This window comes from Phycodurus eques, chromosome 3 (assembly GCF_024500275.1).
Source record: "Phycodurus eques isolate BA_2022a chromosome 3, UOR_Pequ_1.1, whole genome shotgun sequence".
Lineage (NCBI taxonomy): Eukaryota > Metazoa > Chordata > Actinopteri > Syngnathiformes > Syngnathidae > Phycodurus > Phycodurus eques.
Window position 1 is genome coordinate 1,892,802 of NC_084527.1, and position 278,631 is coordinate 2,171,432.

General features: G+C 44.4%; 9 protein-coding genes and 1 long non-coding RNA gene across 14 annotated transcripts; 6 read left to right on the forward strand and 4 right to left on the reverse strand.

Annotated features, from left to right (window-relative positions):
* The first annotated feature begins 436 nt into the window (after window positions 1-436).
* On the forward strand, window positions 437-7,307 carry asb6 (ankyrin repeat and SOCS box containing 6). The gene is given in 8 exon segments (XM_061673261.1): window positions 437-595; window positions 1,279-1,425; window positions 1,566-1,741; window positions 2,625-2,731; window positions 3,026-3,091; window positions 3,094-3,136; window positions 3,525-3,611; window positions 6,228-7,307. Coding segments are annotated over 7 exon segments (1,305 nt in total). The 5' UTR covers window positions 437-595; window positions 1,279-1,315; the 3' UTR covers window positions 6,944-7,307.
* A 13,799-nt stretch (window positions 7,308-21,106) lies between these two features.
* LOC133399667 (immediate early response gene 5-like protein) lies at window positions 21,107-23,953 on the forward strand. Its single transcript, XM_061671371.1, has one exon. It carries the CDS (start codon window positions 22,736-22,738, stop codon window positions 23,762-23,764), a length of 1,029 nt encoding a protein of 342 aa, XP_061527355.1. The 5' UTR covers window positions 21,107-22,735; the 3' UTR covers window positions 23,765-23,953.
* Window positions 23,954-24,132: 179 nt separating this feature from the next.
* LOC133399666 (carnitine O-acetyltransferase-like) lies at window positions 24,133-36,751 on the forward strand. Of its 2 annotated transcripts, XR_009768245.1 has the most exons (15): window positions 24,133-24,414; window positions 25,721-25,990; window positions 26,666-26,784; window positions 28,064-28,117; window positions 28,751-28,916; window positions 28,993-29,167; window positions 29,942-30,120; window positions 30,215-30,315; window positions 30,402-30,521; window positions 30,613-30,735; window positions 30,820-30,955; window positions 32,121-32,183; window positions 32,264-32,401; window positions 33,778-36,244; window positions 36,319-36,751. XR_009768245.1 is itself a non-coding variant. In XM_061671370.1 (14 exons), the coding sequence occupies exons 1-14, from the start codon at window positions 24,388-24,390 to the stop codon at window positions 33,991-33,993; spliced, it is 1,887 nt and encodes a 628-aa protein (XP_061527354.1). In that variant the 5' UTR covers window positions 24,133-24,387; the 3' UTR covers window positions 33,994-36,751. The 2 variants fall into 2 exon arrangements, 1 of the variants encoding a protein (XP_061527354.1); XM_061671370.1 differs by having other exon boundaries at window positions 33,778-36,751.
* adamts13 (ADAM metallopeptidase with thrombospondin type 1 motif, 13) lies at window positions 34,649-44,872 on the reverse strand. The gene is made up of 29 exons (XM_061671369.1): window positions 44,768-44,872; window positions 44,466-44,529; window positions 44,214-44,347; window positions 43,253-43,336; window positions 43,049-43,173; window positions 42,832-42,978; window positions 42,606-42,740; window positions 42,172-42,322; window positions 41,994-42,098; window positions 41,759-41,910; window positions 41,620-41,683; window positions 41,163-41,289; window positions 40,955-41,103; window positions 40,753-40,873; window positions 40,501-40,581; window positions 40,238-40,419; window positions 40,005-40,161; window positions 39,148-39,277; window positions 38,889-39,068; window positions 38,597-38,795; window positions 38,425-38,527; window positions 38,229-38,358; window positions 37,732-37,911; window positions 37,444-37,648; window positions 36,279-36,594; window positions 36,048-36,191; window positions 35,785-35,964; window positions 34,916-35,088; window positions 34,649-34,802 (listed from the first exon to the last, which is right to left on the reverse strand). Exons 1-29 carry the CDS (start codon window positions 44,870-44,872, stop codon window positions 34,653-34,655), a joined length of 4,173 nt encoding a protein of 1,390 aa, XP_061527353.1. The 3' UTR covers window positions 34,649-34,652.
* Window positions 44,873-51,014: 6,142 nt separating this feature from the next.
* On the forward strand, window positions 51,015-65,800 carry LOC133399668 (neuronal calcium sensor 1). 2 transcript variants are annotated; one of them, XM_061671372.1, is made up of 9 exons: window positions 51,015-51,179; window positions 51,597-51,737; window positions 52,417-52,526; window positions 55,292-55,316; window positions 60,600-60,738; window positions 62,670-62,748; window positions 63,142-63,230; window positions 64,023-64,100; window positions 64,539-65,800. In XM_061671372.1, exons 3-9 carry the CDS (start codon window positions 52,463-52,465, stop codon window positions 64,635-64,637), a joined length of 573 nt encoding a protein of 190 aa, XP_061527356.1. In that variant the 5' UTR covers window positions 51,015-51,179; window positions 51,597-51,737; window positions 52,417-52,462; the 3' UTR covers window positions 64,638-65,800. The 2 variants fall into 2 exon arrangements, with proteins under 2 accessions (XP_061527356.1, XP_061527357.1); XM_061671373.1 differs by lacking the exons at window positions 51,015-51,179; window positions 51,597-51,737 and having other exon boundaries at window positions 52,163-52,526.
* A 3,957-nt stretch (window positions 65,801-69,757) lies between these two features.
* On the forward strand, window positions 69,758-122,467 carry hmcn2 (hemicentin 2). The gene is given in 82 exon segments (XM_061671374.1): window positions 69,758-70,195; window positions 73,743-73,813; window positions 74,278-74,436; window positions 76,887-77,009; window positions 81,484-81,655; window positions 81,732-81,838; window positions 81,912-82,032; window positions 82,116-82,379; window positions 82,493-82,637; window positions 82,992-83,113; window positions 83,423-83,695; window positions 84,029-84,170; window positions 84,435-84,562; window positions 85,193-85,306; window positions 85,378-85,536; window positions 85,609-85,803; window positions 86,309-86,404; window positions 86,498-86,625; window positions 86,715-86,859; window positions 87,169-87,281; window positions 90,164-90,323; window positions 90,411-90,570; window positions 92,612-92,739; window positions 94,216-94,467; window positions 95,004-95,087; window positions 96,590-96,781; window positions 96,857-96,987; window positions 97,150-97,294; window positions 97,905-98,031; window positions 98,112-98,269; window positions 98,525-98,803; window positions 98,885-99,021; window positions 99,172-99,322; window positions 99,398-99,619; window positions 99,696-99,809; window positions 101,229-101,245; window positions 101,247-101,417; window positions 101,500-101,596; window positions 101,723-101,884; window positions 102,398-102,511; window positions 102,697-102,893; window positions 103,007-103,088; window positions 103,177-103,308; window positions 103,771-103,914; window positions 104,021-104,180; window positions 104,572-104,696; window positions 104,777-104,960; window positions 105,042-105,139; window positions 105,307-105,585; window positions 105,698-105,888; window positions 106,274-106,355; window positions 106,572-106,708; window positions 106,786-106,927; window positions 107,006-107,150; window positions 107,564-107,691; window positions 107,776-107,932; window positions 108,011-108,132; window positions 108,219-108,383; window positions 109,356-109,463; window positions 109,549-109,683; window positions 109,761-109,895; window positions 109,980-110,249; window positions 110,684-110,874; window positions 110,942-111,155; window positions 111,350-111,484; window positions 111,566-111,756; window positions 113,569-113,650; window positions 113,845-114,015; window positions 114,509-114,661; window positions 114,833-114,970; window positions 115,266-115,387; window positions 115,468-115,708; window positions 115,793-115,852; window positions 115,954-116,073; window positions 116,188-116,322; window positions 117,177-117,296; window positions 117,411-117,536; window positions 119,094-119,222; window positions 119,307-119,600; window positions 119,857-119,976; window positions 120,050-120,176; window positions 120,287-122,467. Coding segments are annotated over 82 exon segments (12,591 nt in total). The 5' UTR covers window positions 69,758-69,948; the 3' UTR covers window positions 120,666-122,467.
* On the reverse strand, window positions 107,375-111,914 carry LOC133399671 (uncharacterized). The gene is made up of 3 exons (XR_009768246.1): window positions 109,065-111,914; window positions 108,200-108,380; window positions 107,375-107,919 (listed from the first exon to the last, which is right to left on the reverse strand). It is a non-coding gene; the product is annotated as an uncharacterized LOC133399671 (long non-coding RNA).
* Window positions 122,468-149,155: 26,688 nt separating the features above from the next.
* On the forward strand, window positions 149,156-159,686 carry angptl2b (angiopoietin-like 2b). The gene is made up of 5 exons (XM_061671376.1): window positions 149,156-149,690; window positions 151,970-152,858; window positions 156,161-156,354; window positions 157,071-157,341; window positions 158,229-159,686. The coding sequence occupies exons 2-5, from the start codon at window positions 151,994-151,996 to the stop codon at window positions 158,426-158,428; spliced, it is 1,530 nt and encodes a 509-aa protein (XP_061527360.1). The 5' UTR covers window positions 149,156-149,690; window positions 151,970-151,993; the 3' UTR covers window positions 158,429-159,686.
* A 9,435-nt stretch (window positions 159,687-169,121) lies between these two features.
* Window positions 169,122-183,229, reverse strand: zbtb34 (zinc finger and BTB domain containing 34). Of its 3 annotated transcripts, none has more exons than XM_061671378.1 (2): window positions 183,024-183,229; window positions 169,122-172,965 (listed from the first exon to the last, which is right to left on the reverse strand). In XM_061671378.1, exons 1-2 carry the CDS (start codon window positions 183,078-183,080, stop codon window positions 171,403-171,405), a joined length of 1,620 nt encoding a protein of 539 aa, XP_061527362.1. In that variant the 5' UTR covers window positions 183,081-183,229; the 3' UTR covers window positions 169,122-171,402. The 3 variants fall into 3 exon arrangements, with proteins under 3 accessions (XP_061527362.1, XP_061527361.1, XP_061527363.1); XM_061671377.1 differs by lacking the exon at window positions 183,024-183,229 and adding an exon at window positions 182,766-182,938; XM_061671379.1 differs by lacking the exon at window positions 183,024-183,229 and adding an exon at window positions 182,782-182,913.
* Window positions 183,230-217,383: 34,154 nt separating this feature from the next.
* Window positions 217,384-262,942, reverse strand: lmx1bb (LIM homeobox transcription factor 1, beta b). The gene is made up of 9 exons (XM_061673262.1): window positions 262,809-262,942; window positions 262,550-262,654; window positions 262,034-262,220; window positions 224,717-224,949; window positions 222,393-222,571; window positions 221,356-221,433; window positions 220,917-220,983; window positions 219,393-219,554; window positions 217,384-218,561 (listed from the first exon to the last, which is right to left on the reverse strand). Exons 2-9 carry the CDS (start codon window positions 262,614-262,616, stop codon window positions 218,404-218,406), a joined length of 1,131 nt encoding a protein of 376 aa, XP_061529246.1. The 5' UTR covers window positions 262,617-262,654; window positions 262,809-262,942; the 3' UTR covers window positions 217,384-218,403.
* Window positions 262,943-278,631: the final 15,689 nt, after the last annotated feature.

Here is a 278,631-nt window from a genome sequence, read left to right on the forward strand (position 1 = left end):
TGCTGGAGCCTATCCCAGCTATCTTCGGCCGACAGGCGGGGTACACCCTGAACTGGTTGCCGGCCAATCGCAGGGCACATATAAACCATTCACACTCACATTCAGAAATGTTCAAAAGAATTCTTTTGAAACGTTTGGGTAGCATGACAATGAGAGTAGTGACAGCCCGACAAGGCGGCCACAAAATCTGACCCATTATGAGTGCTTGTGCAGTGTAACATTGGGCAAATATTGCAAAAAAATCAAGATGGGTATACGTTGATAAATTCAAAATTGTAAAGTCAAACAAGTAGCTTGTCACAAATTGTCAAACAAGCAGGCCTAATATTTGTCAACAAACGGATTGATGTCACAATGATGATGACGATCAAACCATAGCAAGCGGAACTGTATTTCAGAATCGTGTTTCTGTGGGGAACAAAACGTGAAAGGAACAATGGACGTTTCCTGTTGTCAAAATGGCAAAAAAGCGACAGCGAGTGTTCACTCCAATGTTCACCGTGCACGTTGTTTACATGTTTGTGCAGTTCCATGACGATGTCAACTTTGTCAATGTTTCACTAGGACACGCAACGGAAAGAAAACAACAAACGAGGCAAGATTTTACGAATATTTGACGGCCGATGACTTTTGTAACAACAAGGTGGCGGAAGGTTGAGCCCGACTTCTTTAAGCGTCGTTTGCCAGTCAAGTTCCGTCAAGTCAAGATGGTAGCTGCTCTGATCCTTGAACCTTCTCGATGTGTTGATGGGGTTTGACTTTGGAGCTCTTGACGACATTGATGGTCTTGTTTGGGGTCGCTCCCGCCTTTTCAAAAAATGTATTTTTTCACACACAATAAACTCGTTCTTCATCTGTTGAAACTAGTACTGAGACTAGATTTTGTTTAATATTTTATCTCCCACAGGCGTCGCCTTTTCTCCCCCCCCCCCCCCCCCCTCTCTCTCTCTCTTTCTCCTTCTCCTTGAAACTATAAACATGATGGAAAAGGAGACGCTGGGTTACAATATGGTGGCGATAAAGCATGTGGCTTGGATTTAACCAGCAGACAGAGAAGTCACTCTCAGGGTCCAGACTTCCTTTAATTTAAATTTAAAGGAAGTCTGGAATTTTAAATGAAAAGGCTGAACCCGTGTATGGATCCACTTGTAGCCATTCGTGCAACGGAATGCTAGCTGTAGTCGAGATGATCATTATGTCAGTATTTTGTGACGTTTCAGTTTGGCGGTGTGTCTGGGCTCTTTGTCATGGGAACGATGTGTCCTTGGCCCCATAAAGGTTGGGAAACACTGCTTGAAGAGGTCGGGGAGCCACCATGCCTTTCCTCCACGGATTTCGAAGGATCATATATGAATATCAGCCGTTGGTGGATGCTGTCATGAGTGTGGTCGGGCAGGAAGAAGTAGACTGGTGTCACGCGAGCAGGTAAATATGCAGACCTTTTAAAAAAAAATAATAATAATAACATTCTGGGGTGTGTCATGACAGTATTAAGAACAAGGCAGAGTCAGCATCTTACTCATTTCAAATGTAATTTGACTTTCTCCTTTTGTTTTCTGACACAGAAGTCCGGAAGATGAGAGATGTCTGTGCAGTGCTTTGGTGGAGCTGCTGGAGCGAGAGTCCCAGTCTGAAGTGTTCTTGGAAGGCATCGGCTATGCTCTGTTTAAGGTGGCTGAGCAAGGACTGGTGCAGGCTGCTCAAGTGCTTCTACGGTACAGAGCAGATCTTAATTTTGAGGGTGAGTTTATATGCTACTCTGATCTCTCTCTGTACAATTGCCTCCAAATTTACAAAGATGAAATATGCTTGGATTTTAGATACAATGGCCAATCCTACGTCGTTGGTTTCAGCATATTAAAAAGTAGAAACAAAAATGTGTCTTTTTATGCTTTTTGGACAGCAGGCAACTTGCTTTCTCCTCTGCTTGTCATCCTAAAATTGACAAAGAATGAACATGATAAAGTCTAGTAAAAATGTTCGCTGAGTTGACTTTGTCAACTTTATTCAAGGACTTTAATATGGTAAAGTAAGTTTTTCAGCTGGTCCGTTGCGCAAGGAAGGTTGCAAGGCACTGTTGATCTCTGAGAACAGCAGGCACACCCCCTTTTATGTTGCTGGACCTCCAAAAAGGTGTTCGATCACGAGCACAGTATTCTTACTGGATTTATTTCATACAGAATTTTTAAAAAATTTAAAAACGCATGCCTGCAAAGTGTAATGTGTTAGCAGAAGTGCACACGTCTCACTGGTGACGACACATCCGCCAGGGTTGCTGTTTTTATATTTCAAGTGTGCTATATTTCCCAAATGGAGTTGTACGGCATTCGCAAGTATCAGGAAAAGTCAATGCTCCATGATTAACAGCCAGCCTCAGACTTCAATGAGTCAACTCCTCTTTGGTGGTGGCGCGCACATTTCCAGGTCACGTACGGTGGGCGTGTCAGAAGTCTGGATGGGAGAATGCGTGTCGGTGGAATGTGTGCAGGCCGGGCGCGTTTAAAAATAAATAAATACATAAAAATTATGCACAAAGGGGAGAATATGGCCCTCGGAGAAGACAATGCATTCTGTATGATCATTTTCAATGTAATTTGGGGTTGTTTTGTTTTTCAATTCCTCAGACCCAGTGTCTTTCTACAATCCACTGCATATAGCAGTTCTGAGGAACAGACCAAACATGGTGAAACTGCTCGTCGAGCACAAAGCTGACATTGAAAAAAGAGACCAGGTAAGTCAAATAGTATGAATTATAAAGCTAATGAGCTCTATTATTCGAGCTATCTAAAATGCTTTTGTTAATTGTCATGTTTTGCAGTGGCATAGAGCTGCTCTGTAACATACAAGGGATGTGTCTAAACTTTAGTTTATGAAATTTAGTTTATGGCACTATGGCATTATGTTTATGAAACTAGTACTGGTGGTGTCAATTACTTTGTGGCCAAGTACATATGTTCTCTTTGTTTGGGATTTGTTGATTTTTTTTTTACACACAAAAACAATCTTTAATTTTTCCACCCATCAGATCCACGAGAGCAGTCCCTTGGATCTTGCCTGTGAGGACGTGGACCGTCTGCCCGTGGACCGTCTGCCCTGCTTGACCTGGGTGCCAATGTGAATGCACAGGATAAACGAGGTACATTAACCTACGTTAACCTCCTAAATTCACCATAACGGCATGTTGTTGTTTATTTGCATTGCAAACACACCTGAAGGTACAGTCAGTCACTTGCAAATTGTACCATATAGTGTCGCAACTGCTTGTCCTCCCAGTCGTACCCGCACGCATATTTTTAAAATTCTACTCACCACTCTTGCGCTTTGAGAATTTATGTTATGGGAGTAATGTCTCGTCACAGTAACTTTTGAGACCCGTTTTGAATAACATGCATTTTAATCACAAAAATGCCCTCTTGTTAACGGCGGGCATTGTTTTTATTTAAAAACATTCATGTGTAAATAGGGCTTCCTAGTTTTGGATTGACCTTGTTTATGAAGTGATTGTTTTGATATTGTTTTTAAAGGAAAAACACCTTTGCTTCATGCCTTGGCAAGCAGTGATGGCCTAACTGTGAACAACACGGAGAATATCCAGCTTCTCCTTCAGAGAGGTATTGACCACACGTTGCTATGATCACTTCACATTCTTGTTGACGCATTGATCAAAAAAAAAAAAAAAAAAAAAAAAAATCATCATGCTACATCCTGAAGACTTGGGCCTGATACCCACATGAGGATTTTTCATTTCTTAAAAGATTTTTGTATCTGTGGCAGACCCCACGCATAAAGATAAAAAAATCAGCCACTTAACAGTTTTGGTCGTATTGTGCGTGGTGCGTTCCGATAATCTCACCACAAAAACACCACGCGCACAGATTCTGATCCACCGTCGATCACCACACTATCTTACGTGATCTCACAAAAACGGAGACGTGTCGATCTTTGCCGACGGCTGACTGTTGCCGAAGGGAATGGAGGCAGAAGTGGTGGAGATAAAGAAAACAACTTGCTTGGAAAATACTTCTTGCCGCCTGGGAACCCACTTTTATACAAAAAAAAAAAAAAAAACGACATTGGGTAAGACATATTTGTTTTCATTTACTGCCACTTCGTTGCTCCTCACTCAGGGTGCTTCTTTGAATGGCCACATTCCCTTTCACGTCACAATTCATGGCGGCATGACTCGGGCAGACGTTGGCTTTCCTCACACACGAAGAGATTGGGTTGTAAATACTGAGCGCGTTCATGAGGGAGGAATCCACTCTTAACACACCTAAGGATGATAATTATAAGAGTTTGATGTCCTTTGGTCAGGAAGGAGTCAAAATCAACCCGATGGTATTTACGTGCGATTTATTTTACTCTGTCTGCTTTGGGAGTTTAAAAAAAAAATGACAGATCATTTGATCATCATTAATCTTTTGTCTAAAATATGTATTTTATCGATATGTATGGACATGCATGTTCAACTAAACTAGAACAGAGGCAATTCAATTTCAGTACATAAACTCACGTCATAACTGTCTCTATTCTACATATTCGTCATATCGCACCTCACTAGAAGCAGTTATTTAAAATATACTTAATGGTGTAATATTTTTGATTTATTTCAAATAAATATATTTCGCTCACCGATCTACATATTTCGATCGAGTCAAACTCACATGATGGGTGTGTCCCATCTGTCCATTTACGCTGCAGTCACATTTCAAAAATTTAATCCGTTAACAGATTTCTTAATAAAATGTGTGCGTTTATACACTTCGCACATACTTTTTATTATTATTTTTAAAAAAAAGAAATTCTGCCTTTTACTTAGGAAAAGAATCATTTTTCACATTGTTTGAAGAATATATGCCTGAGAGTATTGTTATATTGCCTGTTTGTATGTATTTGTGAACCAACTATTGATTATTTTGATAGATATACTGTAACTCCGATGCTAATTTTTGTTAGCTTGTCAGTGGTGTTTGTCATCATGGGTTAGCTTTAAGCTGGTGATTTTTGTGAACAAAAACAAAGGCGGCCTGTGAATGTTGAATGTTTAGTTTTACAGTGAACTTCAACTGGACTTCGACTTTAAGCAAGCAACATTCACTCTTTCCTTGCTACTTTGTTAGCATAACTTAGCACCTTAGCTACCTGTTGTTGTGATCACGTGCACGCTTTCAGCCTGGATTGGACTGCTTATATTGGAGATGTTAGATCCAGTCCAATATGTAGCAGCCTCCGGATGTCGCGTAAGCACGACAGGAGGTTCAGCAAAAATCAGGGTTTGTTCTTCAGCTTGACAACCTGTGAGAACTGGACACAAACGCAAACATAAAGCAAATAAATACACGTTGCCCTTATGAACCAATAAGATAAACATTTTGAAAGAAAGTATTAAAACAAAAGATACACAAGCCTCGTGGGCTCCCATCTACAAGGGGCTAACTCGTCTTCTTCGTCGAACTTGTTCCCTTCTTTCTACCTTGTAGTCAATAGTCATTAATTCTTTGGTGTTATCTTCGCTGTATATGTTCAATGCTGCGTAGGACTAACAAAGTAGTCGGCCGAGTCCCTGCTGGCTGACGAATGCTTCTCGTTTAATTGGCGTCTGGTGGAACACTTCCGGTTAACAATTGGTTCCTACTAATAATCACCACTAGATGGCGAAGAAGCAAAGGGAATGACAAGTAAATGGAGAATATAATGAGAGACTAACACAATATAATCCAATACTCGTTTTTTTTTTTGTTTGTCTTGTTTTTGCTGATATCAAACCAATATCAAATATTGGCTCGGGACACCCGTAACTGCATGGGACACAGTTTCGGGCGTTGCCATTTGCTTAAATATGCAGTGAAATATTAGCTTGACTTCGATACAATTATTAACTTGACTTGGTGTTTGGAGACGAGGGCTGTACCATATCATACGTCCACGATTTTTTTTTTTTTTACTGTATCCAAAAAATGTGACCTGCAATGTTAGAGGTGTGTGAAGGTCTTGCTGCTCTCCTGCTGGCACAGTGAGTAAATTAATAAGTCCGGCCACTTCATCATGTGATGCAAAGTGACAAACTTTGCTTTTGCAAACAAAAAAAAGCTGAGTTGACCTGTTGCTAAAGTCATTTTGGAATACCAAAACAGTGAGGGGGGGGAAGCAAAAAGTTGGAATCAGTAAAGCATTGTCAAATCAAAAGATAGGAAACTTCAATTCAAGAATGTGCACCTTCTGCACAGGTGCTGACGTGAAAGCCGTTACTGAAGATGGCGACACAGTTGAGTCCTCGTTGGTGTTTCTGGTCAAGGAGGCGCTTGACGCCGACCCCGAGGACGCTGCCCAGATTGGAAGATTCTGCCTGCAAACCGCACGCTTACCGCTGGCCCACGGCGTGGATCCAAGTTGGGATGCGAACGACTGCGAGTCCTCGCTGACCCGAACGAGCCTGCAGCACTTTGACCTGCTCTTCCCCCTGGCCGTGCTGGTCATCCAGAGCGGAGCCTCTTTGGCGTGTGCCCACAGCGACTCCTGCTGGCGAGCTTCCGCCCTTATTTTCCAACGGCTGCAGACGGCCCCACGGCAGTGCTCGGATCCGAATTACGCCTCCGAGCTCCTCGAGCGAGCCGAGTTGTTGCTGGACCTAGCGAGGGTAAACCACCCCGCAGTCAAGCTGCGTTCCAGGCCTCAACCGCTTACGTTTGGACAAGACCCTCACCCGTATGGTCAAGCTCTACAAGATCTATACAGCCGGGTGGTCAAGCATGATGCGTCCCCTCCTGCTCTCAGATGCCTTTGCAGGGCTTTTATAAGGAGCCACCTGCGACCCTGGCCACGGGAAGAGAGAATCAATGCTTTGCCCTTACCAGACAGACTGAAAGGATTCCTTCTTCCTGAACGCACACATAAGCCAGAACCTGGTTGGGACTGTTTTAAGCCTCAGCAAAGCCCGCTTTGATCATCTGATGCGTACTATCACCATTTTGTTTTCGTACTTCCTGTCAATTATGGGCAATAATGTAAAGCAGCTGTACGTTCCGTCGACTACAGCAGAAGACCTGCAAACTATCGAGGCGTGTGGCGTAGATTCAATCGTGATGTATTTGTGCCTTCAGTTGTTCAATTGAGTCAAATTGATTGTCGTGATTTGCGATGTGATCTAAGATGTGAGGCTGTTAGGGTGCTGCAATTCAATATGAATGTCACCAGGTGGCAGTATTTCTCTATTGGGTATTTACGCTGCAGCCTGCTAAAGTTGTTGTATTGCCCTATCTCCGCAGTGATTGTGTTGTGAAATTAGTTTTCTTCCCACTGAAAATGAAGCTGGACTAATAAAAAGTCGCACACACGCTCACACATTGTGGTGATGGACTATTTCTGTTTGTCAACACACTGCATAAAAATGTTACGACGTAGTAATTCCTGGATGATGCGGTGAGAATGCAGCGTATCTACCTTCACCGACTCCGGAGACAGTTTTACTCATACATATCAACTGCCTAGTTAACCAAACATTGTAGTTAATGTTAAAAAGTGTGAGCATGAGGTAAAGTGTTGAAATGTGGCGATTCCAAAGGTGCAGCTCGAGTGCCCTATGGATGGATGCTTGCTTGTACTCGGCTTGGCTTCGCAGTGACATGGAAAGTTTGACTAAGCATTCTTAATTCTTATGTTTAAACTCAAATGAGTTTAGGGATGATTTCTTTCCTCTCATGCGCTCCCTCCCATTTTCAGAAGAAGCCTTTCCGTCTGTCTCCTCTTGGACAACGGCACATATGAGAGACGGCTTGTGCATGGGTTCCATACGCTATATGGTGCGGGCATCCGTGTGTGTGTGACAAGCAAACTAAATAGGACGTTGCGTTACACAACTAACCCCATCCTGACATTGCCGAGGCTGGAGTGGCTCCAAGGCTTGCAGGCGCTCCAGCTCCTCTCGGTTATCTAGGTCACAGCCTCTGAGGAGAAGCGCCTCGGCAGCAGCAGCAGCAGCAGCAGCAGCCCTGCATGACACACGCTTCACTCTCCTGTCTGCCTCAATCTGCCTGTATCCTCTTGACAAAACCTCAACACCGGCCCCGGCTGAAGCAGAGGAAGGGAGGGGGTTTGCAGGAGGCACAAGCTTTTAAAGCTACAGGGATGAGCGAAGCTGGCTAACATTTTGTGCGATGTACATGATGTACAAACACAATCCATCCAGTCAACAATGGCGTATTTGTTTTCATTCAGGACAAAACGGCCTCCTTCCACAGTCTCCTCCACCGCCAGCTCGATAGAATCGAGATAGTCGGGCGTGGGCCGAAGTCTGCTGTCTCCATCCAGCATTTATTGGAAAACGGTGCGGGTGAAGCTCTGAACTGAAATTAGTTATTGATCTAGTCTCTCCCTGAAGCCCGTGGGTCTTTCCAGCACACCTGCTCATTCTCTCACAGCCTTTCCTTTCACACGAGCTTTCATTCAAGCCCCTGCATGTTTTCTAAGGCCTTTATTTTCCTCAAATTATACTTTTCCCACACAGACTTCGCTACATAATTAGGTCCTGCTCATGAAAAGGAACCACTCACAGTTTTGAATTTAAACGTTTTAGCACGTTTTGGTGCAAAGTGCAAAACACTTCGGTGGGGAGGAACAGAAACTCTTGCGTACTTTATTGCTCACGATTTCTTCTTAATAACGCCAAAGTAATAATGTAACACAATAAAGTCTTCCTTGCTATTTTATTGTCTTGTCTAATGTCATGCTGTTCTCTGACAAGGAGCTAAATGGCAAAATCTGCAACGTGCGTTTGATCCTTATTTCAGCCAATACATTTCCAAGGATGGTCCACTTCTATGCCTTTCTGTGACTCTTCCGGTCTCTCGCAATCTCTGTTGCAACCCGCTGGTGACACTGCAAGCAAAGCTTCCTCTTGCCTCTGCGAACATCCCGTTTGAAGCCTCGCAACGGCGAGCCACTGTGGATGTTGGTCAAAGTCCAAATGTGAACATTATGAGGAAGAGGGCTGAGATGCTGACCGGAACTGAACCAAGACCAACATTCTGTATATCAAATTCACTGATGTTCTACAATTCTGCAGCACGGTGAGTCATGTGGCTAGCACGTATTCCTCATAGTCAGAAGTTCTGGCTTTGAGTCTGGACTCAGGATTTTCTATGTGGAGTTTTTACATATTCTCCCTGTACTTGTGTGTGTTTTGTCCAGTTCCTCATACACACACACAAAGTGCCTCTTAAGTTAATTCAAAACTAAACCGAAAGAACAAGATCCCGGATACAAGCAGCCGAAATGAGTTCCCTCCGCAGGGTGTCCGGGCTCTCCCTTAGAGAACCGGTGAGAGGCTCGGTCATCCGGGAGGGGCTCAGAGTAGAGCCGCTGCTCCTCCGCATCGAGAGGAGCCAGGTGAGGTGGCTGGGGCGTCTGATTCGGATGCCTCCCGGAAGCCTGCCCGGTGAGGTGTTCCGGGACACGGCGGAGAGACTACGACTCCCGGCTGGCCTGGAAACGCCTCGGGATCCCCTCGGGAGAGCCGGATGAAGTGGCTGGGGAGAGGCAAGTCTGGGCTTCCCCGCTGAGGCTGCTGCCCCCCGCGATAAGCGCAGGAAAACGGATGGATGGATGGATGGATGAACTGCTCATAGGTGTGGATTGTTTTCTGGCTGTCGACAGAGAGGGAAGTAATTATTTGATTTGCTGCTGAATTTGTAACTTTCCTAACGACCTAAGTCTCTACTATTGATGTTTGTTTATAGATTTTGACTGTCGACAGAATATCATTCAAAAATGTTTGGAAAAACACAAGTTACAAAATGCAGTGCAGTTTATTGCGTGAAATAAGTATTTGATCCTCAAGCAATTTGATCCTCGGCAATGAGATCATCCTTGTTGTTGGTCACCAGGACACAGCTCAAGGAGGGACTTTTGCCCACTCCTCTTGACAGAAACTCTCTTAAGTCATTGACGTTTCTTGGCTGCCGCTTGGAAACTTGAATCTTCATCTGCCTCCTCAGGTTTATCTGTTAGGTTCCCAACATCTGGACCCTGACTCGACCGCTCCATGGACTTAATATGCTTCTTCTTGAGCCACTTCCTTGTTGTCCTGGCTGTAAGTTTGGGTCATTGTCATGCGGTCCACAACTCATCTTCAGTGTTCTTATTGAGGAAAGGAGAGTTTCATCCAAGATTTTACAGTACATGGCTCTGTTGATTGGCGCCTCAACGTGGTCAAAGCTGCCATCTTTTGGTGGATTATTTGGGTCGTAAACAGATTACTTTCGAGTCACGCTTTTTTTTTTTTTTTTTTTTTTTTTAAATCCTTCCGAGTCTTCTCTGAGTCATTTCGATGTTCACTGGCAAATTGAAGGCGTGCCTTCTTGAGCAGAGGAACCTTACAGGCGCCACAAGACTTCACGTGTTCTTGGTGATTGCATGTGGTCTCAAATGCCTTCAGATGGATAAGTTTTGCGCGGTGTACTTTGAGGCTGTTCCCTTACTTTCTATCAGCCTCACTTCACAAGACAAGATTTTGTATGGTGCACCAAGGCCAATTACTGTCATGGCCATTTTTGTGTCTTCTCCTGTAAAAATCATGGGTTTTCTAATTCATTTCAGCCTCGCGCAGGTCAGCGAGCTCCTCCATGACATCCTTTGTCAGCGCTGCTGTCTTGTCCATAGAGAGTGGAAGGCCAAAAATGTATTCCTTGCACAGGTTTTAAAGATGACTAGGAGAAATAAATGAGTACCTGATTTTGTCTTGGAACTCGGTTGATTGTGTGCACGTACGTGCCACATGGGACCAGCTAATCTGTGGGAATCAGAAGTCTGGCTGAGTTGTAGAAAATGAGATTCTTATTTTCTTACCCAAAAAAATGTACACTCTTTTATATTCCAGATTATTATTATTATTATTTTTTTTTAATAAAATGCATTTTTGACTGACATTCCATCTATTACCGTAAGCGGTAGAAAATGGAATGATGGACAGTTTCATGAAATTCATACAAACCCACAATACCTTACAGCATTTGACACATTATTGTATCATTACAATTTACATTTGACATCTTTGAGAACCACAAAACAAAAACTGTAGTTTGGATCCTTCTTTCTGACCCCCCCCCCCCCCCCCCCCCTTCATGTTCGACTACGTCACCAGCTGCAAGACCTCGCATGTGTTCCAGCAGGCCTATTCTCCTATAGAGCGGTGCCTGAGCAGAACGTGCATCACTCGACGTTGTCTAGACACGGAATAATTGCAGACACCACTAAACACTCAGCTGCTGCCTCTAGCCTCACGGGACTTGGAGGTGGACTTGAGAGTCTGTTAGGGGCTCACGCCCCCCTTCAGATTGAGCGCTTATTTGTTTGCCGCAGCGAACTAGGCGCTTGCTAGTATGGAGGCTAGCGATGCTTCGTCGTCGTGCGGGAGACGGGGAAAGAAACGAGGGAAAGAAAGAGAGCCGGAGTTGAAGCACAGAGCACTTAGTGTTCGTAACCGCAGATGTGGTGACTTCATCAGTTGAAAATGTGCCGCGTCCTATTGCTCTTCTGGTGTTGATGGAGAACACTACAATGAATGGTTGCTAAAAAAAAATAAGATGAAACCATGGAGTTTTTTTTTTCCCCCAGATCCCAACGTCCCATAGTGCCGGTCGCCTAAACATTGTGTTGTAAGATCATTCCTAATTGTTCTATGCGTGTGTGCGTGTGTGTGTGTGTGCGTGTCGAGTGTGGGGGATGGCGGCTGTTCTCTCAGCTTTTGAGAGATGGTTGCAGGTCGACGGGTTCAACCAGGGCCTGGGACTAATCTCCGTTGGGGGTGGACAGGATGCAGAATAAGCGAATCCTGTTGGGACAGGACACCTTCTTATTCAACTTTTGGAGAAAATGCTTTGTAAAGTCATTATGTGGCCGCCGTTGCGCTCACAAATGATTGTGACTGTACAGATTCAATTGTGACTTACAAGTGAGAAATCTACAAGAATTGATCAATCTGCTCAAAAGGTTTTTATTCACACAGGTTGAGAGGTATGAATTTGATATGGTGTTTGTTGACTTAGTAGAGCTTGATTTTTTTCTGAATTTTGTTTGCGTAGAGCTGTATTGCACGTTGGAATGTTGAAAAAGAAGCTGTTGTTAAAGTAATACATCTCTGACGGTGTCAATCAAACTTCCCACTATTGGATCCCAGTGGAGTGAAAGGATCAAAACAACGGATTGGATTTCTATAATTGAGACGCGAATGAAAAGTTGGATGAAGCCAAGTCAGTCCAAGGAAGACATGTTCTCGCTTTTCCTCTTGGAGTACGACTTTGGACGTTTCCAAACCTTGTCCACCGTGAACTCGACCTCATTGAGTTTCAGCTTTGACTTAAGCAGAGGTGGGAAGTAACCGAGCACTTGTAACCAGGTTACTGTACTAAAATGGATTTTTCAGGTTTCTGTACTTGACTTGACTATTCATTTTGCTGGTGACTTTTGACTTCAACTATGTGTACTTTCTACTCCTTACACTTTAAAAATGAGCTTGTTACTTTTAAAAGTAAGCGACGACGCGGCGTAAAAAGCCCACTGCCGAAAAACCGGAACTTTTAGTTAAGTGCGTAGTCATCGCAGACACGCGACACGCGTGACTATGGTTTGTTTTTAGAGCTAAACTTGATTTTAAAATGTTGTTTTTGTTTTTATGGCTGGTGTCTTCGGACACAAGTGTATAATACACGTGTATCATTTACTGATGCAAATGTGACATGTGCAAACGCGAACAAAGTCTAAACATCGAATATTGCCATCTTCGGTGGCTCTGTGGTGACAAATGGATTAAAAAAATATATATAAGAAGAAGAATCATATTTCAATATCGCACAGGCGCTTCGTCACGGCCCCCTTCGACATTCGTCCGAACCGGGAGGAAACGCTTCGACCGCTTTTTCCCAATGCGGAAGTCGGTTGCGCATCTACTGGATGAGGTGGCGTCTTATGCTGCACCCTGACTCCTCCTACTTTTCACTCGACGTATATCATAACTACAATGCAGTCATTTGGAGATATGGGCTCGGATGCCTCGTTTTCCCGCCACAACCATTTTTTTTGTTTTCCTCGTGGAAAAAGCCAACCAGCAAGACTCGACAGTAACGATCAAGTTTTTTTCCGCGGCTCTTGAAAGGGGTTCGAATTTCCGAAGCAGACATATTCACCGCCCTCGTCATTTCTGCAACTGACGCCATTTCGCTAATTCCAGACAACTGGCGCCTGAGTCGTGCCTCCAAGAAGGACATGATGAATAGGACACACCCTTGGCATGCTCGTGAATAGAAGGCACACTGCAGTGTTGCAGTCCACATTCATAAAACTCTCTAATCGTAGCTCCCGGCTCTTCGGAGTCGACTTTTCTGTGCTTTCCTCTCCCCGCCTCGTGCTGCTCGCCTATTTTTAAAGCTTGAATTTGAGCGGAATGCACTCAGGCACCGGGAAGGCGAGCCACGGCACGGCGGCTCTTTCCAGTGCTGGTTCCTGATCCACCCCTTTGTTGTGGTCTCTGCGTGCCTGCGCCAGTCACGTGACTGCGTTTCTATGGCAACTCGGGTTCGAGTAATCATTCGCGTTACGACCTTTATTCCCTTGAGGAAAGGGGCGGGGCGGGGAGAAAGAGGCAAAAGCGAAGACAGGCAGAAGGGGAGCGGCGTTGAAAAGAAAACAGGCGAAAAAACCGACTGCGCTCTCCTCTTGCGTCTAATTTGCTCTTTTCTGCCGCTTTCGTCATACTGGCAGCCACATTCTGCCTCGACACATTTGAGTGAAAGAGGCCGCTTGTGTTCCTCCGTTGCACCGTGATGTCCGTGAGTCATTGGGCGAAAAAAAAAAACCAACAAAAAGCAAAAGAAAGAAAGGCTCGGACACTCAGCAGGCACGCACGCACACACACGCACACGCACCGTGTCACTGCCACATGTGCAAGTCTCAGCAGAAACAGATTCTGTATGTTCCTGTTTCTCGCTCTCCCGGCTGCGTTGCCATGGCGACCGCGCTCGTCCACCAAGGCAAGCAAGCTCTCCGTTGCTCTCGCTATCTCGCTCCCGTCAGTCGGGTCGTGTCCGCGCCGAGGTGAGCTTTCAAGCGCCGACATCTCTCCGATGTAGTTTTCGGTTTGGGGTTGTGGCTTTGGAACACAATATTTGTATGTTTTCTTTTGGGGGGGGGGGGGGGCGTTTTCCAGCAGTGAGGCCTAGACATTGCGGGGGGGGGGGGGGGGGTTGCGGGGACGCGCGTTGGCCGCTTCCAGGTGCCTGCGACTGGGGCTGAATATGAATGAAGGGCCCCGGTTCTCCAGAGATGCCAGTTGGGGAGAGAGCAGCTCAAACCAGAGACCGGAGGAGTCTGACTGCTTGAGAGGCCCCCACAAGCTGCTGACAGAAGCTCGAGCTAGCCATCACGTTAATTAGCCTATTCCTTTTTTTTTCCTCTCCAGCAGCACCAAATAGGGGGGAGTGGGTCAGAGGGATGTGGGGGTGGTGTATGACTCATAGACACAGTATGGTTTATTCATGATGGAGGAAGGGGCGTGTGCGCGTGTGCGTGCGTGCGTGCGTGTGTGTGTGTGTGTCTGAGGGAGAGAGAACATTTGATTTTCACAGTCCTGCGCGCGTGTGTGTGTGTGTGTGTGCGCGCTTTGGTAGATTACTGGTTGGCACCAGGCCAAGGTATTATTATGGTTTAAATATAATAACAGCCATGTGAGCAAGTTCATGTGACATATATTTGCGCGCACACACACACACACACAGTATATATGCAGTGTATAGAACATGTTGAATGTAGAATCCTGTTCCGTCTGCATCGGTGCTGCGTGTATTCAGATGCGAGAGCAATTTTGGAGACATTTGCGCTGTGAAGTGAATTCATTTTCTTGTGATTGCACACTTTGAGGATGTGATCCGAGGTTCTCGCGTCCTGCCCAGGACTCATCAGACCAACGAAATGGGTTGGAGGTTCCACTCTCACAGGTGACCTGACCTTGTCGTCTCTGCCTCTGCCCCTGACAGTGATCCCCCCCCCCCCCCGAGGGATGCGAGGGATCAATAGTTTCTTCTTTGACGCAAACCAATCACCCGGGATTTCCCATCCTCGTGCAGCACAAAGTGAAGACCGCGGCATTAAGTCGAGCATTCCCGAAAAGCTTCACCCGGTTGCCTTTGCTTTGTTCTTGTCGTCAGAGCGGAGCTTTGCAGGCTCGTGGATTTGCGTGCAAAGAGAGGGCGTACGGGGAGGTTACATTACAGCTATACTACATCCTAATTGTCTCTTCTTATCATCAGTGACAAGCGTGACCTCTGTTATTGGCATATCTGCATTCCGCCTCCACCACCACACCACGCGCTGCATTTCCCCCCCCCCCCCCAAGAGCGGCAGGGCCCATGCCTCATAAATACAAACACAATCTCTCCTACACCTCCTGACTGCAGGACAGGACTCCACACATCTCTGCCCGTGGAGCCGAGTCCATTTGCATACATATTAAAGTGACGCCTCGGAAAAAAAGGAAGAGGGAGAAAGGCGGGGGAGGGGAGCGGGTATATGCAAACAAGGCTTTCATCTAATATGCAAGCACCGGCGTTGCTCTGGCATAAATCTGCATCTCGGCTCCGGCGAAGAGCGCGCGGCCCGATTTGACAATGAGCGAGCCCGCAATGGCTGACAGACGCGCGGGGAACGCGGCGCCCCTCTGCGGCCCGGCCCGTTGATCACTTTCGAACAATACGACATCCGCTTCGACATTTCAATGTGCTGACGGCAACCAAATTATGGATTGGAGTGTTTTTGACCTTTTTCTGGTTAAACTCGTGAGGGTCAAACAAAAACTTTGGCCCTTTTTGGCCACGCACTTTTTCCTCATACATTTGATTGGGAATGTCAGAATTTATCAGCGCAATTTTGTGACATCAAATATACGAGTGTTATCAAACTTGGCGCTTTCATAACCATAAATACCTTTCACTCGACATGATCAATTGTACACCGTCACAAACTACAACGCCAGTAATAACCATATTCATTTCAAATGAATTTGTACAGCAAAGATGATGATAATTATTACAGCTTAAGTTAACCATGTAATATACAGCTCTTCTATTGATTGTCCATTAGTTTGGGCAGGTGTACGTTATTAATATTGTGGTCTTTTAGTGTACCGTGTATGAATGAGGGCAGACAAAATAGGATCGTTGCCCAACATCCCATTTTCCATTCATTAACCCCTCCGATTCATAAAAAAAATGAAATAAAATCACGATGTTCTTATAATTTGGGCCAAAGCGCGCGTGTCTCTCGTGATGTCCGGTCCGACTTCAGCCACCGACCTCGCGACCCCTCACCTCCCGACGTACCCTAGAAAGACTGCCGAAGCGGCTGATGCTCTGCAGTCCACAAGTGAATTATGGGTTGGAAAAAAATATTGGAACAAAAAAATAAATCAATCCAAAATCCTCTTCATGAATAAATCAGGCACGAGAGCGTTTAGGTCTCCCTTAATCTTATTTCTTCATCTTGCGGAAACATTTTGGAAAATTCTATTGTGAGAGGCCGAGGTCCTTCAAGGCTTGCTTGGGTGACTTTGGTGAGGAAGAACTCCTCACAGAGTCCTGACCTCAACCCTATCAAACATCTACGAGATGAGCTAAAAATAGACCGTGCAGAAGACTGCAAATGAACCGAGTTTGGGATCTGGAAATCCTCATAAAAACACTCTAAAATGTAGTCGGAAAAATGCAATATCGTATTTTGAACTCCTTTTAAGGTCCCTGGAAATTGAAAATAAAATGTCTTTCCAATTTGACACACCCCAGTGTTGTTAACAAGCCTGCTAAAGTTTGAATGAAAAAAGAAAAAAAAACTAATCGCCAACTACAGCGGAACCTCATGTTACGAGCTTAACTCGGTCCCGTGACCCGAAATGTTCGGAAAACCGAGGTCACGTTTCCCGTTGGACTAAATGGAAATTCGATGAATCTGTTCCAACCGCAGAACGTTATAGTTACCTTATTCGGATCCCTGTGTGGTTAAAAATAAATGCTGTGCAATATAGAAATAGATGCAAACACAATTTCTGGGGATGAAATAACAGTGGATTCTTGTCTGAATACGCTGAAAACAAGCCCCACAAGTTTTTCCGCTGTCAATCAAATTGGTTCGTACAAACGCGCTAGAATGTCTGCAGTGTGAGCCACGGACTGAATAACGTGTGCTGCTGTGTAATAAACGGTTAAAATTTCCCTGAAATATCTGTGTCGTATGTGTGCGCGCACATAACATAACATAGCGGCGCGGCGCGGCGCGGCTCGCTAGCAGGCCGGCGAGCGGCCCGGCGGCCGGGTCGTCCGGAACGACAGGAGGCCCGACTCATGCCGGAAAGGCCGAGTACGCCCTTGCGCTTGGTTCTGAAAAGCTGAAAAAGAATCAGAATCCTCTTTATTTGCCAGGCGTGTCAAAAACACGCCAGTCATTTGCCTCCGGTGGTTGAACGCGACATCTCAACAAATCAGTACTAAATTGTCAGTCTTTGCGCATGTTTGCAGCACTTCAAACACATTTTGTGTATTTTGGAACAAATCACTGAAATTACTTTTGCCTTTAATGCTTGTTGGACTCCACGACGTGTGCGCTGCCAAAATATAAACCGAAACGTTCACGAGCTGATCGAGAGCACAAGTAAAACTCGCCTTACTTTTCTTCCCAAGGCGGAGCGCTGCCAAGAGCGCTGGGTTTCCCCTAACTCTGCGAATTTCATGTTGGACACCCTTGAACTCCTTTCCTGTTTTTCCTGCCCGAGCATGTCGCACTCAAGCACGCCATTCTGTCTGCACAGGTGATCTTACGCACGGGAAATGGAAAGTCTGAATGTGCGTTCCAGCGTGTTTCTTGTTTGTGTTTGTGTGCGTGCACACTCGGATACGGGGGCGGGGAATATGCCCGACACAGGATATGTTGGGAATAACACAAAGCTAAAAAAAAAATAATAAAAATAAATAAATAAATTAAAAAAATAAAAAAAATAATGGGGGGGGGGGGGGGGGAATGTCACATGATCTGACGCACGGAGTTGATTTATTTGGATTCAGAAAGAATCTGTTGCATGTGGTTTGGAGGAGAGAATGTTTTCCTTCGTTGCTCTCAGTGTGCTCAGACACAACACATGGAAACATTTTCGGAGAGGCCACCGCTCTCTGAGCGAAAGGAGAAAAAAAAAAAAAACTTGAGACCTTTTACTTCTCCTCCTCCCACTTTTCACGTGATTAAATTGCATACATGTGCTTGCCATATGTAGAGATATCTCCTCAGTGTACATTTGTAATGCACACTGGATTGTCAAAGAGCAATTTTCAGAAAAAAAACAGAACGTCCACCGAGCAAGGACGGACGGGGGCTCCCCGCGACGAAAGTGTGCCGGAGATCGATCAATGAACAGCCAATGTACAGCCTCGATTTCAGCGTGTAATAAATAGACTTCCCCTCAAATGAGACACTTGCATGTCTGCTCTATTGTCTGCCATAAATATGCCGCGAGGCTTGCTTAAATATTGATAAGGCCAATTTTCTGCACATCGCGCACACCCTCTCTCCATCACCACCACACACACTCGCGCACAGCAAAGCCCTCCTTCTTTCTCCCCCCTTCTATCCGGCAGTTATTTCACCCTCACAACGTAACCTTGCTTATGCATATTGCATATGTAAATAACGCGAGGCAACTCTGAAGTCATCGGGCGCATCGTCTACACCGCCAACACTGGAGTGCTTCTCTTAGCAGACGTTCTTTTCTTTAAGGGCTCATTCAACCCCAAATTTCGCTCTCATTTGTCCAAGCGCAAAGCAGTAGGAGGTGATTTTATTTGATTGATTGATTGATTTTTTTCTAAATTAGCGAATCAATATTGATGCTAATTTCAAATCACTCAATATATTCTGCCACAATTCACTGCAAAATGTGTCCTTCTTATATAGAAAGAAATTGTCAGTATATACGTAGTGTCCTGTCAAGCCCTACTACTGTATTCTCTTGTCATGTCAAACGTGTTTTTCATCGGATGCTTTGAGACATCGAAAGTGTGGGGAAAACGTGTGTGTGTGTATATTTATATATATATATATATATATTTTATTATTATTATTATTGTTTTATTTTCAGCCCCTTTATTTATTGCAAATCATTCTGTTCGCATTGCAAACTTTTCTTGCATTTTAAATCGAAGTAAAACACCTCTTTTATGCGGTATTGACAATAAGTAGTTAAATTGTGTTTCCCCTAAAAACAATCACATCCGATTGTATTTATTTTTAGATTTGGGATCTTAACATTGATAACTGTCTGCTGAACATGATCCTTTCTTTTCACTTGCTTTGTTAGTATTGTTTTAGTATTGAATCTCTTCAGATTCTGCACGTGTGCGGTGTGTATATGAACATTTGGTTTTCTATACTTCATCTCATATTTCATTTCTACCTTTGCTCCGTTGACAATTCGTATGTATGTTATGAATCAAAGAAGGCGCTCTGCAAAAGGGTTTGAATTGATTTCGTCAGGACCTTTATGTCACTCTGGTAAACGATACCACACCTTATTGTATATAACCTATTGTTTTAGTGGCAGCACTGTTGTCCTAAATGCGATAATGTCGTAGCGGTGGCCATTTAGTCAATACCATTCTTATTTAACATCATTACAGACTAAATGAAGCGAATCGGCCCACTAATACTTTTTCATGGGGGCGCTGAAGCGACAATCCAATACCACTGGCACACTTTTGTATCCATCTGCTCAGTGCATTTTCAAATGAGATCCCTGACAAGAGCACATACACGCCCAGGCTCCAGTTGACACTGTTAGCCGAGCCTGATAACATAATAGCGGCGGCCCTCATTCACCTCTTTTGGCAGCAAATCAAAGTCATAGCCAGGTGTCGGGGGGGGGGGGGGGGGGGGGGGGGGGGGGGGGGGGACACGGACGGACGGACGATGTCAGCCATCTGCATGTGCGACACCAACAGATGTGGGATGACAGATCATCTCTCTCCGCTGAGCGCTGACACCTCGCACCTCCCGGGGTTTCTCACAATATCTCCATTATCAGAGGCAGTCCTAATGACATCACTAAACAGGTTCAGACTGTGCAGTCATCATTTGCGGTGTAATTTACTCAGCCTATGCTGGAAGGTACATGGATGTATCCTCACTAAGAACGCCACACGCCATTGGGTGGACTTTCGCAGTGTATTAACAGAAATCCTTTCCCCTCTCATTTAGCTAACGGGGTCATTTAATATACTGTAATTTGATCAATAACAGCAAAGACGCCTTTAAAAAATAATCATATCTAATTTGGCCGTTTTTTTATGCTCCTTTGGTTTTATATGGTGAAATGTCTCCCATGCTTAGACAGCCACGTTGAAAGACCAATTTTCAAGAAGTTATTGTTGATTTCAAATTATCGGCATTCAGAGTCGAGCCAAACGGCGGTGGCCCATTGAAATACATTTCTTTTTGGAACGGCAAAGACAAAAAGTGCATAACGGCAAAGACAAAAAACAGCTTCATGAACATTTACATTCAAACTCTGAGAACACAAAAGCACACAGCGGCTGAAATAAGTATTGAACACGTTTTCCCATTCAATCTATTTCCAAAGGTGCGATTGACCTGGAAATGTCACCAGATGTCGGGATCAACCCAAGTAATCCATACATACAAAGAAAGTAGAACAAATCAGCTCAGAAATTAAGTTGTGTGTAATAATGTGAGACGACACACAGGGAAAAAGTATTGAACACGCCAACTGGTATTTCTTGAATATTTTGAGATGTGAGATGTGTTTTGACCAACACTTTGGCAATGAGGCCTTTTTGTAGGCTATCAATTCGGACTGGTACAGCTGATATTCATTTGCTGGATTGCTCTTTGATTATTGATAGATTTGAGGTGTTTCTTGGCTTTTCCGTGCCTTTTTGCACCTCCCTTTCTTCACGTGTTCAATACTCCCCCCCCCCCCCCCCCCCCCCCCCCCCCCCCCCCCCCGTATCGTTTCACATTTTTACACACAACTTAATTTCTGATCGTATTTGTTCTACTTTCGTTGTATGTGTGCATCACTTGGGTTGCTCCCAACATCTGGTGAAATGTTCAGGTCAATAACACCTTTAGAAGTATATTTAGTGAGAAAGATGGTGACGCGTTAAATACTTCATTCAGCCGCTGTAAATGATCCTACTCATTAAACCCGTCACACAAACACAATAACGGTAAAGTCGTGCAATAGTTCAGACACTTTAGCGCATATTAAATTGTGTCTGTTATTGTGTGCTGCAGAATGGCTGCCTGATCCTGGCACTTCAGCTCACAGATCCCTCTGGTGTATTGCGACAAAATAACGAGGCTCTTTCCAGTGGCTTTAACGGTGACGAAGGACCGTGTGTCAAAGATGCAAAAAAAAAAAAAAGAAGCAACTCACAAGACACTTAGATGCCTTCGGGTTAGTTTTCATGGAAAAGGAGGAAAATCCTATACGTAAAAAAAAAAAAAGTCATTAGCATCTTCACAAAACATGTCACAAATCATGTAACTTCATTGAGGACACATAACTGGAAAAAACATTCTGGCATTAAAAGTTTGAAAATCGCGACTTACGAATAATAGTTTGTCATCGAAACAATGACGACACAAATTCAAATCCCCCTCCCAGTCACATTGAATCGATTTTCAAATGGAAATTGAGCGGGCCGCGTCTTCGCTGCTATTGTTCACACTACCGGATGTGAAAATGAGCCAAAGAAGAGCCCAAAGATTCAAAACCGTTCTCTGTACGATGCGGCGCCACTTTGGAACTCGAACCCCAAAAAATAAACAACAGCGTATCGAGTGCATTGTTTGTTCAAAAGGTCTTCATGGCGTCTCTGGAAAGTCAACGGCTTGACATGTTCAATCGTAACCTCCCTTTGACTAAAAACAAATAACGCTTTGTAACTCCATTGTTCGCGAGTTGGTTGCTCAAGGGCACCTCTGCAGTTTGTTTTCACGACGTCAGTAAAGGGGCGGATTGGAACCCGCCGCGCTGCATTCTGCACCGTGCGAATCTTCACCGCATTCTACAGCTACGACTCGTTTTGTCCAATTTAGTCAAGACACAACCGCGACTGAAGCAGGCAACCCGAAGCGGGCGAAATGCGATCCGGCGTCAAGGATCATTTTTGCTGATTTCGAAAGACGTTCGTGACTGCAGTTGCGGCAACTGCATCATGCCGGGAGATGTTTTCAATCATCAAATTCCCGCTTCAAAGGACGTCACTACGACAAGATGAATAAGAAGCAAGGAAAAAAACCAACAACAATTTGATAAATAATCCCCTGAAAATGTCAATCAAAAGTGACTACGATGATAATTTTTTTGGAGACGTCTCCGTATTGGCTCTCACGTGAAAGCGTGCTTAATTGTGTATTCCGCATTAGTACGTTCACAAATACCGTATCAGTAAATGTGTATGGTTTCGACGCTATCCGTACATTTGGAATATACGGCGCTTTGGTCTCGATTCGTGAGCTGTCGCTCCCCCCCAATGCGCTATTCCCATAATAATATCGTCCAACGGCACACCGGGCTGCGTTCCTATTTAGCAGACTGCACCGTCGCGCACTTCTCCTCGTCTCTATCGCGACATCCTCCTTATTGTCTGCCAATATCCCGTCGTATCGCGCCACCGCTTCAAGTCCGATGACGGTTGCCGCGGCAAGATTCCCAAATCGGCGATATTCGCACCGCCTCCCTCGCATTGGACAGCGTCTGCGCGAGGGCGCGGCGAGGAAATGTGAGCCTCGCGAAGACGTGCCCTCAGCGAGTAGACATGGAGCGCCGTGTACACGGGCTTCTCCTCCGAGCAGACAGGAGCGTCCGCTAGAAGGCTCGGCGTTTGAAAGGGGCCCGTCGAGGATGGAGAGCGCTTTGGACGCACAGCACCTCATCTCCATTTCGCTGAGGAAAATCCAGAGCTCCAGGACGCAGCGAGGAGGCATCAAGCTCCACAAGAACTTGCTGGTCACGTACGTGCTGAGAAACGCCAGGCGCGTTGACATGAGCGAGAACTCGCCGCGGACGCAGCGCTACGAGGACGTGGCCGCCGCCCGCGAGACGCACCAATACCTCCGGCTGACCGGCGGCGGCTTGACGGGCTTGACGGACTTCTACTGCAACTTTGGCGGCGCTGACGCGGACACCCTGCGCCGCGGAGCGCCTCCGCAGCCCGGCTGCCAGTCTGCGGAGGCGATGCTTCCTCCGAGTGACTGCGCAGAGCTCGCGCAGGTGTCGGAAGGCTTTTGGACTCCCGCCTGGGAGCCGCCGCACGCCCCGAGCGCGCACGTCAACCACAAGACCGTCCTGGACCTGGACACGCACGTGGTCACCACCGTCACCAACGGATACTTCCACTCGGACTGTTGCGCGCAGCCGAAACACTTTCAGGCCGCCAAAAAGAGAGCCGTTGCGGAGCCGCACTTGTATTTGTCGGACTTCGGGCCGGTGCCGTGCAAGCGGCCGAGGACCGACGAGGAGCCGCTTTCGGACCCGGAGCCCTCGGACTCCAGCAACATCTCCAACCTGATCTCGGTCCTGGGCTCGGGCGGACTCTCGGACTTTGTCAGTTGGCAGCACGCGGACCTGGAGCAAATCTTTGCCTCTCCGACTTTGAGTTTCAAACACACTTTGTTGACGGCCAGCGGGTGGACGCGAGCGATCGAAGCCTTTTGATTTCGATCACTGTTTGCTTTGTGCGCTTTCATTTGCTTGCTTGTTAATAAAACTAACGTGTCGCCACCGAAAAGCCTCCCTGTGCTCTGTTGTTGACACATTTCACACGTAAACAAATTCCGCCTGACGTATAAATGGCATTTGGACAGCAGAAAACGCCATGAAAATAAATGCAGTTGAAGCGGCGCGGACGAGCGCGTTTCGAGCGGCGTCGCGAGAGCTCCCCCGCGCGGCAGGCGCGGGGAAGTGCACGCTCGCCAGCCACACGTCCAGTTATTTTGCCCACCCGGGAGCACAATTAGGTTTCCGATCGCGTTATTGACGTTGACGTTGCTTCAAAGATGCTCATTCGGCATTCTTCGTGCCCGGTGCAAAACGGCAACGACTTGAAACAGCTCGGTGGGGTATAAAGGCTATCATAGCGAGGTTATTGGCGTGCGGGGTGCACACGGCTGCACGGTATTTAAAGGGCCCGCAGTCGTCTCGGCCGATTGGCTGGCCGGCTGGGGCGGCTCGGAATAGAATGCCAACCGAAATCGCTGCTGCGCTGCTCGTCCTTGAGACATGACTGCCGCAAGCTTTGACGTCTTCCAAAGACATCAGCGCGTCGTCGACCCGACACCATGTTGGCCCTCTTCGCCAGGACCGCGGTGAGTGGATTTTGCACGCCACCGAGACTGTTCGACGCCCCTCGCGCGCCATCGTCTCTTTCCCAAACACTCTCGCGTTGCCGTGGCGCAACCGCAACCCAAAGCAAAACCAATCGGCGGACGTGCTCGTGCTCGTGCTCGTGCGGCCTGCGAAAAGGAACCGTGACGCCGCTAGCCGACTCTTCGCAGACTTTGACATTGACACTTGACCGCGTGCGCAGCACTCCAAAGGATTAGGCGGAAGTTTCGTCACAAACGCGCTTAACATGAAAGGCAGAACGATTTCCTTCGTAGGCAGAATGCGGACTCGGTCATATATAAGCGCTCTGCACATGTTTGTCATTGGAAATAATCACATTGGAGCCGGCGCCCTAGTGGTTAGCGCGTGTGCACCACAGCGGCGAGGCTGCGGGTTGGAATCTCGCCTGCGGCCTCCTGTTTGCTCCCACGCTGCACAAAACAAAACCTGCGCGTTCGCTTGCTCGAAGAACCTCAAGTTGTCCGGAAGTGAGAACGTTCGTCCGCGCGTGTCCCGCGACGGGCGGGAAGGGCAGCCACCCCTCACCCCCCCGCCCCCCTCCCCCCCCCACCGCCTCCGCCCCAATTTCAACAGGGAGTGCAGAAAACGGATGGACATATTGCTGCTTATATCCCGAATAGACCATATCCTTCGTGTCAACAAGAATGTCAAAAGTCGGCGAGTGGCTCCAACTACCGGAGGCAAATTCCTCGCGTGTCTTGCAGCACGCTTGCCCCCCCAAAAAGCCGCTTGTGATTGGGGGGAAAGCGTTTGTGGCGTTAAAGGTGTCGTGCCACAAGAGCGCGTGTGACGGCGACGAGCGCAAACTTTATTGGGCCCCGCAGATCGCTGGCGCCATTCCAAAGGTTCAGCGTCTATTTTAAGTTGGCGCGTCTGCTTCGCCGCTCAGTTGTTTAAATGTCCGTTTTGTCCGCAAACGTGGAGAAATGACGTTCGCGGCACTAAACAAGCTCCTCGCATTGCAAACGAGTTCCCCCTCGCCACCCGGGAGTCCTGTTAGGTGCCGTTAATGGTTGACACATCGATTGATGATCGTCTGATAATCGGGCAAATATGTAGGCCAGTCAGTGCTCGTGCGCGTGTCCAAATGTTAGACCGACGTCGGGCACACGCTCGATCGTCGGAATGGCTTATTTGTTCGCAGGAGCTTTGCGGAGTGCGGATGGAAGATTTGACCGACATTTTCCAACATTCGTATCGATCCCATAATGACTCTTTTCTCTTTTGTGCCATTGTATTTTTGAATCTTCCAAACGCTTTCCCCAGCTGCGGCCCGGCGCGGTGAAGCCCCGCCGCCTGCCGCGGCCCGTCGCGAGCGCCCAGGAGAGGCCTCTGGTTCGCCAGGAGGGTTTGCCCGAGCTGCCCGTGCCGCCCTTGAAGCAGACGTGCGAGAACTACCTGGCCGCGCTGGAGCCCATCGTCAGCGGAGAGGAGCTGGGGCACACTCGGAAGCTGGTGGAGGAGTTCCTCCGAGGTGGCGTCGGGGACCGCCTGCAGAAAGGCCTCGAGCGGCGGGCCCGAAAGACCGACAACTGGGTAGATGGCTGCAGTTCGAGTATCTCGTCAACCGCGCAAATGCCCAACGTGAACGGCTGTGTTGTTGTAATGCACCCATTCCGGCCTAGGGGGCGACAGAAGCGACGCATTGCGCCTTTCAGTTGAGGCCCAAGTCGAAGCACTGATTCAGCTTCTTCACTGAAGTCAAAGTGATGAAGTACAGGCTCTGAAATGTTCAAGAGTCAAAAGTAAAAATTACATTTGACTGTCAGCTATGCACAATGGCCGTTTTGACAACTTCGCAATTCTTTTCTCTACTTGGTCATAGAGGAAAGAAATCCAAACGCCGGACCCGCAATCAGAACAACGTGTTCCCATAGCTTGGCTCACCCTATGAACGGACTAAATGATGAAAACAGAAAAAGAAAGAAGAAGTAAAAAAAAAAAACATACCTGGTGGTTTTTAAGCTGGCACAACACAGTCGCCACGGGTCCTTTCTTGGAGCAATGATCCTTAATAAGGCCATGGATGGGGAATAGCCTGCTCCTCTGAATCTGTTGCCATTGTCGTTAATGCTCCCTGCTTGATGTTCCTCTATTGCTGCTTTCCTTGGTTTTTGTGTGTGTGTGTTTTTTTAACGCCTTATTACTCCCCAAAATGTCAATCCATCAATCAAGATCCGACCCACTTGACTCGGCTCTTTTGTTTTCCAGCTATCCGAATGGTGGATGCAGTCCGCCTATTTGGACTGTCGGATGCCGGTGGCCGTCTACACCAGCCCCGGTGTGGTTCTGCCACGCATGCGCTTCCAGGATCGCCAAGGACAGATGAGGTGAGACGCCGGCCGCCAGCGACCGTCGCATTCCCACCGTTGGAAACACAAGTGCCGATATCGAAAACCTCAGCGTGTTAATCATGTTGTTCCCGTGTGAGATTAACAGTGTTGGGGAGTAACTAAGTGCATATAAGGAGATGGCCTAATTGACTGATACAATTTCAGTCGTTGTAGTTCATTGCATCACTGTGAGAAAATATGCAATTAAATGACATGTCGCTTTTTAGAAATTTCCATGATTGCAATTTTAGTTGCATTTGAAAGACAGCCGCAAAAGCTCGAGATTTGATGAGATTGTTTTCACATCACTTCCTCCTCCCGAAGCCGACGCTTGTGATTGGCTCTCTCTGGTCACGTGGCGTTCTGCTCTGGTTTCAAACACGACATACTTTCCCAAATACAGCATGACCTTGAAACGCCACCCTGTGGCGCAATCTTTGAGTTCGTCTGAGAATTTGAAAAGGTTAGAATCACCGTTGCGCTTTTGAACACATAAAATAGCGTCCAACAGTTTCAGCTTGAAAATGTTGGACTTCTTTATGGAACGTTAATTTATCTGGTTTGTCATACCAAGCCGAATTGTCTAAATTGTGCCCATTGGTCAAGAAGTCGACACGGTATTGTGTGCTGCTTTTCCACATGCTGTCCACATGCAACAAACATGTTTAATTATGCATTTATATCACGTTTCGTTCTCATTGTATTATTTGTGTAAAGAGCAAATATGTGTTTCATTCCAAAATAATGGTCAATGGTTTTAATGCACTTTCTCCAAGGAAACATCCAAGGGTCCTGTTGATGCATTCATTCAAAAGGAAGAAAAGTGGCAGCAATGCAATCAAATGTAATGAGTGATGTTACATTGAGAAAGTCGTTGAAAAAGTTACACGACGACACTACTATTCCGTTTTCAACAGGGTAACTTGTCATTGTAACCGACCATATTTCCAAAGTCATATGCAGCTGTAGTTTCAAGCCGACCTTTGCGCAGACTTTCTTCGCCGCGCCGGCTATTTCAAGCGCGCTGCTCCGAGCGTTGCTCAGCTGTTTTTGACCGGCGTGACCCTCGGGATATGCAGTGGACGCGACGGCCGCGTGCGTGCGTGCGTGCGTGCGTGCGTGCGTGCGTGCGTGCGGCGGCGGCGGTCTCGCATAAGAAGATTCAGCAGTGCATTGTTTTCATTCAGCACGGCACGGAATTTAGCGGGAAGAGTGGAAGCCATCATTTGTCATTGTTGATGTGTCAATAACGCAGTGACGTACGTCTCCTCTGCAGGTTCGCAGCTAAATTGATCGCAGGAGTGCTGGAGTTTAAAAAACTGATTGACAGGTGAGTTTGAGCAGCGAGTACAGCGGAACCTCGAAATTGAACATCCTCGGCACGTTTTGCTCTTTCTCCGACCCTCCACATGGGGCGTGAAAGACGACAGCAGCATTTCAGATTCCCAGTCTCGTTCGATGCAGTAATACTCGAGCTCAAACATAAGACACATGCATATTACGCATCTTCATTTATGAGCAAGGTTAAGGCGGAGTGTGTTGTTGTTTGATGGTTTAACATCTTTTCACACTTGTGTGACAAAAATGGTGGAAAAATACTGCGAGTGATTGGGAGTGTCATTTTATGTATGCGCTTGTCAACCAGTGTTTTACTGTTTTTTATTTCTTAAAGGGAAACTAAATGCAAAATCTTAGCAAGTTTGGTTTAGATGTGTCTGTCCAGTTACATGGTAAATTGGGCTTTTGCTTCTTCTTGAAGTATTTTGATACGGATTCTCATTCTGAAATGTTATATAATGGTCACAGTTTGACCTTGGGGGGGAAATTCTATTGTTTTTTCTAAATTCAGACAAAATTCAACATTCATCATAGATTGTGTTGGGCCTGCAAGGTGACACTGTCTCATACCGTTCAAGCAAACCAACCGGATTATCATGCAAACTAATTGATTCATTTATCCCAGTGACACCCTCCCAACGGAGTACCTGAGCAAGAAGCCGCTTTGTATGGACCAGTACAACCAGATCCTGTCATCTTGCCGTATCCCGGGAACAAAGAGAGACACTGTTCTGAACCAAGCAATTGGCAAAACGCCTCCCACTCACATTACTGTCGTTCATAACTTCCAGGTACTCGGGACGGCACCGTCGTGCTGTTGCAAAGCCCCGAAGAGAGTGACGTGATCCTGCCTGTGTTCCCTTGCAGTTCTTCGTTTTGGATGTATACAACAGTGACGGCACCCCGCTGACGGTAGACCAGATTTACATGCAACTGGAAAAGATTTGGAACACCTCTTTGCAGACCAACAAGGAGCCTGTTGGTATCCTAACGTCACAGCATCGTAACACGTGGGGAAAAGCGTATAATAATCTCATTAAGGGTAAGGGGGGGGGCGGGGGTGGCCTTCGGTCTACAGAATCCCTCGCTGTACACTGGTTCGTTTATTGCGGATTCAATGCATCGCGCGTTATTATTATTTTGTTTCATGGTCAATGTAGTGCAGTTACTCGCACATCTCTGATACTGTCAGCTAATTTAAATGTGACAACTGTGACTCACAGAAGGTCAATCAGGCTAATGTTCTTAACAGACAAAGAAACCTTACTGAGTACCTTAACCGTTTAGTTTTATGAAATAAATTCACAAATACCAACCTTAGCCTGACAAATAGCTAATGCACACACTCATATAACATTATTGAAATGCAAGTAAAGAGTAATGTTTAGCTTACGGTACTGTAGTTTAAAACATCAGCACAATTAATTCTGGGTACCCATAATGCTTTTGCTGGCTCCATTGCCAGGACTGTGTGGAACAGTGCAAATGGGTAACCCTTTTCACATCATATCCACGTGGGCTGCTGTTCACGTCGTTCAAGCAGGGCATGCCCAATAGGCTTGGCTTGTGCTTGTGTGTGTGGATGGCAACCTCAATGGACGAATAAAATACTCGCACCTCTCTCCAAAGTGCATATTCACAAATTGCCACTGGAATGCAAATAAAAAAGTCACTATAGCCTGTTTTTTTTTTTTTTTTTTTTTTTTTTTCTGGAACGTTAAGCCCCGCAATAAACGAGGGTTTACTGTACTTTGAAATAGTACGAAGATATCACCATAAAGAGACGGTTCTGTTTTTTTCCCCCCTACCTGTACAGATAAGACAAATAAAGAGTCAGTTCGCGCCATCCAAAAAAGCATCTTCGCTGTCTGTCTGGACGCTCCGATGCCTCGCGTGTCCGACGAGCTGTACAAGAGCCGCGTCGCCGCACAGATGCTGCATGGCGGCGGGGCTCGCTGGAACAGCGGCAACCGCTGGTTTGACAAGACCTTGCAGGTGAGGCAATGTCTTCATCTCTTGATCAACTGATACAGAAATGCTGAGGACGAAGAATAACCTTTTTTTTTTTTTTTTTATGAATCATCCACAGTTTATTGTTGGGGAAGACGGTACCTGTGGACTGGTGTATGAACATGCACCTTCAGAGGGTCCTCCCATAGTGTTTCTCATTGATTATGTTGTTAAGTACATGTAAGGTTACTTTTATTCTGTTCAGATCAATATTCCCACCATTTTCAAATGGACTGGGGATGATTTTTACTTTTGCTTTGTCACAGGCAGAAGACAGAAATAGTCCGTTCCCCCATGGTTCCTCTAAGCATGCCTCAGAAACTGCGTTTTAACATTACCCCTGAAGTCAAGAGAGACATTGAAAAAGCCAAACAAAATATGAACATGTATGTGCGTGTGAGTGTTGGAGAAGATAGTACAACGATCCGCTTGTTGTGGTCAAATATTTGACGCAACTTCTTTTGCTTGCATCGCCAGAATGGTGCATGACCTGGATGTGAATGTCCTCATGTTTCCTGATTATGGAAAAAATGTGCCAAAGCAACACAACCTGAGTCCAGATGCCTTCATTCAAATGGCTTTCCAGCTTGCCTATTTCAGGTGAGACGTCCCGTTCGACATCACAATTGGTGGTGCGCAGTGATCGTGTATGCCCGGTCAATCGGTCGAACTTTTGCGTTTCAGGATGTATGGCGTATGTTGCGCCACGTATGAGAGCGCATCGTTACGAATGTTCAAATATGGACGAACAGACGTACTACGCGTAACCACCAAAGAGTCGTTGAAATTTGTCCAAGCAATGCAGGACCCGACAAAGCAGGTGTGGTTACTTGTTGAAATGTACTCAGGGCATTGAATCGATCGCAAGCGGACTGTTCAGGTTGTCTTAGAAGATGTTTCCTCTCTCATCCGAGCAGGCTTCATCAGTTCATGCAACAGGGCTCGATAGGACAGCTCTCGCCTGGTAAAGCAAAGCAAAGCAAAGCAAATTTATTGATACGGCGCATTTCATACACAAGGTAACTCTATGTGCTTTACATGATTGAAAGCATTTAAAAACAAAGACAAAAAACAGCTTATAAAAACATTACAATACAATTAAAACAGCGTACAGTGCAATAAATGTCATTTAAAAGTGGAAATGCTCGAAAAAGCATGGGGGAAAAAAAAAGTTTTTAACCTGGACTTAAAAACATGCACACTTGGGGCTGACGTGACTTCTGTTGGCAACTTCTTCCATTTGTGTGCAGCATAATAGCTAAATGCCGCTTCACCATGTTTGCTTCGGACTCTGTGCTCCACTATTTGACCTGAGTCTGTCGATCTCAGAGCCCTGCCGGGTTTATATTCCATTGGCTTTTCATTCATGTATTCAGGATCTAAACCATTTAGTGATTTACAGACCAGTAGGAGAACTTTAAAATCTATTCTAAAGCCGACTGGAAGCCAGTGTAAAGACTTTATAATTTGAGTGATATGCTCTGACCTCATTGTTCCGGTCAGAACCCGAGCTGCAGCTGCAGCTGTTTAATGCTCTTTTTAGGGAGTTCAGTCAGAAGACCACTACAATAGTCAAGTCTATTGAGATAAAAGCATAGATGAGCTTCTCGTGGTCTGCTTGACACATGCAAGCGTTCACTCTGGACATGTTCTTCAGATGGTAGAAGGCAGTTTTAGTAATTGATTTGAGTCGGAATCTATCAGAACACCAAGTTTTCGTTTTTTAAAAGAGAGTGACTCCAGGTATTTACTAACAGCAATCCTCTTTTCTTTATTGCCAAAAACAATTACGTGGGACATGAGCTAATGAAGCCCGCTCAGATAAGAGGCCGAATGTCTTCTGACAACAGGAGCATTCCAGTTGCAATCGATTCAGTACCCTGAGAATACAATGACCTGGACGAATGAGAATATTTACAGGCTTGCTGAAATGTAGTTTTGACTGTAGTTACGTTGTTTGACTGAGCATCAAATCTCGCCAACAGAACACAGAGAGATTGGCACTGCTCCAGAAAGCTGCTCAGAGACACAAGGAGAATGCCTACAATGTGAGAACCTCAAATTGCAATCTCACAAATATACACTTGATGTCAGTTTGGCTCCCAAGCAACAATTTGTCTCTTTTAAGGCCATTCATGGACAAGCCATTGACAGACATCTTCTGGGACTGAGGTTGCAGGCTATTGAAGACCTCACATCAATGCCTGAGATATTCATGGACACTTCTTTCGCTGTGGCTCACCATTACAATATCTTAACCAGTCAGGTATATTCATGTATATACACTGAAAAAAGATGACAGTCTGATTAAAAAAAAAAAAAAAAAACATAATAATAATAATAATAAATAGTGTGAATGCTTAGTGATTGAGGCCTAACAATCATCAGTTCAGTATTTTAAACTGTATCAATGTTATTTTGCAAGAAGATAAAATGCAAAATCCTGGCCCAAAAAAAATATACAACATACATACATACATAGTTGACGCTATGGAGATGTACGTAGCTATTAGCTATGCTATTCCGCTCACAGCCCCTAGTGATATAATTTCATGTTGCTGTTTTGTATTGCTAAGAAATAAGTAGAATTATCTATGATGACAGTGTATCCCACCAGGTATCTTCTTTCTGTATGCACTATAGGACTTGTTCAATCAAACATTGTTTTCAATAATAAGGTCAGCCTAAATTAGACTGCGGTTGTTTCTCGATTTAACGGACCAACAGGGGGGAAGGCTCGCCCGTTAAAGCCGTTTATTAATTTGAAGCGCTTTTGTTTTCGTGGCCTAAAAACTCCCCATACAGTCCTAAACATTGCAAGTAAACGTAAGTTGACCTAAACTTACCTTTAAACATCGTGATGGTGGTTGAAAAATGCCACGAAAGTGCCGTGCTCGCAGTGCTTTGGAGCGGCGATAACGGCGTCCAGCTGGCGGGAGAAAGTTCTTGTGGCGAGTCGGCGTCGCTTTCAGAAGCCGCGAGGATAGCGCGCCTTCCTTTTCTCACCTCCGTTGCGATTGGATGCCATCGTGAAGGGCTTGACAACAACAACTTTACACTGTGCCGATATCACTATAGCATATTCGAGAGACGGCGTACACGACAAGCGGCCAAGTAAACAACGGCGTCTATTCGTGGAACTACGAGTGCCCGTCTCTGCCTGTCGATTGCGCCAGTAAACAACAGCGGCCAATTCTGGAACTAAGGAACTTTGTCCGTTGCAAAAGGGGCGTCTTGAGTTCCAGCCGGACGTTGCTTTTCTGTCTATTAAATTCCAAGTCTGTTGTTTCCAGGTCCGTTCAATCGAGGTTCAACTGTACTTTGATGATGACATCACATCCATTCCGAAAAATAAATCGAAACAAAAAGCTCGCTCCGGTACCGTTTTAAAAACACACAATATGAATGGGATCCAAATAAGCGCGCAGATGACCGCGTGCTCGGTGTAGTTGGATACAAATAGGTGTGTGAATGCGTCAAGAGTTCTTCCATTATTTTTACACCGTATGTGGCCGTTGTTCTGCTGATGTAATAGATGTATTGGAGTCCTAGAATCCTATATTTTTCATTCCTTTTTGGGATTGCATCCCATTTGTTGACTCGCGTATGGGCCGTCATCCTCACCGCGTCTGTTGGTTCCAGGTTGGTTCCAAGACCGACTGCGTGATGTGCTTCGGTCCGATGGTGCCAGACGGCTACGGAGTGTGTTACAATCCCATGGATGAGCACGTCAACATCGCCATCACAGCCTTCAACAGCTGTGAAGAGACCAACGCGGCCAAGTACGCAAACACTGTAAATGACGCGCTGCTGGACATGAGAGCTCTTCTGGAGGACACAGCTCCGGCCGAGCGGTGAATCCTCGCTGACGAGGAACCGCGATGCACTGAGAGTCCGCGGAGGAAGCCTATTGTTTGCCTAAGTTTCTGAGGAGCCTAAGTTGGGACTGTTGAGGCAGGGCCATTCAAATGAAACACAAGTCTCACTCATGGAAATGAACGGAATTTTGCATTTACTTTTTAAATGAAACATTTATAACATTCTGAGCGGCACGGCGACCGACTGGTTAGCACATCCGCCTCGCAGTTCTGAGGACCGGGGTTCAAATCCCGGCCCCGCCCGTGTGCCGTTTGCATGTTCTCCCCGTGCCTGCGTGGCTTTTCTCCGGGCACTCCGGTTTCCTCCCACATCCCCAAAAACACGCGTGGTAGGTTGATCGAAGACTCTAAATTGTCCGTAGGTGTGAATGTGAGGTGTGAATGGTTGTTTGTTCGTATGTGCCCTGCGATTGGCTGGCGACCAGTTCAGGGCGTACCCCGCCTCTCGCCCGATGACAGCTGGGATCGGCTCCAGCACGCCCGCGACCCTCGTGAGGAGAGGCGGGACGGAAGATGAATGAATGAAAGAATAACATTCTGACTGCTTGCTTGCATTTACTTGTTTCATGACAACAGTTAAGTCGGCTGTATCAGATGCGTCTTATGTAGGAGAAACAATTGCGAAAGCTGAAAAATTAGTTATACAAAGGAATATTCCGCTCGAAAGCTTCCGGCTACGCGCTGGTAATCTCCATGGAATTCAACCTCAGCCATATTTCCAGAGGACTGCCACAGAAACAGCTGTGGGCCTTTAAACACGTTGGTCTTCAGCATATCCATGTCCCGGATCTGAACAACACACACAGGACACGTTGCACGAGAAAAAAAGAAAAGAAAAAGCCACGCATGCCCAAGTACGACAGTTGTTGTATTTCCCGTAATACGATGGCTCCGGTGCCCACCATAATGTATGAAGACTGCGCGTTTGTGGCGTTGAAGAGCGAGCCGACGTGCACTGCTTGGATTCTGATCTTCACCGAGGGCGGAGCGTTGATTAGCACCCGACAAGTGCGGTTCCTGTCCCATGTTGGATTCTCAAAGACCCCGCTGGGGGAAAACAACTGCTTGTCACAATCTTTGGACAAAAGCAAAAATGGTGTTTCGTCAGTGGAGAACACATCATCTGCTTAGCGATGTTAAACGTGATACCGGTAACTTAGTAAGTTGTGTTGTGTGCCGTTAAATGAAGCTAACCTGTACCCAATTTACTCACACAACATGACATTACAAGAACTGCACCATTGATTCCGCCTTTCCTTTTCTTGTTGTTTTGAGAGGAATCAATTGAACGATGTCCATTATTGCGGTGGCAAAATGCCGCGGTATTCAAATGTACTGCATCGCGCTGAAGGCTGCGACGAGATTTGACTACGTTAGTGCGCAGCTGATGCGGCTTCAAAATGTTCAGTAAGAGTACTGTAATTCACAAGTACTTTGTGGTAAGTCTTTTTCATACCATCGCTCTCCAAAAATGGGCATGATTTTCATTTATTAATAGTAAAAGTGAATTTGGGCAGAAATAGCAAATAAGATTTCAAAAATCTACATAATGCCGTTTCTTTTTTTTTTTGGTGTGGAATTGATAACATTTTTCTAGCAAGGGCGTAATATAATTCCAAAGTGGGCCCATTCAGTCAGCATGTTGGTGAGTTTTCGACCTTTTCTTGTCCTTCATGATGCAACAAGCATTTTTCGAAATCACGCATTTGTTGTCATTGTGGCCGTTTTTCTGCCGAATCGGCCTCGCATACGCCGCCCGCACTTGACATACTCGGACGGCGGCTCCTTTTCATGTTTCTCTGTGAGCTGTAGCTGAAGACAATGCCATTCCCAGAAGTGAGCAGATTCTGATGCACAAGAAGGACGTTGGTTCTGGTGGTCAGCGTGCTTCCCGCTATCTGCTCACACTTCCTCACAAGCGCCAGCCGGTCAAAAAAGACCGCATATTCTCCTACGGGAACACATTCAACAAGTTAGTTTGGCCTTCAGCTTCTTTCTCGATAAAGCATGTTTGCGTGCTGGATTTACGCTCACTCTTCCGGCAGTTTAGGGAGCTCGACTGTATTTGGACGCGGATGACCTCACCCAGGGGTCGGCCGAAGGCCACCGTGCAGGGACCGGTGGCGTTGCTCAAGTCAACTGTGCCGGATTCTTGCAGGAGCAGCTGTCCACACGCATCTGGCGAGGCGCAAACACTCTTGGGAAACTGCTTTGATTTGCCGCTAATGAAGGTGAGCGGAGAGAGCGATCGAGCTTCATTATTACTGGCTTGAGGTGAAGGTCTGGCCGTTGTGTTGGACTGCAGGCAGGGGACTGATGGACCTCCAAGACAGTTGCGCACGCGGAACCGTTTAGTAAATGTATTGCGAGACGGGTGAAAATCCTTCTCCAATGTGGGACGCGTAGCCGGGATGACGGGGGACGTAGGTGGCGCGTCCGCGCAGCTGCCCGCGCTGCAGCCCTGGATGGTGATGGGCTTGGGCATGTGCATGCACATCAGAGGGCTGAGGGGCTCCGGCTCGGACGGGCCCACGCATGACACGGTTCTGGACTGAATGCCGTATCCGCACGACACTGAACACTGCGCGCGCCAAGAAAACACACTCAAGATTCACAGACATGCTAAGCACAATGTCAGTAAATAACCAAATTGTTCGCTTTTTAACGTTGTAATGTTTATCGGTGGTTCTCAAGGATTGGCATGAGGTACGCGGGCTCCTTCTAGTGGTTTGTGAAAGAATCACTGGAATAAATGGTCCCAACTTTGCAGAACGTTACTCTGGCTCTCAAGTTTTCTTTTTTTTTTTTTTTTTTTTTTTTTTTTTCTCAATCCAGTACAGGGCATTTGTTAACTACACTTCAGTTATATTTACTTTTAAATTCCATACATTTGCATTTAATCTGAAAACAACTAGCGTGTGCGTAATGCATTTTAGTTGAATCTTTATTTAAGTAGTTTTGATTTGCTTTCCTGTATTGATGCAGTGTGAATGTTCAAACTGTGCATAATGTTAGCGTCTTAAAATAATATGAAATACATTTAGGAACACAACCTGCGCCTGGATTTTGAGGAGGACTTCGGCCTACTACGCTACTGTATTTGAATGTCGTTCATTCTGCTGGTCCTCGGAGAGACAAATGTTTCTTTTCAGGTCGTACTTGGTAAGAAGTTTGACAGCTACTCTTTTCTATGATTTGACTTGACTCGGCGGGTTGCCCGAGTACGAGAGGTTCCAGGTTCACTTCTCGACTTCTGCCGGCCTTCCTTCTCCCTGCGAAAGATTGTCTGTCGGCGTGAATGTTTCGGTGAATGTTTTTGTGTGGCTTTGCGAGGAAAAGCGGTGAAGGGAAAGGACGGCTGGATCGTAGCGGCATTGACAGATTTCAGTGACGAGTTGCGTGTTTCCCGACTCCATTTGGACGCATGTACCTGGCTCCATGCCTTGGCCTCCCAGCCCAAGGTGCACACCTGCACCAGGCAGGGCACCGTGGTCGCCGGTTTGACCGACATACGGCAGCTCTCCTCCAGCACCACACTTTCCTTGCCTTGGACGAAGTGGACACAGGACACGTTCCTGTGAGCGACACCCAGGTCGCAAGACCTTGAGCAGGGCGACATGCTCTCAACCTTCCACCTGGACACAAGAAAATCACGCTGCTGTGATTTTTGCATCGGCGACAAACAAACCAAAAGGAGTACGGTGTGTGTTTGCGTTACGTTGCCGGGCAACTGCGGGTGTTACATGACACCACTGCTGCGGGTTTAGGAAAGTCACCGCACTCCGAATCCTCCAGCACCTCCTCTTGCTGCCCAGCTGTCTGCCGAGCACAGTACAGCACCGTGTTGGCCACCCCTCCGCCACACGTTGTACTGCAGATGCCTGGCTTAGACCGCCACCTGCTGGTGGAAGATAGATGATCGTTGTGACGAGCAGAGCCAAGCCCCCTCCCACCGCTGCAGCGTCACCTGTGAGTGACGACTGTGCCACAAGTGCCGCACTTGTATACAATATATCGAGTTTTGATGTTTGTGTGACCTCTCTCATTTGTTTCATATGTTTAATGTGCTTGTGCACTTTTGGCCGGTGGGGTACAGGCGGTATGTTAAGATGCGCTTGTTGACGACCGACACGACACGAGGTCACCAACAGACAAGACACACCTCTCAGGAGGAAGTATCGTCACAAAATGTGATTATTTTTCATAGTTTCTCACATGGGAGGGCAAGGGAACGTGTTGCAGTTCTTAGTTTTAGGAGGCGGTTGGGTTGAAGGGTCACAGTCGACATCCGGTACCCTCCATCTGGTCTGATGGTCCACACAGGAGAACCACGTTTGCGTTGTTCCTATCGACGGAACGTACTTTGGGTGAGCGACGAGGACACGACGCTCGCCCAACGCATCGTTCGTACCGTTGCCGCAGGTCTTCGAGCACGGCGTGACAACCGGACTCCACACAAAGACGGAGGCTTGACTCAAGCGCGGCCTGGAGCCCGACTGCGACTCAGGCTGGTCCTGTTCGCGGCAAACTATTCAAAGACACACTTCACACTTTGAAATAAGACAAGACGGTCATCCGTTTACCTCCCGCGTCACGTCCCACCCAATGGGGCAGACGTCCACGACGCAGGGCGCAGATTCGGGAGGTCTTATTTGACTTGAGCAGAAACTTTCATCGACTTCAACCTCTCGGCTGTCGTCTTGTCGGACACACGACACGTTTCTTTGGACCTCTCCGGGCCCGCACACCGCTGAGCAGTCCCCTGCCTCCCGCACACGCCATCTTAGAACACAGAGAGTTCACTTCCTTCCGCTCCGTCCAAATGTCTTCTATTGAGGCAACACGACGAGTTGCTGTTTCGTGTGCGCTTCCTACCTGGCAGGACAAAGTCGAAGATGACATTTTTCAACAGCATCGGGAGCCGCGTCGGCCGGGCAGTCCGATTCCCCAACCTTCGCAACATCGGCGCCGTGTTTCTGAACACACGTTACGGAACGGATTCTCTCTCCTGTACCGCAGGAAGCGCTGCAGGATCCAAAGTCTCCTGTGATCCAGCTGGAAATCAGTTACACGAGCGCCATATGTCAGCGCCACAGGTCAAAACACGGCCGAGCCCTAATTGCGTGGTACTGGCCTCGGCGGGCACGCTGCGAGCTGGCAGGGCGTTTGCAGTGCGAGAAGCGGAGGAGACGCAGGACAATGACGTTCCTCCACGTGTGCGTCGCTTTCTTTGTCCACACACACGTGCCGGTGCTTCTGCGCACCTGCAAGACAACGTTGCATGAGCCCGCGCCGCGGAATCGTCAGTGTGTGATCGAGAGCGACGGCGGCATGTCTCTACACAACAACAATAATAATAATAATAACGAAGAATAAGAGGGAAACCGATTGCTGGTGATGTGCACGCCATCCACTTCTACTCGCCTTTTACCTCACAACACATGACCTAGTTACCTTTTATACTAAAACAATGGACTTTGAATGAGCGGCGCAATGGATCGTACAAGAACAGCTACAATTGGAACCGACGTTTGACACTTCTTTGAATAGATTTGCTGAGAATTTTCGATCTTCAAATGTTCAACTCCTTTGACAAAGAAGATACTAACTACAGATAAACTCGAAAAACTAATGCGCAGTTGAAGATGTCTTTAATCTATGTTACTGCACATTCACAATATCACATGCAACAGTTTTTCTGAGCAGAGAAGCCACACAGTCGAAAACCGCTCAATTTCAACATCGAATTTGCTCGCTTCCATAATACAGTGAAAACATGCTGAATAATAATCTAATGATAATGAATGCAATGGTAAAAAGGGCCAGATTTCATCAGTAATGTGTCCATGATAATATTCTTTGAATATGTGTTCAGTATTTTACCGAGAGTGCCAGAGCAAGACTAAAGATACGTACACTGGGATTATTGGTATCGGACCGAAGGGTCCGAATAAACAAGCGACTAGAGCGCGTGTAAAAATGGTGGCCTACCTAAACCGCAGGAGACGGAGCAGGGTGTTGTGACAATGCTCCACGTGCCTTCGCGTTTGATTTCGGTCAAGTCGCTGTGACCCCTGGGAACGTAGAACTGATAGCTAATGTCGGGGCGGGTTTTCTCTCCATATTCTTTTCCGTATTGCCGATAAACCTGCAATACGGATACATCGAGATTTGAAATGGCGGGACCTTTTGCACAAAGTGTACCTTCACAGCGGTTTCTAGACCTGAATGTTTATCTGCTGTTGTACTGGTCCAAGCAGCAGCAGCTCTTCCATTTGAGGCAAAAGGTCAGGGGTCAGATGGAGGCGGTACTCAAGCCAGTCATCATCCAGCGCGGAGGGATGGGTCATATTCATTGCCGTTCTGCCCGCCCCAGAGACGATATATTGATCCCCGTATAGTACAGCTGCACACGCAGAGGGCAAAAACAATCGGAAACGAAATTCCCAATCTTGTGCGCTTCTGAAGCTGAGGTGATGCCGCGCACCCAGATGAGTGAACAGAGGTGCCCGGTTGACCATATAAACCTGTGTTGCGTTCAACGGCAGCGACAGGAAAGTGGTGTACTCTGAAAGAAAAACAAACGGCACAATTTGTCAGTCGAGGCTGTCAGGCGGCACGAATGCATTATTCATGCATCATCTCATAATTATGTCATTGAAATGGAGGACTTGAATGTTTCTCGACATTTCAAGATGTTGTTTCTGATGGATGTTTAGTCCGAAGATGTTGTTCTTACCTCTTCCCTGACCTCCAGTGAAGGAGTCGGAGGTCAACGTGCAGGAAGATCCGTCCCCCCCGCACGAGCCACACACATCTCTTACTTTCCCAGAGTGCAACACGCCATCGCAGCCGAACAGCTGATCCGCGGCGCGTGGAAATAGAAAAGTACATGTCACATTGCTGCGCGTCTTTTCTTTCGCTATCCAAATCATCTCTACCAGACATTTCCCTCGCAGACAAGCGGCTACGGAACCGGAAGGAGTTTGGCCGCCGGCCTCGCAGCGTGTTCCGTCGGCGAACTGAGATCCACGGCTCACGATGAAGGCGTCTCCCTTGGGCCGGCACATGTATCTGCATAGCTCGTCACCTGGTCACGGCAAGAGTACGTTGACGGGGAGGGAGGGAGTATCTTTTGTGCGTACCCACCTTTTGAGAAGCCCACCGCAGGGATCCAGGTGTAGAAGGAGGCCTGGCCCGGAAGAAGGTAAAGCGGTTTGGGGTCCGTTGCGGAACACTGCTCGGCCATGAAATCGAGCTGGGTGCGCTCGCAGGCCTGCAACGGCAAAGATGCTTCGTCGGCGAGGGTTTTTTTTTTTTTTTTTTTTTTTTTAAATAGATTTTCTGGCGTTAATGATGAGCTCGTGAATTTACAGCCACAACCGCCAAGAGCTGTTGAGGCTTTTTTCATCGACTTTGTTGATAGCGATATGGCGAGCTCATGGCTTCACCTTCCGTTATCGTCCTCTGCCTCAATCCACACGAAAATAATTGGGAGGCTTTTTTTTGGGGGGGACCCAGAAGAACACTTACAACAATCCACTGAGTAAACAGCACTGACCTATTGCCTAGAGGCCCTATGTAAATATGAAGAGTCAGTAATCACCTGCTGGTTACAAAGTTCAGCCTCGATACTCAGCCCCACGCAATCATCTCCCCCAAGCGCGGGTCTGGAAACATCGTCGTTATTATTTCGGAACTTGTTGAAAAATGCTGTCTCGTCGGTGACTGTGACTTGTGTCAACCTCGGGTTGTTGCACCGGCGTGTGCGGTGAGTGACTCCCCCGCCGCATGTTCGTGAGCAGCGCGAGAACCCAGACCAGCCCGACCAAGAGCTGTGCACCACCGCGGAGGTGCTGAGCTGGTCCGGGGACACGCAATGTCCCTTCAGACACCACTGCAAGGAATTCAAAAATACATTTTAAAAAAAGTCCCGCGTGTGCTTCACTTGGATATTTACTCAAGGTTTGATGATATTACTTGATGAGGTCCGCATTGGGTGCCATCAAGGAGCGGTACCAGAAGACGTTTGCAGAAGCTGTCATCATTTGGTTTAGTGTGACAAGATAGAAAACTACACATCGGCTGATGGGGAAGGAAGGAATAATATCTGTAGAAGGTCAACTGCTTATTACGCTGTAATAACATGGCTTTTTACCAGATCTAGATTGGCGAACGAGCAACTTCTTGCTGTACTTCCAAAAGCTATTCGACACTGGTCGTCGATCCCGTAATAAAGGCCAGGTTTCCAGTCCTGTAGGGAACTTTCCAAGGCTGGTAGATCCTTCACACATTCAGCATTTCCTTCACTGGGAACACAATTGCATGGGATCTACACTTTTCCATTGAGAGAAGTAAAACAGGATACTGAAGAACTGACCCGGCGTGATGGGTACAAAAATAAAATAAGAAAGTGTTGGTCAAGCGAGTGTAAATACTCTTTGTTACATTGGGAAATAGCAACGTAGTCGTTGGATTTTCTGTATTAGAAAGATACATTTTGGCAGACCTCACGTTGAGGATTTTGAAATCTAACACGATCGCAAACTAGCGTGAAACACGATCCGTGTGTGTTTTGGAAGCGCGGCTGACCTGAAGAAGGCGAGCAGCTGAGGTCCGCTGCAGGGCGACCATGCCAGATCCACGCTGTTGTAGCCTCCGTCAGAAGCCATCAAGAAGCCAGTCCGGCTGCACGAGTTCCCCACTCCGTCGTGGTTGACGCCGAAACTGGGTGACAAATCTTTCTACATTGACTCGGCCCCTTGCATTTTGTGGGAATACCGCTGGGCATTTTGCGCGATTGACCGGGGATTAGCACCTGTGTGCGATCTCATGAGTGATCGTGATCCCCAGGTCGAATCCGGTGTCCTCTGTGATCACGCAGCTCCATTCAGCGGAGCAAGCGCCTCCCAGCTGCGTGACTCCCCTGACCTGCTTGTTGCCATCAGGCAACGCCAGGTCGTACCTATTTGTTGCGGTATAATGAAAGACAATTTGCCCGTCTCGGCCCTTCGCACCAGGAGCGTGCCGCAAACCTTGTGATGTACAAGAGCAGATCGGCGTGCAGCGGGTCTGTGTCATTGGACGGATTTAAGCGTGAGCCCCAGTCGCAAACGCTTCGGAGAGACGACGTGATGTTCGCAGACAATCGGATCTCTGACTGGAATAGGGCGAAAGGACAAGAATCTCTCGAGCGGGGAAAGCCGTTGTGTGTCCCAGTCGTGCAAGGGGTTGCGGACCTCTGCTTCTGACAGGATGATCATGCGAACCAGGTGCACCATCACGTCGGCTCCCAAAGTCATGTCTCGCAACAGTTCGGAGGCCTGTGGGGACAGTCGACAGAATGGAGTCAATGGAAGATGAACCCCACACGATCATCTGCACATTCGCACAAGAATTATAAGATCGGAATTCCAATATTCAAATTTCACTTTTGGAATGAAATAGAATTGACACAAAGACATGGCTGTCAACTGTACTTTTCAACGAGGTCGTTTCCCTCCAAAATGTGCCTCGAATGCTGGACTTTATTGGCCACTTAATTCATCAAAAGTCCTGAGATCTTTGTGTGGGAAAAAGATAGGAAATGGCAGAGGCCACCAAAAATGTGCTATCAATGTTTGTTTTTCCTCTTCAAACGTTTGCGTGTCCTCCTTTTCTTACTGTTTTTGGTGTTTCGATTGGATTGAGTTTGATCGCATGTTATTTCTCGTTTCCCTGCGTCCCATGTTCACGTCTCGCTCGTTCGGTTTTCGTCTCCACCTGTTCCTTGTGTCTACCAATCATGTGTCTTGTCCAGGTGTGCCCCGTTGTCTCATCGGTTTGCTCGTATTTCGTTCCGTTTTCTCTCATTCAGTCTTGCTGTCTCAAGTTTCCCGTTGACTTTGTCGTGGCGACTCGCGTTTCGGTTCCTTTTGTTGAGTCTTGATTATTTTGGAACTTGGTTAATTTTGTATTTTGTTTTTTCCTAGTGCCTTTCTATTTTTGTGAAGAAATACATTTTGGGGAGAGATTCATCCTATCACACTTTGTTCACGTTAACAGGTCTTGTTTATTATTATTAATAATAATAACACTCATGTGAAGGCTTGACTCTCACCCAATGATTCTCCCAATGCATATTTCTGTTCCCAGCTCACATTTGAGAGGGAAAGCTCTGCGTGACTCCTTCCTGTATTTCTTGCGGTTGCCCCCACTTACAATGTTGAGGTTGGTGAGTATGTAGCGTTCTGTGTCCTCCTTGTGGACCTGCTGGACATCGGGTCCGACCACTACCAGCAGTTCCAAGTGCGTGACATCAGGCGTCGGAGTTGACCGACCAGGCCGACCTCTCGCTGTGCATAACGTACGTTGTTTTTATGCCCAACACATTTTCTTTACGATTTATTCATGTTCTTTTTTTTTTTTTTTTTTTTTTTTTTTTTTTTTTAGCTGGGCTATAGGCTCGCATACCTGAGATATCAGAAGAAAGAGTATACGGAGCCACGTCTCTTTGACTGCGCGAGTCATCAAAAAGCTGCAAAACAAACAGACCAACAAAAAAATCATGTTCATTCTGGATATTTTAGCAACGACAGATTTCAATTACGCACATGTTTTAAGGTTCCACTAAAATCGAGTACAACTCTGCGGGTTGTGGATGTTTGACAGATGATAAACAGTTTAAAGTTGAAAAGTCCAATGTACTTAGCAGAGGCCCGCAGCAGTGGGATCAGAAGCCGCAACGCTCGCGTCCACGTAAGCTTTTCTCTTACCTCGGCCGACGGAGATCTCATTAGAGCGCCGGAGGCGGGCAGGAGAAACAGCAGCAGACGGAGCGGAGTCATGGACACCATTGTGGCCCGCGTCCCTGAGCACATACCTGGTCTGCTTTAGTACTAGGGCAGTATGTGATCGTCCCACACTGCAGGCTGTGATCCCGCCAAGGGGGAATGACTAACTAAGGTCTTTATGCAAACAGCAGGGACAAAGTTGATGGATGAGACGTTTCATTTGCTGTTTTTCCCTTGTGTGGGACCACAGAGAGGCCCCTCATTGGTTGCCTCAGCTGTGTGTATACCGTGACTGTCGTTGGAATTTCGGCACTTGTGGCTATACGGAGAATTACGTCCCTCTTTGAGTTGATTCACGCTGTCATAGAGAGAACGAGGGATTAATCATCCTTAATCATAAAACGCACACAATTTCCCCCGATAGCTTGCAGCAGCCACTACCAAATTAGTCAAAACACACTGGTGCTGTTATCTATTATTACCACTAGAGGACAGACATGAGCCTAAAAATGGGGGGGGGGGGGGGGGGGGGGGATAAAAAATGTGAGGATTCAAATCTGTCCACATACACTCACGGAGCGCATGACCACTACAGGCAGGATTAAATTTAAAGGCCTTCATTACAAGGCCATGAAATTACACTATTGCAGCATTTCTGTGCATGGACAGAAGTACTGTACAGAAAAACGTACATTGTGGACTATGGCATACATTGTTTAGATAATACCATCCCGGTAAACATAATTAGGATGTATGGAAAGGTATTTTCTAAGAGTAAGTGATGTCTATTAGTTTGTGTGAAATAGTGCTGGGAAGATGACTTTGGAAATGTAGTTGGTTACAATAACCAACCCTGTTGAAAATGTCATTGTAGTGTGACTATTTCAATTACTTTAGCAAGTAATGTAACCAATTACATTTGAATTACATTAATTTTGAATGAACGCATCAATTGGACCCTTGGATGTTTCCTCTAAAAAGTGGATTCAAACCATAGATAGATTTTGGAATTAACCACGTTTGTTCTTTATAAAAAATATGAAACTCTTAACAAACATGATGAAATTTAATTGAATGTCTTTGTTACATTATACATATATACAGTACATTAAGATATTCTGTATGTGTCCAGCATGTGGAAAACATGATAGCATGTTGACCTAATGACAAATGTGGACAATTTAGACAATATGGCTTCATATGACTCTGAATATATGTGAATGTTCCATAAAAAAAAAGTCCAAAATTAGAAAATAAAAACTGTCCAAAAAGTCATTTTTCTTTTTATGTGTTCAAAAGTCTTACTATGAGTCTAATCTTTTCAAAACCTCAGACAAACTAATAGATTGTACCACACGGTGGCGCTTCAAGGTCATATTTGAAAAAGTATGTCATGTTTGCGACTACAGCAGGATGGCACATTGACCAGAGAGAGTCAATCACAAGTGTTAGCTTTAGATAAAAAAAAAGAAAAAACGGAGGTATTTTTCAAATGTAACGAAAATTGCAATCACGGACATTCCCAACAGCAACTGTAATTTAACGACACATTTTCCCCCAGAAATGTCATACGTTACAATGACCTACATTTTGTAATTAAATTACAAATTCTCGTTCCATGGAATTAGTTATTCCTCAGCACTGACCACAGACTATGTGGAAGTATTGAGACACCTAATACACCAATGGAAAATAAAATTGGGTAAAATATGGAACTTGTTCAAGTTTTTTTTTTTTTTTTTTATATATATATAGTGTTTGATGGGGTTGAAGTCAGGGCTTACACATCAAACTCATCCAAGCATGACATTTTCTTTTTGAAAGAAAAGGGCTTTCTGCAAGCTTTGTGAAAATGTCGGACACAAAATTCATAAATGTCTTGCTATGATCGAGTATAAATATTTCGGGGGTCTTGCCCAACCATGAACGGATTTGTTAACTCATAAGCTAAATTCTTTGTTTGTTTATTCCCTGTTATAGTACCACTATGTTCTATTATAATAGTATGATGCTCAACATTTTTCCTTTCTCTACACGAAATGCTCGCTGAGAACATGCGACTGAGCCACTCATCCTCTCTTCCGGTTCCTCTCAACTCTGTCAGCCCTGAGTGGGATTCTATCTCCATGAAGCTTGGCTCGAGGCGCCATGTGACCTCACCGAGGTCCATGTCTGGCGATCTTCAGTCAGACTCAGCAGCTGCGCGGCGCTGGCGTCACCGCACCTCGATGCTTTCCTATATTCCAGTTTTCCCAGAGCGCGGTCGACTGGGATGCGTTTTGGTGGACTATATCGTGGCGATGTAGGGATTGTTAATTTAAGATGGAATAAATTATATATCGAGAGCCATATGGGATTTTCCAACGGGCACAACATACGATGCCGCGGGAAAATTGTTGTTTGTTGGCAACACAGAGGACGTTTCTGAAAAAGAATGAATGCAGCCCAAAATATCTGCTCTTCTCCCTTTGTTTGAAAAAAAAAAAAAAAAAAAAAAAAGCTTAGTTTGCCACCAGGGTATTTCGATTGTTGAAGGTGAAGCTTCTATTTTAAATATGAAACTCTCTCTCATGCATTACAAATGGGTTCCTGCCAAATCATATCCGCGGACTGACAGTTGGCTGGTGAAAGTTTTGACTGTAAAGTCCAACCTTTCAGTAATTCATTTCGAGATGATCTTAAGTAGAGTGGCTCGGTCTTGGACATAAAAAGATTCTCGTTCATCTGCTCCTCACTGTAGATCGCTCCATCTGTCATGCGAGTAAAAGATTCATGTCTTCACATCAACTATATTTAGACAGTCTACGGAGGTTGAGGACTCCTCCCCCCCCCCCCCCCCCTTATCGCCAAATGCTATGATGTTAAGTTGATTATCTGGAATGTAAATCTTACTTTTAAGGACGAATGTGGCATGCCATCTTCAGTACAATGATCACTGAGTTTGGTCCTGCTGTTTTCTTAGCTTGTCAGAACAGTCTTAACGGAGGTTTTTGTCGAAATCTTCCACATCTTTCATCACTGGCGGTCTCTTTGTTCAAAGTTGGGCAGGCATTTATTTATAAAACTGTGACAGACTGACAGTGAAGGATTACTTTGAAACAAGGGTGCAATCATCCATGAGAAATAAAAGCAAAATCTCCAATGAAAGGTCACATATGATTTGTTTTTCAAATACTGTACATAGATCCTTCTTACAATCGTGGTTACTTTGTGAATCTGTGAACTCAGGAACTGTCATATCACATCAAGGACTAAAACAGCCTTCTACCAGCTGAAGAACATTTCCAGAGTGAAGGCTTGCATGTGCCAAGCAGACCAGGAGAAGCTCATCCGTGCTTTTATCGCAAGTAGACTCGACTATTGTAACGGTCTTCTGACTGGACTCCCTAAAAAGAGCATTAAACAGCTGCAGCTCATTCAGAATGCTGCAGCTCGGGTTCTGACCGGAACAAAGATGTTAGAACATATTCCTCCGATTCTAAAGGCTTTACACTGGCTCCCAGTCGGCCTTAGAATAGATTTTAAAGTTCTGCTGCTGGTCGATAAATCACGAAATGGTTTAGGTCCTGAATGCATGAAAGAAATGCTAATGGCATATAAACCCAGTAGGGCTCCGAAAACTACAGACTCGGGTCAAATAGTGGAGCACAGAGTCCAAAGCAAACGCGGTGAAGCAGCATTTGGCTGTCATGCTGCACGCAAACGGAATAAGTTGCCAACAGAAGTGACGTCAGCCTCAAGTGAGAATGTTTTTTAAGTCCAGGTTAAAACTGTTTTTTTTTTAGAGCATTTCCACCTTTAAGTTGTCTTTCTTGCACTGTACGCTGTTTGCTTTGATCTTTTTTCTCGTCTTAAATGTTTAGAAGTTGTTTGTCTGTTTTTCAATGTTTTTAATCACGTAACGCACGTTGAGTTACCTTTTGTTTGAAATGTGTCTTGCCTTACTGAGGTCAGATGTTGTCAGACTAAATATCCGCTTCATCCGTACTTTATAATGTGATGCACATTCAAGAGAATCAAGGAGATCCCACTGATCACAGCGGGTGCAAAAGATTCGGAGTCTCTGGTTAGTTTAACCCCTCTCAACCCTCCATTTTCCCAGCCTTGTTTCCTGCAGTCGATTGCAATAAAACACTGCAGGTAAGTGCAGTCGCAGGCATTTGGATGCGATCGTCCTTTGCGTGGGTAGAAATTGTCCTGTTGGGAGACCGTCTGTTTGCACGCTGCTGAGGGGGAACTACAATTTTGATGAGCGGCACATGAAAACGCTTCACTTTCAAGTTCACACAAGGAGTATCATTCAATTCCGTTCAAAGTGTTCACACGGCTCAGAATAGAAAAACACATTTGAACGACTTGAAGGCACTGTCGATCTGCGTTCCTACCCTCACCTATGGTCACGAGCTGCGGGTCGTGACCGAAAGAACGAGATCCCGGATACGAGCGGCCGAAATGGTTTTCCTCTCCCTTAGAGAACGGGTGAGAAGCTCGGTCATCCGGGAGGATCTAAGAGGAGAACCGCTGCTCCTCCGCATCGAGAGGAGCCGGACGAGGTGGCCGGGGCATCTGAGTCGGATGCCTCCCGGACGCCACCCCGGTGAGGTGTTCCGGGCGCGTCCCGCCGGGAGGAGACCCCGGGGACGACCCGGGGCACGCCGGAGAGACTACGTTTTTCGGCCGGCCCGGGAACGCCTCGGGATCCCCCCCGGAAGAGCTGGATGAAGTGGCTGGGGAGAGGGAAGTCTGGGCGTCCCTGCTAAAGCCATTGCCCCCGCGAACCGGTAGAAAATTTCAACCAATCAGCCTGCAAGACCGCATGGAATTATTCCCAGTATGAAGCTCTTTCCGGGCCCATTAGACATGAAACCGGCATCCTTAGTCCTGCGAGTCCTGCTCCCATTTGGCCCCGCCGCTCTATTGACACTTTTTGTTCATTGTTCTTTGTCCTCTGGTCATGTTCTCTCTCATTTTACACATAACCCAATACAGCAATTATGGACAAAGTCCAAGCTAGACCTCCTTAACTATTCCTGATACTCCGCAAGCTCCCTTTCCTTTAAAAAATATACAAATGACATTTTGTTTGCTTGCTTGCCTCCGCGAGAACCCCGGCCAGAACGGAAACAGTCAAACGGGCAGAACCAAAGTCCGTCTGCCGCAACTGGATCAGGATATGACCTCAGTGCACCCAACAACAATATTTTAGAAGAGCAAGAAGAATTCTTTGCATGAGATCCCGTTCAATCCCAGTCTAAGATTGGTCGCTCAGTGTCGGTCCCAAAGTGGGAAAGGTGACTTTAGAGCAAGGGTATCCAATGTACAGCGCCGGGGCCGTATAAAGGACCGTCGTCCATTTTTGAGCGGCTTACGCTGAAAGTAACAGTCGAGGCGGCCTATGTCGTTTGCCGGCATTCTGCTACGGGACTTACGCTATTGCAATCAGGCAAAGAAAATATTTACCACTAAAACAGTCATGACAGTTTTACTCATGACACCCCGATCAATAAAGATAATCCAGTTACTGCAGCAAATTGAATGAGTTGTGATTGTTTGCTCTGTTTTCCTCCCTTTGCACTTCTAGTTCCTTTCGTACGCCTTTCTCTTGTTTTGGATCTTGACGCGAAGATGTCATTGTGCTGCTGCTCAGCACAGGGCTGTATTTATTCGAGTGGGATACCGGGACTCTGGCCAGTGGCGTCGCTAGGCCTGTTTTCAAAATAAACTAACTCAAATGTTCTTAAGCGCTCCCAAGATTAATTGGTTGTTTGTGGTTATGATGATTTTTATATATATTTTTTTGGGGGGGTTGGGGGGGGGGGTCTTAGCCCCCCCCCTAAAAAGAAAGAAAGAAAACCACTTATATTTGTTTGCCCCCACCGCCCTGTCGACAACAAGAAAGTTCCATCAGCACCCCCACCCCCCTTCGACACAATATTTTCGGTGTGCGACACCCCTCAATCCATAATACCTAGTGACGCCCCTGCCTCGGGCCACCCCCAAAATCCAGTCTTTTATTTGATCTTTTTTTGAAGCTTTTAAGACAAATCCATATTTATATACATGGTGTAAACAATGAATCACGACGGAGTCTTATTGATCATTTTTTGGAGCATGTTAAGTGAATTGAAGTTGAAGAGAGTGAAACATTTGCGCGAATGCGGCCGAGTCGGGACACGCATGCGCGAGTCCCGGACGTGCGCGCGCCTCGGCCAGCAGCTCGCCCGCACGTCGTCGGTCCCCGGTCACTCCCTGTCGGCGTCGGCGGCGGCCGCGGCCATGCGCGAAGAAGCGGCAGCGCCAGCACTTCTTCATCCGAGCTCCCTTCGGGCCTGACCGAGCGACCGGACGGCGTCTTCGGCCTTCGGTCTTCGGTCTTCGGTCTTGTCGCGCGCAGGTACAATGTTGGCTGCGTTATGACTCGCGGCGGGAGGTTAGCAGCAAAACTGTCGAAGCGTTAGTGTGTCGGTTGCTATGGCATCGCCACTCCAGGCAACGCCGCCCAGCATGTAGGCTTGCTTTTTTTTTTTTTGTGCCACGTCATACGTGAAAATACTTCAATATGTCTTCGCTCGTGGCTTAAGTCGTCGCCATTCATTTGCCATTCACGCGCTCGTAGCAGTTTTCTCTCGCCACCTGTTTCTACGAGGGCACTGAATGAATTTCACTTTGAAATGTGAACTCCAACACTTTTCTTTCGTTCGACTACTTTAGAGCTTTTCCAAGCTTTTTTTTTTTTTTTTGGTGTCTGCGGTTTCATTCCCGCTCCATCGTCACCGTTGATTTCTGCGCTCTTGTGTGTTCATGTTCACAGTGAAAGAAACCCAAGAGGTCGGGGAAAGGACCGGAGAGCACCGGAGAAGGATCGGAGAGGACCGGGGATGGTCGTTCCCGGCGCGTCTTCCCTCAGCCGGACCTCGCTGGCCACGGACGCGCGCAGATGTTTGCAGTGAAGGTGCTCGCACACATCCCAATTTGGCCGGCGTGCGGCTGCCGTCATCTCAACATGCGGCCTCTGCTGCAGAGAAATGCCATTTTCATCAGCAGCGCGATCATTATTAGAAGAGGCGCAAATCACCGCATCACGTCGCCGTGAGTTACAGGATGAGGAGGAGGGAGCCTCGACTCCTCAAGTCTGTCTTCAAAAGCTTGATAGACAACTCTGCGCGTTGAGAGATTTTGAGAGCCAGAAGCGTCCCTCATATGGCACAATGACGCAGGAACTTCTATTTTTCATTCACATCTCTCTCTAGTGCAAAGTGCACGAGACAAACTCCCCATGCTTGTTGACTTTTTTGTTTTTTGTTGCTTATGTCTCGTCTCAAGAGAGTGTGTGTGTGTGTGTGTGTGTGGTTGGGGTGGGGGGGTCTCATTTGGAGCAGTAGCGAACTGGTGGGACGACGTGACGGCGGACGTGCGCTCGCCTCGGCCGCCGAGCGGTGACTCGCTTCCCGGGGCGAAGGCAGCGACGCATCCCGGTGGCGCTCTGAAATATGTCGACCACCTGACGAGCCTCGGTTCGATTCGAGCGAGAGCCGCGCTCGCGATTCGGCGCCGTGGCCGACTCGTGTGTCCCCTTGGTTTGTCGTTGTCGGTGGCCTGAACCGGCTTGCCTTTGTGTGTGTTTCTGGCAGAGGTCATAAGAGGTGGACTTGAAGGTGTGGAGGAGAGCTGAAAGTCATGGGTAAATCCAACAGCAAGCTCAAGCCAGAGGTGGTGGAGGAATTGACGAGAAAAACCTACTGTGAGTATCCTTCGGTGGCTTTTTGCTCGTCTTCGACGAGTACATCTTTTTGGAACTTTTAAATGGAACGCGAGTTTGCACAGAAGTTCAAAGAGCAAAATGTGCATTGTCATGCTTCTTTCCGTGGCGTCATTTCCAGCAAATAGCCCCCTCCCGCTGCTTCCATTCTAATTGAATGCTATAACGGAACGGCACTAACTGGATTCCAGCTGTGGAAATAAAGAACCATCTAAACTTGGACAGATGGTAATTGTGAAAGGTCATGCTCTAAATTACACGCATCTTTTAATCATGCTGTAGCTTTCATTGAGCTGTCGGTTTTTAAAAAAAGGATGAGCAGTTTTTCTTTGCAAGCGGTGCACCTTCTTCACTCCATGTGAGTAATTGGATTTGCACAAAGATACATATTGTTAGAGTGCTTTACTGTGACACTGCAGAGAGAAATGGAAGTGCTCATCCACGGCTTAGGCACACTGTCGCATTTGCTCTCGAGGATTCTTTTATTCCTCCTTCGGAATATAAGACGAACATTACAATCCTCCCCAGTTTTGCGCTCAGCTCCGTTTGAGAATTACCAACATTTTGTGTGCGTTCGTGTTAGAGCAAAACATGATCGTCCATCCATCCATCCATTTTCCGAGCCGCTTCTCCTCACGAGGGTCGCGGCCTATCCCAGCTGTCATTGGGCAGGAGGCGGGGTACACCCTGAACCGGTTGCCAGCCAATCGCAGGGCACATACAAACGAACAACCATTCGCACTCACAGTCACGCCTACGGGCAATTTAGAGTCTCCAATTAATGCATGTTTTTGGGATGTGGGAGGAAGAAAACCCACCCAGGCACGGGGAGAACGTGGAAACTCCACACAGGCGGGGCCCGGGATTGAACCCGGGTCCTCACAACTGTGAGGCTGACGCTCTAACCAGTCGGCCACCGTGCCGCCACATGATCGTTATTATTATAATTCTTATGACTGTTGTCGTTTGAGCAGTGCGGTGTGCAGGTGTGAGTGGGAGCTGCCTCGTGGCAGGAAATTGCTGTGGAGGAAGACGCGGCTCCGCGCCGGGCCCGCCTGCTTGCTGCCGTCGTTTCTCTCCTCCTCTCGCTCGCCCATCCGCTAATTGCCCTCTTCGAGCAGCGACGGGCAATTGCAGCACAATTAGGATCTTATCTGGTTAGCTTCGCTGAGAGTCGCACCGAGCTGTCCTCCTCCCGTCCTTCTTACTTGGATTCGTCCTGCTGCCTTATTGTCGGTTTCCCACGTCAACGCTTTCCTTTGGTTTTTGACAGATCGGGGACTGAGGAAATTTCTCTCTCTGAGTGTCTCGATGTTTCCGTGGTGAAAAGAAAGAGGGCGTTTTTTGTTTGTTTTTTTTCCCCCCATTTAAAAAATAAATAAATAAAAAATAGCTTGTGTTTGACAGCAAACTAACCAAGGCCTGGCCAGCAGTGAGAGCTGTCAAGTGTGTGATTTCAAGGCAGAGACATTTTTCTAAACTAAACATGAAGACATTGCACAGTCACCGAAAAGCCTACAAGAGTACAAGAGCGCTTAAAGACATCCCCGATTAGGTCAGAATTAGCGTTGAGTCTGGCATCACATGGAAACACCGGCGGTCGTATTCAAACATCTCCAGGGTGTATGTAGCCTTGGCCCATCGAATAGCGTGACGATTCTTCTGTGTTGTCAGAGCCATGAAGAGGTTTCGCAGTGACAGAGTGCAAGCGGGAGGGTTTTTAGCAGACCCTTCAGGGGCAACCGGCCCACTAGGCCCCGGCCCTTTCTTGCATGGACGGATTGCGTTATCGCACATTGGCTCTGACCGAGTTATATAACGTTTGAAATGAAAATCTCAGCCATGTTGAACTCCCTCCATGTCTGACTACATCGGTGGAACTGTAAGGGCAGTTTATCTCGGCTGACAGTCTGAGATTGACTGTGACAATCGATGCCAGAGGCCACATGGAGCCTTTCTAGGTGAGCAGTACAGATGAACGCCAGCAGACTCGGCCTCCTGCGTAGGAGCGCGCGTATGAGCAGCGATCGCAGACAGGACAATTTTATGCTTCGGATGACACGCCTCGGCTGCAAAATATGTGTCGGGAAGAAACATTGACATTGTGCCCACATTTTGGGGACGTGTTAGTCACTTTCTAACTATCCTTTGAGCGAGAGCTACTTTAACGACGACTTATCGAACAATTAACTAACCCGCGGGACGTTGACGGGCCCTGGCTTTGACTTCAAGCAAACCGAGGGTCTTGAAGACGCCACCCATCCTCAGCAGCATGAATTTAAAGTCTCAACGAGTTGACCTAATTCTATTGATTTCCATTTATAACTTCCAAGGTGTAAATTTGCTTTGAAGACGTGGACAGTCAGTGCCAAGCTGGGAGGGTTTTTGTCGATTGGGTATGAGTCGAAAACGGCGCCTGTGCGGCCATGATAAGATGTCAAACCTTTTCAAGCGTCCTGGCTTTTGTTAATGCTGCGGCGGACCCTTCTATGCTCGGCCTTATTTGTCCTCTTGTCGAGTCCTCAGGGTTCACTTGCACTAGTTCTCTTCTGGCCTGGATAAATTATTCTTTCATCAAACCCTCTGATACGATTCAAGTGTTCTATTGATTATCCACTCATTGGAACCTGGATGTTTGCTGTTTTCACTTAAGTGCATGATGGCACACTTTGAATTTCCAAAACAATGATCATTAATGATGCTATGAATGTTGTCCCAAAGCTAACGCCTCTCTATTTCTTTTGCAGTTACAGAAAAAGAGGTGCAACAGTGGTAAGTGTGGACTTTCATTCTTAATTATAGGACGCCAGGCAATCAAACTGCATGTTAATACTTTTGCCAAAAGCCCAAAGGGTTTACTTATTTCTTGTTTTGTTTCGGTATACCGTTCTGCAAATAGAAGGACTTTTTCAGCCTTCCTGAGACCGAATAGCTTTCAGGTGTGGTATCGCTAACGTGCGCGCTAGCGATTTGCTCAATTTGGACAAGGAATGTCTGATAAGGGAAGAATGGCGGGGGCACAAGGAAATTTGACTTTCAGGAGTTTAATCACGGCAGAACTTGAGACTTCACACGGCTGCTGGGAACTATTCCTTCCATCTGTACCCCCATCTTTTCAGAGCACGATGATGTAACGTTTACAGTACTTGCGTGGATCAAAGTGACACATATTTATGCGGAAGAAGCACCCCAGACCAGAAGAAGTCACAGAACAGTGGTGAGAGTGATTATGACTGTGGAGGTGTGAATCTCCCAATGTAATTGTGAAGGCGCTATCTGACAGCCCGGGGCGCCGCAGGAGCAATCCATTCACCTTCATGACAAAGATGATTCAAGCTTGAGTGCGGTCTTCTCATTTGTTTGCTGAATGCTGCTGCTGGGATATTGTTGGGCAGCCTGAACAATAAACGGCAAAGAATAGCCCATCTGATCAAATGGCTCATTGTAATAAAGCAATCATTGTCCAATGTTCACACTTGAATTCTCCTGCTTTGGTTTCGCATATCACAAGCTAATCATCATGCTTGAAAAGAGCTCTGCCTTTGCGAGATGGCCACTTTTCCCGAGTCCCGTAAGGGATGGCGCGCTGGACGGGCCAAAGCCTGGAAGGTAGCTCGTCTCTGGCCTGTTTCTTCGGTGCGCTGGGGCAGAATTCCAGCCCCGGGCCCCTCCACCTCAGGCTATGCGTCATGAAGCAAGCTAGCCCACCGTCACTTCGTTTGCTTGAGTTGCCACTTGGAGATTAGCAGCAATCAACACTGCTGAGGGCGAGGGACGACAGAGAATCTTACCAGGGGAAATGCCAGATGGCTTGTAATTGGAGCACATGCACAGACACAAGAATTAGCAGGGTTCGCAGAGAATCGCTTCCCCTTCGGTATTATCCACAAAAGAAACAGAATTAGAATTCACTAGCCTCACCCGAAATGAACACCAACATGTCGTTGGGCGCTGCACAATCTCTAAGCAAGCTCCCCGAAGACCTGAGGGTCAGGGTCCTTATGCCCAGTAGCACTTCTGCGTTGTCCCTGCAAGTGCAGCACGACTCCAAGCATAGGCTGTGCATCTGTCACCATGCCAGATTTCGGATACACGCTCATGTTCTCGACAAGTGAAGCCGATTCCGATTCAGGCTGCGAAGACCGGCTGACGCGAGTGTGCTGGCAATGTGTGTCCGCTCCGCTGTAATTCCTCATTACTAGCTTGGTAAAAGGGAAACAAATTGTAAATGCTCGACCGCAACCGAGGAATAAGTCAAATATTTTATGCGCTGCATTTTAAAGCCAGTTTATTGAGGACATTATTTCAGCATTTGTTTACAAATTTCGATTCAAATGTTATATTTAGTAAGACATAGCAATATTGATTTAGCATCAGTAATCAGGTATCAGCATGTAGATATAAAATAATATTGTATCGAGTATTTTCCACCTCCAATTATTTTGCAATAAAGCATGCCAAACGCATTTTTGCGGTTTTTGACCAGCGCCCAAGTATGATATTTTAGCGGTCATCAGCGGAAATAGGCGCCGTGTGAAAAATATCGGCAAAATCCTGCAACCGCTTCGCCAATATCTGCTAGATGGGTGCGCCTACCACTCCACAGAAGTTAATGACGTTCCACGGCGAGATTTCTTCGAGGCACTTATTAGAAATGGGCATCGTGCTCGTAACTGTGTCGGTCAAAAGGCGTTACGAGCAAGCGGCCACTCAATTTCATAACTGTGAACAAACAACGACCATTTGACGACGGCTATTTGGAATTGATGCAATAATCTCCCAAAATAATCGCAGAAGGATCAATCAATTACTTCAGAAGGAGTAGGAGACAATATTGACTTCCATTTTTAAGTGTCGGTCATATTTTCGTTCGAGCGACTTGGACAAAAAGGCCTCCTGTCAAACGTTTTGAACTATCTTTGATCAAAACATATGATTGACTTTGTTGCTAAAAATGTCGATGTTGTGCGGTGCACTGCGGATTGTTACTGGTCCTTGTAACATGAGATGGCCGCTGGCAAAGTCGGCTGGTGTCAAAATGACGCACGGGTCTGAATGGCTGTATTATCGTTTACTAACGCTGACTTCTGTGGAGACATTGTGTTCAGAACGATGTGTTAACCTTTTGAAATCACAGTATTGTTCAGTCAAGGATTGGTATTTGGAATCCATGTTGAAACTCTGGAATCCCACGGTGTGTGGAACTGGAAATGTGTTTGACTGGCAGGAAGCCCAGTCAAAGTTACGTACAAGCTGTTCTTCGTAAACAATTTGGTGTGTACTTCCAACTGACAAAGCCAGATGCCTCCGGCTGCCAGTAAGTGTCCATGGTCATGTACCATATTCAAGTAAAAAAAAAAAATGGCAATGGTTCAACCGGAATTAAAATACAAACATAACCGACCTTAATGTTCCCTATGATCTGAAATGTTGCCTTTACATTGTTTATCATGTACAAACAATGAGGTAAACATCGTTGGTCAAATGATTGAATTGGAAGTTAAAAATGGCAAGTGATGGAACATGCCAACGTTCAAGTTTCAAGTTGATGGTCTAAGCATACCAAGTATGGAAACTGATCTTGAAAAATTCACTAGTCCTGTTAAGTTCTGATATCCACTGAATTCATTCACTTTTTAATTATTTTCCATGTTGTATTGTTCGTCAATGTTACACACATCTATATTTGCCCTAAGTACATTTATTTCTGTTTTTTTTACTCGATACTTTGCGGTGCATTAACAAGTTGGACATAAATTGGTTTGTGAACCTACTCTAACCCGAGTATTTGCGGGAAGAATTCCCAAAGTTTTCATACAATAAACAGCTTTCCATGTTCACATCTAGCGTCGGTGTTACAAGCGACCACTGGTCAAATAACGCTCATATTAAGTAAACTATCCTTTTTCAACTTTTTAGCCCATGAACCCCTAAATGTAACTGCTATACTTCAAAGAATTTTGACTGGCATATTTTCAACAAAATGATTTCTTACATGTCACAAATTGTGTACCACCTCAGTGGAACGACGCAAATTCCATTTTAAATCGACAATTTATTCTGCACACACCTGATTACTTGACGAATTGATTAAATGCCAAACCCTTTTTCCCACCATCCATAATTGTATTCCAATCATATGAGACAATACAGACACTTTTTCAAACTTTCTTCCATAATATAGCAAATTGGGCTGACTTGTGCACCAGTGCAACATGTATGAAATATAAAATGCGGCTTTCTCAGCTCGTGCGCACCAGCGTGTTCTCTCAATGAATGCATTGTTGTGTCTCCTAGATATAATATAATAATCACTGGGTATTAAAGCGGACTGAGGACTGCAGGTAACTATGATACGGCTTATACATGCTGCACTGCGAATCCCACTTTGGTTGTATTCATCTTAATAGTGAGCCGCGCTTTCATCCCCCCACTTTCCTCTCGATAATTCCAATGCGAGCTGGTTCTCGCTTCTTTTTCTGAACTTGGAGCAGCGACGCGTCAAAGCACGGACTCCGTGGAGCTTGCTTTGCCATCGCCAGATTAGATTAAGCGTAGTTAGAAAACGAGTGGCCGCTCGCCCCGTCGCATCTCCATCGCTCTGCCCCGGTCGTCATGGCAACGCGAGTTGTCCTCTGCATTGGCTCCGCAGTACAGTGTGCGTGGGCTGAGCTGGGGCTCCCTTGCATGTGACAGAACCGCCCCCCTCACAAAAAAATAAAAAAATGATTGGATTGAACTCGATGTTAAGTGTGCGGGAATTCTTTTTCCTTTGTGTAATTTGAGTATCGAATGTCGGAGACCTTCTAATGGGAATTATTTTAAATTGTGATGTCTCTCTTAGGAGTCACTGTCAGTGTCGTGGTTCACTCTCATCACTTCCGTGCAGGCAGTGTTTTGAGTTCAATTAACACTCAGGAACAGCAAGAAGGTGAAAGGTCGTCTGTCTCTATATGTGCATTTGCCCTGTGATTGGCTGACGGGAGAGGCTCCAACTCCCTGCGACCTGGAACAGGATAAGCAGTATCGAAAAGGGATGTCTCAATTAAAAGAAAAAGGACAGAATTCCATCGAAACATACAGTAATTGCAATTGAAAAATGCTATTTGGTCATGAATGTGTCCAATTGACATAGTGCGGAAAAGAATGAATTTGAAACGCTTACTCAATTCAGTGTACTGACTGTTTGTAGCCAGAAGAGACCGAGACACTCGTCAGTCTCTCACAGCAGCTTTCTGCACTTTGATTTGATTTGAACAGCCTTTGACCTTTACAGCACAGGAAAGGAGAAGCGTAAAGTCTCCACAACCCAAAGAGTGCCGCTTGCTCTTTGCTGCACAGCGGAATACGTCTAAATTGCACAGCCGATATAGTCCAGGTTCCGTACGTTGTTCAAGCAACTCAATTGAGTGAAAAAGAACGCAACCATTTTAACTGCTCGCCGCGCTTGTTTCTTCCGCTGACGTGCCTTAGCCTGTATCAGGGAACACGGTTTACCAAGTTGGGAAAATGTTCAAACAAACACACGACTGGAGTGTCATTGGTGGCGAGTAGTAGAATCTTGTTGAACTTGCACAATCAAGTAGTTGGTGACCACTGCTGGTACAGTTCTTCGCGTTCAGCGGGGCCGCCTTGGTTCTTGATCGGGCCGTACAAGGAAGCTGCCCAACTCTGTGTGACTGCACTTGAAATTGCTGATGAATTGCGTGGATATTAAGTCTCGTGTACATGAGGTAGCTCTCGAGATATGGCCTTTTCAAGGGTTAAGGAGAAACGCTCAGACTTATCGGTCAGCCGTGCATATTATCAAACGAAGACGAGAGACGAATTCGATGACAGCACACCACCCCGGGCTTGCTATTAGATAACAACAATTGTCTTACCTGTGAATGAGACAAATAGCTGAGCACTTCACCTTTTTCACCAGACGCATCCCAGCTACATGTCCAGTGTCGACATGAGGTGTTTATCCTGACTACGCTACCCTTTCTTCTTCTTTGTACAGTTCGTGTCGATTGATTCAGTATTGTTTGCGTCTGTCTGTTTTCCCGACAGGTACAAAGGCTTCATTAAAGATTGTCCCAGTGGACAGCTTGATTCTGTGGGATTTCAGAAGATATACAAGCAGTTCTTTCCCTTTGGAGATCCCACAAAGTTCGCCTCTTTTGTCTTCAATGTGTTTGATGAAAATAAGGTTTGTCATTTACTTTCGCAGCAATGTAGGGCAAAACCTTGTCCATTTGTTGTCTAGTTATTCAGTACTATGTCGAAAGGGTTCTTCTAGGACACAGGTGTCAAACCGGTGGCCCGGGGGCCAGATCCGGCCCGCGAAAGCGAATCATGTGTGTCGACTTTATGTTTCTTATGAAAATACCAAAATTGGTGTCTTTACTTGTATAATGTTGAGATATTGCAAGCACTTTATGTTACCAATGACCTTTTTGAAATAAATTTAATAATAGTTGACATTTTTTTTTATTGGCTTCTGATTTTAAAACTAGTTATCCAGCAATTTGTTGTGTATATGTCATTATATAAGACAATATTTTATATGGGTTCACAGTCATAACGGCCCCCCGAGGGAAGCCATAACTACAATGTGGCCCGCGACAAAAATGAGTTTGACACCCATGTTCTAGAAGGACAGTTGCTTGCAACAGACACATTAGGTACTGGAGTCTGCAGAGCTTTTTCCATTGTCGGATACAAATCATTTGAATGGCATTCTGATTGATTTTTGCCATTTCATATCATTCAGAAGATTCCGTTTTCTGAAAACGAATGCTCATTAGGTGCTTATTAGAGTCACAGGTCAAAGGTAGACGTTTGCGACACGTTCATGCCAAATCAGATTGTCTTTTTGCTGTAGTTGACTATCTTCTTAAGCATAGGGACAAAGTGTACGTACTTTATTAATGTTACGTACTATTCATTTCATTACAGTCTGTAGAGACCTTTAGAATGTCATTCAGGAGACAAAGTGTCTTTCAACATCTGCCTATATGTAAGTAAGCCCTGCAGCGTGATTGGCTTTGCTTAAGATGCTTTGTGTCTTGAAGATGAGACAGTCCCCCTTAGGCTGATGTTCCTCTCTTAGCTTCATTGACGTCTGACACCCCATCGTTGAAGAATGCACTGATCTTTGCAGTGTTTTTAATGACTCACCGTATGTGATGAGAAGACTTTACACCGATTTTATCGGCCTGATCGGTATCGGCCGATAATTAGCATTTTATGCTGATCGGCTTTAATGTCATAATTCGCCGATCCGATCAGTGACGTCGTTGATTTACTCCGCTTCTCCATTGTGCACAGTACATTTGAATCCAAAAGCTAGTTTATTTTTAGCCTCGTCGCGTGTCTTTTGACGTAGTACTGTAAATATCCGACGGCCAATTAAGTTATATAAAAACAAGAACATTAAAAAACATGTCGGCGGTGTGGGACAGACAACACGTCTGAGACAGACAACACGTAACTCCCGCATCAGACTACAAGACTACAAGACAAATTTGCTCTAAAATCTTGTATTCCGATACCACCGCATCCCGTTTTTTACGATCACTGGGCTTTATCGGCCCCAAAAATCCTGATCGTGTCAAGCCTAGTCATGAGCATGTCTGTTGAGTCTACAGCCATAGAGAATGTCTTGACAGGCCACGTAGAGCACACAGCTAAGCGAAGGTAACGTGAAGCCGCTTTCAATGAGATGGTCGCTGTTGCACGGCGCACGCTGCTACTGAGTGATAACTTGAGCGATGAGCTGCCGTGAATCCACAGCACATTTGACCTTCCTGTCCAACCCAGCCCACAGTACAAAACAGCACACATTATGAGCTGGAGATCATGATGAAGTGCCTACCATATTATATATATCATCCCTATAAGGATTACTCTTCAGTACCCAGTGTTTGCTTAGTGTAACCTTTCAGACTGCGAGCCATTGGCATCCATCTAACTAACGAGCGGAGGCGACGTATTTCTGCCCCCGGAGAGATCGAAGTGCAGGGAAAAAAATAGCAACAAACCTGAAGCAAACGTCTGGCCCTGTTTTAAGCGGAATGCAGTAAGGACGTCTCTGAGGAAGTGTAAATGTGAAGTTTCCTCGCTTGTGCCATTTTCTAGGATGGACGCATCGAGTTCTCAGAGTTCATCCAAGCGTTGTCTGTGACTTCTCGGGGAACTCTGGATGAGAAACTGAGATGTAAGATGTACCCTCTATCGCTACTGCTGACGATTCCATGACAGGATTTAGAATTGGGTTTTACTGTTTTGTGCAAGACACTCCCGCATGACCTGATGTCATGACCTTGTTTTTTTTTTTTTTTAATTAGCAAAACAGAAAAAATACTTTATCCAACGTATTTTTAGTTGCCTGCCTACGTTTATTTTTATTTTTATTTTTTTAACTAGCAGCTTTATTATTCCTTGCTGAAGACCAATGGTGCGTCATATATTTTAAAAATTGTTTTCTTGTTATATTTATTGAGGTCATAGTAACTCTGGAATGATGACATTTGCTCACCAGCCCATATTACTGACTGAGCCTCTAGGCTGTCGTAAACCACCTACTTTAATACTTGAATTCTCTTTTCAGGGGCTTTCAAGCTATATGACTTGGATAACGATGGCTTCATCACCCGCGATGAGATGTTGAACATAGTAGATGCCATTTATAAGATGGTGGTAAGTTGACCAAAAAGTACATACAGTGGAACCTTAAAGGTCAAACGCTAGTGGTCGGACTTGCACCCTAAAAACCCGATCGCTATCCGTGTCGACAGTCACGACTGACGAGTGAATCACTATAAAATTGTTACTCCTTGTACTTTTCCAAAATAAAAGTCCAACAAATGAAATCCAATTTGATTATTTGAAAAGTATTTATTGAACCGCTAAGAGAGTACGCTGGCACGTTTTGACTGACGCATTTGAGCTGTTGCGTCTCCGTACAGAGTGTTTTTTTTCTTTGTAGTTTGAAATGGCTTACTTTAACCAGGATCCCTTGCTGTACCTTGGCCCCAGGTAGAATCCCGCTTCTGTTTTGCGCTCGTCGGTGCCATAAATCGTCGCGGACTGGACCACGCTGCTGCTTAGCCTGCTGGCTACCTAGCCGCTCTAACTTCACGCCACGCTGTGTTGGATCAACTTTCTCCCATTAAATCTGCCGGGGTCGCCTTCTCCAGCGATGGCTTGTAATCGTTATTGTATATGTTGGAATAATAAAACATATTTTAAACTCCTCATTTTTAATAAACAAAAAAACAATAATTAAAGACATATCCTAGAAAAAGCAGAATATGAATGAATACTTGCTAGCTGAACTGATCTCGAGTGGGTACGCTGACATCTCATCTTGGCGTCAGATTTGTTTTTTTTTTTTGGAAACAATCTTTTCGACTGTTTGAAAGTTGAGGTTCCACTGTACTTGAGCCTGCTTGTTTTTGCAACGGTAAGTGTAATGAGTTGGTATTTCAGGGAAACACCGTGGATCTGCCGGAAGAAGAAAACACACCAGAAAAGCGAGTGGACCGCATTTTTGCAATGATGGACAAGGTTAGTGTTTCTGTTGCTCAACAGACTTGATGTGCGCTGTGTTTAAGAGCAGTGCACACATCCCGTTTACCATTGAAAAAAGTGGAGCTGCTCCCTCCGGGGAATTGAGATGGACACTGTTCAAATAAGAAATGCAAGCTGTCTCTTTCACAGTGTCATTCATACTGTCAACATTATACAGTCTCTTTCCACCCTGGCCATTCTCTGAGCTCAGGGAATCTACTCGTCTTCAGTGAATGATGAGCTGAGCCCCGGATGGGCGTGTCCAAGCTGCACTTGGTGCTTCGTGCCAGAAAACTGGCTAAAATCCAAGCCCGCTGAGCCTACATCAGACCAAAAGCACTGAAATGCAGCGACGCGGTCCGCTCTAGGGGCCTCGTTCGCCCCCTGCTGGTAACGGTGCGGTAATGGCGTCTCTGTCTGATGTTCCTCTTCCAGAACGCAGACGGGAAACTGACTCTGCAGGAGTTTCAGGAGGGCTCCAAGGCCGACCCTTCTATTGTTCAAGCGCTGTCTCTCTACGATGGTCTAGTCTAAGAATGTAAGGTGAGCGGCGTATTCGTGTGCGAGCCACGTGCACACCGAGCCAAGGGGAAGTTGCGACAAGCCAATATTTTGCCATCCTTGTGTCATCTGAGCAAATTCAAAAAGGAAGAAAAATCAGCGAATGGCCTAAATCCAGAGCGAAGCAGCTGCTTTCGCCTCACGGTTTGTTCTTATGAATTATTCAAGCGACCCACTTGTTTGCTGGCAATCAAATGGTGTTTGAATGCCGAGCGAAGAGCCTCCTCCGCCGCCTCGTAATCCACCGGCCGCTGCGCTCCTCTGCCAATTGTTGCTGACATGGTGCTCGGCGTTTTGTCAGCTGCGAAGCCAGCTTGTGAATGCATATTTTCAACACACCATTCAAAGTGATCATCGTGCATGGCGTGAGCAAAGACGTGTTTTCTCCTAACCCCGCGAAACGGATCCGCTTTAGCGTTGGAATCAGACAAATCCTGCCCCGTAAACGAGCGCATTGCGGCCTCCCGGCGATGAATCTCGAGTGAGTGGACTGACATTCGGCAGACGCCAGTTTGTGTCTCCACCGAGGATTGTGGACACATCTTCTGACGCCATTTCCACATGGTTCTGCCGCTACTGCGTTGCGTGTGCTGTCTGTGCACACGCTTTCCCCGCCAAACGTCCCAGGAGACGAATCCCTTTGGAGGCTTTTCCAGACTTTTTCCACAAGGAGAAGCAGAAAGCTGTCATCATGTGCTGTCATCCCGGACTCCAGAGTTGAACATGGAAAAGTGTGTTACAAGTTGAACACTCATGGAAAGTTACAAAGCAGTGTCTTGTCATATGTAAATAGGGTATTATGCTAATTTACCGTAGTTCCTGCTTTGCTGCCTTCAAGAGTTGTTCACCTCTTAAAAAATAAATGAAGTTTTACTTTTCATCAAAGTTGTTGAAATGTTTTGCACTGCATTTCCCCCCCCCCCCCCATTTTTTTGTCCACGTTATATTTGCCCAGCTGTGTTTAGCCAGAGCATGTGATCGTGCCTTCTACCAATCCTTAATCATTTCTCTTGCAGCGGTCACACGTGTTTAGCACTGTCACTGATGTTATGCCTTATGCAAATGATAGTTTACTGAATGACAAATGCCATTTACCTGTCATTGATCAGTATGAGAGCACATAATAAATGCATTTAAATGGCTGCGTGTCCTTAAGTCTGTGTGATTTGAAATTTTGTTTAGGTTGCAATTGTTTGCAACTGAGACGTAATGTTTAGGACACTGTCGACGTATAGTATTTGTTGGGACTGAATGAATGAATAATGATGTGCATTTGTGTGTGTGTGTGTTTTTTCCCCCTGGCCTCTTTGCTTCTCCTGACGTTAGAACGCACGCGCACTTTTGATGCAAATACCTGCGCAGGCATGTATTCTTGGAGGAGTCAAACAAAGTAGCCACAAACGCCGTCGGGGCTGTGAAAACCCAACAGGGTTAGGATTTTGACAATGGGGAAAGGAGTCGTTCATCGTGGAACTGCCACATTTGGTTACTCGTTGTCATTAAACAGACGCTGAGCTGATGAGAAATGAAGTCGACTACATTTAGAATCTCAGAATCAATGAAAGGTATGTAGATTTCATTTATGAGCAGGTGAGCCCTCTCATCTGATGGATTTCGTTTGTATCTAGTGAGGAAGCTCACCTGCTCATAAATGAAATTGACAGACATTTCATTGATTGTGCATTAGAATCAATGAAATGTGCATGGATTTAACTGTTATCACGTTCTTCTTCTTTTCCTTTGGGCTTGTCCCGTTAGGGGTCGCCACAGCGCGTCATCCTTTTCCATGTAAGCCTATCTCCTGCATCCTCCTCTCGAACACCAACTGCCATCATGTCTTCCCTCACGACATCCATCAACCTTCTCTTTGGTCTTCCTCGAGCTCTCTTGCCTGGCAGCTCCATCCTCATCATCCTTCTTCCAATATACTCACTATTTCTCCTCTGGACGTGTCCAAACCATTGAAGTCTGCGCTCTCTAACTTTGTCTCCAAAACATCGAACCTTGGCTGTCCCTCCGATGAGCTCATTTCTAATTTTATCCAACCTGGTCACTCCAAGAGCGAACCTCAACATCTTCATTTCCGCCACCTCCAGCTCTGCTTCCTGTTGTCTCTTCAGTGCCACTGTCTCTAATCCGTACATCATGGCTGGCCTCACTACTGTTTTATAAACTTTGCCCTTCATCCTAGCAGAGACTCTTCTGTCACATAACACACCTGACACCTTCCTCCACCCGTTCCAACCTGCTTTGACCCGTTTCTTCACTTCCTGACCACACTCACCATTGCTCTGGACGGTTGACCCCAAGTATTTAAAGTCCTCCACCCTTGCTATCGCTTCTCCCTGTAGCCTCATTCTTCCCCCACCAGCCCTCTCATTCATGCACATATATTCTGTTTTACTTCGGCTAATCTTCATTCCTCTTCTTTCCAGTGCATGCCTCCATCTCTCTAACTGTTCCTCCAGCTGCTCCCTGCTTTCACTGCAGATCACAATGTCATCTGCAAACATCATGGTCCACGGGGATTCCAGTCTAACCTCATCTGTCAGCCTATCCATCACCACTGCAAAAAGGAAGGGGCTCAGGGCTGATCCCTGATGCAGTCCCACGTCCACCTTAAATTCTTCTGTCACACCTACAGCACACCTCACCGCTGTTCTGCTGCCCTCGTACATGTCCTGTATTATTCTAACATACTTCTCTGCCACTCCAGACTTCCGCATGCAGTACCACAGTTCTTCTCTGGGTACTCTGTCATAGGCTTTCTCTGGATCTACAAAGACACAATGTAGCTCCTTCTGACCTTCTCTGTACTTTTCCATCCACATCCTCAAGGCAAATAATGCATCTGTGGTACTCTTTCTAGGCATGAAACCATACTGTTGCTCGCAAATACTCACTTCTGTCCTGAGTCTAGCCTCCACTACTCTTTCCCATAACTTCATTGTGTGGCTCATCAACTTTATTCCTCTATAGTTACCACAGCTCTGCACATCACCTTTGTTCTTAAAAATGGGCACCAGTACACTTTTCCTCCATTCCTCAGGCATCTTCTCACGCACTAGATTTCTATTGAACAAGCTGGTCAAAAACTCCACAGCCACCTCTCCTAGATGCTTCCATACCTCCACAGGAATGTCATCAGGACCAACTGCCTTTCCATTTTTCATCCTCTTTAATGCCTTTCTAACTTCCCCCTTACTAATCATTGCCACTTCCTGGTCCACCACACTTACCTCTTCTACTCTCCCTTCTCTATCATTTTCCTCATTCATCAACTCCTCGAAGTATTCTTTCCATCTAGCAAGCACACTGCTGGCACCAGTCAACACATTTCCATCTCTATCCTTAATCACCCTAACCTGCTGCACATCCTTCCCATCTCTGTCCCTCTGTCTGGCCAGCCTGTATAGATCCTTTTCTCCTTCTTTAGTGTCCAACCTGGCATACATGTCATCAAATGCCTCTTGTTTTGCCTTTGCCACCTCTACCTTTGCCCTGTGTCGCATCTCAATGTATTCCTTTCGCCTCTCCTCGGTCCTCTCAGTGTCCCACTTCTTCTTAGCTAACCTCTTTCCTTGTATGATTTCCTGTACTGTGAGGTTCCACCACCAAGTCTCCTTCTCTCCTTTCCTGCCAGAAGATACACCAAGTACTCTCCTGCCTGCTTCTCTGATCACCTTGGCTGCAGTGGTCCAGTCTTCTGGAAGCTCCTGCCGTCCACCGAGAGCCTGTATCACCTCTTCCCGAAAAGCTGCACAACACTCGTCCTGTCTCAGCTTCCACCACATGGTTCTCTTCTCTGCCTTTGTCTTCCTAATTTTCCTCCCCACCACCAGAGTCATCTTACACACCACCATCCTATGCTGTCTAGCCACACTCTCCCCTACCACTACCTTACAGTTGGTAACCTCCTTCAGATTACATCGTCTGCACAAGATGTAATCCACCTGTGTGCTTCTACCTCCGCTCTTGTAGGTCACCCTATGTTCGTGCCTCTTCTGGAAAAAAGTGTTCACTACAGCCATTTGCATCCTTGTTGCAAAGTCTACCACCATCTGTCCCTCCAAGTTCCTTTCCTGGATGCCGTATTTACCCATCACTTCTTCATCACCCCTATTACCTTCACCAACATGTCCATTACAATCAGCACCAATTACGACTCTCTCTCTGTCTGGGATGCTAAGAACTACATCATCTAGCTCCTTCCAGAATTTCTCTTTCACCTCTAGGTCACATCCTACCTGTGGGGCATAGCCACTAATCACATTACACATAACACCCTCAATTTCAAATTTCAGCCTCATCACTCGATCTGATACTCTTTTCACCTCCAAGACATTCTTAGCCAACTCTTCTTTTAAAATAACCCCGACTCCATTTCTCTTCCCATCGACACCATGGTAAAATAATTTAAACCCTGCCCCTAAACTTCTAGCCTTACTGCCTTTCCACCTGGTCTCCTGGACACACAATATATCAACCTTTCTCCTCATCATCATGTCAACCAACTCCCGAGATTTTCCTGTCATAGTCCCAACATTCAAAGTCCCCACATTCAGTTCTAGGCTCTGTGTTTTCCTCTTCTCTTTCTGCCGAAGAACCCGCTTTCCACCTCCTCTTCTTCTTTGACTTCGACCCACAGTAGCTGAATTTCCAACGGCGCCCCGCAGGTTGACGGCGCCGGTGGCGGACGTTGTTAACCCGGGCCACGACCGATCCGGTATGGAATTCTTTGGATGAACGCTCATATTTGTTTGGCAAGGTTTTAAGCCGGATGCCCTTCCTGACGCAACCCTCTGCATTTATCCGGGCTTGGGACCGGCCTACAGTTTGCACTGACTTGTGCCACCCATAGGGCTGCATTAACTGTTATCACGTTAACTCCATTAATGAATTCCATGACTCCAGTCCCATGTGGATGATATTGACAATTGGATGAGTCCAAGTGAAGAAAGGAGGCGTGTCAGTCAACAGGAGGGTGAGACGATGTTCGAGGGTCGAGTGACGCGCACTCCCGCGTGCAAGTCGGGTTGTGTGCGCGCAGAAGGTTTGCATACCGATCTCCGCCCCCCCCCGTTTGGCGCGTCAGACCACCAGAGCTCCGAAGCACCCGCTCCACACTTTGCTGCAAACTTGACTTGACTTTACCCATTTTATAGCGCCACCTTTTCGAGTCCCACTCCTGCTCCTGCTCCTTAATACGCATTTTGAAAGGTCGAATCAAGTTCTCCCGCCGGTTCGCCTCACTGCCGCAGACGCACGCATTCGAATCCACGAGATGAAGGGTTTCTTGATAACGTGGCTGGTCCTGGTGCTGTGCAGCGGCGTGCGCAGGCTGCGGGCATCCCCCGCTTTGGAGGAGGCTGACAGCGCCTCGACCCTGGCCTTTGTGTTCGACGTGACCGGCTCCATGTACGACGACCTCAAGCAGGTGATCGACGGCGCCTCGCGGATCCTGCACAAGACCCTCAACCGGAGGACCAGACCCATCAGAAACTTTGTTCTGGTTCCGTTCCATGATCCAGGTAGAGTTTGCGCCACCCGAAACGCTCTGATGGAGAAAATGCACCTTTTTGGGAAGGAATTGTGACTATTTGACTGCATTAATAAACGTTCGGCACGTCTACGTACTGTAAGTGGTGATGCATTTTTTTTCAAAACATGAGACAACAGCATAAAAGGTAAATCGATATACAAATCGAATACAAATACAAACGCTTAAATAGCTGTGTTGGCTTATATTATGTTTAACTAAAAGAGGTAACCAAATATTTGAGACGCCTTTCAGCTGATGGGGTGTATTTTAAAAGTACTGCAACCACATCAAACGTTGTTCTGACGGCCATGAGAAGAATATGCTATGATTAGCATTTCATTAAAAAAAAAATCTAGATGGTTTTTTTGAAAGCAGCTCTTGAATGAAATCTCATTAGAGCCCCGACATGAATAATGCGGTCTTAGTCAAAATGGTCACTTTGACACAGCAGCAAATAAGCAAGGCGAGCTGTTACTCATGCTGTGGCCCCCCCCAAATGATCCTTTTTTTTTTTTTTTTGAGGGGCAAACTGGTAACAGACCTTTGAAGTTGTCAAAGTGAACCAAAAGCGGGACAGGTAAGGCTGCTGGCACCTTCCCTGTATGCGGCCCATATGGGAAAAGCTCATGGAGCTGGAGAATAAGAGTGCTCGAATGGGGGAGGGTGTTTCGGGCCCTGATGAGAAGCACATGCTGTCTGCCTGTGTGTAATTACCCCAATCACCCTCCACAGCCCGCCCCCTCGCCACCATCCTAGCCTCCGGAAAAAACAATGCAGCCAGCCTGGGGGCGGTGGTGCCGGGAGCAGGGAATATCCCCCTGGTTTGCCGTAACATCAAACAGTTTGTCTAATTTTGTTTAATGTGGCCCGCCACCGAGGACCTTGGAAAGGTTCTGGATTGCTGTCAGGCCTCTGACGGGTGCTCACGTGGAGCCGGTGAGACCGGGGAGGCGATGTCATGTCAAGTCCCGCGTCATTCCCCACTCCGAGACGGGCCTCGCAGTCTTGATTTACAAAGGTTTGTGCGTGCAAAAATGAGCGCAAACTCGATTGCTCACGCAAACAGATGTTCTTCAGATGATCTACTAACCGGGCACACCGAGGATCAAGCGAGGCAGGTGCAAACCGCCACTGCTTTGTGTAACGGGGACTGTGGCGAGATAGAGGCGGAGGCAAAAGCGGAGGTGACAAGGGGAGCAGATCTTTTCCACCCGTGATAACATTTTTGAAAGGCCAGAAACAAAATGGCGGGAGCCAGTCGCAAGAAGCCGTCATGTCGTACCGCCTGCCTTTCCAGTGAAACTTACGAAGGAGGCCGTCATTTATCCTTTGGAACCTGCTTATTGTAATTCCATTTGGTACTAATGAATTTAGCTTATAACCTAACTACCTACGTAATTTGAGCCAATTCAACCGCAATTAGTATTCTCAGGCATACGCTAGGAACACTCATGCAATGAAGAGCTGTCCACCGAAAATACATGATGACTGAGACGCACTAAATGAATTAGTCAGATTAGTCAGGGGCCTATCCTCCATTATTTTATTTCCATCTTACCAAGACATTATGGGAAAATGTGTTTGTTGAAGGTCCCATTGTGTTCCATCATGAGTGTTCCCCCAATGCATAAAACAAGGTCTGTAAAGGCATGCATGGTTGAGTTTGAAGCAGTGGTGGGTTGGAAGGCGCTTTATTTACTTCGTTACAATGACTCAAGTCACATTTTGGATAAATTGCTGAAGCATACTTTTTACTTTTACTGGAGTATTTATGTTAAGAAGAAACGGTACTTTTACTCCGTGACAATGACTTACATGCCGTTCGCTACTTTCATTTATCAATAATTGCATGTGCGATCTATTTTTAGACTTTCGTTTTCGACTTCGGCACCGGGCGCCGTTGCTCCAATCCGCCGTGATTACCACAGTGATGTTTGACTCAAGTTCACCAAGCAAACGACACGAGAAAGTCACACGTCCGCTCACAAAGTCTTTTGTTGGGCTTCGGGGGCCAATCAAAGTGAGTTGTGTTTACATTACAGACGACGAAAAACAAGAGCTTTAACATGCAGCGTAGTTTTGTCACTGCCCAAACTTGGAAATTTCAGCCCACTTGTAACTTGAAAAAACACCTTGCGCTAAGTTGCAGATATTTTTGCTGTTGTTTTGGCTGTGCATATGGCAACATTAGCACTATTTTATGGTCACAAGTAACTGTAAAACATGCATCTTGTGCATCTCTCTCTCTCTCTCTCTCTCACACACACACACACACACACAAACACACACACACGCACGCACACACTTTATCAATACGTCTGGTGAGAAAACAAGTTCTTCATTCAGTCATTTTAGAGGATAAAGCAAATAATGTTTCTGTAAGCCCCTATGCATGTGTTGTTGTTGTTTTTCCCCCACTTCAAAATGCAAATGGTGGCAGGTGTGTGTGGACTCCCACTAAACATGAATGTGAATGTGATCTGTTACTTCTGAACACAGCCACGTGCCAGTTCTAAGAGGGAGTTCATCCTTGTGCAACCAGATTTATTTGTATCTATCTTATTGAAACTTTATTTAACCGGGTAAAAGACCAGTTAAAACAGAACGGCTCTTTTGCAACGGTGACCTGGCCAAGAAGGAAGCAAGTTAAACCAAGTCAATCACGTTCAAGTTTATTTCAGTCGTTTATTTTTACCTCCCCCCCTAAAGAAGATACACAAATAAATCAATTCTAGGTCACGTTAATGGTGGAAAGTTTTTTAAAAAAATGATTTATCTTTGCCAATATTTTTTACAACTCAAAAACCTGGCATTTTGAAGAGGGGTGTGTATACCTTTTATATCCACAGAAGCCTTGTTCGTGCCTGGTGAGCCTACAATATTGCGCTGTTTAAGCAGTGTAAATAATATAGTATCAGACCATTTCTTGGAGCTGAATTTGTTATTTTCCAATGGTTTTATTTTGTAAAGATTTGATGATATTATGCCTGTGAATATTGTTATTCATCCGGGTCATTTCATTGTATCGATGGCAACTGGACCGTTGTGTTTGTCTTAGAAGACGTTTCGCCCTTTCAACCGAGCAGGCTTCATCCGTTCATGCCACAAGGATTGCATTTATTATGTTCTAGATTAAGTCATATTGTTCAGCAATATCTGAATTTGCACATTCATATTTTATTGAAGTTATGTTTATTTTATTTGACATTCATTCTCTGATTTAAAAAAACAATTGCGAAGTTACTCACTGAGTACTTTCTTACTCTTACTTTCTACTCAAGTAATTATTTGGAGGGCTATTTTTTACTTGAGTCATATTATTGTCGAATTAACAGTACTCTTACTTGCGTACGATATTTGTCTACTCTAGCCACGTCTGGTTTCAAGTAACACCATGAAGCACCTTTGTGATGGATGACAAGAAATTCTTGTCTTTCCTAAACAGTCATATATTTTGTACTCAACATGTTTCTGAAATGTTGTTCCAGAGTGCGTCTCTGTTGGAAATTATTTGGTCTATCTTTTCATCCTTGTAGATATCGGTCCCGTGTCCATCACCACCGACCCTAAAAAGTTCCAGCAGGATCTTCAAGAGCTGTTTGTTCAGGTGGGAACAGAACACGTGCAGCGATCATTGCGCCATTAATACACCACAATATTATCTCAGGCTTTATGTGAGTGTACAGTATGTGGACGGTGTCGGGATAGGGTCAATATAACGCAGTGAAAACAATAGTCTGATCCCTGAAGATTTGAAGCCAGGTAAAGCAGGAATGTCAATTTCAAGGGAGAATCTTCTGTAATCTGTACTTTGGACGGAAACCCAGATCTGCTATGTTAGCCACCTTTAGCTACTGTTGAAGTAGAATTTTTATACAACGATTCATCTTTTTATATTTGCATTGATGATGTCCTGATTTATTGTTGTATAGAACAGTCTGTCCAGTGGTATTTGATGAAGCACATTAATCTTCTTTTCCCTTCGGCTTGTCCCGTTAGGGGTTGCCACAGCGTTTTTAATCCTTTTCCGTGTAAAGATGAAGCACATTAATGTGGAATTAATTTACGCAGGGTGGGGGTGACTGTCCAGAGATGAGCGTTGGAGCCATTAAGAAAGCCTTAGAGGTTTCTCTTCCTGGATCCTTCATCTATGTCTTCACTGACGCTAGAGCCAAAGACTACCGCCTGAAAAGGGACGTTCTCCAGCTGGTGCAACTCCGTCAGTCTCAGGTAAACATGAACAACCTTACGTGATTAGGAAATGACAAATTATGTATCTCAAAGTTTCTTTCACGCCAGATATGAGTCATTGTATTATAAACATGGCACAAAATATGGATCAAAAAATACGAAATACAACAACAACAAAAAAAAAACGGTCAGAGACTTTAGGGCTTACTCAAGGAACTCGATGTACTGGCACAGAATGATGGGAACAGAGAGTTTGTACTTGAGGCAAGGCAAGTTGATGAGACATGGATCGTATACAGGCCACGACCGAGTAACAAGGAAGAAGTCTAACGCAATGGTCGGGTTGAAGTTATCAGCAACCAGAAACTGAATGACTTCCAAATTGCCCCTTTTACACAGCACGGTACCTACGGGGCTGGACACGGCTCCACCCGCTATTGACGCTCCCTCTTGCATTGGCAAAAGTCAATGGTACCAGTTACTGTTTGTAATACCAACCAGGGTTCTAAGCATGCTGAGACGGGTGCTCGGCCTCACCCTCTAAATCCCGATTCGATCGTCGTATTGACGGTAACGAATGACTTCTGAATCACGTTCGAATCGTTACTCCTTGTACTATTTTCAAATAATAGTCTAGCATATGAAAAATCCAATTCGATTATTTTAATCTATTGAACCGGAAAGAGAGTACGCTGGCGTGTTTTGGCTGCTACGTCTCCCTCCCGAAAAGTTTTTCTTTTTGGTTTAAAACGACTTGCTTTAACCAGGATCCCTCTCCGTACCTTGGCCATAGGTAGGTTAGTTTTGTGCGTGTTGGTGCCGTAAATCTTACCACCTTTTGAGCTAGCCAGCTGGCTACCAATACCTAGCCGGCTCTCGTCATCTTTCACGTACTGTTGGATCAACTTTCTCCCATTCTGGCTCCTTTTTGGCTTTAGTTGTGGCGCTGCCATGAATATCCATGCAGCTCCTCAAAGCTAGGCTAATGGACGCCTCCTTCTGCAGAGATATATTTATTTTTTAAACACACTTTATGGGGAGATCTCGGTGGAGCAACACTGCATACATGCGCAGAAACTATGTACAGTAAGTCCAAATGCCGTTGGCCATAAACAAAGGCTAAAAATCGTGAAATTTTGGGAATTTTTGAATTACGGCAGCTTTTTAGCGCTTGTCAGAATAAAGTACAGTCAGAAGTATGTTATTCTTTGGTTCCTTGTCATTTCAATCTGAAAATTCTGATTCGGCATTCGTTTTTTTGGGCGGACTCGAATGCCAATTGGAAGCACCACCTATAGCTGAGACGAAAATTATGTTCACGACAATTTGGCATCACTGACTCGTTGTAACATTTGAGGATACACCGCTTGATATGCAAATATAAGCACACATGCTAACGTTAGCTTACCCTACTAGTGTTCCTTAGCTCTGGGCCTCGCGACTTTATTTCCACAGCAGGCCATTGTTTTACCGTTTTCAGTCTCTCCTTGATTGCACTTCGGTTCCTTACCATAGCCTTAAGCAGAATAATACAGAAGACCTTTGTTCTCCTCACAAGTTGTTGTTTGTTAGTCTCATCTGGAAAACTGTGAAACACTCATACCACAAAGCGTAATTGGCCTCTGTACTCATGCAACCGCACGGGTTATATTTTGGAGCATTAAAAAAAGTAAATAAATAATCCTTTAAATACCTTACAACGTTAAATCATTTGAATGCCTCCTCCTCTCCAATTGTCTCACTCTTTGACTAGCCATTATGCATATACAGTGGGCACGAAAAGTATTCACACCCCCTTAAGTTTTTCACCCTTTGTTATATTGCAGCCATTTGCTAAAATCATCCATCCATCCATCCATTTTCTGAGCCGCTTATCCTCACTAGGGTCACGGCGGTACTGGAGCCTATCCCAGCTATCTTCGGGCAGGAGGTTGCCAGCCGATCGCAGGGCACATACAAACAAACAACCATTCGCACTCACAGTCACGCCTACGGGCAATTTGGAGTTTCCAATGAATGCATGTTTTTGGGATGTGGGAGGAAACCGGAGTGCCCGGAGAAAAGCCACGCAGGCACGGGGAGAACATGCAAACTCCACACAGGAACCCCGGTCCTCAGAACTGTGAGGATGACGCTCTAACACAGTCGACCACCGCGCCGCTTTCTAAAATCATTTAAGTTAATTTTTTTCCCCTCATTAATGTACACACAGCACCCCATATTGACAGAAATAAATGGAATTGTTGAAATGTTTGCAGATTTATTAAAAAAGAAAAACTGAAATATCAGAGAGCCATAAGTATTCAGACCCTTTGCTGTTGCACTCATATATTTAACTCGGGTGCTGTCCATTTCTTCTAATCATCCTGAAGTTGTAATTCTCAGCATGACAAAAGGCGTCAGTGTCACGTAGGAGGTGCATGTAAAAAAAAAAAAAAAGGTACATGTCTTCAAAAGTAACTCTATTATCGCTTCTATCTTGTTACCAGGTAGTTTTTGTGCTGACTGGGGACTGTGGTGACCGGTCTCAGCCTGGCTACAAGGCCTACGAGGAGATTGCAGCCACATCCTCAGGGCAGATCTTTCACCTGGACAAGCAGCAGGTCAATGAGGTGAGTGCGTGACAAAGAAGCCTTCGATTTCAGTCCTTCTACATATAGAAGGGACGTCTGAGTGGACAGTCAACGTCAGTGTGTCTTGCCAGGGGTTCTCACCTTAGGGGTGTTTAGCCCCTCATCAGATCCTCAAGCATACGGTACATTGGAATTAGTAAATGAAAGCACTCCTTAATAATGGAATCATTTTTGTCAAATGAGCCTGAAACCCCAAAACATATTTTCAGAACATGAAGCGCAACAATCGCAATTGTACTGTGCGGGACACAATTATGCAACTGCAGTATGTGACATTGCACCGGTAGCGGGACGAGTCGCAACGGTGTGTGTATTAACTACTCATAAACTGGCTAGTTCGGAAAACGATTGTAAAATGTTTTGTGCTCAAAATAAAACTGTAGTGCACTTTGTCTGCTTCTTATTCGAAGAAGACATCATTAGAAAATGCATTATAATTACTGCTATCAGTAATAGTTTATTTTTAGGGTTACTTACATAGATTAGATTTAAAGGCATTCGCGCACCCCTAAAATATTTCTAAATTTGGCCATGGCTCTTGTTGTTACATAACTCAATTCATTTATATTAGCTCTTCCCGTTCTGTGACGGCGCGAACGCGAGCGTCTCGACATGTCCCCTGTGATTGACTGGCGACCGCTCCGGGGTGTCACCTGCCTTTCGTCTGAAGTCAGCTGGCTATCGGCTCCGGCACCCCTCGGCCATGAACAAGACAAGTGGTTGAGAAAATGGATGGATGGAGAGATCTTTGACCTCGGATACCTCAACCATCTTGTCTCAGAGTTTGCCCTGACACTAAAACTATTACAGTTGAAAGAACATGGAGCGTACATTGTGTCCATTTTGACCTTTGACCATCTTGGTCAGATATATGTTTGAACCTTCAACCTCAAAGACAGTCCTTTTCAGAATGCTGTCTTTCATTTGGTTTAGCTATCAAATAAAATTTCCTCAGAGAAAATAGGAGGAATCGTTTCACGCCCAGCGACCCTAACCAGGATAAGCGCTGTTGAAAGTGGATGGATGGATGGATGATTGTCATATAGGAGCAAAAAGACGTTAAAGCTTCAGGTACCGTCTCACCCAGTTTTTGTTTGGGTTCCTGACTTGGTTGTGGACTGTACCATACTATAGTTTTAGTTTAAATCATGAGTTGATTGGCCACAGAATCTTTCAAGTTGCATTCGGTCGACTTTCGATACAGGACAGTCGTTCTGGAAACTGGCCTGCAGACGGTGAGAAAACGAGAAAACATTACACTTAGATGCTGATAGAGTAAGGCCAAATCCATTGTGTGGCAGGGATTATAATTTCAATCGCAAGAAAATCCCTCCTGATCCAACCTAATAAAACGATTGCAAGGGATGATGTTTCACATGCTGGCAGTATCAGACGATTGCCAAAGACAGCCGTGCTCGCTTCCCAGGCGGACGTAAAAGAAGTCCGTCTTCCCTCGACAGGAAACGCCGGTATCCTGCCTTTCAGCACAGCACAGGGCTGGACCGTGCGGAACCCGAGCCAACAGCTCTGTCTTGTGGTTTTCGACTGAACCCGTGAACTCAAACGTGTGTGTTAGGGTGGGTGCGGTATATGTCGGTGAGGTCGAGGGGAGTTCTGTTTTCCGTCAAGTTATGCATGCATGCAAGCAAACATACAGGCCTGTGTGGCACAACTTCATTCTCACTCAGTAGCCCTGTCAGAAGAGGAGTGCCTGTATGTCAGTTTGATTTGCATTGATTTCGTACATATTTATAGTTGTAGTGGTACACTCGCCTGACTTTTGTACAGGCAGCGTGGGTTCAGTTCCCACTCAGTGACGCTGTGAATGTGAGTGCGGACGCTTGTCCGTGTCTATTCGTGCCCTGCGACTGACCAGCGACCAGTTCCGGGTGTAGTCCGCCTTTCGCCCGAAGTCATCTGGGATAGGCTCCAGCGCCCCGCGCCCCTAACCAGGATAAGCGCTGTTGAAAATGGATGGATGGATATATTTGTAGTGTAGGGAATAGGAGACTAAATTCGCAACTCAACCCCAGGTGGCTTTTGCTGGAACTAGCATCTTGACGTGTTTTAATTCGATAGAAACGCGCACACTTGAGATTTCGAAACTTGCTTGATCACAGGTCTCGGGCAGCATGGTTTTGGCAAATCAATGCAAATTGTAACTAATTGCTTCTAACTAGAGTTATGTTGTCAGGTCCTGAAAATACCCTTTCCAGCATTTTGTGTCCAAATCAAATATTCTTCACAGGGTCTTTGTCTGTGGTATCCGTGGAAGAGCAAACAAGCTTATATTACGCTCTAATCCCAGGATATGATCTGTCATGGTCTTTCTCCATCCAACAGCTGCCCGATGGGGCTCATCCTGGTTCTGCACACAGCAGCTCATTGTCAGCTTTGCATTTTGCATTCTTTACGGTCCCGGAATTTGACTGGTCATCAATAATATCTTGCAGTGCTACATAACTCATTAAGATACTGTCCAGCTCGGATCATAATGTGGGATACTTCAAAATGATGCAATCATTAATCATTGGTAGCCTTGAGCATTGGTCAGAAATGAAGATGGTTGTTTTATGCAGATTATAGATTATCAAAGTATGATGGGGCCAGCGGTTTGTTTTTTTGTGTTCTACGCATGCACTCAACTTGTGTGTTTAAGATGTCGTTCATAAAATCGGCCTCGTTGTTTTCTCATTAGGTTGATGCAGAGGGATTCAAGCATCTGTAATGGTTACTTGCAATAAAATTAAACCAAGGTTCCATTTATCCATTAAGTCATATTTGGGAGTGTGCAAAACAAAGGCCGCCTCACTGGAAAAACAGGTGGCCTCACATAAAATGTCTCAGCAGGTGTTTTGCAGCTCAATGAGTAGTCTCGGAGTCCATCTGGGACTGATTGGCTCTAATGATCTTGATTTGAAGTGGGACAGCTTCTTGCAAATGCTGGTGAGAGCAGTCGGTAGACCTTTGCAAATACAAAACGGACCCTTGCCCGAACAACGTAGTCAAGCTGTCGTATTCGAACACCTGCATCATCAATTGTACTACTGGCAGCTCAGAATTTCTAAAGTGCGGGTCAGTCAATGTGGAATACGATGGAGTCTCAACCTCTGCTCAGTTAATTCAGTCCATCCGTCGTGCTTCTATGAATCGCAAAGGGAGTCTTTGCGAGAGCCCTGTAACCTTGTTCAACTGAGAAATCTCGGATGATGTTTCACAGGACTTTTGACGCTCTGCATTCCCAAAAGCTGAAATGGGGCCGAGCTACGCAGCTCAGCATGCTTCAGATGAGCAGTGTTGCGTGGACAGCAGTACTTCCCCCACTTGTTTTTATCTGTGATGTGAGGGCAGACTAATGCGTACTCTTCCGTGCTCTTTCGTGGAGGCAATAGACACCTTTGTGGGCCAGATGTAGGTCACCTCTTAGCAGTTTCCTGCTCTGCAGGTGATGACTGCACATATGGCAGACATTACAGCTGTTTCCAGTTGTAAAACGTCAAAGAGGAACCAGCTGCTGTCAGCACTAGGTAGACCTCATAGACAAACTTGCATAGGTCTGATGATTATGTTATCAAAGGTTTCCTTGTTTTGGAGTTTCCATAAATGTCTAAAAATGTGTTGCATTTGGCTCCTTCATCCAAGGGCCCACTGCAGGCTTTGTTTTCCTTACAGATGCAGCATAACCACAACGCCTCGCTATACAAGGTCAAAACAAATGCTACACAGCAGTTGCTGGTTAAGCATTTGGAAGGTGGAGGACAGTGGGTCCATTGTGGACACCACAATGAGACTGGGAAATGTCAGTGGGTTTTTTACTGCTTCTGTTTTCACTTTTCAGACAACAAAAGGAAAACTGTAGTCAAGCACCTGTCCAAACTGTAATTCTATATACTGTAGTCCGATTATTTTTTTCCCCCTGGAAAGCCACAGACGGAGGTTTACAGGCTGCCGTGATGACTGCTTTTCCAATTCAATGTAATCGAGCCATCACACATTGTTTTAGGACCTTTTTGAATACTTTTGCAACAAGTGAGAAATAATGTTTGACTGAAACATGGGAATTGCCTGTCTATAACTGATTCTGAAATAGAGTTGTTTTTTAAAACATACACTGCTACTTTCTTCGCTGACTTGCGAATGCTGTGATTCATAAAAGCTGAAATGCAGTAGACACTAACTTGGGAATACAGCCTCGAAAGTGCAGAAAACTCAGGGTTATCAGTTTGACAGTAAAAAAAAAAAAAACATCTGAGGAATACATTTGTGATGATGAAGAAGAAAAGTCCAAAGACAGAGAGCAGACCGCTGCTTGGGCAAGGTCACGATCACGCCCTTCCTGCCTTGATCCTGTTGAGAGGGGAACCTTGACGGAAGAAGTTTGACAGATCCCAGCTTCATCTCATTCACCAGCATGAAATTTCATGTTCTTCCCGTGCTTTTCTTTGCTTGCTAGGTATTAAAGTGGGTCGAGGAGACTGTTCAGGCCATGAAGGTCCATCTACTGTCCTCAAACCATGACAGCGCCCAGGAGAACCAGTGGGAAGTACCCTTTGACCCCAGCCTCCGAGAGGTCACAGTGTCCCTCAGTGGACCTGCTCCGCAAATTGAGCTCACAGATCCCCTTGGTATACAACATAACAGCTCCACTCGTGTCTCACCACACATTAAAGCTAGAATCGCTTTCTCGACTCTGCCTTTTAGGCCGTGTTGTAGGTGTTGCTCAAGGACTTACAGAGCTTCTGAACATTCCCAACTCAGCTCGTGTTGTGAACCTGAAGTTTCCCAGCCCTGGTGCATGGAAACTGAACGTACGTGTCTTGGAATATTTTATTAGTTTTATACTTATGACAACAGGTTCATGGTTTTGCATTCATCCTAAAGGTGAGCTGTGGTGGTCGCCATACGCTGAGGGTCACAGGAGTCAGCAATCTCGACTTCCGGGCGGGCTTTTCAAGTGTACCTGTTAAAGAGTTCAACCAAACCAGGGAGAGGCCGATAAAAGGTGCCGCTAATGTTTCTGTTAGCGATTCGTTTGTCGAAGACGATGTGGTGAAATGACTATATGATCGATTTTGTACATTTCAGGACTTCCAGCACATGTTTTGCTAAAATGCACAGGCCTGAAACACCCAGGTCGGCTGAGTCACGTAGAGCTAATGTCTGGCTCCGGACGTTCCCTACGTACCATCCAGGTGCCTCTGCCCTCTGACCTTGGCCAACATGGGCTTTGGAGTGTCCCAGAGTTGTACACCCCTTCCCAGAGTTTCTTCATCAAGGCAACGGGCAGAGATGAGGATGGCTATCGCTTCCAGCGACTGTCGAGTGTCTCGTACACCAACATCGTTCCAGGTACGACTCTACCTGCCTCCAGACATGTTTCTTAATTTGGCTACACTGCAAAGGTTGTCGCACCTCATCAATCTCTCATGTGGCCTTTAACCTTTGTTTCCTCCCTTGTGTAGCTCCCCCAGCTGTGAACATGCCTGATGTGGTGAAGGGTTTCTACATGCAGCCTGCTATGATTCGCTGTTCGGTGGAGAGCGACATACCTTACAGGCTAAGATTCGCCAGAAGTGGAAGTACACTGGGGGAGGAGAAATTCTTCCAGTAACTTTTCTTTTATAACTTTTGATAATTGATTACATTCTTACTTCAGAACATGCTTCAGTTCTAATGAGATAATTATCACATATTTCTGGCAGTGAGCACGCCTGGAACTGGTTAGCATTATTGGCTCATATGTCACAGAGAGCAAGATCATAGAGTATAAACAATACTCACTTGTCTTGATCAATTAATAATATGTCTAATCTATCCCAATGCTCAGCTTTGAATTACCGCAGACTTGGGGGGGAAATCCAAGTGTGCGCTTTCGAAACTAACTAAATGTGACGTGAAATAAGATCTTGTTGCTACTGTCATGCTTAGTCACTGAACCAAGCTCGCTCGTTTTTGTATCAGGAAGTCTGCCACCGCATACTGGGATATTGACCATGCTTCAGCCGAGGATGAGGGCTTTTATGAGTGCATAGCACAGAGCGGTGCAGGACAAGGACATGCGTTAACCCAGCTGACTGTCAGAGGTACTGCACAACACTTACAGTACATGAAAGCTGATTCCACAGAAAGGGTAGATTTCAGCTTGTCTCACTACAATTTGTAACATTAAATCCTAATTTGGTCAACTTTTCGGCCTACAATTGCATTCTGTGGCCTGTACTTCACTGTACTGCGTGGTGGAAACAAACAATGCTACACACAATTCCTCATTGTTGTGCAAGCGTGGACTAGTCAAGTTTTTACTTTTGTTTTTTTTCTATTGCATTTTTTTTAATTTTTGTTGCAGTTTTGTTCCAAACATTTATATTTTTGTCTTTTCTCCTGGAAAATAGAGCCTCCTCCTGTACTGAAGCCAGCAGTCAATGTGACTTCCTCAGTGGGAAGTGTGGCAGTGCTGTCCTGTCAGGTGGAGGGCTCCATGCGCTACAACTTGACCTGGCATCGAGCAGGTCGCGCCATCCCAGCTCGCTCAGGGAGGGTGAGGCTGCTGTCCAACTCGTCCCTGCAGATTAGCGGCGTGCGGACTCAGGATGCTGGGGAGTACCACTGTGTGGCCTTGAATGCCCAAGGAGACACCAGCATCACCGTATGGCTCTTCGTCCCAGGTACGTTCCGACAACACTCCGATGGTCATCTGTGTAAATACTTAACTGGGGCCTCCTAGTTCCTGTCGGGATGCTGTCATCTGGTTTCCATTACAGGTTGAGCCATCCTACAGTCGTACTGAGCCACATCCTTGTCAGAAATCATTTCTCATGATGCACGTTAAAAATGTGTGGTTTCTATTGTGGCACGGCCTCACACCTTCCTGATGAATTTCACAAACAGCAGTCTCAGTGCTGCTGGGTTGGATTGTTTACTGCTGTTTAAGTTGACACAGTGTCAACAAGGCCCCCCCATGTAACCATCAACAATCTTTGGTTCATTTTGGATTGCAGAGGGACCTTCTGTGGTACTTCACCCCCAAAGCCAGGTCTTTTCCAGAGGGGATGAAATCCGCCTCGTCTGCTCAGCATCCGGCTCTCCCCCTCCTTTGCTCTTCTGGAGCCATGGAAACACGTTCCTTGCTAATCGGCCGAGGTAAGAGGGCTCTCAGCCCACTCAACAGAACTGCTCATTACATTCCACTTTAGCTACGAGAGACTGCTGCATCCTGTTTGAATCATTGTTCTGCTATAAGGAATGTTTTCCCAAACACTGTTTATGTGCTTATTGAGGCAAACGTATATTACTTGATACACAAGAGAAACAAAAAACCTTTGCACTAATGTTCGTTTTACAGTACATCTGCAAATGTAATCAGTGTGAGACAGCATCGTGAATTCTGCCAATTACCTGATGCAGGTTGAGTCTCCACCAAAATGGAGATTTGACCATAAAAGGGGCCATCCCGGAGGATGCTGGGAACTACACATGTCTGGCAAGCAATGTGGCTGGGACTGCCTCACAGTCCGCTGTACTTACTTATGCAGGTATCTATCTACAGTACGCCTTCTGTCTGTTACTAAGTGTGTTTTACATTTCAAGGCTTCTGTTAATGATGCTTCAAGTAAGGTATTGCAGGAAGTGTGGCCACGTTCTGTCTTCCATAATATGATCATTCTCTTGTTTTAATCACATTTAATGTGTTAAAATTTGAAGTTCTGACATGGCTTGCCAATATTGTTTCTAAAAGTCATTTTCAAAAACATCAATCTGACAGAGCAGTGAGAGCATTATGAATTATATACTATGTATTCAGGAATCTCAAACTCATGTGGCTCTTCTGACAATGATGTTGATGAATGTAAGCATGGACTCGGTGTTAAGCTTGGACTTGTTCGTCATGTTAGGACAGTGTAGAACTTTGGGTCAGGTTGTAATTGTCCAGATGAAAGGATGGATGGATGCTCCATAAAAGTACTTGGCAACAGACTTTCTGAATCTTACTTGCACTGCATACTGAATGTCAAAGGTCTGCGAATACGTTACATCATTTTAGGAAGTTTTGTATTACCACTTTTGCCTCACAAATCTAAAAAAAAACAAAAAAAACAGGTAGAGTGTTAGAATAATTCATAATTGCACTTTAACTGCATCTGACTCTTGTTGTTTTCCCTCAGAGGTGCCTATTGTAAAAGTGGTGCAGCAGGTCCTGCTTGTAGCTGTTGGGGGTGATGCCACTCTGGAGTGTCGAGCCAGCGGGACTCCACCTCCTCTTGTCCATTGGTTTAAAGGTAACTTACAGGATAACCTGCTTTAATACAATTTAATAAAATGCAAGGAATAATTGATTTTGTATTTCCAGGCAAACTTGAGGTGGGCTCTGCCCCCTTTGTTGAGCAGGATGTCCAACGCGGGACCCTGCGCATTCGAGGGGTACAGGAGGTAGATGCCGGTCAGTACAAATGCGTGGCCAGCAGCCCTGCCGGGACCTCCTCTGCCACAGTCGCTGTGGAGGTCGGAGGTAAGACCGGACTGCCCTCAAAGTCAAATCAAACAAGGGAAAATGGCTCTCTTACCACTTCTCGCACCACAGCGGGCCCTTTGTTCTCTGAGGCACCGGTTGACGTGGCAGCTCATGTAGGTGAGAACATCACCCTTCCCTGTGTGGCTCGAGGTTTGCCGCGACCGACAGTGACCTGGTACACTCAAGATGGCAGACAGATTCTCACAAGGGCAGAAACTCACAGTAGGAAAATGCAGCTGGAGAATGGATTCCTTCTGATTCACAGTGAGTTACCCACGGTGCATTGCCCCAATCCGGAGCATCGTTAACTTCATGATTACCTTGCAATGTATACATCAATAAACAAAACAAAATATCTTTGCTATTAATACATGAAATAATTCTTTCTCAACGGCACTTTCTTTTTTTTATGAACCTGCATTCATTTAAGGAGACATCAATGTCTCACTCCATGTGCTTTAGGTTTGACTGTCTGGTCGTGGTCTGTTTCAACTTTGACGTGAGAATCTAAACACTTGATCTGACGAACACGTTCATCTCCCAGCATGACTGAGGGGGACGTGTGTATCAGCAGGCTGACAGCACAGCCAAACCCATTAATCCTCTTCGGTTCTATTTTGAACTCCTAGTTACAGTGCAGACCACTTGTTGTGAAAGTGTGGACTTTTGCTCCTCATAATTTGTAGACCTGCTGCTTACGGCAGCAGTGCAGAGGGTGCCGTGTTGATGTGATTTGAAGCGATCACGTTCGTGTTGAAATTTACTTCAGGTGTCTGGCTGGACGACGAAGGGCCGTACACCTGTGAGGCCACGAACCAGTTTGGAACCATCAAAGCTGTGGCCAGAGTTAGTGTCACTGGACTGGGTAGGCTTGTTTACGATTTGTCTCTTGCTCTTGACTGGATCCCTACAAATTGCAAACTCTTGGTGAATGTTCATTCATCAATTACAATTGCAGAGCCCCCTCTCCTAGCTCAAGGCGCCCCCATCGTCACCACTGGCATCGGACAATCCCTGAGTATCCCATGTATGCTGCTGGACGGAATACCTCTCCCAGAAAGACATTGGTCATTAAATGGGAAACATGTATGATGCAGGATCTAACTGCGAAATTTGATTACAGTATATTATCCAATCTTTATTGTGTGACAGCAGTCTTTTTTTCCTCTGCAAAGGTTCAATTGAATGGGAGAATGTTTGTTCGGAGCGATGGAAGTTTGTACATTGAAAGAGCTGTCCCGGAGGATTCTGGGGCATATTTGTGCACAGCAGTGAATGCAGCAGGCTCGACGAACATCACAGTGATCTTGGAGGTCCACGGTAAGCAATGTTCCGTTTTCACGCCCTCTCCATGCTCGAGACTCCAAATAGATTTGAAGGAAAGTCGTTCGAGAAAACAACTGTAATTCTGGCCGCCGGCTGTCATCATAGTGAGAGGCTTCAAGTTGTTACATGCTTTGAGCAGTGGGGTCATTTTGCTCATGAGAGGATAATGACAGACAAGCCAGATTATGGCTCATCACTTTGTAATGAATAAATGCCTCAAGAGCCGATAGAGTTGGCCTTCTAAGGCCAGTGATAATTGCGAAGGCCGAACAAATAGTCAGCTGTGGCCTACTTTCTTCACAGTGCCCCCTGAGATCAACGCCGGGCCCTACCGCTACATAGCCAACGAGGGCGTAGCCATCACGTTATCATGTGAGACGAGTGGCGTTCCTAAACCCGTTGTGGTCTGGTCCAAGGTAGGAGTTATGACCTTTTCAGTTATTTTGGCTGCATATTCCGTTCTCTGGTTCATACATCTCTTGCCAGCCTTTCAGATGAAAAAAAAAAAAATTGAGAGGCCTCTGTTATACAACCCCAATTCCAATGAAGTTGGGACGTTGTGTTAAACATAAATAAAAACAGAACACAATGGTTTGCAAATCATGTTCAACCTATATTTAATTGACTACACTACAAAGAAAATATATTTAATGTTCAAACTGATAAACTTGATTGTTTTCAGCAAATAATCATGAACTTAGAACACGTTCCAAAAAAGCTGGGACAGGGTCATGTTTACCACTGTGTTACATCAACTTTTCTTTTAAAATCATTCAATAAACGTTTGGGAACTGAGGACACTAATTGTTGAAGCTTTGGAGGTGGAATTCTTTCCCATTCTCGTTTGATGTACAGCTTCAGCCGTTCAACAGTCCGGGGGTCTCCGTTGTCGTATTTTACGCTTCATAATGCGTCTCACATTTTCAATGGGAGACAGTTCTGGACTGTAGGCAGACCAGTCTAGTACCCGCACTCTTTTACTCTGAAGCCACGCTGTTGTAACACGTGCACAATGTGGTTTGGCACTGTCTTGCTGAAATAAGCAGGGGCGTCCATGAAAAAGCTGTTGCTTGGATGGCAGCATATATTTTTCAAAAACCAGGAGCATTAATGGTGCCTTCACAGATGTGTAAGTTACCCATGCCATTGGCACTAACGCAGCCCCATACCAACACAGATGCTGACTTTTGAACTTTGCGTCCATAACAGTCCGGAAGGTTCTTTTCGTCTTTGGCCCGGAGGATACGACGTCCACAATTTCCAAAAGCAATTTGAAATGTGGACTCGTCGGACCACAGAACACTTTTGCACTTTGTGTCGGTCCATCTTAGATGAGCTCGGGCCCAGAGAGGCCGGCGGCGTTTCTGGGTGTGGTTGATAAATGACTTTTGCTTTGCATAGTAGAGTTTTAAGTTGCACTTACGGAGGTAGCGCCGAACTGTATTTACTGATATTGGTTTTCTGAAGTGTTCCTGAGCCCATGTGGTGATATCCTTTACACATTGATGTCGGTTTTTGAAGCATGTGCCGCCTGAGGAATCGAAGGTCATGGGCATTCAATGTTGGTTTTCGGCCTTGCCGCTTCCATGCAGTGATTTCTCCAGATTCTCTGAACCTTTGGATGACATTATGGACCGTAGATGATTAAATCCCTAAATTCCTTGCAATTGTACGTTGAGGAACATTGTCCTTAAACCGTTGGACTATTTTGTCATGCACTTGTTCACAAAGAGGTGAACCTCGCCCCATCTTTGCTTGTGAATGACTGAGCAATTCAGGGAAGCTCCTTTTCTAGCCAATCATGGCACCCACCTGTTCCCAATTAGCCTGTTCACCTGTGGGATGTTCCAAACAGGTGTATGATGAGAACTCCTCAACTTTCTCAGTCTTTTTTGCCACCCGTCCCAGGAACGTGATGCAGACATAAAATTATAAAATAATTTCATGATTATTTGCTAAAAACAATCAAGTTTATCAGTTTGAACATTAAATATCTTGTCCTTGTAGTGTATTCAATTAAATATAGGTTGAACATGATTTGCAAATCATTGTATTCTGTTTTTATTTATGTTTAACACAACGTCCCAACTTCATTGGAATTGGGGTTGTAAATACAGAACAGTACTGCTGACTTGCAACTTATACATAAACAAAGTACTCAATTCAACATGATGGAAAAGGGATCTACATTTTCTCAAGGAGGCACTCATTATTTGTCAATTAAGTATTTTGGCAGCATTTTTCAATCCAGTTCGGAGATATTTTGTTAATTGCCTGACGAGGTTGCACATGAACCTCGAGGTAAGCTGCTGTTTGTGCAGGTGGTCTGCCATTTGCCTTCAAGCCAGCTTCGAGCCCCTGACCTTGAACAGGATAAGTCATATAGAAAATGATGTAAGGAAAGGATCACATATTCCCAACATATGTAATAGCAGTGTATTGCCTTAGGTTTTGTTCATCTCAGATTCTTTAAATATATTCAACCATATGTTATGTTTTATTATTTAATTGTTGGCAGCACAGTGTACGTGTGGGTCGCACATTTGCATCACAGTCAAAGTTTCTGGGTTGGAAACTCAGCTTTTTTGTGTGGAGTATATGTACATGTTCTCCCGAGCTGAGATGCAACCCAGAACCATTGACTGTGAGGCAGACAGGCTAGCCACGTGCTGCTACATTGCACAATACAATTTTGCATTAAGCTAATGAATGAATAGTAGAGAGCATGAATTAAATAAAGTCAACACAAAAGTAGTTTGTTACACGGTCGAGCGTTCTAAATTCCAAATGAAGACACATTGGTTTATGTTGCACTCAGACATGCATCTTTTATGGTTCTCTTTGCACCCATGATTGCAATGTGTTTAGCTCTCTGCAGTTTGCTTACCTTTGCCATCATTTGGTTACATAGAGCTTTCAAAACCGTAGAACATAAATGCTGTACAAAGGCTGTGTTGTACTTTTAAATGTCACATCAGTGCTTTGAGCCAGATTTATTTATCTTGAGTATTTCCTAAACAATTTTTTTAGCGTGATGCTGCACAATCAAACACATTACAGTAGGCTACTTGCCAGATAAGGCTGAATCTGTAAAAGCTATTCAATGTTCAAAGCAAGTGTAACTGCAGTAGTCTGCATTCTTGTATGCTCGTAGTGAGGATAAAGACGAGGTTAGAGGGGAGCCTTGTAATTATATTAGACATCAAAGGTTTGGCTGCAAACCTAAGATGGAGCTCAGTGCCCCTGCGTTGTCATGTGCGGAGAGCTAGAGTGCTTTTAATGCACGCTGTCACTTTAGGGAAGGCAACCTCAGCCTCGGGAAAGCTCCTCGCTTCAGGCTGACCCCGATGGAGACCTCCACATCCCCCACCCCACCGCCGACGATGCAGGAATCTACATCTGTTCCGCCACTAGCGCTGTGGGTTACGCCAGTCGAGAAATCCAGCTCAGTGTTAACAGTAAGGCAAATAAATGTCTGACCGCAGCCAGCCGAGTGCAGCAGTTTTTCTGAGAGCCTACACTCACAGTTGTTTCCCTTTTCCCAGCAATGCCGAAGATCATGGGTGTGAGCGACCGTGACAACACAGTCAAAATGGCTGCAGAGGTGGGAACGGAGGTAGTTCTACCTTGTGAGGCTCAAGGGAGTCCGTCACCGCTTGTCACGTGGAACAGAAATGGCCAACCCATCCCCCCTGTCACAGCAGGGTAAGTGGAAGGTGTTTTCACCACTGTGGCAACAGTGTCGCGTGTTTAGTGAAAGACAAAGGTGCTCACCGTGCCTAATGTCTGATCTAGCATCTGACTCAGACTCGACATGGGAGTCTGCCTGCCATTCATGACTACTCAGGTTTTTGATGATGCCCTTCGAAGCGCAGCCTGGCACAGTCTGCGAGGGAGTTTTGTGTAGCCTTGATTTGCGAGCTAAACTGAGGTGGAACATCTGGTCCCGCACGGCTCACGTTCACGTGTGGTCACACTGGCTGCAGACAGGCACGCCGACTCAGTACGCACGAGACAAGATAGAAGACAGGCCCTCTGACGAAATGGGCAGACAGGAGGACGACCAGGGGGTTGAAAGCTGCAGCGCTGACTCAAATGCAGAATGGCTCGTCTATGTCAGGAAGAAGGGAAATGTGGGTGGCGGTGCGGGGGAGGCCAGGAAGAGGGGAAGAAAACGGACTGACAGAGAAGAGACACAAGCCCTGTCTGCCTGAAGTTGGGAATCCCTGGGGTGCGTGAGCAATAAAACAACATCTTGACTCTTTACTAGTCCTGTCTGATGAGAATAACATGTCTCTGTGAACAACCCCCACATGGGCCCGCACTCTGCAAATGGAGCCACTGCAGACACATGCAAGCGCTTTGGGACAGATCAGGCGAGGTGCAGATTGTTGCATCATGTAAATTAGGGCAGTGGGCAGATTTCCATCCATTCAAGCTGCAAGGTAAAGACTATTGTGGTCTTGTTTCCAGACCTGACCCTTACCAGTCAATGTTTGTATCAGACTGTGTGGGGACTGATGGATGGACTTAGGGGAGCTGTCCTGTCCTGTCCTGTCCTCTCCTCTCCTGTCATGCCCTGCGTGCTTGAACTTGTGTAATTTTGCACAGCAACATTTTGCGCAAAGCGCTGTCGCTCGGCCCCATTGTCAAATGTCGCTGCTGTTCTTTACACGATTGGAGGTCTAGGGGTAACTCTGATAAGTCACAGCATGGAATAGAAAGCCACTTTTGTTACAAGCTTATTTCCACTCAAATAAACATGTTATTGTTATATTTCAGTTGCCTAGCAAAAACACTTATCTACCATAACTGGGAGAGGTCTGTTTACATTTGTGTGTATTTTGCATGTATACAACTCAACTTTGATGCTGTTCAGATGAACACAAACCCTTTTCAGGTTACTATCCTGGGTTTTAGTCCCTGAAAACATGTCCCAGCTGGCATGTTTTAGCTACAAAGCATACTTTTTGTTTGTCTCTTACAGGCCAACTAATGGCTACATTTGCATGAGCTTTTCTCAAGCAGATGTCGAAGTGATGTACATGCTTCTAACGCCATGGTCAGGCCTTTCTTTGAATCGAATCACCCGTGACTCCTTAGTGATATACTTAACACACTGTAGAATTCCATTGATGTTGGCATCCCTGTGACATTTCCCAGGGTGACTACATCAACTTAAACTCTGGCTACCCTTTTACACCGTAATTACGTTGGACAATGGTAACGAGTCCCAGGGGAGATCACGCGACCCTGGAGGAAGTCTGCATTCCACTGAGTGCTGTCTTTTTTAGATCTTTCATGCATCGCTCAGGGCGGCACAGGGTCACCACTCAAATTCAAACTGCTTTTTGTAGGGCACCCAAACAATGAAAAAAAGACATTGTCATCAGTTTACAAAATATTTCTATGACACTCTCTATTTTGTATCTACTTTGCGTCTCCTTACTACCCATTATCTAGTACAATGCCTGAGGCACAGGCCCTTCGAACTAAAAATATATGCAACCACTATACTGTATGTATTTTGGTGAAAAAAGAACAAGCACGTTTGAGGAAAAAATATTTCTTCTAAAGAGCAACATGTCCTTGTCCATGTTACAAATGTTCTTGAAATAGCAAGGGAATTTGAGAAAATGTTTGTCTTCAAATCGGGAAATTTTCCGTTCTACAAAGTTTGCAGATCTTCACCAACTCAACTTAAGTGTTGTCTATTTTTGTGTAATTTTCTTGCCCTTTGCCCCAGGTTCACTGTTTTGCCCTCAGGCTCCCTGAAGATAACTGATGTACGCCTGATTGATAGCAAACTCTACACCTGTACTGCAGAGAACCCAGCCGGCAATGTGTCTTTAAGCTACAATTTACACATCCAAGGTAACTTTGTGGGACTTTATTATGAAGCCAGAAACACTAAAACATGTCTGTTAAAAACTGTCATGTTGCTCATCACTTCTCTCTTTTGAAACTATGTTAAAAGTATACAACCCCAATTCCAATGAAGTTGGGACGTTGTGTTAAACATAAATAAAAACAGAAGACAATGATTTGCAAATCATGTTCAACCTATATTTAATTGAATACACTACAAAGACAAGATATTTAATGTTCAAATGTTCAAATGTTTTTAGCAAATAGTCATTAAATTATTTTAGAATTTTATGGCTGCAACACGTTCCTGGGACGGGTGGCAGAAAAGACAAAGAAAGTTGAGGAATTCTCATCAAACACGTGTTTGGAACATCACACAGGTGAACGGGATAATTGGGAACAGGTGGGTGCCATGATTGCTTCCCTGAGTTGCTCAGTCATTCAGAAGCAAAGATGGGGCGAGTGCGTGAGAAAATAGTCCAACAGTTTAAGGACAATGTTCCTCAACGTACAATTGCAAGAAATTTAGGGATTTCATCATCTACGGTCCATAATATCATCAAAAGGTTCAGAGAATCTGGAGAACTCACTGCATGGAAGCGGCAAGGCCGAAAACCAACATTGAATGCCCGTGACCTTCGATCCCTCGGGCGGCACTGTGTCAAAAACCGACATCAATGTGTAAACGATATCACCACATGGGCTCAGGAACACTTCAGAAAACCAATGTCCGTAAATACAGTACGGTGCTACATCCATAAGGGCAACTTGAAACTCTACTATGCAAAGCAAAGGCCATTTATTAACAAAACCCAGAAATGCCCGAACGTCTGGGCCCGAGCTCATCTCAGATGACCGATGCAAAGTGGAAAAGTGTTCTGTGGTCTGACGAGTCCACATTTCAAATTGTTTTTGGAAGTTGTGCCTGTCATGTCCTCCACGCCCAAGAGGAAAAGAACCATCCGGACTGTTATGGACACAAAGTTCAAAAGCCAGCATCTGTGATGGTATGGGGCTGTGTTAGTGCCAATGGCTTGGGTAACTTACACATCTGTGAAGGCACCATTAATGCTGAAAGGTACATACATATGCTGCCATCCAAGCAACGTCTTTTTCATGGACGTCCCTGCTTATTTCAGCAAGACAATGCCAAACCACATTCTGCACGTGTTACAACAGCGGGGCTTCGTAGTAAAAATGTTGTTAAACGAACGGTGATGACCCTGCCCGGCTTTTTTGGAACGTGTTGCAGTCATAAACTTCTAAGTTAATGATTATTTGCTAAAAACAATAAGGTTTATTAGTTTGAACATTAAATATCTTGTCTTTGTAGTGTACTCAATTAAATATAGGTTGAACATGATTTGCAAATCATTGTATTCTGTTTTTATTTACGTTTAACACAACGTCCCAACTTCATTAGAATTGAGGTTGTAAATAGAAAGTATACGATGCATGTTAAGAATGTTCATTTGTCCTCAGCCAAGCCCAGGATTCAGCCCGCCCCCCGTCTGCTGAAAGCGCTGGTCGGGCATACAGTCTCGCTCCCGTGTGTGGTCCAGGGGGAGCCGAGCCCAGAGGTCAATTGGTTTCACAATGGTCTTCCTGTCGGGATCAAGAACACGTCGCCCCTTCGAATCCAGCGGGTCAGCCTGCCTGACAAAGGAACTTACCGGTGTGTGGCTCGGAACAGCGTTGGACAGGAGACTTTGGAGATCACACTGGAAATTCTTGGTGAATACCTGTAGCCTAATACCAGCCTTTTACATTGTCTACCACAACAATGTTTACACAATACACTTTAAAAACTGACGAAGGCCCCACTTTTAACCTTTGTCTTGTCATTTAAAGAGGAATGCTTCAGGGACGTCTTCTTTGCCTCCAATGACTCATAGTATATTTTTCAAAAGTGTCATGAATTTGTACGTGTCAAGAGCCACGTTTTCCAACCTCAAAATAGGCCCCGGTTTACTTTGTATTGGGCTACCAAAAGAGTAAAATGCTGTAAGACATTTTTTGTTTTCTGCTCATCAAGCAGGAACCCAATACGTTTGGAAAATTGATTTGGATTTAAGTTTGTTCCAATGAATACATGGTTAGTTCATGTGATTATGCTGATGTTATGAAGTTCATGATGCATTTGAAGTTTGGGTTCTGGGGAGGAACTAAATTTGTGATTTGAAACTTTGGTCTATCACGATACCACTGTGGCCTTTGCAGCCCTTTCTCAGTCTTTTGACTCTGCATTTGCCCTGTTTTTCCCCCCGCAGAGGCCCCCTCTTTTGCAGAACCAGGAGATGCAGTCATGGAGAAAATAACTAACAGCAAGGTCGTCATCCCCTGCCCTGCTGAAGGTAACAATGAAATTAATGAAACATTCACACATAAATTTAATATTATGGTAATGAAAACTGTCGGTCTACATTTGTTGGCACAGCCTCGTACTCATCAAATTGCTTTATCATTATTCTGATACGTAGAGAGACAGTCTTGACTTTGCGTCTGTGTGAATACGTTAGCCTTCAGGTGTGATGGAGTGAGCTTGCCATTTCCCGTCACTACATTGCATGTAGTCTTCGTCAGCAGAATTCCTGGTGGATGCTTGCCCTGTGACAGTCCATGCAAAAGGGTCGTGTTTGCATAGTTGTGGGCCATGGTAACCTGCTCGATGGGAGAAAGTGAGGGCTGTGTCTAATGTGCAGCAACAGCCTGCCTGCTGCCTCCGTCAGCCACATCTGCTCTCGTCGGCATCTAGGCCCGCTGGGAGAGGAATCGTAATTACTGGCTGCTGCAAGCAGATAAAGGCCATACACTGCATGTCTGAGGTGCACCATGATGCACGCAGAGAGCCACCGGAAGCCAACTTCCCCTCTCTGCATCGAAGTCAGACAGGCAGGCTGCGTTAGCTCACTTGAAACCAAGCACGTGATGCTTTACAGCCAGAGAGCGAGGCAGTTGGCTGCGGGTAGTCAGAATCCCTCAGGTCGTTCTCCAGATAACTTCCTTTTAGAGGAAGATTCGACCCAGTTTATGCCTGAGGGGTGTTATTATTCTCCGACAAAAGCATTGCATTTTAAAAGAGGTAATCATTTTAGAAACACATGGTGAATATCAATCAGTCTATGTCGGCCACAGCAAATACATTCAAGAATCCCTTAAATGAGGTCTAACATGCTAAACAAAACATCTGTTTGCATTTCTCACAGCAATGACATAAATTTGCTTCAGAGCTCCTAAACTATAAACAGGTGTCCAAAAAGACGCCAGATGATAACATCACTTTTTTTTCTGCATGACCTTTTATTTGTATTTATATTTTTGGAGGAAAGGTGCTATCTTCATATGTAATACTTCTGTAAATAGAGAGATCCACAACATTTGGGTCTGTCTTTACTGCACTGAGCTCTCATCACTCGTCCTCATCATCCTGTGACTCTGTTTGGTGCGAGACCCTCCTCCTCCTACTGTTTCCCCATTCCACATATCTCCCATTTACCACTTCTAGCTCTTGCACCCACTAAAACATCTCTTTCAGGCTCCTGAGCGTGAGCGTTGTGCTTTTGAACTACTCTTACCGCTTAATACTCCCCCTCTGTGTTGGTACCAAAGACTGAGAATCTGTCATCAAACCTTAATTCTACATGTTGATGATCCTTTTTTTTCTCTCCTGTCATAGTGTCCTTGAAATTTCAATCTGGCAGTGAAATAAAACTGAAATAATTTTGACATGGCCTGCCCCGCTCTATAACACGTGTGTGCTTTTTGGGGGCTGGGGGTCCGGGCTGCTTGCCCATTGCTCAGAGAGAATCAAATATGTGAGTGTTACTTTTAAACATCATGCGCCTCTGCCTTGCAGGCTCTCCACATCCCAAGGTGCGCTGGTTCAAGAATGGCCTGGAGATGCATGCCGGACAATCCGGCTTTTCTGTGACGAGGGACGGAGATCTTGTAATTAGCAGAGCGACTGCCAGTCACAGCGGCGACTACAAGTGTGTGGCGACGAATGAGGCGGGCTCTGTGGATAGGAAGACCAGGTTGAAAGTGAATGGTAAGACCTCATCTCCATCGCTATAGGGAATTACAAAACACAACACAAATCTTCTGTTGTCTTGTGTTATTTCAGTTCCTCCTGAAATCCAAGATGATGGCCAAGCACGCAACCTCACTTTGACCTTAAAGCAGCCTCTCACTCTAGGCTGTGATGCCTTTGGTATTCCCTCTCCTGCAATTACCTGGACTAAAGATGGTCATCTTGTGAGTTTGTGACGCTTGCTCGTCAGCATATACACATTAACAGCACGTTAATGCGTATACTCAAGCCATAAGTAGTTCCGCAATGTCATCATGTGCTCAATTGATGTAACTACAAGATGACGCGAGGGGCAGTCGAGATGGTGCTGATTTCCATCTGTCCAGGTCAACGGTCCTGGGCTGTATCTGCAAAATGGGAACCGCCTGCTCAGAATCTACAGGGTCCAGCAAGAACATGCCGGAATGTTTGCTTGCACCGCCCAAAACTCAGCTGGAGAAGCACGAAGGGAATATCATATTGTGGTGCAAGGTGAGCTGACAATTTAGTCACTGACCGCATCGTTTGCCAGGGACGTTGCCGTAGATTTGAGGCCCTGGGAAAAATATCACTTTGATGACTCCTGTCATTAGCATATCTGCCCAATCTCATTATATCAAATGTAAGAGATGTATATAAAAAGAGAATAATTCACATTTTTGTTTGCATTTGTGTTAATGTACCAATATACTAGTGTGGTAGTAGCTTGCAGTGGTGAAGAACTGTAATGTATCAAACTGAGTGATGCGTCTAATATTTTGCTTCTTTTTTTGTAGCTGAATATCCATAATAGAGTTACCTCACGGTACAGTGCATTGCATTGTACTCTATGTATCGCTCCTACAAGAACATATTTTTAAATACATACGGTATCTCTTACTTTTACAAAAACATGAATTGATCCAACAGCTTTACTGGATTTCAAATATTGTAAGCTGTGCCCATTGCTGTTGTCAGTGAGTACATACAAGGCAAAACAAAATCCATTTTACCCTTGCTATTGTGCTGCAGTAGGCCTTAGTGAAAATGCTAATACACTGTACTTGTCCTCGTGAAGACAAGAGTGAGCAACACCTTGTTGTGTGTTATCCTACTGTTGCAGCTCCGCCAGTGATTTCAGGAACGTCCAAACTACAGGAGATAACTGCCGTCCTGGGCCAGGAAGTGGAGTTGCAGTGCAGAGTCAGTGGGCGTCCGGCACCCAGAGTGGAATGGAGCCGCGACGGAGAGTATGCATTAATCAGTGCTCAGACGTTCAATTCCAAAACAACTCCAATGTTTTGATAGCGGTCAAAATTCCTATTCTCAGGGTTCTGTCCCGTGACGGAGATCCACATGTGGAGTTTCTGGAAGACGGCCAGGTGCTGAAAGTGAAATCGGTCCGGCTGAGAGATCAAGGACTTTACCGATGTCTGGCCAGCAACAATGCAGGGACACAGATGCGCCAGTTCAGACTGACAGTGCAAGGTTTCCATTTTTTTTCTCCTTACTCATATTTGTGATGTGTGTGTGTGTATGTATATATATAATTTGCACAAGACATCAAGTATGGTATAATGACAACAGGGTGCATTCATAATTTTGTTGACAGGACATAGCACAGGAAAAATGAATGAAAGTAGTTAATTACTGAGCCATTTAGTTTGAGATTTTGTTGTTTTGGGGATAAATATTTCAAATGTTTTCTTGGGTAAAATGTTTGCTTTTTTTTTTTTTTTGCAGCACCTCCAACGATCAAGGGTCCCAGTGAGACCTCAGACGTTTCAGTGGTACTGGGCTTCCCGATAGTTCTTGTGTGTGATGTAGAAGGTTCACCCACACCGAGTATCACCTGGTTGAAAGACAACCAGCCTATTGTGTCGAGCCCCCAGCTGACGTACATGCAAGCTGGGCAGGCTTTAAGGGTGGGCTCAGCACAAGGGGACAGCACAGGCCTCTATACCTGTCGGGCCTCCAATCCGGCTGGCACCGCTGTCAAGCACTATTCTCTCAGTGTTCTGGGTAAGACCGATTTCCACATGGTAATGAGGCCAAATTGGTTTTTAAACAATCCATTTGATTCAGCTTTTCTTCCCTCTCAAGTGCCTCCACAAATAGATGGTAACTCAACATCTTTAGGCACTCGGGGAGAGAAAGTACGAATCAATGGCAGTTTAACTCTCTCCTGCCTTGCCAAAGGTTTCCCTGAGCCCAAGGTTTCCTGGTTCAAAGATGGGCAGGTTTGTTAGACACAGCATTTGCAAGATTCGTTACACTAGAGGTTTTCCAGCACAGACACATGCTATGTATGCACTCTCTGCGCAATGAACATTGAACAGTTAGCAACATGTGAGCATACCTTTGAATCTAAGTCAGTTTTTACCCTTCAGTTGTTGACAGGAAACAGCCATGTTGGCATTCAGGAGAGCGGGGCCTTCCTGCACCTTGAGAACGCCATGTTGTCCCATGAAGGGCAGTACACATGTGTGGTCACCAACTCGGCAGGAGAAGACAAGAGATACTTCCATGTTGCCATACAAGGTGTGTATCAAAGTTATGTGACGCACCAGTTAAACAAGGCTCTGAACTAACAGAAACTTGGTACCGCCTCGTTAGTTCCTCCAGTCTTCCACCGCGTGACCAACAGAGAAGCAGCCTGGGGTGCGGAGGACAGGGAGGAGGACGAGGACAACGAGGACATGGTCGAGAAGCGCGAGGTAGTCCTCGGCCATCCAATCCGCCTGTCCTGTGAAAGCAACGCCATACCACCACCCAAACTCAACTGGTACAAAGATGGACAAAGGCTCACTACCGCTGATGGAGCCATTTTACTGCCAGGTCAGATTACAAGTCTTGTGCGATCTTCATTTTCTTCACAAAAGACCCAGGTGCTCATTTAGATTGGTCCTCTCAGGTGGACAGGTGCTACAAATCGCTCGAGTGCAGAAAGAAGATGCAGGAAGGTATACCTGTGAAGCTGTCAATGAGGCTGGAGAGGACCACATGCATTTTGACCTGGAGGTCTTGGGTAGGCATGGACATATGCCTATTTTTGTTGTAATAATAAGCAAGTGGCAATGATTAGCAAGGGGGAAGTTAGAAAGGCACTTAAGAGGATAAAAAAATGGAAAGGCAGATATACCTGTGGAGGTATGGAAGCATCTAGGAGAGGTGGCTGTGGAGTTTTTGACCAGCTTGTTCAATAGAATTCTAGTAGGTGAGAAGATGCCTGAGGAATGGAGGAAAAGTGTGCTGGTGCCCATTTTTAAGAACAAGGGTGATGTGCAGAGCTGTGGGAACTATAGAGGAATAACGTTGATGAGCCACACAATGAAGTTATGGGAAAGAGTAGTGGAGGCTAGACTCAGGACTCAGTATTTGCGAGCAACAGTATGGTTTCATGCCTAGAAAGAGTACCACAGATGCATTATTTGCCTTGAGGGTCTTGATGGAGAAGTACAGAGAAGGTCAAAAGGAGCTACATTTTGTCTTTGTGGATCTAGAGAAAACCCATGACAGAGTACCCAGAGAGGAACTCTGGTACTTGCATTTGGAAGTCTGGAGTGGCAGAGAAGTATGTTAGAATAGTACAGGACAGTTTTTGATGGCAGCAGAACAGTGGAGAGGTGTGATTGAGGAGTTGAAGGTGAAGGTGGGATCTTTAGACTGGGAGGTTTAGACTGGAATCCATGTGGACCATGATGTTTGCAGATGACATTATGATCTGAAGGTGGAGGAAATGTTGGAAAGGTGGAGGCATGCACTGGAAAGCAGAGGAATGAAAAGTAGATGCAAATAAAACAGAATATATGTGCATGAATGAGAAGGGTGCGGGGGAAGAGTGAGGCTACAGGGAGAGGAGATAGTGAGGGTGGAGGACATTAAATACTTGGGGTCAACAGTCTAGAGCAATGGTGAGTGTGGTCAGGAAGTGAAGAAATGAGTCCAAGCAGGTTGGAACGGGATGGAGGAAGGTGTCAGGTGTGTTATGTGACAGAAGAGTCTCTGCTAGGATGAAGGGCAAAGTTTAGAAGACAGTGGTGAGGACGGATTAGAGACAGTGGCACTGGAGAGACAACAGGAAGCAGAGCAAATGAAGATGTTGACGTTCTCTCGAGGAGTGAGCAGGTTGGATAAAATTAGACATGAGCTCATCAGCTCATCAGATGTCGATGGTTTGGACAAGTCCAGAGGAGAGATAGTGAGCATATTGGTAGAAGGGTAATGGGGATGGAGCTGCCATGCAAGAGAGCGAGAGGAAGACTAAAGAGAAGGTTGATGGATGTCGTGAGGGAAGACATGAAGCCACTTGGTGGTTAGAGAGGAGGATGGAGGAGATAGGCTTACATGGAAAAGGATGACACGCTGTGACGACCCCAAAGGGAAAGAAGAAGAAGAAGTCATTTAAATCATAAAACCAATCCATTCCAACACTTGAAATTCTCAGTGTCACCTGTGATCATGGGGCCTGTCCGAGGAGTTTATGGAGGAAATAGGAGCAGTGGTCAACAGCACCGTGGCCCTCCATTGTGATGTAACTGGACATCCGAGCCCAACTATCTCGTGGCTGAGAGACGGACAGCCAGTTCACGCAGATTCACAGCATCTCATTAGTGAGGACAGGGCACAACTGCAGGTGAGGCAGCGTGGACCCAGTGAGCCGATGGATTGAAACATGACGGGCTGTGTTTTGGAATAACTCTGGTCATTTTGTATAGCTCCTCAGTGTGCAGGTTTCAGACATGGCTGGGTACCTGTGTATAGCAGAAAACAAGGTTGGGTCAGTTGAGAAGCTCTACAGTTTAACTGTTCAAGGTAAAACATATTTTACATTGTTCAGATGGATTACATGGAGTGTTAAACATTGCTGGATATTTTCTGTACTTGACATGGTGGCTGATATCTGTAATATGTGTACAATCGACTGTTTTTTTGTTACAGTACCACCAAGAATTGTCAGCCCTAAAGAGGAGGAGCTGAGTGTCACCGAGGGTCACATGGTCTCATTGCTGTGTGACGTGCAAGCGTATCCTCCACCGGAAATCACTTGGACCAAAGATGGGCAGATCCTCCACTTTAATAGTGGGATCCACATATTGCCAGGTTAGATCTAGCAAACAACTAGTAACAATCAATAATGATGTTCCAAATGGATGTTTTTAATGTTATCATGTTCTTCATTATTCCTTTGTTGTTTCTTTAAAGGAGACTATTTAAAACAGTTCCCAGGTATCTTAACAGAATATCTGTGACGTGGTTTTACCAAAATACCCCAAGGGTAAAATAATTATGGGGTGATGTGCTCAACTTATTGTTTCGTTCGTTGGTAGAGTTCGTCACCACGACGATGAGGGTCGGAGGTCGCGGTGGCTAAGCTGAGAAGCTGAATTCCACTTGTCAGTTAGTGTGCGTATGCGCAAATGTGGCACATGCAGCAGACATATCGGCATCCCCACTACATGGGCACCTGGACTGAGCAATGTGCCACTTATCAGAAGATAACACTGTTAGCTAATGTAAAACAGAAAAAAATGATTTGGTTGTTAAATTTCATTCCAGAGAATGTGTACATGAACAATTAAAAGTAGATTTAATATGTCACCTTTAATACTATAGGTGGCCAGATGCTCCAGCTGTCCCGGGCAAGAGTTGAGGATGCAGGACAATATGTGTGCACGGCCACTAACTCAGCTGGCCAGGACCAGAAGAGTCTTGTCCTCAGTGTTTACGGTGAGCCATCTGCACATGCAGCTTCATACACGGATGATCAAATCTGAAAGAATTGTCTCAGGAAAACAAAATAAAAATCTGTTTATCGCAGCTGTGACGGAGAATACATACTTTAAAAGTGAATCACGGCAAGTTGGAGTGAATCACAAGGAACTCATGTCCTCCTTCTAAATGCAAACCAACAGTCGTGCCCACCCTGAAGCCTCGTCTTGATGCTGCGTCAGATGTGGTGACCCCGCAGCTCGGTTCTTCCATCACCCTGCAATGTGAGGCCCACGGTGTCCCTGAGCCCGAGGTCACATGGTATAAAAATGGACTCCAGCTAGCTACAGGGAATGGACTCAAGACAGATCGCCACCAGCTGGGGATCACAGGAGTTCAGGTCTGTAAAACCTTGAGCTTTCGAACACCACTTGTCAAGCCCCAAAGTTATGCCGTCGCTCTTCTCCACTCTTACATGTGAAATCTATACTTTGAAAATGGTTTTGCTCCCAGATGGCAGATGGTGGCACCTATACGTGCAAAGTGTCCAATGTGGCTGGCCAGGTAGACAGGACATTCAGACTGGCAGTTTATGGTGAGAATTTCTCTTGTGCTCCAGACAACAGTAGTGAAGCAAGAGTGGGGAAAACCGTTTAAACTGGAGTACAATGATGATTTCATAGTTCCTCCTGTCCTCGATGGGCCTGTCCAAGAGGCCCTAAACTTCAGCCTGGGTTCTCATGTATCGCTTCGTTGTGAGGCTTCAGGGGTCCCCGTTCCAAGCATCACATGGCTCAAAGATGGAACACCAATTGGTAAAACTGACAGAGAAATGTAAATTCTTTAGTACAGTGGACCCCCACATACTTGCACTTCAGCAACTGCACATTCACCTATCTGTGGATTATTCTTATTTTTTGTGTGTGATTTATTATTATTTTTTTAAATTTGTTCAATGTTCTTTTCAAATTGTGAATTATTCTTTTTTTTTTTGAGGGGGAGGGGTACGGACCCTGAAATGCTTAGTAGTGGTTTATCCACACTTATTCAAGAAATTATTAGGTTTAAAAAAAAAAACGTTTTTAAAAAATGAATAAATCTTTGTTTTTGTTTTTTATGCAATTCTAATGGGTGTCAATTAGCCGCAGATCTTCGCTATTCACGGTCTGGCCCGGCTCCTATTCCCTGTGAATAGTGGGGGTCCACTGTAGTACCATCCAGTATAATGTCGTATACGTTCCACCATAACATCGTACACGTCCCATGCCTGCGTCCAGAGAGCAGCCTGCAGTGGCAGTGGTCTAGTCGAGGGAACCGCCTTGAGCTGGGGCCTCTTACTCTGGCTCATGCCGGAACGTACACCTGTGTGGCCAAGAACAGTGAAGGACAGGAACAAAAGGATTACGTTCTCTCAGTGCAGGGTAAAGAATGACAGCAATGAACGGAAAGAATGATGATCATTATCATTCATGAAAGAACATACCTGTAATATTATTTGAATTGAGGGCTCAACTTTTGCCTCCATAGTGTCGCCTACTATTCTGGGCTCTGACCATCCATCTGAAGTCAGTGCACCCGTAGGAGAAGAGGTGACACTCGAGTGCAACGCAGCAGGAAACCCCGTACCTCACCTTAGCTGGCTTAAAGACGGCTTGACTTTGGAAGGGTCAGATACTCGTCACATTGTGTAAGTTCTTTCCAGTCCACATTTTCTGACAGAACACTTAATGCACTGTATGATGTCATAGTCATCGTCAATTATTGGTCTTTACAAAGTACCTCAATTTGTTTTACAATAGCCATAACTATTAATCTTTGTCATTCCCCAAAGGTTTGGAGAATAAACTATAAATCATTAGGGCTGAAGTTTGGAGGCAAATGTGATGAGAGGCAAATGGATTTGTTTATGGTCCAATCATGGAGGACATTAATAGCAGCTGGCTTACAGATGTTCAGTAGCTTATGATAAATGTAGTGTAACAGACACAACCACGTGTTTGACCGTGAGGAAGACGATAATAATGAGAATGTTATTCTGGTGTTCATAGCATGTCAACCATCTTGTACTTATTTAGCAGTTTGACTCCTGATGGCAGCAGGTTAAGTTTACTCAGGGTTAGTCCCGAGGATTCTGGAACATACACCTGTTTGGCTGTCAGCCCTGCTGGCCAGGAGAGCAAGATCTACACCCTCTTTGTGCTGGGTCAGTTTTAACATTCAACTGTCATAGTTTTTGGTCAGATCCGATGTTGTTGTTTCGAGCTTTTGTTCATTTTGTCACAGTGCGGCCATCCATCTTGGGTGAGACCAGTGAGCCCAGAGAGGTGCAGGCCGTACAGGACAGTGCTGTGACTCTTGAGTGTCGTGCTGATGGGAACCCTCCACCTCAGATCAGCTGGCTCAAGAACGGGCACCCTCTCCTCTTGTCACCCCACACACGCCTAATCTCTGGTGACTCAGTACTGAGGTCTGGCTACAGTGCTGATTTGTGAATATGTTGTCAAATGATGGCAGAAAGTCATGCCGACTGTACTTTTGTCTCTTTTAGGATTTCTCCCGTGCAGTTGTCAGATGCTGGAGTTTACACCTGCATAGCTCGCAGTGGAATTGGGCTCGCTGAGCTTAGCTATGACGTCCAGGTCCAAGGTACCAATATTAAACACGTTAGCTATTGTTAAACGCAACTAGCCCCAACTCATTCAGTTCGATGAACTTTCAAACCTGTAATATAACCCCAACCCCAAAAGCATGGCTATCTACAGTACATCAGATATTATTATTTGGATTCAGACTCACCGTTATATGTTCTACAGCGCCCCCTGGTGTGGATCATGTGGAACCAGTGGAACCAGTGACAGTTGTCAAAGGATCCTTGGTGACGCTTACGTGCGAGGCGCGTGGCGTTCCTCCTCCGACGTTGACTTGGATGAAGGACGGCCAGCCGCTGTCGCTTCACCGGAATCTGCTGCTGGACGGCCAGGAGACACGGCTGCAGCTGCCTGACGTGGCGCCTTCGGACGCAGGCCTCTACAGCTGCGTTGCCAGCAACCGGGCTGGAAGCAGCACAAAGAGTTTTAATCTCACCGTTCTTGGTAATAATCGTAATTTTTTTTAAAAATCGGAATCGACTCAATACGGAAAATATCGTTTGTGTCCAAGTAAGAACACATTGCGACAAAAACCCCTTGATCAATTCTGATCCAGAGCCTCCAAAGATATCCAAGTCAGGTGCCCCAGAAGAGCTGACGATTGCAGTTAACAACCCACTGGAGTTGGAGTGCTTTGCAGAGGGAGTTCCACCTCCCACGCTGAGCTGGCTCAAGGACGGTCGCCCACTGGGAGGGAGCAACGGCATACGGGACGACGGACACATTCTCAGTATTGGCAAAATTCAGGTACAAACCAGCAACATCTGACAGCAACTATGAGTAAACTAAAGCGAAAGTGCATGTTCAGTGTAAACCTTTGTAGGAAAATCGTGCACCGTGGCTGTTAGCTCTCTGTAAAATATACCGTGATGAAAACTAGGGTTTGTCTTCAAAGAAAAGAAAATCTCAGCGCAGATATTTGGACTCAAACAGAGCTGAATACAACAGTCGTTCCGAAATGGTCACACATTCCAATATACGAAAATTTGAATCTTCATTGTTCAATTCTCGTTAGCCAATAGTAGACCATGTAGTATCCTACATCTGTTTTCTTTACAGTGCAGTACATTAGTAAGAAATACAAAAGCGGGCATGAAGTACACGGCATGACAACCTCTCTGTCTGTGTCAAGGTTGAGGATGCGGGTCTGTACACCTGCTTGGCCAGCAGCCCAGCTGGAGAGGATGGAAGAAACCACTGGGTTCGAGTACAAGGTGATCCAAGTTGTTCTTGCGCATTGCTCTGCAAACTTTATTGGAACTCCTCGATTTGCGAGGCGAGATTCCGTGTCCACCTCTCACGCTGTCCCGCTCCCACATTTACGTCTTCTGAGCAAGCATGCACGCTGCCGAGTTTAAATTGTGTGAAAAGAGTTGTATATTATGGAAATGTCACGGCCTCCTCCGATACAAACATTGTTCACACTTCAGTCCCTCCGACCCTGCTTGGCGCTGAAGATGTGAGGACTTTGTCGGTGCCGGTTAATGGACATTTGACCCTGGAGTGCCTGGCTGACAGTGACCCCCCTCCTGATATCGAGTGGTACAAGGATGAGGTCCAGATGCAGGTACGGGATGTGAAAGCGTTCACAAACAGCTATTGAAGGAAAAGAACATCCTTCCTACCATCCTTCTGTCCAATTAGCTGGGTGGCCGTATTCAGCGGCTCGCGGGAGGCCAGTACCTTGAAATTCAAAACGTCAGACCCGAAGACAGCGGCCAGTACACTTGCGTGGTTACCAACATGGCAGGCAGCACCAGTCTGTTCTTCACAGTGGAGATTCTCTGTGAGTTTCTCTCTTTTTAACACATATTGTTCTAACCAGGTGTACACATTTGACCCTAATCATACTTCTGCTTCTCAGTGCCACCGGTAATCAAGGAGAGCAGCGCGGTGGTGACGGCTCATTTGGAGCAGGATGCAGTTTTACCTTGCGAAGTCGAGGATGGCACGACTCCTACAATTATGTGGAGAAAAGATGGCTTCCCCGTAACCCATGATAACAACAAGTAGGTCGTTATGCACGGTTAAAAGGGCGAGGCAGCATCCGTGCACCTTTTCCAAGATCAAATTATAGAAACATTCATTTTTAAGCTTTTCCAGTAACAGCTCTGAAACACATTGTGTACATACTCCAAATGATTCTTTAGGAGATGAGGTTTCAAGATGGTTCTGTTCCTGAAAAAAACCGAGTGCTAATTTCTGTGAATTATTATAATATGAAGCACTTTAATGAAGTTGAACTAAAATCACAAACGATCAAAACTTCAAGCAGACACTGAAGCATTTTCAAACAACATTACGATCGATACATAATACAAATAGAATCGCATCATACACATCTACCGGTACGTTTATGGATGGAATTCAAATCCCATTGGATGTATTTTATGAAGATGGCTCAGCATGCGGCATATTTCAGGTACACCGTGCTAGCAGAAGGCTCCTTACGTGTGCACCAGGTTCAGCTGAGCGATGCTGGTCGCTTCCACTGCACCGTATCAAACCGGGCCGGCTCAGACCACCGGGGAATCGATCTCCGAGTGTTTGGTAAATACAGCAAAAGTGGAAACTCTCAACTCTCAATCTGGTGATTGTGGTCAACATGTTGGAGTCTGCTCTCTGTCCTCCTAGTGCGTCCTTCAATTAGTCCAGGCCCGTTCAACATGACAGTAACCGCAGGCATCAGAGCTGTCCTGAGCTGTGAGACGACAGGCATACCTCTTCCTAAAGTATCTTGGAAAAGGAATGGCTCTCCTCTTGATGGGAGCCAGCAACCTGGTGCATACAGGTAAACACACACGTTTGCAGCTGTTTCATTAAAAAAACAAAAAAAAAACAAGCATGACACAGTTGCTCATTTTTGCAGGTTATTATCTTCTGGGTCCTTGGTACTTTTATCGCCATCCAATGAGGATGAAGGTTACTTTGAGTGCACAGCTGTAAATGATGTTGGAGAGGAGCGCAGGGTCATTGAGGTCAAGCTCCAAGGTATCGGCTTTAAGGGGGTACAAGTACACGACGGTTTTAAATGATTCAATTCCTGAAAATTGCATACTCGTTCTTTGCTCTTGTAGTCCCGCCGACTATTGAAGACGACGTCACAACAGTGACGGCTGTGAGTCGATCTCCTGTGGAGTTGCCTTGTCATGTTAAAGGGCGGCCTCAGCCGACCGTCGCCTGGACAAAAGGTGGAGCCAAGCTGGGATCTCGAGGAGGAAGCTATGGCATCCTTCCTACTGGTAAGCAAAAAAAAAAAGAAGAGAAAAAATCAAATGTTACCACATTTCAGAGGCAGATATATTATTTGTACTCTGTAAACTGTGCTAATCAGTTTAAGATAATGACAACAGCAGCAGTAGAATGCTGCAAAGGAATAAAATACAGTCTCTCTATTTGTGTGCATAGGTGGGTAGAGCTGGCAAAAGTTGTACTCGAGTAAAAGTACTGTTACTTCAGAAATACATAACGCAAGCAAAAGTCAACAGTAGCCCTCCAAATAATTACTTGAGATGACAGCTCACGACGAAGCAGTTGTTTTTCGTAGTCTCTAAGGTAAACATTGAATGCGAGGCCAGTGGTGTTTGTGCTCCTTCTGACTGCGACTACGCCATTGTTTCATCCATGGTTGACATGAATCAGTCATTTTGAAACTTTGCTTCTGTGTGGGGCCGTGAAGGCTTTGTGTCCGGTCACGTGACTGCCTGACTCTGTTTGATTGGTGAAATGGAGTCAAACGTCGCCAGGGCTTATGTTGGATTGGTGAAACAGAGTTTTGTGACTCTCTCTTTTGGTGGCTCTCTGACGAACCAAAATAAACAGATTGCCCAAGCAATTGCTAGATGCAAATAAAAGTAGAGGATGGAATGGAGTCCAACGTAATAGATTAAAAGAAGGCTTTCTTCTGAACAAAACTACTCAACTGCGATTGGCTGGCGACCAGTTCAGGGCGTAGCCCGCCTCTCGCCCGAAGATAGCTGGCATAGGCTCCAGCACGCCCGCCACCCGCGTGAGGATAAGCACTACAGAAAATGGATGGATGGAAAACTACTCGGTAAAAGTAAAAGATGTGTTGCATTGAAAATACTCTGACAATTACAATTTATCCAAAAAGTTTCTTCACTAAGTGTAACGGCGTAAATGTAGTGCGTGACTACTCACCTCTGTTTCTATATGACAACTGCATAAACTTACTACGACAATACTCGATGCAGGGGTGTTGCAGATAACCGCCGTGCTACCGCGCCACGCCGGGAGGTACACTTGCTCAGCTCGTAACGCGGCCGGAGTGGCTCACAAACACATCTCACTCACGGTCCAAGGTGGGCACCCATTTAGTGTATTGGATCCAAAAATGCATCACATAAACAAGTTGAAACATAATTTGACTGTACATTGATGCGGTAGAGTCTCCCGAGATCAGGCCAATGGCAGAGGAAGTGCAAGTGGTGTTACATCACGGGACCATTCTACCCTGTGAGGTTCAAGGATTTCCTCGACCGTCCATCACCTGGCAAAGAGAAGGCGTTCCCATTGCAGCTGGTAACAACAGCACGTTATAAATTCTCAGAAAAGTGTCCAACAAGATGATTCTAAAAATGCTTTCACCGGTTTTACAGGTCACAGGCTGGCTGTGCTCTCAAACGGCGCCCTTAAGTTTGCTCGTGTTACTCTTGGAGATGCAGGGATGTACCAGTGCCTGGCCAAAAATGAAGCTGGTGTGGCTGTAGGAAGAACCAAACTCGTCCTGCAAGGTATACCATAGCTCTCACACATACCTTATCACTTGTATTCAAATTGTATGACATTCTAATCGCACAACTGGTGTGTTTCCTCAGTTCCACCCGTGCTGAGTGTGCCCCGTGTGGAGTACACAGCTGTGCTGGGCCAACCGGTCGGTCTGGAGTGTGCGGCGGATGGTCAACCCCAACCAGAAGTTACTTGGCACAAAGACAGGAGGCCTATAGTTGACAGTGCTCATATTCATATATATGCAAACGGTACACTGGTGATCACTTCTACCCAGCGCAGTGATGCAGGGACGTACACGTGTACCGCCAAGAACCTTGCTGGCAGAACCAGCCATGATATCAGACTGGTTCTTCAAAGTGAGTTACGGCTCTTATACACTACGCTGTGTATGTTGATCACAACTGCAGAGAAACGGCAAGAACTGTTCAAGAGTGACAATTCAAGTTGGGCTCTGTAAAGAAAATGCTGGGTTTCAAGGATATGGCAAGACGGGAATTCAAACGCTCTTCTGCGGGAATGAGATGTGAAGAAATGTTAGGCTACTGTAAAACTTAAAAAAAATATGAAGCCATTAGTGTATATTTTTGGAAAGGCAGGATGCATATACTAAACTGTCAGTCCAAACCCATAGACAAAGCATCTCCATAGGTTAGGATTGTTCCGGTCTGAGTGAGGAGAGATGCCTTATACAGGAAATAACTTTGACATGATCAAATGAAAGATCGGATAGGTGGGAATGAAAGCCTACCAGAGTTTGGGAAATCAGAGTTGTCTCGTCTTTGTGTTTCAGTTCCCCCCATGATTCCTCCTGGGCAAACGGAAATGTCAGTCATTCAAGGATTCCAGGCCTTGTTACCTTGTGCTGCTCAGGGTTCACCAGATCCCAAAGTATCATGGGAAAAGGATGGTGCGCTTTTGCTCCACCTTCCGGGCAAATTCACGGCCCTACGATCCGGAGAGCTGATTATCGAGAGGGCCGAGGTGAGCGTGGGAACCCGAGCGGCATCGACTCTGGATCGACCAATGACTCTAATCTGCTTTTACATAGCCAGGAGATGCTGGAAAGTTCACATGCGTAGCCACCAATGCAGCAGGCTCCGCAAGACAGAATATTCACCTGTCCGTCAACATGAGGCCTGCCTTTAAAGAGCTACCTGGTGACGTCACCTTGAATAAAGGACAGGACCTGGCCTTGTCCTGCCACGCTCAGGGAACACCTCCTCCTGTCATCTCCTGGACTGTCAACAACATACCTTACCGAGGTATCGTTTACTTTCAGTGGTGTTGCTGTAAAGTTCTCAGTGCTAGCGGAATACCACAGTACAAATTGAAGTAGCTTTCCAAATACATGTACAGCAAAACTAAGTCTAACAATGTTTGTGTTTCCACTGCAGCCAAGACCTCTTTACCACTTGAACGTGTCCAAGAATTATTTTTGCTCAATCCCATTTTGTAGGCGCCTCTGTCGACGAAGCGGGCAGGAACACCGTCATAATCGACAACGTTACCGTGAGCGATGCTGGGACGTATGTGTGTGTCGCGGAAAACAGCGTAGGCTCCATCCGAGCGCTCTCCTTTGTCCGCATTCGAGGTGAACTTTCACCGATTAGTGGAAGCTGTGACTGAAAAGAGGATTGCTCTGTATCAACTTGATACTGTCTGCTTTTCTCAGAGCCTCCTGTGCTGAAGGGTGAAGCCCACATGTCTCAAACGGTCATTCAAGGTGGCGCCGCCGTGCTCGACTGTCCGGTCCACGGAGACCCCAGCCCCGTCCTCCGCTGGCTCCGAAATGGAAAACCCCTGCAGCGCTCGTCCCGCGTGCAGACGCTTCACAATGGATCGTTGATCATTTACAGCATCGCTGTAAATATAAAGTTCACTGTCACATTTTATTCCTTGCCTGCTAGCCAAGTTTAAATCACTTAGCTTCCAAGAGGAGACTGAATGGCGGTGCATTCATTCCATGCAAACTTCATCTGTGTGGCTGACAACTGTCTCTCTGGCAGTGTCCTGCTCCCACCACAATCTGATTGGAGCCACTTCAGTGAGAAACTAACAGCATTATCAACAGAGGGAGGAGGTGAACAGAGAACTGGATGTTCCCAGCCTCTGGCCTGCTTTGCTTAGCCTCTAACCTCGTTATGTCCTTAAAAGCGCTGCCGTAATTGCACAGACTGTAGCTGGGATTCTCACAGACAGATGACTCTGTGTGAGATTTTATTCTTCTTGGCCTGATAATGTTTTGCTCGTCACATAAACCCTTAAGCGCCCAACAGTATAGCATGATATTTCTTTAACCAAACAAGTTCTTATTCAAGAGCTGGGCAGCTTTGTGCTTCTGGGGGCTGCTAGTACAATCCTCCTTCTACAGCCCAGTAACGTACCGTATGCTCGGTGGACTGAAGACGTTGGCGTACGTGCCATTGTGAATGGTTGGTTGTCGATAAGCACTCACAATTGAGACCCTGAACAGTGTGTTTGAAATTCCTCTTTCGTAGAATAATTAAGGAAGCAATTTTGCCTTTATGTTGTTGTTTTTTTTCATACAAAGAGCTATTCACGTGACATAAACAAAAAGGGGGATGAGGGACAGCAGGAGATGGCCGTCTGTCCTCGTGCTCTTTGCAAGCCCCCACACATTATCTCTCTCTGAAGCCGAAATCTCCGGGTGGGGGGGGAAGGTTTTTCTGTCAGATTCAGTAAATTTCCATAATCAGGACATCCCCACCAGCTTCCCAGCAAGCTGTTGTAGCCCACTTGAGAATGTCTTCAGATAAGACAAACAATGGCTTGCTACTTTTAGCAAGGCGAGACATCTCAGAGAAGTTACACCAGAGTTACGGAACAATATAAGAATACATTAGACTCAGAATCACAATCATCATTATTTGCCAAGTATGTCAAAAACACACGAGGAATTTGTCTCCGGTAGTTGGAGCCCCTCTAGTACGACAACATACAGCTATTTTGACATAAAAATACTTTGGAGACATTAAAACATGAAAACACATTTCAGAGAGACTCTGAGTATAAAACACAATACGGAGAGTCACTGAGCAACAAATGGTTACCGGTAATGTGGTAATGCTGATACAATGATAATTGCGCAATTAAGAGCAGTTTGAAATGACTAATGGAGCGATAATCTGGTACAGAGTCTTCAAGAAAATGTAACCCGTTTCAAGTGACTTGTAGTGCAATAATCTGGAACAGTGACAATTGTGCAAATGGTGCAGATTGTGCAAATGGTGCAGATACATACAAACAAACAACCATTCACACTCACAGTCACACCTACGGGCAATTTAGAATGTCCAATGAATGCATGTTTTTGGGATGTGGGAGGAAACCGGAGTTACCGGAGAAAACCCACGCAGGCACGGGGAGAACATGCAAACTCCACACAGGCGGGGCCGGGGATTGAACCCGGGTCCTCAGAACTGTGAGGCTGACGCTCTCACCAGTCGGCCACCCTGCCGCCTCCTTACAAATGTTAAAATAATTAATTATTTATTAGAATAACTCTTTTAGATTCATGGGTGGGTCTATAAAGTCTTATTTTGGTCATGATGTTTTTTGTTTGTTTTTGTTTTTGTTTTTCTTAAATGAGAGCAAGGATTTTCATAGCATTGCCAATCACATCAAACAATTCCTGTCTGCCATTTCAATCTACAGGCTGCAGATGAAGGCGATTATGAGTGCGTGGCTGAGAGTGAAGCTGGCTCAGCTGAGCGGACCATAACTCTCAAGGTTCAAAGTGAGGTTTGAGTTTCTAATTAAAGTGTTTAATGAAGGGGCGGCACTTGGACGTGTCACACAGCATAGCCTCTCTGTCAAAGTAAATTCCTTTCCACGGACCCTCACAGACTTTGTTACTGAAACTGTTGTCACCACATTTTATTGAAAAAAATATCCGCTAATGACATCAATCGTTTTGTCTCTACGTCTCAGTTAATGGAGGCTACTCCAACTGGAAGGACTGGGGTCCTTGTAGTAGTTTATGCGGCCAAGGCTTCCAAGAGCGTGTTCGGCTTTGCAACAACCCCGAACCAGCTAATGGTGGACGATCATGCAGCGGGCCAAGCATCGACTCAAGGAAATGTCAAGCTGGTCTTTGTCCAGGTATAACTGAAATACGATCTTTACCTGCTGTGTATACAGTGGAGATACAATTAACAAGTTAGAAAAGCCAATCTATAAATTATTCAATATACTGTCCAGGGAGACCGGTCAATGTGTAAAAAACAAGGGAAATAAAGCACTTTTTTTTTTTAACGCTTTGTAAAGATGCATGAGGCGATAGGTCGTGCGTCTCACGCAAACGAGCCACCGCTCACGAAGCAACCCTCTACTGCGAGTTGTGTTACCACGACGCCCACGGGGCAAGTTATTGTTAATTGTATTTAGACTCGTGGAGGTGACATTTCGCTGAATTTCACTTGTCAATTAGTGTGTGGATCTGTGCATGGGATGTATACAGCGGACACATTAGGACATTTGTTAGGTTCCGCTGACTCTCGTTATCCGAGCATACCAATAGAGTACTGTACCTGATGCATCTGTCATGGTTTTCTTTCTTTCTTTCTTTCTTTCTTTCTTTCTTTTCCGATGAAAGGTGAAGCCCCTCGCACAACCAGAGGGAGCCTGATAGGCACGGTCAATGAGAGGGAGTTCGGAGTGTCCTTCCTCGAAGCGAACATCACAGATGATGAAGAGGGAGGCAGCAGCACTTTGCAGGCCCGTCTTGGCAACATTCCGCCAAGCGTGGGTTAGTGGTCACAACAAATACAAACAATTCAAGGAGTAGCATATCATACAGCCGTGGCACGAGAAGGGACATCTTTTTGGTTTGCTTGGTTTTGTGGACCATGGTGCTCCTACGTTTTAGTGGACATTTTACTCTCGCTGTAATCCAGTTGATTGATGGTGATGTGACCAGGTCCCTTGCTGCGGGTGCTGGTGTCTGTTTTTGCACCCATCTACTGGACCACTGTGCTGCAGAGTGAGCGCACCAGGAACGGCTACTCCTTCACACACGGCCAGTTCAGGCAGGAGTCCCGAATGGAATTTGACACAGGTTTGTTCTGGATCACCCTCCACACACACACACACACACACACACACACACACACACATGCACACACAAACAGAAATCACTGTCTTATAATAATACGAACAATCTTGATGCTATTTAAAGGTAATTTAGCATCTGTTTTCTTAATGACGTCTACGTCATGATGTTCGCAAAAACAACCAGAAGATGGCGTCATCAACTAGTGCTGATATTCAGGAGTGTCTTTGAAGGAATGAGATTCAAAACGGGATGTGCAATGTAAACGTGGGATAATATCGTTTGGCATTCCTTTAAACAGGGGAGGTCCTTCGTCTCACTCATGTGGCCAGAGGTTTGGACTCTGAGGGAGTTTTACTGATTGATATTGTAATCAGTGGATTTGTACCTCCTTCGTTGACAACTTCACTTCTGAGCCTGCAGGTGTGTTGAGAGCGCTCCTTGTTATCTGAGGATTTTCAGCAGTTTTCTCAATGTCTGCAATTGAATTTTGTGTCCCGTAGGAGTTTGACGAGTCCTACGTGCAGACAGGCCCAGGGCAGATGTACTCATGGTCATCACAGAGCCACCAGAGGGGGGGCACCCCCATGGTGCTGCGCTGCAATCACACCATTATTTACGAGGGTGAGGACAACCGCCAGGGCCCTCTGCTCCAGCTGTTGAAGGTTTCTGGAATCAACAGTGTCTACAATATGCTGAGTCTTACGCTGGACTTCCACTTCACTGCCGGCCTTCTCATACCAGGTCAGAGGAAATTATTATGGGGGAGAAAAGTTCAAGAACAAAGCAGCGTAAAAAGGTTTTCACGCTAAACGGTTCTGTTTGCAGATGGTCATGAAGAAACTTGTCCTAAAGGTTTTGTCCTCGACACAACCTCATACTGTGCTGGTGGGTGGCCTCTGCCTCCTTTATGGTTTGGCAATATTTAACATGAAATATATGCCATTGTGCCACTTTATTATTGTAATTCAATGTGTGGTTATGATTAGATGAAGACGAATGTGCCCTTCAGTCTCCCTGCTCTCACTCATGTAACAACATCATGGGAGGATTTTCTTGTGTCTGCCCTTCCGGCTTCACCATCTCCACGGAGACCAACACATGCCATGGTGAAACAGGCACACATGATTTAAAAGTTTATTTATTTATTTATCTTTTTTTTTTTGCATTTTGTATCATACATGTGAAAATTGCTGTGCTTATTCATCAACTGAACCCAACAGATATTGACGAGTGTGCCCAGGGCTCACACATGTGCCACTACAACGAGCAGTGTGTCAACACATTGGGCACTTACCGCTGTCAAGCCAAGTGTGGAGCAGGATTTAAGCCCAGCATTACAGGAAACAGCTGCGAAGGCAAGTCACATTTCAACCATGTTCGCTATTTCATCCATCGTTTCATTGGACGTATGAACTGAGGCAAGAAGCCAGGTGCAGCCTTGGAGTGGTCGCCAGCCAATCTCAGGGCACGCAGACAAGCATTCATATTCACACCTCCGGACAATTTACCGTCTTAGATGAACCCGACGCGCACGTTTTTGGGGATGTGGCAAGAAGCTGGAGTACCTGGACAAAACCCACAAAGCAGTATTTCAAAGAGCTGTCATTTATCATTCAGTTTGTGAGTGTAACGATTCGTTTTAATCATGCGATTCATATTATGATTCGTCGTGACCGATTCGATTCACGGATGATATCGGTTCATTTAAAAAGACACGATTCATTCATTCATTCATTCATTCATTCATTTATCTTCCGTTCCGCTCATCCTCACGAGGGTCGCAGGCGTGCTGGAGCCTATCCCAGCTATCTCCGGGCGAGAGGCGGGGTACACCCCGAACCGGTCGCCAGCCAATCGTAGGGCACACATAGACAAACAACCATTCACACCTATGAGCAATTTAGAGTCTTCAATGAACGTCGCATGCATGTTTTTGGGATGTGGGAGGAAACCGGAGTGCCCGGGGAAAACCCACGCAGGCACGGGGAGAACATGCAAACTCCACACAGGCGGGGCCGGGGATTGAACCCCCGGTCCTCGGAACTGTGAGGCAGATGTGCGAACCAGCCGCCCACCGTGATTCAGTGTCGTGAAATTGATTCAATAACTTTTGAGCCAAAAATTCAAGCAGTGTGATTGTGAACCCTAACCTGCATGATGGACATTGCAAGCAGGCTGACGAATATGGACGCCTGACTTTGTGCTTCAGATGTGGACGAGTGCCGTGAGTCTACCCTTTCACCGTGTCAACATCAGTGTCTCAACACTCTGGGCTCCTTCCGCTGCATCTGCCATCCTGGATACCAGCTGTCAGGACACCAATGCATCGGTCAGTCATCTAAACAAATCAGCGGTTCTTTTGTACCACAGGTACTGGATACTGGAATTTAACTTGACTGATGACGTAACAAACCTTTTTTTTATCGTTTTTGTTTTTGTACAGACATCAATGAGTGCATGAGGAATGTGTGCCCAGCTCACCAGCAGTGTCACAACACTGACGGAGGGTACCAGTGTTTCGACAGCTGTTCTGCTGGCATGACCAAAGCCGAGAACGGAGCGTGCGTGGGTTAGTGTCTGTTCTTCCTCACTTCATTCATTTTCGAGAATTTCTACAGCCATTCCAGTTTTCTACTCCGCAGAGGTTAGATTATGCAATATTATCGTTGAACGCTCCAGGAAATTTTAGAAACACTTTCTTTCTTGAGTGGGTAGAGATGAGTATGAGCCCGTTGGCACTGCGTTTCACATTGTGTAACAGAGTCCGATTTCACAGGAAATCTGCTCCATTGCTTAGAGGCAGCATGACGCCATTGGTTTCCCTCCATAAAGTCAGCAAGAGCGTTCTTAAATGCTATAATTTGTTGCAAAGATTCCACAGAAAGATACTCAACAGGAGTACGAACAGACTAAATATAAAGCCACATTTTAAACAAGTGGTACAGTTTAGTTCAGCTCGCCACGCTGCATTTGGAATCGTAAACCCCGATCCGGCTTTTGTTTACACCTCGGGAGGGAGTAGCCAGCATGGCGATAGTTTGCATCAGCTTTGTACAAACCCCGATTCCAATGACGCTGTGAAAGGCTAAAAAATGAAAATAGAACAGAGTACAATGTTTTGCAAATCCTTTCCAACCCATATTCAATTGAATACACTAAGAAGACCAGATATTGACTGTTCAAACAAATCTTTTTTTTTTTGGGCAAATATTCAGTCATTTTGAACTGAAGCTGCACATCAAGCAAGAACGGGAAAGAACAACAATAGTGTCCTCAGTTGCGAAACGCGCATTGAGTGCTGTTTAAAGGAAAGGTGATGTAACACAGCGGTAATCATGCCAGCTCTTTGGGTTAGGGTTGCAGATTCAGATGAGCGAAGATTTACAAAAAAAAAAAACAACTATAATTTGAACATTAAATACCTTGTCTTTGTAGCGTATGCGAGGGAATATAGGTTGAAAAGGATTTGCAAATCATTGTAGTCTGTTTTTATGTACATTTCACACAACGTCCCAACTTCATTGGAATTGGAAATTGGAAATAGTGAGACGTTATATTTGCACAACACAACGTAACTAAAAATGAACGCAACACTGTACAGTGGTGTACGTTGTCATCATTCACAGTATTTTAAAAGTGGATGTTTTGGTAAATGGGCTTTCACTTGTATAGTGCTTTTCTATCTTCAAGGTACTCAAAGCGCTTTAACGCTGTCTCCTCATTGACATAGTGATGACGCAGCATCAGGTCCGTATCTTGCTCAAGCGCACTTGACATGGTCACAAGGGCTGAGGGTCGAACCCACAACCTTCGTGTTGGGACAAGACTACACTACTGCCTGAGCAATTAAAATGAGTAGTCCTCTTCGTCTCCCACCGTTGCACCCAAGTTTCATAATTCTGTTGACCAATCAAGAGACGACACTGAGTCTAGGTCCTCCATTTAGGTACTGTCACTCTGCAGGTGACCAGATTTTGGTGGTGGTCAGTAATTCTGGAATTTTGGAAAAGCCCCAATAACTGCAAACTGCACCCAACTCAGTCTGTACTTCGAGAGGTGTGTTTTAATACTCTTGACCTGTCGTGTTTTTAGGAAACTGATGGACCTTTTCTCGGTTGTTTTTCAGATATTGACGAGTGTCAGGACGGAAGTCACATGTGTCGCTACTCTCAGATCTGTCAGAACGCAGTCGGCGGTTATGGCTGTCTATGTCCAAGAGGTTACCGATCTCAAGGAGTTGGTCTGCCATGTCTGGGTAGGACATTTTTATATCTCTTTCAAATTAGACACAAATTGAGTGCCATGTCTTTTTATTCATGATTCTGCTGTGCACATTTAGATGTTGACGAATGCCTGCAGACACCAAGCCCGTGTGTCTATCAGTGCCGCAATGTGCCTGGCAGCTTCAGGTGCCAGTGTCCACCTGGAACTGTGCTGCTTGGGGATGGACGCTCTTGCGCAGGGCTGGAGAGAGGACAGATCTTCACTAACGGAACCAGAGTCAGGGCGAGACTTCGGCCGCAGCTGGTGTCATCCCTCGGCAGGCCAATTTTGTCCCGCCCTCACGGGTTGTCTCGTATTACCAGGCAGAGCTGCCCTGTAGGATACACCGGCAGAGACGGCAAATGTGTCGGTAAGCATGGATCAAAGGCTGCCTGCACCCTTGACTAATTTGATGGGGGTTTATTGCACAGTAACTCTTAGTTGAATTGAAGCCTTAAACTTACACGCACAGAAGTGAAGTTGACTTGTCGACTATTCGCTTTAATCCCAAATACGAACTACCCCGAACAAGAAAGTTAACACGGTGAATCAAAACCAACATGAAATACTCGGGCTTCGCTCTCCACTCACATATTTCTCACTATACTGTATTGTTATTTGTTTAGATGTGGATGAATGTCTGCTCAGGAAGCCCTGCCAACATGAGTGTCGAAACACTCTTGGCAGTTTCCACTGTCTATGTCCACCAGGCTACCAGCTGCTACCCAACGGAAGGAACTGTAAAGGTACCAGAAAATCAATTTGCAATCATGTATCATTTGTCTTCACAATTACTACAAGTTCCCTTCCTCAATGTAGACACTGACGAGTGCTTAGAGCAAGGGATTCAGTGTGGCCACAATCACATGTGTTTTAACACCAGAGGAGGATACCGGTGCCTGGACACTCCCTGTCCTGCATCTTTCCAGCGTGGAAGAAGCCCAGGGTAAATCCAATAAAAACAGATATTTTTTGATCATATATTATATATAATGGAGAATTCATTGCAAAAGCATTCAAGTGCATTGACATCTCCCTCCTCTGACTCTTTCAAAGGACATGCTACAAGCCGTGCGCTCTAGATTGTGCCACTGGAGGCTCGCCGATGCTCCTGCAGTACAAACTCCTCACGCTTCCCTCCGGCATATCAGCCAATCACAACGTAGTACGGCTATCCGCTTTCTCAGAGTCTGGCATCCTGCAAGAACGCACAACATTTACCATAGTAGACCAAGAATCCGAGAAGGGTCAGCTGGGCCGGGCGTTTGGCATCCGGGACGAAGCGGGCCGGGGGATCATCTACACGCTGCGGCTTCTCGACACACCGGAACTGGTGCGGCTCAAGGTGCGGGCCTCCACCCTTTCGCAGCAGGGCCGTGTGACCTACCAGAGCATTTTCATCATCTACATCGCCATCTCAGCATTTCCCTACTGAGCATCTACCGCTTCACAGGTGACTTTGCCCCTAAAAGATCGCGAGATACTTTTAAACCGAAGGCAATGCCCCTGCAACCTGAGCTTCAGGCGCATTATGCCCTTCCAAAGACACTTCAACATACAGTAAGCAATATGATAAAGAGGACACCGTCAGTCAGAGAAGATTTGGAAGTATCTGTGACTGACAAAGACACGAAAAAAACCTATGACTGAAACATCGTGAAGAAGAACTAAACGTTGTTGTCGTCGATAGGCCTGACCAAAGAAAAGTAAAAGTGTACTTTCCCTGCGAAATGAAAAGCGCAATGCATCAACCATTAAACCAATAATATTAGTTACTATTGATCAGAAAGCATCAGAAACTTGTCTGCTATTTACGTGAGTCAACGTCCGTTGGTACGGTTACTGTTAAGGTCTAATTAGGGTGAATATATAAAAATGCATAAGTAGCATAATCTTTCACAAAGCCTGTTTTTATTTTCACCATTAATGACATTGGACAATATTTAGATTATTAATTGTCCATTTCTTTCCAAAAAAAAAAGAGAGAGAGAGACTTCTTGAGCTACCTACACTCTCTAAAGTGTCACAGTGTGTGGTGGCTCTTCATCGATGTAGTTTTATTTCTATTGTTTGCATTTTTTTCAATGTGAATATGTTTAAAAGTGCCTTTCTGAATGTATCCGAGTGGACTTCAGTGAGGCAATCTTTTCAGGTAGTGGTATTGCACTTATGGGTTGAGGGTGGTGCAGCTACAAGTGGCATGCCTTCCTTCGCCTTAATGACATTATACATAATGCTGATCTGAGATTTTTGGACGCATAAGGAGAGGAAAAAAGGTCATTTGCAACCCATGTTTGCCTATGGAAAAAAAAGAGCTAAATAAGTGTTGACTCGACTCAAACAGGGTAAACACACATTTCACTGTAATTTGTATGTATGTTGAGTAATTGCAGAAATAAAACAAGAACATTTTTTAAGCTGTCTGTTATCCCCGTGCCATTGTGCTAATTAACGTTGGTAAATAGCAGAGAAAAAGCATTGAACCAATGTTTTGGATTTTCTTTGGCTGATGGCGGCAAATACCTGTTTCTCGCGCTGTCATTCGCGCTCAGAAGTGACATACGTATTAACCCATCAATGACGAGCTCTGAACAAATACACACTCGGTCAGACATCTGTTTCTAAGACAAAAAGTTGATGTGGAAAAACATCTTTGGTCACCATTAAGTAATGTGTTTGTTGAAGATGAAGAGCTGAGGCATCCAGACGAGACTCAGCTTTGTATTAGTGGATTGAGAACAGAGTCCCAGCACAAAGGTGCTCCGGCTTCTGCTGGCTACAAATAAAAGGAAAGGAGCGGTAAGAATAACGTCAACCGCAGACTGTGTATGTGTTCCACAGCAGAACCATCATATCCGGGTCAACGACTGCTATCTGGAAAAGTCATAAGGAAACAACTATTTCCATGAAAACCTGGATTCCAAGAGCTTTTTGTACGCACAGGAACCTGATAAGGTTATACATATGGGGGAATGCTTGTGTTTATTATATAGTAAGCGAAGCAAAGCACATTTATGTATATAGTGCATTTCATACACAAGGTAACTCAATGTGCTTTACATGATTAAAATCATTTAAAAACAAAGAAAGAACAGCTTATAAATATTTAAGACAAAGAGAACAAATAAAACAAATAAAAATACAATTAAAACAGCGTACAGTGCAGGAAATATCATTTCTTTATGTCTCCAAAGTGTTCTGTAAATTGACTGTCTGTTGTACTAGAGCGGCTCCAACTACCGGAGACAAATTCTTTGTGTGTTTTGGACATACTTTGCAAATAAAGATGATTCTGATTCTGATTCTGGTTAAAAGTGGAAATGCTCTAAAAACCCCCCTGGGGGCTGACGTCACTTCTGTTGGCAACTTCTTCCATTTGTGTGCAGCATAATAGCTAAATGCTGCGTCACCATGTTTGCTTTGGACTCTGTGCTCCACTATTTGACCTGAGTCTGTCGATCTCAGAGCCCTACTGGGTTTATATTTCATTAGCATTTCTTTCATGTATTCAGGACTTAAAGCATTGAGTGATCTATAGACCAGGAGCAGAACTTTAAAATCTATTCCAACGCTGACTGGAAGCCAGTGTAAAGACTTTGGAATTGGAGTGATATGTGCTGACCTCTTTGTTCTGGCCAGAACCCGAGCTCCAGCATTCTGAATAAGCTGCAGCTGTTTAATGCTCTTTTTAGTGAGTCCAGTCAGAAGACCATTACAATAGCCAAGTCTACTTGAGATGAAAGCATCGATGAGATTCTCCTGGTCTGCTTGACACGTGCAAGCCTTCACTCTGGATATGTTCTTCAGATGGTAGAAGGCAGTTTTAGTAATTGATTTGATATGACTGTTGAAAGTCAGGTCGGAATCTATCGGAACTCCAAGGTTTTGGACTTGGTCTTTGGTTTTTAAAGAGAGTGACTCCAGGTATTTGCTGACAGCAATCCTTTTTTCTTTATTGTCAAAAACAATTATCTCAGTTTTGTTGTGGTTTAATTGAAGAAAATGTGGGCTCATCCAGATATTTATCTGTTTTACAACACCTCAATTGAACTGTAGTCATCTGGAGACACTGCTAGATATAACTGTGTGTCATCTGCATAGCAATGATTGTCAAAATTAAAGTTTCTGAAGAATTTGACCCAAGGGTAGCATATACAGGCTGAACAGGAGGGGTCCAAGAATTGACCCTTGAGGGACCCCACAGTATTCAACCCTATATCATTTACCACTTCGATAAGAGCAGATTCTGTACTGTGATGAGTTCGGAACCCCGATTGAAATTTGTCAAAAAGTCCATTTAAGTTCAAGAAATTGCTGAGTTTATTAAAAATAACTCACTCAACAATCTTGGCTATGAGAGGGCGTTTTGAGATGGGTCTATACCTTGCTAACATTTTTTTTACCAGAGCCTTAATGGCAGCTACTTTAAGAGCTTTAGGAAACTTGCCTGACTGAAGTGAGCAATTGATTATTTGCTGAAAATCAGCTAGCACAGACTTCGCAATAGCTTTGAAAACGTCAGATGGGTTTGAGTCAAGACGGCTCACTGACAGTAATAAACCATCTACATACAGTTAAGTCCTGAAGTATTTCAACAATGACAGGTTTTAACGATTTTACCATTTTACACCAACACAATGAATTTGAATTGAAACAGGCAAGACATGATAGAAGTGTACAGTGGACGCCCGCCATTTGCATTGGATAGGGACCGCAAATAGCAAATATCTGCAGATAATTGCGTTGAATTTTTTTATTTTCATTATTTAAACCCCCAAAATTCTTTAATAAGTGGAGATGAACAACTGCCAATGAACATTTTTGTAGTTGCCCCACCCCCCAAAAAAAACAAAATTGAAAAAAAAATTTAAATTCTGCAAATAGGTGACAATGCGGGGGTCCACTGTACTATGAGCTTGAGATAAGCCAATTGACTTATAAAATGAGGGCAAGGTGTGTGCGGACTCCCATTTAACATGCGTTTGAATGTGATTGGTTCATTTTAAATACATCCAAATCTCCATTTATGAGAGGGTGTGCACACTTGTGCTAAGTTCATTATCTCAATTATTTTTACTTCCCTGTTCGTTTTTTATTTTATTTTATTTTTTTAACAATTAAATTGAAAGTGTTATAGGGGGGGCACGGTGGACGACTGGTTAGAGCGTCAGCCTCACAGTTCTGAGGACCAGGGTTCAAATCCCGGTCCCGCCTGTGTGGAGTTTGCATGTTCTCCCCGTGCCTGTGTGGGTTTTCTCCGGGCACTCCGGTTTCCTCCCACATCCCAAAAACATGCATGAATTGGAGACTGGATGGATGGATGGGTTATAGGTCACGCTAATGGTGAAAAAAGTTTTAAAATGATGTATCTTGGTCTCGTTTTTTATATCAGAAAACAACTGACACTTGTAAAGGGGTGTGAATACTTTTTATATCTATTGTTCAAAGGCAAAATACCTTACTTTATATTGTGCAACACTAACTGTTTGAAGAAGTACTGTAGGTGGAAAAAAGGCAACACTCAAGGAACTATTGGGGGAAAATGAGATGGAAATCAGTCTGTGGCGACAAACTGGCAGCTCCACTACAAGATGTCTGCCGTCCCTTCTTTTGAAACGGTTGCATCAACACCATCAAGATATCGGTCAACGTAGCCATCGTACTGTATATTAAATTTCACTCTTTTCTTGCGTTTCAAATATCATCACCTAGATGTCCAGTGATGCGCAATATGCCTCATGAATCTTGGTTTTTTTCTTTAAATCTTGATTTTTATCTCTTCTCTTGAGTGTTCTTTGAGTTGGTGTTTAATTGAAAAGCAAAAGGGAAGTTGGCTCAGGTAATACCTTAGCTTCTCAGCAGATGGAGCTGATGTCAGATTGCTCAGGAAATGTTTGGAACGGATCATCATCATCTGTGCTCAGTGCTGCTGTGTCTCTTTGCTGTCATCACTATCAGATGTGAGCTGCGGGATGCAGTAACTGTTTGGAGTTGAAGATACCAAAAAAAAAAAAAAAAAGGCTTGCTCTCAGCAGGAGGCGTGTTCAGCATCCTCACTGGTATTCATAGAAAACCAGTTTTTATGGAATGAGCGGGTTTTTGCCACGTTGCTGTTCCATGGATGAATGTTGATGCAGTTGGTCATTAAAAAAAAAAAAAAATGTTGCTTGTCATTTCCTGGAAAGGAGCAAAGGCGAACATCGAGATAGCTCGAGCTGAGCTAAGTGTTTGTTGAATGTTGAGTGTTGCCTGGAGTTGTTTGGCTTTTTGCTGCTTTTCTGATGTGGTCATTAGCTTGGACGCTATGTTTACTGGTGCCTGAACACAACGTTACTGGCTGAGAGCGTTATGCAACTTCTATTTTACTTACTCCTAAAGATCACCATTACATGATAATACCACTAGTATTAGCGCAATGAAATTGATTTTATACATTTTCAAACAATTGTTTAGTGGCACTGTACACAGTAAACGCAGCATCATTGTGTTTTCCATGTCAAACATTCTCAATAACCAAGTTCCTAAACAAAAAAAAAGCCATCCGCTTTATTCTACACAAGAAGCTAGTTAAAACAATTTGTGTTGCACCTTTAACGCCTGCCTGAATTGTAGCCATTAATTTAATCAGCCAGTCATCAGTAGTTTAAATAAAACTTTATCAGACGGGTTCCCAAGAGATAAGACCACATGCAAGCGTAAATACAACCCATTGGGCCATCAAAATGCCAATAAATGAAACTGGAAAATAAAAAGGTGCAACAAAATCAACTGTCTTTTCCATCAAAAACAGCAGGCCTTCGAATGAAGTTGTGTCATGATAGTTTGATAAAGCTTCACAAATTCACAGTCGCATATGTAATGCTTTAAGGCCAACTGGAGGCCATTACCATAAAACAAAACGTGAATGTTTGAGGCTGTTCAATGGCTTCCAGTACCGTCTCTCCTACTGCTTTACACAGTCAGGATGTTACTAATGAGCACAAAGTTACCACCTATTACTTGGAAAAACCATCCGTCTTCAACATGCAAACAAAACAATTCTGCAAATATACAACATTTCAAGCACTGAACAATTTGGGTCAACCTGGCTGAGAGGCGGTGTACACCCTGAACTGGCCGCCAGCCAATCGCAGGGCGCGCATGGACAACCAACCATTCGCACTCACAGTCACACCTACGGGCAATTTAGAGTCTCCAATTCATGCATGTTTTTGGGATGTGGGAGGAAACCGGAGTACCCGGAGAAAAGCCACGCAGGCACGGGGAGAACATGCAAACTCCACACAGGCGGGGCCGGGGATTGAACCCCGGTCCTCAGAACTGTGAGGCAGACGCTCTAATCGGTCGTCCACCGTGCCGCAAATCAGAACATGCGATTGATTAATAATTAACACGTCACATAACCCATACTATGGAAGAAGAAAGGTGATAGCTCACACAGTGCGTTTGGTTCTTTGACTAGGCTTGAATGTGTTTATTTTTGATGCTATCACTCCGCATTCAAGTCATCTTGTAAAATAGTATACCGTCTGTCCCACACCTCTGCTGACCGGACATTCTCGACATCTCGACTGTTCTGACAAGTTGACAGTGAGCCTGCTGACATCCTCCAGACAGCGAGGAGACAAAGTTAGCGACACATTTTGCAACAGAGCGTAGCGTTGGAAGCCACAGAAGCAGAGATGTCCATCAAGTCCTTACGAAAGCCTTTCAAGAAGACTTTTCAAAATGGCTGGAAAGAGCTCTCATGAATGCTAATGTGTTCACAGGTTTTCTGAATGACTAACGAGACAGATGTTTGTCGTTATCTCGGCGTGTTGTGCTGCCACCAACAGGCCAAGGGGAGCTGTTAATGCTATTTAGTGTGGGTCATTGTGTAAGTGTTAAGCTCGTGTGTTTGTGAGTGACTTTGGGTGGAGCGCTGCGAATGTGGGTGGCAGTTCTCAGTCTAAGCACTGACAAGCTTTGTTAGTGTTGTCATGAAACACAGTTAGATCGGCCAAGGTGCAATATTGACATGACAGTATGGCCGAGAACCAGCACATGAGGTCAGTTGTTTCCAAGAAGATGGAAGACGTGTCCAAGACATTTTTTCTTTGTCGGGGTTGTCACTGGAAAATAGCAGCTCAACTCTGAGTAATGCCACGGTTGCGGAAGGCTGTCTAACTCGTTTTCGGGGGGGATTGAGTAACAGAGCGACGTCGTGATTCCGATAGAACTGCAGCGTCGCCACGGCCAATTGGTCGTGCCTAAGTGGCGGGTTTTCCAGCAGCGTTGGGCACAGAGTGAGCTTTGAGTACGTCAACATTGCGATGCCCTTCCATATGCTTGTTCTCAACTTCTCCAGCAGAATTCTCAGAAAGATGAGCTCACACCATACCAAGAATTTCAATTCAGGCAGGCTGTGCCTGCAGTGACCAAAGGCGACGTGCTTGAGTAAGTTAAATATGAACCTGAACATACTTTGTCAGCACTGCATGCACTCTGGAGACAAACGAATGAAACTAGAGCACAGTTCCAGATGCCATATTATGTACATGTCGCTCTTCATACACTTGTCCAGCCAATAAATAATATGATAATAAATGCTCACATTTTCTTTCTTTACTGCACAAATGAAAAGAATGGCTGGGTAATATTTACTCATTGCCATAGCAACAGTGAGCTGTAAAAAACCTCAAGAAGTAGGTCAGAGGCAAAATACACAAGCGTAGAGTTGACACACTCATCATGTATAATGAAAGGTAAATTACATTTTAATGCTCTGACTTGCACCTTAGTCATCATTCATAAGGATATGCTTAGAGCCCAAACTGTAGGGCAAAAGCGCCATTGAGCGTGAGCTCATTGCAATTTGCAGCATCGGAACAAGAAGGTGCATAAAGGAAGCCCTCAAAGCAACCGGCCTTGTCCGTGGGGCAATACAAAAAACAAAAAAAACCGAGTAGCGCAGTGTGCGGTATACTCCTTGACGGCATTCCCTTTAGCCAGCTTGACAATATTTCTTGCACACATATGGGAGCGACTCCCTAAATACACGAGGGGCTCGCGGCACTCGTCGAGCTTTACAGCCAGCCGTGTACGTGGACTTATACGGCCACCTCTAGCGTGATACAAGATATCCTCTCACTGTTGTGATCCCACTTGCACTTGCCCAACATTTGCCCACAGGAGATGCAGTCTGAAGGGAAAATACTTTCATGTGTTCTAAACATGTTGGCTGCAGTGGAGCTGCTGTCTGAGTGCATACGTCTGCTTGGTTTTAATGTGGGCCAGACTCTGACTTCATTGCCACAATGCTGACCGCAGTAGTTCCATCCATCCTGCTTCCCAACCTCGCAGCCAAGTCCTGCTTCCTATCATTACTCCCCGGGGCTGCCGGCGGGGGAAAATGAGATGAGTAGCTGAACCTAACTAATTTTTTTACTTTCAGATGGAAAGCGGTAGAAGATCAACACGTGATTAAGTAAAAGGAGACCACACACAAGCTTTGGTTGCTTTCCATAAATAGACTTGAAGCTTCTGTTCTGGGTTGAGACTGAATGCTGAGGTATTAAATATATAAAATACATGGACTTGCTTCCGAGTTTTGAGTTAGCATTTCATAGCTGCTTATCGTTCACTATGAAGCAACTGAAAGATTCCTGAGATTAGAGCTGTGCGTAGTGAGTTTGTGAGGTGTTCTGGGCACGTCCTACCCGGGAGGAGACCCCGGGGACGACCCAGGACACGCCGGAGAGGCGACGTCTCTCGGCTGGCCTGCGAACGCCTCGGGATCCCCCCGGAAAAGCTGGATGAAGTGGCTGGGGAGATGGGAAGTCTGGGCGTCCCTGCTAAAGCTAAGCGACCCGACCTCGGATAAGCGGTAGAAAATGGATGGATGGATGTAGTGAGTTTTTTGTGTTTGTTTTGTTTTTGTTTTTTCTCCCCCTGCAGTTTGGAAGTTTAACTTATTAAGAGGCAAATGTGGTTGTAATCTAGTGTGTGAGAGCAGGAGGTCTGACAAACAGCTAAACGTGGCGGCAGTAAAGGGAGGGCCAATTTTGAAGTCTATTCAAAAATAGTAGCATCACCAGCAAAATAACGAAACAACAACAGCAACTGCAGTAACACCGCTGCTCTCTGGGAGTGCAAAAAAAGAAACATCAGTTTGAAAGAAGTCCAGGATGTCAGCTCACATGCCGATAAGATGCTCGCGCAGATTCCAACTGGTCAAAAACAGAGTTGCACAATTGGTTTGATGACGATATCAGGATTACTGCGTCAGCAGCTCCAAAACTTGGCTCGCCACCAGGAAGCAAAACATTTGGCAGAGCAAGCAAGTTTACTGCCCCCTCAGGATATTTTGTGTCCGCTGTATCATGAGACCAAAGCCCCCTATTGCCAGACCTGCAGTCGTTCAACTAATCCCTCGGCTGAGATTTACCGCGCTGGTAGACAGGTAATTGTCAATGTTGTTCCAGTGATTACTTTCCGAAACAGACCAAGCTGTGTAAGGTTGCTAGTAAAGAATTACTTTCTCATGCCAAAGCAGTGAACAGAACATCTCGGGCTATCTACAAAAAGACACATCAAGTTAAAAGCCAACTTGTCGTAATTAAACTGCGGCACGAGAATTGAGCAACTAACCAACCACTCTTCCTCGGCTAACGCAAATAATCCGACATATAAATTCAAATGTTCCTACTTGTGCTGCATTAAAATATAGTGTATCAAATGTAAAATAAAAAAAAGCTGCGTGTTTGCAAGCAGCTGCCCCATGCGCCCATGTCTGTAAAGAGGTTTCAAACCTCAGGTTTCTGTTGCTTTGAGTGTTTTCAACAGGTTTTCTCAATTCTGATGTTTGTGACGGTTGTGCCTGTTGACTTAGCGATTTGCTTTAATCATAAGAAATAAATAAATACCGTGAATACATCAGCAACCAACATCACGACAGACTGAACACAATACTTAGCGTTTCATCCACGGCACTGCAATGGCAAAGCATCAGAGCAGCGATGGAAATATCTCAGCCATAAATAACTTAACGATGCAATGGCGAAGAGAAAGCCAAGAACAGCATCGGTGCTGTCTTAATCGTCGCACACAGCCGCTACGGAATAACTTTGTTCAGGATATACCGAACAACCTGATGAGTAATAAGAGTCAGGCGAAACACAAATCCTCACCATCATTCCAAATGTCATATATTTTCAGCATGTACATTTCATGTAGACTTGTGAGACTTTAAACAGATGTGGATATGATATATTATATGTATAGGAGCACTGGGATGAAGCTAAATCAATTATGAAATCGTTCATGAGTTGGCCAAGACCCGTTAGTTCCACCTGAATCTTAATTTGTCATCTTTCCAAGACATATCGGACAGTTTGATGATTTTGACCTTGCCTGAAATCCCTTTTCTGTCCGACAAAGACCCGTTGCCAACTCGTCTCCAGGCCAGTGAGATAGGGGTCTCAGTGAACAAGGAAAGATCCGACAAAGCGCAGTTGGATGAGTTTAAGTGTGGAAGAACTTGAGTGCGCTTTGACATCAACTTACAGCACAAACACTAACCATTTACAGCCTCTGCTATGGGTTCTCTATTGTTGATTGATTTATTTAATTTTTTATTTTTTTTATTTTATTTTTTTTTATCAGCGACAGGAAAGCAAAGAGTAATTGCAGGCTGAGGTCAGCGGATACAGACTGGATGTAATTGCAACCTCACACCATTAGCTCAAGACAAAAGAATGAAACCTGAAGGAAAAAGAAAAAATGACTCCAAGAAAGATACGTTGTACTTCTGAGGACTCACGCGTGACAGTTCTTAATGCCGACAACAAAAGACGTCATGAGCACTGTTGTTCTGGTTAGCATTATCAATGCCTTCTCATTAGTCAGGCGTTCACAGCGTTAACGTAGCCCGGATGCTCTGAATCTGAGTTTTTCCATCCTGGAACTGTGAGCGCTCGTGGCTGACGTCCAGGGAGTCCTGACCTCCAGCGGCGCAACCTACAGCAACGGGTGGTACCGAGGGTTTGACTGCCATTTCTCACAGTTAGTGGTCCCCCGGGACATGCTGTGGAACACTCTCTGGCTTTCCTCTCAGCGCCTGAAATCCAATCCACACTTAAATTTAGCTCGCTCTTTACGCTTTAAAACTCACACTGGGCCAACAAATGGCTATTAGTCGGGATAAAGATTCAATTCAATTCTTGATTGGACTAGTCACGAAGAGTACACAGTCAGAAGTATAGAAAGATATATTGCTTCAACACAACGTCAATGTGTCTCCCACTCTGACTGTTTTAGGCCTGTGCCTCTCACAGTACATCGAAAGCTAATTGCTGGATTGGATTAGAAACCAGATATGAATGGTGAACATGAATCACGACGTACAATATGTTTGAGTTGCTCAATATTAAGGTCAACACTGTTCAATGCAAATAGAAATGTCCTTCCGAAAAAAAGAGATAACACGTCTTTAACAGATAACAGTTCAAACTGAGCCAGGAGATATTATGAATGGATTTAGCCGAGAATCGTGACAAAGTAAAACATTGTATGTACATTTTGACAAAATAACCAGCCAGGACTGATTGTTTTAGTCGTAAGCTCCCCATGACTAAATGTTAAGTCAGATTTAAATAAAGAACAGCCAGCAGTCTCATATAACAGACATGGTGCCGGTCATATTTACATGCAACTGCATCACGTCATGCATTGGCAACACATTAGCATTACATTTTTGTTTTTTTACTGAATGAAAATCCAGCCATGTAAACCTGGAAGATCAACTATTATAATAAAAAAGTAAGAATATATGGTACTTAAAATACACAACAAGCAACATTTGAATGTAAAGGACATTGCAAAAGTGAACAGGCTAAAGTTAGCAAGCGTGCAGTAGCCACCAGCTAACTTTCGTTCTCAATGAAAATATCACAGCTACTATAAAAAAAAATCTCAAACTCGTTAAAAATTGGGATTTTTTATTTTTTATTTTTGAAAATGAAATATTGTGCTTCAGATGGAAGATGGCATAAAGTAAAATATGCATTGTAATGTGAAGCCTTTGAAGGTGACGTTTCTCTATAGAGCATTGATCTGTGTTGTTGATTAAATTATTGTCATTGAAAAAGAAGGTGCCTCTCACATGAAATTCCTTTTTCAATGAATAATTTCCCAAAGTAGCAGTTAGATAAGATAATTTAGTTGATTGATAAAAGAAAAACCAAGCTTGTCTGTGAATATGTAATCCAATTCTATATCGGAACAACATGTTAGATGATTTTATGTATTTTCCACAAATCAGAACGGATGACCTCAGAAGAAAATGGGAAATAGTCTGATGTCAATTGACTTTTTCTCTGAGGGCCATTCCTCAAAAATGATGTCATAGGGAACCACAGGCCTGGAAAGCTGTAAAATCAGTCTCATTTATGGTTTTTCCATCAGCTCTCTTGGCTGCATTGTTTGGGCGTAAAACCAGTTAATTTGCCCCCATCTGTGTCCAAGGCTTGGATGGGGGTGTTGAGGTTGGACTAGTATAATACTACATTCTTCCTATATTACAATCCCTACAAAGCAATTATTAATATCGTCTTAATACTAAGGTGTGAGTGCAATAAAACACCGATGGCCTGATTTACCTAGAAATGGTTGGCTTCACTCCAAAAGCGGGCTCTTGATTGCAAGTTCACTCACTCTAACAGATTGCAGTGACGTTCGATACCAACGATTCCTTCTCCTATTTGATACTGCATAAAATTCAAGCTGGTATTGGAAAGACTGATACAATACCGATACTTTGTGCAAATACACCAAATGTGTCTTATGTATTTCAAATCCTAGCTTCATGAAGAATACAAGACATCAAAGTAATTGATTTTTCATTTATTTTAAATTCGGAACTATAGGTAGCAGTCAGGCACTTGCAGTTTCATGACACTCAGTGACTCGAATTCAAATTGCCAGTTTTGTCAATACCTACATTTCAAAATAGTAATTTAACAGTTAAAGCAAATGAGAATGATTATATACAATAATAGGCATAATTTATAGTGAAAAGTATATTTGTATCCATCTTTTCACCATGTCTCTTTTCCTGTTAATGATATACATGACCTCAAATGACTGAAGTAACAAAAGTAAAGATATTTGGATTTGAGAATCAATTTTAAAGCATAAAAATCTGGTATGGCAGCTATCGATTTTTAACAATGGAAAATTTAGTCGAGCACCGCAAGCGCAAAATACAGTTTGAAGTGATAGAATTGGAAGTGCAGGGCAAACAGTGAGAGGAAACAAATCTAACGCTCTGATGACTTTGGGGAAGCCAGCAACTGTATAACAGCCATGTTTTATTTGATTTACAGTACCTCATCCAAAGTACGTGTGAATCGGATACACAGTATTTCCCCATCCTGCGTAACATTGCTCTTAAAAACTTGGTACCGCACATGCAAAAAACTACTCTGGGAAAGGCCAGCACCAACCTAGACAACAGGAAATGCAGAGTTGAAAAGAGTTTTGTCATTGGCGATACGGCATGACTCCTTCTTGCGATCTTTCAGAAGCTCAAAAATGGAATTGCTCAAAAGATGATCAAAAGTTCTGTTCTCCTCGTCACCTCTCATTTTTGTCTGCACCTACTTCACGTCCTGGTTCTACACAGCGCTGTACTTCGCACGTGCCTTTCAGACGCGGTATTGAAAGATGCAAAATCAGCCTTTGCAATTCCTGCCAGGTTTGATAAATCATATTTCCCGTGCGAAATGAACAGTGCAGCAGTTTTGTACATTTGAAGTCACATGTGTGACTAAGCCCGTCACTCCAGGCCTTAATCATTTCAATGTTGAAATCAACACAAAATTAGCCTCGACGCTTACAACACTTCAAAATAAAAAGAAATTAAGTGGTTACATAACAGCCACCCAACCACCCAAGATTTACATCATTTGGGGAGAGTGAGTGGACAGAGCGATGAGTGTAACACAGTAATGTCTGTCTGGAGCGCTCGGTCTTTTAAATGGAAATGTTCCGCCTCGCCAGTGGAAATAGCCTGCTAAATACTGGTAAAATTGTCAAGACTAAACATTGGCTCTAGTACGTGGAAGTTATGACATTCAAATATTAGATAACTGTGGCTCACTCTTTGGCTCAAACATCTTCAACACTGTTCTTCTCTTTTAATTTACTGTCATTAGACAGGGAGTAAGATTTAATCATTGTTGGGGTAAAAGGTCATCTCTTTCCCATAGTTGCGTAAATGGAGTAACCTAATACACTGTTGTTCTACACGAGGTGCAGTAATCAAGTTTGGCCTCTCTCACACAGTAATGAAAGAGAGCGTTTCAGGTTATGCCATTCAACCTTCTACCTTAAGCTCTTGCACGGCAGAACGCAGAGCTGGATCCATGGACATGGGGAGTATTGCTCTGTGGGAATATATTTTATCCATTTATCCATTCTCTTACGCTCGGTCGGGTTGCGAGGGATGTGCCCAGGACACGTCACCTGGGAGGTCTCCAGGGGCCATCCTAATCAGATCATCTGGCTCCTCTCGATGCGGAGGAGAAGCGGCTCAACTCTGACCGAGCTTCTCACCCCATCTCGGCAAAGGAAACTTGTTTTGGCCGCTTGTATCTGCGATCTTGTTCTTTGAAATTCAACATTACATTTGAACAGCTGGTGACCATAGGTGAGGGTAGGAACGTAAATCGACCGGTAAATCGAGAGCTTTGCTTTTCAGTTCACATCCTTCTTAACCACGACTGACGGAAGCAGCGACCGCATCGCTGCAGACGCTGCACCGATCAGCCTGTCGATTTCCCGCTGCATTCTTCCCTCACTCGTGAACAAGACCGCAAGATACTTGAACTCCTCCACTTTGGGCAGGATCTCATCCCTGACGCGAAGAGAGCGCTCCACCCTTTTCTGACTAAGGACTGTGGTCTCACATTTGGAGGTGGTGATTCTCATCCTAACCGCTTCACACACGGCTGCGAACCGCTCTAGCGAGAGTTGAAGATCGCAGATTGATGGAACCAACAGAACTACATCATCTGCAAAAAGTAGAGGCGCCATACTGAGGCCACCAAACCCGACCCCAGCTACGCTTTGGCTGCGCCTAGAAATTCTGTCCATAAAGGTTATGAACAGAATCTGTGCCAAAGGGCAGCTTTGGTGGAGTCCAACCCTCACTTTAAGTTTTATTTATGAGAAGAAGAAAAAAAACAGGAAATAAACTGTTCCAAAGTCAATCTGGTTTACAGCTTTATGGCAGGAAACTAATAAAGTGAATGCTACTGCCAGATGAATATAATAATTGAGTATTTTCAGCAGTCATTTTATGTACCAAATTCAAGTCTTCACCAATGACATCTGACATTTCCAATGATCTGTCAAATGGCATTAATTATAAATGTGTAAGCTGAAAACACAATGAACTGTACACATCTGCACGGAGCACGGTGGCTTTTCAGCAGTGAATAAAATACACAGATTGGATTGTGGTTTCATGTGACGTCGTACTCACTGGCAAACTGTTACTCCAGAAGTAAAACATTGCTGGAAGTTCTCCCCGTGCCTGCGTGGGTTTTCTCCGGGCACTCCGGTTTCCTCCCACATCCCAAAAACATGCATTCATTGGAGACTCTAAATTGCCCGTAGGCATGACTGTGAGTGAGAATGGTTGTTTGTTTCTATGTGCCCTGCGATTGGCTGGCAACCGGTTCAGGGTGTACCCCGCCTCCTGCCCGATGACAGCTGGGATAGGCTTCAGCACGCCCGCGACCCTAATGAGGAGAAGCGGCTCAGAAAATGGATGGATGGATGGATGAAAATGGATGGTTGGAAACCCTGATTTGTACTGTCGGCTTCTATGCTTTTACCAGAGAAACACCATCCGAGGCTCATGTCTTTCAATACCGTGTCTACAACTCAAGAGGTTGAAAGAGTCAAAGACTTCAGTTACATGTCCATAGATGTTTCCCAGGTACCTCTCCAAACTAAACAGAGACAAACGGTGTCCACACTGAAAGCGAAGGTCTGGCTTTCTGTTGTAGTCTGACCTTATTGTACAAAATGCCTGCGGATACGCAGCCAAATTATGAGATCAACATGGTCTCTGACAACCGCCAGCGCTGAGAGGATACCAAGTGTACACATGTGTTTGTTCAAATGTGTGGAGCTGTTAAGCTTGTCTACTTGCCTGATGTGGTCCAGGAAATTCCTCATAGCTCCATTTAAGCCATGTTAAGGTTATGACAGTAAACCTTCTGTAGCCTGATTCCTCCACACTATGAGACTTGGGGCATCAGGAGCTTGTGAAATGGAAGATGTCACTACACTTTACGCACAGTTAACAGATAACACTTCGAAGAGTGTACGTTTTTCATGAATTCGTCTCTAGAAGATGTGATATTTAGTGTGAAAAATCTATACTAAATGTCTCGAGAAGCTGATTTCTGTTCCAAAACCAATTCCAAACATATGACCTCATGTACAGTGGAAAATCCGATTCCCTTTTGTGCCTTCGTGGTGACTTGGGTTTTCTTCTGTAAAATTGGAGTCTGTCTTTCGAGTAAGAGCATTGATCTGGAAAATATTACTTTTGAGTGGAAGAACATGGGAAACAATAATACAAGGAAGACCACTTTCCATCCTCTGGGCACGCAGTGATTTGGTGAAATGGTGAAAAAGTGTACAACTTGAAGGCATCACAATTACTGACTTGGCCCTCACCCATTGTTACCACCTCAGTGGAAAATGAAGTTGTGTAAAATTGCTTTGGACCTGCACGAGAGTGCAAATCCCTGAGGTGAAATATTTTATTTCACACTTCGGTTGGTTGGCTTCACTCCAGGTTGATGTGAAGATGAATGTTTCGTTGACATTAAGCTGTCAGGGGAATCTGCCGTCCCTCTGCCAGTCAAGATGTAATAAAGGTAGATGACGCTGGTGTGTTCCTGGAAATTGTCCATGTGGCGAACTTTTCCGTGTTCAGTCAAGGACTTCCTTTTCACACATGGAGAAGTAATCAAAACATGGAGACTAATGGGGCATGTAGGTCTCCTTCAAAGCAAAATCTTCCCCCCTGTTTAAGACATTGAGAGAGTCAAAGGTTTCCGGCAGCTGATTAACTACTGTTTTCACAGAGGAAACCATAACTAATGATCTGTAAGTTGTTGCCCAAGAAAAATCACCAAAGGGGCAATAAACTGAAAATCTAAACTCCGCTCTTACCACTGAGGCAAATACCACAGTTTAGGTTTAAGTGCAATAACAATTTGGGGTTTTGTGTTTCATGTAACAGATACAAAATAAGCATTTCCATTGGATTGTTTGCCAGTTTGTGGTACATTTATAATTGTTAATGGGGAATTCAGTATTTGCAAAACTCCTTCACGATAATGCAAATTAAATAAGTTTCTTCAGCAAGAATGAGGCCTTAAAACACTCTGCATAGCGTCATAATCTTTTATTTGACTTGGTATAGCTCCTTTTTCCTTCTCTATGTCCAAAGAAACGATGTGCTTATTTGACAGCAGAAATGCACAATGGGTGCCAAAGATTGTAAGCCCCCAAGCTTGAGTTAAAATTGGTCCCGCATAAACCTGATCACAATTCCACAGTTAGCACTGGTATAGATTTGGAATTCTAGATGTGAAATGATGTACATGCTCTCATACTGGTGTCCAGAGAGTTTAGCTTGTTTCGCACATTATAGCTTTTACTTAGTAAACTGTAATCTGTCTGGTTTGCCAGACTATGACCAAATTAAGAGCAATTTATCAAATAGGGCAGGCGCTATTTAGAGTGATTCCTGCGGGACTAGTGATCAGGCTACTGATCATGGCTACTCAAGCAGTGTGTGTGCGTGTGTGTGTGTGTGTGTATCAGGCATGACAACACTGTGAGAGGTTTTCGATTAAGCAGAAAAACGCATGGTAACTCAGTTTAACTGTTCTTAAGCCTTTTTTTTGTTTGTTTGTTATTTATGTTACTAAGCTGTAACATTTTACAATTTTGACCATGATAAAAAGAACAAAACTCAAACGCCTGAGAAAAGTGAATAAATATAGTCAGCGGAGCGTGCGTAGCTAACAACTAAACCGGGATTCACTACCAGTCAAGGGTTTATTGTTGTCTTTGTGTAATTCCGCCCCACTGTAAAATGTCCAAATGTTGTGTGATTATGTGTTATTTGCCACGCGTTTGCTGCGTTCAGCTCGTCAGCCAGCACTAGCGAAAATACGATATAAAACGGGCCAATAAGAAAGCAACAGCAAGGTGTCAGTAATGAAAAACAGGCAAAAATGTGTTTTAAAACAGAAATGATAGTTTCTTCAGCAAATGCGTGACTGCTGAAATGTGAATTTGCTGAGTCAAAGAACAGAGAACTTTGCTTGTGCTCAATACTCTTTTAGTAGGGCATTGAACGGCAAAAAGATAAGAAACCTAACAACAAAAACAGATCACTGTTCAATAGTTTGTAACTCACTGGAGCTAATTTAGCATCCCTAAATCTCTAAATCAACATTAGATGCGTGTGGGCCAAGCATCAGTATTTGACCTAGCGTGAGGTCAGTTTAGGTAGTATATTTTTACAGGTTGCACTGCGGACCTCAGTTCTCCAAAGAGGAGGTCATGGACGGGCTGTTTCTCCTAAAACAAAACTTAGACGCGTCAAAATGCGGTCAACGAGGTACTTAGGCCACCGTCAGTATCCTTGGGCAGCCTGCAAAAGTATATTTAAATGTGTAAGAAGTGAGGACGCTGTATAAGACAGCAGGCAAGAGTAAGCTGTTTCACTTTGCAGCAAAACAGCCAAATTGTAACCTATGCAGCAGGCTCAAGCAGATACACACTTGAGACACTTGTGGACACACTTGACTGAATTTGGTCACATAAACCGCAGCGAGTACTCCCTGGGAGTTTCAGGTCAATGGCTTTCAGTTGGGAAACCGGCTCATTAAATTGGTTTTTCTTTCTTTCTTTTTTTTCCCACAAAATCAAAGACAAACAAAATTGAAAACAAATGGACATTCAAATATCAGTGCAATTTTTATGATAAGTAATAAAATGTAACACTCCCACAAGTAGGTTATGTTCAGTTGCACGTCAAACAGAGGGCCGATAAGTAAAGGAAAGCAAAGGAACTCCCGCATACGTCCATTTAGATATGCATAGAATTAATTGTAGTGTTTAATAAAAAAATAAAGTACGATGCTATGACTTTGTGCTGTAATAGCCAATTGCAATATTTACACCGATACAAATAGTATATATGACATTACATACAGGATATGGTCAGCTAACAAAATATTGTATATATACTCTAAGCCCAATTGTCTTAGCCTAAACGAGTAATTTGTGTTTTCCTTCTCATCTGAATCACATATTGTGACCGCCTGGTGTCAAACGTAAGGCCCGGGGGCCAGATGCAGCCCACCACATCATTTTACGGGTCCCGCAAAAGCAAATCATCGGAGTCCACTTCATGGTTCTTGCTAAGATTTGTTCCACAATTGTAAATTGTCTTCACTTTTAATGATGAGAGATTTCAAGCATTTTTTTTTTTTGCTACCAAACAACTATTTAAAACAAGTTGAAACATACTTGAACAAATTGTTTTCTTTGACTTCGAATTCCAAAACTTATCCCTCATTTTTTTGTGTGTGTGTGTGTGTGTGTGCATACTGTCTGTAGTAATATGATGAGGCAATTATTCAAAGTCATAACGGCCCTGTAAGGAAAACCATAACTACGGTATGGCCTGTGACAAAAATTATTTTGACACCCCTGTGTTAATTTGCCAGCCGTGGCCCAATGGTTAAGATCATCGTGCCACCGTGGGGGACCTTGGTTCAAGACCCCGACTGGACCATCCCCCGGACTCACGGCTGTGGTGTCCTTGAGCGAGACACCGATACCCCGAAATGCTATTGTCTGAACAATAAAAGGTGATTCTTCTTTTTCTTATTCTTCTTATTTAGTTCCAGTTCACCCGTCAACCTAATGAAGACAAGCAGAAGAGAAACTGGATGGATAGAGGTCGACGATGGCCGTCGGTGGTTACACTTAAAAAACAGCTTTCAAGGTTGGCTTGAGCTTTTGGTGTGTGTGTCTCTGCTGCCATCATTTGTTCCATCAACAAGAGGGAAATGAGCAATAGTCTACCGTCGGGCTGCTGGTCTAGTCATTCCCCAGAAGGTCCTCTCCCCAGGACTTCAGTCATTAAAGAGAGCAGACCTGCACCTAAATACGCAGCCATATAATGCGCCTTGTTTTCCACAGTTAAGTGAAAGAAAAAAAACATGTTGGAAAGCTGCACGAGCATGACTTTATTTCTTACTTTCTATTGAAAAGAATTATTTGTCTTGCTAGTAAAAACAAACCTGTTTTTGGAACATTTGAAGTTACCATATTATCATCTCTCTAATAGTTCCAAATGTGGCATAGAGATCTAAATGTTCATTATGACAGAGATCCTTACATTGTAACGGCATACAGTACATTACACTCGTATTCACAAGTACAAAGCACATTTTTAAAAGCTGGGGAGGTTTGTGGGGACTTTGCTTTTTGTATGAGCACTGGTTATCAGGCAGAAAAATAGGTCAAATATGCAGCTGACATAATCCACAAAGACAGTCATAAACTACATGGACAGAGTTTTCGGAAACTTGAACCTTATTACTTGCACTTCCCCTGATGATTTAGTCATATTTCATTCTGGTGATGAAAGTTTTTTCAATACGCATATTGAAATGGGAAATTCTAACGTCAAGTTGCATGACATTCAGGCTGATTATGTGTATCCCAAACAACAGCACCTGTTTGAAAGCAATTGTGCGTGTAAGCATGTTGGCTTGGATTCTTTGCAAATGATGTAAGGATGCGGCGGTTGTCAAATTTGATGACAAAACATCTGGCGCTCTGGAGCGAGCGCTCATGACAAACAAGCATTGCAGCCTTGATCTTCAAATTCCATGGACAAGGGATGATGTCGCGGGCGTGTATAGTGAGTCGGTTTGGCGGCTTTAAGATCAACAGAAGTGCATTCTTTATCTTAAGAAATAAAGTATACTGTATGTACTGTATATGTGGGTAAGTATTCTTAATGTTTTTTGCAGCCTCATCTGCAGTTCCAGAGGAGGCCACACATGACGTATAACAATAGACTAATGACGTCTGAACAAAATCCCTCTCCTTTGATTTCTCACACATTCCATATTTATTGGTCTCATTTGGTGCTTTCTGCAAAAGTTGGCTTGGGCCTGACAGTCCCGGTATTTCCACTCAGATCACAAGTCTTCAGCTTTTCCAACCAATAGAGTGCTCCTGCAGGTGCCGTCACCAACTTGACACAGCAAGGCCGTGGAATATGAAGTCAACTTTTTTTCCCATACCATAACTCAGGGGGCTTTTTTTGTTCTGAGTGCTGTCAGGTTGCTAATATAGATGTTCAAAAGATGTGTGGAAATAAAGGCCCATTACAACCATAAGTGACATAAATGATTTAGCATTTGGGAGTGGGGTGTCAATCACTTAGTCAGAAAAACCCGTCAGCAACACAGATGGTGATGACAAGGTTGCTACGGGTCACCAGAGAACCATCCATCATTTCAGGCTGACCGGGAGACATTCTGGCAGTTATATATATATATATATATATATATATATATATATATATATATATATATATATATATATATAAAATCAAATAAAACAAAATACAAAAAAATTGAAAAAACATTGCAAGTGTGGTCTTACTGACAAATGAATGAATCGTCCTAAATTTACTACCTCATTACAGTGGCAAACAGATTGACTTGAGGGTGGGGGGTTTGTGGTTCCACAAAGAGCGCTTCAAGAATTCACGCAACACATTATAGGAAACGATAAATGGGGAGTAGTGGATATATGTGTTATGATCAATTTTGGGAAGATGACTTTGGAAATGTAGTTTGTTACAATGACAAGTTACCCTGTTGAAAATGTAATAGTAGTGGAACTATTTCAATGACTTTCTCAAAATAATGAAATATAATGTCATTTTTATTACTTTTCTTCATTTTAAAAAGTGGTGCGTTAAGGTCATATTTGGAAAACTATATCATGTTTGAGACTACAGCAGAAGGGCACATGACCACAGAAAGCCAATCCCAAGCGCCGGCTTTAAAAAAAAAAAAAATCCTAGATTTATTTTTCAAATTTAACTAAAATTGTAATTCAGGAAATTTCCAAAAGCAACTAATTAAATTGTACATTTTCTCACCAGTAATGTAATGGATTACGGTCACATACACTTTGTAATCAAACTGCATAATCTCGTTACATGTAATTAGTTACTCCCAATGCTGTTTTGTATGTATGGCGTGTGACAACGTCAGCGGAATTGCATGACAGTGGACAGCTTCGAAATACCACAAGTTGCAGCTCCCTCCGAAATTGCATTTGAATGCCGAGTAAAACAAAATCCACGAGCCGAAATGCAAAAGATTAAAATGTACAAAAAGCCAATCGTGATGACACTGTTGCCCTTTTTCTTTCTTTCTTTCTTTCTTTCTTTCTTTATTTTTGCCCATGTGGTCAAGATTCAAACAACGTTTTGCCGTGACACTTACATGTGCATATGCTTCCATTCTTCCACCAGCTAAAACGTAGGACTGGAAAGATGATTAATCATAGCATCAACACCGCGGCTTTGGATGAGACCCAATAAGTCAGTCGCACAATAAGCATTGAAGAGAAAGTCCAGTTTCCAGCCACTGAATAAGAGGAACGTTTCACATTCAGCTGCAGTTGTCATCGACTCTAAATGGAAAGAGCCAAAGAACAGCATGAAAGGAATAATCCACGTTTGGTATAGGACATGGTACATCACATGGGAGGTAAAGGTTCCTTTGATCAAACTTTTCCTGAAGGATAAACTTATGGACGTTATGGAATAAACGTGCCCCTATCTTTATGGCAGCGGATCGTCTGCCAGGAAATATGTCACATCCAGCCAGTTCTGCATTTTCATTGTGTCATCAGGGAAACATAATGCCTTCCCTTCAGCTGAGAAGGAAATAGGATAAAAATATGTGCCTCAAATATTAAACTGAATGTCAAATGTTTATTCTTAAATTCCATTGCCAGAATAACGTTTACTGGTGTAATCATAAGAGAGCTTTGTTGTTAAAGTCATGTATCTGTGCATGTATACTTTCCCTTCTTAACATATTTCACTAAAATTATGCAAGAAACAGGTAAAAAAAAAAAAAAAAAAAAAACATTGCTTCATTATTGGCAAGCCTTTTGATTGAAATAACACATGAATGCAATTTTGGAAGTACTGTAGCCAATGTTAAAAGCTCAAGGCTTAAAGGGAAGCATACATGGACATTTTAAACCAAAACAAATGGAAAATTCCGATTGTCTAAAGAGAATGAGAATTCCAAATAATTACATATAAAAGTGGGGATCAAGTCATAATTAGATTCCAGATGATTCGTCGACATTTTGTCTGGCATTTTTACACACAGCTACTTGCCTCACAGAAGCCGATGTTATTCACTTTTTGACAGTGAAAACAGTTCGACACACTGAAGATATGCTCAATTGCCGAGCTTATTATTTTACACAACCCTGGAATGATTGTTGAGGTGTTATTTGCATGATCGATTGAGTTTTAACCCTTTCACACACTTTAAACACATTTATACTTATTAAAGCACACACACACATAAAAAAACATAGACGTGACGTAAATAAGATCGAGAAATTCCAATGAGCTGATTTCAGGCCTCTCGGCAGAAAAACATCTGCAGCTCAGGAATGCGTGGCCCATTTTAATTCATATTTCACATTTATTGAGGCACCATAAAGCCAATTTAACATCCCAAATACTACTTGCCTTGGTAAAATATGGGACCTTTAACACACATGGCAGAAATAGAAAGAGCATACATCAATACGCACAGGCACTTATTCTCTCTGCTATGAGGGATAAACAAATATTGAAATGGTGAAACGTGGTATTGTAGTACACTGAGGGGGCATCCTCTTCTTCTTGCTCTTTATTAGGCTGCATCTCTTCCAGAAGACCTGAGTGCTGTCCAGCATCTTGCGGCACAATGTGGTACTCCACTGAAGGCGAGAAACTCTAAATTCCGATTTGTCTGTGTACTGTGAAAACTAGGCCTCGGACTCCAGGTGTAAATCCCCATTCACGATTTGCATTGACCGTAACGAATGACACATGATGTAAATCACAATCGAATGGTTACGACTTGTACTATCCTGAAATAAAGACATGTTATTGTCCAACAAATGAAAAATCCAATTTGATTATATAAAATCAGGGGGTTGGCTCGCAGACTACAAATGCAGCCCTATAGGGTCACAAGCCAGTGCAAACTGTAGGCCGGTCCCAACCCTCTGCATTTACCATGCAGAGGGTTGCGTCAGGAAGGGTATGCGGCTTAAAACTTTGCCAAACAAATATGAGCGTTCATCCAAAGAATTCGTGACCCGGGTTAACAGGTCTGCCACCGGCGGCGTCAACCTGCAAGGCGGCGGTGGGAATTCAGCTACTGTGGGTCGAAGTCAAAGAAGAAGAAGAGGTGGAAAGCGGGTTCTTCGGCGGAAAGAGAAGAGGAAAGCACAGAGCCTAGAACTGAATATGGGGACTTTGAATGTTGGGACTATGACAGGAAAATCTCAGGAGTTGGTTGACATTATGATTAGGAGAAAGGTTAATATATTGAGTGTCCAGGAGAGCAGGTGGAAAGGCATTTAAGGCTAGAAGTTTAGGGGCAGGGTTTAAATTATTTTAAAAGAAGAGTTGGCTAAGAATGTTTTGGAGGTGAAAAGAGTATCAGATCGAGTGATGAGGCTGAAATTGAGGGTGTTATGTATAATGTGATTAGTGGCTATGCTCCACAGGTAGGATGTGACCTCGAGGTGAAAGAGAAATTATGGAAGGAGCTAGACGAAGTAGTTCTGAGCATCCCAGACAGAGAGAGAGTCGTGATTGGTGCAGATTGTAATGGACATGTTGGTGAAGGAAACAGGGGTGATGAAGAAGTGATGGGTAAGTACGGCATCCAGGAAAGGAAGTTGGAGGGACAGATGGTGGTAGACTTCGCAAAAGGGATGCAAATGGCTGTAGTGAACACTTTTTTTCCAGAAGAGGCACAAATTTAGGGTGACCTACAAGAGTGGAGGTAGAAGCACACAGGTGGATTACATCTTGTGCAGACGATATAATCTGAAGGAGGTTACCGACTGTAAGGTAGTGGTAGGGGAGAGTGTGGCTAGACAGCATAGGATGGTGGTGTGTAAGATGACTCTGGTGGTGGGGAGGAAGATTAGGAAGACAAAGGCAGAGCAGAGAACCATGTGCTGGAAGCTGAGACAGGACGAGTGTTGTGCAGCTTTTCGGGAAGAGGTGAGACAGGCTCTCGGTGGACGGGAGGAGCTTCCAGAAGACTGGACCACTGCACTCAAGGTGATCAGCCTCCTTCTCTCCTGTCAGGAAAGGAGAGAAGGAGACTTGGTGGTGGAACTTCACAGTACAGGAAATCATACAAGGAAAAAGGTTAGCTAAGAAGAAGTGGGACACTGAGCGGACCGAGGAGAGGCGAAAGGAATACATTGAGATGCGACATGGGGCAAAGGTAGAAGTGGCAAAGGCCAAACAAGAGGCATATGATGACCATGTATGCCAGGTTGGACAATAAAGAAGGAGAAAATTATCTATAGAGGTTGGCCAGACAGAGGGATAGAGATGGGAAGGATGTGCAACAGGTTAGGGTGATTGAGGATAGAGATGGAAATATATTGACTGGTGCCAGTAGTGTGCTAGATAGATGGAAAGAATACTTTGAGGAGTTGATGAACGAGGACCAGGCAGTAGCAATGATTAGTGAGCAGGAAGTTAGAAAGGCATTAAAGAGGATGAAAAATTGAAAGACAGTTGGTCTTGATGACATTCCTGTGGAAGTATGGAAGCATCCAGGAGAGGTGGCTGTGGAGTTTTTGACCAGCTTGTTCAAGAGAATTCTAGCGCGTGAAAAGATGGCCGAGGAATGGAGGAAAAGTGTGCTGGTGCCCATTTTTAAGAACAAGGGTGATGTGGAGAGCTGTGGGAACTATAGAGGAATAAAGTTGATGAGCCACACAATGAAGTTATGGGAAAGAGTAGTGGAGGCTAGATTCAGGACAGAAGTGAGTATTTGCGAGCCACAGTATGGTTTCATGCCTAGAAAGAGTACCACAGATGCATTATTTGCCTTGAGGACTTTGATGTTTAAGTACAAAGAAGGTCAGAAGGAGCTACATTGTGTCTTTGTAGAGCTAGAGGAAGCCTATGACAGAATACCCACAGAGGAACTGTGTTACTGCATGCGGAAGTCTGGAGTGGCAGAGAAGTATGTTAGAATAATGCAGGACATGTACGAGGGTGCAGAACAGTTGTGAGGTGTGCTGGAGGTGTGACAGACGAATTTAAGGTGGAGGTGGGAGTGCATCAGGGATCAGCCCTGAGCCCCTTCCTGTTTGCAGTGGTGATGGATAGGCTGACAGATGAGGTTAGACTGGAATCCCCGTGGACCATGATGTTTGCAGATGACATTGTGATCTGCAGTGAAATCAAGGAGCAGGTGGAGGAACAGTTAGAAAGATGGAGGCATGCACTGGAAAGCAGAGGAATGAAGATTCGCCGAAGTAAGACAGAATATAAGTGCATGAATGAGAGGGGTGGAGGGGGAAGAGTGAGGCTACAGGGAGAAGAGATAGCAAGGGTGGAGGACTTTAAATATTTGGGGTAAACCGTCCAGAGCAATGGTGAGTGTGGTCAGTAAGTGAAGAAACGGGTCCAAGCAGGTTGGAACGGGTGGCGGAAGGTGTCAGGTGCGTTATGTGACAGAAGAGTCTCTGCTAGGATGAAGGGCAAAGTTTAGAAAACAGTGGTGAGGCCAGCCATGATGTACGGATTAGAGACAGTGACACTGATAAGATTACAGGAAGCAGAGCTGGAGGTGACGGAAATGAAGATGTTGAGGTTCGCTCTCGGAGTGACCGGGTTGGATAAAATTAGAAATGAGCTCATCAGAGGGACAGCCGAGGTTCGATGTTTTGGCGAGAAAGTTAGAGAGCGCAGACTTCGATGGTTTGGACACATCCAGAGGAGAGATAGTGAGTATATTGGTAGAAGGATGATGAGGATGGAGCTGCCAGGCAAGAGAGCGAGAGGAAGACCAAAGAGAAGGTTGATGGATGTCATAAGGGAAGACCTGAGGGCAGTTGGTGTTCGAGAGGAGGATGCAGGAGATAGGCTTACGTCGAAAACGATGACGTGCTGTGGCGACCCCTAAAGGGACAAGCCCAAAGGAAAAGAAGAAGGGTCGCAGACTACAGTATATCACAACACCAGAAAGAGATTACGCTGATACAGTTCCCGAAAAAGCTGATGCCAAAATGCTAAAATGGCTTACTTAAACCAGGATCCCCTCGCCATATCTGTTTTTCTCCGGTCTCTATGCCGTAAAATGTGTAGATCCACGCTGGCTGGCTGAGAACATCCACTTCACGAGCCAGCTGAGCTAGTTCGTTGTAGCTGGTTAGGTCTCATCAATCATCGGCCACAACTCGTTAAATGAAGCTTGCACAACTGCCCAAGTCACCTGTCGTGGTCGCAGTTTGCCATGAACATCCGCGCAGCTCCTCGGGCACAGGCATCGTACGCCTCGTTCCACGGAGATTATATTCTTGGGGAAAACGGCTCCGTGATCGGCTCCAGTAGCTAACTGTACAACTGTGCACATGCGCAGGCACAGTAAGTCAAAATGGCGGCTGCCGTAAACAAAAAAGTGACTCGAAAGTAAACGAACGGCGGGGCAGCATTGCAGCTCTTGTCAGAATAAAGTAAGCGGTACGTTATTCTTTGTTCTTCGTTTTAATTCAAATGCAAAAATTATGATTCGCAATTTTTTTTTTTGTTCAAAGGTGACTGGTGCGTGAATCCCAATGATTTTTTTGTAGCTCTAGTAAAAACCCTAAAAATGTATAGCATGGAAATACACAAAAAAGAAGGGGCACCACTGACGAACCAAGATATAGCGGGACTCACTGAAATTGTTCAGATGAAGAGCTGCTATGTTTTGCTAATGTTGTCTATGTTGCAAAGACAATATACTGTACAGTATTTCAATAAATAAGACAACGAATACCATTAACATAACATTTTGTTTGTCATATAAAAATGCACAATCTTCTGTGATTGTTGATGCCAAAAATAGCCAGATATATTTATCTGGCTAAAAGATACAACACTATGAAGACGGAACGAAAACAAAACAACAGACAACATCCAAGGAAACGGTATTGAAAGCCAAATCAAAGCTTGCAAAATTAATTTTTAAGTTTTGGCATGACTGACCACACTGACGGCAATGTGTCATCCTTTCTCCACCAGCACATGGACACAAGCTAGCACAGTTTTGCCTCTGACGCAATGGCATCGTTATCTTGTGGTGTGATGTCATTCCACTATTTTTCTATGCTTCACTGAGCTTCAAGACGCCTCTCATATTTCACCTTCAGACGATTAACCGAGGTGAGCAGACTTGGTCCGGCTTGAACACCTGGATCGACGTCCTACCCCGACAGCCTCTTTCTGTCGCTTTCGGGGCAGGTGCTCATTATCCTCTAATTAAGTTCTGACGGGTGAAACGCACAACTGTTGTCCAGCACCAGAGGAGCCATGCAGTCCCAGACCAAAAATAGTGCTGATGAACCACTGATCAGTGGGCAGGGCAGGGGTTGGAAATTCGAGTGGAGTGCGTGCGTGTGTGTGTGTGTGTGTGTGTTCGCGTGCATGTGTGTGAGCAATCTCTTGTGCCATGGGGAAGAGGGGTGGAGTACAGGCAGCAAAAATGTGTTCAATATAAGAGAGGGGGAGGCTCCAAGCACAATTCGTCTTCTTATTGAAACTGTGCTTGAAAGTTTTGATTATTTAAGAGTACCAAACAGGGAGAGAGTGAGAGAGCGAGCAAGAGAGGCGCAGCTGCGAGAGACAGCCCACTTGGAGCTCTGAGGCAGAAGTGATGGATTCAGCTCACCACAAAGTGACAATCTTCTGAAGCGCCAAAGGCAGCGCACGACCTGGCCTGGACTCAGGATAGTAGCCAACGTCAATATTGTCTCTTAAGACTGATGCAACAAGTTCTTTCACAGTCTGGAAGTCGACCTTCTGCTGACCAGATGATTTTTTCAAATAATAGCCTTTCAAGCACTTTTACCTGTGCACTGCTGGAATGGACTGAGATGACAGAGAGCGAGTAACCAGACGAGGACAGAGCGCAGGAGGACCAAGCCGTCTCACTTGGGATGACTTTCCGTCAAGAGGAACTACAGTTGGCTCAGCCGGGAGAGAAAGGCAACTGAGGGAGTCTCCTCAACACGCTTCAGTTTTCTTGTAAGCTTAGATTCATCTACATTATTATGATTAAATGACCTCGACATTTTTGTCACCTCCATTGATAATCTCTGTTGTAAACTTTGTTGACAATTTGCAGGGAAGGTGTACTCAATTGAGTTGTTCAGTCTAGTATGAGTTTGGAACCAACAAATCGCTATTTGATGATGTTTGAGCTGTCAATTGACTTTGATCGATTTGGTTGAGCATTTAATTCAGCACCAGGGGATGATGGAGCGCAGGCTCTCAAGGCTAAATGCTTTCTTCACTACAAATGCAAAGACTCGCCACAGTTGAAGCAAATGATTAGAATTCCAGTGGAGGAGTGATGCTACATCATAAATGTTTATTTGTCATAGAAAAACAAACAAACAACATTTCCATCTACTCGATCTACAATTCCATTGTATCTAGCAGTGTACAGGTTGAGGATGTTTCCCTGGAGTTCAAGAGGATATGGAGGCAGGCGCTTGAATCCTGTCTTTGTTTCTATTGCCAGGGTAGTGTTTGGATCGTAGATCTTTGAGGGAGAACTTATCAAAACAGTTCATGAGACCCCAACTCCCAAATTAACTCAGGCACTGTTTGAATGAGCTGCAAGAAAAGTCCCAAGACAACGTAGAACTCAGCTGTGCAGGTTGATGAAGCTCATCATGCTCCAAATATGTTTGCATGAAGATTTACAAGCGAAGAGAAAAAGTGAGGTCGCTGTTAAAGTATTAAAATGGTGATAATCACCTCAAGTTTTTTGGGGAGGGGGCTGAGCAATTACTAGCCGTCATGCAGGCGACAGACATTACTCAGCAGAGTTGATGGCGGTTTGAAAATGCCGCACAATAGTCGTGTAAAGTGAACACTTCGTTTCAGCTAGTGAACAATAAGTGCTGCTGTGCAGTTGCGTTGCGGACACCGAGTAAGTAGGACACGGTACGTCGTGTAGGTGCGGCGGTCGAATGGTATAGCGGTCCTGCATCGCCGAGGTCTAGGTCTCTCTCCATGTGTGCGCGGCCACTCGCTCTAATGAGGTGACTAAGAATGTGAAGAATGCCCCCATGCTCAAGCTGAAATCAGAGGGGCGAGGGTGAGCGACATCAGCCAGTCAGGGAGAGGTTGCCCGGCTTCCAATTAATATACGCTGAGCGTTAGCAATAGGTGGGCAGGGGCGCGGCGGCGCTCAGAGGTACGCTGACCTAACGCTGACCTAACGGAGATGATGAGCTGCCAATCAACACGTGATTTTCACTGCACTTCTGTCATTCATCTTTACATCCTCGGATGTGTGGAAGTGTATTGCACCTCTCAACACCCGCTAATCATATTGTCCGCTCAACAGCGCCTCATTCAACTGAGCTGATCTAAGGACCGTAATGAGCTGTGGGGCATGTTAACAACACAGGCAGGATTAGGTTTTCTGGCAGGCTGCGGATGGGTTGATAATAACAGGCTGCCCTCACAAGAGGCAGACGGGACTCTCGCTGGTCCCCGGCAGACCGAGCAGAGCGAGTATTGTTGTTTTAAAAACGTCTGTTAATGGAAAAAAGAAAAAGCCACATCGCATGCACACTCAGACAAACACGCACGTCCTTGTGGGCTACAAACACTTTTCACCTCAGCTTTGGAGTGAGATCCCGACTAACGACGAGCAGCGGTGGAAAGTCGCGCAACACTTCAGTGAGACAGTAGCTCACCAGTCCAATCACATCACAAGTGCAGTCCAGTCTGTAGGCTTCTATTCTTTCTACTGTAGGTACACTTTGAGCTTACTTTGACGATTCTATTTTCACTGAAGGACTTCATTAATGCCGTGATCATTTTTGCTCATTTCCAAAATACCTTCATACTTTCCAGAGTGAATTATAAGACAGGCATATCAAAAAACCTCCTTGAAGGAATATTTGATCATCAGAATCAGAATCAGAATCGGAACCATCTTTATTTTCCAAGTATGTCCAAAAAACACAAGGAATTTGTCTCCGGTCGTCGTATGACAACAGACAGTCAATTGAATTGACAGAGAACACTTTTGGGACATGAAGAAATTGAGAAAAACAGTCACTGAGCAATAAAGTGTTGCTAGTTATCTGGTAATGCCGGTACAATTATTTATTTATTTTTGACAATTGTGCAAAAAGATGCAGATGCATGTTAGACTAAAATCATAAACTACAACACATAAAACATAAAACAAATTACATTCATAAGTAATTTAGATTTTTTTTTTTTTGCGTTCTGTCTCCGGATTGAAATCACACTCTTCCTTTTGTTCCTCATTCCGTCAGGCTTGGTGAGTTGGACACAGTCTGATGGATACCCCTTCAATGGTCCTACTGGGGCTCCTTCTAGCTTCCGGGCTCGTCCGTCAGATACAGGGGAGTGTCTCGGACAGCCGCCACAGCTTTACGGGAGCCCAAGAGTTCGAGAGTAGCGACGATGGTCTGGAGAAAGAATTTCTATATGCTGGTAGAAACAAACGCGCTCCCGCGGACCAGCAGCAGGACAAATGCTCTTACACGTTCATTGTGCCACAGCAAAAGGTGACGGGGGCTATCTGCGTCAACTCCAAGGATCCAGAGGCCACCCTGGAGAATCGGGTCAATAAGCAGGAGTTAGAGCTACTAAATGTGGAGCTGCAGAAACAGAAGAGGCAGATCGAGACTCTACAACAATTGGTAGAGGTCGACGGAGGCATCGTGAACGAGGTCAAGCTTCTGAGGAAAGAAAGTCGAAACATGAATTCCAGAGTTACCCAGCTGTACATGCAACTCCTCCACGAGATCATCAGGAAGAGAGACAACGCCCTAGAATTAGCTCAGGTGGAGAACAAAATACTTAACCAAACTTCAGAGATGCAAATGCTTAGCAGTCGCTACAAAGACTTGGAGCATAAGTACCAGCACTTGGCCTCTTTGGCCACCAACCAGTCAAGTCTCATCGCCCTCCTGGAGGAGCAGTGCCAGGGTCGACCTCCTGCCCGACACGTGCCCGAGCCACAGCCGCGGGCGCAGCCGCCTCGACCGTCGCCGCCTCTTAACAGGCCTTACCAGCCAGCAGTCCTTCCTCGTATTAACAAGCCACTCAGCAATGAGATACAGAGTGATCAGAAGTCCCTACCGCCTCCGACTATGCCGACCATCACACACGACCCGTCCTCCACTGACAAGCCCTCTGGTAAGTCTCACGGCAAAAATCCAGGCTTTTCTCTCTTTTGCGACAAATCCTTACAAGTATGGTAAACGCTTGCTTGCGCTAGCTCCCTTCAATTTTGAAACAGAAGGTATGGCTGACGTTCGACTTTTCCTCCGAGTAGAACAGGAACTCAGTACCAAAGCTCGTGAGAATCACTTCTTCCGGTATTTCGCGGGCTAGTTCTGTGATTGTTGTTTTAAATAAGATGCCTTTGGGGGCTTATTTCATTGGCATAATTCGAGACAACTGCAAAAATAATTGTGACATTTTTAGGGTTACAACATTTGAGAATTCTAACGTCACCGTTAGTTGAAAATTACTGGACCTTTGATGAACTAAAAAGGAAGAGTGGCCAAATGGAACCTCATTGAAAACACCCAAAGATATGCAATTTATATTTGTACACATAAATTACCAAAGATGATTTCATTTCATGTTCAGAGGGTTAACAAGAAACAGCTTTTGAAAGCAATGATTAGCTTCACCATTAAGAACCTTTTTTTTTGAAGGCATCCATCACTGGATGTGCACTCATTTGCATTTTAGTACTGCAGTGCTGGGTAGTTCAGGTTAAAGTGAAAATCCAGGAGCAGTTCAAAAGTACATCATGAACTCACTCTACGGTACAAAAATCTTCATAAAACAATATGCCTGGCGCATTTTGAACTGTACATAATCATTGTCTTGAAAAAATAATGTTCAGGGGTAAAGAAATGTATCATCTCCAAACTACCCTGCAATCCAATGTCCATGAATTGTTGTTACAGCAAAATGATATGATTTGAATACAATATTTTTGCTTATTATAAACCAATAAAACTAGTCAAAAATAAAAGTGATATAACAAACATTAAACAAAGCTACACACGTGGACAAAATTGTAGTCCGATAGAATGAATAAAACTGGCCTGTCAAAAAGAAAGAAAGAAAGAAAGAAAGAAAATGATGGTACCCTTGTTGCTCACACTTTGAGGCAATTCCTGCTATGAAATTATTGATGTAACTCTCACTCAACTGATATTTTGGCCCTCTTCTTATGAGCAAACGTTCGGGCCATGCTTGAAACGTGCCTTCTCCAGACGGCATGTTTCACTTCCTTTCACATAAGTTGATTGGGATTGAGATCAGGGCTCATGCACGGCCACTTCAGAATAGTCCAATGTTTTGTTCTGGTTATTCTGCAGGATGACCCCTGACCTACAAATTGAGACCAAGCCCGCTGACACATTTTGCTCCAAAATGCCCTGATAGTCATCAGCTTTCAAGTATTATTGAGAAATCATTGGGATTGCAGTTTGCAATGCAACAAATTAAGTTACGGGTTGATGTCATTATTTCTTTGATGTTAGACCTAAAAAATAATGCCAGATTTGTCCATTGGTTAATTCTCAATACATTTTCAATTATGATTATTTTTGTCAGTTTCAAGTTATTTCAGCTGTTGCTTCAGTTTTTTTGGGGGTGTTACTCCACCTCGACGGAAGAAAATACGATTTTATTCATGTGTGTCTCTAAGATGTTCCATTCCACGCTTATATTCCATACAATTAGATGCAGTTAGATATTCGTATCTAACAATTACAATTAGATATTCTATCTTTACGTGTTTCAAATGTACCTTTCTGTGCAATTTAGATTTAAGTTTCTGTTACGTTGGTTCACACCAAACACAGTCCAATGGCAAGACTACACCTTTCACTGCAGTCACTACCAGGGTCAAATTCAGGTAGTTATCAGAATATGTTTGGAAAGAAAGCAGGTATTGTAGTGAATTACACATTGAATTAAATATATAGATTCTCTCTCAATCATATTAACATAGGTGGAACTATGCTATGCTAAATGGAAGGTTATGTTTCACAATAGGACAGAGAGGGTAATTTAAGGAAACCAATTTTACGCACATGTTCTGGCATGTTTTGTGACTCCATTTAACAAGCAAATTAACTATTCAGGCAGCGGGTCAATGTTGAAAAAACATACTTTGGCTTTTTCAAGTGCTTCTGAAAAATTCAAGCATTTTTCAAACTGTTAGAAAATGTTAGAAATGGTGCGTGGCTAGCACTGATAGTGTAACAATGAGCTAATGAGTTACAGAGCAAGCCAGAACAGAGCACTGAGAAGAAAAAAAAAAAAAGGCGTGAGATACCAGGAGGCAATGATGTCATTTGTTCCAGGCAAGAATCAAGTCATATGTTCCCCCAAAGAACTGGACTTATCAAGTATAAAAAGAGCACGGAAGGATAGTTCTCGGCCTTGCAACAAGTCAAAGACATTCCTGAAAGTAAACGAAAGGCATATGAGATATAACGTATCTACGGATTATGTAGCCAGCGTCCATACGATAAAACCTACACGCAGTACATTTGCAATGCCATCTTAGCAGGATTAATGCTGATAGAATCGTGTGCTGTACTGCCTCTAACACAACACGTTGACTTCTCTTCCAAAATGTTCAACGACCCCGCCCTTAGATAGACTACACCTCCTTATGACCCCTAATAGATGCCATCTCTGTTGCACCTCATTTATGGTGCCAGATGGCAGGCACACTGCACAAGTGCTTAAACACTTTCACACTTAATTATGGGAGCTGTTTTGACTATTATAGTGTTTTGTCCTCGCCAAACAGGCTCACAAATGAAGTGTACGATCATAATAGGACTGAGAGGCACGAGTTATTGCAAATCTGTAAAAACAAACTCACAACTACACACTCTGCGACATATTTGTACAATTCCTTTTGACATTATGAATTTGATCATTAAAATGGTGTTATTACTTAAATCTATAAAAAAAAATTCGAACACAAATAGCAAGTTGGATCCAATTTGATATGCCATGAGACATTAAACAAGCTCCCCATCTTGTTTTTCCTACTATTATTCCATTTCTGTCTTCTTCAAATCCAAATCGATGAATAAGGTAAAGACAAAAATATCATCTTCTTATTGGGGGTACTACAAAATTGCTGCACTCTGAGGAACTAAAAGAGGATTGAACAGTTTGCTACTGTTTCATCATTCCGCTGTCAGGGTTCCCTTTGCCCTCATGCCAGTGTTTCCTTTGGCTGCACAAGCAGCAGCCATTTCCCTCACGAGAGGAGAAGCCAAAATCAACTTTACTGTTAAAATGAGACGCACGTTGTTGAGGGATGGGATTCCCTTTGTCAGAAGCCAAAATCTATTTGCGGTTTCTTTGGAGACGCTGTTACCCCAAATGCGATGACATGGCTTTCTGGACCAAATATTACCTGCTTGACACAATGCCATGTTTCTATGCAGGTCCATTTAAAGACTGCCTGCAGGCTCTGGAAGACGGCCACACCAGCAGCGGCATGTACTTGTTAAAACCGGAGAATGCCAACCGTCTCATGCAGGTGTGGTGTGACCAGAGACACGACCCAGGTGGCTGGACCGTAATCCAGAGGAGAGTGGACGGCTCTGTCAATTTTTTCAGGAACTGGGAGACATACAAGGTACACCAAACGAAGCTCGGCGTACTTGCAAGAGCAAGTGGTGGCTTGTGTGGGGCTCTGACACTAATCAGATGTGAACAAATAATCGTGTTAGCGCTTGCACAAAACACAGACGAATCATTAATCCCATCTGCATCTGATGCTCTTTGTGAAATTACCTCACATTTACTCACAAAAAAAAGAAAAGAAATTGAAATCTTACAATACCTGACTGGTGGTTGGGTAACTTTAGGATTCCATGCAAGGAAATATATATATTTTTTTAAAGAGCAGGAAACATTTGTTTACCGGCAAATCACAAGGTTCTAATTAAACTGTAGCAAAGTTGCAGAAAGAGATATTTCCTCGACCAAATATTTTAACCTCCTAAAATCAGACATTCCATTCATGTGCTCATCAGAAGGAGTGTTGTGTGATTGAAAGCATGTGTGTACAACCGAGTGAGCTTCATGACTGATGCTCCAACAAAGCATTGAGACATCCCGATTACGTGCCTTGCTTTGTTTTCACTAACAAAAGAGCATGACAAACACTTACTGAACTCTCAAAGCTATTCTATGACTCATACACTCCTTTTACAACAACGCTTATTTCAGATAAACAAACAACAAGCTAAATTCTTGATTAGCTTTAGAGAACAACCTACTCCCCTGAAATAATTCCAAACAGAGAATTTCATAATTCCACTCGTGTTTTCTTTCTTCTGCACTTCGCAGCAAGGGTTCGGAAATATCGATGGCGAGTACTGGCTGGGCCTGGAAAATATCTACTGGCTGACTAACCAGGGAAACTACAAGCTGCTGGTAACGCTGGAGGACTGGTCTGGCAGAAAGGTGTTCGCCGAGTATGCCAGCTTCAGAGTGGAGCCCGAGGCTGACTTCTATAAGCTACGGCTGGGTCGCTACCACGGCAACGCCGGCGACTCCCTCACCTGGCACAACGGAAAACAATTCACAACACTGGATAGAGACCATGATGCATATACAGGTATGAATTATTCAATAAATTACAGTAAACCGTTGTTTATCATGGGGTTACAGTCCAGAAAAGCCCCGCAACAAACAATATGTGCGAAATAGCAACGAATTCTAACTTATATTATGATATGCATTTATATTTCATATATGCAGTTCAATAACAATATGTGATACCCTACATCGGTGCAGGTCCTTTTTTTTGTCCACACACTTTACACAAGAACATTCCTTTACGCTCTGCTTAAGTGACGTGAAGAACCGCCCACGGTGTGAACAGGCGATTTAATGTCTTAAGCATTGGCACAGTTCCTCACACCGACTGTACTGGCCATGTAGTCAGCTAAAGCATGATCGGAACTCAGAATTCATTGTGGCGATGTTTTTAACTACAGTATTGTAGCTGTAGAAAATCAAGCTAAACGTTGCTCTTTACTTGCATGGGTTCCTGTCGATATTGTTCTGTCTATGTGCATCAGCGTTCCGTCGGGCTAAGGTTGCTATTTGTGAATTGATTTCATCAAACTCTGACTGTGGCTTGTGTTTGAAAAAGTGGCTTTCCAGTCGTGTTCTTTGTATCTTCAAGCAATTTGGTGACTTAGCCAATGTATGAGTTGAGATGACTCAGTAACATTTCTTTTTCTGCTCACAATAAGAGCCCAATTGACCTTACGCGAGGCATTGCTGCCACATAAAAATCATCTCGACAATCAACCTAACTGTATCGTAAAAGTTGAGTTGAGTAACTGCACTACGCTGACCTACAAAAAATATATATATTTGCAATTCGCTGAAGTCGCCTTCAGTGAAGCGCGATGCGGCGAGGGATTACTGTACCCCATTTAAAGTTGTAAATGTTTGTATTATATGTATTCTGTTAATCGACCACAATCTCTCCAGGTAATTGTGCCCACTACCAGAAGGGAGGCTGGTGGTACAACTCTTGCGCCCATTCTAATTTGAACGGCGTTTGGTACAGAGGAGGACACTACCGAAGCCGTTACCAAGATGGAGTGTACTGGGCAGAGTTCAGAGGAGGAGCTTATTCACTCAAGAGAGTGATCATGATGATCCGTCCAAACGCAAACACTTTCCACTAGCTATGAAAAAATGCAACAAAACATAAAGGTTCAAAGATCTACATCGTCTTTAATACAATCGTAGTATCCAATTGTGTTGCTATTGGTGCATTGCTCAGGTACATTACTGTTTAGTGCAGCGTGAAACCTTTCTCTTATGTCCTCGCCTGTTCCCACCCACCTGAGAGAAAAACTCACTCACCGCATTTACATCGTGATCACGGAAGGCAGCTGGGACTGAAAGATATTTTGCCCGTGCGTTAACAAACATGTCATGGAAGAAACGCACTGTTAAAAGTCTTCGGTTCACTTGCACCGTAGCACAAATGTCTGCCAGGGAACAAACCACAAACAAGCGCTAATATTTAGAGTTCGTGATATGGCCGGTATAGTCCACACATAAATGGTTATATGACACCGTTCAATTGACTTTTGTGTGACAGAAAATACAAGTTTGTCCATCCATCTAGCCGTTTTCTATACCGCTTGTCCTCATCGGCTGAGCTGAAGCCCGTCCCAGCTCGCTTTGGGCCAGAGGCCGGGTACCCCTGGACCGGTTGTCAGCTCTTCGCAGGGCACATCCGGACAGACGACCGTTCACGATTTAATCTTCCATTCCTCTGACATGCCTGTCTTCGGATTGTGAGATGAAGCTGGAGAAAACCCACGCAAGCTTACGGAGAACACGCCCAGTCCTCCACCCTAGGGGGCCTGAGCCGAGAATCCAGGACCTCCCCCTGACTGTGAGGCAGACATGGTAACCACTACTTCACTGTACTGCCACAAGGTTATCCATAATTTCAAATTATATTGAAAAGGGAATTACTTGAGTTAATCAGATTTGAGACAGAAACGTTCCAATATATGTTCCACAGACACAATGTATATCCATTTGTACTATCAGACACAGGAAATGTATCCCATGACTATTTTGTAGCTTCATTCTAAATAGAAGTTTATAATTCATCAGAGCAGTGGCATTGCTTTCTACATGGGCACGTGTGGTCTAAAATATGGTGTAACGATATTGCAATTTTCATGTTCCCTGATGTTTGACTTGGTGGCATACAGAATGTTGACTTTACCTTCTTGTTATTTTTGAATTTTTCAACTGCTTGAACAGTCATCCACCGATTTGCTTGTATGAATCAAGCATTGTATTTAGTGTATAAATATGGAGGTTTGTTGATGTCAATGGAAACACATGCGTTTGTACATAAGATATTTGTAATATAATGTAGTAAATCCATTTTATGAAAACAAAAAACAATAAAATCTGTGCAGATAAGCTTTTCCTCCTTGTTTCATGTAAAAAAAAAAAAAGAACAATAATAATCATTTGAGCCAGCATGAATTGCCCTCTATGATTGTCTTTTTTTTGTGGACCTCGCTTGGGATAAAGTCCAGATTTACGGTGGGGAAGTAGTTGACGAATGCAGTTGAATGATTTACACTCATTACAGTCTTACATTGTCACAGGAATTAATTTGAGACTTAAGTGCTCCCACTCAAGGATTATTGTTTGACTACAGAAAATGTTCTTTGTACTCTCGAATAAGCACTTCACATCGTTGGTTCAGTCATCATCTTTTTAAGCGAGAGGAAGCCGAAGAACTTGACGCTTTACATGCTGGTCCCCCCCCAAACAAATCTTATTAAATCCAATTAAGAAAATGGCCAGAGTCAATATGCAAATACATCAATGCATAGTAAACACTCCTGGCGTCATTATTTTGTTTACACTGTGAGCTCATCATAATTTATAGTCCGGTGGTTTGCGGCTTTTAATGACACTATATAAAGACAAATAGTTTCTTTTAAAACCAAACTGCAGTAAAGCACACCCAAGACATAATTACATGTTTATGATAAACTTACTTTACAAATTGATAAACGGCAGAGAAAAAGGGCCAGTTTAAAAAAAAATTCCTGGCAGAATAAAATCAAGCAGCATGCTATAGATTTAGCAGGCTAGAAAAACGACTAATGAAATGTGACAGGCTTGGCTTGTTCAAGTAATGCATCCAGCAGATGTGTCCACTGTCAGCAAAACCTTCCTTCACTTGAGTTAAAAGTGTCAAAGAGTTTTCCAAAGACAGCTGGAAAATGAGCCCCCTAAGTGATGAACAAAACCCCATCATGTCATACTTGGATGACAGACGTGAGGGTTTCCGACTCAAAACAATTCAGGAGGAATTCCTGTGACTGACAACTTTACAGACAATTGGACTTTTCTTAAGAGGCAAGTTAGCAACAGAGGAAAAGTGACATGCATGATTTAAAATCATTTTCTCCATACAAAACCTAACATCGCATGTTAGCACGTTGTAGCGGCTGAAAACGGTTGATGCTTATGTTACAATTCCCCTCTCGTAACATTTGACTGACAAGCATGCCATTGACTGCTGAGTCTGACAAAAAAAAAAAAAAAACAAGACAATCATTGCAGGCGACGCGACCTGCGCCGTCTACGAGAATGCACAGTTTTCCTCGTCACCGACACTCACATCTTAAAAGCGGTTGGCTTCAACCGATTTGTGGTTCCTCAAGGAGAATGTTTCATCGTCTCCATAAACAGAAACAACATGTTGGACGTCTGATGACTCACCACCATGGAAAACCTTTAGCAAGGTTGGCCTGCATAGACCCCGTACCTCAACCAACATGGAAAACCAAGAGCTGACACAGTGCTGAGTCAGCGCAAAGACGACCACATTTCCTGACTTGTCAAACCTGAACCTGAACATTCAAACTTCACATCTGCAAACGTCTCAACTGTTAAAGAACCATTTTCCTTCGCCCTGTCAGATCGCTTCACATTCTTGTGTCTTGGTAAATCTTATCTTACCCGCAGAAACCACGGAACAAATTGTTGTATTGAAACCTTGAAACTATCATCCTGTACTTCAAGCGCCGGCTCCGAGGACTCGTCTAGTTTGGATGAAGAGGAGCAATTCTATTCAATTGTGAGTGAACGCTGTGAGATAATGTTAAAAGCCAAAATTCATTTAGCATGAGAAGACTGATTGAGGTGGTTAACACATCCGCCTCACAGTTGAGCGTGTACGTTGCCTCACGCCCAAAGTCCATCTTGGAGACGCCCCACCTGAACCCTTATGAAGGTAGAGAAAATGGATGGAAGGGAAACTGGTTCATACCAGAGTTCCAATGACACCGTGCAAGGAAGTAGACTGTCGGGTATTCCACTTGGCGCTACAAAGGGTTGAACGCAAACAAAGTGTACATACATTTACAACCATTTGCAATACATACTATAGATGGCACAGTGACGACCGGTTAGAGCGTCTGCCTCACAGATCTGAGGACCGGGGTTCAATCCCCGACCCCACCTGTGTGGAGTTTGCAGGTTTTCCCCGGGCACTCCGCTTTCCTCCCACATCCCAAAAACATGCACTCGAAGACTCGAAGTTGCCCGGAGGTGTGAAGGTGAGTGCGAATGCTCGTTTGTTTCAATGTGCCCTGCGATCGGCTGGCGACCGGTTCAGGGTGTAACCCCGCCTCCTGCCCGATGATAGCTGGGATTGGCTGCAGCACGCCCGCGACCCGCGTGAGGAGAAGCGGCTCAGAAAATGGATGGATGGACGGAAATAGTCACAACCGTGCTAAAACGTTACAGTCATTTTCCATTCATGAACTCGCCTACGACATGCGGACTGAGGCATAGGGATTAGGTTAAGGTTAACCAGAAGTAAGTACTGAAGAAAATCTTTTGGGATTTGATTTGACCAACTTAGTGATGGAAGAGTTATTACGCGCAGTTAAAATGAGAGGAGCAAGAGAAAGTCAGCCTTTCAGGGTCCTTCAAGTGTTGCAGTAAGTGTTTTGACGTCCACGGCAGCAAAAGCGCAGAGGAAGGAACTTTCCCCTCTGCGTATGTGTCTCATTTTCCATACTAATGAACCAGCGCCACAAGTTTCGTTCTTCTCGCTGCTGCAAGTGCTGCACAGAATTCAACCTACGATACGATTTAGAAGGATCACTCCTATATTGTATTGCTGTCATTCTCAACTAAGTTGACACAGAAGTGATTTCTTTGAGCATTTGCCAAACTATTGCTGAATGCAAGGTGGCATGCAAATACTTAACGCTAAACATCATTGGTAAAACAACTTCAATGGAAAAACAATAAACACAGCACCCGAAACGGTCCAAATCATGTGCTTGCTTTCATTCATAAAGCACCCTCTTGCTGCTGTAAAATGATTGTGATGCATATGGGAGTTATTAAGGATGCCTGAAATTGGAAAATCATAATAATGCGGTGAAGCGTCTCTTCGGGAGAATAGACACCTCATTGTTTAGTGGGACTTGAAAATTCCACTTTCTTTCCATTTTCCAAGGGCTCAGCACTTGAACTGATTTCCAACCGTGGCTATGTGCAGAATTGTCTCCAGCCGAACAACCTTTGACCGCCGTTTCATGCGCTGTTTGATGTTGTTCCAAAGCATCGCACAGTCGTAGGCGCGCGCGCGCCTCTGCCGGGAACGTCAAGGAAATCTCTGAAGATGCTCGAACTATATTTCCCTTTACGTAGTTGTATTCTTTAGAGGAGAGGAAACTTTACTCAAAGGTGCACCCGCATGACTCTCAAGAACTTGGCATGGTTTTTGCGATATATACGTATTTATACCACAACTTTTTGGTTGCTAAATGGACAATTTGTGTCCTGGACACCAATAAGTCATGGATTCATTCGATACTGTAAATGAGAACCGCTGTTATCCAGCGTCAGTCCAACCAATGCAATTAGCCCACACTTGAATAAAATCAGTATTGGGATTTAAAAATGTTCAAGATAATACATATATCAATGCATTACAAATAAAATACAAACTGATACACTTGAGTGCCTCCCACTGGCTGTTCATGTGCACTGTGCAGTCCAACACATTTACAGCAGTACACCAATGGCCTCCAGACCATTTTTAGTCAATGAGTCAAAATGACAGGAAAGACGGATTAGTTCCAGTACACAACAAAAACACTCTGTTCTAATAACGGGAAAATATGTACAAGGAGAAAACGCTTACATCAGCAAAATGATTCATTTCTTGGAATTTCATCAATAGTTCTTTTGTCTCAAAGACTTTACAGTATGTCAGGCAACTTGATGTAGATTTGTTCAAACAAGATGTTAAACAATTACCCTGGTACAGATACAGATTTGACAGACTATATCCTTGTCTAGTAGTGCCACTGCGTGGGCATATATGGTTGTCAGTGGAACTGCTTGCCTTGTATTTATTGATGATGTGACTGCTGACAAAGGCAGCAGCGTGAATTCTGAAGTGTTTTGGCCGATATTTTCCTGCTCATATTCAGCTCAATGTTTCAAAACTCATCGGACGGCGCTTCACAGTGCAGCTGGAAAATGACCCGAAGCATTCTGCAAAAGCAACCGTTTTTCAGGTTTTCCAAGGCAAAGAAGTGGAATTGCATGCAATGGCCAAGCCAATCACCTGACCTGAATGCGACTGAGCATGCATTTCACTTGCTGAAGACAAAACTGAAGGCATGGCGACATCTCTGCGTTTCAGATTTCAGGCTGTAATTGACTGGAAATGATTTGTAACTAAGAATTTAAAAAGTGAAAGTTTGATCGACGATTGTTAATTTGTCCCATTACGTTTGGTCCCTTAATAAGTAGTCGGCATATACAGTATACAAACTGATGCGATTCCAAACTGTTCGCCCGATTTGAATCTCAATACCCTCAAATTGAAGCTGAAAGTCTGCAGATAAAGCACATGCCGTTTGCTTCATTTCTAATCAATTGTGGTCTTGTTTAGAGCCAAAAAGATGTGTGCCGGTGTCCCAATATTTATGGGCCTGACTGTAAACAGCTTGATAGCAACCATTCTTCGTATTATTGTCACCTTTTTTTCCCCTCCAGTAGCTCCATCGATCCCAGCAACTGTGAGGAAGGAAGTGGAAGAGTTATGTGCACTGGCATCGTGTCAGCCGATTTTATGGCGGGATGCAATCAGAGCGTCCCAAAATGAGACGCTCACTCGTGCTGTGTGAAGATGCACGGTTATGTGAATAGCCCCTGAAGCCTCTTGTAGTAAGTAGCAAAGCTGTCAAAAGCTAAACAAATGATCACAGAGACTGCAAGATCAAAGAGGGACTGCGGTGGAGATTTTGCGTTGCGGAGCCATAATACGTGAGATCAGTTAAAGCACCATTCAAAAGCAAGATGAGCCTGACTTTCCTGGCCTTACACTGTAGTTGGTGTTCTCATTTTCTACTGCACACGGCGAGTTAGCACATTATTTCAGGATCCGCTGTCTGTGTAACATTATGAAACGATCAATCTAAAGTAGGGTTATCGGAATATTTAGCAGTGAGTGATGGCTACTGAGACGCCACATGTTGACATATTGCACAAAGGTGGAATTATTTATTGCACCTTGGAAGTGCTTTGTGCTGCAGACTGAACTTATTCACTAATTCAAGAAAACGTCAGCAGAGAAAGCAGTCGGCCGGCCGGCTCAGGGCTTTATTAGACATTTGGCTCTTTATGGACTTATTTATGTAAAACGCACCCGCAGTCGTAATCTGGGAGGCGGCTCGAGCACAGCCGTAACACTCAATAAATATATTTCTCTGAGTCGTGTGTGTGTGTGCGTGCGCGTGTTTAAATTTGGTGGGGACAAGAGCAAAAACATGGCGGGAATTAATCAGAAAATTTGAGTAAGAAAATGGACCTGTTATGTGACAAATTCATTTCATTACGAGCCACCTGAGACCAATACTTGCTGTTGTTCTATTTTCTACTACTTTCCCCAAGCGCAGCAGTTGCAGTGGAAGCTCAGAACAAGCTAAGATCATTCGTGTCAATGAAAATCATCATCATCATCATCATCATCATCATCTGGCTAACATAAACAAACAAATATAATGAAGTTGTCACATAACAGGTCAATTTTCTTACTCAAATTTTCTGATTAATTCCCAGCCATGTTTTGGTACTTTAAATGAAGAGTTTGTTTTCTTCTCGCCTTCTGCGCTCACGAGGATAACTGCTTCATTTTCCTTGCAACACGTTTTTTTTTTTTTTTTTTTGCGACTTTGATGTATTTTTAATAATTGAATTATGGGGTCCCAAAGGTTTGAATCTTTTTCACGGTGTCACCGAATGCGCTGTCAGTTGCAGTAGCACCGCTGTCAGTGTCAGCCAAAGACGATGACCATCTGACCGACTAATCAGAGGACGTTAATTTAGCATCTGAGGAGAATTAAAGAAGCTCATTGTTAATTTAGTTAGTTCCATTGGCCAGCACTACGCACGCTAAAGGCCCTGGGGCAGATTAGAACGACACGGCAGCACATAGAGACTGAAATCTGATTGGACATCAAATCAGACTTGTTGGGAATAAATGAATGAATCAAGTCCAGCAGAGAAGGCCCCGGCGGCCCACTGTCGCTTCCTTAACTGCTTGATTTCCGCATCCACGGAGATGCCTGCAGTCCTACGGGCTTCCTTGCTGGACGTCTTGATATTGTGTTCGCAAACCCACACGGCACTTCAGCGATGATCTCGTTGCCTTGCAGTTGCGGTTTTTAGTCGTGTTAATCCTAACGACGTATGTCCGCGTTCGGGGTTACAAAGGTCAACGTAATGATCACGGTGAGCAACGGTTTCCATTTCGGCTGCCTGAATGAGTCGTTTAATGATTGAAAACACATGGATGAAAAGGGCTTGATCTATTCATACGCCGCAACTATCTCAACTTTTAAAAGTACAACAGTAATAGGTTTGCCATTTTAGAATGGGATACCTTGCAATTCGTTTTAACTGATTTTTCTTTTCAGAACATTTTATGACCCTTATTATTTTCCCTTGAAAAGCAAAAAGGCGACTTTGCAGCCACGTCATTATGGCTCATTAGAAATGAGTGATCACACAATTGGTGATGTGTGTCTCCCTCTAGAGGATGACATGTTTGTTCTGCAGATGGCGTTCAACCGTCAACCGCAAATGAACGGAAGAATAACTAAAGCAAACAATATTATGATATTATTCATCTGAAATCTTAATGTTATAGTTTCTCGTGATAATTAGTTCTGGTATTCACTGATGCAAGAAAAGAAAAACACACTACACAAAAGACACGAAATTGCCAAATCAGCGTCTTTATTTTACAAACGCATTTTTCTCTTGACATTTTTTTTTCCTTAATAAAAAAGCAATTTACAAGCTTAAGGACCAAAATGAAGCTGCACAGAATGATTATGAGTAAAATATATCATTTGAATAAATATACTTTTATTTCATGCTATAAAATAAAACTCAAAGAAATGGCAACAGATACGTCAGCTTGAGCTAGCTTCATTTACTTCATAGTTGTACAAAACAGTAGAGTTCTGAGGTTCACAGTTGGGTTGTGAGGTTGTGTGGAGAGTGGACAAAACAGGAGTTTGGGCACATGTGCTGTCATGACTCATTTCGGGGCCTTCGCTGGACCTCGAGCTTCAGCTCTGCGCAACATAATCGGAATGGACTCATCGAGACCTTGAGGCAGAATGTATGGAAACCACTGACTTGAGGACACCTGAAGAGAAGCGCACGATTACGGACATAGGATGCTACCCACTGAGACCTTTTTTAAAACACGAAACACCCTGAGTTGAAAGTTTGAAGTTTTTTTGTTGTTTTTTCTTTTTTTCTTCTTTTTGCCTTGTCCCCAAATACATGAGCCAGAGACATTATAGTGTGTTGAGGGAATTGTTGTTGAGCTTATTAACACCCCTCTCATCTTGATCAAATGCAAACTGAGGAGCCAGAAGTGTCCGCCAAATCAGAACATGACAACACACAGCCCGCTCCCTAAAGGTGGCTAAACAGCCCAAACATCCCTTTCGATATTTTGACACAGCTGGAGGTGCAACTCTGCCCAGTGCGGTCAGACGACTGAGCCACATGCTCAGTTCTTCAGTTGCAGTTCACCGACTACCACTAGATTTCACGTTTTCTTTAATATACGCACATTGTATATTGAGTCAGCTAATTATTCTTCGAAAGATGAAGCCAACCTGGCCAAAAGTTTTCAGCAAATATAGATATATAAAAAAAAAACAAAAAAAAAAAACCCTAATCAATATCAAATTATCCTGGTTCTCTTTAAATTTAACAGCTCCCTGACATGCAGTTTGTTTGATATGACAGGGCAATATTTCAATAGGCTTGATGATCCAAATGCACCACTTTTATAAAAGTTTATTGCTTTCTTTTTATAATACACAGTGGACAGACACTGACCCCCCACAAAAAAAAAAAAATGCTATGGAAGACGTAAGATTTTTTTTTTTCTCAGCCGGTATATCAGTGTTTGTAAACTACCTGAAGTGAGTTTAAGAAGAGGATGAGCTGCAATTTCAAAAAGTAGTCTGACAGCCTTCCCTGTAAACACTTCCTTTTGATTACTTGTGGCCAATAATGCATCGCATGCATTGTGTGTGGAACTAAGGTTTGACCAAAAAAAAAAAAAAATAAAAAGTCAACTAGAGATTGTGTCAAGGTCAGTTGGTTTTGTGTGTACTATGACTTAAGTAAATATAGCTACATGAAAAGCATTTAAACAATACCCCCACCATTTACCTATACATGGACTTATATACTTATTTGATAAGAAAACAAAACCTTACTAGCCCAAAAAAAGCATTTTTTTTTTTTTTTTTTTTTAAATATATATATTTTTTTAATGGGGTGAGGCCCCTGCTAAAGCAAATGAGGCCATTATACGTAGCTGGATAGATACAATTTCCAGATGGACTGTTATGTACTATTAACGAGAACTGTTAAGTGCACAATCAAGGACAACTCAAGTTTCAAAAGTATCCATTGGCAATTGTATACAATTTTGTGGTTGCGAAACGTGCAATTTAACTACAGTATAGGGTACGCGTATTTATTCTTTTAAATGCACACATACGTCACTGAATATCCAAGCAGCTGCTCTCCAACCAATATTGGGGCAGGAGAGGGAAGTAGATGTGTGCGTTTCATGCATCTCCTTCCTTCATTCATTCATTCAAAGAGCGGAAAAGTACGGCACATGAATGGGATTGTCCTCACTGGCTAGAGTGGAGGGATAAACAAATCTCTCTCTGAGTACGGGGCAAGAGCCTCATTTGATTGTTATCACTTGCTACCTCAGATAGTCATTTGTCCCATGACAAGAAAATCAAACCCGAAGCGAAAACATGCCTTTCATTTGATACAAAGGGAACAAGGGGGTAGGACGTGAGCTGAAGAAGTACAAAATGGATGACACATTGGAGACGTCTAATTTCTTGTCGGTACGCCTTTACAATACATGTGGCGAGGTTTCATCGAAGTCTCTCGTTTCAATTCATTTAAAAAGAAATGAGGCACATTCTTCTAAGTGCCAAACTCTAAAATGTAAAGCTTGTGGGAAGGCACTAGGTTTAAAATGCCACTTGTTGTGAAGTACGCTCTCTTTTTTGTGTGTTTACATTGGCTTCACACAATTACATTACCTATTGCACATAATGTATACCAACTACGACAGCTACAATATTTATGGCTTCAATGAATGTTGCTAATTATAATTTAGCCTTCATCGCAAATTGTTCAGATTTGACACAAATGATTGTTTTAAGTTGGGAGTGTACATTCCTTTCAAATAGCAATTAACTCGGCCTACGTTTAATGAATAACCCATTTGTACCTGATAAGCATTCACTTATGAAATACAGTCAAAAATGTACACCTAACCTAAATAATGTGCTAATCTTTGGTGAGAAGTCATGGCACAAAAGAGTTGAAACAGTTTGTACCTTTCACTCGCAAATCATTTCTGGGAAATCGCTGGCAGAATCAAATTAGACTCCATCAGCAGCGGACAAAAATAAACATGACGGAAATAAATGTAGTAAACAATTCTAAGATTAATGTTGACGTTGGGGGGGGGGGGGGGGGGGGGTGGAATTGGCTATCAACCAAAACTGTAAAGAATAAATGCCTACACACACACACAAAACAAAAAACAAAAAAACAAAAACAAAAAAAACAAACAGAATGACGAGCAAATTTGATTCAACTTCTCAACTGCCCAGTAAATATAAGGACTGCACATGAATAAAAGGACAAGGGCCACCCTCTTGATCCAACTGGGCAAAACAACATTTCATATTACTATATAGCAAAATTGCACCACAAGAAAGGCATTAAACTCATTTGGATGGAAGATAAGACAGCAATGTTGTATCAAAGAAAGACCGCACGAGCTGAGCTTTAAATGACCAAACCGCTTGAAAGGATAATCAATCAGGCCTTACAAGTGCCTTGTAAGAATCAACTATAAAATCACTATGAACATAAAACAGTCTTTGTATACTACGTTCTACCCAACGCCCAAGCCCTATAGGTTCAATAAACCGATAAAACACAACAAAGCCTTTTGCGTGATTTGTAGCCGTTAGTAATCATGTGGTTGCAGAGTTTCATCATGTCGTAAGTAACTGCTGTGTTGCTACTACTGTCCTACTCTTGACAATGCAGCATCAGATTTAAAAAGAGATTAGCAAACTATCACTGGGACATCAATCCCACCTACTAACTATGCAAAGTGCATCAATACTTTGTATCACGTACTTCTTTCCACCACCTTTAAACAGTTATCTCTAGTTTTAGCCACACATATCAAACAAAAAGTGGTATTGACTTCTGAAAATAACCTTGGTCTTTACATTTGTATTCGATCCGCACCAATGCAGAGAACAAAGATGGCAGGTAGGACAGAATGAACATGAAATAAAACGGAAAGAAAAAAACACAATAGTCCTTGCAAATAACGGAAGAAAAAAAAAAAAACACGTTAAAATGGCTGAGATTCCTTTGCTGCGTTTTGCATATTATTGACGAGTACTTTTGCTGTACTGTGTGTGAACGGATCCGGAGTTGTTGCGACGGCACTGAATGAATAACGAGTTATAGCTTACCTAACCTAACTCGGGTCAAAAACAAGTTACACATTCTGATGTAAATTTGACATCCCAGTGTGGGGGCGGGGGGACGTACAGTATGTTGGACTTCACATAAAAGGCGCTTTTCATAGTGAACAGTGTCGAAAACCGTGACTTATGGACGAGCATGCCACCAGGACTTGTGACGAGGTAAATATTCTGCGTTATGTTGGAAATGAATGTTAGACAGCAAACTGATATCTTTCAGTATCCTGGGCCATCTATTTTGTTCTCCACTTTCTAAATGTTCCCAAAAACAAACACACTTTCAGACAAAATGTACTCACTTGAGCATATCTCCTTTTTGTTAGTCTAACCAATACAATCAACAAGGAATATTTCCCCCGTCTATGAAGGCTTTATATCGAGAGAATATTCTTTACACATGGTTTGGCAAAATACTGTACATACACCCTAAAATGGATTTCTAACAGTGAACTTGTCTGCGCCCGGTAAATTATTGGCTATGAGGTAGAACCAAGTAAGTTCCATTGACGTGAGAATACTGTGATGAGTGTGTAGTTGTATCATGAGGTATTGAACGGATATGTCACAAAAAGCTATGCAATTAAAAAAAAAAAAAAGGATAATTCCTAGTGAGTGAGTGAGTGACCTCCTGTGGCCGTATGTGCAAAAACAGGTCAGGTAAAAAGGTGATATGACAAGCATCTTACCAGAGCTTTCACATTTTCAATTATTGCAACATGCCTATATAACTCTGTAAATATGTTTTTAAAAACATGGAAAGATATAAAGAGAAATCATCCTGGGGTGGGGGGCCTAGATAAATGGGACCTCAGCAAAAATAGTACGACGTACGTAGCTCCCGAAGTAACTCGCTTTACTCTGCATTTGACACCTAGCGTTCACAAAATCGGCAGCACCCCTTAAAGTAAGAAACGTCTATAGCAGAGGGAGCTGAAAAGTCCTTAAGTCGATTTGAAATTAACATTTCTTAAAGCTTCTTGAACCTGAAGCAGAACCTAATAATCACATCTGGATGCCTGAGCCTCTTCTGGACTGCATTTGGAACTCTCCTCCACATCAGTGGCCGGTGCCTCTTCTGCATATTGGGCCTCGTAGGCTATCCCCTCAGCGGTATCCTCCTGGTCCTTCTGACCCGAGCTTCCCTCCGTCCGCTCCGGAGAGTCCATGTGATTGCTGCCCTCGGACGCTCCCATGTGCTTCTTCCTCAGGTGCTGATTAAGGGTGCCCTGAAACGGGAAGCACTTTCCACAGATCTGGCAGTGGAACGGCTTGTTGTCCGTGTGGCCACGGATGTGGTACTCCAATTGGTCTTTCCTCGTATACTTCTTGCCGCAGAATTTACAAACAAATGGCGTGATGCCCATATGCAGGCGCATGTGACGGTCGAGGCTCCCTTTCTGATTGAACGTCTTACCGCAGTAGACGCAAATGAGTCGCTCGTTGTACGGGTACCACTGACTCCTCAGGCTACGCTCTCGCACGTCGTTCTCCAACACGGCGGGTCCCACAGCGGGCTCGCCGTCGTCCGCAACTTGCTTGATGTGACTCAGTACCGCTGCTGGGATGGCCAGGGGGCGCTTTGCTCTGGCTCTACCACCTCTGAACCCACTGAGGATGGAACGGGATGGACTGGAGCTGCTGAGGTTAACAAAGCACGGGGAAGACAGCCCTGAGTAGGAATAGGCAGCAGACTGGATAACTGGACCATAAGAACCCACGCTCACAGCCAGAACTTGCTCTCCGTCCACCAACTCGGTGTGGTAGCCGTCATCGCCAGCCGAGGAACTATCGGAGTAGGTAGGCCTCTCGGTTTTCTCCACTTTCACGTGCACATCTGTTACTTGCCCATCTTTGCCAATGAGTTCCACTTGCTCCATTTCTCCTTCCATGGGAACGTCATGCTCTGACACACTATCGGTGCTGCCACGATCTGACTGGCCTTCCTCTTGCTGCAGGCGCCCACGACCCAGGCCTTTTCCTGCCAGATCCAAGCGTGCTTCGTGGCCTGCGTGACTCTGACGGGAGTAGTAAGGGGGGGAGATCTGCGTAGGGTTGACGAAAAGGTTGCTGTCGTTGACCCCGTTGCGACTGCTCTGCGAATCATCCTTCTCTGGGCTGCAGGTATTAACTGGGAGGCTTATTTTGGAGTGGATGCTCTCAAGGATCTGAGTACACTTGTCAATAATGACCTGCATTTGCAGAAAGCTAGCGGCGGTGAGGAAACTGATAATGTCCTTGAGCTGCAGGGACATATGACCTGTGTAGCAGAACGCAAGAAGCTGCTCAAACACCTCAGGGCTTTTGATGACTGAGATCGAAAGGCCGCTCATGGTGCTGAGAGCCGAGTGGTCTCGAAAGTAGGGGGAGCTAGCTGCCAGGACGGCCTTGTGGGCGCGAAACGGCTGACCCTGAATGTGAACAATGATGTCACATAACTTGCCCTGCAGTCGCAACTCATTGAGCTGAGTCAGGACGGTGTTGCTGAACTCCGACACATCAAACTCGATGTAGCTGCCGTCGTCCATTTCTAGAATATGTTTCTCCAGTTTGTCAACCACCTGAGGGGGAAAAGACAAAAACATTTAGCAAAGAAATACAAAAGGATATCTCATTCCTATGTAATTCAAAACAATTCTGATATACAAGGTGTACTTTATGCTGCGAAGAATAAAGTGTTCATTTTTTTTTTTCCAGAACAGAGGAGCCTTTAATTTCCTGTGAAGTGGTACAAGAGTTGAAACAAACAAACAAAAAAAAATCTGGTACGTTGAACCTTCAAAGTTACCCCAAAAAAAAAATAATAATAATCAAAATTCATGACGATGTCATGGTTGACATCTTGCTTTTTCTGTGGCTTTTTGTGTGTTTTTGGAATGCCACCACAGAGGGAGGAGAAATGTAATGATGTCCATGAAATCCTGAAAGGAAATGGTGCCATCTGCGCAAAAAAACTCTGTCCGCATCAACACCACGTACCCGGCAAACAGGAAGACAATGCCCACAAAAAAAATTGCAGATGCACATTAATCAGAGGGCTGAAATACTGTTTCGAAGAAAAAGGGGGAAATATATTTCAGCTGGAGTTTCTACTTCTTTAAGCTGCAGTTTCTTCAGAAGTTAACTTTCAGGTAAATAGTTTGTGTGTGGCAATACGACTACTGCAGTGTTTCTCGAACTCTAAGCACCGAAAAAAAATCTTAACTGTCCAACTATCGCCATCATGACCAACATTGGTACACAGTTTGAATATTAACACTGTGCCTACGTAAATACAGGGAAGAAAAAACAAACAAACAAAAAAACAAAAAAAAAACCTCTACTTCAAAAACGATTCAATTCAAATGTATTGCACATAAACGATAAAGAAAACCTGCGATTGGCTGGCGACCGGTTGAGGGTGTACCCTGCCCCTCGCCCAAATATAGCTGGGATAGGCTCCAGCACGCCCGAGACTCTTGTGAGGATAAAATGGTATAGAAAATGGATGGATGGACAATAAAGAAAAGTTTAAGAAAAAAAAGTTCTTACAAATGTATTGTACTAAAAAGTTCACTAAACTGAACTTTGTGATACTTTCACACGCTACCAAGGGGAAGAAGCTCGCGTGCCACTTACTGGCGCTCGTACCATACTTTGAGAACCACTGATATACAGGACGCCCCCTTCGTTGTGATTTTAAGGTAACTAGCATACATACATGAGAAAATTCATACTTTATAGACTTTAAATGACCCCACGGAAACCCTGATTAGATAATGACAACTTTCTTTCGAATCCTAAATAATTGTTAACTTTGTAGGAATTCATCCTCATCACAAAATCAGCAGCAAAACTGCTCATATACATTACACCCCCCTCCAAAAATACTGGAACAGTAAGTTCTTTTGTTGCCGTTGTTACAGATCATGTGATTAAACCTTGCATTTTGATTGGCCATAACGTTTGTGCTGTTGCAATGCCAACCACTTGTGATTCGAAATTTGAATCACAGCCAGAGTAACATTTGGTCTGGTTGCTCGGCGGGCTGACTTAAATTAGGCAGAACGGGTCTGGCAACATTGCTGAGGTTGACAAGGGAACAATACAGTCCACATTGGCTGAGATCAAAAGTTAAGACTATCACGCCTTTCTGTGCAAAGTACATGTGACAAAATTTAACACGTTCAGGCATCCGGCATAAAAACTGTGCCAAACAAATCATGCGAGTGATTTTCTGTGGCAAAGCCTGATGGGACAAGCCAAAAGTCGCAACAACAAGAACTTTGCATAAATCATACCATGCCCTAGGATATACTGTACAGCGCTCTATAGAAAAGATGACTCCTCCTTTGAGAAGTTGGCTTTTAATCCGTTTCCCAATGATCACAACAACAGTTTTCTGAATTTGGATGATGCGATTGACCTGTTGTTAAAATTATCATGCAAAATGTATTTACTTGCATTAGTACGGACTACATTTTGCAGTATTGCAAACTTAAAAGTGGACAGATCAAAACTGAATTGTAACTTAATTTCTTGCGTGCAAAGAGGTCTCTGGAATGCCTGAGATTATTTTTTTTAGTATGCCAGAGAAAATATGGAGTCTGAAAGGACACTCAAGGTTTCTTCTGTTGGTGAATTGTACAACAGAAAAACGGAACCCCAGTGTGCAAAATGTGGACTACAACCCACTTCCGACAACAATTTCACCCCACAGTTCCCCACTGGAGAGGTTGAAAACAACCACAGAATCACAAAGCACATAGAGCACAGACAGAAACATTTTGAAGATTTACAATTAGATCTAATTTAAATGACTTCACAAGCTTCACAAGCACTTGGAGAATACAGACTCAGTCAATAATCCTGTTGAAATATATCAGAAAAACATCGACAATACTTAGGAGGCAAAAAAAGAGTGCCACTTCAAACCTGTACACAAATTGATTACATGACTGTAAAATCTGGCACGCCTGGACCCAATTCTATTCATTTTTCAATAATTGCTACTAGTCTTATGGCGGAACCTGAGATTAATGCTAAACTGATGCCGATGATAAAAACAAACAGTACCTTTGATGAAAATAATGGGGAAATCAAGGTGATTAAAAAAGCCTGAAAGTATATGCTCCACATTTGCCAGATGAAGAAAGTCTGCTTTTACTTATGTGCAAGTTGCAAAAGACTCTCTGAATCAAAAGCCAAAAGAAACATCATAAATAATATGGTATGGTAGCATTTTATTGTCATGCCTTAATATATGCGGAACGTACAGATGGCCAAAATTACTTTTCCAAGAGTCCACTGTCACAAAAACAATAAAAATACCATATCATATTAAACCATATGGATTTAGAATGGGAAATGACTTACAATTATATGTGAGTCAAAGCAAGTGAGCAAATACTTTGGCAATATAGTGTATAATATTTCAAACATTTATTTTCCAACTGCCAAAACAAAACCATGAAAAACAAAACTGAAAATAGCTATAATTTGCCCATTTTCGACGAGTTACATTCCCTCGTAATGTTTGGCAGTGGGCAAATGTGTTTGAAACAAATCTGGCTTTTTATTTTTTAACAAATGTATTTATGTTGTTTCTAACTATTTCAATAGTACAAATAAATGCTTTTTTTTTCATTTAAGCGGACTTGTTTTTATTTCTTTATTTATTTGCCCATTGTTTCCCCCCAGAGAAAGCATGCCAATCATCTGAAACGAAAGAAAAATCTCACTATGTATTTTATTATTTGGCTGGAAAATGTTGATTTAGTTTTTACTTAAGTACACTTTGAAGTGTGTACTATTATACTTTTATTTCAGTACTTAAGGGCGTGGCTTCAGTACTTTTACCACGAGAGATGTTTTTCGCACCAGTATCAGTATTTCTACTTCAGTACTGAAGGCCAGCACTTTTGACATCTCTGGAAGTATTGCTATTTTTCAAGATTGTACTTGAATTCACCTCCCCCAAACCAGTGTAACACGGAAAACAATTTATGTCATCCAGCAATGTATAATGGCAGGCAGAACAATTCAAAGGCTCTTCCACTAGATGGCAGAAAGAACAATTAACCTGTTTATCAACTTTCTGTGACATTTTTGTTTCGTGGTGTGCAAGTTGGGAAAGTTACGTTCAAACACAAGATGAAAGGCTCTCTCATTGTTGTGTGATGCTATTTCCAGCTGGAAAAAAAAAAACCAATCCATAGCTTGGCGTGCTTGTCATTAGGACAGATAACATTTGCACAAACCTGTTCTCGTTGTGGGACTACCACAACAGCGGATTCTGCATTGTGGAAATGTACGGTATTTGCAAAAAAATCACGGACCTCTTCGTGTACGGTGGAATAATTCCCTGCTCTCCTTCTACTTTCATAGTGAGGGCTGCAAAGTTGCTCAAATTCCTCTTTGAGGCTGTTATTATTAAACGCAGGTCACATGAACAGCATAACAAGAGCCGCCTTTCTATAATGTCATCGTGACTCCTCCCTCTCCAGGCATGACTTCCGCTCAATCCAATTCTTACACTGGTCCTCCCTCACTTACCAAAGCTGTGCATTCAGAAAAAGAAGACAACTAATTCAATTCAGCACACTCGTCTGTTGCTACAAGCACTCTCCCTCCTCCTCAAGCCAATAACACGCGCTTAGTGACTCGTTGATGTCACGCTCGAAACAGTTTGTTGAATTCAGTCAGTAAATTTCTGGCTGAATTTTCTAAGACTATGAACACAATTTCAGCATTTCGGCAAATACATCAGCTCTCCGACGACTGCCGAGTTCACATGCCCTTCTCCCATCTTTGCCATTGCTGCAACTCTTTCCAAACCCCTTGCTGCCAATTCAGATGACATTCCTGCAGATTGAGTCACAGTCAGCACTTCTGGATTGCAAATACTTTGTCCAGTCACCAAGGCACCTGTCCACTCAATCTCACGTCCTCATCCAGCCACCAGATGAGGAAAGACGCACACAGACAGAGAGAATTCCAATTTGAAGCTGATTAGTTTCCCTCGCTCAAACGCAGCCTTTTAAGTGTAACGTATCCATGTACGTAAATTGGACATTGTCCGATGATGCGAACCCAAACCAATTCCAAATAACACAGCCTTTTAGAAACTAGCTCCTCTGTTCAGAGCTACGTTGTTGTAATGTACGCATTACAAGGGAACTACGCAAGTCATTAAGAAAAAAATAAATAATTTGACCCCAAAAGTCAAATTAATTGATTAATTGCCCAGCTTTGTTGTTTAACTGCCCACACATGCACTTTTGTTTTAATGGACTTTTCATCAAAGAGGGTCACGGCATATCCACTTGGACATAATAGAATTGTATCAATTTGAGCCAGGAAAAACCCTTTTACAAATTGGATCAGCTTGTAATACTCAGCCTGTCTCCTTCAGTACGTAACAGCTACAACATACATTTTACAAGGTCTTCCTCACACCTGAGGTAATAGAAATAGTACCACATATATTACAATAAGGGTATGTCAGTAAACAGCATTATCGATTTGAAGGTTTCTGTTTTGTCACACAATATCATGAACACAGACCAACTTGCGAGCAACCTTAAGAATAATGTTTTTACTTAGCAACCTTTGGTCCAGTCATAAAACTGGAAGTGTGAAGTACGTGAACCAGGACACTGCTCTGGTGCACCGAACTACAGATGGGAACAAAGTCTTGTACACATCTATGCATATTACACGGGATCAGTACAAGCAGAAGTATCTGAGCTTCTTTGCCCACTCCTCTCTGCCAAAGAGAGTTAATCCACAACTGAAGCCACATACCCATATAGCTTTACTTCATCCTGTCTTCCCTGTCACTTGCTTCAGTAAAACTGGGTAATACACATCCTAAATTGTCAGCGTTAGCACAGTGTACAACAAGTAGTATTGTTGTTTGAGAATACGTGATATTTCAGCACAAGGAAGGCTGGGGAGTGACAACTTTCACATCAGTGACACATTCGATCTTGCCCTGCAAAAAGATTACTTTTTTTAATCCTCAAAATGTAATTAAAGATCAGTGCGATGGCCTGGCAGGATTGCCTTTGAGGGGGAAATTTTGTCGCTGTGGTCACCAATTAATTCCAACCTAACTTGACTTTAAAAGGACTCATTAAGCATGTTCACCATTTCTCTGACATTTGGTCTGGACCAACGTCCAGCCAGGCTGCCAAGTTATTGAGAAACTCGGTATGTGGGTGGGGGGAATTATGTTAATTAGCCCTACTGTTTCTTAACAGCGGGGGGGATTGGAGGATACTGTAACAGTTAGGGGTGTCCCGAACCGATCTTTTGAGATCGGGAATCGGTCCGATGTGAGCAAAAAAAACAAGGATCGGACTGCATCTTAAATCATCCGCTTTTACCACTCTTATACAAGCAGTCCATTCCACGCTCCGCTGCAGCATTTCTATCCAGCAGCGCCCGATGGCATGCGGAGCCCACGTGATCACGATGACAACTTGCTAAGGTGCTAACATAGTAGCAGGAAGTAGGAGTGAATGTTGCTTGCTTAAAGTCGTTTCTTGATGCTCGAGCTGAAGTTCACTGTAAAACTGAACTCGCATAAAATAATTACACCTACTGAATGCTCAAATACACCACAGACTTTGTTTCTTTCTTTGTTTTTGTTTTAAAAAAATAAAATTAAAAAAATCACTAGCTCAGCGCTAACACAATGAATGAAAAAGATTATTCACGACCTAAGGAAAATTTGCATCCGACTCGTGGCACTTACATGACTCAAAATAATGAATACTGGTAGACAAATGCTGAATAAACATAAACCAGTCATACGACAACTCTTTCCGGCATATATTTATCAAACTCTGTGAAAAAACGTGTTACAATAACAAGACTCGATTGTGACTTCTTCTACGTTCTTTGTTACTGCAAGTGTGTATTTCATTGCGTTTCCCACACTGCCTCTCAGAGGTCAAGACATGCACAGCAGTTACCAATTGGCTGATAATAAAGGAGGAGGTTTTTCTCATACCTACTGTTGCTGATCAAGCCTTTTCTAACATTCCCAGAGCTGCCAACTGTTACGGAACATATGTATTTTGTTACGGAAATCAGTGAACGCTGACTCATGATTTCCGTAACACCGATTGTTTTTTATATTGGGGGGGGGGGGGGGGGCAATATCCAGTGTCCGAGACTACAGGAAAGTATGGTGCTGTGTCCGGCCACCGTGACAAACATTTCATGAATGGATTTGATGAAATAAACACTATTTTGTTTAGAGAGAGAAAAAAAAAAAAAAAAAAAAAAAAAAAAAAAAAAAGCAGCTTGGGGGACACTTTATTTTATTACACCCTCCGGCTGCCAAAGCAAGGAGGCAAAAGTTCTCTCTGCATCAGGTGTCAACGCATTGTAAGTCACCGATCATCGCCTCCATGGTAGGGAATAAACGTCAGCACTTTTTCAAACACTTATTTGTATAGTTTACGTTATCACGTAGGGAGGGCGAGGAGTGAGTAGGAAAAGACGGAAAATCATGATGCTAAATGCTAAACTATCGTGTCATGAAGTCGCAAAACACTGAAATAAGTGACTGGGTGATTCAGTACACTTGTCACATTGGTCTGGCTGGAACTTTGTGATAGCAGAGAGTAACCCAAGTTTGAACAACAAAATAAGCCAGTTAATAGGAGTCTGGCGATATAAATGTAAAAAGAATTCACGGCCTCTGAGCCGGAAATTAATTAATATGTCACTGGAGACGTCATCTGAGAACGGGGTCAGGTTAAAGGTATATTATTATTAAACATAAATATTTGTAATATAAGATAACCTTTATTAGTCCCAAAATGGGGAAATATCCATCATATCAGTAGCAATAGTGGATATAGGAAATATAAATATATATACACTGTCATATACAGTAGACTTTATGATCGGTATCAGGTGGCAAGGCCCCGATGGTGGATGGGATTCGCCCGGAGTTCCTAAAGGCTCTGGATGTTGTAGGGCTGGCCTGGTTGACACGCCTCTGCAACATCGCGTGGACATCGGGGACAGTGCCTCTGGATTGGCAGACTGGGGTGGTGATCCCCCTTTTTAAGAAGGCGGACCGGAGGGTGTGTTCCAACTACAGGGGGATCACACTCCTCAGCCTCCCTGGTAAGGTCTATTCAGGGGTGCTGGAGAGTAGGGTCTGTCGGAAAGTCGAAACTCAGATTCAGGGGGAGCAGTACGGTTTTCGTCTTGGCCGTGGAACAGTGGACCAGCTGTACAACCTCGGGAGGGTCCTCGAGGGTGCGTGGGAGTTCGCCCAACCAGTCTACATGTGTTTTGCGGATTTCGAGAAGGCGTTCGACCGTGTCACTCGGGGAGTCCTGTGGGGGTTGCTTCGGGAGTACGGGGTACCGAACCCCCTTATACGGGCTGTTCGGTCCCTGTACGACCTGGAGTCGATGAGATCCTGCCCCGAGTGAAGGAGTTCAAGTATCTTGGGGTCTTGTTCACGAGTGAGGGAAGAATGGAACAGGAGATCGACAGGCAGATCAGTCCACCGTCGGCAGTGATGCGGACTTTGTATCGGTCCGTTATGGTGAAGAAGGAGCTAAGCCGAAAGGCGAAGCTCTCAATTTACCGGTCGAGCTACATTCCTACCCTTACCTATGTTCAGGAGCTGCGGTTCGTGACCGAAAGAACAAGATCCCGGATACAAGCGGCCAAAATGAGTTTCCTCTGCAGGGTGTCCGGGCTCTCGCTCAGAGATAGGGTGAGAAGCTCGGTCATCCGGGAGGGGCTCAGAGGAGAGCCGCTGCTCCTCCGCATTGAGAGGAACTAGATGAGGTGGCTCGGGCATCTGTTTAGGATGCCTCGCGGACGCCTCCCCGGTGAGGTGTTCCGGGCACGTCCCACCGGGAGGAGACCCCGGGGACCACCCGGGACACTACGTCTCTCGGCTGGTTTGGGCACGCCTCGGTATCCCCCCGGAAGAGCTGGAGAAAGTGGCTGGGGAGAGGGAAGTCTGGGTGTCCCTGCTAAAGCTACTGCCCCTGCAACCTGACCTCGGATAAGTGGAAGAAGATGGATAAATGGATGGAACGACTGCTTTCATTGAAGGCGGAGGAGGGATTTAGGAAAATTTCCTTATACCACAGTGAGTGCTGTGAGAAAGCAGAAGCTGATACTATCTATGCCAAAGCATTTTTATTGCCCAAAAAATAGTTTTTTTGTAAATAACATTGCACAGGTACATTAAGTTCAGAAGTGACTCACTCTGCTTTACATCACAAACACTTATGTGGGTGTGTCCACGTAAATGAAAAATATGAGCCAGCCTTCTATGCAATAGTCTACGGAAAAAGAGATTGCCTAAAAGCGTCACAAAAATCACAAATTTAACGGGAAAAGTTTGCTGGGGGGAAAAAAACAGTTAACAGTAAATAATGTCCTGGGTGAACTCAGCTGTACTGAATAACCTGACTCTTCCCTGCACTTTGGTCTTTCCTGTCATACCATTGTAATAGCAGGTACGAGAACATGGAAAAAACAACTACTGGTACCTTAGTGGTTTTGGCTGGTAAGAGGGTGTCGTGTAAACTAACTAGTAACTGCCATGTCCAGTATCACAGGCTGATTACCTAATAGGTCTGCTGCCCCAGACAGTTTTGAATTACAATGGCAGTAGCGTTCACATTTTACTTTAGTAATCGTGTCAAACCCATCGTTTAAACATAATAAATCGCGGGACGTCGATTGTCGGTGCAAAATGTAGCAAATGTGTGTCGTGCCAAACTTTAATTGTAATTTATTACAATCCAACGTGTAAGTAGCAAAAGAAATTGGAAGTGTGTCCATCGCTCGTGCAAACGCCAGCACAAAGTCGAATCCAAATGAGTCATGTAGGCTGTCTCAACCACTGGTATATTGAAATGTTTGCCCAAATTATATCTGCATCGCTTCACAGGGCCGTGCCATACCGCGACCGAGCAGCATTCGAACATTCGCTAACTCCCTTAGCTCGCTAGCTAGCTTAACATTTAGCTAGCATTTCGCCCCCCCCCCCCCCAAAAAAAACCCCACCAGACCTTTACACACACCTTGCGATGTGCACCCAGTACGAAATGGCTCGACAGTCGGCTCGGCTTCTGCACAACATTGACAAGCTTTTCTCCATTTTCAACGACAGGGTCGAACACAAGCGCTTGGTCGGCTGTCATTCAAGCTAGCTACAGGGCTAGCTCGCTCGTTAGCGCTCAAGCCATGTTAGCCAACGGCGGTGGCTAACGCTAGCATGCAATCGTTGACACTAGATTGCACCGAACTACTCAAGTAAGACAGAAAACACACGTTGACGTGACGAACCGGTGCACGCCGCCACATTTGACGCGAGCGGACTCACCGTGCTCCAGACTGACATTAAACGTTGTCCATTCCCCTTCAAATTCGCGAACAGCCACAGCCAGGCCTCCCCCCCTCTCCAGTCCAGATGTGTCAGACAGTTGCTGCTGCAATTTTTTTGCATCAACAGGAAGTGTTCTTTTGGCTCTTTGCGTTCATTCTATCGGTGAGTTTTGCGGCAGCCCCTCCCTTGCTCACCCGTGCCAGTGCAATGTATAGAGACATAATGTTCTCGACACACCGTGCAAGTCATACGCACCATAATAAACGAAGAGGAGTCGCGATCCAGTTTGTTCTCGATCCACAACGTGGCCATGGGAATGTTCTTGCCTCATCCACTGCACCGGTGGCGAGCAAAATATCCGCTCAAGTCTGCTTTCGTTCCACAATCCCAAGGATTTGTGTGAAATTCTGTGTTGGCGTGCACCACACATGCGCACCTTTAGCTAGCTCGCGTATTCTTTGAACAGCCGTGCTTTGACATTTGTGCACCAAAACCATACGTGCGTTGATATGCGTACTATATGACACCTCATAATGTGATAATGATAACCAAAGTATCAGTTCAAGTAAAAGTGATCTACAGTCGACTGGGTATATTTGACTATTCAATACCAGTCTATTAAAAGTTTTGCCCATTGTCGCCTGTAATAGTACATTTAATAACCTGTAGCTTTTCTTCATAAAGTACACGCGCAATTCAAATATCTCCAACCCCAATGGGAGCGTCGCGAGAGAAAAAAGAGTTAAAGAACAATCGCTGCAGTTTTGAACTTTTTTCGACTTATTGCTGTGCGCTGTACTTTGCAGGTATTATCTATTGCGATTGTTTCTTTGGAATGATCTTCAGTGTGTGCAACATAGTCCTGAAAATCCCCTCTCATCTAATGACACGTTTAAAAAAAACAAACAAACAAAAAAAATAAGTCTTTGTGGACATGCCACAAAGGGGCGCCAGAGACTAAATTGTAACAAACGCACAAAGCGCGCCTCTTATACACTACATAAGAACAAAAACAGATCCTGAATGCATCATGTCAGGTCACTGTTTCTCATGTACGCAATCAAATACTGGATATCATGTGAATTTTTTTTACTTTAACGAGGCAGGGTTATCAAATTAAAGGGCAATACAACATTTCAACGTTTTGTAAACTAATTGAACAGTTTCGTTCATAATATAACCAACACTATCCAAAACACAATCAATCTTCTGTTGGTTTGAAATGTCTTATTGGAAGAAGTTGAGACAATCCAGTGGGAGCTCTCCTGTGTCATCTGCGAACATTGTTTTTTTTTTTTGTGCCATGTTCATTGACAATTCAGTAACCCCTTTGTGTGTATATTGGAGGAAATAATGCCCTGTAGTTGTCTGTTTGGGACAATTAGGATTAAAGGAGTTTGCAGTGTATGCAACAGAATGTGGTCAATTATTTCAGTAAAGTACACAAGACAAAACAAAGTGACGTATCACTTTCAACTATAAATTGATCTTTTTTAATGAGTGCTGTGTGCAAACCATTACAAAAACAACTCTAGATCTTTACTTCTTTGATCGAGAAAGGTGGCGTAACCGTATTTTTTTTTCTTTTCTTGGGTGCATCACATGACACATTGACGTCGACTGCACTTTAGCTCATGCATGGAAACATCTGCATTCGGTAATTCCTTTCTCCCTGTGTGCTAATTGATAACATTTTGTTTTTCCAAATTTTTATTTTAGAAAGATGAAAATCACGTTGACATTTGGAGAATTTTTAACACAAAATAGTAATATAAATGTGTTATCTAGTCTGTATTAAAGTAGACAGTACATAAATCCTAATACTTATACTGTAGTGTTCTGAACAGCAGTAGTTAGTGAAGATCCAAATTTGTATGAGTACATTTTTGCCATGCCAATACGGAATTTGTAATCCATTTACTTACCCAGGCAGTTTATGCCAAAGTTTATTTTTCATAATTCTAATTTTGTGAAATGTCACTGATGTAGTGGTCCACTCTCACTTCCCACTCGGTGACGGTGCGAACGTGAGTGCGAATGGTTGTCCGTGTCTATATGTGCCCTGCGACGGACTGGCGACCAGTTCAGGGTGTAGTCAGCTGGGATAGGCTCCAGCGCCCCGCGACCCTAACCAGGATAAGCGATGTTGAAAATGGATGGATGAATTTTGTGAAATGTACTCCTCGATAAGTCAACAGGTTAAGTCTAGTCTACTGTGTGTGCATGTGTCCGTGTGCCACGTGTGTGTGTTTGCATGTACGTGTGCACGTGTGCGGTTGTTTTAAGGTGAATGACAAGTTGGCAGCACAAGTGAATATTTGACCTAATCGTGTGCAGGTGGATGATCAACCCAAAGAAAGAATGGCTTTGTCATCGCACGTCCCTCCTCTATGCTCAGGTGGGACCTTTCCCTCCTCTTGCCTCTTGCACGGGATGGGGGGGGGGGATTGATGCACAGCTGAAGCCACAGCCAAAAATTTGGTCATGAGAGATTGTTTGTCTGATCAGGAGGAATGATGATGGCATTGATAAGGTCTCCAACAAATTCTTCATCAAAGGGTTTCCTGTTGAACTTGTAATCTTTTCTCAAACGGGGCCTTGTTAGCTGTGTGTCGTTTGCTTGAGCAGGAATTATTTGGCAGTAATGATAATGGGGCTCCCTTTGGGTGGTGCAGCTCCAGGTATCATCAGGGGGCTCCAGGTGGTGTGGCCCGGGGCTCTGATGTTCTGCTTCTTTTTAATCCCAGATGACATTGCAAAATCCCCAAACTCACTGCCCCTATAGATGAATGTATAGCGATGGAATGATTTGTTTAAAGAGCACATATCATGTATCAAACTGAAGGAATAAGGAGCTCCACTGTTTAATGCTAAGCCTTAAAGTACAGCGCTAATAGCACATATACATTTGATGACTTTATGCATCGACTGCTGAACCTTCCATGAGTCTTTACATTTGTTTATTATCAATCATTCTTGTTTGTTGTGTGTGAATCGTGTAGTCTAATTTTTGCAATAACACCATGTCAGTGCAATCAACCATTACAATTCTCATTTTGCTTGCTAAATGAAAAAAGCAGTACCATATTTATAAGCATAACATGAATAAAACATCTAATATTTTTGCCAGGAGTCCCTTGGCTACCTCGGCCGTCATTGCTGTGGAGAACAAGGGTCTCCCAGTGTTCTGGCCGCAAATAGTCCATAGCTCACTGATGGCGAACATATTTCCCAGTAGCAGGTGTCTAAATCCGTCAGTGGCTGATCCTCACCGTGACTGTAAATGAAAGAGCCGCCTCGTCCAGGTGCACAAGCGCCTCCTCGGCCCTCTCGGGTTTCCTCTTGGTGGACAAACGTGATGTGCAAGAAGGAACAGCATGTTTATTATATATATTTTGGTGTTCAATAATATTTTTTTTCACTGAAGCTAATGACATTTAAGTGAGTATATGACGGACTTTGAATAGTTCCTGCCTTATGAGTATACTCACTGGCCGCAAGATTAGTTCCACTCGCACAATGTAACAAAAGAGCGGAATCAATAAATACAAATGCAGCGATGCTCCATTTTAATTGAAACTGCCATGGAGGTATTAATACAATAATATAAGTTTTTTAAAAAACAATATTACACGATCGTACGTAACGTATGTTTGTAAAAGGGACCTTAACAAACTACAGCTGCATTAGTTAACCTGTTGTCAATCACAGTGTCAATAGGAATAGAGAATAAATATATTTTGCTTTTGCTCCGGCATTGGATCTTGGCTTCGTCAAGGCCTATGAAATGAAGTGCCCCGTGAGTTTGCACATATACACAAGCTGACCATAAATGGCAGTGTTAGTTTTATGTTCGTGTTTTGACAAGAATAATTAAAAACGATTAAAGCGAGCTCAGTGCAGTACTATTACATATTGGGCTCCAACTGTTGCAGTAGGAACAAAAGCCCGAAGCGAAAGAGAGTTTTAGCAGTTCGAAGCCCTCACATTATAAGTATAATGAGCTCTCTGATGTGTCATATATTTGCCAGAGAAATCAAGCCAATTTGTGGAAATGGTGGCCCGGGGTTGCGAGAATACAGAGTGGCTTGTAAAGATGAGTGATTTCTGGCTCAGCGTGAAGAGAATGAGAGGTGTGCTGCCTGGTGCTTAGCTCAAATGAAAGCTCTGATGAGTGGAGCAAAGATCAAAATGACAGAGCGGTGGAAGCTTCAGCTGGGCCTTTGTTATTGATAAGTCTGTCATCTGCGCTGATATTGGAGCAGTAATGGCAGCTGATGATTAGGCCACTCCTGAGCTATTAACTACATTTCTTATCCCTTTACTGGGGCCCGAGAGAGCCGCTTTGAGAGACAAAGGCCTCCATTATGAAGCTGCCTTCTTAAACGACATCCACCTGATCTAAAAGGCACAACTGTTACGACTTTCGGCCGAGGCCAAAGAAGTCTGGGACCAGTCAGAGGTCGCAGTGCACGCCTGTTTGAAATGAAGGGGTTCTGAGTGAGTAACCTGCTGAAAGAGGGCTGCAGGAAAATTACAGAAAATTGTCTGTTTTGTCAACATTTCATCAGGAGATTTACAGAAAGCTGAACCTGGGCCTTTCTCTGCCGCTCTTTCACAAGCCTAAGGAGATTGAGTGGATAAAATTGACTGACAAACAAATCTCCTCTTTATTTCTTTCTCGCTTTCTCTTTCCTGCTCTTGACGTGGCATTCGATATGATCTCCTTTTAATGATTCTTTACATGTGATCAGCACATATTGCTGATGATATCTTATCCCAGAGAACACTGGTGGTATTGACACTCACAGTGAAGAACACAATTTTATAAATTATTGTATAGCCCAGGTGTGTCTTGTTTATTTCAAGGGCCAAATATAGTAAAATCCAAGGAGGCAAGGGCCACTTTGATAGCTTTTCATTTATTTAACACACTAGACAATCCCTAATGTAGGTAAAACTCTCCAAATCAATATTATATTTATTATTATATATACTCTATATTTGAGAATAAAAACAGCTAGCTAGTGAAGCGAAAAGTCAATGTTGTTGTTTTTTTAGCATTTTGAAGAGGCCAATGGCCCTGTATCCCACTCGAATAGACCCACACCTGCACTGAGCAGCAGCAGAATCACGTGTCCACATTTAGAACCAAAACATGAGCATTCTGTACTAAGCTGACCTTGGCGTCACATCTTACCAAATGATGTGTGTAACTGGTTGACAACTAAGAATGAACTTGCAGAAAGTAAGAACTATTGATTGTTATTGAACTATTGACTATTTTTTTGATTGTTTTTTTGTTAAATATGGGTTTTATAAATTGTGTAGTTCAAATAAAAGAAAGAAAAATTTCTTCGGGAGGAAATACAAAAAATAGATACTTAAGCATGGACACCCATAAATCAATGCAGTTGCTGAGCAATGTAAATCAAAACAGTGTCTTTATGATTGTAATAATAATAATAATAATAATAATGATAATAATAATAAAGCTTGTTGTAGGCAAAGCCCCGCCAAGCTCATCTCAATGTCTCTGACTTCAGCTCAGTCGTTGGCTTTACTCAACAATAGGCCAACAGGAATCCAAGACTTGTTGATTTAGCCCCCAGTGGCTGCAGGCAAAGCATCTTTCATTAACATCTAAAACCTCAAGAATGAGATGCTGTCCTTCCGATAAGATCTGGTAATGCAGTAACATGGAATTATGGAAGAAGAAAATTGCCATTTTGTATGTAAACACCTGTGATCACCCATGAAAGCCCCCTGTTCCCTAGGTTGGGTGAGTCCCTGGAGAGGTGAGGGCCTTGGAACCCAATCCATCCTGCAGAGATTTTCATGCTGAAGGCCTGGCTTGATGGAGGGTCTGCGGTGGAAGGTCAGCTCTGAGAACCACACAGTAATCCTATGTGCCTGAAAGAAAGATTCATCTGCTCACAGGAGAAATATACGGTTCTCACTTTGTGGTCAGCAAATGCTTTCGGGTCAATACGAAGCCTTTATGAAACACTCCAGATGTATTGCCGCAGAATTTGATCAGTTTACTTTATATTTGAGAAAATCACAGAGCTGCTTAGAGAATATATGACTTGCTCCCACGCGGATAGGTTCCTACCACCACCTTTTGAGAACTGTTTGTTTATGGCTACAACATGTCAGGAACAATAGAATCATGTGGCAGTCTGGCATGATGAAGAATGTCTGTAGCGTTTCACTGATACACTAAAGGTCAAATTCAAAATCCTCCACAGAGTGGAAAGAATGCAGGTGTTCCGCTTGCAGCAATGGCCTTAGAAGGGGAAAGAAAATCACTTCAACTGTGTGCTTCCTTACTCCCAAAGTACTGCGCACATGTAAAGCTGTTATAATGGCAATTCTGAATAGTTTTTTTCTTTTTAATTATGCAGTGTGAAACTTGATTAATAGGCACGGTGGGCGACTGGTTAGAGCGTCTGCCTCACAGTTCTGAGGACTGGGGTTCAATCCCCGGCCCCGCCTGTGTGGAGTTTGTGTGTTCTCCCCGTGCCTGTGTGAGTTTTCTCCGGGCACTCCAGGTTTCCTCTCACATCCCAAAAACAACCTGTATGTACCTTTCAGCATTGATGGTGCCTTCACAGATGAGTAAGTTGCCCATACCATTACAGATGTTGGCTTTTGAACTTTGCATCCACAACAGTCCGGATGGTTCTTTTTCTCTTTGGCCCGGAGGACACGACGTCCACGATTATCAAAAAACAATTTGAAATATGGACTCGTCGGACCACAGAACACTTTTCCACTTTGCGTCGGTCCATCTTAGATGAGCTCGGGCCCTGACGCTCAGGCGTTTCTGGGTGTTGTTAATAAATGTCTTTTGCTTTGCATAGTAGAGTTTCAAGTTGCATTTATGGATGTAGCGCCGAACTGTATTTACTGATATTGGTTTTGTGAAGTGTTCCTGAGCCCATGTGGTGATATGGTTTACACATTGATGTCGTTTTTTGATGCAGTGCCGCCCGAGGGATCGAAGGTCACGGGCCTTCAATGTTGGTTATCGGCCTTGCCGCTTCCATGCAGTGATTTCTCCAGATTCTCTGAACCTTTGGATGATATTATGAACCGTAGATGATAAAATCCCTCAATTCCTTGCAATTGTACGTTGAGGAACATTGTCCTTAAACTGTTCAACTATTTTCTCACACACTTGTTCACAAAGAGGTGAACCTCACCCCATCTTTGCTTGTGAATGACTGAGCAATTCAGGGAAGCTCCTTTTATACCCAATCATGGCAACCACCTGTTCCCAATTAGCCTGTTCACCTGTGGGATGTTCCAAACAGGTGTTTGATGAGCATTCCTCAACTTTCGTGTGACGTAAAACCAAATTGTTTTCAGTCTACAGCAAAAATAAATGAACTGGCCTCATTTTTTCAATACTGTTTGAGAGGAGAAGGCTATACTGTATTACTAATCTCAGGGAAGGATCAACATGATTCACAGAAAGTGAAAAGGAGAGAAAAAATGTCCGGTTGTGACAGACCTGATGTGCCTTTGTCTCCTCTGGATCGTTTCTTCACCACCTCTTTAAATTTTAAAGTGTTTGGTAAGCAGCCTGTGGCAGGTTCTCTTTAGGATGACCCAAGGTATCGATGGTCAATGGTGCTGTGAATCTCAGACGGTCCATGTTCTGACATGGACGTTAGAGGTATGCATATTTAATAGTGTGTTCATGTTGGTGAGAAAATTTATTTCCAAGGAAGATGCCTTTTACAAGAAGGAAGTGAGAAGCATTTGCTGGGGATGGGATTGTTAGCTCGTGTTTTCATAGACGTTATATACTTTGCATCCATTCTGCTTTTGTGTAAAAAAGATCTGTGGAAATGTTTTTTTGCACATCAAAATCAGAATCATCTTTATGGGCCGAGTAAAAAAAAAAAATACACTTCAGACATAAAAACACGTTCGGCGTGTCAATGAGCAACGTAAGGGTACCAATAATGTGGTAATGCTGATACAATGACAATTGTGCAAATGATTCAGCGTGGTATACAGTAGCAGTGTCACAGTCGATGTGCTGCTTATATTTAGGATGTTTGCGATTGAATTTTGCGCTCTTAAAGTCCCCAGGAATAATAAGTGGCGAATCTGGGTGCTTTTGTTCTTGTTCAGAAGCCTCGTCTGCTCGAGATTGCCATGCACCGTTCGTGTTAGCCTGAGGTTGAATGTACGCACTGGCAATTATGAAGTCGGAAAATTTGTGCGGTGAATAGTGAACAGTTAAAAACCAGCCACGCCAAATCTGTGCTGCAGTGTTCGTTGAACTCCATGACATCCACACACCAATCTTCATGAATGTAGAAGTATATTCTGCCACCTTTTGTTTTCCCTAAAAGCTCCGGGACGCGATCTGATTGGGGAAGTTGTAATCCGGGTTGTTGTATCGCGCCGTCTGAGATGCATCACTGAGCCAAGTTTCAGCAATGCAGACAGCAAAGCGTGCAAATCTTTGTTGGTCCTTGTAAGGAGAAGAAGCCCGTTGTTGGGAGGAGATCCGAGATTCGCTAGATGAATCGATGGAAGCGGAGTTCGAACTCTTCAGTGTCGAAGTTGTACCAGGACGCGGGCGCTAGTCCCCCGTGTGCCGTCGTCTGGGTCTCTGCCATCCGCCATGGAGGGCTGCTACACCTCTGATTAATATCTCCCAAAAATGTTTTCAATTTGTCCAAGTTGTCCAGAGTAAACTCCGTAAAACTTAGCAGATCTTCTCTCGCGTAAGTGGCGTGGGGTCAACAAAGACGGACAAAAATGTCAAAAACAAAGACAATTGCAACTGAAGTGTGCCTAACCGAGGCTGCCATCTGCCATGGCAACATCTTTTCTTCAAGGCAATATGTAATATTGATTTTGGCTTTATCTTTAAAATTGATGTAAACGTGCCTTCAGTCAGTGCCACACTTCTCTAGATCAGTACAGCAAGCTGTAACTATGGGTCTTAGCCTTTAGGTTTTAATAAGTAATATACAGTATCATCTGCCTGTAAAAACACAGCAGGTGCTTGGTTATGTGTGTCTGAGGAGAAACATTTGATTTATTATTTTTAGAGTCATTTAAAACAGCATGCACAGCCTTATTGTGGTTGATTAATTACGTGTCATGGTTCGCATTTCCAAGAATGCTTCATAATTTGCTGGAACAAAACAGTCATTGCCACTATATAACTGAGCCTAAATGGGGGGGGGGGGATCTTACATTTATAAAGTACTAACATGTACAGTATCATACATTACATTATATATATAGTTTGGCAACAACAAAAAAGAGGGGTTTTGAGTTCAACACAATATTTTGGAGGCTGGGAGACTGACTAATTGAATTAGACAGGAATCCTGGCTGTTTCTTTAGGTCAAAGTTATCCATGTTCATCAGGAGAGAGCGGAGACATATAAGCTGCTGGTTTCCTGCTGGGCCTCTTCTGTCTGTGTGCACAGTTACCAGGGTTTACTTTTAATACGAAAAGCTGTGTCAATACAAACTCACTCTTATGCATTCCCAACATGAAGATGACTTAAAACTGTTCCATGTCTACTTATTTACAGTTATAAAAAGCTCGTTAAAATTTAGTATTGTAACATAACATGTCGTTTGGATGTTCATGACATATAGGCCTAAATGTCTGTGTAGATTCTCAGTTATCCAGGTCATGGTCGTCCGCAGGGGTTGATTTAAGGCAACTTCTTGTTTGTTGAAGATGTTTCACCTTTAATCCAAAAGGCTTCTTCAGTTCTGAAATGTTACTTGCGGAGTGTGCCTATTTACACCTTGTTGGGTGTGTTCCTTGGGGGTGGTCAACAATAGGTTGTTGTTGGCAAAATGGCCGTCCTGCATACTAATCCATCGTTCACAGGTCTTGTTGCGAAAACAGCTCGTTAGGGCCACGTTTCCCATTGAATGAGGCGACATTTGGAAGGAGAGATGTCAGGACGTTGTGGTTTGCAGACCATAGGTGATGTCTCAAACCTCCTCCTCTGTCTAGAAATAGCTTTTCTAGTTTGACATCGAAGGCTTCTCTTACATCTCTTTCAAACCTACGGTCCTTCCTATCCAAAATTTGGATGTATTATTGTCCTCAAAGGAATGTCCGTTCCACTTGAGATGCAAATGAACGCTGATTCTGGCCGGCCGGTGATGCTATATGAGTAGCAAAATGTATTGTACAGCGGCGGTGCCCACAGACAGCGACGGTCAGCTTGTCTTCCATTGCGCTGCAGATTATACTCGACACGTCACGTGAATTTGTCGCACAAGTCCAGTCCTTCCAAGTCGAGCGTAGAGGAGGCGAAGCAAATATTCACATGTTCAACCGCGACGTAGCGGGCAAACGCATCTTTCGCAATGACTCTACATGTAATCACATCGCGCGAATACTTGACTGTCCGCTGTTTCACTTTTTTGCCCAATTCACGTCGCCTCGCACACATCTTTCGTGGTGCCTGGTGCCGTTTTGCACCAACTCGCGGCGTTTCCATTGACTTTATATGTAATCACGTCATGGTTCAATTCGCATCAGGTCTGTATACCTACCAGCCACCTCACTTCTAAATAAACAACAACAAAAACTGATATGAGGACCAAACTCTGACTCCAATCGTACAGGGACTGAACAGCCTGTATCAGGTGGTTCGGTACCCCATACTCCCGATGCACCCACCACAGGACTCCCCGAGGGACACGGTCGAACGCCTTCTCCAAGTCCACAAAACACATGTAGACTTGTTGGGCGAACACCCATGCACCCTCGAGGTGTTGAGCTGTTCCACTGTTCCACGGCCAGGACGAAAACCGCACTGCTCTTCCTGAATCAGAAATTCGACTTCCCGACAGACCCTCTTCTCCAGCACCCCTGAATAGACCTTACCAGGGAGACTGAGGAGTGTGATACCCCTGTAGTTGGAACACACCCTCCGGTCCTCCTTCTTAAAAAGGGGGACCACCACCCCAATCTGCCAATCCAGAGGCACTGACCCCGATGTCCACGCGATGTTGCAGAGGCGTGTCAACCAGGACAGTCCCACAACATCCAGAGCCTTTAGGAACTCCGGGCAAATCTCGTCCACCCCGGGGCCTTGCCATCGAGGAGCTTTTTAACTACCTCGGTGACCTCAACCCTAGAGATAGGAGGGCCCGCCTCAGAGAACCCAGACTCTGCTTCCTCCTGGGAGCACTGCTTCCCCCTCCTTAGACGCCGGATGGTGGACCAGAATTTCCTCGAAGCCGTCCGGAAGTCTTTCTCCATGGCCTCACCGAACTCCTCCCATACCCGAGTTTTTACTTCAGCGACCACCAAAGCTGCATTCCGCCTGGCCAGCTGGTACCCATCAGCTGCCTCAGGAGTCCCACAGGCCAAAAAGGCCAGACAGGACTCCTCCTTCAGCTTGACGGCATCCCTCACCGTTGGTGGCCGCCACGATAGGCACCGATCACCTTACGGCCACAGCTCCGGTCGGCCGCCTCAGCAATGGAGGCGCGGAACATGAGCAAAGTTCTGTCGGAGGTGCAAGTTTAAACTCCTTCTGACAGGGGATGCTGCAAGACATTCCCAGCAGACACTCACAATACGTTTGGGCCTGCCACGTCGGACCGGCATCTTCCCCCCACCGTCGGAGCCGAACTCACCACCAGGTGGTGATCAGTTGACAGCTCCGCCACCTCTCTTCACTTGAGTGTCCAAGACATGCGGCTGAATGTCCGATGACACGACCACAAAGTCGATCATCGAACTGCGACCTAAGGTGTCCTGGTGCCAAGTGAACATGGTGTTCGTTATGGACAATCCGTGATGAGCACAGAAGTCCGATAACAGAACACCGCTCGGGTTCTGATCGGGGGGCCCGTTCCTCCCAAACACGGCCTTCCGTGTCTCGCTGTCATTGCCCACGTGAACATTGAAGTCCCCCAGCAGAATGATGCAGTCCCCAGCGGGAGCGCTTTCCAGCACCTCCTCTAAGGACTCCAAGAAGGGTGGGTACTCTGAACTGCTGTTTGGTGCATAGGCACAAACAACAGTCAGGACCCGTCATAAACCTAGACTCATTAATATTCTTCATCATAGGGGTCTTTTAGCCGTGCTTTGTCTGGCCCCTCACCTAGGACCTGTTTGCCATAAGTGACCCTTCCAGGGACGTGTTGCCCCAGACAACTTAGCTCCTAGGATCATTGGGACATACAAACCCCTCCACCACGATAAGGTGACGGCTTCCAGGAGGGGATTCGCATGATTCAGTACACTCAAGAACTGCTGTGCCCATCACTAGAATTTACTAACTAACTACTAACTCTTGTGGAATTCCCATGCAATCAGTCGGAGAGGGGCGGGTTTTGACTGTTGACAAGAGAGCTCTAAATTGTTCTCAGAAGTATTTTGTGTGATTATAGCGGTCTGTAGCAGTCATTAATTGAGTTTGGGTGTCGAGAATACAATATTTCTGAAACGATTGAAACCGTTAAATATGCTTTCAAGATGACAAAGTCCTTGAGGCAAGAAAAGATTGCACAGTGTCTGTCTGATCTGAACCATTATGAACACACTGAATGTGTGTGCGTGTTGGCTACGTGAATGTTTGACAAGAAATCCAATGCAAAGCCCATCAATCCACTGCCAACATGTATATATATCGATGAAAAATAAGGTTTTACATATTATCAGTATGGCTGCAGCCAGGACATTTTCCTGTGTGTGTGTGCGTGCGTGTCTCCTAGTGTTATGGCTGTGCAGGAATGTGCTTTTCAATGTATTTCTTGTCCTGTTGCGTCGAGTTGCGGTGCTCCTGCGGCACCAGTCATGTGTCCACAGACACGCTGACTTGGCTAGGCTGGGCTCAGGTATCTCCACTAAACTCCCCTTTGTCCTGCTATAAAATAGCCCCTTTTGTCTCCTGTTTTCTGCAGGTCATTGTGAGGAGCGCCTCTTAGTGTCAGCTTTAATTCACACCGTAACCCAAGCCACGATGCCTCCCAACGATCCGTGCCGCCTGCCTGGCTCTCAGTTGGCCCTTGGAGAGCTGAAGCTGCAATACTCCCTAACAAAATTGCGCCCGTGGGACGACTTTACAAGTTTGTTGCTTAAATATTTAAATAGCCCCTTAAATGACATCCGTCAGACCTTACCCAGAGTTCAATTTAAGAACTGCTTTGCAAACATAACGCAGAATTCTGGTGTGAGGAAAGTCAGTCAGTAAAAATATAAATGCAAACTCGGTTATTTAAAAGTGTTAAAATATGTAACTTATTCTACTGTCTGCACATGATAACTATGTCTATAGTTTATTTCATAAATTGGCTGAAGGTCTGTAACCTACATGAAAATTCTTGGAATCGAACACAATCTGTTCTGGGACACATGGTCCACCTCCAATCTATTCATATTTTTAATGAAATATTTTTCAATGGAATCATTTACATTTAATCTGTTCCAGGGTCAAACTGTCTCCATCATAAAACTGATGTAATGTAGCATCTTAACGTTCTTAACTATCATACAAGTGGAAATAGAATGTAACCACTGTACAAAACAAATAGTCAACTCATCCTCTGCTGATGAGTGATGCGTGTGAACATATTTATGTGCAGATAGCGGATTATTGAAAATCAGTAACATAATGACATAATGCATTTTTTATATTATTGTGTCATAGCAACATTTTTTATATTATTGTGTCATAGTAACATGTAAGGGATCTTACACATGCGGAGACATGCAGCAGTATGCTGTACATACTGAGCAGCAAGTACAGAAATTTATAGACGCTGACCTTAAAAACAATTTTCAGTCATATGATCATCATCCCAATTTGCAGCTTTGTTGTGGCGTTGTCACGTTTTTGTGCAAATGTAGATATTTAGCTTCGATAAATACAGCACAGTAGCCAAAAATAGTAGTTGAAATCCTAAAGATTCACCTGTCTTTGTGAATCCTTCACCTTAGATCTATTCAGCTGAAAGTCATGTGATCAAGATTAAAGAGCCTGATTGTTCCACAGGTGTGCCTTGGACTGGTTACAATAAAAGGCCACGCTCCAATATAAAGTTCAGTCATACCACACATGCCAGCGGTTTTGGTGTATGCAACTCGTATTCTAACACCCAACGGAGCTCAGTCAGCACTTCGTGTCATCTTGGTAAACCTTCAACAGTGTTTCTGAGAATTTGTCAGAACAGCCAACAGGCCTCACATACTGTATGCAAAATATCAGAGATGGGATCAAGCCAGACACGTGCAAGTCGCAAGTAAGTCACAAGCAAGACAGACGTCGTTTTGTTTTGACAAAGTGATGATGATGATGTGGCCTCACATTGATTCCACCATGCCTGGCCTTTTCGAATAAAGAGGCTATATATATAGCTATTACACACACACACAGCCACATCCCCAGTTATAAGGGGTGTGCACACTTGTGCAACCACATTATCTCAATTGTTTATTCTTACTTACCCTCTCCATAAAAGCTTTTCTGTTTTTTCTCAACTGAGTTGTAGCTGGCATTTGAACAGAGTTGTGTAAACTTCCTCGTATTTTTCAACATGAATACAGTGAGGCTTAATAACACAATCTCAAGCAGTTTTCAGTTTTTTGGAGGGCTTGTATGCGTGATGCACAGAGCCATAGTTCTTTGAAGCTTGCTGTTGTGTCATGTGTAAGTGTTAATATTAAAGCCAAGGTGCTACTGACAAGCTAACTGACCATCAACATGATAACTTCTTTTAGGACACAGAAAAAGGGAGGAACAAAGAGAGGATTTTATATATTAGTGTTTAAATGATTCACGTAAGTCCATTCTGTTCATGTTTTACATGTTTTGCATTGCATTTCATGTAAAAGTCCCCAAAAATAAGTCAAGGTCCATCCATCCATCCATCTATTTTCTACCGCTTATCCGAGGTCGAGGTCGAGGTTATCCGACTTCCCTCTCCCCAGCCAATTCATCCAGCTCTTCCGGGGGGGATCCAGAGGCGTTCCCAGGCCAGCCAAAGGATGTTGTCTCTCCAGCGTGTCCTGGGTCGTCCCCGGGGTGCTCGGAACACCTCACCAGGGAGGCGTCCGGGAGGCATCCGAATCAGACGCCCCAGCCACCTCATCTGGCTCCTCTCGATGTGGAGGAGCAGCGGCTCGACTCTGAGATCCTCCCGGATGACCGAGCTTCTCACCCTATCTCTAAGGGAGAGCCCGGACACCCTGCGGAGGAAACTCATTTCGGCCGCTCGTATCCGGGATCTCGTTCTTTCGGTCACGACCCACAGCTGGTGACCAAAGGTGAGGGTAGGAAAGTAGATCGACCGGTAAATCGAGAGCTTCGCCTTTCGGTTTAGCTCCTTCTTTACCACAACAGATCGATACAAAGTCCGCATCACTGCAGACGCTGCACTGATCCGCCTGTCGATCTCCGGTTCCATCCTCAGTATTGCATCTCTGCTTTTTGCAGATGATGTGGTTCTGTTGGCTTCATCAAGCCGTGACCTCCAACTCTCCCTGGAGCAGTTCGCAGCTGAGTGTGAAGCAGCTGGGATGAGAATCAGCACCTCCAAATCTGAGACCGTGGTCCTCAGTCGGAAAAGGGTGGCATGCCCTCTCCAGGTCGGGGATGAGATCCTGCCCCAAGTGGAGGAGTTCAAGTATCTTGGGGTCTTGTTCACGAGTGAGGGAAGTCACGGTCCATTTTTGATATTTTTAGTAGGACTCACTATAGGGGGCTGCATTAATCTTTTCTTCGATTGTAACCGCTCGTCCTTTCCCTGCAGCTGAAAAACACCCCCACACCAAGATGGTGCCACCACCATGTTTCACTGTTGGGACTGTATTGGACAGGTGATTAGCACTGCCTGGTTTTCTCCACACATTCCACCTAGAATTGAGGCTAACAATTTCTATCTTGGTCTCATCAGACCAGAGAACCTTCAGGTGTTTTTTTTAGCAAACTCCATGCGGTCCTTCACGTGTCTTGCACTGTGGCGAGGCTTCCGTCGAGCCACTCTGCAATAAAACCCGACTGGTGGAGGGCTGCAGTGATGGTTGACTTTCGAGAACGTTCTTCAATCTCCCGACTGCATCTCTGGAGCTCAGCCACAGTGATCTTTGGGTTCTTCTTCATCGCTCTCACCAAGGCTCTTCTCCCCCGATTGCTCAGTTTGGCCGGACTGCCATCTCTAGGTTGGGTTCTGGTCGTCCCAAACGTCTTCCATTTCAGGATTATGGAGGCCACGGTGCTCTTAGGAACCTTAAGTGTAGCAGAAATATTTTTGTAACCTTGGCCAGATCTGTGCCTTGCCACAATTCTGTCTGTGAACTCTTCAGGCAGTTCCTTTGACCTCATGATTCTCATTTGCTCTGACATGCACTGTCAGCTGTAAGGTCTTACATAGTCAGGGGTGTGGCTTTCCTAATCAAGTCCAATCAGTATAATCAAACACAGCTGGACTCCAATGAAGGTGTAGAACCATCTCAAGGATGCTCAGAAGAAATGGACAGCACCCGAGTTAAATATATGAGTGTCACAGCAAAGGGTCTGAATACTTATGGCTGTGTGACATTTCTGTTTTTCTTTTTTAATAAATCTGCAAAGATTTCAACAATTCCGTTTTTTTCTGTCAATATGGGGTGCTGTGTGCACATTAATGAGGAGAAAAATGAACTTCAATGATTTGAACAAATGGCTGCAATATAACAAAGAGTGAAAAATTGAAGGGGGTCTGAAAACATTCCGTAGCCACTGTATCAAATCGAGTCCCAAGTCATGAACACCCAACTCCAAGTCTTTTGGTCATCAAAACTTGACTTGAGTGGACTCGAGTCCAAGTCACAATGACTCAAGTCTCTATCTCTGCAGAATACATCGAAGGAGCCCTGCCCGTTGTCTGAGATCAGCCAGCCAGATGTAAGATGAAAGATGAAAGGTGGGGTTCGATTACATTCACTTCCACCGTTTCTTCAAGACGAGATGAACATTTGAGAAGGTAATCATGATTTAGTCTGATCTCGATGTCTTATTTCTCAAGAAGATAAATGTATACTCGTATATCCAATTTACCAAATATCCACACATTTCCTGCTTGGTGTTTCTGAGCTCTCTTCAGTCGGCTTTGGTATTAATCACTGACCTTTGACTGGTGCCATCCTACAAGTCGTTTTCTTTTGGCTGGTTTCTACAATTCATAACTATGCATCATGATAGTTCAACAGTGAGCACTGGAAGTGTTTTATGAACTCTGGACTTTTCATCTACTATTAAATAATGTAAATAAATGTCAATTAAATGGATGTGTGGTGGAAATCATCAAGTGGATGATGTGACATTTCATCGCAAAAGACAAGGATCAAGGTATTTCCCCCCTTCTGAGCTTAACCCTCGATCCCAGCTGGGGAGATACAACCCTAGGCTCTGTCTGCCTGTCTTCGCTTGAAGAGGAGAAGAAGCAGCAGGAAAAAAGAGAGAAGAGGCCCATGCTAAAACAACAAACATCCCAAGCTGATATCGTACTCACTGGGGTCTGCTGTACTTCTCCGCTCACTGCTTTGTTCTCCTGGGACAGTGTGTATATATAAGGACTTCCTCAAACTGACTGCGGGGTAAAAAATAAATCACATTCATTATTTATTTCAAAAACTAACAATAATTTGAAAAAGTAGAAGCAAATAAATGGATGGGCCTTAGGTAAAAACCTAAGGCCTTGCCACACAAAGACCATTGGGCTGATTTTGTCCCAATTTTGCCCACGACACCAACGCCAGACAATCTTATGTCTCGTAAGATTATCCCTCCGTCTAAGGTGTGTTAAGAGTGAATTTGTCACGATTATGGGGTCCAAAACTGGACGGGCCGACAATCTTAAAATTGAACATGTTCAATATTTAAGACCCAAAATCTTAACGTGTGGGGGAATACCGATGTCTCCCGAGTCATGATGGATGAGTCGTGACATCAAATAGAACGTAGCCAATCAAGACGTCTTATCTGATGTGTCTTTCTTACGAAAGAATGTTCCCTAGATGGCTTTTATGAAGTCTTTTCCAAAGCAAGTTGCCAATTTACAACACTGCCGCTTCCAGCAACCTTGGGAAACTCTCGGGTAACATCGTGTCGTCTTCACTTTTATGAAATCACGTGTGGTGATCGTGCGGGATTTCTGCCTCAGAGGAATTGTTTCCACACCGGTGGTGGAATAGAATCAGAAACGTAAATGATCTTTGTGGAGTCATGTGTTGCAATCACTGGAGCACACCGCACATATGCGACCATGCAAAACTGTTCAACGCTTGATTTGTTTATCTTAATATGTGAGGACAGATCAAAAAAAAATCTTTCACAGGTAGGTCTTTTCTCACGAGTAAAAGTAAAAATCACACACATACATATGTATATATATATATATATATATATATATATATATATATATATATATATATATATAGTAGGTTAAAATGTATCCTAGACGTATATATATATATGTATTTGTAGACATCCCTTCGAAATGGATCATATCAACAAGCTATAATTTCCGTCCAATGTTGCCTTAAGGACACTGCTTGCCACGATACATGTACATGTATGCATATATGTGTACATTGATATATTTTTTTGCTGTTTCTGGTATCAATCAAAAAAGCCATCATGACATTATGCAGCAGTGAAAGATGCGGTGTATTATATGTTGTATAGTGTAGCTAATTGTGCTCAGTGGTACAATGTACTAAGGTTTATGGTCTTGAGTGCAAATACACAGCCTGTCAATACATTATCAAGCTGACAGCAGGAGAAAGAAAAAATACAGCGTTAATAATGGAATATGAAATACAACGTTGTACTGTAAAATAACATAGCAGAAGACACAGCGGTCGTAACAAGGGTTTCAACGCACAGTAAATCAAATCCTACGACAAGTTTCCTTCTATAGAAGGGCTCGTTGTCTCTCGGAACGCAGCGGAACTTTGAGCTCGTCTCGGACCAGTTCCCCTGGTCGGCTCACATTCTCCGGGTGAACCCGTGTCCTGGGGCCAGTTGGGCAGCACAGTCTCATGTCTCAAGTCCTCACAGTTGACTGGGCCCTTTAAAGTGAGCGCACCCACCAGGGGCCCGCCGGACTACAAAAACTACAAACGCTGCGTTTCGTGCACTCACACACGGGCGGGTGCACGCCAACTGTTCATCTTGGATACAATAGAAAGACAATAGCGAGAACAAAGATATCATCGGCAGCACTTGTTAGAAAGCACGGGTCTCCAATGTTGCACTTGACAGTCCCATTGAGTTCCTAATGCTAATCTTCTTTTCAATGTCTTCTCTTTTTTCGTTTTAAGAAAAGTGATGCACATCCTCACATGGTTATGGGAGGGAACTGTCAGAAAGCGGATCCATTTTCAGACACGGCACACTCCGGTGAACATGCTCACAAGATCAAAGCGGCCTCTTTGCCTACCGCAGCGCATCCCCAGCAGATCTGACAAAGTGGCCCCATTGTGTGACCCCCACCCGTTCCCGAGAATGGATGCCCGAGCAGTGCATCGGCATGTTGATGACACTCTCAAACAGATTATACAAATTGAAGTGTATATCTTTTTTTTTTTTTTTTTGGATCAGTGTATCTCCCAAATTGCGAGTTTTGATCTTGCTGACATTTTTCAACAATTGTCATCACCGGAATAATGCCAGGAGCAGGAGAACTACATTTTTCATTTTCCAGCCGTTGTCCAAAGTGTTCCCGAACAACAAGTTCTGATCATTTCATACCAGGATAATCATGACATTACATAACCATAAATGACATTTTTCTCCCACTGGCATCAGTTCAAGGATGATTTCAATGGTGTTCGGGTGGGACTTTCTCACACCGGACCGTACACATAAACATTTGCACACACACACACACACACACACACACACACACACGCTGTACTCTTCTACTTTTCTACTTTCTCGTCAGTCGCCTCAGGCATGTTCTCAACTCCGCCCTCCTCATAATTACTTTAGTGATCAAGGTTAGAGCAGTAGTAAAGCGCTCTAACCTTTTAACCTTATGCGAACTCTGCCATTAGTGCCCCCCGGAAGCAGATTCTTGGTGTCAAACGTCGTCGCCCGGGACGAGCCTCGCGTGAGTGTTGCCACGAAGCTAAGAGACACGCGGGTCTGCTTGACGTCCGTGCGACTCAGACGCGGCATCGGAGACAGAGGCGGCGCGAGGGGGTCAAAAATGCAGCGTTAGCGAGCGCTCCCCTCCTTGGCGGACCCCCGCCTGGGTTTACAGAAACACGACAGACTCCCACAAGGCTCCCCGAGGGCTCCTCCAGAAAGCTCAGGAATTCAGGAGAGGGATTGGACTGGGTCTACAGCTGGTTCACGCTCTCATTGTCTGGACCTTCCATCCCAGTCCTCCCTGTCTGGCTCTCTTGTCTTCCCAGCTCAATGTTTTGATATTGTTTTTGCTCGAGGGCAAGGTTCACACGGGTTGTGACATCCGAGTTTGACGGGAAATGAATTGCAAACAGTGATCGTAATGGAGGTGAGAATTTAGGCCACGATCGACTCGGGCAGACAAATATTGAGCTAAATATTGCTTTTTGTTATGAGCAACAATGCTAATCATATTGCCCCCCCCGCCCCCACAGTGTTGCGCAATAATCATTACATTACATTACAGTACCTGATTAGTTTTCTGGCTGTAAATGTTACGAAGCAACAGCACCAAAGAGCTTTCCAAGCATTTTCTGATGTTACTGTTGCCAGTGTGAGGCCTCGGTGGAGGCATTGGCCTGCTAAATGATTGGTCCAGTGGACTGCTGTCTTTTTTACACTCTGATGCTCTTTGCGGAGTGCAGTACTCGGATTATTTTCGAGGGGGCAGTGTTGAGCTGAGAGAAATTGACAAGTCTAGCACAGCTGCATCACTGTTGACTTCACTCAAAGCAAAAATAATGATCCATTTATTGTTAGTTCTTTAAGTGGATATTTCAAAAGCATCTGAATTTTCTACTCTGTTTATATTCATTTAAAAAATATTTTTTTGTGATAATATAAAACTAAAGAGGACTTGCTTTTATAGAAACGTTTTGTTTGTGCACTGAAGCATGGTGTGGTCATATTGCAGGGCACATTTAGATGAAGACATAACAGATTAAATAGAAAGCCCACTTTTTTGTGTGTGCGGGGTGGTGGGGGGGGCACTATATAATCATCTCTCTTGAAACACGGGACCAATCTCTAGATTAATGTATTAAATGTACCCTTTTTCTAAAAGTCTGGGTTAGAATAATAACAAACACAAATGATATATTTAAGAAAAAAAATATTCCCTCCAAACAGCAGAGTTTACCGTGGATACTGCATGGAGGAAAGAAAAAAAAAAGAGAGACAAAGATTGAAGACAAATAAATGTCACGGCTTAATCTGAGAAATCAGCCTGGCAACAGCGGCGACAAAGTGAAAAGAGTGTTTGCAGCTGAGGCCGCGGTGTGACTTTGGACAACATGACGGGCAGATGAGATGGACACATATTCGCAGTGGGACCGGGATGCAGATGAGCCTTGTCGGAGCTGGTGCGAGAGCAGCAGGGTGGGTGAGGGTTGACATGTTAAGAGTGGGTGGACACAGGCAGGGCCGCTGCAGCTCCTGGTGGGGGGTGTTCATATCCAGGGAGACCAGGCCAGCAGCAGCATGCAGGTGGTGGCTGGCTGGCTGGTGCTCCTCAGCTGGGCCCGCCGCCAGCTTGGCCCCTGGGTGCCCCGCATTGAATTCAGTCCTTTGTGCCGCCCCCGGGGAGGTCAGACGAATTCACGTCTCGTCGTACACTCAGATAGCGACGATACGGGGTAATAATGACTCAGCTGCAATTTCAACGCTGTCTCTCCTTGGCTACACAAAACAGCTTATATCATGTGGCTCAATCAGCAAATATACACGTTTGGAGATATTGTCGTGAAGATTATTGTTATTACACAGGACTATATTTGTACTAGATTTAGATAAAATAGATTTTTGGCGATGAGATTTCATGTCTATGCTTATAGGAAATTAAGTTCATTTCACTTGGAGTCCAGATGGAAAGCTCTGGTTCATTTCAGTAGTTAAAGCTATTTTTTTTTTTTTTTTTTTTTTTGCAACACGATTTCTAACATTGCTCATTGGGGAATTGCTGCTTCTCGTAAAGAGCTGTCCAAGATGTAAAGTGCCATGAAATGACTTTTGTTAGGATCCAGCCCACTACAAATAATATTGAGGTACCCAGGACTTAAATAATATTAACATTTTAATTTCTTGTCTATCCATTCATTCCATGTTTAATTATTGACGAGTAAATCTTGTGCGTAATATGGTGAATTTGTGAAGTGTGTTTTTCTCTACTCCAGTGTTGTCACATGACACAAAGCACAACAATAAAACTTGAATCTTCATTAATATTATTATAATGTGCATATTTTGCGTTTATATAAACACGTTACAATAATAATAATAATAATAATAATAATAGGCGGCACGGTGGGGGACTGCTTAGCGCATCAACCTGACATTTCTGAGGTTGCGGGTTCAAATCCCGGCCTCAACTGTGTGGCATTTGCATGTTCTCCCCGTGCCTGCGTGGGTTTTCTCCGGGCACTCCGGTTTCCTCCCACATCCCAAAAAAACATGCATGGTAGGTTGATTGAAGACTCTAAATTGCCCGTAGGTGTGAATGTGAGTGCGAATGGTTGTTTGTTTATATGCGCCCTATGATTGGCTGGCGACCGGTTCAGGGTGTAGGCGACCGGTTCAGGGTGTACCCCGCCTCTCGCCCGAAGATAGCTGGGATGGGCGCCAGCACGCCCGCGACCCGTGTGAGGATAAAGCAGTGTAGATAATAGATGGATGGATAATAATAATTGAATGTCATATTTATTTATTTAATTTGTTTAAATTTTTTTATTATAATTATTCCCACCAATCCTCTTCATCGTGAGAGGTTAGATCTTATTTGGGTGCCAACCCACTCGGACGCATTTGCAGGAGTGGACGAGCTGTAATGAGAAGCAGCCGCAGTGAGGTGGCTCTTGGGAAGGGTCACATGGGTTAACTATCAAAGATGAGTGCAAACCTATCCCTGTGGAAAAGACTCAGAAGAAAACATCACCTAGCACATGCTAAGCTCCCCAAAGTGGGAGTTCTTGAACCTAATTAATCCAAGATACATTCCCCTCCCAAGCAATTTTCTGTTGGTTGACTCCACAGAGAGGTAAAGGCTAACGCGCTGACATGTAGTCATTTAGCTTGACGGAATTCCTGTACGTTCACATTAAAGTCGATTTGTTTGATTTGAAAGTTGCTCGAGGTTTCAGCTTGAAAGAAAGCTGAAACTTCATCACTGTGAACACGACAGGATATTTGATGCTTTTACCCAAACAGAACACAAGCGTTGTGTATTTGAAACTATACCAAAAATATCTCAAATACAGGAAGTCCTCGACCTACGACGTTTCGACTTTACGACGCAGACGTGGGACAGTGCCCGTAACAGAAGTGTATTTCGACGTAAATTTCTACTTTAACGGTGAAATCCGACTTACGTGGAAATTCGTGTGACGTCGCCAGCGTAGGAACGGAACTCGTTCGTAAATCGAGGACTTCCTGTAATTATGGTTGACCGCAGAAAAAAAGAACAACTTACATTTGTTCTTGACATTGGAAATATTTGTGTGTGTGTGTGTGTAGTGAGACAAGCCTCAAACTCTAAAAACCACGCAGTAGTCGACAGTTAAAACGCAATAGAAAAATAAAGACACGTGCAAGTGTCGAATTAAGCTCGCCAGGAACAGTAGCACAATGACATTTCTGTTGTTGAACGCTCTATATTTTAGCAGCATGTTGGTTACAAAAGATACCTTTCGTCAATTGATATAATCCTGAATAATCTGCAGAGCACACAATCGCTAAATCTGTGCAATTCCCTCTCATGTCATGTCAATTATTTTATTTTCTACAAGCTTTAAAATACAACTGAATTAATCTTACAAAAATCTCATTGTGTATTGATGCTACCCCATTTTTCTTCACACAGTCGACGCACAATCTTAGGCAAAGTCATGAGTTTGCCTACGGTCATTAGCACTGTGAATGTTTTTTTGCAGATTCGAAACGTGAACAAAAGGAGCCGTCAACGTAATCTTTGAGGAGCAATGCCAAGCAACGACTTCCTATTGTTGGGAATGAAAGTGTTGCATGCACTGCAATCACCGTCTTAAACTTGCATTTGAACCTCATTCCCTTGGAGAAAGCGTCTTACTGACAAGCAGTCATCATCGCAACACATTCGTTTCCCTTACTTGTCGAGACAAAGCTTTTAGCGGCAACGGCCTTTTACGTAGCCCACAGGTGCTTCGGCATCGGCAGCACCGTGGAGGCTACGTCATAGAGCAGCCCCTTTTTGACTGACAAGTTGTGCGCACGGGCAGCAACGGCCCCACGCACCGCCAAACTGCACATGAAACTACGAGAAGAAAATGATGAAATGGAAAGCAAACGCCCTGCCGGAAGACGGAACGTATGAGCGGCATACGATAAGAGGCGGGTCAACGACGCTCGAGACTGTCCGCCTCGGCTGCCTGGAGCACAGTGGCATTCTGTCGCACTTTGCCTCCGAGGAATCCAAGCAGACTGTTCAGACGTGCGATGCTATTTTGCACGTTCTTTCACATCGAAGAAATCTAACAGAACGCACGCTTTGTATGATGCAATGTATTGCAGATGTGTTTGTGGAAAGTGTGAAACGTTGCAAAACACTACTGAACAAGATATTGGGCTAATCACACGGTAACCCTCAGAGGTAAGTTTTTTAACCACCCGCTGAGATTAGTAATGCTTTAAGGTACCCTGCCAGAACGCATATAAATCTATTCGCAAACACTAAAGCTGGCCGGCACCTGTCCCTGCAGGTACCGAATATCTGCGGCATCCCGGTGTACTTTGCATATTTATAATTTCATTGTATTGCAACCCACATGCCCTGTTAATGTTGCTCTCTCTAATTGTGAGAGTGACTCAAACAAGGTACCCTTCCGGCCACATGAGTAGGGCAACTAAAAACCGCAGACAAGGTTGCAAACTTGAAAGCGATGTTTATGATAAGAAACAGTAACGCAATGCAATTTGTCCGCATTTGTCAGAAGGGAAGTCCCCAGACATCCGGCCTGCTTGCACTGCAAACTATTCCACAAATGTCTCGAAAATGAAAACTTCTCAAGAAAAAAGTGAGACATAGCATTGTCTTCATTCACTTCAAAGTCAACGTGTCGAGGCAGTATTTGCGGCCACAAGAGTGATTTGTTTCCTTATTTTGTTTTGGTTTAGGTTAGCACTTACTTTGCTACGCTCTGATCTCATTGAAGTGTCTCGGTGTGGATGATCTAATGGTTCTCCACGCACGGTAAGTTGAGGACAAACGTCAAGAGGAGACATGTAGCGTTCAAGGGCAAGCCACAGGCAATGAGTTCTGGCCAGCTGTGTGCAATGGCAGCTCTCTGTCAGGGCTTGCTTTGGAACTTCTACCTAAAAATACTTCAGGTCATGGCTCTTCAATATGACTCTTTTTCTCATGGATTTTGAAAAAAAATCGAATATTTGAATTTTCACTGAATTGAAAGGAAGAACATTAGCGTTAGTTTTGCATTTTGGGATATACGCTGTATTGCTCTTGGAGTGCTGCGAAATATGTTGTGTATGATGACACCAACCTAGTTTACACAAATCACTTGCGCAATCCATGCGCAAGGACATAAATCAACTGTAATGTGCAATAAAAATCAATATTCAGTGTCGTTTGCTGCCAATCATTGTCGGAGTTGCCGGCACTGAAATGTCCTAATTTCTATCTTTGAATGTTTGTTTTAAGTGTGTTGTTAAATTTTGGTGTCGTATTATTTGTTTGTGCTTTTGTGTCATGATCAACCAATGTGTAGCTTGTTATTTAGCGAGTAGTTATTATTTCCATTTGATGATTATTATTATCATTCTGCTGTTAGTTGCCGTCGTCATTGGTCAGTTCTTCAAAACGTTGTCCTCTGTAATATCATTTATTAGTGTCGGACAAAAAATAAATAAAATCAATCAATCGCACAGAGGTGTCTGTCGAAAAATCTCGCTAATTTAAAAGCGAAAGCAAATGGACACACTGCATAGTGAATTTGGCTATGTGCTGCGTTAAATCACAGAGTTTCACTTATTCAACGGCAAGGTCCCGCTCGGTGGCGCGGCGCTCAACGCCATGCAGCGTCATGTCTGGTTTGTCAGCAGCGGACGTCAACAGAGAAGCTCGAGTGAGGCGGGCACAGCAAGCGCGATGACATACGCCGAGGCAGCGGCGACGAACGTGTGGACTCAGATACCGCCGCCGCCGCACCATCCTGGGAGTCAGTCGAGGGGAAGAAACATCCACGTTGAGATGCGGGAGCCATATTCAGACACACTGCCGTGAAGCTCTGACTTCAGCGCGCAGGAGCTGGCGGTAACTCGAGCTCGGCGCGGAGCCGCGCATGCTGATTCGCGCGGCAGAATGAATTGCGTCGGCCGGGGCCGAGGAAGAATTAGCCGAGATATTCCTCCTTTCAAAAACATCACAGTGCGTGTCTGTGTTCTCCGGTGGTGGCTCCACCTAACTGACTGACTGGAGCATCATAAACGTTTACTCATAACGGCCACTCCGGGAGGTCATGACCTTTGGTGTTCGTGACTCCTTCTAATGTTGAATTAGAGCGCAGACATTCACTGATAATACCACAGCAGTCATTCAAAACAAATTGCTAGTAAAATATGTTGCAGCAGAAGCACTCGATTCGAAAAAAATAAAATGATCATCTCGTCGTAGCTTATTATCAATTGGTCCTTTAAACCAACAACATGGTTTCCAAAGGGATGACTTTAAAGGTCATTGCTATCTTTACTAGACGACACATTTCATTCAACGTGGAAGAGTTGCACATTCAACGCTTAACCTCACCAGGAACTGCAATATTGTAAAAGAGCAAATCTCTTGCCAAATTACCCCACAGTTAATAATTAAACCATGACATTTGGGCCAGACACCAAAAATCCATATGGTGAAATTTACTAACCTTTTGGAGAGCTCACCAGTGGAGGCCGTTCATGTGCACTTTATTTGGGCCGCTCTAGTCCTCATAATAAAACTGTCAAAAACACACTAAAAGGCCGGGCTGTGCACAAAGAAGGATTGTTTGCTGTTAACTGGAGGGGAGCTTGAGGCTAATCAATGGCCTTCAAATCAAAGCGGCATTCGAGGGGCTTCATCTCTCGGGGGAATTGGACAGAGAGTCACGGCTGACAAATGATATTCATATGTAAGATTATGGATTATGAATTGTCCCGATGAACTGATGATGAGGTCGCTGCACGTTGCAATCCAAAAGGTCACTCGGGGCCCTGAGTGAGGAGCACTGACCCCTGTCTTCAAAAAATATACCGTCATTATCATGTCGGGCCGGGTCATCTCGGGGGTCAAATGTGACACAAAGGTCATTAAATGATCTCAGAGCAATCGCTCCGTTCTAAGTACAGCATCGATAGCCAATGTGGCACTTGGAAGATTTACAGCTTTAAAAAGGTCTGTGTGGAATTTGTTCGACTAAATCGAATTTATAGAAACAAATGAACACGGCAACACGACAGATGACTTGTAACACGCGACCTCAAGGAAAGGGGTCAAGCTTTATTTTCCAAGAAGTAATGCGTCCCATAAAACTGTGATGTTCACGAGAAAGCTGCACCTCTCATGGCACTCATCAAGGGAACATTGTAAACCGGGAAAACATGACAGGAAGTGGGCCACGTCCAGAATTCTAACAGTTTGGCTCAGCTGTTGACTTTCAGATTTACCGTCCACGCTTTCACTGACGGTGATTTATCGGCTTCACAGGTGACTTCTGTCAAAACCTGCAGGGCTTCAACAACGAGCTGAGGGCACACCTTGTCCTTTTCGCTATCCCACGTCTCACGTGTTCATGTTTGGAAGAGTTGCCGCGGACAGCGACTTCGGCCCGAAGTCATTCCTGAGCGAGGGCAGCGTTTCCTCTCCTCCTCATCCAGACAAGAAAAAACAGGGAGCTAGTGTGTTTGGAATGACCACAATCGGGTCATTTTTATATGTTCGAGGAAGAGGAGTGACATAAAAGTGGATTCTTATGATTGACTTGATCATTTGTAACCCGAACTGTCCTCCAACTCTTGTGGCCAGGATGGCTGCATTTCGCCGGTGTCCTCGAACGCACCTCCATGCATCACGCAGAGACGCAAACAACTGAATGCCAAAAGTATACCAGGTATAACTCTATGGGTTAGCTGTGTGGATAAATTCCTGATTTCAAATCTGCAGCTTTGCATCATGCAACGGTATTACAGTATTCACCCTGTGGACAGTTGACAATCATGTCTAGCGTTACATCAAACATTCTGAGCACAGTATTTCTTTTTTTCTCCACGTTCTTCATTTGGAAACATTTTTCAAAAGTTCCGCAGAACTGTAGTTTGAGCAGAGAGAAGGTTGAGCTCGGTTCCCAAAGCGGCAAACCGAGAGACGTTATGTTCCAGATTATCGGGGAAAGTCAAGGGATTCCGAGACTGGCGAAAGGGCGGGACTTGGATTCCAGCATCAAGAAAGGCTCCTAGAGGTTAGAAGCGCTGGCTTGTGTTAGACCCTGAGGTCATCATTCCTTCAACTCATGCCCCTGGCATCACCTTCCGCCTCCACTTCAAACACCCTGGCTGCATTCCCGGACCATGTACCAATAAGCACTAATAATGCAGAAAAATGAGAAGCAAAACAGATGGGCTCCAATAGTGAGGGGGATTACCGAGCCACTATCCAGGGCTCTCTCTGCATCCTGGGCCCTGAGAGGTGAATCCCACAGCATTTTTTCTCAGGACAGGGAACGAGGCGAGAGGTTAAAACGTGGCAGCGTATCAAATCAACGTGTGCAAAGAAGTTCAAATGGTCTTTTGCTCCTCAGCACGGAGGGATAAAAGACGGAATGCGCCTCCTTTATTTTCAGATTTCTTTTTCCATTCCAAGTCCAAATGGGCTCATGTTCCGGATGAACCTGTGTTTCCTCATGTACATTATATCATACAAACAGTGCCTCACGCGGAGGCAGCAGTGTTTTGGACTGCAGACTACCCCAACGATGCAACACGCACACACGGAGACTTGGCTGAAAAGTCCCGTTTCTGGTCAAAACCAAACTATCGCCTGTCGTGCCATTACGCACAAGCCCTCAAGGCACAGAGAATATGTGTCAGCCGCTGGTTAAACGTCTCCCTTTAACAATTAAGCACACACCGTGGAAAATGCCCAAGGAAAACAGCCCAAAAGCTCCCATTTGCTCCCGCTGGGGACTCGCTGCATGTGAACTCCTGTGAACCCTCTGAAATCAGGAATCCTTTAGACTGTATCTAGCCTGCAAAATATATTTTGGGCTAGTTCTATTTGCAGTCATTGTAAAGCTGAAAAATGGCCTTGCCAAAGTCCCGTGCCACTTGCACTGTTAGTTGGGTGAAACCCAAAGACTGTAAAGACTTTTGACACACGGAAGCCTTGCTTGTTTTGTTGTTTTGCTCATGCAGCGACTTCCGTGAAATGACCTTTGCAATGATAACAAATCACCAGGCACGAGTTTTCCGTATATGTCTTGTAGGAGAATCCCACAACGAAGAGTGCAAATGGACCACAAACCACTAATTGTGTTTCGGGCAGAACATTTCAGGATTTGGACTATCTAGTGAAAATATTGCCACTCGGCTCATTTCCTATGTGGTTGCAGGACAGCAGAAGAGTAAACGTGCGAAGCGTTTACTGAAGGGCGGCTCTTAACGCTCCGTGAGTTTGTGTGTGCGTGCGTCTGAGGCTGCGGCTCAGGTTTCAGCTCGACTGTTTTCATATTGAGACCACACTTACCTCAACCTCTGAGAGGCTTCTTTGGCCGATTCACACCCGAGCAACAGGCAACGATGTTGATTGCAGTCACTCATTGGCTCCACTGTTTGTTCGAATGGATGCTGAGGGAACAGGAGGTGAGGGGGAAAAAAATATCTTCAACGGATAAGGATCGCATGTGGAGGTATAATGGAGCAATTCACTGCACTCTGGTTGAAACTCATTTTTAAATTCCATTTTACTTCACTGTAATATGCAATCAGATGCAAAGGTTACGAATGGTAAAACAAAACAAAAATAACATGAAAATGCTCATCTCCTTTCTGAGCGTTGTCAAGAGCAAGGCACTGAAACATCGCTCCCTCGCCTCCTGTGTGGTTTCATTCTTTGTGTGGTTCAAGGCCTGCAAAACATCCATCCATCCATCCATTCACTGAGGCAATTTAGTTGTCAATTAACCTACCATGCGGATGTGGGAGGAAACCGGAGTGCCCGGAGAAAAGCCACGCAGGCACGGGGAGAAAGTGCCAACTCCACACAGGCGGGGCCGGGATTTGAACCCCGCTCCTCAGAACCGTGAGCCAGACGCTCTAACCAGTCGTCCACCGCGCCGCCGCCTACAAAACAGAAGAAATTGAACAGCGAAAATGTGTTTATTATTTTTTTAAGAAGCTACTGAGCGAATTCAGAAGCAATTGCGCAACTGCCTTTTCATGTCTTGAACTCAACCATCGATAATCACTTTTAGTTTGCTGCAAGATTACAAGTAACGAGCACTGCGCAAAACTGCAAACACGAGCGTTAGCGCCGAGGCCTCCAAGGTTTAGCACATTAATCGAAACAATACACGTCACTTTGGCAATGACGAAGACGAGGACTTTGGAAAAAGGCAACTTCTCGCACGCAAACAAATCCAAAAAGGAGACCGAAAGTCAAATGCTTTTAGAAATGGACTTTTTCATTTGATGTCAGTCTGTGACTGTAGTCCTTTTACAATGATTAATTTGTCGTCTTTTTTTATCTAACTTTTTTCCTGACCAAAATATAACAAAACAGATGGAGGAAACCTTTGAGTCTTTAGAAGTCGACAGTCGAATCAAAATGTTACCGTCTCCTCCGTATTATGTCGTCCTCTATCAACCAGGAAGTAGCCTGCCACCTCACAAATGGTTGCTTCATTTTGTTGCGAGGTTCCACTAACATGTGTATGTGTTCACTGTGATGGGTTAAATGCAGAGAACAAATGTCGTGTGCATGCATGCGTGTTCATGACAATAAAAGGTGATTCTTGTTCTTCTTCTATCCTCTACAACCCCCAAGCACCTGTGTGGAAGTTCATCCGACCCAATGTGGGTTCATCCGATTGTACAGTCATGCAAACATGTTTAGTGCAGGTTGGAGTCAAAAACTAAAACAAAAAAATCATTTATTTACAAAAACAAGCAACCGAGGCACATCTAACTAAAAGGAAGTTCCAAAACCAATCATCAAAGTAACACTTGAGTAAACCCAAACTAGGAAACTAGACATGTCACATGACTAGTGATATAACTGAGTGAAACAGCTGCTGACGACGACGACGACAAGCACTGAAAGAAAGCAGGGAACTAAATACGAACAAAGTGACGAGACAACGAGGAACACCTGGACAAGACGCGAGTGGCTGGAGTGTGCCGATTGGTCGACACGAGGCGGACGTGGCAGGAAGCCGTCCGGCGTTATTAAACCTCGCCAGGTGGAATGTGACTTGCACATGGCTAGCGAATCATTTGTCCCTTTTAGGAAAACATCAAACAGCAGAGGTAGCAAAAGTACTCTGTGAGTACAAGTACAGTTACTTGTGTAAAAAAAGGACGGAAGAAGTGCTTCAGCCCCACATCTCGGTAAAACGAACAAAACAATACAGATTGAAACGTCCTCATTGCATTTTGAACGCGAGTCATACATAATACCCGTTTTGATAACAACCACACACATATCACATTCCATAGCGCTCTACTGAGAAGAAGAGAAACCACATTACGACACGTCTGCTGTTGAAGAGCGATGTAGACTTGATTTTTAGGCGTGTTCGGTAGCGATCGATGCTAACGTTGTGACCCGAGTAACAAAAAATATATAAATTAGCTAATAATAAGAACTGACAAAATACACCTTAGTTTTCTGTGTTTTATCAAATTATATGGAGAGTTTTTTTTTTTTTTTTTGAACGCTTGTGATTTTTAGGCTGACAATAAAGCAAATCGTTGTAGCGGAAAACATCGAGCAATTCTCTGAAATAAGGCCACGGATGGGGAATATCTTGCTTCTCCAAACCTGCTGCCATCCTCATTAAAGCTCCCTGGTTCGCATTGAATCCATGTCACTGCTGTCTCTGTTTTTCCACGTTAGAAATACCAACCCTACTTCGACAAAGTCAGGGGTCGAACGTATATCCGTTTCCATCCGAAAAATATAAATGTACTTCTCCGACTAAATCTTCTAAAGTACAAAGAGTTAGTGCTTGGATAGTTGCCACCACTGCTGGCAGGGCTCCTCGTCCTTTGCCTGCGGGGATCGTCGTCACCTCGAGGTGTTCCGCGTGAGGAGATTTCGTAAGATGGCTTCGAAGCGTTGACGACACGTCGGCTCGCTTCGGGTGACCCTTTCCCGGTACGCTCAGAACATTGTGTATGGAGAAAGAGCAGAAAGCATTCCGGCGCAGTTTTCGGAACGCGCGCGAGCACGTGACCTTGCGGCGACGAGCCGCCGAAGAGCGGAAGGATGAGCGAGCGGCCCCTCACGTGCGCAGGTGGCGCTTGCGAGCGGCTGCCAGACGAAGCCCGAGGACCTGGGCGAGGTTTGCAGCCGCTCCTTCGTGCAGCTTTTACAGGGGTTGCAAGATTTGTGTGGATGATTAGGAGTTCACCGCTGTCACCTGGTGTTGTTAGCGTGGGTTCCGTGCGTGCGTGTAAGACGTGTGTGCGTGTGTGCGGCCTGTAGCTATCGGAGGCAATGACCTTATTCAATATATTTTATTAGATATCTGGTAGGTTAGGGTTAGGGGTATAAAGTCCAATTAATTACAAATAAGGACGCATTTTAGGCAAATGGTATGAGTTGGTTGTGCTGATATGAATCGCAGCGATACATATTTAGGAGCTGCAACTGTGACACTTTTTCCTTTTTGATTTCATTTTTAATTGAACGAGCAATTTATTTTTGCTGCTGGGCTATCCTCACACTTGTGTGTTATTATTCTACTTTCAAATATATAGCCATTCATTCATAATAATTAATAATAATTTAAAAAAATCATTTCAATAACGATCAAAGAATGAATTGAATTTTGAAATTCCATTTATGTTAGTGACATGAGTATTGGAATGATTGGCTGTTGTTATCATTCAAAAGGTACAAAAAAAAAAAAAGTAAAGTAATTTTGGATATATTGGATTTTCCCTTCTTCCTTTCCTTTCTTGTTGCTTCTTTTACAAATGGTCCTTCTTTGCCAGTCAAGCTGTCTTTACCGTTAACGCCGCCGGAGAAAGCCTCATTATGTTGTTGCAACACAAGTGCCAGGATGTGGCAGCCATTTTGCATTCACACAATAGCAGACAGCAAAATAACCATTTTACGATTGTATAAAGACAATTGATGCATTTGTATGCGCTGAGTTTGAAGGGCAACATATGACAATTGTGTTAAAACACTTTATAGTTTCTATAAAGTGTTTTATATCTTTACAGTTACGCACATTTGTCTTTACTGTTCGGTACGAAGCCTATTTCAGTGGGGCACCACCATTTGCGCTGTCAACGGGTTTAATCAACAAAGTCGGGACAGTTACTGTGTGTAAAAAAAAAAATGAATATTATATTATACGTTTGCTATTAATGTTAAGACAGAGATGGATTTCTGTTTATATTTAAGTCCTAATTTCTTCATGGTGACATTAGAGGGCTAATATGAAGCTATACTGTATATACGATAGTACACTACATTACTCTTTGTCAAATATGCTCATAACCCAGACTGCGAATAGTGAAAATCGGCAGATATTTGACACCCATTATAATTGCAGTGAAAAAAAAAAAATGAGAAACTTTTTTTTTTTTTTTTTTTTTAAACCCCAAAAGATTCTTGAATAAGCAGGCGGAAGGTACCTGCCTGTTTACGGGGTTGGGTCCCCCCAAAAAGAAAACAAAAAGAAAAACATGAGAATAAACATTTTTTTAAAAATGGAAAAGACAAAAAAAACCAAAAAAATATATATATATGGTTGTTTATTTTAATCCCCAGATAGGCGCTTCCGCAGGTGCGGAACCGTGAGTATGCGGGGCTCCACTGTATATCGTTTTTCTCATAATTCCTCTATTTGCATCTACTTCCCGAAAGCGATCAGCAATCGGGGCGCTGTTTGTGTTTCCGGCAGCCACGTCGTCCCACAAGGCGTGGAGTTGATCATAAACAAGCCACCGACGTCGCCGTCTGGCCGCGGCCAGAGCAGAATGCATCGGCCTGCTGTCACTTTGCAAATGTGTGGCTGCAGTTACTGTTTCATACTTCTTCATTCGACACACAGGAATCAACTTCCTCGAGCGATTATGACACAAGAGGAAATTCATGTTTGTCACATTATTATCGTTGCTATTCAATGCTTTGCATTCAGCACTCTGAAGAAAGCCATTTATTCGTTGTTGTCAGGAGAAAGACATTGTTTATTCATCAAACCAGTCAACTTTGGTCAATTAGCAACTTGAACATTTTGAGAATGCACGTATGACAATGACAACAAAGAGTTTATGGTCTGTACGAAATAAATAGCACATTGCTCATTTACAGCTGGGCTGGGGAAAAGGGTTAATCTTCATATTAAAATGGCACACACATAAGTCGTGAAACTCGTGAACTCACTAATTGCTCAACAAAAAAAGTTCTCCTTTTTAAATAAAGCTTTTCATTTTTAATATGTACCTTCAAGAGCCTGTTATAGTTAAATAAATAGAATGCTTTCCATTTCTAACATGCACATCCAATTTGCCTTGGAAAAGTATTTACATTTCACTGATCTGACTAGTCCGCCATATTCTCCACCTTTTTTTTTCTTCTTTTTTTTGAAGTCCCCTAAACACTTCTTTCTCATCACAAACTCTCAAACATACACGAATGTACAGCCACTCTTGCAGACATGCTGCACCTACTTACTATTAACACAATATCTAGTACCTATCCATAGTGATGAAAATGCTAGCGGTAAACATGGTAAAGCACGTAGTGTTAAGAAGAAACAATCCAGACACCACATCTTAATCGGGGCTGGGGGGGGGGGGGGGGGGGCGAATTAGAAAAGTTTGGTTTACAATTGATCATGCACTGTAGAAATTCACTGCAGGTTTGAGATTGTGTCAGTGGCTTTAATATCTACTTGCCAATGAAGAAAAGAGGAATACAGAATCTCCAGTGAGGGATCAGCCATCCTACTGAATGAGCTGGAATCTTTTTTTTTCTCCCGGGAGTCTTGTCTGTCTTCTTACAAGTGGTTTCACAGACTTGGAGGAAGCGCCCTCGCGCAACCGGGAGCAAACCAACGCAGGCGCTTTCTTCCGTCGTATCCGCGAACTCCCGAGCGTCGGGCTTGAGCTAGAGATGGGCGGTTTATTCTGTGCTGTTTTTTTGTTTGTTTGTTCTTGTTCTTGTTCTTGTCCTTGTCCTTGTCCTCGTCTTTTCATGATGCAAAATATGAGTTTTGCATGGAGTACAGGCGGTCGATCGGGTTTCCCACACGGGCCTGCATGGAGTTGACTTCCGATGATGCCATGAAGCAGTCACTTAGGCTGGTTAAAGATGTGTCACTGTCTATGTCATGGAATGCAGAATCGTTACCTGTGTGAAGATAAAATGCAAAAAGCTGTCACGCAACTTAAGTAGCAAAGGGGGAAACAACAAGAACAACAAATCTGCAAATCAAGGCAATTTGGCGACGGATGGCAGCGTCGGGAAATTCCAATTCCGAAGCATCGCTGTGAGGAATTGCGTGTTTCGGTGTCATCGCAATTGTGAAAACTGTTGCTGACTTTTTGCTGCCCTCGCTGGGACGATTGTGCTGTGCGAGTGTGCATGTAAACAAGGGGCATCCTCCTCAAAGAGCTGGCTAATAGCAACTGTTTACGCCTTTCATAAAAGCTCAACATGTTATTTCTCTATAGGGAATAGTTAACTTTATTACACTCTGGATCTTAATGATAGTGCACAAAATGGGGACAGTGTTTTGAGACATATCTTTTAATGCCTTGGCAATATTGTTCTTTTCCCCAAACCGAAGGAGAGTGATGAGACCGGGGATTTGGGTTCTTCCTATCAAGAAGAAGAACTAAACGGAGGCAAATTATAAGGACGTTATGAACTTGAGGAAATGGTCCCTCTGGGGTTTGTTGAGGAGATCGCTCTGAAAAGTGTTATTCTGGTTACATCCTGTGGATTCAAACTTGATTGACTGATATTTTCCCCCTCGTCCTCTTTGCAATTTGATGTCTTTGCAAATTGTGCGAGTAGTTGCGCTGGCCTCCTGTCGTGCCGGCAGATACGAGCCCCTCGCCGACTGAACACGTTTTTACCCGCCGACGTCGCAAAACTCGAAAGCGCGTGATCCCCGAAAAGGAAACGGAAATGGGAAATACGTTCCAGGCCACCAGCGATCGAGCGAGGGTCGCTCACCGTACGGGTTCATGTGGTCCCCGGGCATCTGCGGGGGGGTGAGCCCCTGTTGGAAAGGGTCTGTGCTGTAGCCGTTCTGATCCATGGCGACCAGCTGCTGCTGCGGCGGAGGCAGAGGTGTGAAGGAGCTCATCATCCCCTCCATCCGATTGGACAGGACTTCTGCAAGAAAGTTTGCACAAGGTTACACGCCGACACGTACGTCAGCTTGAACGGGAGCAATTGTTGTCTCAATTCAAGATTCGTCTGCTTGCTTACATTTTTTCTGTATTTTTTAATTTTTTTTTTTTTTTAAAGAGCACTCATCAGAATCCATTGTTTCTAATTGCAAATGTCATTCATTCTCTGAACTATTTTGTAGCACGTTACAATACTTTTTTTTAAATGAAGAAAATGTGTCTATTCGTCATTCCAAACAATATAATCATTCGAATATTATAATTACAGCCCTGTATGTATGATCATGATAACTTTTGGCCGTTTACGTCGAAGATCCTATTAAACAGGACATGGCTGGGGCTCTCATTTCTGGAGGTTGGCATCTTTCGAGGTGTAGAATTATCGAGACATTTTTTGAGCTCGTCAAGTGAAAGAAGTGCAGTTCTTCCTCCGAATAGCAAACTGGCTCGCATGCTTTTGTTCGCGTCACCTTGGAAACCTTGTCAAACGCACTCGGCGAGAGTCCTGCAGCCGATTGCCTTCCCAAGCACCCTTCCGCAAAGTGACCGATGAAGATCAACGCGCCTCTGAGGGTTTCTTCCTATTCCAGGCCAAACCCCGCACTTGTTCACGAAAGGTCATCCATTCCACATGCTCTTTCTACATTCACTTTGGAATTTAAGATTAAATATAGTGACTTTTGAATTGCTTTTGGGTGTGTTTTTGTTCGCACTTTATATATATATATACATATATATATATATATATATATATATATATATATATATATATAGGAATCACGTGTATTTAAAAATGTAGCGTCACATTTTCTTCTGGAGGGAATTAAAACTAATTGTGAGCAGTCAAGTAACATAAGGGGGAGATCATTTTCGATTCAGCGCTTGAATGATATTTTAGTGCTACTTTAGTGCTGCTCTTTTATGTGCTCGTCATGGCTCGATGTTCACGTCAAACACATCCTGCATGGAACATCTCTGTCATAAGGACATGATTAAAATGTAAAACCTCAAGTCAATATTTATACATTTTCCGTCATGAAAAAGATTAGCACTTCACACAGTGGGTGTGGCGTGTGTAACGTAGCGTGACTTGTGATTACGATGGTAGAATTATAACGATAGATCATAATAATAATAACACTCTAAGTGCGCTGCCGCTATTGAAGAAAATATGCAAATATTCTATAGTTTGAAAAGGAACACCTTTTCGGGGAGAAGAGGAAAAAAAAACCACAAGCTACACTTTATTGCTGACTCAAAATATGTTTGTTAATGTTCTGAAAGCCAGCCGCTATGCATCCAAAGAGCGATGCTTGAAATCCGCTTGCGTGTAGTGAGTCGCTACCTTGCCCGAGTCGCTGGGAATTCTGTTGTTCCTGCTGTTGCTGCTGCCGTCTGGCCAACTTCTTCATCTAAACGAAAGAGTCATAAGTTGTGAGGAACTCCCAAAACGAACATGCGCTCTTTCATTTCCAAAGGACGCGTCTCGCTTTTCACCCTGGCGTGAACCGCCTCAAATCTGTTTCAGAGTGCATTTCATTGTCAACTATCAAAGGATTCGGCGAGATAGTCATCGGCCCGAGGGAGGGCGTAGACATTTAGTGCATCGGTGCGCTAGATTTGCAACTTCAAGTGATATTTCATTTCCTTTAGCATTGTGGAAAGGAATGCAGTGATAATTTGAACACGCATCGTTTTGCTGATTTATCCTCTGGACTCTTTCTGTAAATTCAAGATGGAAAAGGGCTGTTCGGTACGTCGGCAAACGGCTTCATTTCTCCCACCTTAGCTCGCTGGTTCTGGAACCACACCTGGACCACCCGAACACTGAGTCCTGTCTCTGCAGCCAACGTCTCCCTCACCTGAAGACAGCGATTTTATCGCATCGTGAGCAACAACAAAAAAAACATCCACCGTCGTGATATAATACGGGCTCTGCCCGCTGGCCGCTTCAAAGCTTTGAATGTGTCTGAAAGCTCTAAGATGTAACTTCTGTCGCCCCCTGGGCTTGAATTCCGTATTACAAAAACAGAAACTGTCGCTTCGATATGAAGTCGATGATTCTACAACGTTCGACGACAGCTTTATTCGGTTTTGAAGGTCAGCCAATGTGGAGAAAAGATGAGAAGAGGCAATTGTTGTCAATTCCCTATTAATGCGTTTTGTGCATTTGTATTCCACATCAGGCACCTTGTTGGGCAGCAAAGGGGTTTTTGTTCATTCGCTGCAATGACTATTATTCGTTTTCATTTACACAGTAACTATTGGATGATTACTTTCTGCTACAGAAATGCAAAATAATATGTTACACGTGAGCTTTTTACACGCGACACGGCGCCGCGCTTTGCCCATTGTGGGGTAAAATGCGTCATTTCCACCACGTCATTTCCGGTGTGCCACCGAGTGAGGCGGCGCCCGAAACAAATATTGTATTCGTTAAATATAAAGAAGTCAACTACAAAAAGATGTTCGAGGTGATGATTTAATGGTTTAATCAGCATTGTGTCAGTCGTGGGTCGGGGGGAAATGTTTCTTTTTTTTTTTAACAAAGAAAAAAAAAAAAAAAAGTTCGATGCAGCAGGTTCAAGGCCCAGAAAGGCTCGGCCGTTTTTCTATAGCGTTATGTCATTCGGTGCTTTTCAACGCCTTTCACACCAGCTCGAACACAACCACTTCAAAAGTCAATCCAGACTTGAATGCGCTGCAGCTTTTATGACTTTTACGATCAAAATGAATGGAATGAAATGAATTGAACTGGCGACGTGACCCAAATGCATCCCCGCATTGTTTATTGGCGCCTGCCTGCCTGCCTGACACAAACCTTCCTGCAAGGTTTTGAGGACACCTCGAAGGAGGCCTTGAAGGCTCGTCTCTGCTGAGTGGTCAAAATGGTCCGTGGCCTTTTGGGTCTCCTGGGATCCTTGCTGTCGTCTCCTTTCCCCTGGGCTCCTATGCCTCCTTTCTCTGGCTTGATGTCCAATTCCTCCTCGTCACTTTTTTCTGCGAAAAAGGTTTGCGTCGTCAGTCTGTGTTTGAACTTTTTTTTTTCTTATCAGTGACGGGCTACTGGATGACTATCGTGTTGTTCTCGCCTCTTCCAGGAGATTGGCACGCCCCGCAAATGCATAATGAGAGGAGACACGTGTGTTTTGTGTACGGTGTTATCAATTAGTTTCAAAAGAAACCTGCGTCATGCATGATTGCGCTCACAAAGCGTGTGCTCGCAGCGCACAGAAAAGGAAAGTATGTTCATTTGTCAGTGAACTGGACACCGTGTCACTTCTGACATATTGCCCTCAGCTTTAGCTGATTTGCACAAAATCAATCTCTGATAAGAATACGATGTTGAGCGTAACAGAGGCACTGCTCGAACATATGGGGAATGCGTCGAAGCGTCAAAAAAAGATCAACTTCTTTTTTTTTTTTTTATCCATCGAGAGCAGCATATGTGGCAAAGTAAATTTCATTCAAATGAGTCTATAGAAAATAAAATATGAAAAGAAAACAACACCCCTAAAAGTCTGCCGTGGACATACATGGAATAACATTGTATCATTTGTTTTGTTCTAAAGTTAAATAATCCTAAATCCCCATTGAATTTGAACGAAACTGACCTAAATCAGATTTTTCAGGAGAGGCACACATGATGTCTCAGTGTCTGGTTCCGATATGTAACAACATTTGTCCACTGCAAATATACATTTTGTCTACCACATACTGAGGTTAACCTCTGTTCATGTCAACATTTTCTCCATCTCGAAATTTGGAGACACGCACAAAAGCCTGCGCGGTACTCGGGGACACGAGCGAGCAAGGATGAGGCAGAGCAAATATTCCCACAAGTTGACAAAAGTTGACACAGGCACAGATGTATTTGACAAATTCCCCGCTTTTGTGCATGTTTAAATGGGAGCCAGATGGTGGTGAACAGTGCGACTTGGCGACTTGCCTCATTGTCTATAGGCGAGGAACACCCCAGCCGATAAGAGCGGCGAGGCAGGCTTTCTGCGGATCGGCCCCAAATCCCTCTGTCACTCACCATGATACAGTGATTTAATTCTTTCCAGCACCACAGCCGGCCCACGCACGGAGCCATTAGAAAAGAGGGGCTTGGCTGACTGCTGGATCCACTTCCTACTGTATCGTAAACTTGGGCTCCCTGCTCGCATTAGAACGCTACAAAAACAACAGATCAAGTCATGTTGGAAGCTTTAACGGCAAGCGATGTCTAGTAAATTGCAGCTGTTTAAAGGTGAAGCACGGTTTCCTATACGCTCACGGACATAGATCTTGAGCTCCACCCGCACAATCCGACACAAGACCTGTATGAGGAAGTTTGGATTATGACTGAGCTACTCAGGATTTTTGTCCAAACCTTTGTGGGGTGTTGAAAAAATGCATTTCACTTTGGTGCACACCCGCAATTAAAGGTGCACATACATTTTTGTTTCACTTTTCTTAAGATAAATAATGCTTTATTAATCCCATGAGGGAAGTTAGTGTCACAGCAGCAATGTTCACACAGCATGCACACTCGTATTAATAGACTACATATGAAGAAAAAGTCAACCATATAACTTTAATAATAATGATAATAATAATTCATGTGTACCACTTATATATAGCTTCTTTTCAAAGCACTCAAAGCCGCTTTGCAATTGCACACATTATTCATTCATTCACTCCACAGTCACACCCGAGTGGTGGTAAGCTACTTGCGTAGCCACAGCCGCCCTGCAGGGGGCAGTCTGACGGAAGCGCGGCTGCCATTCTGCACCTGCGGCCCCTCTGACCACCAGCAAACATCCGACCAACGATGAACGAAGCGGCGACCCTCCCTCAGTCACGTTATTAAATGAAAACTACTCTAAAATTAAGATGACACTCAAAATTGCCCACACCTCCAAAGTAAACGTAACGTGTTAAACTATCTGTGATATTGCACTCGAGGGGACTAGCAGCACTGTGTGAGTGTACCTAATGTTGTGGTCAGTGAGCGTACGGCATGCGAACGCTATTTGGCACCTCCGAGCTGGCTGCCACTGCAATGGCGCAGCACGCGCAAAAGCCAACGCCTCGGTGCCATGTGACCATCGCACCGCAGTGCTGTTGTCACTCTGCTGCGAGAGGGCGCGCGGGGCTGACCTGAGTCTGAGTCGTCCGGGCTGACCGAGCTGAGCAAGTCCTTCTCCCTCTCGTAGTCCACCTTGCACAGCAGCTGACCTTCCTTCAGGACGAACTCGTCGCCTTTTCGAAGCTGGCGGTCGCACACGCAGCAGCAGAAGCAGTTCAGGTGGTAGACGCACTCCAGAGCTCGCATCACAAACTCCGTCGGAGCGATCTTCTCCGTGCAGCCGCTGCACTTGGTTGCAAACAATCTGCGGGGGGGGGGGGGGGGGGGAAGGATATTTTTACCTCCAAGATGCCGACACATGAATGAGTTCATAAGGTCACAATTTTTATCACCGTAAGTAAATGGCCTGCACTTATATAGCGCTTAATCTACACCGTCACAAAGCATTCACCCACACATTCATACACTAATGGGGCGACTGCTGCCATGCACAAATTAGTCACCAATCGAAAGTGTTGAATATGTTTTGCTCTCTTTGGCGCGTAAACGTCAATGGCTCAACAAACATGCGTTAGTTGGGGGGGGGGTTCCTGAAAAGTGATGGTTCTGAAGACGCGAGGATTCTGCTTGACGCCGGAGATATGCCGGAGGTGGGCTTCTACCCAGGCGTTCCCATTCGGTGCTGATTCAGTTTAGATGCGTGAGGCCTGGGTGGAGGTCTGCGTTGGGTAGACATGGAAATGGCGCTTCCGCACAAAGGACGGTGCTTGGCGTCACTGGCCAAGCAAATTCATGGACACCCAAAAAGCAGAATAAAAGAGCAATGACCCCCAACCTTGTATGACCGCGATCAAGATTTTGCCAAGAGATAACACGTTTGTTTCATATCCACACAATTCTTCAGATATCATCAGATATCTTCTCAGAACGCATGATTCAGTGCTGACTGTATCTGATCTAACTGCCTGACATCATGCGTCTGTGCTGCAACACCGCCTCAATCGTCTTTTGCGAGATGTTTGCATTTTTCGGATTGGAGACGGAGAGTCATTTCATTTCATAAAATGAAGCAAGAATCCAGGGAGCGCGGTTGACGTTGTCCAGCCGTAAAGCTGGATTTATTAACGGCTTCTTTGTTTGCCGCGGTCAGGAAGGCAGCTGGCAGCCGCCTATCTATTTGCGGCGAACGTCTTTTTCATTGTGCCGAGCAGGGAGGCGACGAGAGGACTATTGAACATCGTCGACTGTTTCGGGGCAGGGATGAGCGATGGTGATGAATGTAAATATGAGAGGAGGGTGCTTTTGTTATGCTAATTGAGTTCTAGGTGCTGATTGAGTTTTGATAGGGCGTGTGTGTGTTTGTCTGTGTTCGCACGTGTGCAAGCAGCATCGGGCAGCTGTATGCAGGCCGGAAAGACGTGCTTCCTATTGTTGTCTATATGCGGCCATTTTAAAATGATTGCATCACATATCGTTCGCCGGAACCAGCTTTTAATGTTACTTTAATTACACATCAACAATTGATAGGTTATTCTATAAAATTAGCCCGTCAACTGTAATCCAAATAATCCGCTGTATTTGTCAGATCACACAGTGCACTGTATGGAACTTGTTCATACTTTATTAACATTTCAGCCAATACAGACCCAGCAAGGTTCATAAAATCCTATAATCTTTCATTTATTACAATAAATTAAGAAGATTATTATTCGACTTCGATGGAAAAACCTCAAGAATAATCCCATGAAAAAAAATGTTGGCAAGTTTCTAAAAGTCTCAAGTGACCTGCCAAGCTGGATATAGCTTCCAAACAAACCACCATGCTTGTCCACTAGAGAAAAGAAAAAAAACAAAAACATTTTTAATAAAAAAAAAAAAAAAAAAAAAAAAAAACGAAAAAAACGTACGGAATAAATTTAAACAAAGCACAGTCTCAACGCCATAAAACGGAATATTCAAGGACTAGTTTGACATTTTTAGAAGGATTAATGTGTTACATGCTGGGATCAGTGGAACGAAGTGATGAATCTGTCAAGTTCCCAGCGCTAATGTTTAGCTAATGATTGACGGCTTAGGCTAAGAAAGAGAGCGAAAAGTCGAGGAAATGACTTGTTAGCACGCTTTTGATATGTCCAGGATTCTGCATTCACCTACAGCCGCTGTCTCGAATCTTCTCATCTCGATGAAAACATTCTCATTCAGCCCCTTTTCCTTTCTTCTCCTCCGTGCACCGAGTCTAATCTTGTAAGCCATTATTTTTCTATTTCCCCTCTCTGTCACTTTGCATTATTTTTGCTGCTGTAATTCCTATTCGTCCCTTCTGGAATCTTCCTGTCCTGCTTTGTCCTCGACTCTAATCCGGACTTTCTGCCTGTTTCCAGCCCCCGGTCCCCATTCTCTGCGGGGTTCAGATGGAAAAGCCATGCGTGACGCCCCCTCTATGGCAACCACACCTCCACAGGAAGGCAACGGCGACTTTTCGGATGGGCAGAGAGGGCCTTTGAGAAGCTGGCAGCAGAAGTAAATCCTTCTCTAAGGAACAAGGAGAATTAGCAGGGAGCAGTGGACTAGAGATTTAACCCTACCCCTCTCCTTTGAAAGGCACAGTCGGGCCCACTCCTGCGGCTCGCCACAATCAAACAGAAGAGGAGTGGGGAGGTGGCAGTGGGGAGAGCTGAACACAAACCCCCTGAATGACACAAGCAGTGGATTGTGGAGGAGCCTAATCCCACTTTAATACCTTTCCAAGTTCAGATGCTAAAGAATGCTCTTTAAAACAACACCGCTGTGTGAGCAGTGAAGGTTGACCGGGGGGAGGCTCGCCATTCAACCTCCCCGACATTACCTGATTAGCGGTTTGAGGTCCGGGGCCGGCGGGAGGCGGGCCGGAGGACATGAAAAAAAATATGATTTCACGTCGACAAGAAGCAGAAGTGCGGTCACGTTGCAAGAGTCCAAATTGAAACCGGGACGTCCCGCTTCATAAAAGATGGAAGCCTCTCCAAATGTGTCGGGATGGAATTTTGAGCAGGCGGCTGATTATTGTTGCCATTTATACATGGCTCTCATGGCTACGGCTCTTTACGAGTCTATCGTTATGCTGTGCGAGCGGTCGTATGTCAACGTTACGGCAATACGTGAAATATTTCAAGCATTCGAGGACTTGAATTGTCACGCCAACACACATTTACACATCATTTGGCACGAAACGTGAGACCCAAGGTCCCGTAAGTCTCAAGACTTAAAAAAGTAATACTAATCAAAACTAAATAGTCATGGTAATACAGCAACTGTAATTTTAAAAAGAAAGTCACAAAATAAGATAAATGTACAGTTGTGGATGAGCGCAAAGGTGCAAATGTTGTATAATATATAGTCTGGGCTATTCTATCCAAACGTGATTGTGGCTATTGAAACTATTGAACTCCAATATGCAGAAACTGTTGTATGTTTTTGTGTTGGAAAAAGGTGGCGGTAGATTTATTTTCTGTTGAAGTATCAAGGAAGGCAAGCCCCACAAAGGCTTTTTTTTCATCTCGGATATTTTGTCTTGTCCAACCTCTCCGTGAACCACCGTCTGACCGTACGGACATGCAGCTGCCTGCGTAATTTGACTCCCACTGTCGCAGGGAGGACCACCGGCATCAGCAATTCCCATAACGCCTTTCACTTTCCTCCTCCCACACCTGAGCGCACGGATCAAGGGATGAGCGCCTCCTCTGTGGATCAATGGCCGCATCTCAAGCGGAGAGCCGTCAATATTTACCTCGGCCGCCCCGCTGGACTCGTAAACGAAAGAAAAAAGGCCGATCGCAGCACAAAGATGGCTCCAGGAGGACTCATCACGTCCTTCTTTTTAATCCTGTGTCCACATACCTGTAATCCCTTGTCTGCCCTTTCTCAATTTATCTGTGATCGGGTTCATCGGCTCTGACAGATTATCACACTGGCTTTAAAGTAAGGCGGTGTTTTTTAGTCAACATAAAAAGACACAGCCAAGAGTACAAAAAAGTATTGTATAGAAGACAAGGCCAAGAGGGAGCAGCACTTATTTTGTCTGCAGAACACTTCAGGCTGGCCAAGTGCAGCTGAGAGACTTCAGTGTCTTCTCGCTCTTCTTCGTCCCCCTTTTTTACGGGCACTGGAGAACTATGCGCGCTCCCTTTGAGCAGATTATAGGCAAATTAAAGTGTGACAACATCTTAAGCTCTCACCACATGTTGCCAATGATTTCCCTTCCACAGACGTTGCATTTAATGCTTCTGCTGCAGTGATAAGCATCAGGAGGACTGGACAGGATGAAAGAAAGTGAGAAGTAAGAGGGGGGCACGGGGGTGCTGAATACGAAGCCACTCACGCCGCTTGATCATCACGCTACATTTAGCAACACGTGCGACCGACGCACTCGGATTTTGCTGACCGGGACTCGGAGAAATCGCAAAACAAAGGTTTCGGGACCAATACATCTCGGCCTCTTATGTCAGCGACTCTCATGCGAGCCCGAGGGGACGAGGATTATCCCGGCAGCAGCTGTAAACTATTACTTTTAAGATTGTTTTGGCTAGGCGGCCTGCGGCCACGCCAATCATGCGAGGGTGTGACGCGATGACTGTGCGACGGGTCAGAACAAGGTCTCGGGAGAAAGCTGCTGACACCCGGGGTTGCCGAGCAACTCATTGCATGGAACGAGAGTATGTCATCAAATTAATAATTGTATGTAAAAGAAATGGGTAATTAATAGACCTTACGCCGATTTGATCTCGGCTGATAATTAGCATTTTATGCTGATCGGCTGATCGATCGGCATGAAATGCAAAAGACATTTACTCCGCGTCACCATCGTGCACAGTATATTTGAATCCAAAAGCTAGTTTATTTTTAGCCTTGTCGCGTGTCTGTTGACGTAGTACTGTAAATATCTGACGCCCAATCAAGAAAATAAATTTTGAAAAAAACGTCGGCGGTGTGGAACAGACAACACGTCTAAGACAGACAACACGTCTAAGACGACTGCAAGACAAATTTGTTCAGACTACTGCAAATCTTGCATTCCGATACCACCGCATCCCGTTTTTTACGATCATTGGGCTTTATCTTGTCAACTCAAATGCGACCGGATACACTCGTTACCGTGGCGATGACAACAAGAGTGGATCGCGCCGACTGTTATAAGGACAAAATGGGGACAAACATGACAGGACAGGACGAGGACGTTCGTTTAAGGCTCGCGTGAGGTATGTTCACGTGCTTTTTATACCATACGGCTCGCAAGCAGGCTAACAAAAACGTTATGTAGCCTAGCAAGCTCGTGGTACCACGAACGGTTGGACGTAAACATGCCGCCGTTCTGTCGAATCATGCTCTAAAGTTTCGGTGTGGGTGAAGTCATTTCATTAAAAATAAAGTAATTTAATTACAGTAAGTTAGCAGCCATTATTTCTGTCACGTTGGAATGCTGGTTTGACCTGACTGATTAGAATACATCATCTGACTCGAGCAGTGATTTCCAACCTTTACGGAGCCAAGGAACATATTTTACAATTGAAAAATCTCACGGCACACCAACAAACAAAATTGTCACAAAAAGTGGAGACATTAATTTCTGTATTTACTTCCTGCCATCTAATAGAAGACCATTTGCCATTTGTTCTGTCTGTCACTATGTCTCACTGGCATAAACAGGCGAACAAAGATACATTATTTATTGTAAATATAATTTTTTGAGCAATTAAGTACACAAGTATATACAGTAACTGAACAGGTCATTTAAATAGGCACGTTCCTCCATCATGTGATCGGATCGGTGATTGGTTATCGGTTTTTTAAACTCGCTGATCGGTCCCACAAATCCTGATTGTGTAAAGCCTAGTAATTAAATTACAGTTGTGTTTGGAAGTTTCCATGAGTACAATTTTTGTTGCACTTGAAAAATAGCTGCAAAAAAATAAATTATATATATATATATATATATATATATATATTAAAAAAGAAAATTATATATATATATATATATATATATATATATAAAAGAAATTTATATATATATATATATATATATATATATATATATATATATATAATTTTCTCTTTTCTCCTAAATAAATTTCCCCCCATTTTGCTGAAGCTAAATTTAGGGACAACTTCTAGATTATTTTTGACAACTGAATGTTTAGGCATGAAAACATGTGAACGTCTGAAAAATGGTCTGAAAGTGGATATTTAGAAAAAACACCATTATCCTTTTTGTCAATAGTTGTCTGTCAATAGTGTTACAGTTCAAGTTTGTTACGAGTTTAGTCTGGGCGTGCAAGACATGCAAACCACATGATGATTTCAGTCAGATTAGTAAAGTCTGTATGAATGGGGATTCCCCCCCCCCCACCCCCCCTTTTACAATGTTGATGTTACCATGCAAAAGAAAGCAACATTCCAGTTTTATCCTTAAATGTGAAAATGGATTATCTGCAGTAGTATGAGAGGTTAATTTAAAGCGGGAACGTTTGAGTCCATAAAGACGAACAAAGATTAAAACTTGCAAATTTCAACCTTTAAAATGACTTTGTTATATACGGTACACTCAACCCTGCTGACCTAAAATAGTAACCAGAATTTAAAAAAAACTATAATTTCTCGCTGATAGCAAGGTAAAAAGGTAGCTTTCCAAAGAATGTTGCGTTGACATATTGATTTGTTAAAAAAAAAAACAAGAAAACGAAAGAAAGACGCACAGCGGTCCCCACGAAAGCATCGTCCCCAAAAAGTGATGCGATATTGTTGTGTGTGTAAAAGATCTCAGTGGCTGACCTCGTTTCACACTATCAGCATTTCTATAGATTCATGGAGAGTAATGAAGCCAAATAAAAAGTGCCATCCTTCTGCTCCCGAGGGCTAGCTGCAGTCAGTTCTAAAAGCTGCTTAATCACCTTCCCATGCTTACAACATTAGCATAATAATGGCCTTTAAATTGAGGCTCTTTGTTTTTTAATTAAACTCCCAGCAGGTAAAAGTAAAACACATTAAGCAGAGATGTTTACACCGTTAATGGCCCAACGGTGCCTTCTTCATCACGCGGCTCTGGCCACGGGGTTCTGCCGCATGCCCACCCCGAAGCGCAGCAGCGGCTGCCTCCTAAACTCGCCGGGGAGGAACGAGATGACCTGATAATAGCAGAGACGTGTTTGATGTGTCGGTGCACGCGTCTGCACCTGCGTTACGTCTCAGCGGGAGAAAGAACACTCGGGTGGGGTGGGGGGGGAGCCGCTCGACGGATCTTCACCGAATCTCTAAAAACACGCCGCTAACGGTTAGTTTGGAGATAAGTGTTTTCCAGGATCATCTATCCCGCAAGTCTGCTCGTGTGAAAATAAATATGGCCGCTTTCATCCTATGGCAGCGTGAGCTCTCGAATTGAGGAATGTGCGGCTCCCGAGACGAGTCGCCGGCATCTCGGTCTGATATCTGCGCGTGGACACTGCACAGCTGCACAAAGAAATCCGAAACCTCCCTTCATTATTCAACTGATGTCACTTTTCAGATGACACGAAGCCCAAACACGCAAACCGCTTGCATGTAACGCTCTCTACCTTGCAAGTTGAGCAAGCATACGATAATGTTCCACACGGGGCTGCGTGTACACGGCTCCTAAAGCTCTGTACCGAGAATTGTCTTGCAGTACCAAGTGAGCGGCTGCTTCTCATTATTCACATCTATCTGCTAATGAGTCTGAGGGGAAAATGGGATCTCACTCTCTCTCTCTGTCTCTCTCTCTCTCTCTCTCTCTCTCTCTCTCACTCTTTTCTTTCTCCCGCTCCCTCTCTGAGGGTGGAAATAATCCTCCTCCCAGCCACACAGGTAGAACAAAGCTGACAGAGTGAAAGGGACAGTGTACTGGGCAGCAGTGGAGGCTAAGTACACATCTAAATAGAAGAGTAAGCAGACAGGCACATAGGATGCTGTTTGGACAGCTGCTGTTCCTGAGGATGTCAAATGTGCGCAACATCACATTTAAAGTTTCGTTTATTTTGTTCCCGCCTCGTAACAAACACGGCCGCGGCAACGGAATCATCAGGAGGAAATTATCACTGTAAAGGTTTCTGGGGGGGAAAAATATCCGATACTTCAATTGAACTCGTCATCATCATATCATATCAGGTCAAATGATTATTATATTTCTAAGCACATGTGTCAGCAACTGTCATGCATTTTGTACTGATTACACTAATCAGCAACATTTATTATCTTTTGTCTGATTTTGGACAATTTTGACATTGGTTTTGCTCAATCAGGTCGCCTTTTTGAACTATGGCCACATGTTTGTCTTTTCCACTTTATATCAGGGATTTCTCTTAAAAACCGATCTCAGATGAGAAATATGAACAAAAACCAACCGAAAATGTCACAAAAATATACGCGACTTAGTAAGAAAATCTGATTTTTTTTTGTCTGTTTTTTTTTTCAAAATTAATTTAACATAAAAACCTGACTTGAACGAGAGAAACATTTTCAGGTTTAGCGATGCAAAATTGTCCTAAATCCGTTGAAAAACAGAGACAAGATTGAATTATTATTTTTTTTCTTGCAACCCAGTGTTATTTTTCTATTCGTCCTGCTCTTCCAAACTAATATGCATCAGCTAACAATTGAGGGCCGGGCCTGCTTGACGAGCCACTGGGAGCAATCGCAGCTTCTGAAAGCGCGAGGAGAGCACGGAGAGTGATGGCTACAATAAGGCTAATGGCTATCACATGTTATAGAGCTCCCAGTGACTATAACCGCACACAGAAACATAGTTCCCCCTCGTGCAACTTTCTACAAATTCTGCCTTTACAATACAAGAGAGGCGCTGATTTATCAGCATATTTGTTTTGATATTGTAGTTCGCCGCGCTGTTGAAATGGACGGCCTGATACGAGAGGTATTTCATATTTTGGCCACATCAGGACCTTTAAATACATGTACTCCAGTACAAAAGCAACCGCAGAAGGCCCAGTCGTAAAGTAGAATTATTATCGAGCAGACAAAAAACAGGCAAACCCAAAATTCGAGAGAGAAAAATGTGTGGAATTATTGTAATGTCATAAAGTCATACGTTTTAATTGTATTTACTTGTAGTATCTCAACTAAATGATTGACACGTCTAAATGACTAGTCATGATTCTGAATCTTATAATTTACAGCTGTCCCACAGTTAAAGTCAAATTTAGTATGTTCACATTAATTCTTGTTTGAAAGAGAAAAGTAATGTTTTTTTTATGAAGATAAACTTGGCGATTGAGTGCTGGAATGGTTAAAAAACAACATTTGGGTTGGAGGGCTTTATAATTACTATTGACCCGGAGGTTGTGGGTGTAAGAAATAAAACAAACAGTAATATGAGGTGTTCCAAAGCACAAGTCTGCAAATATGCAAAGACAGGCTCTGGTGGAGAGCATCGCGCTTTGGCTTCTTTTCTTGCCTCCTAATCTGGGGGTCTACACAATATTAAGACGGCTTTGGAGCCACTTGTGACCCAGCTGTGCACTAATGAAAAATTCCACAGTGCTGCGTAGAGGCCAATGGAGCTTGACCCCTTTCCACCACGAACCAAGCAATGTCCGTCTCGAGGAGTTTACCAGTGCTGGAAGATACTGGATTAATAGGAATCAACGAAGAATGGGAGACAATCTGGGAAAGGCTTCCAAAAGCTCCTTTGCCTTCCTCCCTTTTTCTTTCTCGGCAATCTTGTGTTCTTCTGGCGTATTGGCGGAAAGTGAAGTGTTTGAGCAGGTTTTAATGGGCTGAGATGATCTGGAGATCATTGTGATGGACACGGATTGGACGAGGGGGTTCTGTTTACCTACCAGAGATTCAGTCTAAGAGCAAAAGGAGTTTGAAGAGGGGGAATGTGAGGCGAGCAGGAATGAGATGTCGCTCGCAAGATCAGCGTTTGTGTGCGCGCGTTTGATCCTAGCGGACTGACTGCGGCACGTTTACGCCGTCGTGTACAGTATGTACAGTATACTCGCATGGCTCAACAAGCAGAACCTCGTTGAACAGTACACTGCTCAACATCAATGAGACGATAACCTATGAAAAGGATTTGAAACAATTTCTCACGAAACACATTTTTGTATTTTTTTTATGTTTTTATTTGACGACTCACCTGTGGTTAAATTCTTGAACGAATCAAACTTCTTTTTTCTTTTTTTCTAAGCTATGCTGACATTTGTGGATGTAGTTTAAAGTAATTTATAGTATAGTGTACCATAGAAAATAAGCGTCCGAAAGCAATACATCTTTTGATGACGTCTCACCTTTTTCCTCTTATTTACTGACTCTTGGTGAAACAGACACACAAAACACACTTTTTCTACATACTTACATCCACACAATATCACGCAGTTGAGATCTACATGAGGCAATTCTAACGGACAGACAATCAGACAAAATCACCACGTGAGGAAAATTGTCCTTCGACGAAGAGTAGCAAAAGGAATCTTTTAATTATGGGAAAAGGGTGTTGACAAATCGTGGCATTTGAGAGACCAATGTGAGTTGTATCTACTGACGATGAATTTTCAAAAATGCCAACATCAAATTCAGATCAAATTATTGAAAAATCAAAAACATCGTTCCAGAATTTGCTCACACACGCTACAACACATCCTTTTATCGTCTTGAGGGAGAAGAATATATCATGGAAATGTATAGGCTGGAGAAAATGAAAAAGGAGATGGCCCATGAAAAATAAACACAGTTGTTGAAAGACAGGATGCTTTAAAACCCGGGGCCCTGGGGATTAACATTCAGATTAGCATTCAATTAATATATTTGAATTTCTGATCAGCAATCCTCTTCAAAGCCCAAAATCCCAAGATTAGCAGGTGTTATGCTAAAAAGCTGTGTGTTTTTTTTTTTTTTGGTTTTGTTTTTTTTGGTCAGGGCGTAGCAACACTAGCCAAACAAATATGTCTGAAGCGCTGACGTGGATGTATGACTGTAACCATGGTGACCGAACGGTAGTTAGGTGCCTTGGAGAAGGGTGCGGGGTGTTGGAATGTGTCAAACAGACACAGGGGCGCGCGCACACACACACACACTCACGCGCACACACGCAGAGCAAACCGAAAACCTGCTGTTTCACTGAAGAGTATGAGCCGCGTTATTAAGACCACCTACAAGAAGCCAGCGGCCTTTGGGTCGAGAGATGGAAAGGTTATTCATTATTATTTGGGGTTTTCAATCAACGCACAATCTAATGTGACCCAATACACGGACAGTATCAAATCCTGTATAAGTGCAGTTCCAACCAAAAATATGATCATTATTATCATTATTGTTATTATTATTCATTGTCATGTTTTCATTTCCAACGTTCAGCTGTATGTACAACACTCAATTACAGCAGGATTTTTCTTTGTGTTGTTTTTTACTGTGCTAGCCTGCATCCAATTGCCACACATTCGGGGCCAGCTCGATCAAACAAAGCATGGATTTTACGCGGTTGCTGGCTTCCTTAAAATTATTGTTATTTTAGGAATATCTTTCTTGGCCTCTTCCACTAACACTTCCAATTCCATCACTTCCAACTTCCCTTTTGCACTTGCGTTGCTCTCCGAATCGTTCCATGGTGACCAAAAGCCTCTTTTTAATGTGGGATACTCGCTGTCAGCATGTGTCGTGTGCAAAACCATCACCGCGGAGACGACAAGCCAAGCTGCGGTCCGACTCATCAACACTTCCTTATTCAAGTCCTTGTTTGTTTGAAGCGCGACATATACTTACTACTATATTTGCCGCAAGAGGAGGAACAAAAACTGAGAATGTTGTGCTGATGCAGTTTGCTGGGAAGATTTCAACTGCTAACTTTTGTTTTCATATCAACAGTTTTTTTTTTTTTTTTTTAGGCCTTTTTATACCAGTTGCAAACAGACAGTCATGCTCGCCGAGCAACGAGCAACGGGATCATCACAAAGAAAAGACAAAATGAAAACGTGACACTCGGCCACACATCATGCAGCTGCCCCCGGAACCTTTCCAAACTCGCTGCAACGGAACCCCCCCAACCTTTATGTTGGGAATCAACATTTCGGGCCAACACTTGTACTGTACCAAATTCTTTTTTACTGCGTCACATACAACGTGGTGCGATTGTCAAGAAAGAAATGGATTGCCCTGGCCGCTGTAGCTATATTCTAACAATATTCATATTAAGAGAGGAAACTGGCGAGAAATAAAAGGAGAGCGTGTGCTGGCTCCATTTGTTGACTGCACTCGTGCATTTGTGCCGTGACAGAGACTCTCCAAGGCATCCCTTTTTTTCCACGTGTACATATGAAATCAAGCATATACTTCAGTATTATTGTAAAACACAAATAAATACATCTTTGATTTAATGCTGTACAGTAAAAGGTGGCAGCTGATTGTCGCTTCATACCAGGAAATAGGACATTTTCTGGGTGAATTTGAAAGACAACACGGGAATCGTCTCCCTTTGAGATATTTCCTTCAACTGGCATCGTGTTTTCACAATGTTTTTTTCTGTTGAGTCTTGAAGGCGAAAGAATTCCCTCAATCGCGCCAGCTAAAGTTTCTGTGAAAGTATTTTGCTCTGCTTGTCTTAAAGTACTCAAGCATGCATTTGGCCTCGGGCAAGTCTGAGTAAGAAGTTGTCTGATGCGCTCCCTGTTCTTCCACGAGACCTTTTTTCAAAAACCCTACCCGGACTGCCCCACACCCTTGATCGCACAAACACAAACACAAACACAAACACACACACACTCCAACGTGAGCACTTCTCTGTCAAGTGTTTGGCGGAGTGTAAAATCTCGGGTTTTGTCCAACCTTTTCTCTCCAGCTGGGAGAGAAAAGGTTGGACAAAATTCTCTCTCCTCCACGTGGAGCCTCGGAGGCAAAGAGCGGAATGGCAGAAGCGTGGCACGGCACGTCCGCGCTCTCCGCAGACCGAGTGACAACGCTTCTGCACGGCCCCACGGCGCTGACTTGGAGTCAGCTCAGTTGTCTTCGATTGACTGCGTGACGACCCCGAACACAGCAGGCTTTTCTTTCTTTTTTTTGTTTTTTTTTTTTCAGGTAAACTGTAGGTGTAATGCACTATATGTCAAAGTGGATGTTTTGTTTGTTAGTTGTTTTTAAACACGACATGGATAAAAGTATACAGAAGTTGTACGACCTGACTCGCACACGTGAAAATACTGCTTTAGATGTTCCGTTTGTGGTGAAGAATTCAAATAAAAGGCAAGTATGGTATCACACATGAGAAACAAAAAACGTTTTCAACCCATCAAGAGGAGCCTAAACCAATCAGGGAAGGTTGGATGCGTTCAGTGTGCAAAAAAATGGAGAGCCCTGACCTCAACCCCATCAAACACCTTCAGGATTCACGAGACCAGAGAACATGTGTTACCTCGAGCCTCACAAATGTTCCTCAGGACGAATACACAAAAAGATCCAACAGACACACTCCAAAATCCAGTAGGAAATCTTCTCCGAAGAGTTTCAGTTGTTGTAGCTGCAAACCTCCAAACTTTTTTTTTTCTGCGGTTGTAAAGGAACACTTTTGTAACACTAAGGTCTACATCTTGTATAAAAGGCGCAGTTTAATGGCTCGATATGAATTGTTAAGAGAGGGCAGCAGCTGTAGTTATGCATATTTGGCTGTAAAGGAGCACATTGTTCGTCTCCCTGCCATTCAATGTTGACATCATTGTGCTGATATGGATCCTGATTTGTCTTCAGATGCGATGACAAAGTCTGACACCCCTGTTCAGCCCTCTCTGCGAGGAAAAAGCTTTTCATTCTCGCACAAATTTTACACCCTCTTTAGAGCCACGCGCGTCTTTGTGTGCTGGAGGGTCGCCCATTCTCTCTGGCTGTCTGGAAAAGCAGCTGTTTCTATAATGCTGTGGCAGCACTTTATGTTGCAGCGTGATAAATGAAGGCGAAGGAGGAGGAGCGGCGCAGCTGAAACACACGCGAGCAGAAACAATAGCAGAGGCGTGTCTGCATGTCATTTTTGCGCGCGCACGTTCGGCCGCCACAGGTTAGCCTCCCGCCGCCCGTGCAGAGCGAAAGGCTCTGAGTGCGCGTCGATGCCAGGAGGGGGTTAATACATGAACACAGGCCACCGGCTCCGGCGCGGACCCGGGGGAGTGAGAGGTCGAGGCGGCTGTCCCGCAGGGACCTGTCGCTCCTCTGTCCTCGGGGCGCTCATCTTCCTTTCTGCCGGGAAGCTAATGACAGCCCCGAGGCCTCGTCGCCTCCCGGCTTCTCTCTCGCCGTTGTCCTACCCAGGTGCCTGTCAGAGGGGTGTCTGTTCCGCAACCGGTGTAGCTGTCCACATAAAGGCGGCAACCCCCCGACCCTTCCCTCCCCAGCGCCCTCCCGATGGCCTCGGGCTCTGCCTTTCATTTTGAAGTGGCGCGGGCCAGCTCCACGGCAGCCCGGGCCGTCCGCCTGCAGCCTCTTCTATTGTTTTGCCTCAGAGAAAGACTATTATTCCAACTCAATTTACTGTGAGTAAACACTGAATGATAAGGCGCCACATCCAATGGCTCACACACACACACACACACACACACACGCGCACACACACTTCAGTGATCCCTCCCTGACCGTGGGCCGTAATATACACGGCCAACAAATCACTGCTCACAGCCCATTGCTATGACTGGCTTTAAGAAAGGCGCTCACTAATTCACTTTCCAACACAGAGCAGAGGACAGACCTCATGTGTTTGAGAATATGGCGCCGCCACCAAGTGGCATTTAAAGGGCTTGTGGCCCTACGGTGGACTGTTAAAAATGCTGTGCGACAACACTCTCACATCTTTAACATGTGCGTGCAAAACATGCGCGGTCATGGTCATATGCAAATCACTAAACCGGGATTCCAGTTACCGGCTCTTGGCTCAGATTTAGTGCGGTGTCATCAAAGATCTTTTTTTCCCTTCAACAAAATATTCGGGGGAACAACACGTAGCCAGGTTTACAGGTTTATAATGACATAATAGTGTGTATGCCTTCTTGTGGCTAAACCAAGCAAATGATGACTAAAGTAAGATGGTTGCTATTCTACCCAAAAGATGAATCCTAGGCACTGTGCTGCTTGTGTTTGCAACAGAAAAGTCTGTGCTCCTTTTTTCTTTTTTTCTTTTCCTGTGAGAGGCTGTGCTATGTCATAATAATACCAAATTATCAGCCAGCTTTAAATAGCTGTCATTTGCACCGTCGCTGCCTTATAAGCTAATGTAATTATTTGGAGCCTCCTTTATCTTAGGTGGAAAGAGGCTGACACAGTAGCACACGCTAATGTGATAAAAGATTTGCATATCACGGCTTGATTCGAGGATTCTAAAGGTGAGTGTTTATGACAAGGTAATAATGGCTCATGCAAAAAGCTGGTCTGTGAATTGGTTAGTTAGGCTATGATGGATGAGGGCAAGCCTAACCTTATTTCCAATAAGGCCTCTTGATTTCTAGAGCTGAACATAATGAATTTGATGTAATTAGGCGATCACTCATCTAATTAAGAATGGGAGAAACCCGACCCCGTGTGCTGACTTTAAGTGGGCAATACACTGATGACATATGTGCACTCGTTTCACACTAACCGTTCGAAAAGAACGCAAGGTTTCTTCTGCAAAGCCAACACATTGACAAACGCTTAGCCAACCCATCTTTCACAACATTAGGAGCAAAAAACATTTAGGAACATCGACTGTACATCACTGCATGCTCGAAATGCAGGCCACCGACCCCATGAACATATAGTTGAAAGGATAGAACCAGATTTACAGCAATAAAGATCCAATTAAAGCAGCGATTCATCTTCAGACGATGAATGAAGTTTGTAGGGCTCCTTCGCACTATTGGGCTACCTCCACCCAAGTCCTCTGGGTGGAGCCGCCACCGTAATCGGTTTAACGACCGAGGAGATCCGCCGATTCCCCTTCAGTGCGTCGCCTCGCAGGCTTGACACCTCTCATTATAGCTCCAACTTTTCCACCTCGGAGGAAAACTCTCCAAACCTGATCATTGCGGCAGCCCCAGGTGTTGCATTTGTCATCCTCCGACTAACTGGACACACTTGCAAGCTGCTGTCGAATTTTTTTTTCTCTCACAGTTAGATACGGCTGTGATCTACCTCGGGCTCAGTTGATATCTGTGGCTGGTGAAAATATGTCAAATCAGCCGTTATTATTGCACATACTCCCAGGACTTACAATAGTTATCATTGCCAGATCATCCTATTATGCTCCTTGAAAGCTGAAAAAAAACAAAAAAAAAAAACACACAACTCGTAGCTATGCTTAGGTAGCATACACACCATATAGCCAATTACCCTGTAACACACACTTGAGTTTATCTCACTCCCTGTCATTATCTAAATTGCCGACATATTATTAAAGCACCTGCCTGAGACCTGTGTACGTTTTTCTCTCCTAATAGAGCCCAAAGGGAGTGTTGTTTGAGATACAAGCCTCTGCAGACTCCAAAGGAATTGGCTTTACGACTATTTTCCAAAAGAGAGGCACGTGAGAGTGCACAACGCCTCACCATTATGCAGCCAACAAAAACGCATCTGTCATGAAACAGCGAGTGGTACAATCGGGAGATTAATTATGCGATTGTAGAAGGAGAAAAAAAAAAAGAGCCCACCCCTCAGTCAGAGCGGTGGCTTATTGCATTACCTCGGCCTCTGGAGGAGGCCAATTGACTTTCGAGGCTCCTCCGCAATGAGCCATCCACACGGCAACATCTACGCTGATTGAGAGCAGCGACAGCCCTTAAAGGAGCACCGCATTTACCGCTTTGCCGCAAATACCGCACCATCATCTGTGTTAAATGCAGCATTTGGGCTGAAAAACATGGGAGTCAGTTCTTGTATTCGGTTTTGCTAGCTAGTCAGACCAAAAAGTAGCTCGGGGCTAAGAATTCTCAAAACGCAAAAATAATCTGAGTGAGCTGAGATTTGAAATGAAACTGCTCTGACAAGCACGATAAAACAAGAGAACAATGTGATTCCTCCACAAAGGCTGAAAACATTTGGATCGACACCCAATAATACCTGAACGGATACCCGCCTGTCTTTATTGCGTCGTTAGGATCAGTAAACTAAAACGAAGGTGAAATTCAATCCAGTCATATTTTGCAACTCTGTCTGGATCCAATTTGTAATGTGCTATGAAGTACTAAGGTTCTGGTTCCAATCGCAGCTCAGCTTTGCATGTTCTCCCGTGTTTGCGTGGGCTTTCAGCGGGTAAACTGGCTTCCGCTCACATTACAAATACGTGCTAGGTTGATTGAAAACTCGAAATTGCTAGTAGGCCTGAATGTCATATTACTCGTGACCCGAATGAGGACCAGCAGTACATAGTTTTTTGTTGGGTTTTTTTTTGCATAATTTGCTGACCAACAACAAAATGTTGAGACAACAAACGTAAAAAATGAACAAATGTAACGCCACCAAAGAAATCAAGCAAAGAAATATATTGAACTAGATCAAATGAAACAGAGGTAACAAACTCATAATTTAGATGACGGAACAACAACGAAGTCTCTGTTCGTCACATTTCAGAGCCCCTCGCAATACGTGAAAATCTACAAAGTGTCAATCTGTGCTATAAAGAGAATATAAGCAGCTGTGGCTTTCCCACATGCGAGGACATTAGAGTAAGTTAAACAAAAGCGAACGATGAACACTGTATTACATTATATTCTTTTATGTTTCTTCCTGAAAAATATTTTTAAAAAAATATATTTTTTAATATTGCAGTTCAGAGAGCGAGATTGTGTTTTCCCTCTTGTGCACTCTTTTATTTTCACTCTTCTACTTGGTCGCCACGAGTGCTTAATCAGCGGGCCGATTGATCCGCGTCCCCAAGACCGCCGCAACACTCGAAAGCAGACGTGAAGGCCGATCGCACCTTGCATCATTCAAATCAAGTCATACGCAAGTGAGACAAGCTCGCGACACTGCCCACTCCTCGGAGAGCCGTACGCGCAATTGCTGAGAACGTCTCATCCGTCGGGACCCTCGCAAGCAATAACGCAACGTGAGAGACAGACAGCTCGATTGAATAGAGCGACAGCTAGACAGGCAGAGATCAAGTCCAATCCCGCTCCCGTCATCAGGCTGGATGTTCGGCGGTCAGGCTTAGCTAATCTAATTCCTGCGCTTTCCCGCAAAAAAAGCCAAGTGCCAGTCAGGGGAAGCGGCAGGCAGAAAGCGGGCTCGCGGAGAGGAGAGGGGCGACGGCGCTGGTGGTAAGCTTGAATAATTATGAATCAGGCAGCTTAACCTTCAGGGGAGTTAATTTGAGGAGCGCTGGGGATAGGGGAGTGGGACTCTTTATTTCCCTGGGGTGCCCCTAATGCCATTGTGAGGCAATGGAGAGATCAGGACACGCAGCAATATTGTGTCTGTTAGCCACCATATGACGAGCTGACCCCCGAGCCGCGCTCACAATCACACCTGCCGTCATCGCGGCTAATTTGTTAAACATATCAATAGCGCGCCGCCGCCGGCCTTTTCCCGGCGGCGTCGGGCCATTGATTCGGCCTCCGCCGCGCTGAGTGACAACGCCCGACCCCCGAATCCCGACGCGACCGCCTACTGCCGCGGCCAGACTAATCAAATCCTTATACGTGCACTGAATTTGGCTTCACAAATGTTCAAAGAGTTGGAAGATAACATAATCACCCAAATCAATCACTGTAATATCACTTGGCACTTGTTCAACAATTTGACGTCTTTTTTTTTTTTTTTGTGATTACTACCACCTTGAATCTTTTTTTTTTTTTTAACACCCCACCTCGACGCCTGGAAACCGAGCGAAGGCCAAGGGAAGACAAAACGCGGACAGAGACACAAAGAGCGGCGTTTGAGAAATCACATTATCAGGACTTGGCTCAGTGTGAGTTGGAATTCTTTTATTTGGAGAGGGGCCTCTTGTCCCGTTTGTAGCGTGGAAGCTGAAAGACGGTCCGGGCGCCTGGCAGAAAGAGCCTGTTGTGTGGCAGCCGACGTCTTTGGCAGCACACAAATCGACATCTGGATCCAGTTTGCAGGGAGCACACGCAGACACGCCTGACTCTGCCAACTGGGAATCGCAGTCCTTTGATTCCAACTCCCATGGTCTGCTCTAATTGTCATCCCTCATTATTTCGTCAAAGGTGGAGGGATGAATCATAAACTATTACAGAGCAGTGACATTTCCTGATCCTCCCCAACCTCGCTCCCCCGCGCGTCTCAGCTGATAAGAGCGATGAATCTCGTCCGCGGCCGGAGTGCAAACATCTCTCGTATCCTCGAAGGAGGAGCTTTGCGTTCTTCTGAAATCCCACCGATGCAAAGAGGGGAGGGGCCGTAGATGCGGCTCCACTGATGACAGTGTTCAATTAGAGGAGGGCTATTTGCTGTCTGAAATGTCCGTACATGAAAGTCGCTCTTCAAATTGGGCCTTAACAGCAGCAATCGCAGGGATTACGGCAAATAAAAGCAGCGTGTTTTCCGCGGCGGTGTAAGCAAAACAACCCCCCAGGGAGCGGCTCAAATACTATTTTATTCTGCGATGTTAATATACTCTGAACAAATTGAATTCTAGGATCTAATTAAGAGACTTTGTTGGATTTTAACACTCACTTTACCAAAACTAGCAGTTCCATCACTGGCAATAACATTAGATACATCTGTTCGAGCCATGTAAAAGCTAAACCAAAAACGGCGCCTTTACAAATAACTGGAATAAAATAGGATTCAATTGGATTATTTCAATAATTTTTTTTGTATTTCATCGATTTATGAATATGTCTACCTTATTTTATACAAAACAATATCTTCTGACCGCTGACTGGTTCTACCAGTGAAAATTGTTAAATGAATCTGTTTCAAGCAAAATTCGTAGTACAGTGTAGAATGACTTCAAGAATCTCCAATACATATACAATATTCAGTTACTAACGAAGAATAAAAACAATACAGTAGTGCAAAACAACAAAACAACTCTCAAGCAACAAGAGTTTACACTATTTTAACGATGACGCCTGAATTGACAGCTACAGTGAGTTTGGGCATGCAGCACTCGCCAGGTGAGAACAAGTTTTGCTGATGACAAGTTGATCGCAGACACGCCGACGCTTTGATCTTTCCTCTGTTTGTTTTGGAGGCCGTCAAAGGTGGGAATTTGCTCCTTGCGTTTTCCTTTGAGAGGTTTGAATTGGTGAAGTGCCCTCTTCATTACTTCTGAAGTGAGATGTGTCAATGACATCCCGTGCTCAGTTACAGCGATATAAAGCATGCAATAGGGTTGCAGGAGATTTGTATTATTATTTGAAACTGCGTTTTTTTTTCTTCAAAACACAGCACGGCCACAGTAATGGGACATCTGGATATTACACCTAAGAAAAGATTCGAGCTTCTTTGGGGCAAAGTCACACTGGAAAACAACAATTCAATGTTGACTTCTTTGCTGTATCTCAACCAGTTCGGTTTATATTGAATAATTTGTGTGTGTTTCCCAAACCAAATATAAATGCAGGGAAACTGTTGACATGGTTATTGATAAAACAATTTGGGTTCTTGTAGCATTGTCAAAAATGTCTTACGTATGCAAAAAAAAAAAAAAAAATGTGGAGGAGAAATGAAATTTGTACTGGACCTTTATACTGGATACATTTTAATTTGAATCAATATTTAAGTCCTTTTTTTTTTTTTTTTTTTTTTTTAAATATACAGTATATTACGGCATAGGCTCCAGCTCAGTCTTAACCCTAATGAAGATGAGCAGTACAAAAAAAAAAAGAAATCAAAACAAATGGATGAAGGGATTGTATTTAAGTGTAGTGTTAAGTGTTGCAATAATATTAGGCTACATGTAAGCGAGCTAAGTACTTTTTAAGGTGGTATTTTGTGTAAAAGGTTTAATATAGTCTATGTGCTCACGGTCTGGACCAAAACAAATACCAGTGCTACGATACGATATCTTCAAATAAAAAAAAAATCAAAAATAAAATCCAAAAATTAAAGGAGTACTGTGCAGTTTTATCCAATGTTTATATAAAAGCTTGGCGCAAATGTATAGCACACCTTGCTTTGACTCATCTTTTTACAACGGCAATCTCTCACTCCTCGTAGAGCAGATGATCCTTTTCTCTCTCTCTCTCTTTCCCATTCAATGTTCAGCCCAGCAGCAGATTAAGCGGGCTCTGATTTCAGTGTTAATTGCGCACGTCCACTTAAGCAGCCGACAGCCTGGATGAGGAGAATGAGGAGGCTTGCAGGCCTGTGCAGCACGACACTCATCCATCACAGCCTAACCGATCGCATCCCTCGGCAGGCTCAACACGCTAACACCATTAGCTCTACTGCTGGGCATCTAACTAGCACATCACTCACACAGCTACATGCTAACAGCATTACAGCTAATGTCGCCCCTCTAACTAACACATCCGTCAAAGGACTGCAAAACCTAAACCTAAACCGACCGAATCGCGCAGTGATTGTGCGAGACAATCAGCCGCATTATTTTTCTGCTGTTATTCGTGTCCCTCTGCCGTTAATATCCTTTGTCTGTGAATGCCACTGATACTGCATTTGTGATCGTATGGTTGAATAAGCATGTCTAAGTAAAGGGAATCATTTCAATTTTGCAATGACAATACGCCCCTTGGATGATTTTTAATTAGAACCACAATCAGTGAAATAATGGTGTACGGAGACCATAAAATGGGGGGGGGGGGGGGGGGGGGGAGCATTCATCCTTGGGATGATTCTCTTGCTTTATTTAAGATCTGTGCCAATGTGCTAACAGCATTAATGAAGTTATAAAGAATTATGAGAGGAAATCAAATTTGCCTCGCCACTTGAGCGCCACTAAAATGCCAAACAATAAACTACCAGATTGCAAATTAGATCAGTAAAAATATCAAACACATTGCAGCGGAGGAAAATCCATAATTGCATTTAGAGCCATGCCGCTCCTGAGGGAAGAGACACTAAAGATCATCAGCAGGCTACACGGGGGCCGCAATTGACAGAGTGGTAAAAATCGACAGGCTAACTAAATAAACACTGCAGGCTCCATTAAATATTCAACTGCTGAGATTTGACAGTCTAGCGTGCCCGCCTCTCCCCATCGCCTCCGTTGGCTTCCCCCTGCAGCACATCTTCTCCTGCACACACACACTCACACACGCACACACACCCCTCCCTCCCCCCCCACTCTCGCAAGCACCCAGCCCCCCCCCCCCCCCCCACCCACCGCCCTTCTATGTGGCTCCTGACAGCAATAAATGATGCAGTGCCTGAGGGTGCCGTACCGGTGGGAAACCTGAAAGGATAGAGCAGGAGAGCAAAAGAAATAAAGGGGAGACAGCCTATGACCAATGGCCATTAACCGAGGGATGTGACATCCAATGATATCAACCCCCTCAACACACACACACACACACACACACACCGCACACCAACATACACTGTCACATCTTCAGACGAAAACACGTTGTTGAAAATGTGCTAGGCCAAAGCTACATTACTTTTGTGTGCTAGTCATGCAAAACCTGAAAACCAAATCTCCAGGAATATTGTGGAGTGGTGGGACACATCAGATAAAGAGATGAAGGTGCATATTTTGGAAATGGTTTCACATATGTTAATGTTGCATTTTTCATCATAGAAATCGTGTGAATCATGAATTCATCTTGAAATCAAGTATTTTTTCAGGAAAATTCTCTACGAGAGCCCTGAGTTATTGAGCTGATTCAAATCATACTTGTTGCCAGCTCTCGTTTACGCCCTGATCCTGCAAAGGCGGTCAAGCGTAGAGCACTTGTGGCTTGGGTGCCACCTCTTTCCTCCTTGTTGCTAATTTGAACATTTGACTCTGTGTTTGAAACAAATGTCACACCCAAAAGGAGGTTAAGCCCTCCCCTAAAAGAAAAAAAAATACGCCACATGCCATCGTCTCTTCTAGCCTTTGGACAAGATCTAATGCATTCATCAGTTGTAGCGAGGCGAGTGACTTTATGCAAATGAGAGATGACAGTGTTATTGCACAAGGAATATCAATGGAGTAATTACTGTTCCACGTCAGGCTGTTGGCCCGCTGCTGCGGCGCCCAGCCGCTGCGCTTCATTTCTCAGCCTTCCTCTCCGGGGAGAGATGAGCGGCGGGCTCCTGAGAGCGGAGCTAATAATGGCAGCTCGGATACAGGCGCGGCTTAGACGAGCCTCGGGGTCCTGTGCTGCAGACTGCTAAACGTTGCCGGGGTCTCAAGAGAGCCCCACGGCGAAGATGAAATGATTCATAAATTTTTTTTTAAAGAAAACGACTGACAACTTGACCAGCTACCTTTAAGTCTCGTGCGGTTGGTCAAAACAAAAGCGTGCCCTTCGATCATACCACTGGCTGACCTTATTGGACATTAGCTAGCTATGTGACTATGATTGAATATGATCCAAATATATATATATATATATATATATATATATATATATATATATATATATATATATATATATATATATATATATAGGTGCAGTGTTACAAATACACTGATATTTGAAATCACTTACCATAGAAGTTAAGTCCATGTTGCAAATAATGCCATAGAACTCGAACAGCATGCACTCTAATAATATGTACTGTATAAGAAAGTATTTAATACAACTATATCGCTACTGTATTTAAGTCAAGTGGCAAGTGGTATTACAATGAGTGCTAGTGTCGTCTATAAGGTTAACGCCAAAGAAATGAACTAAATATGGTGAAGTGTGCTGTCATAATAATTTTAGAGTTTCTTGGCTCTTGTCCAAGTGGTAAACTGCTTTGGCAAGCGAAGTGTCATCAAATTTGTTTGGGGGTTAAACATGGAATTCTTTTTCAAGGTGCAATACCAGTGAGTGCCTGTAAAATGTCAACTTCATTATCTTTACATGTGAGGGAATGCGTCATAAATAAAAGCTGCGAGGGGCTGAAAGTTCACCTGGTGCGAAGAAGGCAATGAGGGGAGAGACGCCAAAGAACAAAGGCGGGGATAGGCCCTCGAGCTTCGTGATTGTGAGCTGAAGGAATGCTTCTCCCACACACCTTAAAGGGGGGGGGGGGGGGGGGGGAAACTTCACAATGTACCACGACAGATTTAGGATTTGTTTTTCTCTCTTTCGAGTTCAAGGTTGAACTTCTCGCATCTGCTAATATTTCTGTCACAATCGGAGACGTTTCGACTTGCCAGTCGAAAACCTGCCAGCTGACCGACGAAAAAAATGGAGATTTCTGTGCTGCACTTGTACCTTCACACTGTTCGGTTCCAGGTCAGGTGCATCTGTCACACTGTCCAGACACCTCATACGTCGTGCAGGAAAGAACAAGCTTATCTCCATACTTATCTCACCGGCAATAACTCCTACTTAAAGCTGTAGCCGCTAGCAAATGTCTGAGCATGATGGGAATCGCAGACCCGGGTGGTACACCGCTCCCGCTCCGGCGGTTACACACTGGAAGACGCCACTCCGACATCTCACGTGACCACCGCAGAAAGATAGAAAACGAAAGCTTCAGACAGCGACCTCGGCTCTCGTGCCATGTTGTCTGTGGTTCAATGAAAAGTAATTGTACATATAGTGCAGTTTATGTGGAGCCTGCAAAGGTTGCTTCCAGTGTTCCCAGTTTTTCCGTTGTTCTGCAAAGGCCAAACGCCGTGTGTGCAGGCGTGAGTGGCCAACTGTAATTTAGTCGCGATTGTCCAGTTCAGTCACGTCGGGCAGCGTCACCCGGTGAGCAGCGGGCCTTAGACAGCCACCGGTTCGCTAAGACTGTTCCGGAAAAATCCGATTTCCTCCACTTTAATATGGCAGAGAAAAGCAAACAAAGGCCCTCCCCTCCTATTTTTCTTTTCTTACCTATCTGACCTGTTGTCGGACTGCTTTTTTCCACGACAGTTAAGAACAGCAGGGAAGATGCCTGCTTCTCCCCATCATTGTTTCTACACGTCATACATCTGCGTGTGACTAACTGACTGCTCTGTTTATGATTGCTGCTCTATTTGCTTTACATCCTCTCCACGCGGCTTTGATCCTGCGCTCACCGTAAACACGAACCTTCTCCAGACATTTTAATCACGGCAAAGCTCGACGGCAGGCATGTGCACGGATGTTCGGCAACAGATAAACTTGCCAGTTACTAGCAAAGACAAAAGAGGACCACAGGCTCCCAGCGTGAGACGCATTACTGCGCTATTTGGTTCTGGATGGTTCTAAATATCTCTTTCACACGTTTTGTTTGGTAGTTTAACATCTAAAACGTTTTAGGCCGAAACACATGTTTACCTTCTCCAATAGAATAACCAAAAAATATATACAGAAGAGATTTTCTGGGAGGGAGGAACCCATTGAATTTATTTCAAAAACCAGATGATAGCGCGGATATTTTGTTTTCCAATTTTGCTTTGTTATTTTGCCATTTTTTCCCTTCAATTAATAACGGCATAGATCGCTTCAATTTGTTGGATGCGTCATGGGTGTTTGTGGGAATTTAGCTTTTGCAACTTTTAGCTTGTCCCACGAATACCATTATTGCTCCAATTGAGAAAAATTGTTGAGGAAATTTTACCCCGCAAATATGAACTAAAAAACCTTTCAAGTCAAAGAAAACAATTGGTGAGCAAAAGCAAAATGAATCGGAGTAACGACTAACAATCTGCACGCTTTTGATTCTGCGCAGCTTTGAGCCGTTTCTCCCTTTGGTCTTCCTCGATACCGCGTCAACCTTCGTCCTAACTCTAATCTTCTGAAGATTCGGAATTAGCTTAGTCATTGCGCTTTGCAGGAAGCACATCTTAATTTAATACTACATACTATACCTATATTTTTAATCCCAATTCAATTATAACAAGAAGCATCTTCTTCTAATTACTATGCTACTCTGTTTTTTGGGTTTGTTTGTTTTTTCAGCTCTAACTTAAGACTTTACACTTCAAAGACAAATGGGTGGTTATAGTAAATAAAAAAAAAAAATAAAATAAAAAAAAAAAAAAAAAAAAAAAACCGGGGCTCCCTAGAAAGAAGGGAATGTAACATTGCTGGGCAAAGTAAGAGTTTCCATGAGCATTTGCCAAAACACCATTAAATGTTATGGGCACACACAGCATGTTGGTCAGCACAGTGGGAGAATGACATCTTACACTGTGCAGGGCCTCATTCTGGACTTTGCAGATGGCTTCAAAAAGAACTTAACCATCGGGGAAAAACAGCCTGTCGGCTCAAACCGCGGTAAAAAAAAAAAACACCACTTACAGTCTGATTAAGATGACTGGCGAGCGTCAAGCTTTATGTCTTACAGATAGTTATGCAATATTCCTTTAATATGGAAAAACAACAGTGATCCTAATAAGGTGGTGAGGTCAAAGGGCGTTAACAAGGAGAATCAGGAAAAATTCTATCAAACTAATGATGCATAGCGGCGTCACTGTGACAGAAGTGATGGAGCTGCGCTGCCCGTGAAGGATGGTTCAAAGCCACTCCAACACTTGTCAGCACAGTTTATTACTTCCTTGAAATATCTGTAAAGGAGGAACCGTTGAGCAAAAGAAAACTGTTCTCGAGCCGGTGGTGTAAATCTCTTTTAATGCCGCCGAACCCTGCGTTACAGTGCCGCTTCCAGAAAGCGCTCGCCGTTTGGCTTTCCGCACGGTTCTCCCATTACACGTCGTCTCGAAGAAACGGCTACCTTTTCACTTCGCCCTCTCGAATATTGCAAACTGTAAGCACTTTCCAAAGTTCTAACTGCTGCCATTGTGTCAGCCAGGTTTCTGTCAATTGTAGTTAACTTTTTTTGCTCTTGTATCGCTGTGGCTGTTAAAGGAGGCCACGCTGCCAAGCCAAAGTTGTGATACACAGAGGCATGCTGTTTAAGTACAAACGTGATATGGATATTTGTGATACCATGAGGTATCATTCAGCAGATTCTGGTGGCTACTGGGCCGCTGAGTCAACTTCACTCAAAGTATCACCGCTTCCATCAAGCATTGGATGGTCTTTTTGTTTTGTTTTTTTTGGTGCCGAGAGGAAGGATTTCAACATGAGTCCAGAAGCCCTCCTCCAGCTCACCCCCAGGATGGGTTGGTTCCTGGTGGGATGTTTTTGTGTGGAGAGGCCAACTCTCTTTCTTATCTTCCTGTCATCTCTGTGGGACAGCGGGCCACGACTCCTTCTCTGGCTCCGGAGCCACAGGCTTCCCCTGGACACCAAACCGCTGCGCCTCGCTCCACACGCTTTTTTTTGTGAGGGTGGTTGTTTAGGGTGTGTCAGAGCCTATTAGCGCCAGAATGTGTGAAAAAAGCAGAGCTGGGTAAAGCAGAATTTGCGAATACGTTTTTATGGCTCATTTTGCTCGTCTTATGTGCCAGCAGTGTTGGCTTTGCCGCATAAGGTAGTGCTGGCGGAAAGACATTTTTGGACAATCATGAAAGGTCTGTTTGGTCTGCTCGGGATCTGGAGCTTACATAAGACCATCAGAATTTTTCTGAGTTGGTAAACCACATCCCACTGAAATGTCAATCAGAACACATCAAGGGCACTTCGGGAAAATTCAAACAAGCGTTAACGTGGATTAGGGTTAGGCGAGTTAGGGTTAGGGTTCGAAGGTTAGGGGTTAGGGTTGGCGTGTTGCCTGTATTTCTGTACATGAATATTATTTACGTCTCATTATGGCCTCGGTATTGAAGAAAACGGCACCATTCGAAAGGCAGAAGACATTACTGACTTCTACATAGTAAGCGTGTAAAATTGTCGGCAAAATGAAAACCTTTGATAAAATAATGAATGGCAGGACGTCTGTACATAATTCCTTTGGCCCCCTTCTCAAATTCTTATATTTTTGCATAGTTTCCCCACTTTAATGTTTAAGATCATCAGAAAATTTAAATATAAGGCAAATGTACCCCAAGTGAATGTAAAAGGCTGTTTTTTAATGGTGATTTCATTTATTATGGAGAGAAAAAGGTGGCCATTACTTTTTCACACAGGGCCAGGTAACTGAATTTGTTTTCCCTCAATAAATGAAATCGCCATTTAAAAACTGCATATTATGTCTGACATTTACATTTGTTAAACATAAAAGTGGGGAAACTACGCAAAAATATAAGAATTTGAGAAAGTACTTTTTCATGGCGCTGTAGTAGTGGGAAAAGTTCTGGAGCACTTGAACCTGCAAGCAAATGTTTCCGCACAAACTGGAATATAAATGAGTCTACTGTGGCGGAATGAAATTCACGTTGCATAGTTTCTCAAACATGTTTTCTATAGACACGCCTCCATCTCTCTATGTCCCGTGCACTGGCACTTTTGACCTGGCTCCTGCAGCCGTGGCTTCTGGTTAGTGTAAGCAGCGTGCCACTGAACGCTACCAGGTTGCCTGCATGTGATGTTTCCAGGGGAAGATGGAGCAATTAACCTGATTATTGTTGCAAATCCTCTGAGATGCGAAGGCCGTCCCGCAGCCATGTGCGGTGCAGATGTGTGTGAGTCAGAATGTACCTGTGTGTATCGCAGCAAAGGTATGGCTAAAAATATACACTGCGTTGTCTCAGATTTATGACAAACTTCAAATGACATTTTGCAAATATGAATCAGTCTGATGAATGGGCATGGGAGAGATGGATGGAGTCGTAACTGGCCGCTGTTCGGAAAGCCGAATTGAAATACGTGGTAAAATAGTAAACAGTCTGTCAAAGACTGAAGTCTGTTTAAAAACACAACACCCATACACTGAATGTCTTTAAACAACCACTTTTTATTGGCACGGCGACACGAAAAGGGCGGGGCTTGCCGTGTCAATCTTGAGATTGGAGACAGTCTCAGCCCGGTGTCTCGGCAGGACTCAGTGAATGTTTGTACCGCTGACTGCAGCCGCCTACGAGGGCGGCTGAGGAAGTGGAATGGGGAGCTGACAGACAGAGCCTGATACCGCACTTCCACTCGGGTCCAGTAAACCAGTAAACCCCGGTGCTGACAGCCAGGATATAGCACTCATCCACAGGCCACGGCCCAGGCACTGGGGCCCAGGAAAGGAGAGCACGGAGAGCAGGGATAGGGCCGTTTGGCTGACGATAGAGACGAGAGGCTTGCGGGGGGAGCAGGGGGTGGGGTACGGGACGGCGGTTTGGTGGCACGCAACGCTTACCGCCTCCGAAGCAACGTGACCGGCAGGAGAATCCACAGACGATGTCGCCTGCCAGCGGCATGTCCAACCCTTGGCCAAGTGACAGACCCGCTTCGCAAACACGCAAACGGCAGTGCTCCTCACGCAGTCGCTTGGTTACACACACGCGAGCCATTTCACACAGGAATGCAAAACACACGATCAAATGCAGAGATAAACACGCTGTATTCGGAAACTGCAAAGACACAGTCAGGGCAAAGACTCTTAAAGTGGCAGTTTTGCTCTATCCATATTTCACGGCTATTTAACAGACTCAAGTTTGAGGGGGCAACGGTGGAACGCAGTCGTAACAGATGCCGGCCTCACTGTAGTCTCACTGGCAGTATGTCATTACTGACATTAAAATTCATGCAAAACATTCAGCTAACAAAAAAAACCAAAAAAAAAAGTGGAACATTTTGGGTCGCTGAACCTCTCAGGCCAGATGAGTCGATAAACACGACCTCATCAAAACGTCAGCCCTCTGGTATTTGTTGCAAGGCAGATCCTTAGAAGTGACTGCAAGTCAATAAATAATGTCGTCTAAGTGTGTGCAATGCAGGAGCGCACCGGCGCAATGGAGGTTGCGAGGCCACCGGTGACCTCTGCTGCATGCTGTGAGAGGGCTCCACTCAGAGCCAGAGATGTCTCTCCAGCTGCGATCAGAACACAAGTTCGGAGCTCCGGTTTCAGGGCACAGCTCCGGCCCGGGCTGGGACGGCGCACCCCCGTGTGTTTGGACCTGCGGGGCTAAACGTGAGGCAGACAGACAGAGACTCGGGGGGGGGGGGGAAGGCAGCGTGCTTTCTCAGCCCACCTACTCTCAGGAGGAGGCAGCGACATGCACCGGGGCTAAAGACCGATCGGGGGCTCCCTGGGATGGCATATTTTGCTCCTTTTTCAAAGTGCTGTGCTGGGGTTTTCTTCAACCCTGAGCCAACTGCAACTATTTCTGCTCAGCTATCGAAGTGGTTTCACGCAGGCAGATTTGTCGAGCTATTTTTACACCGACACACAGAATGATACGACTAAAATTGAAAAGACAAAGTACTAATCAATTAATGACTCCAAGTTTGTGCTGAACCCCTTTGTTCTGCCCGAATTGTAATCCTCCATCTTTTTTGAAACAATTCTCTGCTTTCAGCTTTGTGGAAAGAAACTGAATTCAACCTGGACCACCTCAACAGAACAGAAATTGTGAATTAGGCGGGCCTTATGAGAAAATGAACGTTTGTTTCGCAATAGAATAAACTGTATAAACCAGCTCGGACCTCATAGTACAATTCTCACTGCAAGTTCCCAAACTGAGCCGTGTAAGATTGCATGTGCTCAAAAAACACTTTGAATACGCTTCAAGTTTTATCCCTTTATCCGTCAGCCTTTCAGAGGCAGAAGATCCGTTCGCAGGAGTCATGGAATTTCCCGAGAAGACGCATTTGAAGCAGCTTTCAGAGAAAACTGTATACGCTGCCAGCAGAAGAAAAAAAGGTAACGGAGCAGGAGGAGGGACTCGATGCGTACAGCAGGGGAGCGGGGCACAGGAGATCGGTATCGCTGGCACGTTAGGATGAAATTCCACTTTTCAGTTCGACCGCCTGTGATGGATAACGTGAGTCTTTCGGTGCTAGTTGCCTGGGTGAGGCTCTGGGAAGGGACACTCTCCTCTTCTCGACACCCTACTCCCAATTCGCCCATCGCCGAGGCTTTAATGCAGACTCTTCACATCTGCCTCGCCTTACATCGGCTCCGAGCGAGTCCGCCCATCATCTCTGCCTCCCTCCCACTTCTTCACTCCCCCATCAGGATCATCCAAATGTTTCCCCTGGCTGCTTTTTGAAGCTTCCATGGGTCACGGGACCTCATGCGCAAATCATGCTGGCTGGCTGTGGGGGGGCTGGTCACAGGAGCGAAGTGAGTCAGACTCAAAGAAACCCAATCTGCGCTCTTTTTTCTTACAGGGTTACTTTCCTTGCCAAGGCAGCCATCAACAGTCAGTAGGCTGGTGCGAACTCGTGTATTTTGAGAGCTGTCACTGGAGATGCCGACCTGGCAGCAGATTGCAGCCATATTCCCCAGCCGCACCAGGCGGACAGACAGAGAGTAAATTCAGTGAGTCTGACAGCCTGAGATGGTTTAACATGGGGTTTAGCCCCACATACATGCTCTGGGTTTATGTTGATGGATGGATAACCAAATCCATCTCAGTGTTGGCAAGAAAACGGAGATGTTAGTTTTTACACTGTGACACCAGGCCCATCTGATGCCCATTGACGATCTACTAAGAAAGGGTCTCAAGCAAATGTAAACTTTAGGAATGCGTGTTTCTGGGAGCTCCTCATTGAAAAAAAATTCAACAATCCCAAAAAAAAAATCGAATCAAAGTGTAAAACTGACAGAAATAGACCTGCGGAGCTCTTCTTGAGTTAGGAGGAGACGCTGGCCAGCAATCTGCGGTGTACACAGTAATCGCATTGGTCTCACTGCATCTGATCTGCAGTCTAACAGACTTCCAAACAGTTGAATGAGTAAATAAAGTGCCCCAGGGGACTCCCGCGGGAGACGAATTACCACAAGAGTGCGCACACAAAGAAGCTGATGCCCCACAACCCGATGTGAGCTGAAGACAAAAGCCGGCGCTGGACCTCGACCAGCGAAGCGGCAGACTTTATTCATCTCGTCCTCGAGCGAATCGCATGCTTTTGCAAATCGGAGATGAGCATATCCTCAGCTGTGTGCAGGTACGCACTTGGAAATGACGTCAGCGCACGTGCGGACGCAAACATCCGCGTCGCGCTCACGTCCGCTCGGGTGCCGAGACCACATAAGATGCGTCTCGTGCTCACTTGGCTGCGGAGGCCAGGCCTCGGGGGACTAAGGGCTGTGGCGTTCTATGGCCTGGCCCCATTCTTCCCTTTTTCTGGGTCTGACACAAATAAAAGGATTAGGAGCCCCCGTTTCCGTCGGAGCCTCGACTCAAGACAAAGCTCCGACCGGCTTAGTGTCACACTTAATGATGAAAGTCCAAATCTCTGTCAGTCACTTTGGAGCTGGAATCCCGCTAATCTCATTGGATGAAGATTAAAGGTTGTAAGAAAAGAAAGACAAAGAAATGTGTTTTGTCATATCCGTACAAATATCTGGATTGTTGAAATGGAGAACGACGTGCGGCTAAAAACGGGGTGAACGCGGGCCGCCGGAAGGAGCTCGGATGCCAGACCGAGAGAGCAACCGCGCACGCACGTTTGCCCACAGCCTCACCAAACGCGCCGCTCTGCCCATTGCCGTGTGGGGATAGAATGTGTGACATGAGTGCGAGAGTAAGCCTTGAGCACACAACGGTCTGAATGCAGCACTTGCCACCGTGATGCCAGTCCTCTCGTGTGTATCTGCGAAAAGCCTACGTGTTGGAAAAGCATTCCAGACCGGGATCGCGTTATACTCGGCCGTCGAGCGGAGGCCGGGCTCCGTTTCTCATGCGCGTTTCGCCAGGCTGCCTGAAGAAACAATTTCCAAACAAATATGCTTCGCACATGAGCAAAATGAGACAAACGGATGTGAAATGTTATTGCAAATGTGGCACAAATGTGCACGAGCGTGCACGGCAGACACGTAGCCACATGATAATGTCTTCATTCTCTGGCTTTGAACTTGCGATATGCCAAATTATAATTGAAAACATTTGCTCAGAGTGATGCAGAAGGAGTATTTCACACATTTAGACCAAATCTAATTTGTAAACTGCTTTAATGGTTTGTGGTTGCTTTCGCTTTTGTTATGAAAAGCTGTCATGCTGTGAAAATAAACCTGAAGGCCCGAGGACTTGGAGCCAGTAGTGAAAATGACTCTGTTGCCAAGCTGAGGACTCTCTCTCTCTCTGTCTCTCTCTCTCTCTCTTTCTTTCTCTCTCTCTCTCTCTCTCTCTGATTAGCTCCCCCGATTGACTGACTTGTGCCACTGGCTGCCTAACAGGAGATGAGGTTAAATTGTGGCTACCAACAAATTGCACGCTTGAGTTCCTCCGCAGGCCTCCGCTATCGTGCAGTGTAATGTGAGCACGCCGGGCAGAGCCCTCTGCGGATCCTCCTCCTCCCCTGCACTACTGCACCCACTCACCCACCCACCCACCCTACGCACGCACGCACACGCACGGCCCTCCTTTCCACATCCTTCGCCAGCGGTCTGGCCTCAGAAGTGGCGATGGCATGACCACGGCTGAGCCTCTGTGGCTCCACAAAGCATCCCGCAAAGTGCTTTGTCTCCTAACTGCAGCACGCACAAATACCTAACGCACCCACACGAACACACCTATAGCCACGAACACTGTAAAACATCGCAAATGCCTCTCTCATATTCCAAAACACCTCATTTAATAAAATCACTATTTGCACTCCCCCTTTATATCTACTGTCACCTTTTTTAAAAAAAAAAAAACACTTTCTACACTGCAAATAATAGGTATTAACCGCATGAGGATGTTCAATTGTTTTTCCTCTTGAAGGAGCATGAGAGAACAATAATTTTGGAAGCTGTGGCATTGCACATCAATCCCACCCGGGCAAATTGACCAACATTTTTAATAATAATAATACTAATAGTAATAAGAGGAAGCGTTAAAGTGAGATGACAAAAGATGCATCCGAGTGTGCTGCTTGGACAGGCCAGGCCATGTTGACATAGAACCCAATACTTCCTTGCAGAGGAACAGGGTCAGATGGAGCTAGCTGCTCGCCGAGCACTAAAGATCCCGACAAGCTGAAGCAATATTATGCAGCTTAGCGTTTCTAACATTATAGTGCTCTCATTTTTATTTACCCGAGAACAGTGGTTGAAGACTCATTTTTATCCCTTTTAGGGTCAATTGAAAAAAAAAAAAAAAAAAAAAAAAAATCAAATCTGGAAAGAAAGGTCTTCCTCAAAGGAACAAACAAAGATCAGCTTCGAAAAATGAAAGGTTGTTTTTGTAGCTGAACATAGGAGAGTCTTTAATTAACTATAAAAGTAGCCCGCTGGGTTGACAACACAAAGTCCATCCAGTGATTTTTATTTTTATTTTTTTCTATCTTTAGCTTTTGTTCTATGGGCAACAGCATACACAGGCCACACGGGAGTGTCCTGGACCTGAGTAAACACGCACGCACACGCACACACACACACACACACACACACACACACATCGGTCCAGCTAACACAAAGCCAGCCGTCAGCATCTATCCGGCACACTGCTGCAAACGTCCCAAGCTCAGCTAATTAAAAAGCAACAAGTTCACAGGAGGGTACTCCAAACAGTTCTAAAAAGGCAGCTCTCAGCACACTTGGGGACGGTCCAGCGCGCATGGGGGGCGAGGCCGCTTTTATGGCTTCATCGCCGCTGTTTCGATCTACTCCTCATACTACCGTGACCTGATTTCAAATTCTGCTCGCCACGCGTGTGCATTCGGGCCAAGTTGCAAATGTTGTTGTTGCGACTTGCGGTTTGACCCATCAGGGGCAACAGCAAATAAAACCGTTCAACTTTTGACTGTAAAACATTATTGTGCATTTTATTACGTCCACATTTGCTGCTCGTCAGTTATTTGGTGTAATCTGGCGACGGTTACATTTTGACTTGAGTATTTACGGCCGTAGCCCACGGCGCTCTGTAACGAGGCCGTCTATTCCAGGGGTGTTGCCCGACACCCCTGGGCCCGCCGATGGCCTCGCTACATGGGCGCTTGCTTAGAGGAAAGGGCCCCGGAGGGAAAAGCTCTCCTTCTTTCTCATGACGCGTGATTGACCTGCGAACGCCGGGGTGCAAACACAAACTCTCTCGGGGTGGTGTAATTCCACTCGGCCTCTTACAAAACGTCCGCGTCTCGTCCCGGCTTGTCGCTCTCGACGCCTGCGACTAACAACCGCCCAAAAGATCTGAACGTGGGCACATGCACCCAAAAGTGATCTTGGATTCCACTATTTTGAAAAGCACTTTGTTTTAAAAGGGGTCTATTACATTTCGATTTGGCAATTTTGATGAACATAAACGTTGTGAGACATATTTTGCCTTCACATAAATTCCAATTTCCTTAAATTTAGGTCAACGCAGCAACAATAAACACGGGTCAGCTGCCTGGTGTTTTAGCAAAAACGAAAAGAAATATGGGATAAAAGGATAATAAAATCCAATCTCGTTACTACATAATTGCGCGATATGGCGCAAGATCGGTCGAACCGTGTTGGTGGCGCTTTTAATAAAACGGTACGCAATTGTTCCCCTTGTCTGCACTTAAAGCTGAACCAAAGGTGTGAAAAAGACTGCGTGCCAATCCCTTGATTTATTATAGCTGGTGAGAGCTGATTACGGAGCATGAATCAGTTGCTGGAGGAATGCAATTAGGAAGGAGAACCGAGAACGCTGGGAGCTCTCTTCCCGGCCCCGAGCAGTTTGTGGGCTGACAAATGCATCTTAAATGGATGTCATAAAAGTCAAAAAGGTGCCAATTACATCCTTAAATATCCCATCACTGCCAATGGAACAAACAGGAAAAGGGGACCGTGATGTCAGTGTGTGACAGAAGGACCCTCCGCTTAGCATGCGGCGTGAACGCGGAGGAGTAGGGGGTCGAGAAGTCCAAGAAAAATGAAAAGATGTGTCGAATTGTAACAGCATGCCAGAGCAGGACGGCGCCCAGCGGGCTGCTGCTGTTGTTGTTGTTGTTGTTGTTGTTGTCGTCGTCGTCGTCGTCGTGCTCGCTTCAGCTCCGATCACGAGCGAGCTGACGCCATTCCAAACGCCAAAAGGACAAAGGGGACCACTTGTTATCATCTAGCAGTAGAAAGTTCCAGTGCACTCTCATTTCTTCTCAAATACAAATAGAAAAGAGAGAGAGAGCTCTCTCTCTCTCTCCCTCTCAGCCTCGACGCCATGACTCTGGTAACCCATAGTTACTGCTCCGATTTTTTTTTTTTTACCACCATTGTTATGGTGCACCTGGAGTGTCGCAAAGCTGCGGGAATGGCGCGCACACGGCGACGGCTGTAAGTCTCGCAAGACGGCACCGTGTCGCCGCCGTGCGAGTGGAATTGTTGAAAAGGCCGCAGACAAAAAAAAAAAAAAAAAAAAAAGGCTGAACATTTGAGGACGAGCGTGAAAGGTCAGGAAAGTAAAGCACCAAACACAACTGCTAAAAGGCTGCTAGGCCGCAATATTGTGCGATCATCGGGCGAATATCACAACAGTCGTTTCAAATATAATAAAATATCAAATACATACAGATTTTTTTTTTCAATGACAAATGGTTGATTCTTAAATAAAATAACAAATGCAATCTGTTTTTAGGGTTGGTTTGCGTCAGAACTAATCAAATCCCTGCGACTAATATAATTACACAACAGCAAACATTTTCATTTTTTGGTTTTTTTTTTTTTTTTTTATTGAAATCGGGAACCTTGCAGTCCGACAGTTATTCGAAAACACGATTAAGTCATGCATACGACGTTTGCGCGTTAGGAGTGGCGCACATGCACAAGACTGCCATGCTAATCATTCAAAAACTAAAAAAAAAAAAAAAAAAAAACACGTCATTCTTAATCTGCACTTTGTAAACCTTTGAATGGCTCACGCATGGCCGCCGCATGTTAAAACGGATGAATTAAATGAATCATTTGTAAACAAACAACAAAGGCCACGCAAAACACACATTTGTATGTAAATGTCAAATAAATGATCTATGATCTATTTTCTACTTGAAATGTCCACGACAGATTTAGATAAGAGGGAAAATACGAATTTCTGGTTTCATAGACTCCAATAAAAACAGATTGTTTCATGCACTGAAAATAGCGTCGCAATTTTTCGAAACGGAGAGAATAATAAACAGAGACTGCTCCTGCCTCTTTAATAATAATAATAATAATAATAATAATAATAGTACATTTCAGAATAAGGAATAAATAAATAATAAATAAATACATTTCTTGGAGATGTTTAAACAGCATAAACGTCCTACAATTGTGGCTGTTGTTGTCCCCCCCCCCCCAAAAAAAAGATAGTAATGTAATAATAACAATTATAATGTTGACAACACATGCATTAAAATGTCATAGATGTCTTAGCAGACGTCCAACATGCGAGCAGGCCGAAACACCACCGAGCCAACCGAGACGCGCGCGCGCACACGTTGCGGCAAAGAGAACAAAAAAAAAGAAGCTTTTCTTACTGTTGGTAGTCGTGCTTGCAGTAAAGTTTCCTTTCTCTGAAGTAGCAGCTGGTGATGAGCGGCTGCTGACACACGGTGCACTGCAAGCACTCCTCGTGCCACGACGACTCGTTGACCCTCATGAGGAAGCGGTCGGAGATGGGGCGGCGGCAGCCTTCGCACACCGCCTGGTGCTGGCACGCCGTCCCTGCCGGAAAATTGCCTTCAAATGTCGGCCGCGGCAGTTTCAACTCAACGGGAAATGTGGGCAAGGATTTAAAAAAAAAAATAAAAAAACGGAAAAAAAATAACGCGACAAATTCAAGCCGCGAGAGCAGCTTCGCTGGCGACGTCAACAAATACACATGGGAACCGTGCAATTCTTTCATTATTATTATTATTACTATTATTATTATTACATATATATATATATATGTATATACATATATATATTTTGGGGGGTGTTGTTGTTTTTTTTTGTTTGTTTTTTGGAGGGGGGCTGGGTGTGTGTGTGTGTGTGTGTGTTTGCTGACTCACCGAGCATGACCCCCAGCACTTGTCCCGATCGCAGCGGATGCTCTTCGATTTTTATGCCGTCCAGCATGGTGCGCGTCTCGGACTGTTCTTCCGGTGACAGCGGACCTGTTGCGAGATCCACAACACAACACGCACACGCACACGCACACGCGGGGCGCAGTCACAGCCGCGCTCGGAACCTGTTGAGCGGCCGCAAGAGCGCGACGGATGCCTCGCGTGCACAAAACCAAAGGAGAAAAGTGCTGGCGCTCGCTGTCACCTGTGCAAATCAGAGCCGCGTGGGTCCGAACGGAAGACTCGGTCCCGGCCGGCGAGCGGGAGGTTCGCTCGCTCGCTCGCTCGCTTGTGCTCGTGTCGCTGCTCAAGTCTCGCGTCGTGATTGAGGCGAGTGGAACCTCCCACCCGAGCGCACGCACGGCTGCGCTTTTTCACTCGCCGCGCACGAGCTTTGGGAGAGCGCGGCCCAATCGCCGCAAACAACAACAACAACAACAACAACATGACACCAAATCATCATCATCATCATCATCATCATCATCATCATGGTGAAATTACCGCAACTCACCGTTCAAAATAAAATGGCAAGAATTTGACCCTTCATAAAAGATACTGTAGAAATAACGTCCCTGTCGGGGCAATGGAAAATCAAATCACAACAGTCCACGCGTGTAATTTACACTGAAGATGCGTGCGTGCGTGCGTGCGTGCGTGTGTGTGAGCATCACTTGTTCTTCGTATTGTTTCCATTGGAAGCCGATCGGGCCGCGGCTCACCGACAACAAAACAACACCCGCGTAATCATCACAATCATATGCAAAGGAGCGCAACGTTGCATGAGAACCACACAAAGATGTCCTGTCCATTCTCGAAAATGCCCTCGAGTATCTTTCGCTACTACGACATCATTTGCGAGGTCGTTGAGAGCAATTCCAAACGGTGACACGGCTCGACACAGGGAGCGAACGAAATGTACGTGACGTCAGAAAAGAACATTTCGCACGTGCAGAAACGCAATTTAAGCGCGCGCGAGGGTCAGTGGCTGGGCTGATAATAATAATCATCATCATCATCATCATAGAAACGATCGGCATCGATTCCCGTTTATGGATGGAAAATGCACATATAAAATCAATTTAAAATTCGGGGGCTGAATGTGATTATTATGGTGATCATTTAATATCATTTTTTTGCCGCTACTATTTGTTGCTTTATCTGCTATTTTAGTCGACAAAATCCCGATGTGGCGTCGACTGCGACAACGGAGGCCGCTGGCTACTGCCAGTGCAAATGCTCCGAATGATAGGCGCCTGAATTTCTGCGAGCGAAATCAACCTGACCAGCGTTCAAGACGGCGAGAGCGGTCGCGAGGCTTTCTCGAGGCCTCCGCGGAGCATCCGGACCGCGACCCGCAGTCGGCGTTCGGAAAGAGCGCAGCGGATTGCCGGGCGCGCCCTCTGCTGCTCACCGCGAGAATTGCAGGCCTCCTCTGAAACCGCTCTTTCGCAATCATCTCACGCGAACGGGGATGCGTTCGCGGTTTCATTGAAGGGCGCGGAAGCTTTCTCGAAATCGGGCGCACCTGACAGTCATCAAGTCGAGTTCCTTACTTCCAACACTTTTTTCTTTGCCACGAGGGGCTCCATTGCGACCCTCTATTCGATTACGGTGCCCACTAACAGCATTATGAGCTGAGCGTTGTCAGTACATTTGAATCGATACGCTTGAAAAAACAAAGCAAACAAAACAAAAATCACCATCGCAGCCGTTCGACTCCGCCGCTCACTTGTGCTCATGCATTCAATCAATCAATCGGGCGACTTTAGCCGGGCCGGGGGGTGTTTTAATGAGGCCTGGCTGCGGGAAAAGAAAGAAAGAAAGAAAGAAAGAAAGGGAGGAAGGAAGGAAGGAAGGAAGGAAGGAAGAAAACAAAGCAGCAAGCCAACTGGAAGTGAAGTCAGTTTGTTGCAGCAGCAGCGAGGTAAGACGAGCAGCGCGCACGTGTCGCCATAACCGGGCCACTTCCAAACGCCATGGCGCGCACGCGCGCGTGTCTCGTTGGAAAACGATGCTCATCGTGATTGCAAATCGGATGAGTAGAAAGAAACCCAATGCAAATTGCGCGACTTGCCTCGTTTTTAATCGACGTCAACATTTGCTCCATTTTGAAAACGTCTCCCGGCCAACATTTTCATTGCAACCTTTACAACAAATAAAGCGACGGTATTTTACGCATGCACGTACTAATGTAGCATGAAGTCAATGTTTTTGCACCGCGAAGTCAAACGAACGAGTCACGCTCAAATCAAATGAAATATGCCATTGATAGGATATTTGGGATAAATGGCTTGCTTGGACTCATCGGTCGGTGCCCAAAAATGTGCAACGTGTCGAGCGAGATTCAATTGTGCTCGCGGAGACTCTTGGATGTTTCAACTTTAGTGCACGCGGATGCATTTTGAAAAGACGGAAAGTCAAAACGCGAAGACATCCTTCGATTCTTTCGCAAATTGCCCTTGAGCATCTTCAAATCTCGTCCGAGATGTGGACATTTCGAACGCATTGCATATTTTTAAGTACACACTGCGGCCTATATATATATTGATATTATAATTGAACGGAACAGCTCTTCCGCGGCTCGTAACTCGTCAGCACTGTTGGAGGTTCGCAATTTGTGACGAATCAGCGAAAGCGTTTTTTTTTTTTTTTTTTTTTTGCGCACATTTTTTTTTTTACGTCCAATTTTAGCCATTTGTGCGCCTTCGACTGCACAAAAATGAAGCAGAAAAATGAGCACAAAGAGGTTGTGGCAAACGGGGCCCGGCACTTCACGTCTCCTCGGGTCACACTGGAGGACAGAATAAGAATCAGTTACACACACACACACACACACACACACACACACACAACGATTCCCAAATGCGTTTGTGATTTCAAATCAATGACTTGCGTGCAACTGTAAGGCGAGAAAAGCCGCAGCTTTTTTGGCTGCCATCCTCCACAAAGGCGACCATCTTCCCCGCCCGCCTGCACTTCCATTTGTTTTTGATCGATTGGTCTGAGATGTCTTGCATCCGTTGACAATTGGCCCGACGAGAAGTGAGCTCGACGTGTCACGATGAGCCCGACACAATTCATTTATCAATTCATTCGTCGCGTGTAGCCGAGCTGCGAATGTAAATCGATCCGCATTTTCACAAACATGCACGAACTTTAAAATGTTTTTTTTTTTTTTGTTGTTGGTCTCATATACATGAAACCAGACGCCCCAAATATGAATTAGAATTGAAATGACAAGTTAGGATCGTTAGGCTGAAAATAAAAACGATTCTAAAATATGTCGACATGCGTGTGTTTTTGTTTTTTGTTTGGGTAATAATCACATAACCCAATTATAAGGAATAGAAGTCCTTCATATAGTCAGGAAAGTGCACTAAAAGCTTAATAAGAAAAAAAAAATATTGCTTGCATTCATTATTTTATCGGAAAATAACTTGCGCTATATATTAGTGAAAATAATTGTTGTGATCAAATCAAATAAAAAATACGAGATATGGAGTTAAGTGTGTTTTATTGTTCCATTATAAAATCATTTTGAATTTTCTTCTTTCATGGTTTAAAAAGACATTTTGGTAAAGTGCTTCGATTTTCGGAGCGTGTGATCGGATGGCAGTGATTGCCCTCAATACTTTGATTTGATTTTACAAGCTTATTTGAAGCCAATAACCTGGCGTCTGAATTGCAACATCGCCTCCTGCTGGCAGGAAGTGGTCAATACAACGCATTTGTCAGAGGTCACAACTGGAGCATTCGTTCGCGGTTGTTACAATTTGACATTCAATAAAAGCAAGACCAAAACAAAGTCAGATGCACATTATGAATATTAATTTCAATATGTTGTTTGTGTCTGATTCGCCCGCAACACACGTGCATTTTTCTCCTTATTAGGATAAAACATTACACGCACACACACGCGCACGCACGCACGCACGCACACGCACACAATGTAAATACAATAAGTTAATGTGAACTATAAAGGGGAGTTGGAAAAATTAATGAGTTCAATAATAATAACGTTTCAAGGATTAGAAGAGTTTAATTTTTATACCAACACACATTTACACATGATATGGCAATATATATATATATATATATATATATATATATATATATATATATATACCCAAAGTCCAGATTAGCCCAATGGGTCTCAAGACTTGTGAAATATAAATCGAACATGAAAATAAAATACAAAATAAAATAAAACAAGATTCAAAAAAAAAAAGATTCAAAAAATATTTATTTGCAATTGTGAATGTATGTGTTCAAAGGTACAAAATGCAGCAAGGGTTTGCTTGCACCAACAAGTTCCATTAATTATTATTCAGCATATACTGTAAATTCAAATCAGTAGAAAATATAAATAACCTTTGATGAATTTGAAATGAATAAATGAACAATAACACAGTTATTTCACAATGTTTGTTGTTGAAACATCACAGTACAGACATAGTTGGCACCAAATGAATGAAACTTTCACAAACAAGCTTCTGCGTGGACACATGAGGAAAGACACGCAGCCGGATCATTTGAGACGAAATGGGCCCACGGGCTCCAAATGTCTCCCGGAGACCCCCACCAACGCGTAACTTGACTTCCTGCGACTGTTGACGAGTGAATTCCGAATTTGAAATCTGTCTAACAATATGCAGCACAAGTGGTGTGAAGTGGAAGGGCCACACTTGAAGCAAGACACTGAAAAAATGCCAAATCAATCATCAGCACAGGCTCATGTGACCAATTGAGCTCTGAACAAAATCTTTGCAGGTTCTTTCAGATGATCATCTTCTCTTTCGTCCACAAAATTGGAGAAGACCGCAGAATATCAGGATGTTTGCCATCAACAAAAACTGCAGACCTTTGCTTCTGCGCTCTTTTGGAAAACAATAAACGCGCTTGGCGAAATAAAACCAGTTCACTTACACTGGCTACGACAGCTCCACAATGGATTGCGATCCAAATATAAGAACAGCATGAAAGGTATCAGTGCTCAGTTTTGTGAAGAATATTCCATTTCTAATAAGACGTTAAACCAAACAGCATGAAACTGAGCGGCGTTTGAAATATTTCGCTCCAGGCAGATTTGTTACAGATTTTGTATTGATATCGATATATCAACGTTGTGGCAGCGTTGATTGTAATACAAAGCTGATAAACACATACTGTATTGGGGAAATCATTGAATACTTCATCCCGGTACAGAATAAATACAGCTTGAAAATCATTTGAAGAGAATATTTTAGAATGAAACCATGCCAATCAACATTTTGTATATATATATATATATATAAAAGATTCCAATTGAGCATTTTTGTTTTTTGTTACGCTGCCTTGTCTCGCATAACCAACCAGCCACACAAAATGTTATTGATGATTTTGAAATTGTTGACATTCGTAGTAGAGATCAATCCCTATTGAGAAAACAAAAATCACTGAATTCAACTCCTCGCGTAACGGTAAAGACAAAAGTGCATCATCTAATATTTACGCGTTTCCCGTCAAACTCTGCATAAATAAACGGAAGTACACAATACACTCATTACATATGACACTTTTGTCTTTATACAGCCCTAATAACGATGAAGGCATGCAATAGTTCTGACACTTTCACAAATTCATACATATTCATTCATATGTCAGCAATAACCGCATTTATTTTGCTGTCTGGTGGCCGCCTCATCCTGGCACTTGAGCGCACCGATCCCTCTGGTGTATTGCAACCACATAATGAGGCTCTACCCAGTGGAATTGACGGGAAAGACAGCTCGAGTGACAAAGAAGGACCATTTGTAGAGGCAAAACAAAAAATAGGAACTCTTTCGACACTAAGACGCATTTGTGTTAGTTTTCATGGAAAAGGCATATTGAGCCATGGGAGAAAGAAAGAAAACAAAAAATATCCCAAAATGCAATTTGCATCTTCAGAAAATATGCTTGCAAATCATGAAACTTCATTTGAGACGCACAGCAATAAAGACATTTTGCATGAAATGGTTGAAAAACGTGACTTTAGAATACTTTTATTCCTTAGAAACAATTAGTACTGTTTGAATGCAAATAATTCAAAAACACGTATCAGAAAAATGACTTGATTTTCCAAAAGAAATTCACTGGGGTATGTCTTAAGCGTTACTGATCACATGATATGAAAATGAGCTGTATGTACGCGCCGGTATGAATGCAAGTGTGTCTTAAGAAGGTCGAAATCGTCCAGATGTTTGGCAGCTGCTTGTATCTGGTGCTGAAGATCTAGACAGCATCTGTCACGGGCTCAGGCCATTTCTAATCTGTCCACAACATTAGGCAGAGAGCACTAAAACCATCACGGGCTGAGAGCGCCGCTCGGCTCACAAAGCGCTCGCCGCCGCCACGCCCGGCCCGGCCCGGCCCGGCCCGGCTCGGCCTTTTGCTTCGAGTTCAAAATTAAAGGAGAACAAGAGACGAGTTGTATCGAGCCGAGCCTTCCACGTCGGACTATTTCAAACGCACCATTTCGCTTTTGAAACTTTTTACAAGCGGAGTGAGGGTGATGACTTGGAAAAAAAAAACCAAAAACAAACACACACACACACAAAAAAAAAAAAAAAAAAAAAAAACTAACCCCAAAGGCTAAGTGAAGTTATGAGGGCAGAGCGCCTCGGGGCTGGAGACCGGAGCTTTGAACTCCAGCTTATTGAGGTCAAGATCTGGCAAACACCAAGCAGAACTCACATCGCTATAATCTGGACACAGACAATATCTACGGCCACAAGTATTTTTATGAAATTACTCCTACTTGGTACAGGATAGCGAGATACGGTATGTATCTGAATGTGGTCTCAGGAGACATTGGTAAAGCAAAGCAAAGCATTCATTCATTCATTTTCTTCCGCTTGTCCGAGGTCGGTTTGCAAAGCAAAGCAAATGTATTTATATGGCGCATTTCATACACGAGGTAGCTCAATGTGCTTTACATGATTAAAAGCAGTTCAAAACAAAGGGAAGAAAAACGCTGATAAACATTTAAAACAAGGAGGGGGGAAAAAATACAATTAAAACAGCGTACAGGTCAAGAAATATCATTTAAAAGTGGAAATGCTCTAAAAAACAAGAGTTTTAACCTGAACTTCAAAAAATTCTCACTTGGAGCTGACGTCACTTCTGCTGGCAACTTCTTCCATTTGTGTGCAGCATAATAGCTAAATGCCGCGTCACCATGTTCGCCTTGGAGTCTGCGCCCCACTATTTGACCCGACCGAGTCTGTCGATCTCAGAGCTCTCTACTGGGTTTATATGCCATTTGCATTTTATTCATGAATTCGGGACCTAAACCATTTAGTGATTTATAGACCGGTAGCAGAACTTTACAATCTATTCTAAAGTTGACTGGAGGCCAGTGTAAAGACTTTAGAATTGGAGTAATATGCTCTGACCTCTTTGTTCTGGTCAGAACCCGAGCCGCAGCATTCTGAATGAGCTGCAGCTGTTTGATGCTCTTTTTGGGGAGTCCAGTCAGAAGACCATTACAATAGTCAAGTCTTCTTGAGATAAAAGCATGAATGACAGATGGTAGAATGAACAATGTGCAAAGGTAAGCAGTAGACACAGTATTGCAGTATATTTGAACTGAGTTAGTGAAAAACATGTTCTTGCACAAATCCACACGTTGGCACATTGCAAAACAACCCCGAATCTTACCAAAACACAACACAAACACGGTGGGACATATTGTGCATAGAATGCAACAATTTGCCACAAAATCGCACAATTTTCTAAGCGGTTTGGGGGTTACAAAGAAGGCATTCATTTCCATCGCGCTCAAAGGTTTTTTTTTCTTTACTTTTTCCCACAAAATGCTACTTATTGAGTTGAGATTATTATCATTTACAAAAGCATCACATCCTAGGATGAGAACAAAACGGCATGCAGGAAGAAGCAAATCTCAAGATTCCTATCTCGCCATGACTGCTGCCAAATTTCAACTGACACAGCGGTGACACGACTGCACCTCCGACATGTGTTTAGTTAACGTTCTAAGTTTAGGAATGTCTCTGGATTCTTCCCTTCCTGGGTTCGTGCACCTAGTTACCAGCCGGTCAACCTCGTGGCCCCGTGAACTGACCCTGTCCTCCCTCCGCGGTTTGAAAGGAAAAGAAACCCAACTCTCAGGGGAGAGGTCCGACTAACAAGAAAACCGCTGGGCCGAATCTTTCAGAAGTGCTGTGTTTTCCCACTGGACCACTTTCAGCTTCATAAACATCTTAACAAGCCGGAGGTCCCGCGGGAGCCGCTGGGAAGTCCTGTGGGCAGCCAGAGCTCGGGAGCTGGGCCTTTATTGCATCCAGGTGGCTGTTAAAAAATGCTGGCCAGCCATTAATGTCAAATAAAATGCAAGTGGCACCTTCGAGGGTGGACAGGGTCAGTGCACCTGTCTATGGACGAAAACTACACTTGCTCCCCCCACCCCCACGTCCAAACAGTTTGATGTCACAAGTCTTCCTCTGCTTTGCAGCACCAAGTCCGTGTGATGTATGCCGGGGTGGTTGGCACATTTTCTTTTGTGTCTGCCAATTAAGGGATGATGAAATTGTGCCCTTGTAGGGTGGTTCCTGTTTGTTTCTGCTCACTCTAGTCCTACTGAATGCACACAGTGGCAGATCCGGACCGAAGCAAAGAGGGCTAATTGTCCTGCAGGTTGTGGAAAGATCTGCATGGTGATCAGGCGCTTTGATCAGACTTGAAAGGAGTTAATTGATTTCTGTGTTACAGGCGGCAGAGGCGGGGCAAAAGAAGCTTGCCGGTCATTTGGCGAATATCTTCGAGGGGGACGCGGGGCGGGTCGAAGAGAGAGATCACCTCACACCCGACTACATCTCAGCTCAATTATAATAATTTGACTCACATGTGCTGGCCACGGCGTGGCAGGGAGAGCGTGGAGGCTGTGTTGGGGAGGAGGGGATCCCCGCTCTGGGAGATCACTCACGTAACCTCACATTTGATGTCCCGCTGGAGTGCAGCCAGGAGGCTTGTCGAGGTGGCGGTGGAGCGACGAGCGCACGGCTAACCTCTCTCTCCAAGTCTCTGTGGGACCCTCTGACGTTCGATGATGTCAGAATGCAAATGGAGAAGCAAGAGTCTGCCGGAAATAACACAAATGGCTCGCAGGCTATTGTCCGGGCGCATCATGACGACGTTAGATTTATTCTAGACAATTTTTCATTACTTTCTTCAAAGCCAGAGCTTCACATACAGCAAGATTACGATGCCCTCAAACATCAGATGATGATGTCATGACTTTGGAAGCTTCCGATAGATTTATTGACAACAGAGTTCATTAGCGACACAACTGCGGAGGTCTTTGAATTAGGCACACGTAAAACACACTGCTTCCTTGGGAAAGATCGCGGGAAAGTCAAAACAAACCAGCCAAGATATCAGGAAGAGACCTGTGTACTTGCACAAGTCTGGTTCATCCATGGGTGCAATTTCCAGATGCCTGACAGAGCCACATTCATTTGTTCAAACAATGATATGTCAGTATAAACACCATGGGAATGTCCAGTCAACATACGGCCTTGTGAAGATGCTGGCTTGAACTGGTAATAGTGTGTCATTATTCACCGCATAAAAAAGTACTCTACCGACATGAGCTGAAAGACCGAGCTCCCAGGAAGAAGCTAAAAGATAGATTACATTTTGCAAACGCACACGAGGACAAATTGCTTAATTTTTGGCGACATGTCCTGTGGTCTGACGGAACTAAACTTGAACTGTTTGGCCACAATGAGCGTCCTTCCATTAGGAGGAAAAAGAGGGACGCTTGCAAGCCTGAGAACACCATCCCAACTGTAAAATACATTATCTTGTGGGTTTGTTTTTCTGCAGGAGGGACCGGTGCACTTCACAAAATATTGCATTTTCATTTTTACATACTGTATGTATATTGTATAGTGGTGACACCCATTAACAGATAGATTTACTTTTCCGTCTAACTGGCTGGCAGTTGCTCATCTGTAAGGACTTGCAGTTTGGAGTTGGAAGAGGACCGTTAAATTCCTGCTACAGAAAACTGCAGAATGGCAACTCATTGTTGGAGATCTGCTAGGTTGCTTCCTGAGCACTGTCAGGGTGCCCTTGGGCAGGGCACCATCTCCACCCCCAGATCAAGAGGGGCAGCACTGTTTGCGCGCTGCTTCGATTTCTCGAACGTTAGCATGCATGCGTTTTCTGCTTCTCGGTGTGCTGTGCAACACGAAATATATACAGCAGAGTGTGAGTTGAATTGAGGGGTTATATGTATAATCAGTTGATGCCTTTTGCGGTGTATTTGATGACATTGCTGTAAAACAAAAAAACCATCAGAATGACAAATGTACATTTGTCTTTGCCTTTGTACATTTGCATTTTCCAATCTGATTCCTTTTGGCATTTTGTAATTTAGTTTTACGAAATGTTTCTGAATTTGGATTTCACAGCGGTGACTCACAGTTTCGATAATTGTAAGTTCATCCCGTTTTAGATCAGCGTAGAAGAAGCTCAGGCAAAGTACGAAACACGAGCTCGTTAGTTGTATATGATGTTCAGTGGCGTCCGTGTGATTTTGCTGCATCACCTGCTGGTGAGTTTGTTGGCTGTGGGTTCAGGTCTGGTCAGGACCTGTTTTGACAGGCGTTCTGCCTTTACTCCTTCACCTCGATCTGTCTCTGGTCACCCAAGCGCAGGGGAAACAGGGCTGTCAGAGGGAGAGTGGCAAGCTAAGCCCGTCTTAACGCAGCATCTCAAACCACCTCATAAATACGGGCTTCCTTTTCTAATTTCCAAGCAGCCCATCCACTCCTGTCTACATGCTTACACACCGCTCTGTGTCATGCGCTCGGGTGTGAGTGTAAAAATGACCGCGGGCCATCTGGCAAAGTCACACAGGGTGGAGCTTTGATGTGCTGCTCACCAGTTCAGCTCGGCCTCAGTGGGCCAAACCCTCTGCAACAACACTTCGTGCCACTGAGACACAAGTAGCCCCGCTAGGTCAGAGATAGCGGAGAACTTGAAAGGAGGCCTGGAAACACATCTGCCACATGTGAAATACACAACGGCCTTAAATGAATCTTTTGGTCTTTCCATTTCTGCTCACAGTGACCACTCACATCAGACACGCACATCTATTTTAATGTGTGGTCTAAAAATAATCATTTGCCTTATCATAAAGTCGTGAATAGAAAATGGAAACCATCTGTGGCGGCTTTTTTAAAGGGGTGTTTCTGGGCATGCGGTCCTGTAAAAAACTCCACGGGCCCCTCTGTATACTCTAAAGCCTTGCTTCCACGAGGCAGAACGTTTTCTTATCCGACCTGCGCTGCCACAATTGTCCAGCGGCAGGCCGTGCATTTGGTACCCGGGACGTTTTGTTTTGGGCGGGTTCCGCTCCAATTGTGAAGATCGATACCGTTCCAATTGCGCTAGTTATTTCTCATCTTATAATCAGCTACTTTATTGCTACGCACAAGCTGATGAAGGAACATGCAGGTACAGTATATCATTTTACTTGCTTGTATGCAAAATATCATTCTTAACCACTACCCACTGTTTGTGATCCAAGTGTGGAGCCTGATGTTTTGGAATTGATTCTTATCTTAATCAGAATCAGAATCAGAATCATCTTTATTTGCCAAGTATGTCCAAAACACACAAGGAATTTGTCTCCGGTAGTTGGAGCCGCTCTAGTACAACAAACAGTCAATTTACAGAACACTTTGGGGACATAAAGACATTGACAAAAAACAATTGTGCAAAAAGATGCAGAGTCCTCTAGCACTTAGAGCAGTTCGAACGACTAATATTGCAATAGTCCGGTGCAATGACCATTGTGCAAAGGGCGCTGAGACTTCAAGGAGTGTATGCGGTTTAAAGTGACGAGTAGTGCGATCATCTGGGACAATGTCGGTTGTGCAAATGTTACAGATACTCCTCAATCAGTGTGCAAATGGAGCAGATGCTACTCTGGCATGAGTGGCCAGTATATGCAAATAGTGCAGCATGGCGAGACAACTACAGTGAGTGCACAAGTAATAAATAATTGGCCCCACAGAAATGTGACAACGAACTCAAGTCAAAAAATTGCCAGCTTGTTGTAATGGAATTATAGGTTAGGTGTTTAAGAAGTTGATCGCAAGAGGGAAGAAGCTGTTGGAATGTCTACTAGTTCTAGTTTGCGTTGATCGGTAGCGCCTACCTGAGGGAAGGAGCTGGAAGAGCTGGTGACCGGGGTGCAGACGGTCCGAGAGGATTTTGCACGCCCTTGTCTTAGTTCTGGCAGCGTGCAAGTCCTCAATGGTGGGTAGGGGGGTACCGACAATCCTTTCAGCAGTTTTGATTGTCCGTTGCAGTCGGAGTTTGTCCTTTTTTGTAGCAGCACCAAACCAGACTGTGATGGAAGAACACAGGACCGATTCGATGACCGCTGTGTAGAACTGTCTCAGCAGCTCCGGTGGCAGGCCGTGCTTTCTCAGAAGCCGCAGGAAGTACATCCTCCGCTGGGCCTTTTTGAGGACGGAGTTGATGTTGTTCGCCCACTTCAGGTCCTGAGAGATTGTAATTCCCAGGAACTTGAAGGTCTCGACGGTTGACACAAGGCAGCTGGACAACGTGAGGGGCAGCTGTGGCGAAGGATGCCTCCTGAAGTCCACGATCATCTCTACCGTCTTGAGCGTGTTCAGCTCCAGGTTGTGTCGCCCGCACCACAGCTCCAGCCGCTCCGCTTCCTGTCGATATGCAGACTCGTCACCGTCCTTGATGAGGCCGATGACAGTGGTGTCATCTGCAAACTTCAGGAGCTTGACAGTCGGGTTCGCTGAGGTGCAGTCGTTCATGTAGAGAGAGAAGAGCAGCGGAGAGAGGACACAACCTTGGGGCGCCCCAGTGCTGATGCTGCGTGTGGATGAGGTGGCCTCCCCCAGCCTGACCTGCTGTGTCCTGCCCGTCAGAAAGCTGTAAATCCACTGGCAGATCGCAGGTGAGACGCTGAGCTGGAGAAGCTTGGTTAAGGGCGGTAACATGAAACCCTCTTTTGGTTTACTTGTTTACAGTGAAAGAAATGCTCCGATTGTCACAATTGTCAGGTTTGGTTGTGATGGAGTGCAGGCAAGAGTTGGACCCAAATGCCGGGAAGCAGGGTGGGGAGGTCGGGTGTCATCTTCCAAAAGAATGCGTTCAAAAACAAAGAAGGCAAACACAGCTCAGGTGACATCTGAAGCAACTCCCGGCCACCGCCACCTCCCAAAAAATAAAATCAAGAAGCACAATATCAAAGAAAAAGAAAAACAATGAATGCAATGAAAGCAACAACAACAAAGAACCGACACAGAATGAAAGAATGCAAACAAATTGGTGAGACGACGAGGCGCAACTGGACAAGACACGAGTGGCCGGACGGAGCTGATCGGTAGACGCAAGCAACACGACTGACGGGAACACGTGGAGACGAAAGCCGAACGAGCACACAAGACATAAGTCACACGGGAAAACGAGACAATCACACGAAACAAACCGAAAGCTAGAGCGAAACCAAGTCAAGAAAAACACGGATCATGACACATTTACTCATATGTATTTCAATGGCATATTCATTGTGCCTTGAATTGACATGCACCAACCTAACTCATCTACATGCTCCTTGCCAATTTGTGCTGACAGACATTGCACAACTTAATGTCAATCGTAACTTTCAAGGGGTAATTACTTATGTAATGTAATGACTACATGTAGTTTCTTGTTCTTGGTTTGTTTTGAAGGTACTTTTGGGAGGAGTCAGGTATTCTCTGCAGCAGGGATGTGTCGGTGGCGTTTTGTACTGCAGTGACCGAGGAAACCGAGGCACAGACAAACTATCTTCCTGGAGTGGTGAACGAATTTCTTTTTTTTTTTGCTTATACTCAAACACCCATGCGGGACGCGGCCATGTACTTATTGCGTTTTAATTACACATTGTCCCAATAACCCAATCTGTTCTGAATTACTGTATTTCCAGTTTACACGAGAGCGGATGGGAAGGGCTAAGTAAATATTTCTATTATAAATCCGTTTAAAGCTCTTCAGGTTTTCTGTACGCCAGCGGTGGAATGTACTACAACGCTCACAGTCTGCAAGTGGATGTGGAGGCATTTGGCATGCAGTATATGCACCGTGCGCACATCAGGAAGGAAGGCTCCGGGAGCCTGTCAGTGCGCTCTAGGGCATCGCTGACGCCGACTTCACTTCAATGTGAAAACGGTTCCTTCTGCAGAAGAAGAATCCTCACACTGTCACTCCCACTCCAGCAGCAGAACTGAGGAGGTAACATAAAACCTCGTCGAAAAGTTGAACCGAGGCAGCCGCGCTCTTCTTGGTCGGGCCGGTCGCCTCGATTCAACTTGTGTGAATCACCGTGACCTGGACGACCGAAACGCTACACAGTCACTCATCAAGGGACGTCATCGTCATTGAACCACCGTGAACTCCAAGAGTCATCAGGGATTCCGGTTAGGAAAGAAACACAGATACTTAGATATTGAGACGACAGGTCTGGGACAAGAAGCGACTCGTTTAGAGTTCTTCTCTTAATCGCTGCTAGTCCTCCATGTTAACATTGATATTTGAATTCAACAGTCGTCGATGGCAGTGAATGAGTTTATTCGAGGCAAAGTTGTAGTAGGGTGCCGTCAATAAAATAACGGTAATCAAGTCAGAATTCTTAAAATAAATGAGTATGATATCCTCCTGACAAATACACCTTTGTTTGGGATCGAGATTTATATATATATATATATATATATATATATATATATTTTTTTTTTTTTCACACATACAAATGTTATACAAAGCGCTTTGCAAAAATTCTAACTGACAATTCAAATGGCATGAAAAAAATCCACCCCTCCCACCTCGACATAACAAGACCAAACACACCCACAGGAACACGCACGCCCGCACGTAGACACGCAAACAGCACATAATGATTAAGAGTGTCGAGATATGGCGAGGCACTGGGGATCCAGTTGAGCAAAGGCACACTGTGGGAGCCATCCACACCGAGAGGTGCCGCAGCCAAGCTAATTTTGGGCGAGAGGCGTGGAACGCCCTTGGGCTGGTTGCCAGACAGTTGCAGGGCACGTTTCGACAAACAACCGTTCCAATTCCAATTCCAATTGGAGTTGACGCTCACGCTCAGGAGTGGTTCTACGATCAGAGGTTTATGGGGGCTGAGCTCCTGGCGAGGTTTTGGCGATTTTAGCAAAATCTCATTCCCGTATTTCTGAAAGAAAAGCACAATTGTTTTTGGGGAAGTCTGTGACTGAACATCAAATCTGATAAAGGTTTTTAGAAATGTTGAGCCAAAGCAAAAGAGGAATGTATTGAGATCACAAAGTAAACATATTGTAATCTTAATTTCTGAGGGAAGACAATTTATTTTGATACAGCAACACCTCTACATTGCACATTAACAGGATGCATTTTTTGGGGGGGGGAGTAAACCAGCCCCCTATAATAACTACCTGAAATTGCAACAGCTTGTTCTTATTTACTATTATTATGATTCGTTACTTTTAGGGTTAAATTACAATAACAGAAATGAACAGGCATCCAGTTTGCAGGGGCGATTCCAAGATCAGAAGTTTGGGTGTCATGATTTGCTTTTGTTGAATTGGTTTTGATTAGATTGAGTTTGTTGCATGTGTTTCTCAAGTTTTCGGGTGTGCGCCATGTTTTTGTCTGGTCTGCTGGTTTGGTTTTGGTCTCCAGCGGTTCTGGTCAGCCCGTTTACCTTGTGGCAACCAATCAGCTCCTTCCAGCCACTCGTTTGCAGGTGTGCCTCGTTGGCTCGTCAATTTGTTTGCATTTACTTCCCTGTTTTTTTTTTTTTTTTTTGTTCAGCTTGTGTCAGATCTTCGTTTATGCAAGTCATGTTTCTAGTTTGAGTCATGTTTTTTCATTACCTTGAATTAGAATTTTTGTGGGGGGGACTTTGTTAATTTAGTCATTTTGATTTTTCCACGTTCCTTGTTTGGCTTTTT

Excerpts from the sequence above, each read along its gene's own strand:
- adamts13 (XM_061671369.1), bottom strand. The coding sequence starts at position 44,872 with ATGTGCTCAGGGACGCGGGCCACAATGGTGTCCATGACTCCGCTCCGT. Across the intron at positions 43,337-44,213 it reads TACTCACCAACCTCAACATT|GCCTCCGAACTGTTGCGAGA; the intron begins GTAAGTGGGGGC and ends CTGTCCCCACAG. Across the intron at positions 35,965-36,047 it reads CTCCCTAAACTGCCGGAAGA|GAGAATATGCGGTCTTTTTT; the intron begins GTGAGCGTAAAT and ends GTGTTCCCGTAG.
- zbtb34 (XM_061671377.1), bottom strand. The coding sequence starts at position 182,888 with ATGCAAAAAAATTGCAGCAGCAACTGTCTGACACATCTGGACTGGAGA. Across the intron at positions 172,966-182,765 it reads TAATGTCAGTCTGGAGCACG|GTGGTTGACAAACTGGAGAA; the intron begins GTGAGTCCGCTC and ends TTTCCCCCTCAG.
- LOC133399666 (XM_061671370.1), top strand. The coding sequence starts at position 24,388 with ATGTTGGCCCTCTTCGCCAGGACCGCG. Across the intron at positions 25,991-26,665 it reads CCCGAAAGACCGACAACTGG|CTATCCGAATGGTGGATGCA; the intron begins GTAGATGGCTGC and ends TTTGTTTTCCAG. Across the intron at positions 30,121-30,214 it reads GGTTTGACAAGACCTTGCAG|TTTATTGTTGGGGAAGACGG; the intron begins GTGAGGCAATGT and ends AATCATCCACAG.
- LOC133399667 (XM_061671371.1), top strand. The coding sequence starts at position 22,736 with ATGACGGTTGCCGCGGCAAGATTCCCAAATCGGCGATATTCGCACCGC.
- lmx1bb (XM_061673262.1), bottom strand. The coding sequence starts at position 262,616 with ATGCTGGACGGCATAAAAATCGAAGAGCATCCGCTGCGATCGGGACAA. Across the intron at positions 222,572-224,716 it reads CCCGGACGACTCAGACTCAG|AAAAAAGTGACGAGGAGGAA; the intron begins GTCAGCCCCGCG and ends CCTTTTTCGCAG. Across the intron at positions 219,555-220,916 it reads TTCCCAGCGACTCGGGCAAG|AAGTCCTGTCCAATCGGATG; the intron begins GTAGCGACTCAC and ends ACTTTCTTGCAG.
- LOC133399668 (XM_061671372.1), top strand. The coding sequence starts at position 52,463 with ATGGGTAAATCCAACAGCAAGCTCAAGCCAGAGGTGGTGGAGGAATTG. Across the intron at positions 62,749-63,141 it reads TCTGGATGAGAAACTGAGAT|GGGCTTTCAAGCTATATGAC; the intron begins GTAAGATGTACC and ends TTCTCTTTTCAG. Across the intron at positions 64,101-64,538 it reads TTTTTGCAATGATGGACAAG|AACGCAGACGGGAAACTGAC; the intron begins GTTAGTGTTTCT and ends TTCCTCTTCCAG.
- angptl2b (XM_061671376.1), top strand. The coding sequence starts at position 151,994 with ATGGATACCCCTTCAATGGTCCTACTGGGGCTCCTTCTAGCTTCCGGG. Across the intron at positions 152,859-156,160 it reads CTCCACTGACAAGCCCTCTG|GTCCATTTAAAGACTGCCTG; the intron begins GTAAGTCTCACG and ends GTTTCTATGCAG. Across the intron at positions 157,342-158,228 it reads AGACCATGATGCATATACAG|GTAATTGTGCCCACTACCAG; the intron begins GTATGAATTATT and ends CAATCTCTCCAG.